Source organism: Schistocerca americana, chromosome X (assembly GCF_021461395.2).
Source record: "Schistocerca americana isolate TAMUIC-IGC-003095 chromosome X, iqSchAmer2.1, whole genome shotgun sequence".
Classification (NCBI taxonomy): Eukaryota; Metazoa; Arthropoda; class Insecta; order Orthoptera; family Acrididae; genus Schistocerca; species Schistocerca americana.
Window position 1 is genome coordinate 512815696 of NC_060130.1, and position 288358 is coordinate 513104053.

At 41.5% G+C, this 288358-nt stretch overlaps 1 protein-coding gene and 1 non-coding gene across 2 annotated transcripts; both read right to left on the reverse strand.

Annotated features, from left to right (window-relative positions):
• Positions 1-58558: 58558 nt before the first annotated feature.
• On the reverse strand, positions 58559-216706 carry LOC124556105 (feline leukemia virus subgroup C receptor-related protein 2-like). Its single transcript, XM_047130129.1, has 7 exons — positions 216678-216706; positions 208911-209154; positions 178189-178330; positions 131746-131969; positions 95007-95110; positions 94523-94633; positions 58559-59209 (listed from the first exon to the last, which is right to left on the reverse strand). The coding sequence occupies exons 1-7, from the start codon at positions 216704-216706 to the stop codon at positions 58876-58878; spliced, it is 1188 nt and encodes a 395-aa protein (XP_046986085.1). The 3' UTR covers positions 58559-58875.
• Trnai-uau lies at positions 130770-130843 on the reverse strand. The gene has a single exon. It is a non-coding gene; the product is annotated as a tRNA-Ile (tRNA).
• Positions 216707-288358: the final 71652 nt, after the last annotated feature.

Genomic DNA, 288358 nt, shown 5'->3' on the forward strand with positions numbered 1-288358 from the left:
TTTTGTTTTTTAAAAAATATAAGACTAGTTATACCCATGACAAAAGCAATGTATGTAAAATGTGCTGCACAAAAAAAAAAATTATATTAAATTGACATTATTACAAAAACTATTAGATCGATGATTTTAAAAAATAAAAATTTTTTAGTTTCATCAGTTATTCAGATATACATAATGTGGAACGTACTCTTGGCTGCTACCCTACTGCTATAAAGAATATTGCTATAAAAACTACAGTTAAAATAAGACGATTCTGCAGCATCCAACAAAGATGCAATTGTGATGTAGGCGACTCGGTATAATCGATATATACCACAACGCCAAAAACTTTCACATCTTTGATGTAACTGGCACTGTTATAGTATTAAGGTTGCCCATAGAGGGCACAACTGTTACAAATCGTAGTTCACTGTTTTTATCCAAAATATAAATAAGCTGTAGACATACTAACTACCTGTTAATCAGACATTTAAATGAATCAATTTGATGTTATTAGTGTATTTCCTACTTTTATACTTTGACGATGGCGTCATATTATGAACGCTGATTGACAGTTGTGAAGTAGTGTGACAGGAAGTAGGCGGAGCCTCTGCATATTTAAGCTCACTCTCAGCACTCTTAACCATCAGTTGACTGCATAGCAGCGAGGAGAGCTCCGCCTACCATCCTAAGGAGCCATGGGTATAATTAATTTTATTTTATCTTGTTAAATTTTGACATTATTAGACACTTTCATCTTATTTAAAGATTGGTATCTAGTATTTCTTAAAATTTATCCACAGGTCTGATGATGGTTTTGTAAAAAGAACCGAAACCAGTTACCTGTATCATTAAAACATACATGACGTGATCAAGACTGAACTTTAATCAAAATAGGACAGATCGTAACTTTGCGAAAATAAAGAAAGTAAAATCTTCACTCGAGGGAAGACTTGAACCAAGAACCTCTCGTTCCCTAGCTGCTCACTCTAACCACGGGACCACGGCGCTCCTCCGATCACATCGTCCTTGATGTTGCATATCTTGCACATGGACTACTCAGTTTGTATATTTTGCTTATTTTTTCATAGTTCCACACAACTTCTTCCTGTTTTCTCGATTTATCTGTGTTCAATTTTTCAAGGCCTATCCACACTGTCAATTTATAACTAAATCTGAGGGGGGTGCGATGGGGAGGTTCCCTTGTTAGGGACTGATGACGTTAGCAGTTAAGTCCCATAAGATTTCAGACTCACACACCGTGTGATCCATCAATATCCTCTTCGTCGAGTACCTCTAAGTTCGCTACAAGTAAGCCTTTCGAGAGATCCACTTCATCTACCTCGAGATTATCCACGCTAACCGGAATCATCAGTTCCCCATTAACATCTGATATGCACGCAAGACTCCTCCTTATATAACAATTCATTTCATCCAATATCTCATTGTTGTACAGTGGCTCAACCACACACAATCTTTCCTGTGGAACATCGGCGTCTACCGATGCCCAAACTAACTTCCCTGTACCAGCATGTACTATTTCATGCGTAACTATCCTTAATGCATTTGTACGCAGTTCATTTGGCAATACCTTACGTAACGGTGCACTCTGCGACATTGTAACGCTTACAGCTGTCGTATCCAATGGAAACAAGTTTTCGCCAATTTCGACTGTGTGCTGCGAAAGATTAATTTTAGTATTATGCCTATCCAGGAAATCAAGCCCAAGAATAACCGAATAACCTTGTCCCACGGACGGCAGTACTAAATTTGCTCACTGAATTCCGTATTTCCAATATGAAAAACGAGTCGTGTTGCCCCTAATGGCGCCACATCATTGTCTCCTACTCCACGTAGATTATACCTTGGAGTCGCCAATCTTCTCCTACCCACGAGGTCTAGATTAACCACAGAAATATTTGCGCCTGTATGTAAGATGTCAGGCAAATCCAACACCTTCCATGAAAACCCTGACATGATAAGCAAATCCAGTAGTATGTCACATAGCTCTGAATAAATCGTGACATTAAATTAACCAAAGTAATACGAGTAACGAGTGAGTAAATGGAATACCACAGACTAACACAAGAATGCCTAAATGTCATACCTTCCCACCGTGAGACAGACGCAGTTCCGAGGGGAGAAACGAGAACAGAAGCCTAGAGCAGAACCGTGTTAAGCTAGAAGGCCCTACGATAAGGGACGGACACCCACGTCGCCAGCTAACCGCCAGGACCACGCCGCAGCCCATGTTAAAAGCTAGAGCCCTCCAGAAGAACATATAGATCTTACGATAACACTAAAAGGGCCACACCAACCGCAAGTTTTAGCGTGAGACTTTTTCGCGTCTCTGTTACGTTGCAAACTTTAAAAACATTGCCCCACCACGAAAAGTATAACGTTTCTCATTGGATAGACAGAATTTTTGTAGGCGGAGCTTAAGGTTAACATTAAGACCCTGAGTGGTCAGATGAAAAAACAGCCAGATAGTTTTTTTTTTAAACCAACTTCGGTAATTTGTAGTAAGGAGAAGTTAGAAAAGAGTTGCTTCCGAGATGGCGAGATGCATGGAGCTGCGCCGGCCGCCGCCCCCTGACGAACACTGACAAGGTAATGAATGCACGCGATGCCACATTTTTGAGCGCATAAGGCTTCACTCAGAACTGCAGAAGTCTCATCTGTTACATCCCCTTTTTACGTAATACTAGTGTCGATCGTCAATTGAAGCTCATGGTATTCACATGTGCTACGTAAGTTAAAATCTGAAACGCGATGATTTTTCTGTTATATATTTATTGGGAAGCCACATCAGCCGCTGTAATTTACGACAAGTTAGATAAGCAATTAAAGATAATTGAGGGACACTGTAGGCCATTTTGATAGTTTTCTCTTTTGTGAAACTTAATTTAAACCTAGATTATAGATGTGATACGACATAGGTCATCCTTCGATCCATTGTAGAACTTGGAAACCCATTCAGGGAATATTCGTTGACATTTTTGTTGAACGCAGTTGGTTTTTATCATCCTGTATTAAAACATTTCCTTTTATCAATAGTGCAATTTATAAACAATATTTTGTGATTAGAATAAAATTTCCTATGGTAAACTTAACTGCTTATTTTACCAGCTAACTAAAAATAGGAAAGCCTTGAACCCCTTCCACTAAATTTAGTTAGTATTAAGATTCTTTTACAGGGAGTGCAGTGGAGCTGACGCTTCCCCCTACTTATACCTCCCGAGGAGATCACGAATGTAAAATTAGAGAGATTCGAGAGCGCACGGCAGCTTTCAGACAATCATTCTTCCCGCTAACCATACGCGACTGTAACAGAAAAGGGAGATAATGACAGTGGCACGTAAAGTGCCCTCCTCCACACACCGTTGGGTGGCTTGCGGAATATAAATGTAGATGTAGATGTAGAAATCATTAAGTATTTGGTTATATCATCGCTAGTCTCACTGAACTCTTCTGAACTCTACATGTCATGTGTGGTCTGGCGTCTCCTTACCAGCAACAGGCCCCAGGTTCAAACTAGTCAATTCCCTAAAAAAACACGCTCAGAGCGTCGTTGCGCGAAAGTGGTAGGGAGACACGACTTAGAACAAACAGAAACCTCGCAGAATGTTAGATGTATCGCCCAAAAATTTATACTTCTTACTATTTATAATGCCCTTGAAACAACAATCCATCTCTGCCATAAGTCCTGCAGTATTTTTATTTAGTGGGAATACTTTCCGACGGACGAAACATTCCCGGTGCGGTTTAACGCGTTCTGCCGTTTGTTCCTGCCATTCCACTTTCTACTCCTACATTCATTCACTTTATGCCCAAAATGCCAACACCCGTAGCAATGTACCTGGTTGCATTGTGCTCTGACATGTTCCTTGTTTCCACAACGATAGCAGTTTTCTCTGTAACAAACAACCTTTTATCTGTGCGTCCTCGCGTCACACTATCTTCTTCCTGCAAATTGGTGGCAATACGCAATGATGCAGTTAAATCATCCGGATCTCCCATCCTAACGCGTCGTGAAAATTCCGCAGGAATACCCCTAAAAAACCACATCTAAAACCTTATTCTCAGATTCCCACAGGATATCGCAATCAGCGTCTGGATTTCCCATTAACTCTTATGTATGAGCGTTCACCCTACGTATTCGGTCTGAAAAATTTTCAACTGTTTCATTTACATTCTATGTTAACCCACTCAACTGCTCTCTAAAAAACCTAGGACTATTCTGTTTACGGTACCTCTGCCGCAAACCTTCAATTTATTGCTTAAATGAAGTTGCTTTACCAAGTGTTTCATGATACATGACGTACGTCTTCGCTGCACCAACAAGGCATATATTAGCCATCCGTAACAGAACCTCATCTGACCAATTACACATTCTGGCTGTAGCCAAGACATAACTAATAAATACCGTGACATCCTCAGTTGTCCTCCCAGAGAAAGGTGTAATCAAGAGAGCTAAAGAAGAATCTATTGCAAAGTGACACTGCCCTACTGAAGATTTTGTTTCACCCGAACCTGGCTGTGAATTTTGTGCAAAGCCTCTAATTGTGCCATTAGTTCCTCATGACGCACTCTCTACTGTACATTCTCTTCTAGCAAATGTGATACTTGATCTGCTAATTCGGCTGCTGCCTCACTGGTAGAAACCGACCTTGTGTCTGGCATTCTTGTGCAATGTACTACTATCTTCTAAACCACAATACGTAACAGATACGTGTGACAGTACACACAGAACAGACAACAAACTTAATACTATAATCCGTAAATAACAATGAATTACGGTCCACTCGACCCTTTAGCCACCCTAGATCAAACTTCTTACACACCTTAACGCTGACACCTACACGTGACCCAGTCACTGACACAACTCATATGGCTTAAACCAGCTTGACACATGCTAATGAACACAGTTTACAAATACTATTACGTAGAATTATTATTTCAAATAGTTCAAATGGCTCTGAGCACTACGAGACTTAACATCTGAGGTCATCAGTCCCCTAAAACTTAGAATTACTTAAACCTAACTAACCTAAGGACATCACACACATCCATGCCCGAGGCAGGATTCGAACCTGCGACCGTAGCAGTCGCGCGGTTCCGGACTGAAGCGCCTAGAACCACTCGGTCACACCGGCCGGCGTAATTATTATTTCCACCATCTCATATCCACATATTACTGAAATGATGACAACATATTCCTTCTACAAACTCAACACGTGACATAGCCACCATAAAAGGAAAACTGTTTTATGATGCTCACCACGTTACAGTTGCTCTTGCGAAGTCTGCATTCTCGCTACAGTGATCTATGGCAATCGTTGATGCGGAGCACCTCCGATGCCCAACCTCCAGGTGAAAATAACGGAGTCGACACTTCTGACGCAAATTTACAGAGGGGCCGAGCGGATGACGCTTGTGCGCGATGTCAGGAATCGCCTGGAAACGCTCGTGGCGCGAAGAAAACATGATTATTCAGTGACCTGCTTATTGCGACAATTTTACAAAGGGTGCTGCACTGTTGGCCGTAGTTGCCTCCTGCCCTGGTCACGGACAGACTCTCGGTGCCGGACGCTGCGCCAGTCCTTGCGCATGCGTCCTAGCAATACGTCGTTCCTCTTGCGTTGATACAGATGTTTAGCCCAGCCTGGTACAGCATGGATGGCTGCTACCGGCTGAGGGAATGCATTCGATCCCACCCAGTGCCTCTTCTTCCCTGGACCACCCCATCCTCGGTGTGGTGTAGGCGACAGGCGTTGAACCCAGTACTGCCAGCCTGGTAGGCCCCGCACCCGCATACGCTTAGGCGTACCGGATAGTGGTCCACCAGAATCCCTGGTCGTCGTCTTCCGTCCCACACTCGGAGAGTACAGATTCTGGTACTGCACTGCTACTGGTAGTTCATCAGCTCTCGCATCAGTAGTGGTTGGTGTGACACAGCATGAAGTTCATCAGTGGAGTTCACTCCACGGCTGGCTGATACTGCGTTGGTTGAACTGAGACAAGACTCGCTAAAACAGTACGGTCATGGAACTGAATGTCTTCACATGGATTCCACAGTTCCCATTGACCTGAACCGTTCTCGTCTGCTTGGATCTGGGGCTCCGATATTTAAAGAGCTCTCCGTAGTTCTGTGACGTGCGGTTTACTAGCGACGACTGCATGTGACCTCGTTATTCTGCTACCCTTTCTTTAATTCTCTCTTAGCAGCTAGTTAAATTGGTCTCAGTGTTTTCCCTAGCCGTGTCTGTTGCTTTTTGCGGCATCCAGCCACACGAACGAGCGTTCATGTTATTTTGCTTAGTCACTGTCCTTATCTGTTTTCCCGCTGCGTGTGCTCTCTCTCACTCAGCTACTGCAGAGTTACAGACTGTGCTGCCCGTCTGTCTTGCATTACCGTGCTTCTTGGTCCACCGCTAATCGTGGTGTAACCAGCCTACCTTACGTCAGGGTGGCTGAACTCCATTACAAATTTTATAACTTGATTCCCGTATTACTCTGTGCAGTAATAGTACTAATACCAAGGTGGTTAATTTGCTATGTATCACCTTGTCTTGTTTTAGATGTACTTGCAATCCGTCATTACCGTGTGCCACCGTAGCTCAAAAATATTCAAACGTGTGTGAAATCTTATGGGACTTAACTGCTAAGGTCATCAGTCCCTAACCTTACACACTACTTAACCTAAATTATCCTAAGGACAAGCACACACAACCATGCCCGAGGGAGGACTCGAACCTCCGCCGGGACTAGCCGCACAGTCCATGTCTGCGGCGCCTGAGACCGCTCGGCTAATCCCGCGTGGCCGCCGTAGTTACTTCATCAGAATGATATTTTTCGATTGTTAGTAGGTGCAAATGGCGGTTCTTTTGCACGCATGCGAATTGTGTGCTGGGATGCGTGGTTAGCGGAAGTATACGTGGACGGTTGAGGCTTCTGTGCAGCACAGTGTGCAAGTGGATCGGGGTAGAACGGCTGGTCACTGACGGCTGTTTTTCATTATTGAACTATCGAGTGGTTTTCTGTGCTATGGGTCGTCTATCCCGTTTTAGAATCTCCGATAGCCGACGATGACCCCTTTATCAACACCTTCTTAACCACAGCAGTTGAACTATTGTGCTGCTGTTTTTACATTTTATCCAGTTTCATGGAAGACCATGGATATGGTGTCGAATGGGTGGGACGCACAGGATCTGGCGGCTATCAGATTCCCGTCTTTCCCATCCCGTGCTCGACTGTCTCGCCGAGTACCGGACGGAAGACATCGGAATCATGAGACACGTCGAACTATTCCATTCCTCGCGACGCCAGGAGAGCTCTATCTCCAACAATGCACCTCCTGTAACTCAGTTGCTTGCCTCAGGTTTTTCAGGCACGAGCGTATTTAATATGCCAGTCTAGTCACAGTGAATAATATTCCTGTGATTGGAGTGAATAACCTTAGGTGAATAACGGGATGTTTCTTAAAACTGGCCTCAAGGCATTCCTTCACGTATTTTTATCGAGCTTAACTAAAATGCGTTTCAAGTCGTAAGGCTCCTCCTCACAGGAAACCAGGACAGAGGCGTGGAGCGTATGAGGTTTGCTTTCATGTCGCGGCAAGTTGTCAAACATCTCGAATTGCTGTAGTGGACAATAATGAGTAACACTGCCCCTCCTCTGAAGTATAGCGACGTCGCAGTCTGGAAGAGACCAGCTATCGCCATTCACTGCTATTCGACAGGAAGGCGTCCAGAGGAATATTAAACTCATAGGCTGCAGTAAACTGGGGTAGGGAGACGCGCAGAACTCTTCAAAACTGGGACACATTCTGACGTGTCACGCAATATTGTACCTCGTCTCTGTTTATCTCGATACTGATGGGACTTCGAAATCTAATTTTTCTCCTCCCTATCATTCGCCCCTACCTTTAGAAATATAATCCGCCCTGCTGTTAACATTAGGGTCTGTTGCAGCCACTTTGCAGGATATATTTTCACTCGTAGGTGTAAACTATTCACCAGTGCTGTGTGATGTTTTATGGAGATTCCTAGTTTAGAGGTGACGTTTTAGTCCATCGTACAGGATACTAATATAGTTCTCCAGGGATAGCACTGTCCGTAATGAATAGTGATTTAGTTTTGAATCCTGACCTGACATAGAGTTTTAACTGATCGTTGAGCTCCCAGCAAATAGTTTCCCCTTCAGAGACCAACTGTGAAAGAAATTCGAGGCGCTGACAATGAAAGTTGAGAGTTTAATATGGCATTCTCTTCCATTATCATGTTAATTCTGTGTTGCAGAACATATCATTCGTGTGGCAACACTGTAAGGGAAATCATTACGGTATTTATGAGTAACTTATCAGCATAAGCAAAAGCTTTTTAATCAAAAAAGTTAATAGAAATTACTTATGGTATGAATTAAAGACCGTGTGTAACACTTGTATCGATTAGAAGTAGGTTTATATTATGTATCTGTGTATCTACAATTATGAAGTGTTTATTCTTTGTTAGTTAAGGTCATTGATTTCTGACAGGAAATTTAAAGTTTGTAATGCATATATGGAAAAAGATAAATGATTGTTTAAAATAATGAAATTTTATAATTTGTGTAAGTTTATGAGATAAACAATGTGTATTGGAAGCTGGTTCATGCTAGGGCACTTGTATTGTAAAATGTAAAAGATGAAGTGAAGTCCTTCCACAACGGAAGTGGTACGGCGCGATGTAAAAGGTGGTTTTGGCGGTCGAACTGGGCAGCTCCTTGGTATGAACAGTACAGAGTCAGTGCGTACACATCGACGGTGCCAAGGGAGGAAATTGGAGGCAGATTTGCATGGAATTTTGCCTCGGATGTGGATTTGTCTGTTGCTTGGTACGCTCGGCAATAAAGAATGGCTCTAGTAAGTTGAATAACCGTCTCCAAGAAGAAATTTTATAGAGCATTCAAACATCATGAGCAGTGAGTACAGTTAGCTGCCACGTCACTTGCCATGACAACTTCGCCACTGCTCCACCAACTTCATGCATAAAGACATGTATCAGAGCATGGACCAGTTAATTCGTGTGAGTGTTTTAATAATATACCAAATGCTATAAATCTGTGTTTGGGAGCGTATCTTCTATCCTGCTCATGAACCTATGCAGGGTCCCCTCCTAAGTGTTTGTAAAACCGAGTATCCTATTTCAAATAAACTAATGATTTATTTATCATTGTCAAATGTGCACGGATCAACAAAAGTGAAGTTAGTTAGAATTTTGCTAAAGTACTCTCAGCTTATTGCAAAAGTACTGTGCCAGATTATGTAAATGTTACTGTCTAAATACCAGCTTCAAAGGTGAGGAAAAAAAGGCCATTAAGCTATACTCATTTGAAACGTAATTTAGATTTGATTACTATCATGAACGAATTTATGAAGTTAATTGAGCTCAGTGTTGAATAATTTGCCTTGAAAAGTAAAAATATAAACTATTCCAAGAGAAGTTGAGGGTTAATTTTGTTTGAATTAGTCTTTGCTACTGAAGTAATCTTAGAGCTTGACAAGTGACACCATACTAGTTTATGAGTCCCCATCATATTCTAAGCATATTCAAAAGATAAATGGACTATTATTACTACTAAGGAAATCTGATAGATTTCTATAAATTGGAGTACAAACAGCATGAGTGTGGTATTACTTATTTTAATGGTGGTGTTTATATGTCAGTTAAGTCAGAAGCCCATCCTGGCCAATTTTAGTTCTGCACTTCTTGCAGGAACATTTCAGTACTGATCTAAGTAACAATATTAAGTGTAGCTCTTATTAGTGTGAGTTTGGTACGATTTTTCTTTCTATGATTACTAGTATGTACGTTATTGGTGACTGCTGCTACAGATAGCTCAGAGTGCCCTGTGTCAGTTTGTATCCTAAGTGCTATTCATTTTTCTTAAACATATATTTTCAAATTAATGTGCCTAATTGGCCTGGCGACCGTTCGATCTTTCATTCGTATATGAATTTTACCACTTTCATTAACCCCAAAGTTAAAGCCTGTTTAGTTTTTCTATAGTACACCTATTCCTCAATGAGATATAATATCAGTCAACAATATATTTCACAAAATCAGTGCTGGGAATAAGAACATTCTACGTGAACACTAAAAGGTAGTTAGTCCATAAAGGTTTCCATGATTCAAAAACACAAATTTTAAATGAGTTGCCAAAAATTATAAGAGCTTTAGTTACTTTTAAAATATGATTTAAGGAGAGCTTTAAGAAGGAATTGGTGGCCAGTTCCTTAGTTTTAAACAACGAATTTTTTTGCGGAATGAATTGGCGCACATGTTATAATATCGTACGTAGTCAGTTTGGTGTAATGCACAAGCTGAGTGTAGAAGAGATTGTAAAGTGTTTTTACGTGATATTTTTCGACAACACTGACCTAGAAATTAATTTATTTACTTTTATATGTGTATAATTACATGTTTATGACAATCATTATATTGATTAATTAATGAAGTTTGATTTTATTTGTTTTTAGAAATTTTGCACAACACTGAGATACTCCTCTTTATGGGTCTGCAGACAAAACTTTGTAACTAACATCATATTTTACCACTTCTTATAAAAGAAATCATGATAGATTTCACTGAGGGAGGACCATTGTTTCATAGATTTGATTGTTGCCTCACAGCCATCTTAGATCTGACGCACTAAAAGATGTTCATATAATTCTACTATAATCTTATTTCTACTATTCGTTACTTATTTACCTTTTTACCACATCCCGCGTACTTATTGCAGCTAAAGTACTTTATTTCCTAATTCTACCGACGTGCAATGACACATGAAATCGTGAAAAGAATATGACCCAGTAAATTACATTACAAACGCAACGGAATTTGGATTATGATTTAACACGAGACGAATGGGAATGGATTGTATCAGACGTATCTATTCAGTTCTCAAGCAGGCATTGTCGTAACTAGAGTGGCCGAGTGGGCTTCACGAAATTTGACACCTCAAGAACACACGCGCTCCCTGCAGTCTGCCGGCGGTAAGCGCCGTGATTCGTCCGCCGCATTGCTTGTTTGCCACAACAGGCAGGAGGTCAGTGCTAGCCAAATGTTCTGCGTTTCCGTGCGATATTGTGCTTTCACGTGTGGTTTGTCTTCCGCGGAACGGTGCATAGACATGTTTGGTAGTGAGGGAAACGCAGAAGCAAGGGCCTACGTGTAGCTCTACTTCGGTCGGTGTGCGTACAAGGGGAAAAGACATTCTAAAACAATCTAAAATTGCCGTATGAAACGTATTGAAGATTTTTTACTAATCTGGCCAGCAGTGACATAGCCAGGAATAATATAAATTTCACAAAACCGTTCACAAAAAACCTTGTCGTATCCCCGAATCCACTGTATTCCGTGCTAACAGTGCAGTTACATTGAAAGCATCTCTAAATGTGAGTACATGTTTTGATTCTCCAAGAAAGGAATATAAATGAAAAAGAAATTACGGAATTTGAAGATTTTGACAAAAAGTTAGTGCATAGAAATTGTCGGTACTACGCCATAGTGTCCGGCTGCTAGAAAAGTACAGTGTGATCTACGTGAAAAATAAACTATTCTGGCTCAGAGACGTCCGTTTTTTGTCTTCTCCCCCCACTTTATACCGATTCCGAAAGTATAATGACGGGCAAAAATTTTAATGGAATCCAGAATATTGCAACGCTTAGAAAAAAGTTTTGTATAAAATGCATTTAATGAGTGCTGTGGACAATTGTGTTATTGTACACTTCGATAAAAATTCGATTTCATAAAACCACACACAAAAGTATATTTTGCTCAACGTCAACGGGAATATTGGGCTGAAAGTACCTGCAGTTTCTTTTGTATATCGTACATCGGTGATTTGTGTGATGGGTGCATTGACCAAAGGTCAGTAAGAGCAGCAACTAAAATATTTTCCAGAGGTAGGGAATACTGTCGGTGGTATTAAAGCGAGCCGTCGGAACTAAAATCCAGGCGATGGCATACAAGTACTCGCGCGATGTCTCTCTCATAAATAAAATGCGTTAATAAGTAACATGATACAATAACGATGTCTCAGATGTTAACAAAATTAATTTCATAGTTTTCTTAACAACCTTCTCGCTGGAATTTTCTACAGAGTTCAACAGAACGCAAATTCACCAGCGACGACATTTTAGGTAACACTGGCGGAACAGTTTGAAACCTTTCAAGGCATTTTATTTTTTTCTCGGAATACTTTCATGTTTTCGCAATAGAATATACATCACATGAATCTATAAACTTTGTCAATGCTCATAGTATTTTTAGTCCAAATATCTCAGCAGTTCTGTTTTTCCACAAATTCAAGTAAAAAAAAAATTTTTCAATATTTCTTACAATGTTAGTTTTTCTGGTAGCAGCTGGCAAGAAATTTGTTTTTGGAAAGTACCCCATCATATTCTAGGCTAAAAATAGAGATGTCTAATATTTTTCAAAACTTTTATTAACATTTGAAATTACCACTAACTGGCAATGCTGCAGGACGGTGAGGTTACCTGCAGGTTCGTGACGTCCGCACGTGGGGGGCGGGGGGGGGGGGGGTCAGAGGGTGAGGGGGGAAGGATGATAAATTGATAAATGAATTACTTTCCATGAGATTTAACATTTACTGCCTTTTAAGTTTCCTCTTAAAAACTCACTCACCATGTACCAAAAATAGAACAAACTTATCGCTACGGTTCCGTAAAAGTAGTGGCCTTCCAATAAATATTAACATTGGCAAAGGATCATTACAAGGATACACTAGGTAATATTATCAGCTCTAAACACATGAAGAATCCCAGCATTTACATAGATTATATAGCTAAATTACAGGAGGAAAATACACAATCAATAGGGAAAGCCATCATGAGTGAACGAAAATTTCCTGGACATGAAATTCACCATACTGGTGAAGGTTCTAATAGCACTGACAGGTTCTCAAACTACTAATGTCTCCCTGGACTTGCATGCATTTCTAGTGCTTAAAAACTGGCTTACAAAACCAGTGTGGCAGATGCTAAGAGTTGACCTACAGCTTAGTCACTCCAGAACAAACAGAAAAAAATCGTTAAGTCGTCATCCGTAAATTTAAATATCGATCTTGGTATTCATTCTACTCAGTTTCAAACGCTGGAACCGTCAGGTCCATGAGACTGCATTCATACCTTGAAAACAAACGGAAAAGCAACTCAGCTTAGAAAATTCATCTCTGCTCATGTTCCCAAAGAATATTAACACTGTTGGAGGTTGAATTTATGTAACTGAATGAACACCTACATCGAATTATGGAGTAGTTGAACTGGACCTAACCAAAATGAACGTATCCTAGGATCACACATGAGAGCACCTCTTACTCTCCTCGCCGTCACAGCCTAAGTGTTCTCTTCAAACTTATTAGAAACCAACGTTAATCGCAACTTGACCAGCGCTACTTTACAGGGGGGGGGGGGGGGGTAACGTTAGCTGGCCAATCTTCAAAACGCCCTGGTGCTACCAGGTGTTCACCGAATCTGGTGGACACCAACAAACTGCCAAAGACAATCCCTTGCTCCCGCCGAAAATTCGAACAGAAAAGTCGGTGGCACTTTTCACGGTTTCCTGCATAGGACTTTACTTAACCAATCACAGAGCGTACTTTTTAAGGAGTGACAAGTTCGTTCCTTACAGCCAGCGCAGGGCCCAGGCCAGGTGCAAAAAATAAAACTCATCTCAGACTTACTGAGCTTCTACATAGAAAGAATAAGAACAGTTATCCTGAGTCTCTAGTTACAAACAGACGTCCTATTACTCATTCATCCATACCTTATGGAAGTTATTCTTGAGGGGAAATATGGTGAAAGAATAGCACAGGATGCTGATGTGAAATTTAGGAAAATGAAATCAATACGCGGTGATTCCGTAGGCAATCATCTTCCGCCTATTATTCATGTAAAGCAAACAGCAACAGTGTAACCTGCTGGATTAAATGAACGTAAATTAAAAATTCCTGACAAGTAGTACATGAAAGGGTCCTGATATGGCATCGTTTCAGACATGAATAGGGACGGTTTCAAATGACTAGAGAGACAATATTTTCAGAAAAACTGCCTTTCAATAATTGTTTACATTTGAATTCTTTGGGTGTATTGACTACAATTTCACTTCTTTTTATCCATTAATCATTTACCAAATTAAATTTTTCATATGATAGACTCGAGAAAGACTCTTTCTCATCGGCCATTTATAATCATCTTCTACTGTCTAGGCCATATCGTATTTGTAAATTCGAAGGCACCTTAATCAGACCAATCTATTGCTTTAAAGCAGCGTATTAATAGTACAGGGAAGAATGGGTTATAACCTTAAAATTCAGATTACGTAACTTGTGTTTTCCACGCAGCTGGATGAACTCTTCCTGTGCAATCCGATGTTTATAAATCCAGGTCTTTTGTACATTCATATGATGCCCACAGATTTCGTGTTAACTTTACCATTTTGGCTTCGTTCAGTTTTCGACTGTCAATATTTTTGCTACGTTTAATCCTATGATGAGGCTTTCTTTTCTTCCGGTGCAATCTTCTAACTAGGGTGTTGGACCACAGCTAGTCTTTATCATCGTTCTCAACTTTTCGCGACAGATACATGTCCAAAGCGCACAGTACTTTTGAATTTTTGTTCGTGTTACCCGTTAAGATGGTACGAAATCACTTTCTTGAGGCCTCTTAAAAAGCAAAAAGTCTCCTTTCATTAACACTTCTATCAACGCCCGTAGTCGATGACGCCATAACAGCCTTACGACAACGGATTCCCTGGCCTACGTTCACTGAACACAAATTATCGTGTCTGTTTATAGGCAGGTTTACGACGTTACCCTAACAATTTGGTTGTTTCATTAATTTCTCAAGGCAGTTTTCAGATAAGGCATTTTGAACAATGTGACACGAGTCCCAGTCCCTACTACCGCCCTATCATTTGAGACTCGCGATCTATAGCTGGTAAGTTGAAATCTCCTTGTAATACTTTAACACTACTATTACACGTGACATCCCACTAGTTTTCTTTGAATTGTTCTGTAGCTACTGTTTCTGACTCAAGTTCCTCCAAAAGCATGCACTTACCATATTTCCTCCACTCTTCACATTTACCTTCACCCAAATTCTTTCAAATTCAGAATCTCTTCTAGCCTCACTACACAGTATCGCATTATTTACGTCTTCAGACATGTCTTCACAATCGGTGTCCAGCCTATCTTTGAGAGAGGCATTCCAGCCCGAATTTAGAATTTTGTTGCTATTCACTTCTGGTTTCAGTTTTCTGTACATGGTAGTATGTGGACATTATTTCATTTTATGAGCGAGTCTACTTTTTGGATCTTTCCTTTGACGCTCTGCAGTTGAGTAATTCTACACTCCTGGAAATGGAAAAAAGAACACATTGACACCGGTGTGTCAGACGCACCATACTTGCTCCGGACACTGCGAGAGGGCTGTACAAGCAATGATCACACGCACGGCACAGCGGACACACCAGGAACCGCGGTGTTGGCCGTCGAATGGCGCTAGCTGCGCAGCATTTGTGCACCGCCGCCGTCAGTGTCAGCCAATTTGCCGTGGCATACGGAGCTCCATCGCAGTCTTTAACACTGGTAGCATGCCGCGACAGCGTGGACGTGAACCGTATGTGCAGTTGACGGACTTTGAGCGAGGGCGTATAGTGGGCATGCGGGAGGCCGGGTGGACGTACCGCCGAATTGCTCAACACGTGGGGCGTGAGGTCTCCACAGTACATCGATGTTGTCGCCAGTGGTCGGCGGAAGGTGCACGTGCCCGTCGACCTGGGACCGGACCGCAGCGACGCACGGATGCACGCCAAGACCGTAGGATCCTACGCAGTGCCGTAGGGGACCGCACCGCCACTTCCCAGCAAATTAGGGACACTGTTGCTCCTGGGGTATCGGCGAGGACCATTCGCAACCGTCTCCATGAAGCTGGGCTACGGTCCCGCACACCGTTAGGCCGTCTTCCGCTCACGCCCCAACATCGTGCAGCCCGCCTCCAGTGGTGTCGCGACAGGCGTGAATGGAGGGACGAATGGAGACGTGTCGTCTTCAGCGATGAGAGTCGCTTCTACCTTGGTGCCAATGATGGTCGTATGCGTGTTTGGCGCCGTGCAGGTGAGCGCCACAATCAGGACTGCATACGACCGAGGCACACAGGGCCAACACCCGGCATCATGGTGTGGGGAGCGATCTCCTACACTGGCCGTACACCACTGGTGATCGTCGAGGGGACACTGAATAGTCCACGGTACATCCAAACCGTCATCGAACCCATCGTTCTACCATTCCTAGACCGGCAAGGGAACTTGCTGTTCCAACAGGACAATGCACGTCCGCATGTATCCCGTGCCACCCAACGTGCTCTAGAAGGTGTAAGTCAACTACCCTGGCTAGCAAGATCTCCAGATCTGTCCCCCATTGAGCATGTTTGGGACTGGATGAAGCGTCGTCTCACGCGGTCTGCACGTCCAGCACGAACGCTGGTCCAACTGAGGCGCCAGGTGGAAATGGCATGGCAAGCCGTTCCACAGGACTACATCCAGCATCTCTACGATCGTCTCCATGGGAGAATAGCAGCCTGCATTGCTGCGAAAGGTGGATATACACTGTACTAGTGCCGACATTGTCATGCTCTGTTGCCTGTGTCTATGTGCCTGTGGTTCTGTCAGTGTGATCATGTGATGTATCTGACCCCAGGAATGTGTCAATAAAGTTTCCCCTTCCTGGGACAATGAATTCACGGTGTTCTTATTTCAATTTCCAGGAGTGTATATTGATATTACTTCCCTTCGTTCTGCAATGATGATTGCTACTCTAGACTTAATGTGACTCGTACTCTCCCTTCTCCGAAACCAGTGCGTAATTTTTATGGTGTTATAACTTTGGACAGCAGACCACCATTGTAGGTATATGTGGTTCTATAGCTATATCTACATTTGAATTTAGGGCTACATTATGGGACTTGCATAGAATTGGGTACCGTATATCGCGCTATACCTACCGGACGAAGTGTCGCAGATGGTGGTCTTTAATTTACTCTGTGTGTCTTATTTAATCTAACTTATCCTTTATACTCCCACATATTCCTTTGACCCACAGTCGCATCAAACTATTTTTATGTTGTGTTACAGTAAAAGTGTGCTTTAGTGTTACTTCGTTCTACCAGAGCTTCTGGGAAGTATTGTGAGTAAATGCATCGTTTTCTTTGTCACTAGTAATCAGGTCCTTGCAGCCTATGTCATATGATTATGTCAGACGTGAACTTTAGTCATCACCGAACGAGGCCGCTGAGAGTAAGAAGCGAATTTCGTACGAGGAAATCCTCTTTATCTGCCACCATTGTTTGCAGACCGCTATTAGTCGCCTGCGTAATGCCTGGGATCACATGAGCCATAAAACCACCTCCCTGTTTCACTCTTCGCAAGATGGGCAGCGATATTTTGATGTTTTGTCCTTATGACAGCAACATACACAACGCTTCCATTTTCATTGAGAGTTAATTTGGACCATTTATCAATTTTAAATGACCGAAGTTATCAAAAAGTGTTCACTATGAGGAAATGTTAAAATGAGGTACAGACCTAAAATAAAATTTATACAGTATGAAGCAATGATATACACCTAAATTCCATTGACATCTAGGTCATTAGATGCGATAGGCTTCTAGGGATAGATAACGGTGGGACACGAACTGGACGATCCATTTAGTGAGAAACTCTAATGGTGCTACCATTATGTTCCTAACAGTATAGCCATGATTATTGCTCACAGCATTTATAAGCGACATGTTACACGACTTTTACGCTCTATGTCTTTTCACGGATGATGCAAGCACATACAAGCAGGTAACATGGAGAGTTGTTAAGAAACTTGGAAATCGAAGAGAGTAATGTATCTATCGATCCTCCAGCACACTGTGCAAGTTTCCGCCACTATTCGGCGTTGCAACCGCCGAAAATTACAAGATGACACTTGCAGAAAATTCAAAAAGTCAAGATGTCGGTGACAGGAAATTTAAAAAAAAATGGAAGTTAGAGATGAGGTGAATTAAAAATGTGCAAGACGGAGGTCATGGGAAATTTAAAAATGCAACATTGTAGTGGTGTGGGGAAATTTAAAAAAATGCAAGATGACAGAACTAGGCCAGCTGTGATTTGTACCCCATCCTCCACCTCACCTCTTCCTGGCCCCCTCCCTTTCCCATTTCCAACCATTTAAGAGGTAGCACTTTAGTGGCCATTAAAATGAGCTGTAATTCTAATTTTAGCGCACAACTACATTATAATATATTACAGAGGAAATAAAAGGGATTAAATCACAGATAATTCTGACTTGCAGCACAAATCGTTTGCCATCTTATGCTGTCACACAGTGGAAACACATGAATTTAGTCACCGTCATCAACGCTGTTTAGAATATCTTCTACTGCAAACAGTAGGTTGTTTCATGTTGAGATATTTCCATCAGACAATCACGCTTTGACTGCTGCACTGCCTTAAAAAAATCGAAACGACAGTGGACTTCATTTTGTGGGAAAACTGTATACAGTATGAATTATATATTCTTGATATAACAATCAACCCATCTGTCACACAAAAATCAGTTGGCTCTTGCAATGAGCAAATACTGGTGAACATCATAAGGGTAACAACCAGAAATTGTTTTCGTATTAATGACACAGGGACCATTGTTTTTACTTGCTGACCGAATTAGGTCTACACTATCTTTTAAATAGGTGTCACAGATTGTTTTTTTCTCTTTGAAATTGGTAGACTCTAAAGACGTGTTGAAATTATTGTGTTTTAGCAAGTAGCTGGTGACCTTTTGCCTTTTCTTTACATTTTTTGTTTAAGTTGGGTGTGAGAAGCCTGCTTGGGAATGTCCTAGCATGGCCAGAAAATTCCCTGCACAGTCTTTTCCCGGGGCGTTGGGGTTATGAAAGGTCTCTGTTGGATTCCTTTCATGTTAATTTCTTAAATCTGTTGTCATCTACAGCATAAATTCCTCTTCTACATTTACTGTGGTTTTTCTGACTATCTGGGAGGAGACTGAGCAGTGAAACGTGTTACTTTTACACATAAACAAGAACGATCTGTCACATTACTACACTTTAAAACACAGTTTATATGTAATTCATGTCACACAGTCTCATACGGAACCTACATCCGCTTTCTTTTATATACTGTATATGATAAGATACTGTCATCCCCCTTCCCTTCTGTGTGAGAGGATGAATGAGCAAATGTATTTCTAGTTGCATGCTTGATGGTAGCAGACAAGCCTGTCTGCTAGAGAACAGTAGGACCAACGTCGGAACAGGTAGCTATGCTTTCTAAAAGCAGAGAGGTTTCTACTCTTAGTATGGTCCTGTTCGTCCCTGGTCATGTTGGTATAGGAAGCTGCCTCTCTGGTCACTTCTGTGATGCACCCTCAAGAGGGGGCCCACGGCAGTCTGTCTGCGGCGAGCGTCTGAAGTGGTAAGATCTCCGGCTAAGCGCGTCTCTGCTAAGTCCGTAGGACAATGGATTTCTTAAGTTCAGCCTAACTGAAAAGTTAATTACTTTTATTTCAGGTTTAGATCTAAAATATCTAATGTTATCTTAAATTGCAACGCAGTGTAATTCTAGTGTGAAGTTCAAAATATCTTCCAGTAGTTGCTTTGTCACTACTTCGTGAGTAAAGTGGAACCACGTGTGGATGATCCGTAACTCTAACTAAGGTCATCAATCTTAAATGCGAATGTGGTGAGATTATAACGTCTCGTCTTGACAATATTTGTCAATATAGCAACTTTTCTTTATGTTCAACCCACGTGGGGTGTACTTTGTGAGACAAGTACCACGTGCTTATACAATTGTTTGACCCATCAGGTTAATAGTAAGACGATAGTAACCAGTTCGAGGTTTTTCTTTTGTAAATTGCGTTTCAATGTAATTTATTTTAATTATCAAAATTATTGTGGAGTTACACTCTTTGTGTAAACCAAGTTGACCACGTGAAGCATGTGGTGTAAGCATCAAAGTAGCCCTCAGCTATTCTTTTCGGGAAGATTTCACAGAGAGTTAGTATGAATTTAGTATACCAGTGTGTGGTAATTTCATGACGGACAGGATTGCGCTACGAACGTAACTTCTTTGGGTGAAAATTGAATCGGTTGGTTGTGGTTGATTTCCTCTTGGATATGTTTCAACGTTCTTCGTGTGTTATTTTATGAATGAAGTGTGGTATGTAGTCTCCCAATTTTGGCTCCCCATTTCATGTGTTCCGTAAGATTACAAACTCACATTTTCACAATCCTAAATAAGGCTCCAGTTTAGTTATGAATCAAGTTTGATATGCTGAAATTTTAACGGAACAATGATCAATGTTAAAATAAATGTCCAAATATAAACTGATTTATTTCTTTTATTTAAATTGTCTTATATATATATATATAAGACATCACCGGTTATCGTAAGATGAGTACTAAAAGATTATAATTAATGTTAGTCTGGTTGGAAATTTGGTAAGCTAGACTGTATACCTGGTGAAACAGTTGCACAGTAATGCAAGGTTAACTTCCTCACATAGCTCACAGCTTTTAACCCGCATTTATGGTCTTGAATATCAGCACCGCTATCAGAACAAATTAAAGCAACAACATTACAACAGGTAGGTCTTTCAAATTAAAATACAGAACGTAGGTACGCTTGAACATTTTATTTCAGTTGTTCGAATGTGATACATGTACCTTTGTGAACTTATCATTTTTGAGAACGCTTGCTGTTACAGCGTGATTACCTGTAAATACCACATTAATGCAATAAATGCTCAAAATGATGTCCGTCAACCTCAATGCATTTGGCAACACGTGTAACGACATTCCTCTCAACAGCGATTAGTTCGCCTTCCGTAATGTTCGCACATGCATTGACAATGCGCTGACGCATGTTGTCAGGCGTTGTAGGCGGATCACGATGGCAAATATCCTTCAACTTTCCCCACAGAAAGAAATTCGGGGACGTCAGATCCGGTGAACGTGCGGGCCATAGTATGGTGCTTCGACGACCAATCCACCTGTCATGAAATATGCTATTCAATACCGCTTTAACCGCACGCGAGCTATGTGCGGGACATCTATCATGTTGGAAGTACATTGCCATTCTGTCATGCAGTGAAACATCTTGTAGTAACATCGATAGAACATTACGTAGGAAATCAGCATACATTGCACCATTTAGATTGCCATCGATAAAATGGGGGCCAATTATCTTTCCTCCCATAATGCCGCACCATACATTAACTCGCCAAGGTCGCTGATGTTCCATTTGTCGCAGCCATCGTGGATTTTCCGTTGCCTAATAGTGCATATTATGCCGGTTTACGTTACCGATGTTGGTGAATGACGCTTCGTTGCTAGATAGAACGCGTGCAAAAAATCTGTCACCGCCACGTAATTTCTCTCGTTCCCAGTGATAGAACTGTACACGACGTTCAAAGTCGTCGCCATGCAATTCCTGGTGCATAGAAATATGGTACGGGTGCAATTGATGTTGATGTAGCATTCTCAACACCGACGTTTTTGAGATTTCAGATTCTCGCGCAATTTGTCTGCTACTGATGTGCGGATTAGTCGCGACAGCAGCTAAAACACCTACTTTGGCATCATCATTTGGTGCAGGTCGTGGTTGACGTTTCACATGTGGGTGAACACTTCCTGTTTCCTTAAATAACGTAACTATCCGGCGAACGGTCCGGACACTTGGATTTTGTCGTCCAGGATACCGAGCAGCATACATAGCACACGCCCGTTGGGCATTTTGATCACAATAGCCATACATCAACGCGATATCGACCTTTTACGCAATTGGTAAACGGTCCATTTTAACACGGGTAATGTCTCAAGAAGCAAATACTGTCCGCACTGGCGGAATGTTACGTGATACCACGTACTTATACGTTTGTGACTATTACAGCGCCATCTATCACAAAACGAAAAAAGTGGTCCAACTAAAGCATTCATATTTCTTTACGTACTACACGGAAAGTAATAAAAATAGGGATTCATATTAAAAAAAACGCAGTTGATATCCGTTTGACCTATGGCTGCGGCATCTAGTGGGCCAACCATAGCGCCATCTGGTTTACCCCTACAAGCTAGACGAGTTTCGTTCTTTGTAGTTTTTTCGTTTGACGCTTGTTTCGTGAGATATTTGGCCCGGTCACTATCAGTGGACCACCCTGTATACAGTTTTCTATTAGACACAACTGAAAAAATACGTTAGTCTGTGTCACTATCTTCGAAATCAACTGTGTCCATGTAGTTCACTCTTCCGCGAGATATCAGGCACACAGTGCTGCTATTGAGAAAGTCAAGTTCCTCATCACTGCTAGTTGAGAATCTCGATAGCAGATACATTTAGCAGTCCTTCAGATAAACTAGCACTGTCGCTGCTAATTTGGTGCTGTTGTGCTCAGTACTGCATGGTGCTGTCCCTTCTCCAGTGATTATAGTCTTTCTATACATATTCTACTTCTGCTCTTGGCTACATGCTTTAAGTTCTGTTATATGCAAGCAAAACAAACCCTGCTTTTCTGTATTACAGCAAGTAATTGATATGCAAAGTATACAAATTTGTATTGGTAGAAGTAGTATGTAGTGCATATCATATTTATATTTTTGTTCAAAAATGAAGAAAGCAATTAACAGTGGTGACATCTGATGAACACAATGCTTATGGTATTTCTGTACATATTGTGCTTCTACCCTTGGCTACATACTCTGTTACATGCAAGCAAAAGCAGTTCTGATTTTCTGTATTACAGCAAGTCCCTATGATGGGACGGTAACGATGACGAGCTAATTGCTTTGAGCTTGTAAAGTTTGAGTTTATAAAGTTCAAACAGGATATAATTTCTCAGTTCACACAGTGTCCCTTTTTGTCTTTTTCACTGTTCATGCACTATTGATTCTGGTGTTTTATGATAATCTTTACAGTCCAGTGTTGTCACTATGGTTTTAACGTCTCACCCAGTTCACAGTTCTCGTTAATGGATAGTAGCCTCTTCTTCAAATACAGGTTCCCCACCAGGGGTGCCAAGTATAAATTATGTGTCCACAATAATTGGAAGCGGCAGGAGTCGAACAAGCCAGCACGTGCATCGACATTGGTCATGTTTCTGCCCAACGTGAGAAGGCCGATGAGCAGCGGAGTTTGCGCAGCAGCAGTCAGCACTTCGACAGATCAACGACCAAGCAGACAGGCAATGCTTCCAAGGAGAACAGCGACCAGTGTTATTCGTACATTAGCGGTCAATGTTCCAGAAACTGTCATCATACAAAACTCCCGTGCGTGACATATCTGGTGACGCAGAGGAGGACGACAGGGCAATGCCCGACCACGCCAGCATAGAAGCAAAACAATGGAAAACCGGCACGTGTGTTGACCTTGGTCACGTTTCTGCTCAACGTGAGAAGCTTAGATCAACGATCGAAGAGTCAGTCGTCGCCCTAGATACTTCACGACGTTGGCGAAAACACCGAATAAATATCTCCGACAAACGGGCATGAGGTGGTCCTTCAAGGCAGAAAGAAGACACAAAGAAACGTTGCCTGGAGGGACGGACCGATAATTAGTCAGCGGACATCATACTTCGCTACAACGACTTAGCCGCTACGCTGCTCGACATATGACGTCGACACTGCGCCAAAAGTTCGACGCAGAAGATGCCATCCCAGATGTTACCATAAGGAAGTTCGTGTGATAGTTACTCAGGTGGCTCGTGAGGTTGAAGGAACTGCGGCCTCACCAAATGGGTCACCTGTGAACCTAGGGGTTGATGAACTCCACCAGAAGACACCAAACCTTAGGGTCACTCGTTCGATTCGGGGACGGACCACTTTACTGCATACCATGGTAAAATACAAGATGGCGAATATGACGTGAGATAATTAGTGGCGTTGCAGTCTCTCAACCATGTCACTCATTTTCTGGTCACTGTTCCCTTTTAGCAGTGTCTAACACACTGAACTATGCATCTCAAAATTTTAAAATGCGGTTTGAACGAGAACAACTTTTTAACCACCAGCTGTGATGAGGAACTTCACACAAATACACGCATAAAGACTTTCCCTGAGTTAACAGAATTCAGACAGGCAATAGAATAAACCACAGCATGCAGACCATAAAAATCACTTCAGAATCGGGACGTCCATTTCCACAGTACACTAACATGACAACGGAACATTACAAAAATATTAACATTATGAGCCGTGGGAGCATCTGTCAAATTATGTGAGCACGTTATTATTGATGGGAATTGTTATTGTAAACACTGTCGGGACATACATAATATGTGTGTAGAAAACTAGGCAGTGGTACTGGCAAGAGCTGACAATACTAATCATAAGATTGCCATGAAGTATACACTATATGATTAAAAGTATCCGGACACCTGGCTGAAAATGACTTACAAGTTCGTGGCGCCCGCCATCGGTAATGCTAAAATTCAACTTGGTGTTGGCCCACCCTTAGCCTTGATTACAGCTTCCACTCTAGCAGGCATACGTTCAATCAGGTGCTGGAAGGTTTCTTGGGGAATGGCAGCCGATTCTTCACGGAGTGCTGACTGAGGAGAGGTATCAATGTCGGTCGGTGAGGCCTGGCACGAAGTCGGAGTTCCAAAACATCCCAAATGTGTTCTATAGGATTCAGGTCAGGACACTGTGCAAGCCAGTCCATTACAGGGATGTTATTGTCGTGTAACCACTCCGCCGCATGCCGTTCATTATGAGCAGGTGCCCGATCGTGTTGAAAGATGTAATCGCCATGCCTGAATTGCTCTTCAGCAGTAGGAATCAAGAAGGTGCTTAAAAAATCAATGTAGGCCTGCGCTGTGACAGTGCCACGCAAAAAGGGGGGGGGGGGGGGGAGGCGCAAGCCCCATCCATGAAAAACACGATCACAACATAACAATGACGTTTACCGGGCATTCACCATACCCAAACCCTGCCATGGGATCGCCACATTGTGTACCGTAAATCGTCACTCCACACGACGTTTCTCCATTGTTCATTCGTCCAATGTTTACACTTCTTACACCTAACGAGCGTCGTTTGGCATGTACCGGCGCGATGTTTGGCTTATGAGCAGCCGCTCGACCATGAAATCCAAGTTTTCTCACCTCCCACCTAACTGTCATAATGCTTGCAGTGGATCCAGATGCAGTTTGGAATTCCTGCGTGATGGTCTGGATAGATTTCTACATATTACACATTACGACCCTCTTCAACTGTCGGCGGTCTCTGTCAGTCAACAGACGAGGTCGGCCTGTACGCTTTTGTGCTGTACATGTCCCTTCACGTTTCCACTTCACTATGATATCGGAAACAGTGGACCTAGGGATTTTCGGGAGTGTGGAAATCTCGCGTACAGACGTATGACACAGGTGACATCCAATCACCTGACCATATTCGAAGTCCGTGAGTTGTGCAGAGCGCCCCATTGTGCTCTCTCACGATGTCTAATGACTACTGAGGTTGCTGATATGGAGTACCTGACAGTAGGTGGCATCACAATGCACCTAATATGAAAAACGTATGTTTTCGGGGGTGTCCGGATGCTTTTGATCACATAGTGTATAAGCTCATGTACAGTGACGGTTTCCAGGACTCTCTTGAGTAACCTTACAAAACTCACGCTGTTGCCAAATTGCCAAATGGGAAAAGTTAGGCCAGTCTACGATTTGATGGCTGACTGTGACAGTACAAGGTGGCTACCACGATAGTGGATTATGACGTCACCACCCTTAGGTGCTGCAGTGACTTGCCAACTGAGTCACTTGTGTTCTGTTCACCATAATAGGAAGACCATGAACCATCATCAGCGGAGATGCTGAATGTAAGTTCTCCTAACCATCTCCTCTCATTGCCTCTCATTGTACACTGTGTGTGTGTGTGTGGGGGGGGGGGTGTATTTGAGAGGAGTGTGTGTGTGTGTGTGTGTGTGTGTGTGTGTGTGTGTGTGTGTGTGTGTGTGTGTGTGAGGGTGTGTGTTATGGGTGGGTGTGGGTGGGTGTTGGTGGGTGGGTGTTTGTGGGTGTGGTTTCAGTTAGTTATTATTATGTTTTTTCTTCCCACAACACTCCACTGAGGTATTGGAGCTGCTCAGGCTTCCAAAATATTCACTGTCACTTGTAGAGACACTGCAGTTATCTGATCAACTTCTACTTGGCTCTGAGTTTCTGGCATCTAACACCCCTAGACAGGATAAGACCTCATAATAATTGTTACTGCCATATATTTATATGTCCTTAGGTTTTCTCTGTCACATTTAATGTGTTTGTAGGTTGTCTTCATTTCAACAGTGGTTCATCCCACCGAGGTAATGCAAATGATCAGTCTCCCATCGTATGCCCTGTCATTTGTAGAGCCAGAGCAGTGCACAGACAGGCCACCAGATATTTCTGAGCAACCATTCATCGACTCACAGTTAGGTGTCCTATTTGCCACACCCTCACTTTTCGAAGCACAGGATTGCACATACAGTATACCAGATATAACCAGCAACAGTGCATAAAGCCGCAGTTAAGTGTGCTACTACTTAGCGCAATTTGACTGCCAATGGATCAAATAGTGTGAATGTAGGCATAAAAGAGGACAGCGAATGCGAACCAATAATAGAAACAGGTAATGCTAAACATGGTGTTAAATTACTGAGTGGGATGAGCGACGTTGTGCAGTACCATACATCTATGATCAGATGACAACAGTGTGTGATGCATCCCATCGCTCATCATGCTACATGGCATTAAGGCAGCCATCATAGAGAATTTTGGTAAAGCAGCATTCGAGGTAGGATATAGAGTCTTGCCCTTTCCTCTTGACCACTAAAGTGCTATAAAGTTACATGCAAAAGGGGGTGCAGAACTAGGTGTGTTAGACAGATTGAATGGGTGGTGGCCACATGGCACAGCTGCATTCAATGACGACGTGTGCTACATGCGTAAACACAGTGTACATGTAAATGACTTTGAGCAGTGTATAAGATCATGTATCACTGCAGTACCTAAGTCTGCACCAACATGTATTTATACATGCTGAATTTACGGCTATAAGATCCAGTTATTTGGGGAATACTGCATGCCTGATGTGAAATAAAATAATATTTAACCACAAATGGGTTCTTTGATCTAGAGCTACACCGTTAGTCGTTAATGTATGTGACATTTCATGATGACTACCATATGTTTCAGGCTTATGTGCTTATTTCTGAATATGCACCTTGTTAGAATGTAAATTTGATGGACCTCCTATTAAGATGCACTGTAAAGAGGGACAAAATAATTTTATCGTATATATGGTTGCTTCTTTAGACAAATTGTGCTGACAGGCATCATGTTTAATTTTACATGCCAGTGACATGCAAAGAGGAACCAGAAATAGATTGACAGATATAAACTTCCCATACCAAAACATTAATTCTGTACGAAAATCATATTCATCTGAGTCATTTCAGATTAATGGTATGATGAATACAGGTGGGCTTAGGCGTTTTTGCTGAGCAAGCTTCAAATATATTAGTTTTCAGGACATTATTTAAGAGAATCATTTTTTGACAGAATAATATAGAATTTTATTCCATTTCTCCTCCCCACCAACCATGGACCTTGCCGTTGGTGGGGAGGCTTGCGTTCCTCAGCGATACAGATGGCCGTACCGTAGGTGCAACCACAACGGAGGGGTATCTGTTCAGAGGCCAGACAAACGTGTGGTTCGAAAGAGGGGCAGCAGCCTTTTCAGTAGTTGCAGGGGCAACAGTCTGGAGGATTGACTGATCTGGCCTTGTAACACTAACCAAAATAGCCTTGCTGTGCTGGTACTGCGAACGGCTGAAAGCAAGGGGAAACTACAGCCGTAATTTTTCCCGAGGGCATGCAGCTTTACAGAATGGTTAAATGATGATGGCGTCCTCTTGGGTAAAATATTCCGGAGGTAAAATAGTCCCCCATTCGGAACTCCGGGCGGGGACTACTCAAGAGGATGTCGTTATCCCGAGAAAGAAAACTGGCGTTCTACGGATCGGAGGGTGGAATGTCGGATCCCTTAATCGGGCAGGTAGGTTAGAAAATTTAAAAATGGAAATGGATAGGTTAAAATTAGATATAGTGGGAATTAGTGAAGTTCGGTGGCAGGAGGAACAAGACTTCTGGTCAGGTGACTACAGGGTTATAAACACAATATCAAATAGGGGTAATGCAGTAGTAGGTTTAATAATGAATAGGAAAATGGGAATGCGGGTAAGCTACTACAAACAGCATAGTGAACGCATTATTGTGGCCAAGATAGATACGAAGCCCACGCCTACGACAGTAGTACAAGTTTATATGTCAACTAGCTCTGCAGATGACAAAGAAATTGCAGAAGTGTATGATGAAATAAAAGAAATTATTCAGATAGTGAAAGGAGACGAAAATGTAATAGTCATGTGTGACTGGAATTCGAGAGTAGGAAAAGGGAGAGAAGGAAACGTAATAGGAGGATATGGATTGGGGGTAAGAAATGAAAGTGGAAGCCGCCTGGTAGAACTTTGCACAGAGCACAATTTAATCATAGCTAACACTTGGTTCAAGAATCATAAAAGAAGGTTGTATACATGGAAGAAGGCTGCAGATACTGACAGGTTTCAGATAGATTATATAAAGGTAAGACAGAGGTTTAGGAACCAGGTTTTAAATTGTAAGACATTTCCAGGGGCAGATGTGGACTCTGACCACAATCTATTGGTTATGAACTGTAGATTAAAACTGAAGAAACTGCAAAAAAGGTTGAATTTAAGGAGATGGGACCTGGATAAACTGACTAAACCAGAGGTTGTACAGAATTTCTGGGAGAGCATAAGGGAACAATTGACAAGAATGGGGGAAAGAAATACAGTAGAACAAGAATGGGTAGCTTTGAGGGATGAAGTACTGAAGGCAGCAGAGGATCAAGTAGGTAAAAAGACGAGGGCTAATAGAAATCCTTGGGTGACAGATAAAATATTGAATTTAATTGACGAAAGGAGAAAATATAAAAATGCAGGAAATGAAGCAGGAATACAAACGTCTCAAAAATGAGATTGACAGGAAGTGCAAAATGGCTTGGCAGGGACGGCTAGAGGACAAATGTAAGTATCTAGAGGCTTATCTCACTAGGGGTAAGATAGATGCTGCCTACAGGAAAATTAAAGAGACCTTTGGAGAAAAGAAAACCACTTGTATGAATATCAAGAACTTAGATGGAAACCCAGTTCTAAGCAAAGAAGGGAAAGCAGAAAGGTGGAAGGAGTATATAGAGGGTCTATACAAGGGCTATATACTTGAGGACAATATTATGGAAATGGAAGAGGATGTAGATGAAGATGAAATGGGAGATATGATACTGCGTGAAGAGTTCAACAGAGCACTGAAAGACCTGAGTTGCTTTGAGGGATGAAGACCTAAGTCGAAACAAGGCCCCGGGAATAGACAACATTCGATTAGAACTACTGACAGCCTTGGGGGAGCCAGTCCTGACAAAACTCTACCACCTGGTGAGCAAGATGTATGAGACAGGGGAAATACCCTCAGACTTCAAGAAGAATGTAATAATTCCAATCCCAAAGAAAGCAGGTGTTGACAGATGTGAAAATTACCGAACTATCAGTTTAATAAGTCACAGCTGCAAAATACTAACGCGAGTTCTTTACAGACGAATGGAAAAACTGGTAGCAGCCGACCTGGGGGTAGATCAGTTTGGATTCCATAGAAATATTGGAACACGTGAGGCAATACTGACCCTACGACTTATCTTAGAAGAAAGGTTAAGGAAAGGCAAACCTACGTTCCTAGCATTTGTAGACTTAGAGAAAGCTTTTGACAATGTTGACTGGAATACTCTCTTTCAAATTCTAAAGTTGGCGGGGTAAAATACAGGGAGCAAAAGGCTATTTACAATTTGTACAGAAACCAGATGGCAGTTATAAGAGTCGAGGGTCACGAAAGGGAAGCAACGGTTGGGAAGGAAGTGAGACAAGGTTATAGCCTCTCCCCGATGTTATTCAATCTGTATATTGAGCAAGCAGTAAAGGAAACAAAAGAAAAATTCGGAGTAGGTATTAAAATCCATGGAGAAGAAATAAAAACTTTGAGGTTCGCCGACGACACTGTAATTATGTCAGAGACAGAAAAGGACTTGGAAGAGCAGTTGAACGGAATGGATAGTGTCTTGAAAGGAGGGCATAAGATGAACATCAACAAAAGCAAAACGAGGATAATGGAATGTAGTCGAATTAAGTCGGGTGATGCTGAGGGAATTAGATTAGGAAATGAGACACTTAAAGTAGTAAATGAGTTTTGTTATTTGGGGAGCAAAATAACTGATGATGGTCGAAGTAGCGAGGATATAAAATGTAGACTGGCAATGGCAAGGAAAACGTTTCTGAAGAAGAGAAATTTTGTTTATTGAAATCGTATTAACCTTTTCTGTCTCTGGTCTGCCACGACGAACATTCTCTGAGGACATTGTGCCTATTTTATCAGGCAAATTGTCTTTGATCCCAAGGGAGGGTTTCTCTAACCTAAAAAAAGCCCCATGTGCACGCCGCACGAGTTCCTTTGCCCTAGTAGCCGTTTCTTGCGTGTAGTGCACGCCTGACCCATTAAGGGGAACCCTACAATTCTTCACCCTATAGCAGAGGTCGAGAAATTCGCATCCGTTACCGTCGCAGAGTCGTCTGATCCTCTGTTTTAGACCACCCACTCTGCTGCTAACCAGAGCACCGCGATCAACCCTGGGTACGATGCTACAAATAGACTGCTAAGCCTGCACCCCGCGTGCATCACCAAATCAGCCATACGCCGAAACGAGCCGAGGATGCCATCAGAACCCAAGCGGCAGACGTCATCCGTGGAGACATGTGCCACTACATGCAGCGATTGCACCCAGTGCACTCGATAGCCGCCGGCAGGGCGTCCTCCATATCACTGCCGAGACTCCCCGCCAAACATACTGAGTGCACAGCGGAATTCTTTCCCGCCTTGCCTGCTGTCTGTAACCCAATCTCGAGTGAGAATAGCCCGATCAGATGTTGCGTATCAGAAAGCTTGAAAGCTGCCCTGCGCAAGTATATGTACCAAGATTTACGTAAAACAAAAATTTAGAGTAATTTGCTAACCATTAGTCTACACAGTTAAATACGCAGGTATAGTTCACTTGTTTGCAGAAACACATGAAAAAAAAACCATGGAAATCAAACTAAATTACCGTGTATCAAACAACTACTGCTGCTACCGCCACTGCTGGACGTCCGGTCGGCACGGCAACTCACGGATAGTAAATAAATCGCTTTCTTCGAAGCAGTTCACAATGTTCTAATACAGTAACTGTTGCAAAATCCTACAGCAAATTGACGTTAGTGCATTGCGTAATTTCTGCCAGATTATTGAAACACTATGTGATCAAAAGTATCCGGACACCTGGCTGAAAATGACTTAACAAGTTCGTGGGGTCCTCCATCGGTAATGCTGGAAATCACATGGTGTTGGCCCACCCTTTGCCTTGATGACAGCTTCCACTCTAGCAGGCATACGTTCAATCAGGTGCTGGAAGGTTTCTTGGGGAATGGCAGCCCATTCTTCACGGAGTGCTGCACTGAGGAAAGGTATCGATGTCACTCGGCGAGGCTTGGCACGAAGTCGGAGTTCCAAAGCATCCCAAAGGTTTCCTGTAGGATTCAGGTCAGGACTCTGTGCAGGTCAGTCCATTACAGGGATGTTATTGTCGTGTAACCACTCCGCCACAGGCTGTGCATTATGAACAGGTGCTCGATCGTGCTGAAAGATGCAGTCGCCTTCCCCGAGTTGTTCTTCAACAGTGGGAAGCAAGAAGGTGCTTAAAAAAATCAATGTCGGACTGTGCTGTGATAGTGCCACGCAAAGAAACAAGGGGCCCCAGCCATGAAAAACACGACCACAACATAACGTCACCGCCTCCGAATTTTACTGTTGGCAATACATACGCTGGCAGATGACGTTTACCGGGCATTCGCCATACCCACACCCTGCCATCGGATCGCCACATTGTGTACCGTAATTCGCCACTCCACACGACGTTTTTCCGTTGTTCAATCGTCAATGTTTACGCTCCTTACACCAAACGAGCGTCATTTGGCATTTACCGGGGCGATGTGTGGCTCGACCATGAAATCCAAGTTTTCTCACCTCCCACCTAGCTGTCATAATACTTGCAGTGGATCCAGATGCAGTTTGTAATTCCTGTGTGATGGTCTGGATAGATTTCTGCCTATTACACATTACGACCCTCTTCAACTGTCGGCGGTCTCTGTCAGTCAACAGACGAGGTCGGCCTGTACGCCTTTGTACTGTACGTGCCCCTTCACGTTTCCACTTCGCGTATGACACAGGTGACACACAATCATCTGACCATATTCGAAGTCCGTGAGTTGTGCAGAGCGTCCTATTGTGCTCTCTGACGGTGTCTAATGACTACTGAGGTCGCCTACCTGGCTGTAGGTGACATCACAATGCACCTAATATGAGAAACGTATGTTTTTGGGGGTATCCGGATACTTTTGATCACATAGTGTATATCGTGCACTTAATTTTTTTACAACATATTATCTTCTCAAATTGAACTTAGCCAAATGATATGCCATAGATGCCGATATTGATGTGTTGGAGTCAACAGTCATGTGGATATGTTCCAAAGTGTTTAGAATTGTGATTCGCCTTTGTTCAGAGATAAATTGTAAGGCACAGTGTGTGCGCAACGTTATGATCGCTGCGTGTCGGTAAACTTATGATCTAAGTATAAAATAGTGTTTCCTATTCATATGATATGAGAAACTGTTTCAAATGGAGGAAAGAGCGACCAACAACTGATTTCAGAAGAGGACAACATAACATTATGTGTTGTGGGTTCGTGGTCCGCTAGTGCCTTCGGCAGGAACCCTGATGTTCAACATACATGGATCTACTTTTTACTCAAGATATTTTGCATCAATTTCTACAGTGGCCGAAAAATAATATCGGCAAAACAAAATTACTCTCAGGTACATGATATAGATTTCTTGAACTGAAAGTTTCCTTGCTTGTGTTCACAGCAATTCCCAAATCTGGCAGCGAATCATACATAATCTTCTCTCAGTATAGTACTAAGAAAGGTTTTTGTTCATATCGGCAACTCTTTAATTCGAGAACTTGAATGAGATGGGTGAGCGGAAGAGAGATTGAATACTGCGTGCAGTCTAACATTTTTAACTTTTTTGTGAATTGTCAGCGGTGTTACTCTCCTGGCTGTGCCTTATTATGGACGATGTACGTATCAACCAAACCGACGAGTATAGTTAAGGATTCTATGTGTATGACAAACGCCAGGACCCAGTACTTACACAGGGTGGACGGTTTCAGACAGCGAAACGAGGATTTTTTCCACAGTTGATAGTACGAAGAGGGGCATGAAATGTTTTGTATGGCCAATGCTCTGAATTCTGGTACCAACTGAGGTACAAAACAAGTATTGTTTTTTAATGGAACCGTGTACTTGCCATAACTGCATTCAGTAGCTCCTGAAAATACAATTACAGTGATGTAGCATTTGCTACCATCGACGCTGAAAGCTTTCGTAAAGACACTAACAAATATATTAAATTTTGAAAACGATGCGACCAGAGTTGGCTACTGCGATATAAACACCGCCAAGCAGAGCTCTCAGGCGAGGCTCCGTCGCTATACTCGTATGTAGCAAGACAGGCCTACGCTAATAAGAACAAACATTATCTTCCACGCAAAATACATGCAGGGCAAGTTATGATTTCAGTATATAGAACTACGACATATTTTAGCTTCAGGCACATCAGATGGGGCTTAGGTGTATTGTTTCAAAAGGGGACGCTGATATTTCTCTTTTCATATTGATAAATAGCCTTATTCACTTCCTCATCTGTTTTTGCTCTAGTGCTACTTAAAGGTAAAACACCAGCTTTCTGACAGATGTGTGTGTCTATAGATACCGTTCAAAATACTAACTAAACGGAATACACTTTAAATAAACTAAACTTTTATTCAGAATGGCGTATATGTCACCGACAAAATAAATACACTACTGGCCATTAAAATTGCTACACCACGAAGATGACGTGCGACAGGCGCGAAATTTGACCGACAGGAAGAAGATGCTGTGATATGCAAATGATTAGCTTCTCAGAGCATTCACACAAGGTTGGCGCCGGTGGCGACACCTACAACGTGCTGACATGAGGAAAGTTTCCAACCGATTTCTCATACACAAACAGCAGGTGACCGGTGTTGCCTGGTGAAACGTTGTTGTGATGCCTCGTGTAAGGAGGAGAAATTCATACCATCACGTTTCCGACTTTGATAAAATATCGTATCGCGACATTGCTGCTCGCGTTGGTCGAGATCCAATGACTGTTAGCAGAATATGGAATCGGTGGGTTCAGGAAGGTAATACGGAACGCCGTGCTGGATCCCAACGGCCTCGTATCACTAGCAGTCGAGATGACAGGCATCTTATCCGCATGGCTGTAACGGATCGTGCAGCCACGTCTCAATTCCTGAGTCAACAGATGGGGACGTTTGCAAGACAACAACTATCTGCACGAACAGTTCGACGACGTTTGCAGCAGCATGGACTATCAGCTCAGAGACCATGGCTGCGGTTACCCTTGACTCTGCATGACAGACAGGAGCGCCTGCGATGGTGTACTCAACGACGAACCTGGGTGTCATTTTTTCGGATGAATCCAGGTTCTGTTTACAGCATCATGATGGTCGCATCCGTGTTTGGCGACATCGCGATGAACGTACATTGGAAGCGTGTATTCGTTATCACCATACTGGCGTATCACCCGGCGTGATGGTATGGGGAGCCATTGGTTACACGTCTCGGTCACCTCTTGTTCGCATTGACGATACTTTGAACAGTGGACCTTACATTTCAGATGTGTTACGACCCGTGGCTCTACCCTTCATTCGATCCCTACGAAACCCCACATTTCAGCAGGATAATGCACGACCGCATGTTGCAGGTCCTGTATGGGCCTTTCTGGATACAGAAAATGTTCCACTGCTGCCCTGGCCAGCACATTCTCCAGTTCTCTCACCAAATGAAAACGTCTGGTCAATGGTGGACGAGCAACTGGCTCGTCACAATACGCCAGTCACTACTCGTGATGAACTGTGGTATCGTGTTGAAACTGCATGGGCAGCTGTACCTGTACACGCCATCCAAGCTCTGTTTGACTCAATGCCTAGGCTTTTCAAGGCCGTTATTACGGCCAGAGGTGGTTGTTCTGGGTACTGATTTCTCAGGATCTATGCACCCAAACTGCGTGAAAATGTAATCACATATCAGTTGTAGTATAATATATTTATCCAATGAATACCCGTTTATCATCTGCATTTCTTCTTGGTGTAGCAATTTTAAGGGCCAGTAGTGTACTTTTCTTAAGCGAACGTAATTTTATCGACTCCAGAGCTCATTTGAACAAAGGAAAATACATTGGACAATATGCCGCTGCATGCTATGACGATTCGATGGCGCTGTACACGTCAGAATGATAACAGGTGGGCATCTGGGGAGATTTTCCTAGACGTAAAATGAAAAATACCAGGATTCTGGGCAAAATGGGTTTTATTCCCAAGAACTACCACTAATGGGAATAATATTCACAAAAACTGGCTACAGCCAGGGAGTGAGCAGCACATGGTACGGAAAGAGCATTTAGCCCTAGGACCTGTGGACACGTCCAGAGGGTAAGAAAGCTGGCAGACAAGAGAGCGCCCCGCTGTTGCCGCCGCTACCTCGCCGACCCTCTCGTGTACCTTATGTGACCGCACCTCGTTCTCCCATTGACAGATTTGTGGCAGAAAGTTGGCGTCTCTCACTCAGGAATACCGTGGTGGAGTCCCTAGCTGTTCATTTTTGGAACACAACCTACGATCAGCTGTTCATTTTTGGAACACAACCTATGACCAGCTTAGAGACAGAGGTGATGACACTTTCTGCAGGACCTGACCATCATTTTGCAAGACAATGCTCAAGCACGTACAGTGCAAGCTGTTACTGATTTGTTTGACTGATGGGGCTGCTAAGTGCTATACCACCTACTGCACTCCCCTGACTTAGGCAGTCGCAAGGTCAACTCGATTTCTAAACTGAAGGGAACACTTCACGGCATTCGCTTCAGAACTGCTAAAAATTCTTCGGGCAATAGACCGCGCCGCTCGAACTGTCAACACAACTGTCACTGCTACGACTTCCACATCGCTGGCAACGGGTTATACACAATGCTGGTAACTACTTTGAAGGTCAGTAAAATTTTGAAACACGTATCTATTTTGTACGAGCTGTAAATAAATAGTTGCCGCTATTGAAGTTCCAACCCTCGTACGTCTACACACAGAAAAGAACTCTTTCTTTAAGTTTCTTTCGTGCAGTTTAAATAACATTCAGCTTAATTTTCATCTTATAACTTAAATCCACAGATGAGTTAGCTGTTTAATCCGCTAGCCAGTAATCTGCCAGGTTCAAAGAAGGTATGTTCTCGAATTCCAGCATATATCTAAATTTTTTCTTGTAAACTAACTCTTTTGTGGCTTTAACAGTTAGTCCTGTTCCTTCTGACAGTTCTTCTAGACGAGAACATTTGGGAATTTTAGTTTTTCCTTGTATAACACTGTTGTTATAACACTCCATATCTTCTTGGATGTAGGCTGCCAGTTCTTCTGCTGCACAGTCTTGTGGAATTTCGGTATAGAGCTTTAAGTTTACAACTTCTGGATACATGCATACGAATTGCCATTAAAGATTGTTATTCCGTTCGTTTTAAACACTGCAAGTGGTTGTTCTGCTGCTAAGTGTATGAAATCAAGCCCATCACATTTCGATGTAATGTAACCACCCTTTTTAAGCAGGTCCAAGGAGGAATGGAGTTTGATAATTAGATTTTTCGTGTGTCCTTTAACGTAGTGAACGTGCTCCAATCCGCCATTTTCGGCGAGGATTCCAACATACGGCCATGCTGTTCACATTACATGCCATTATATTATATCCCCCGTAGCCAGATTTATCAATCCACTGTTTTTCAATTTGCAGCTTATATTCTTCCTTTGTGGCAGTCGTCTTCTCCATATCCTCCAGTTTTCTTTTTCTTTTTACTTCGACGTCCTCCATTTCCAGTTTCTTTTTCAGTGTGCATAACATACTAACTTTACTGAAAGGTGTAATTTCTTAATTGGTAATGCTTTAAATCTGTGTGACACATTTACTATTTTTCTTAGGACTTGTGGAATAAGGTCACTCGTGTCAACCAATCTCAATTCTGCAGTATCTATATTGGACGATATTGTGGAGAACAATGTTTTAGACTAAGAAAATTAAGTTTCTCCTGCTTTAACACAACACTTCTGTATAATACTGATATCGTCTTATCGTACAAATAGTATTTACAATTTGCTCCACGTTACTCTGTGCCACTTGCTTCCATGTGGCGTCAGTTAGCAGATAACATACAGAACAACTGTTGTGTGTTATTTAATAACGTTATGCAGTTTGTGTACTGGGATAATAAGAATATCCGAAACATATCAGGTGTATAAGTAAGTCTTCCAGACACTCAAGACCGAGAAAAGTTTATCAGCTATGTTCTTTCTACATATTGTTTTAATTACGTACCTATAAATACGTGGTGATTCTTAACTCCGACTCCAACAAAGACGATATCAGTATTATACAGAAGTGTTATGTTAGCAGGAGAAACTTATTTTTCTCAGTTTAGAATATTGTTCTCCACATTACCGTCTGATAAAGATATTGCAGAATTGGGACTAAGAAAAAGAGTAAATGTATCACAAAGATTTAAACCATTCCCCAATTAAGAAATTACGCCTTTAAGTACAGTTACTTTGTCATGCACACGGAAAAGGAAACTGGAAATGGAGGACGTCGAAGTAAAAAGAAAAAGAAAAGTGGAAGATATGGAGAACGCAACTGCCACAAAGGAAGAATATAAGCTGTAAATTGAAAACGAAGTGGCTATTGCGAATGTGCAAGCCAGGTTTACATATGGCTTTAAACACAGTTCATAGAGAAATCTGGCTACGACTGGGGAATACAAGAGAATAGCATGTGCTGTAAACAGCAGTGGTAAGTGACCGTATGTTGGAGTCCTGGCCGTAAATGGCGGACTGGAGCACGTTTACTATGTTAAAGGACACACGAAAAACTTGTTTATCAAACTCCATTCCTCCTTGGACCTGCTTAAAAAGGACGGTTACATTCTATCGAAATTAGGTGGGCTTGATTTCATACGCTTAGCAACAGAACAACCGCTTGCAGGGCTTAAAACGAACGGTATAACAACCTTTAATGGCATTTCGTATCCAAAAGTTGTAAACTTAAAGTGCTATACCGAAAATCCACAAGAGTGTGCAGAAGAAGAAAGATATGGAGTGTTATAACAACAGTGTTATGCAGGAAATAAGAGGAAAAATTAAAATCCCCGACTGCTCTTGTCTAGAAGAACTACCGGAAGGAACAGAACTAATTGTTAAAGCCATAAAAGAGTTAGTTTACAAGAAAAAAAATTATATTTATACTGGAATTAGAGAACCTACCTTCTTTGTACCTGTCAGATTACTGGATGAAGGAGAAAATAACTGAATCAGACGTGGGTTTAAATTATAAGATAAAAATTAAGCTGTGTGTAATTAAAACTACACGGAACAAATGTAATGAAAGAGTTGTTTTCTGTGTGTAAATGTATATGCAAAATTTAATAAATATGTTGTATTAGAATATTCGTTTGTCTTATTCGCTAACCTACCGAAAATCCTAACACATTTCCTATTTACAACGCTACATATGCCTGTATTTCGGATGGGAAAAGTGGGGTAGTCGGGTGACCTTGAAAAGTAGCTGAAACCAGGTAGTCAGAAGTACAGTAACTCCCTTTTCATACATATATGAGTGTTGGCTCTGATGGTGTACGAGGGGACGGGTGTTAAGTGTGTGGACTTCTGGGGGGTGAGTGGGTTGTATGTACCAGTGTTTCGAGCAATCTCAGGCATCTAGCCGTGGCCACTACTAGTATTGTGGTTCAGTGCTTCTCAGTACGTCGCAGTGCATTCTCTCTTGTAGTGCATTTGTTTCTGTTACTGTCCTATTGCGCGCTAGATCCTTTCCTCCTCCTTCCTTGTCCTGGTGTAGCTGAGAGAACAAATTTAGGAATTCTATAGTGCTTTATAAAATAGACTTAGCAGACGTGTAGTGGCTGGGAATTGCACAATCGGGGCGGTATGAATTCACTCCAAAATTTGAAATTCCAACCATCGTTTTATACAGCACTTCTTCCAATAGAGATGTATAATTCGCAGTTGGACAGTTTATTGTTTCTAATAGTGGTACTGAGAGCACACACATCAATCCAACCTCTCTGCAGATCGTTTAACGATGTAACAAGCAACTGAGCTGAAATTTGAAATTCTCAGCTACCTCCAACGCAATGGACCTCCTGCCAAATGACCTAACTGTGCCATTATTAACCAACAGGAGACATGGGAGAAAAATCTGGAAACTGGGAAACTGCAGGATCGAATCCCACCACATATACCAGTCCTAGTATCGACCAATAGAATGCTAGGAAGAACTGCCCACTTAGAAAGGGTATCGATTTAATTAATTAATCAGTCAATCAATCTCATAGTGTGAGGAAATATTTTCAAGATGTCCACAGTGGGGATTTATCAGCTATCCGCTACTTTGTTTAGGAGAAAGGAATAGTTAGTATGGTACATGAAAGACGCTTTCTGGGCAGGAAGTAGCCACCTGAGAGAGAGAGAAAGAGAGCATATATTTCGAGAGGAATTTCCCAGTTATCAATATCAAAGAGTTGCCGCCACCTGATGTTTTGTCCGACTGAAGGTAACCGGAGGGGTGAGGGAAAGGAGTGGAGGGAAATGGAGGGAGGAGGGGTGAGTTGCCGGTTGCTTCTCCCAGCGCCCCGAGCGTCCTCTGCCGGTGTTATGGTGAACTGTCTCGGACAGTATCTGCACTGCAGGGTGAGCACATAGAGCAACTGCTTCCACCTACCTGGTATGGAAGGTGTGTGTTTATGAGCAGATTGTGTGGGTACTGCAAACAGAAGTAGCCACTTGAGGTGGCTGAGGACGCAGCTATGAACAAAGGGGACCACAGTTGTGGGAGTGACCTGGCTGCCAGACAATCACAAAAATGTGAGCTTAGTATTCTGAGACACTATGGTCTGCTGGTTTGGATGGGTTGGTAGGAATTCTCCCAAGCAGTGGGACACAACAGGAAGTAGTCATTTGGGGTGTTCTAATACTGTGTGATGGCTGGCAGTGGAGTGGCCGACAGCAGTTGCAGGGTCCTAGCAGGCATAGCGCAGTCTCTTGGACACTGGCACGTGGTGAAACCAGGCTAAGCAGTCGGCGCTTTGTGGGCAGTGTTACGGCCAGCGTGTCTGCCCTATGATAGGTGCAAAGATGCAATCGAAAGATTTTTAACGGTGTAGTTAGATGTGGTAAGTTACGCTGACATCGATTTCGTGATGGTATTCCTTGCATGATCGGAAAAAGGGCTCTATTTAATTACTTCTTTTCGATGCAATTTACAGTACCTGTAATTTCCCAAACAGCAGATAATGATGAGCTTTTCCCACCAAACAAAAGAGAGATCCAACCCCAGTGAATTGGATTTTATAAATAAGCAGTGTATCCTTTACTATATGATTGACATTGATTAGAATTTCCTGTAATCAGATCCTTCCTCTTCAGCGCAAACGGAGTGCTTTTCCCATCAATTGGCAGGTGAAAGTGGGGAGGGGGAGACGGAGGTGGGAGGGGAGGGGTGGGGCATTTCACAGAGGGGGAGGATTTAATTAATTTATCGATTTAATTAATTGGTCAATCAATTTTATATCAAAAGTGTTCTTTTACTGGAGAGGGGAATTTCCAGAGGGGTGTGGTAGGAGGAGGGGGAGGGGGAACAGATGGGGGTTCTCAGAAGGACAGATTATTGTCAGGGGGTCATAAATCAATTGATAGATTGATAGGTTAAGGAGAGGAGGAGGGGGTCATAAATCAATCATAGTTGCTCCTGAACATATGCAGTCCTCACTAACAAAAAGTGTACTGATACCAGCTATGTCCCACTAGCATCAGGTAGAATGTTCGTAAGAAATATGCGTACATCTTTCCATTTAACATTCCTGGGATGAAGTAATATAGATCCCACAACAGGGTTGCCTATGACGCCGCAATACAGTAGTTGTTGTTATACCTGACAAAGCCAGCATGAATGTCATGTCAATGAAGTCTTCTGAGTTAACAAGTATTATATCACAGTGATTGTACTTTCAAGAGCTTTCGGATGCTGTTAAAAAAAATATCATTCTATTTAAAGAAAGAGTCATACTTGTGTCAATATCCTGATCTACAAAAGGATTAAGACCTTTATCACATAACAAAAGTATATGTCCCTTTCCTTGGAAGAGCCAGCTATGATAAAACTATTCCATCTGGTGTGCAAGATGCATGGGATGGATTTTAGGAAGAATGTAATGATGCCAATACCAAAGAAATCAGTTGTGAATATGACCAAACGGTTGGTTTAATATTTTAATATGTCATGGTTGCGAAATCAGTTACATAGGAATGGAAAAAATGTTAGAGGCATAACTCAGGAACGATCAGTTTGGATTCAGGAGAAATGTAGGAACATGTGAGGCAGTACTGGCCCTATGACTTTTCTTTGAAGATAGGTTAAGGTTAGGCGGCCCTATGTTTATAGAATTGCTTACAGGCTCTGAAATCCTGAAGGTGATAGGGGTAAAGCACAAGGAGAGAAGAGTTATTTACAACTTTTTCAGAAACCAGACGATGGTTATAACAGATGAGTGGCATGAAAGGGTTGTCGCCTAAATTTAGGGAGAAAAAGAGATTTGTGGCTCTAAAAGATGGGATAGCTTAGTTAGACACTTTATAATGTATACATGCAGCTGCCTGACATGTTTCAACCATGCTATCAATGAGATGCATTAGTTACATGTCATTGCATGGTTACATCTGATTACAGACTGATGTTGGGGAAAATCGATACTTACATAGGAACTGAGATGCCTGCAGTTTTGTGGCAGGCTGACTTAGCTCGGTCGTATCCACATGATATTCAACAAAAATCACCAATATCATCTCCAGCGTATTATCATCATACATCAGGGTATCAACATCACCTACATCAACCATTGTGAATTCATTAGATTACATCAGTAGGCGTGAATAAGGACAAGTGTTCCCCATAATTCGTAGCTCTAACTCTGTCGACGAAAGAAGTCCGCTTAATGTCATCAGCTTTACCAAGCTGACCTGAGCTACTGCAAGCTGAAGACGATGACGATTTCTTCAGTCCTGAACTAGGATATTTCTTAGCTGGCAGTGTTTAGGTATTTATACACAGTTCTGTGAGGAAGGTGCCAACCAATTATGTGAAAGCAAAATTTTGACACGTTTGAATGCTTAAGTAATGCAGTCCTTCCAAAAACTCATGGGAAACATTCAAAAAGTTATAGGCACGTGCAGCCACACCTGGGGGCTGCTGTGAAAGAATACAGTCCTTACAAACCTGCTAATGAAATATCGTAGGGTCGCTGTCCTTACAAAATTAGTACCTTTAACAATGGATCTGACGTGTAGGTTACGTCAGATCCTATGCTGTGTGTCACGTCTGTCATTTCATTGTAGGATAGATCCCAGCAGCTGCGCAGGTGTTTATACCTATAAGGTGGAATGTAAACTAAGGCTTGCGCTAAAATATCGATATATCGAAAACTTTTCCGAAAAATATCGATACATACTGCCAATATTTTTTCCCGGTATATGAATAACGAATTGGCAATATCGAGTGCGGATATTTTTATTTCATATTATATTTTTTTTCGAGATTATCGGTAAATATTTGAAATTGTTATTTTGAAATTGTAGTATAACATAATCTTACTATCACTGTGTGAAGGAGTCTTACTACTTGTTGAGCTTTCATCACGTCCAGTCTTTCTCTTTGGCACAAAGATGATGTATGATTGCACTGGAGAGTGGCAATGTGAATGGAATAACAAGATTTCCGATGTGAAGAATTAGCACACCATTTGGTCGGCGCTCTTCAAAACCAGTTGCTGAAAACGATGAACAAAAATTTAAATGACAAGATTGGTCTGACGTAATCGGAGCTCGGCGCTACAAACGGAAACTGCAACGATTACCTTCACCACACAGTTTTGACACTACAACTGCTAGGTCGCCGGCGTTCGCCGAAATGAAACAGGAAGTAGGCATGAAGTGTTCTGGAAAAATCCGACATGTGACGAAACTGAACTACGGGTCCATCGGACACCTTTTACTGTGCCACTTACATGCACTTACCATTGCTGGCAAAGTGGTTATTGCCAAACATGAATGTGCATCGTTTTCCTTTAAATTCTTGTACTATGAGGGATAAGCAGGCTGTTAGCTTGTTGACGTACGAAATATCTAATAATAAACCAATACTTAAATACACAGCTCTAAAACATCTACATCTACATACATACTCCGCAATCCACCATACGGTGCGTGGCGGAGGGTACCTCGTACCACAACTAGCATCTTCTCTCCCTGTTCCACTCCCCAACAGAACGAGGGAAAAATGACTGCCTATATGCCTCTGTACGAGCCCTAATCTCTCTTATTTATCTTTGTGGTCTTTCCGCGAAATATAAGTTGGCGGCAGTAAAATTGTACTGCAGTCAGCCTCAAATGATGGTTCTCTAAATTTCCTCAGTAGCGATTCACGAAAGGAACACCTCCTTTTCTCCAGAGACTCCCACCCGAGTTCCTTAAGCATTTCCGTAACACTCACGTGATGATCAAACCTACCAGTAACAAATCTAGCAGCCCGCCTCTGAATTGCTTCTATGTCCTCCCTCAATCCGACCTGATAGGGATCCCAAACGTTCGAACAGTACTCATGAATAGGTCGTATTAGTGTTTTATAAGCAGTCTCCTTTACAGATGAACCAAATATTCCCAAAATTCTACCAATGAACAGAAGACGACTATCCGCCTTCCCCACAACTGCCATTACATGCTTGTCCCACTTCATATCGCTCTGCAGTGTTACGCCCAAATATTTAATCGACGTGACTGTGTCAAGCGCTACACTACTAATGGAGTAGTCAAACATTACGGGATTCTTTTTCCAATTCATCTGCATTAATTTACATTTATCTATATTTAGAGTTAGTTGCCATTTACACCAATCACAAATCCTGTCCAAGTCATCTTGTATCCACCTACAGTCACTCAACGACGACACCTTCCCGTACACCACAGCATCATCAGCAAACAGCCGCACATTGCTATCCACCCTATCCAAAAGATCATACATGTAGATAGAAAACAGCAGCGGACCTAACACACTTCCCTGGGGCACTCCAGATGATACCCTCACCTCCGATGAACACTCACCATCGAGGACAACGTACTGGGTTCTGTTACTTAAGAAGTCTTCGAGCCACTCACATCTTTGGGAACCAATCCCATATGCTCGTACCTTAGTTAGGAGTCTGCAGTGGGGCACCGAGTCAAACGCTTTCAGGAAGTCAAGAAATATGGCATCCGTCTGATACTCTTCGTCCATGGTTCGCAAGATATCATGTGAAAAAAGGGCGAGTTGCGTTTCGCAGGAGCGATGCTTTCTAAAGTCGTGCTGATGCATGGACAGCAACTTCTCTGTCTCAAGGAAATTCATTATATTCGAACTGAGAATATGTTCGAGAATCCTGCAACAAACCGATGTTAAGGATATTGGTCTGTAATTTTGAGGATCCGTCCTTCTACCCTTCTTATATACAGGCGTCACCTGCGCTTTATTCCGGCCGGACTGGCCGAGCGGTTCTAGGCGCTACAGTGTGGAGCCGCTCGACCGCTACGGTCGCAGGTCCGAATCCTGCCTCGGGCATGGATTTGTGTGATGTCCTTAGGTTAGTTAGGTTTAAGTAGTTCTAAGTTCTAGGGGACTGATGACCTCAGAAGTTAAGTCCCATAGTCCTCAGAGCCATTTGAACCTGCGCTTTTTTCCTGTCGCTCGGGATTTTACGTTGGGCAAGAGATTCGCGATAAATGGAAGCTTAGTAAGGAACTAATGCAGTAGAGTACTCTCCGTAAACCGAATTGGAATCCCATCAGGACCTGGAGATTTATTTATTTTCAACCCATTCAGCTGCTTCACAATCCCAGGGATGTCTATAACTATGTCCTCCATACGGGAATCTGTGCGAGACTCAAACGGCGGTATGTTTGTACGATCCTCCTGCATGAAAGATTTCTCAAATGCTAAATTTAAAATTTCAGCTTTCGTTTTTCTTTCTCCCGTTGCCAGGCCAGACTGATCAGTGAGTGACTGGATGGAAGCCTTCGACCCGCTTACCGATTTTACGTAAGACCAGAATTTCCTTGGGTTTTCAGCCAGATCTTTTGCTAAGGTATGACGGTGGTAGTGGTTGTATGCTTCGCGCGTCGCTCTTTTTACAGCAGCACGAATCTCTAACTAACTTTTGCCTGTCCTCATTCTCCCGATCTGTCTTTGCTTCCTGAGCATTTTCCGAATTGCGCTGTTAAACCACGGTGGGTCTTTTCCGTCCGTAACCCACTTTTTCGGCACATACTTCTCCAATGCGTGATTTACAATATGTTTAAAATTTGCCCATAACTCTTCCACGTCCATCGTACCGGAAGTAAATGAAGTCGATTCATTTACTAAGTGGGATGCTAACAACTGCTTATCTGCTCTTTCTAATAACAATACTCTCCTAGCCTTCTTGACCGACTTTTAACTCTCGTAACCATAGTCGTAATGACAACATCATTATCACTAATCCCTGTGTCAACACTGACATCGTCGATGAGGTCCTGTCTGTTCGTGGCTACCAGATCTAAAATATTTCCATTACGCTTTGGCTGTCGATTTAGCTGCTCAAGACAGTTTTCGAATAATGTGTTCAAAAGTAATTCACACGACGGCTTGTCTGTACCACCTGTAATGAATCCATAGACATCCCAGTCTATGCTAAGTAGGTTGAAGTCGTCTCTGACTAATATAGCATGATCCGGGTACTTCTGCGATACAGAGAATAGACTCCCTTTGAATGATTCTAGAACTGTCACGGTGGAACATGGTGACAGGTAATAACACCCAACAATTAACTTTATTTCTCCTAGCCCTGTTAAACGTGTCCAGATAACCTCACAATCACACTCTATTTCGACCTTAGTAGACACAATATTTTTGTCAATTGCAATGAAGACACCACCTCCTACGGTGTCTAATCTGTCTTTCCGATACACGTTCCAACCCTCACTAAATATTTCAGCCTGCCTTGCGAATACATTTCTTTGATATATTTTCAGGTGGGTTGCATTCTTTTCGAACCTTTCTACCATTTTATTTTGCATGACTTTGATTCGTAAAGGGAACCTGTAAAGTGCTCCAACATGAATGTGTGGGGTATTTGAGCACCACTACAAGCTCGTGGTTTGACAAAAGACGTTCCGCCTTGCGAAGCGTGGCAGTAGCAAGATCGCCTGAATACACCGCAGGTGGGGTGGCTGCAAACAGGGAGCATGTCAGTCAGGTACGCCAAGCGGGGAAGAACGAAGAGCAGGCGACAGCGCACTCTGCGGAGCGAAGTAAGGGAAATGAAGGGAGCAGCGATGGCCCGGCAGCTGCGTGCGCAGACTCACTTTGCCGGCTGGCGGCAATGGGTGAGGGTCGAGCTGCGCTCCGCTGTGCCAGGCGCCGCCACAGGCAGACAGGCGGAGCACCGCTACACGGCCATGAGATAAAGATGTATCCTCCTACCCTGCAACAACTCCTGGTATTGTTTTGTGCTTAACTTTCTCGCATCGTTTATCGTAATAACTTCTTTTTCCTTGGTGATATTCGTATAGTAAAAACTTCGTCAGGGGGAGACTTTCTTTAAATTTTCGCTACCATTTTTGCGCAAAAATTGTGTCGTATCGTTTTTCATAATAATTTTTTTTTCGTCAGTCGTGATCGTTTTTTCGTAAAAACTTTAACTTTCCAGTGTTTCCAGAATGAGATTTTCGCTCTGCAGCCGAGTTTCCATTGATACGAAACTTCCTGGAAGATTAAAACTGTGTGCCGAGACTCGAACTCGGGACTTTTGCCTTTCGCGGGCAAGTGCTCGACCATCTGAGCTACCCAAGCACGACTCACACCTCGTCCTCGCAGCTTTACTTCCGCCAGTACCGCGCCTCCTACCTTAGGAGACGAGATACTGGCGGAAGTAAAGCTGTGAGGACGGCGCGTCTGTCGTGCTTGGGTAGCTCAGATGATGTCAGCATGGTAGCTCAGCGTGTTCGGTCAGAGGGTTAGCTACCCTCTGGAACAAAAAAACTGATTGAATGTATCAACGAAGAACCTAAGCGGGTGTCATCAGACGTCCGCCCCGCACAAATTCAACGAACAATATAGAACAAAATGAGACAAGAAAAAAAAAAAAAACATGGTAGGGCACTTGCCTGCAAAAGGGAAAGGTCCCGAGTTTTAATCTGGCAGGAAGTTTCATTTCGAGTGTTTGTTTATATGTAGCAATTATAGCATAATCATTCTCATAGCTAGACTTTTCCTGAAATTTTTTTGTGTATTGTACGAGATCAGACGACCAAGTGATCAGTTTTTAAAGCGTTTCGTATATAGTTCCTATGATGGTAATTCAAATGTATCTCATCAGTTTCCGATTTTTACGTGATCAGTTGCTAAGCTATATGAAACTCTTTTGTTTATGATTCTTTTTGTTTCTTTTTTGTTTAAATTTGGTATATAGACTCCTACGACGGTAATTCGAACATATCTGATCAGTTTTCGATGATCACGTGACTGATTATTGAGGTGCATATCACTCTACAACATGTATTTATTGCTCTTTTTTCTTAAAATTTCGTATGTCACATTCTATGATGGTCATTCGATCGTGTCTGATCAGTTTTCGATGAGCAAGTGACTGGTTGTTGAGCTCCAATTCCAGCAGGATAATCCACGACATTTTTTTCTAAAATGCGCAATTGTATGAACCTGTCTTCTACCACTATCATGTGTGTGACGCCATAATCCAATGCAATCTTTTTATGCTGTCATCTTTTTTTCTACTGCCATCTTTTTTCGCCGCCATATTGGGTGACGTCATCTTGTGACCTTTGAGGGGTGTGAGATCTGGAAGCAATGCAGAGTGTCCCAGGTCTTGGAAGCGGGTGACCTTCAGAGGGCGAGGGTGGTGGGGGAGATCTAGCAACTGTGCAGAGTGTCTCACGACTGGGTCTGCACCACTACCAACAACGTCCTCATTCTAGGCACTGAGGCAGATGTGTAGTGTCAACTTCCTCACACACTAAGGTCCGAGATCCTACAACTAATTATTTGTATGGAATGGAGAATGTTGCAGATGAATGCCCTAGAGAGACCGCCCAGCTACCAGCTATGCTTGAACAGGGATGTGGGGGCGATGGCATGTAGCTATTCAGCATGCACTTGGTAATGAACAGTGCCACACCATTCTTTTGCCTGACGACCTAACTCAGGCCAGTCTCAAGAAGGAATCCATCTGGACATCGCAGGCTCATTCCTATGTTTGATTTGGATACTAATAGCAGACGCCTACTCAAAATATCCACACGTGGTAATCATCGCATCCACTGCAACAGAAGCCATAATAACTACACTGTTCCACGTTCTAGCGATCAGAATGCTTCTCCATACTAAAGTGCTTGACAATGGACTCAAGGTCACCATAAACGCTTTCAAATAATTTTGCACACACCATAACGCACCTTTTTAATCCCCCATTTCACTCATCGTCCAACAGCAAAGAGGAGTGTATAGTGAAGACATTTAAACAGAAAATGTTGAAAACAGTGGAAACGACCACGACAGCAGCAGCGCTCCCACTTTTCCTTGACGTATACAGGAGCACAACTGTCAAGGACTACGGCCCAGCAGAGTTCCCCTATGGGAGGCAACGACGAACGCTCATCCATTTCCTAACCCCATTACCGTAGGAATTCCAGGTTGGGCATGCAGGTCGCTACACAACAGGAACAACAGCGCGGGCACTCTCCTGCGGAAAGAATGGCACGTGGACATCAGCAACACCTTAGTCGACACAGCGTAGAGGCTGGAACGCTGCCATACAAACCAACTCCGTCAACGCTTACCAACAGCACTGCCGCCACGACCAGAAGTGTACCAAGAACCAGAGCGCCCCTAATGGCTAGTCCGACTAAGAGGCGGCAGTCACGCCATCCTTCAGTTAATTTTCGTAACTTTGTCGTGTTCTGCATAGTGTCTTTCCTCTGTCTACGTTCTCTTACAATATTTACCATTCCAGGGGAAAATATCATGCTCGGAAATGAATTGAGAGAGAGCTTTACTTTCAGTCTTATTACGTTTGATGTGCAGCACACCATGTATAAGGCGCAGCCAACTGAAAACGATTGAGATGGAAAAAAAGTAAGTAAACTGTTTATTATTTTAAAAGTAATCGCCGTAAGTGTTAATATATTTTTACCACTGTGAGACCAGATAGTCAATGTCTTCATGAAAAATATTTTGTGCTGTCTGGGTAACCATAATTGTACCCAGGCATGCACCTCTTCTTCTGAAGCACGTACACGGCAACGATTGTCTTTCTACAGGGCTTCAAAAATCTGGAAATCGCATGTGGGAGATCAGGACAGTGCAGTGCAGTCGAAACACCCCTACCAACATGTGGGCTTATCACATTAGCTTATCTCACCCTACAGTTTCTCGCTCTTCCGCTGACAAGTCAATTTTTTTCTTCATTGCTTGCTTCCCTACTGCTTCCTTGCATTGCGGTTGGATGTCATTACTCTCATTCGGATAACATAAGGAGGAAACTGCTTAAGAGAATGTTAATAAGACTAACATGTCTTAAATTCCATACATTAGACACTGTTTATGTTGTTTATTCTTATGCTTGTTATTATTATTATTGTCATTATATATTACTTACTTTTAAATGAGTAATGTTGACTCACAAAGTTAATCTGATTAGCTGCAAGAGAGGGCCTGAAGACCCTAATTTTGCCGGATGAAATAATACATAAGTAAATAAATGTCCAGACATGAAACGACCATCTCTGTCAGTCCAACTTCGGATGAGCATCCCAAAAATTGTGTACTTGGAAACTGTTCCTATTTCTGGAACGCACCCAGTCAAGGGAGAAGAATGCACCCTATCAAGGGACAAAATTCATAGAAGTACATACGTACGGACTTCAAAAAAAAGTTACATATGTCGTTCCACGCTAAGACCATTGTGTAACAAGAGTCGTGCATTATCAGAAGGAAGTACACTTTCTGGGTTTCTTGAAATACACAGTTCTACTGCGGTACAGATAACAGATGCATCGCAGAGTGGGGCTGAAACCGCACGACAACTGGAAACATACTACAAAGTTGAAGTACGCGAGACAGCGTGATTCTTGTGGACATACGTCTAAATTTCACACAGAGTCGCAGTGAAATTCAGGCCGTATATTGCGTCCAGCACTAGTGAAATGGTGCCAACAATTTGACCAAGACAGCACAGACGCGTGGTATGCTGATTGGGAACTCCAGATCTTACATCATGCGATTTCCATTTATTCGGCAAGCTGAAATAACATCTGGAGGGAAAGACATTTTGCAACACGTAGCGGTTATCGAATGACTCCGTGAGAAGAGAGCTTTTTTATGTCGTCGACGACTTGAACGATCAGTAGAACGTCCCGATCGACGTTTACAGAGACTTGGTGGCTATGATGAAAAATAGTGTCATGTATCTGTGAAATTGCCAAGCACGTGGATGTGAATTGTAGAGTAACGATGTAGATTTGGTTCGGTATTCAATAAAAGTCACTTGGCCTGCGATAATAACGTGTAACTTACTGTCTGAAGTACCGTCGTACATATACTGGTACATAGGGCCTATTCTTAAAGAAAGTAATGGCAGTATAAGTACGGTTCGTGGATTAAAGTACCCTGTATTCGATATTGGGAGCGCATTATGGTGCTGTGCAACAAAATTATACCTCATTATTTGCCGGCTAAGAGATATAAGACGGTTGTTAGCTCAGTTAAATCGTGTGCCTCTCAATATAGAGTAATAAGGATACACAGGATTATACGCCTAATGAAATGCAAATGCTCCATTGCATGATGGACTTTTTCGACATCATAATGCTAGCAATGTCACTAGATGCAACGGTTTTGTGTATCTACCACTACAGAGAAAATGAAGGAGGCCAGCTGTCTGGTATGAAGGCGTCCGCGGAACAGCCACTCCGCTTGAGGCCTAAAATACCCACAACATGCAAACTGATGGCAGCAATCACGTGTACGACCTACGCGGAAAGGGCAGAACGTCACTAGCCAGGATATGAACCCGTTCGTCTCTGCCAGAAGATACTATAGAATGAGAAAAATAGTGCAACATTCATTCAAAGAATCGGGTTATGCTTAAATGGGAAAATGCTAAGAAGCCGACCCATGGGTGCACTATGCAAAATATTAGCAAAGGCCTATTGACTAGTGCATGGGAATTATAGGTCTTGATTAAATGGTGTTACACATCGCAGAAACCAGATTGTTGGCGACAGTGTAATAGTAATCTGGAAGTAAAACAACTTCTGTCTCACCATGTTGCCGTGTGTGGTACGAATGTTACTTTTCTCGCAAATACACTTCTTGATCAGTCTCGTCTTGCAGCAGTGACAGCAGCAACTACCACCACCTGAAGATGTCGCATTTACATTGATGAAATATTGTGGGATTTACACAATACGATCCGGCGGCAAACCCGAGAAGTGTATTTGCAACAGATCCGTCGGGAAAGCCGGTAAAGTCGCTACTTTCCTTCCTTAACGGATGAAATCTGAACGCTCTTGCATATTGACCAATGTTTAATCTTGCTTAGCACTTTCAGTAATTTATCGTATACCATTTTCTCTAGACTGCTGAGAATTTTATTTATTTATCCATTAATTGGAAAAAAGGAGAATGAATATGTGGTAATGGGGCATACATCAACTAGCTCCGTTTTTCTTACGACATTATAATGTTTGTAGCTCTTGCAAGAAAAACTGAACAACGAAAGTAAAAATTTAATAGAAAAAGTTTATAAGTAGGAAAGAAAATGATTTATAATAAGACTAGGCAATTTGTAATCCTTGCATCGAAAAGAAAATAGTAAAAATTAACCATGAAGTTCTAGAACCACTTGATTTGTATACATATTTAGGTCAGTTAAATACAACAACTATATGGACAGTAAATGAGGCGAGAGTTAAAACGGTCTGAAATGTTTTTGGTAAACTCAATAGGGTTTTCGAAACTAAGTTTCCGATTCATCTGAAAGTAAGTGTTAGCAATCACTGATATAGGGTGTTAGGGAATTCCAGTTACAAACTTATATAATTGTAGACGGGTGTGAGTACATAATATTTTGAATAGGAAGCCACGTCCAGGAACGTTTGGTTCCATCAGTACCGAGTATTAAGAGCAACATGGTCTAGAACATTTTTTCAGAATACACTGATAAAATTCGTCTGAATGGCGAAACTCACGGTGATGGACGGACTGCTCGTCGCCTTTATCAGGATCGTTCTCCACAACATCACACATCACATATCCCTTTCGCGACAGTTACAAAGAGTAGCTTCACCGTCAGCACGCGTGACTGTGGTGTTCCAAGGAGACGTCGAACACGACTTGGAAGAGGCCGTAATGCATCACGTTGGAGAGAACCCGTCAACGAGTACACGAGCAATTTTTGTGGCTAATAATGGGTGGAACTGTAAAACAAGTGATGTGTCGGGTCACGCCTGATGAATGACTTGTAAAAGATGTCGCATTGTAAGGTAGCATCGTTTTGAGCGACATTACAACTACCACTCCGGAAGTATAAACATCGAGACAGGAAACCATTAACGATACTGACATCGGCTAGGGATCTGAATTTGTAGCAGAATATCTGCACGTTGGGCGATAGCGAAGCGGACGGAGACAGGAGGCTGGCAGGAGAACGGGAAAGACACAAGCGTGGCAGGCAGGCCTGAGAGCTGAAGACAACAGCGCCCGTAAGCTACTCTGGAAACCCCAGGCGGGTGGACCGCGGCTTAGCGGGAGCCACGTGGCATAGGACAATGAGAAGACACAAGGGCTCGCTCAAATAACGCGTGGCGGCGTGTAGGTGGTTCTCACAACTTCTGGAACAGTCTGGAAGCTTCTAGAAGCTTCGGTCGGTTGCAAAAATGAGATTGGTTGGCGCTCGGAAACGAACGCCTTCCAGTAACATGATTGGCCACACACGTTAAAAGGGGGAAGAAAAAAGAACAGGAGCTACGAAAAAGCGTAGCGACTGAGAAACACTTGTTCCTGGAGCGTCGAGGAGAGAGGTTAGTCCTGGCGAGGTGTGCGACCTCGTTACTGGGACAGAGTACTTGTAGCGAGAGCCTGAGGATCGTCTGGTGTTCCACGGCAGCCGTGGAGGTGCCCACGGAAGCTTTTGGTGAAGCAAAATTTATTTTACCTCGCTGAGCCGAGAACATTTGCAGCGATAAGCGTCAGATCACTGTAGTGGTCGTGCGAGGGAAGTATAGTAAATTGCTGATCACGTGTCTTTTTCGTTCTATGCTGAGGCTTCACGCTGCTAGTCGCGAGTGTAGTTCTAAATATAATTGCAATTGCCATAGCTGATGTCAGTATTCCGCACTTGAATTAACGACCGCGATTATATATCACAGGACAGTGCCAGACAGAGCGATTACCAAATGTGAATAGGCAGAACTATAATGTTGCTCGTACTGTGTAATCTTGTATAGAGTGAATTGCAAAAGAGTAAAGAATTTAACACTACTGAGTGTATCATTTCATAGCTAGTACTTTCCTTTGTCATTTTATTATGTCCTTATTTGTGTATTTCATGTTTGCAACCACCTGGTGGAGGCAGTGTTTGTAGGTCAGCACATCTGAACATTCTAGCGTATACTGAGGATATGGTTAGAAACTAATCAGATTTGCATACGACTAGTTAACGTCACATATAGAGCAAAGGATAAGCTTACCCTTCTGGAGAGCGTATAAGTGTCAGGGCGACAAATTAGCGTTATAAAATCCGTTGTGCAAAATTTTTCACTTATACGTTCGGCTCTCAGGCTTAAGCATCAGCAGAAAAGAGCAAAACAGAAGCGGTAGCTTACAGCATAACCAACATATTTTCAAATGGTCGCAGCACGGGAACGGTATTTTTCCGGATATGCATTCCGATTCAAAATATTATGTACTCACTCCTCTCTATAAGTCCTATTTCCGAACACCTTGTATAACCAATTTTACTTACGTCAGATACACACTTTTAGGTCCTCTGTCGTTTTACTTTGGTTTCAATCTCCTGTACAGCACTTTTTAGTATTTCTTTATTGTGTTAGCACGTATGTTAACATTTTCGCCATTTTATCCACATTTGCTTCTTTTAATATGTGTAATGGCGCTGATAACTTACCCATTCAGCTCCCGTAAGCTCCAAACACACACACAGTAATACATGAACACTGCAAATCGGGCGGCTGCTCATCGAGTCGATGAATATATGAATGTTGGGAGTTACTAGGACATACCAGAGAACAATCAAATACACTGTCTGATCAAAATCATCTGGACAACCTTATGTAACGCTGAAATGAGCACTATTTGTCACAAGAATCGGACCCACCATTATAAAAGGAGGCAGCTACTACTATGTGGTCAGTAGAGAAGCGATAACAGAAGAATAGGTCTGTCGGGAGAACTGGATGACTTCGAATGTAGATTAGTCGTTGCATGTCACTTGAGTAATAAATCAGTCTTGGACATTTCCAGCCATTCTAAAACTACAAAAATCGACTGTTGGTGATGTAACTGTGACGTGGATACACGAAGGAACAACCATAGATAGACCAAGACGAGGCAGACATCGCCTACTGACGGACACGGATCGCAGTGCATTCAGGAGGGTAGCTGTAAAAAATCGCATAAAACCAGCGGAAGGAATCACTCCTGAATTCCAAAGTCTACCAGCAGTCCAGCTAGCAAAAATGTTTCAAATGGCTCTGACCACTATGGGACTTAACTTCTGAGGTTATCAGTCCCATAGAACTTAGAGCTACTTAAACCTAACTAACGTAAGGACACCACACACATCCATGCCCAAGGCAGGATTCGAACCTACGACCGTAGCGGTCACGCGGTTCCAGACTGTAGCGCCTAGAACCGCTCGGCCACCCCGGCCGGCGGCACAATCACTGAGCATCGAAATTAAAAAGGAATGGTATAAAACGGTCGAGCAGCTCCTTTTTAGGCACACAAGCGACGCTTGAGATGGGGTAAAGAGCGACACCGTTGGACAATAGGTCACTGGAAACGAGAGGTACGGAGTGATGAATCACGCTGTACCTTGTGGCAATCCAGTGGAAGGGTTTGGATTTGGCGATTGTTTAGAGAGCGTTACCTCACATCACGTGTAGCGGCAACAGTGAAGTACAAAGGATGTGGTGTTACGGTATGGGCGTGTTTTTCGTTGTTTGAGTGTGGTGCCCTTATCGTCTCTAAGAAAACGCAACATTCGGAAGGACAAGAACACAGTTTACAGTACTGCGTACAGCACGTGATGGTGGTAAGTTCCTATGGGACCAAACTGGTGAGGTCCTCGGTCCCTAGTCTTACACATTACTTTATCTAACTGAAACTAACTTACGCTAAGGACAACACGCACATCTAAGCCCGAGGGAGGACTCGAACCTCTGACAGGGGGAGCCACGCAAATCGTGGCAAGGTGCCCTAGACCGCGCGGCTACCCCACGCGGCTACAGTGCATGTACAGTTGGTACACGATGATTATTTGAATGAACAGGACAGTGCTCCATAGCACAAATCAGTATCTGTGAATTAATGGTTTTTGGGTAGTAACATTCCCAATATGGACTAGCCTCTCCAGAATCTCGAACTGAACTGAATGGAACGCCTTTGGGATGAGTTAGAACGTCGACTTCGTTCCATATCTCAGCGTCCAACAGCACTAAATCACTGACTTCGGCTCTTGAGGAAGAATGGGCTACCAGTCCTGCAAAGACGTTCAGACACCTCGTTAAATGTGTTTCCAGCAGAGTTCAAGCCGTCATAAAGGCAAAGAGTGGACACACTCCATATCAGTGTCCACTAATAGGTGTCCGGATACTTTTGATCAGTTAGTCTCTGTCTGGAAACGAAATGGAGAGGGAAAGGTAATTGCGACCGAAGTGTGATTGAAATGAAGACGGGTATGTACCCAGGCAGAAGGACAGCAGGTCGATAAACAAAGTTCTTTGCTTAATGCGAAATTATAATAAGAGTAGGTTTAACGTCCTGCCTAAGAGATCATCTCGCTCAGAATGGGATAGGTTAGGCGAAGGAAGTCAGCTGAAAGGTAACATCTGAGCATTTTCGTTCAGCAGTTTACACTACTGGCCATTAAAATTACTACACCACGAAGAAGTTCCTAAACAGACACAAAGATGAAATCGCCGTTCCAGGTGAATGGGCTGGACGGACATATACATTAAAATTGCTACACCACGAAGATGACGTGCTACAGACGCGAAATTTAACCGACAGGAAGAAGATGCTGTGATATGCAAATGATTAGCTTTTCAAAGCATTCACACGAGGTTGGCGCCGGTGGCGACACCTACAGCGTGCTGACATGAGGAAAGTTTCCAACCGATTTCTCATACACAAACAGCAGTTGACCGGCGTTGCCTGGTGAAACGTTGTTGTGATGCCTCGTGTAAGGGCCGGCCGATGTGGCCGAGCGGCTCTAGGCGCGTCAGTCTGGAACCACGCGACCGCTACGGTCTCAGGTTCGAATACTGGCTCGGGCATGGATGTGTGTGATGTCCTTAGGTTAGTTAGGTTTAAGTAGTTCTAAGCTCTAGGGGACTGATGACCTCAGATGTTAAGTCCCATAGTGCTCAGAGCCAGCCTCGTGTAAGGAGGAGAAATGCGTACCATCACGTTTCCGACTTTGATAAGGGTTGGATTGTAGCCTATCGCGATTGCGGTTTATCGTATCGCGAGACATTGCTGCTCGCGTTGGTCGAGATCCAATGACAGTTAGGAGAATATGGAATCGGTGGGTTCAGGAGGATAATACGGACCGCCGTGCTGGATCCCAACGACCCCGTATCACTAGCAGTCGAGGTGACAGGCATCTTATCCGCATGGCTGTAACGGATCGTGCAGCCACGTCTCGATCCCTGAGTCAACAGATGGGGACGTTAGCAAGACAACAACCATCTGCACGAACAGTACGACGACGTTTGCAGCAGCATGGACTATCAGCTCGGAGGACATGGCTGCGGTTACCCTTGACGCGGCATCACAGACAGGAGCGCCTGCGATGGTGTACTCAACGACGAACCCGGGTGCACGAATGGCAAAACGTCATTTTCTCGGATGAATCCAGTTTCTGTTTGCAGCACCACGATGGTCGCATCCGTGTTTGGCGACATCTCGGTGAACCCACATTGGAAGCGTGTATTCCTCATCGCCATACTGGCGTATCATCCGGCGTGATGTTCTGGGGTGCCATTGGTTACACGTCTCGGTCACCTCTTGTTCGCATTGACGGCACTTTGAACAGTGGACGTTACATTTCAGATGTATTACGACCAGTGGCTCTACCCTTCATTCGATCCCTGCGAAACCCTACATCTCAGCAGGATAACATCTGGTCAATGGTGGCCGAGCAACTGGCTCGTCACAATACGGCAGTCACTACTCTTGAGGAACTGTGGTATCGTGTTGAAGCTGCATGGGCAGCCGTACCTGTACACGCCATCCAAGCTCTGTTTGATCTAATGCCCAGGCGTATCAAGACCGTTATTACGGCCAGAGGTGGTTGTTCTGGGTACTGATTTCTTAGGATCTATGCACCCAAATTGCGTGAAAATGTAATCACATGTAAGTTCTAGTATATTATATTTGTCCAATGAATACCCGTTTATCATTTGCATTTCTTCTTGGTGTAGCAATTTTAATGGCCAGTAGTGTAGAAAAATCACGGGAAACCTAAATCTGCGTGGTCGGATGGGGATTTGAACCACTGTCTTCCCTGCTGTGAGTCCAGTGGTGATGTAAGAATGGGTCCACACAACGACCTAATGGGGCATAGACACATGACGTTACTTAGTAGCAACACAGATGAAGGCCTCGATACATGGAGAAATCTGAAAGACGTCTTTATCGTACAGGGAACTTCAAATTGCTGATAATGATTATAGACGCAGAAATATCCACGAAACTGAAAAATAAAATTTATTGTGCGTTTTTACATATTTAGTTGTCATAAAATACAGTCTTGCTTTTAAGTATAAAAGCTTATGTACGCAAAAATAAATATCGATAACTGTGAAAACAGTGTGATGTGGCCGCAGAATAATTCACGAGCATTTCTCAGTCTACTGAGAAGGCCATAACATCTCGAAATATTGACATCAATTCACGTTTTAGACGATGGGGTTCTTTCGTGTGAATAAACTCTTCAAAACATTGCTCTTCTCCACTTGCATCTTCATGAGATAACACGTATTCAGTGAGCCGAAAGCTGGCTTTCCATGGGAACATTCTGTAAGGTGCGACGTGGCCTGTCAGTGATGGCCGTCGACTCTGAAACTGTTTTTGCGAGCATCTTCTGTGTCCTGGCGATCGGGGGCGTTGGCGGCGAGAGAGACGTGGTGTCGGCGCAGGTCTTCCCTGATGAAGACGGTGACGAGGAGCGCAACGAGCAGCAGCGCGCTGAGGAACACGTTGGCCCACAGGTCTCCCACGGCGCCCAGCATCCAGCCGTACAGCACTGTGGCTGCCGAGCTCGCCGCCTGCACTGCGATCATCATCAGGGCCATCGCGATGCTCTCGGGCTCTGGGTACGTCAGCTCCGACACGAACTCCATGCCCACCGGGAAGTAACCGCCCGACGAAAACCTGCAAACCAACCAACGGCCTGTCAAGGACTAGAAGCTGCGCTCTATTAGCAGCTGAACGTATACACCTTCCAACATCTTGTAAATACAAAGATAAAAGACTCATTGGTAACCTGAAACTCTCTAGTCAACTGGACGGTAGTTTATTCGCAGGGAAACTGTGATCCAAACGAATAGATTTTTACACTGCTCAGACAAATTACTTTTGAGTAAGTAGTCAGGAATTATCTTCAAGTCTAAGAACCAATATTTTCAAAGCGAAGTCCCCCTAGAAAAGTATAGACTAGGGGCGGTCAAGAATTTAGCTGGGGAGCCGTGCCTTGCACGAATGCCATAGTGCTCAGCCTCGCTGCACATTTCTCCCACCGCCATGGCACGCTAACTGAGCGTGAGGAGAGGTAAGGAGGAGGAGCTGCGAACGTGCCACATTTAAATGTCTGTGCAGCCGCACTGCATACGACTTGATTTTATACTTCACATTTCGCAACGAAATAGGTCACAAGCAAAATAAATTTCCAGGTTTTTTTTTTCATTATATTGCCGCACTGAAGACGTACCGAGCCGTCTAAGGCGCTGCAGTCATGGACTGTACGGCTGGTCCCGGAGGAGGTTCGACTCCTCCCTCGGGCATGGGTGTGTGTGTTTGTCCTTAGGATAATTTAGGTTAAGTAGTGTGTAAGCTTAGGGACTGATGACCTTAGCAGTTAAGTCCCATTGGATTTCACACACATTTGTACATTTTTGAAATGAAGACATAATATAATTCTTATCTGGCACAAACTGTCGCCATGCGGACAGACGCAGACAGTTTCCCAAATTTCGAACTCAGGTTCATCTACATCTGCATCTACATGGATACTCTGCAAATCACATTTAAGTGCCTGGCAGAGGGTTCGTCGAACCAAATTCATAATTCCCCAGTATTCCAATCTCGTATACCGCGCGGAAAGAAGTAACACCTATATCTTTCTGTACGAGCTCTGATTTCCCTTATTTTATCTTGGTGATCGTTCCTCCCTATGTAGGTCGGTATCAGCAATATATTTTCGCATTCGGAGGAGAAAGTTGGTGATTCGAATTTCGTGAGAAGATTCCGTCGCAACGAAAAACGCCTTTCTTTTAATGATGTCCAGCGCAAATCCTGTATCATTTCTGTGACACTCTCTCCAGTATTTCGCGATAGTTCAAAATGTGCGGCCTTTCTTTGAACTTTTTCGATGTACTCCGTCAGTCCTATCTGGTAAGGATCCCACACCGGGCAGCAGTATTCTAAAAGGGGACGGACAAGCGCAGTCTAGGCAGTCTCATTAGTAGACTTGTTACATTTTCTAGGTGTCCTGCCAATAAAACGCAGTCTTTGGTTAGCCTTCCCACAACATTTTCTATGTGTTCCTTCCAATTGAAGTTGTTCGTAAATGTAATACCTAGGTATTTAGTTCAATTTACGGCTTTTAAATTAGACCGATTTATCGTGTAACCGAAGTTTAACGAGTTCCTTTTAGCCCTCATGTGGATGTCGTCACATTTTTCATTATTTGGGGTCAACTGGCACTTTTCATACCATTCAGGTATCTTTTCTAAATCGTTTTGCAGTTTGTTTTGATCTTCTGATGACTTTATTAGTCGATAAACGGCAGCGTCCTCTGCAAACAACCGAAGACGGCTGCTCACATTGTCTTCAGAATCGTTTATATAGATAAGAAACAGCAAAGGGCCTATAACAGTACCTTGGGAAACGCCAGAAATCACTTCTGTTTTACACGATGACTTTCCTTCAATTACTACGAACTGTGACCTCCCTGATAGGAAATCGCAAATCCAGTCACATAACTGATACGATATTCCATAAGCACGCAATTTCACTACGAGCCACTTGTGTGGTACAGTGTCAATGGCGTTCCGGTATTCCAGAAATACGGAATCGATCTGAAATCCCTTGTCAATAGCACTCAACACTTCACGTGAATAAAGAGCTAGTTGTCTTTCACAGGAACGATGTTTTCTAAAACCATGATGACCGTGTGTCAATAGACCGTTTCCTTCGAGGTTGCCACATAATCGTGACTTATTTATTTTCGTAATTGAGAAATGGTTTTCCACACAAATATGTCGATCCAAATATCGTAGCAGTTTTGCAACTCATTATGGAGACATGGAAACACTACCTGAGGAAAGCAGTTCCTGGAGACTTTTAACGCAAGAGGATTTGTGATTAAAACGAGAATTACCTTGCAGGTCAATCGTGTACATCTGCACATACACAGGCGTGCTTTCAACTGACACGGCAAACGGTCTCGAAAATAGCTGGGAAACAGATGGAAGATTCACAGTGTCCTCAAAAGGTTTAGGAAACTAATCTTTTAATTCTTTCAAGGCCACAATGAAATCTTCAAACTTAGCGTTTCCGTTAATGCCAGCGATCTTAGAGAACTGGCCTGTGTTTGTCAGATATGTCCCTTCTATGACGCGATTTTCTTTCGAAATGCATCCCCGTAAAACCAGAAAAATTGTTTCTCCCCTTGCAGTGTCTTAATGTGGGCAGTGTGCAGTGAAGTCCACTTAAAATGCGATGTCTGCAGTTGTTTCTGGATGTTCTAATTTTCAATCCTGCACTCCTTTTTCCTTCATAAATTTAACATGTCTCTGCACTAGCCCTCACAACACGTGCTCGAAGTGAACATGGTGCTACACGTCTTTACAAATAGCGTACAGCGCCGTGAATTTTTCGCAATATACAGATTACATGTCTGTAGGCTGCTTACATCTGCTTGCCCGTAGCAGAATATCGTGTCTGCCATCTCCTGTGCTGAGTAGTAGGCGCTCATTGGGAGCTGAACATCCAGTGACGTAGACGGAAACAAATTACAGTAATGTGCTGCTGTGCCACAACAAATAATGTGCCATATGAACACTACGAGTACGCCAGATGAAAATAACATGGAAGATATAAGACTTACGACCATTGTTGATGGGAAGTTTTTGTTTGTCCTTGATGCATACTACATCCCCTGTAAATATTGGAAGATTTTTTCCGGACAGAGTGTATAAAGTCTCCAGACGATTCGTTCAGTTCCATAGAAAGCTGTTGCAACTTACAGCAGAATACTGCGTACGACTTCAGAAATGTTTGCTATTCACTTCGCCAATTTCTGCACGTGCTGCACGCCTGGAAATTTAGCACAAAGTGCTTCTTGATGAACTTGTCAACTTCATATTTAAATTCTTTTGCTTGGTATTATAATGTCGTTTCACAGCAAATTTGCAGCACCTGCCGCTTATACGACTGCATAATACATACCGAGAATTCTCATCCCTTTCTTCAATCATTCCCATTCATTTTTGAAGGACTATTACGATAGATCGTAAGACTGCCTCTTTTTATGCAAACAACCACTAGACTTGCGAACGTCCTCCTTGCCGCGAACAAATGGCAAAGGTTCAACAGCGCTAAGCCACAATTCTGTCGAACTGAAGAGAGTTGTGCCGAACGAAAAATGCCACATCACAATACTAATACTAAATGAATGTCGCGCTGTACCGACTACTTCTGGGAAGGAAGCTCAGACAGGCTGAGCCTTGGCCCTTTACGCATGACGCCTGGCACGCCGTGGGCAGCCCTGGTATAGACATTCAAGGTGCTACATAATTCATGGACAAAGGTCTATTGTGTACGAAGACAGAAAAGAAAAATCTAGGCGCAAGGATACGTATAGCGAGCGGGATGATTATAACAGTTTCCACAACGAAACTTTGTCTCGAAACCTGACAGAAAATCCAAAGTGATTGTGGGTGTATGTAAAGTATGATAGTGGCAAGACACAATCAGTGGTTTCTATGCACGATAGCAATGGAGATACTATCGAAAACAGTGTTGCTAAAGCAGAGTTACTAAACACAGCCTTCCGAAATGCCTTCACAAAAGAATACGAAGTAAATATTCCAGAATTCGAATCAAAAACAGCTGCCAACATGAGTAACGTAGAAGTAAATATGTTTGGAGCAGTGAACCAACTTAAATCACTTAATAAAAGCAAGTTTTCTGGTCCAGACTGTATACCAATTAGGTTCCTTTCAGAGTATGCTAATGCAATAGCTCCACACTTAGCAATCGTACACAACAGTTCGCTCGACTACAGATCTGTACCCAAAGACTCGAAAGTTGCACAGGTCACACCACCATTCAAGAAAGGTAGTAGGAGTAATCCATTAAATTACAGGCCCATATCATTAACATCAATATGCACAGGATTTTGGAACATATGTTACATTCGAACATTATGAATTACCCTGATGAAAACGGTCTATTGACACACAGTCAACGCGGATTTAGAAAACATCGTTCTTGTGAAACAGAACTAGCTCTTTACTCGCATGAAGTGTTGAATGCTATTGACAAGGGATTTCGGATTGTTTCAGTATTTCTGGATTACTAGAAGACTTTTGACAAAGTACCACACAAGCTGCTCGTAGTGAAATTGCTTGCTTATGGAATATCATCTCAGATATGTGACTGGATTCGTGACATCCTGTCAGAGAGGTCACAGTTCGTAGTAATAGATGGAAAGTCGTCAAGTGAAACAGAAGTGATTTGCCTTTGCTGTTCCTTATCTATATAAATGGTTTGGGAGACAATGTGAGCAGCCTTCTTAGGTTGCTTGCAGATAAAACTGAGGATACCTACTTCTGTGTTACTCATGCTGGTAGTTGTTTGCATTCAAAATCTGGAGTATCTGCTTCATCTTATTTGGTGAAGGAATTTCAGGAAATCAGGTTTAATAACTCCGCTTTAGTGGTGCTATCATTGGTAATTTTGCCATTGGCAATCCGCAGTGAAAGTATGGATTGCCTTGCCACTTGTGTACTTTACACAGAATTTGAATCTCTTTCGATTGTCTCTCACATTTTGAGACAGAATTTTGTTGTGGAATCTGTTAAATGCAGCTTGCATTGAAGTCGCTGCTAAGTTTTGAGCTTCAGTAAAAGATTGCTAATCCTGGAGATATTGCATTAGCTGAATATAATTCTGTGTTCTAGCTCACTTTTCCCAGATCGTCGAAAATCGCGAAATTCCCCAAGTTCCCTCAGAATTTCACGATTTTTTCAACTTTTGGCAAAAATTACCCAGAACATACATTTATATTTTACTATATGGATCATACATGTCAATGGAGGTAAATGGTTAATTTCTTCCTACTATTTTCGACACTTTTAAGGAATTTTCATCGTTTTGTAGAGTATTTTCACCAATAATTTCGAACATTCACATCATTTGTCCAAATATTTTTCAAATACATTCCAAAATTTCAAAGGAAAATCGTAAAATTTCAAGCATAAAAACTACATATAAAAGTTTTATATCATACACTCATTTCTTGTTTAAAAATTCTGTATTGTGGAATTCATTATGATATTGTTGATTTTTCTTCCTTTATATCTCAATTTAATATTTTCATCTTCTAAAAATGGAAAATCTCATACAGTTATTACATTCAGGTACTTGTTTGGCAAAGTAATTTTAAGATTATTATGGAGCTCCATGCAATGTTTTTATCGACATTTTTGTTTAGATAATTACACCCAGAAAATGTATATAAACGTCTGTTTCCAGCTTATTAATTTTCCTGAGCAATTTATTATTGCTTATATTGTTCACTTTTTAAGTAGTGGCTCCATTTATATGGAAAAGAATATTTAATATAAAAATTGAAATTTATTCTTTAAGAAAATTAGAAAAATAGTCAATAGAAAAATACAAATTTATTATTAATGGAAAAATAAAAAAAATTCTTATTAAAGTTGTTTTGTATATGGACTCAAGAAACAGGACACATTCTCAAGGCTGCTTTAGCTGTTTCAAAAATGAACAAAAAAAATCAAAAAATTATGCAGTTGAGGAGATCATAGATCTTTTTAAAATTTCTAGTTTATTTAATAATCTAGAAAATGATCCAAAACCGAATATAAAAAATCTATTTTTATTGATGAAGTTATATTATGTTTCTTTCTTTAAATACACATTTTTAAAGTTGTGGTATTCTTTTTGAATCACCCTGTATTTTATTCATTCGTTTCTAAAATAGCTGTTACAGTAGCAAAATATTATTTATTTTTCAGTTTTGAATTTTATCCTGTATTGAAACAACAATTTGGTTCAGAAATTATTGTTGCACCAAATTTGACATTAGGGTTAAAAGAAGCAATAATTTTCGTATCAGATGAAAAAAATCATTTTTTACAAATATTTCATAGTATTGTTTGCAACAGTTTCTCCATTAGCTTCAAAAATGTGATGAGTAAATCCTAACAAATTTCTGTTACTATCTTTTATGTTCACATACAATTTAACATCATTACAAATAATGAGTATTTGAAATTTCTTCCGCTTTAATGTATATATTATGTTTCCTTCTATGAATAAATTTTTTACTAAGCTTTTAAAACTGCATTAACAAACAGAATTTCTATTCTTTCTCTGTCAGAATGCAATTTATTATTTTGTAGTATAATATTTGAAGATAAAAATGTGATGTAAAATGTAACCAGTGCCACTTTTTAAGACTGTATGTTATGGATAAAGATAATTTTATTTTGAGAACCGATGATTCATTGCCTAATTCAAATCAAGCCTAATGTACTAATATATATTTTTACTAATTACATGAGGAAAACAGGTTGTGATATAAAAATAAGAATTTAAGATAACAATACCAAATACATTCATGGTAAGCTTTTACCAATACAGGTGTAGGACAATTGGTCATACCAGATGGGTAAAAGCAAAATTGATGATTGATAATTAGATTTTAACTGAAGGATGAAAATCATGCCTAGGATTAGAAATTGAAGATAATGATTGGGGATTACAAAATATTTTAATCAAAATTAAATAAGGTAATTTAGGATAACTAAAGCAGTATTAAGTGTGTACCAGAAACAAATTTTTAATGCATATAAAATATTGATTTCAACATAGATTAATATTTGCCATTGAGTGGCATAACTTAAGCTAAATCAAATAAAATTAAACTCAATAATGCAGCATTAAAGAGCATTACAAATTCTTTAACTGGCGCTCAAAAAAAAAAAGATTAATTGCTAATAACGCAAAGCAACCTCCAAGCAGGTAATGGAAAAGAAATTTTCACCAACGGTTTTCAAGAAGTTATGAAAAATATGACATTAATCATTACTCAACTTTTATAGAATTGAAAACATACATTGCTGAAAGACTAATCAGAACACTGAAGGAAAAATGTCGAAAATTTGCTTTTGAAGGTAAGTGCAAGCAAATTGATTCAGATAAAAGACTGAGTCACGAATATAATAACACTAAATTCTGTTGGTGAAAGTGAAGCTAAAGTTCATTTAAGCCTGACTAAAATTTTGTCTACTTATTATAAACCAATGTTTAAAATAGAAAACAAAGTCTGAGCAAATAAATTGAAAGGAATTTTTGAAAATGTTTTCCTGCTAATTGGTCAAACAAAAGTTATGACATAGAAGACGTTATATTTTCAGATGTAATTGCATAGAAATTAAAAGACACACTAGAAAATATCCAATACCAAGGACTTCAAAAGAACAAAATTCACTGAAAGCTTTGTGAAAAAAAGATGGTAAATTTTATATTAAATCGTTAGGATTTGATAACTCACATAATAATTGGACATAAAGATAAAATAGTTTTAAACAAAATGTTTTGTTAAAAAATGGTTAATTTCTCAATAAAGATGTCTGCACTCTCAATTTATCTATTTTTTATCCATTCACAATTAAAAAGAGAGATAATTGGATCAGTACTATATATGTTGAAATATGTATTGCTTATGATTATTTCAAGTGACACCTGAAGCACTCCTGACTAAGTAGCAGCAGACTGACATATGTACATAATTTTAGCCCACAGATTTCCCTAACTTATATATAGCCTCCTTTATGATTAAGTTATAACCATTATCATATAAAAGTTGTTCAAATCTCTTCTTATTCTTTTTATCTTTGCTAGGATTAGTTGAGTCACATTTTATTATTAAATGTTTTCTTTCACCTCAAATGGGATTATGTAACATCATTTTATCAGTAATCATGATGTTAATTTCAGTTCTAATTTCTAGAGATTTTTTAATGGCCATATTATTTTTAAATGATAGGAATAATTTGTTAAAAATTTCACCTCTAACTTCATCATCAATTCATTTTAATTAATATAACAAGTTATCCTTTTTTATATGAATAAAAGTATTGTAACAACATTTATATCATCATAATTTACATCATGAGACTCTTCATCTTTTTCTCACCTTTGTGATTCAAAAGCTGACTTAATTAAGTCTTACGTAGAATGACAATGAACACTGATTTTCATGCAGTAATATTCAGATTTATTATTGGGATGTTTATCACGATTACATATAAGTAATCCATATTTAATTTTATCTCTTATTCTTTCACCAACTTAATGAAAATGATCTTTTTGTAATAATTTTGTACTAACAACTAATGTGATATCATTTTGCTGTTTCTTCGACAGTTTTCGTTAATGTCACTTAATATTATATGTTTACCTTTAATTTTTTCTTTAGTAAAATGGTTTTTTCCTGTTCTTTTAATTTAAATTCATTCTCAGTGTCCATTCTTAGTAGTAGAGCTTTATATTCTGATATATATTTTATAAAATTTATGAATATAGTTTTTCTACAGCAATATAATATTTTCTAGCTCGTTTGAATTGCTTTGCGATACATATCATTATTGATTATTCAAATTATCAATTGACAAAAATACCAATTTCCATGGAGTAAGTCATTTGGAGACTTGATTTTAATTTCATCAAGAATAGGATCATATTGTAGAGCTAATGGATTATCACGTTTTATTTCAGTGAAATTAATCCATTGTAGTTAGAAAAACGATCATAGTTTCGTTTGAGGTTTTGGCCTAATAACAGATGCTGAAAATTTACTGTTTTGAATGTTATATTAAGAGCTAAACTATCAATCGTAATTAATATATTTTATTTTACTGAAACAATGGAAACAAAATATCTTTAAACCATGTTCCTAAATTTAGTTGATATTTATTATTATTAATGAATTCAAGTATGCTTAACATATTTGCTGATTCAGCTTGTCCACACTCAAGGTATTAGACAATTATTTTGCAGGCTAAGTATTTACTCTTCATTAATTTTAAGCTTTGTTTTAGATGATAAGTGAATTTAATCCTTATTCATTAATAGACTTACAAGATTTTTCGTAAACTTTTAATATGCCTAATTTGACTGAGTAAGTTTTTAAGACTTCTTTCACATATAACTCTTAATTTTATTATTTACCTTTCATAAATATTTAATACTATCTACACAAAATTTTAAGTATTTATCAATGAATCTATATCTACTGTTGCTTATGGTGAAAATAATATTAGCAGTTGATAAAGTTAAAACAATAGAATATTTAAATAATTTTGGTCAGATGAATCCATCAGATAATTTACACACACAAGTGAGTGACGATGTATTCAAAGAAGCATTAAACTTAGTTCAGCTGATACTTAATACTGGAATAAATGGAGACTTAAGCAGAGATACATTAAAGTTAATTAATTTCGCTCAATAAAGCATAAAAGCTTCGATTTTATAGTTATAGAACAACTATGTATAATTGGAATAAAATGACATAACAAAGATGCAAATGAAAAGGATTACAATTACCAGAAGCAATTTATGACAAAAATATTTTGATATTGTGTTCGATATTGAAATCAGTAACCCTCGTATTTTAATTACAGTCAGAAGATGGGTAGATAATTATGAAATTGATAATAATATTCAATGTCCAAAAAACTAGTGCACAAAGTCATCTATTAGCTGATGCATTCCTTCCAAGTATTAAAAGTAGGAGTACATTTAGATCAAGATGAAATATGGATTTTGAGAATGATAGTAACACCTAAAAAGCAAGTAAATCTGTTTGCGGTATAAGTATTAGCTGTACAACATACAGAAGTTACTGTATCAATTATGTATTCATATAATAATCGAACAGATTTACCTTTATCTCAAGATGACATCGACACTACTCAGAAATAGTATAGTAAAGTATCAGTTCAACTGGCACAATCACCTGTATCAAAAGCTACAGCAATTGTATCATTTCCAGAAGCTGAACCAAATGACTCATTATGTCAAATTATTAATAGTGATATTTTATTATTTGTGAATGGTATTTTATAATTTTATAAGAAATAGATGTGGCTAGTTGATTGTAGTTTTAAGCCTCCTGTTGATAAAAGTGCTTATAAACAGTACTAAATGGCGAAAGTGTTAACACTTTCACCACAAAATGCACAAGCATTAAATGGTGTGTATGAAAGACTGCGCACTGAAGTTGTTTTATTTGTTTATGACATGACATATATTATATATTTGAATATATTATAGTAAATTGCATGATATCCAAAATCGATAATGAGTACAGGGTTATGTCAAAATTTTAAATTAAATGGTTTAGTCAACATACATACAAGTAGAACAATACTTTAACGATGTTTTTATGAGGAGGTACATAAGTGTGGCCTTAAAAAAATTGTGTAGTGTTTGAGCAGAAATTTTTCTAGAATGCCTGCAGGAATGAAAGGGGTTTTAAGGATATATGTTTTAGAGTATAATAACTTTCCAAACAAAGTAATGTAAGGTGGCACAACTATAATATGGTATCAATTTCTTAAATCTTCTAAAATAATTCTTGAAGTAGTAATGGTATTAAAAATACATTACAGAATCTAAAACATTTTACTACTAAACTTTATATCAAATGGAGATGATTAAGCAACTGTCAAAACAAGCTTCCAACTGTGTCAAGTTTAAAAATGGTAAAAAGTGTGAAACTGTTAAATCAAGTGATCATTTTAACTTGCAGAAATATACAAAAGATGGCTATAGGACGATACATAGTGAATGTATTAACGAGTGTCATAAAAACTGTATAACAGCAAATGAATTTCGTGTACATATTGAAAATACACTTGTAAATGTTAATACAAAGAACATTTAAAATATGTATTCGATGATAAGCATTCGAAGATATTATTATTTATGGATAATTATGAAGCAAATGAGTTTGATAAAGAAAATTATACTGTATTAAATGTCAAGAAGTTAAAATTTTGATTGCTTTCACTTAACTCCATCATTTAAAGACAAATATTCAAGTAGGTGTAAAATCTGTTTTCTAGAATCTATCAAAACTAAGAAAACTGATAATAAATACAGCTTCAAATCAACAAAATTTAATTCAATATTTATTAGTAAGTTTACAATTCTCATTTATAATTTTTGTTATAAATTTCTTCTGTTATAAATAATAAAGTATCAAGGTAATAGGAAAATCAGCTTGGAGTAATTAAAAAAAGCTTCAAAATTTTAACTCCAAATCAATCCCTCTTTACCTTGAACTTGATTAAATTTACCTTCATTAAATTTTCAATTAATTTTCTATAATTTGTTGTAATTTTACTTTGTCATTTTTATTTTTCTACTAAATTTTTTCATTTTTAAATGATGAAAACACGAGGCAGGTCACAGTTCATTAGCTTCATCATTATTTTGAAGAAGTAATTAGGTGGATATATTAGACTGAGGAAAGATGATTAAATTTATAACTCAACATCATAATATTAAGATAAGTAATTGTAAATATTTAACTTATTTTGAAACTGAAAGTGATGATAAGGTATCAAACATGTTGAAATTACACAATCAAAAGAAATATTTCCATTTTCTAGTGACGTATTAGAGACACAAAGAAGACAAAAAGCAGTTAATCAATTTCTAGTTAGTTGAAAATATATTACAAACTGTTAACATAGAACCAATCTTAATCTCTTGCTCCAAATTTCTCTTTGAATGCAATTAAATCAAAAATAATTTAAAAACTGACAGAAAATATAAAATTACACGATGGGTTGAAACTAAATTTTAAGCATTTTTGTGAACATAAAATTAAATCATCGAATTCTGAAAAACTATGGAATTTAAATTTAAACACATAATTGTACAATCACAAATCATAAAGTTTTGATGAAATGTTATAAAAATAGGTGAATTAAATACCATCAGAGGGAGTTACAAAATGTAAGAACGTTGGGCAAGATGTTGTTCAGATATTTGACAAATTTAGAAAATTGAGCCTAAAATTAGCCTATTTATATATGTTTATTCATTTGATGAAAAATAACAAGTATGTCGAATGAAAATAACTATATGAAGTCAAAAGAAGCATATTAATATATTGTTTTGTAAACTGAAAATGGTTCACATTATTGTTGCATGAAAATTCTCTCAAGCTCAGTTTAAGCCCAATTAACATAACATACAGGAGTGCAAAATTTGTTTGATGCAGTTTAATAATGAATAAGGCATAGAGAGTCAAATTCCAAATTGTTTATAATCAAATGGTTTAAAGTTGATTTATCAGTTAAAAATTCATATAAAAGGTTTAAATATTTTCATCATACAATGGAAGTTCTGTTTGTAATTTATTCTGGTTTGGAAAGTAACTTTTAATAATGGATAGTTGTTAGTAGACCCAGAAGAATCATATACAAAAAAATCAAAAATATGAAGTGAGTGGTTTTTGTAATTATAGCCTATGTATGGATGAACAATACGAAAATACAATTGCATAACAAGAACTAAATTGTCATAAAGCGTTTATCGAATGTATGATGACAGAACTGGAAGAAACTGGTAATTTATATTCTGCAATTGAAGAAATTAAATTAATAACAAGCTGTAATAAACCAAAAAGTTAATTATGTAGACATCTTAATTCACAATCAAAACAAAAATGTTTGTAATAATGATCATTTAATTGGAATTTATAATTCTAATTTTTATAATATTTGTTTACATATTTTATCATGATACATTACCCATCAATTCATAAAAGAACTCAGTTATGATGAATAAGAAACAAATTTAATAGCAAATAATTAGTTTGGTTAAAACCAGAAAATTTGATAATGAGATTTATGATGCATTTAAATTTGTAGCTTCGCCAAAGTTTCATCAAATTTTAGAAAAGATCAAATGAAAAGCAGTGGAAAATCCTTTCCAGAAATTGGGTAAATCTAAAAACTATAGGAGTTTACCCTTATGAGTATATGGATGGAAAAAGAAAACAATAACACATCTTCCTTCTAAAGAAAAAATCTATAACACATTAAGTAAATGTGATGTGAGTGATGATGATTATAAACTTGCAAAATGAATTCGGGAAACATTTAATATAAAAGATCCTGGTAAAAATAACGATTTATATCTCATTCTGATGTTTTGTTTTTAACCTGGAGTTTTAGGTAATTTTAAAGGACTTGTACAAAATGTAATTATTTCTATCTATCATTGAATTTTATGGCTGCGATTCGATGTGAAAAGTGACAAAACTTAAAATATAATTATTAGATGATTATGATGCCTTTAATGGAATTAGAGATGTAATTTCTTAATTTTGTAAAAGATACATTATAGGAAATAATAAATACTTGAAAGATTGTGATTCAAATAAAAAGTCAATTAGATGCAAATAATTTATATGGCCAGACTAAGAGTTTTTACCATGTGACTAATTTTAAATCATGCAAATAATTTTGATACTAAAAAAATAAGGAAATTCCAAATAATAATGAATATAGATATATTTTTGAAGTAGAGCTATAATTTCCAAAAACGTACAAGATAAAAATAAAGATTTACCATTAGCTGCAGAAAATTTTGAAAACCTTTCTACAAATTACTGAATAATTCAGTATTTTGAAAAGCAATGGACAGTATAAGAAACAGAGTGGGTACAGAAACAGTTTCAAATATAAAAAACGTATAACAATATAAAATACAAAGGAAGAACAATAGTTAATGAAAATCTTGCTTTGATTCATATGAAGAAGACCAAAATTATGTCCATCAAACCCATTTATTGTGGAACAATCATACTCTGAACTGATGCATATCTATGGAACTCATGCATAATTTTCACTATAAAGTTAGGGAAAAAATGTGGAAAGACTTTTTATGAAGTTACTGATAGTTTCATTTTTAATAAAGAAACTGAAGATTTCAATGAAGACACGAAGAAAATTCTTGATAAAACAGATACAAGTGATCGACTTATCGATAATATATACAAATTCCACAAATAAATTAATTGTGTTATGCAAACTGAATGATGAATGTATCGGAAAAATAATGGAAGAATGTTGTGGCTTAAGATCAAAAACAAAAGCTTATAAAACTGGTGATGTTGAAAAGAAAGAAGTGAACAGAAATTAGCAAATATACTGCAAGAAATAAAATAAGCTTGCAAGATTATATAGACTCTTTGTTTACTAATATTGAACAATACAGAACCTCCTACTTAATTCAAAGCGAAAAACATGTAATTTATTCTGTTGAGGTTAATACAAAACATTTACTCCAGATAATAAAAAAATGCATTTTGGGCAATAAAGTAGATACATTACTATAAGGACATTTTAAATTATATGATTACATAAGATTTACATATTTTTGATTTTTATGAAATTCATATTTAATATATTTAGTTTTTCCACTGAAAAATAAAGAAATAAAATGCTCTTGGATATCTGAGCTGTACTCAATGCAATCTTAACCATTTTTTTTTTCAAATTAACAGCATCAATAAAATTTGAAAACCCGTTTTTCATCATAATTTTAACTATAGAATGTGTATATTATTTTTAACATTTTCGTATATTTACCAAATCACGCCTTTGATGTTTCTCTTAAAACATAGTTAATTTTCAAATTTTCTAGCTCTTCCAAAACATTTAAGATTCCCATTTGTAATGAAAAATATTTTTACTGTAAAATTTTTGCAAATTAAATGAGTGATAGAAGTGAAAAAAGTTATAACTTGTTTTTGCACTTTCTTATTCACAGTTTCAAAGAAAAAAGTGGTGGAAATGAGGATATGTTTTAAACTTTTGTATCTAGATTCTATGCTTGAAATTTCATGAGTTTTCTTTGAAATATTTGAAAAATATTTGAAAATCTTTGGACAATTGATGTGAAATAATTTAAAAATGATTAAAGATCCATAAAAATTGCTGAAAATACTTCAAAGAACCACTTATTTACTTTCATTTGCTTTTGGGATCCATGTAGTGGAATATACAAGTATATTCTCGACAAGTGTGTTGGAAAATATCGTGAAATTGAATGGGAATTCGTAAGAATTCAGAATTTTTGACATTTTGGAAAAAGTGAGCTGAAACATATATTTACATTCTACTTGTATTCTTTCATATTTGACATACTTTTTTCATCACTTCTACAACAGTGTTCTGGCCTATTTCGTGTAGCGTGATGGATCACTACCATATCTTATTAATTTATTTGATATAAATCTCTCAGCTGCCTTAGATGCTATTTCTTTGAATGCAAAGCACATCTGCTCTACACTTCCATAATTGTATGAATGCATGGTGTTTGTTCTTTCAGACATATTCAAAAGAAGATACAAGACATGGGATTCCTAGCTGTGCACATGTTATGTATTACACAATATATACTTACATAGCTAGTTCTGAGGGAGAGAAAACTGTCTCTTAGGAATGCATCAACTGAATTTTTTTCTCGTATTTTAAACAGATATATGTTGCGTTTACATTTGGTGGATTTGGATGTTGTAATGGCCTGCCTCGCTTCAGCGAGCTTGTGGTCAATAAATTCTGCGTTCATCACGATGCTCGCTATTTGCTCTGGATTATTTGTTGCTAATAGATCAAGTACATTAATCAACCAGAATATGACCACTTACATAATTGTTGGTATGTCCACTTTGGCATGGATAACAGTGGCGATGTACTATGGCGTGGAAGCAATGAGGTCTTGGCGCTGATGACCTCGATGTTGAGCGCCCATAAACCCCAACACACACACACACACACACACTTGGTAGGTCACTGGAGGAAGATGGAAACACACCTGCACACACGAGTCAACTAATTCCTGTAAATTTCTGGGAGGGGGATGATGAGCTCTGACACCACTTTCATCCACATCCCAAATGTGTTCGATTGGTTCAGATCAGGCGATTTGGAGGGCCTCCACACCAACTGCAACTAGCCACTGTTTTCCTTGAACCACTCTATCACACTCCTAGCCTTGTGACATGGTGCGTTACGTTGCTGATAAATGCCACTGCTGTCGAGAATCATGATCGTCATGAAGGGATGTATGTGGTCTGTAAGCAGTGTATGCTACTCCTTGGCCATCACGGTGCCTTGCACAAGCTCCACTAGACCCATGAATACTCATGTGAATGTTCCCCAGAGCGTAATGAAGCGGTCGCCTAATTGTCTCCGTCCCGCAGTACAGGCATCAAGAAACTGTTCCCCTGGAAGACGATGGATTCGCACCACCCCATTGGCATGATGAAGAAGGTATCGGAGTTCGTCAGACCATACAAATCCCTGACACTGTGCCAACGTTCAGTGGGGATGGTCGTAGTTGCCGATGTCGTGGTGTTAACACAGGCACATGCATTGGGCGTCGGCTGTGGAGAACCGAGTTTAGGAGTGTTCGGAGCACTGTGTCTTCAGACACACAGGTACTATGTCCAGAATTAAAATCTGGTATTTGTTTCCCCACAGTTCGCCACCTGTCCTGTTTTACCAATCTGCCCAGCCGCCGATGTCCGACATCTGGAATGAGGGGTGGTCGCTCTAGCCCGAGAAGTCTGGGCATGGTTACACCTTGGTTGCCCCAGGTGTTGAAGATACTCATCACAGCGCTCCTCAAACATCCGACAGGTCGTGTTGTTTTCGAAATGCCCGTGCAAAGCTTCTGGGTCATCATAAACTGCACTTGGTCAGATTCAGATAGATTGAGCGCCTTATTCTACACATGGACAGCACGCTCACCGATACTACACGCAACATGCGTCTGTCTGACTAGCACTCATTTCTCGCCAGGTGACACTGCCATCGTCTGGACGGGTTTATATTGATATTAGGTGGGTGGTCATAAAATGAAGAGCTGTAGAAGCGTGCATGTCTATGTGAAAGCTAGATAACGATTATAGGAAAACCAAAGAGACCTTCGGAGAAAAGAAAAACACCTGCGAGAATATTAAGAGCTCAGCTGGCAGGTATGAACTAAGGAAAGAGGAAAAAATAAAATTTGCAAGCTATACATAAAAAGGCTGCACAAAGGAAACGAAACGAACTTTAAGATAATTTATGGAATTTGTCGGCGAAGTAGATGAAGAGGAGATGAGCAATATGTTACTGAGATATGATTTCTGACAGAAAAATGATAACGCTAAGAAGAAACAATGCACCCACAGTTGACGACGGGCGAAGTACATATTTATGCATATTTTGAATGCTAATGCTTTCTCCTGTGTTTTCTTTCGTTACCTGTGTTCTGTAGAACGTGGAAGTGTGGCCACTACTGTCGGATTTTAAGTGATTAGCTTCTTTGACAGTGTTTCTGGTATATGGTATAGGGGCACACAGTAGATATCTCATGTAGAAAATTCTTGGAATTATTACTTTAAGGGAATTTTGACTCTTTATCGCATTGCAGAACACTGTACTGGTGTGCTAGGGTTTCTCTTTTTGGAATATGATGGGTGTCTGAATAGAAGTTGATTGAAGTAGCCTGCTTCTAATGCCATGTGCATGAGTGTTTAATGTTAATGTTAGTAATTTATGAAAAATCGTGTAAATATTTTGCTGGAGAGTTTAAATGATTTGTGGTAGGTTATGTTTTGTCTGTGTAAATGGCTTCCTCTCTTGGAATTTGTCTTTGTTTGGTTAATTATGTAATGCCTGGCTTGGTACATATGCTTCTATCGATATTTTGATAGCGTTAAGTGTTACTGAAGTGGATAAATTACCCTTAATGGTTTGTTTTGGATTTGTCTGTTGCTTCGTTGTTCATGTATTAAGGAACAACCAGATCAAGAAATGCGAGTAGAGATATAGGTGATATCGCATCTGACGTTTTCTTGGTACTAGAGGTGGTGCGAACATGTGGCACTTCCAATATCCATCGTTCAAGTGAGGTACTTGTCACAGTAGTAGGTGGACGTAGAGAGCAGAGTGATGACATTCCTACAAATATATCTGAAGGGTTAGCATTTGTTGGAATCAGGGGCAGTCAAATGAAAACGAGACAGATGGAAAAAAGTAAGTAAACTGTCTATGGTTACAAGAGTAATCGCCACTACCGTTATTGCATTTATCCCACTGCCTCGATGTCTTAATGGAAAAATATTTGTTGTTGTCTACGAAACCATGATTGTACCCAATCGTGCACCTCTCCATCCGAAGAAAATGGACGGCCCTCAATGTCTTTTTTAAGGGTTCCAAAAATATAGAATTCACATAGGGAGAGATTGGGACTGTATGAAAGATGTTAAGGGATCCCCAGCAAAACTTCTGTAGCGTAGTCGAAACAACCTTGGCAACATGTGAGACGTACTTACAGGACGTTTTACGTATGAACGGTTACAGCAACCGCCAGCTACAATGTGCCTTAAGTCAAGACCACAGCCTGCTGAAGATGAAGGTAAAGCGCTTGCGACAGCGATTATTCGCAAAACAGCTGCAAAAATCGGAAGGATACTCTGGAAACATAACGTCAAGTGGGAGTTCCGCCCACCAGCCAAGACGAAAATTTTGTTAGGATCAGTCAGGGACGAACTAGGACTCAGAAATCCGCGAGTCTAATTCATCCCTTACCAGTGTAGGAAAATATATTAAGGCAAGCTAATACGAACAGTACAGGAGAGATGCACTGAGCATAAACGTCACGCTGACAACGTTCAGCCGATAAAATCTAGTGTGCCAGAGCACTGCATCTCCCAAGGACATCCTATGAATTATTACGGCAGCAAATTGTTGCGACAATCCAACACCTTCTAGAATTGTATTCTAAAAGAAGCTGTAGAGATCCGAATGCGTGATGGATTAATAAATAGCAGCGGTTTTCAATTAAGCAAGACCTACGACCCAACCTTCAGCACGACCAAAGTGCAGTGGCAATCTATATGGAGATCCGCTCCCTCATGGCAACTGAAGAGGACGAAGAAGCTCTTTCAACACACCAGCAGAGATCCGCGTCTGGCACCGGCGGCGGCGCTGATTAAGACCCCACATCGATATCTGACGTTGCTCTTCCCCCCACCACCACACCAGGTTAGCGTGGGGTGAAGACGGTTGCAGTGGGAGAGAGGATATTAAGACGGGACACAGTAGATGTTAGTCAGTCGTCAGCAACATCTGAAGGGAGCAAGAAGCAGGCTTGCCGAAAAATTGCTTCTTTTGGACAGCGCCACATGACTGCATACCCAAGAAGTATTCAGGAGTCCCTACACCGGGAAAATCTAAAATCATGTAAGGAAAAGTCCATTAATCATAATTTTTTGGTGTATACAATGGTCCTTTTCGCATTCGTTAATTGCACAATCTATGGCTACCAAAGTGAAGACTTAATTCATGCGTAACTTTCAATGTATTCATCTTAATTCACGCGTAACTTTCAATGTATTCATCATGCCTCGAATGTAAAACCATTCATTGAGTAAGTGATATGGCTCGAGGTGATCGGCAAATCTATAGACAGATCCACGAAAAGATTTCCCTCTGTTCGGTTAGACGCACTTCCTGAGCAAGGAGTTGATATGAGATGGTACTTGAGAAATGAGTGAAAGTGACGAGACTTACTGCATCCAAATAGGTCTACAAATTAATCACGTCACAGAAAATTAAGACTAGTTAGATGTACAAAAATGTTCAAATGTGTGTGAATTCCTAAGGGACCAAACTGCTGAGGTCATCGATCCCTAGACTTACACATTACTTGAGCGAACTTAAACTAACTTATGCTAGGAACAACACACACACCCATGCCCGAGGGAGGACTCGAACCTCCGGAGGGAGGGGCCCCGCAGTACGTTAAATGGCGCCTCAAACCGTGCGGCCACTCCACGCGGCTAGTTAGACGTCTGGGAATCAAAAACGAGAAATTTATGTACAGATGTGTTCCCTTGAATCTCATTTACTGGAGTATAATTGTCTTCAGTGGCGAGTCCCTCTTCGAATTGAGCTCTGATGACTAGCGAACACGTGTCTGGAGACGCCCCAGACAGTGGTGGGATACTAACCTGTCACCCATCATACTGCCCGACAGTCAGGAGTGATGATCTAGGGTGCAATTTGTTTTCATAGCAGGACCCCTTTGGCTGTCATCCCCTGAACCCATACAGCACAGCGGTGCGTTGACGATGTTCTGCGCCCTTCGTGGCAAGTCATCCTCGATTTATATTTCAACAAGATAATGTCCACCCGCTCACGGCGAGAGTTTCTACTGCTTGTCTTCGTACTTACTAAACCCAGCCTTGGCCAGCAAGGTCGCTGGATAAGTCCCCATCTCAGGACGTTTGGAGCATTATGGTCATAGTCCACCAATCAGCTCGGGATCTTGACGATCTAAAGGTCGATTTGGACAGAATATGGCACGATATCCCTTAGGATGTCATCCAACAACTCTGTCAATCAACGTCAACCTGTTGGCATAAGGGCCATAGGTGGAAAAACGCGTTATTCACTTGTTCGGTTTGTGAAACTCTTTCTCTCGAACGAATCATCCAATTTTTATGAAATTTTAATCAGTTGTTTGTTTGTACAAGAATATTGCACCAACCAATGTCCGTCCCATTTGGATAATTCATTCCTGAAGGGTCTTCTATTTTTGTGTTAGAGTGTCGTTCTGTGTGCAGAAAAGGTGTAAGGTTGTATTGATTGACTTTATTCTGTGAATCTTATAATTTTTTGTGTTCTGTACCTCAGTCGATAAAAACGGAACCCTTATAGGATAACTTTGTTGCTCGTCTGCCTGTCCGACTATTAAGACCCTTTTATCTCGGGAACAGGTACAAATATCATGTTGACGTTTATGTCAAATACTAAGATCTGTGGTTCCTTGGTGGCGTAAAGAATGTAAGCATCTAAGCCAGTGCAACCAAAAGATGTGGCCATATACGTCAAATATTTTGTTACGTAAATAACAGATTTCAGATTTCAGCTATCAGTCGTCCTTTTGAATTTTTTATTGGCAGATCTACAATTCAGCTAGAAAGTAGCCATTCTCAATGCACTATCATTTTTGATCAATGCATGTAATGCCTGTTGCCGGCCGCGGTGACCGTGCGGCTCTGGCGCTGCAGTCCGGAACCGCGGGACTGCTACGGTCGCAGGTTCGAATCCTGCCTCGGGCATGGGTGTGTGTGATGTCCTTAGGTTAGTTAGGTTTAAGTAGTTCTAAGTTCTAGGGGACTTATGACCTAAGATGTTGAGTCCCATAGTGCTCAGAGCCATTTGAACCATTTTGTAATGCCTGTTGGTCGGGCTTCATCCACACTTCAGAAAAAAATTAGTTCAGCCTTTTAGAGGTTTCAGATTCACACAAGATTTACTACTGCTACTGTCCACATGGGGTTCAAGAAATGATTACATTTTCAGATCAATAGCAGAAATGGTTCTGACGTACCAGGTACCAGTCCATGCTCCTATATTAATATATGGTGTAGCCTCCACAAGTGGAAATGCAGGCTCTGACTTTAGCACCCAGTCAATGGTGAATGCTATCCTGGGATACATTATGCCACGCCTGCTCCACCTATTCACACAACTCTGTAAGTGTTGTTGGTTGACAAGTTGCACGAGTCTCATCTCTCCCATCATGTCACACACGTGCTCGATCGGGGAGAAGTCCTGAGATCATGATAGGCAGGAAGTCGCTACACGTGTTGCAGAGCGCCTTGGGTATCACGGACAGTGTGATGGTGAAAATTATCCTCTTGGAACAACACATCACCTTCCTGTTGCAACAACGGCAAAAGAAGAGTGTACCTACATTTTGCATGTATCGAGCGCTGGTTACTGTCCCCTCCAGAAACACCAAAGGTGAACGCGTGGTGTAGCTTATCCACCCCAGACCGTTATGTCTTGGATGAATGGACTATACGAAACAGCTCTCACCAGGTCTACGTCGTATGTGCAATCGACTATCACTTGCGTGCAGGCAGAATCTGCTTTCATCGCTGAAGACCACGGCGCACCATTTCATCTTCCAAGTGACCCTTTGACGGCATCAGTCGAGCTGTGCATGTCGACGCTGTGCCATGAGTGGAATACAGACTAGAGGTGTGCGTGCCTGTAGTCCATCTGCTAATAACCGGTTCGTAACATCTCGTATTGACTCGTCTGGGCTAACAAGCCCTCTTATCTGTGCTGTGCTAGCTATTCGATCTACCACTGCTGCTCTCACATTGCGACGACCCTGGCGGGCGTCTGTGATGCGTCTATAGGTGTGAGAATATTCACGTGACCACAGTTGTTGTTGACGCAGCACGTCCAACTTGTGAGGACCTTCACCCTACTCGGAAGGCCTTATTTTGACCCCTTTCAAACTCGCTCAGTTGGCTGTAGGAAGAACGATCGCGTGTCTGTTGCATGGTCGCCTGCTTGCTTCACACGTTTGTACCCATCTGAGCCTTCTGGCTGTTAGCATTCTCCGTGAAAAGGTAAATACAGATGGCGTCATGGTAGCTATCTTACTACTCAGTCTGTTTTTGGACGATGCTGAAACCATTATCAGTACATCCACTGTCTCCTAGGTGACATATGGTGTCATCGGATCAAAATCGACGTCGTCTTTCTAGGTGTAGTATTTTTTTCATGTAGTCGGGTCTGTTGGTCCAGCAATAAAATGCTTATGTAGAAAGCGAGAGATTGCGGGATCGAACTCGGTTGGACCACGGATTTATCCGTCTTCGTTTTAACCTAGCCTTGACCTCTCAACGGTGTGAGGAGTTATCAGAAAAAACACCTGGTTCGGAATCCACGTTAAACTGTAAACCTCCTTTCCCCAGTTGGGTAACTGAGTTAGAATAGGGACACACACATCACCGCAACTGCGTTTTTGCAAAACCCTCAGAGTGCAAGTTGCACTCGCACTTATCCTTTTTTATTGTTAAGAATTAGTAGTTACATGATTTTGCTAAGTCTCATTTTCCTACTTATCCTGTTGATTTTTCTTTCTCGTTAACATTAGTATCAGTTGTGATGTTTCCATGTAATGTCATAGTGTAGGTGACAAGGGCCGATGAGGAAGGCAAATACTATGTAATCTACTACATGTCCTAGAGGGTAGTGTTTTGGCTATAAACATATCTGTATAACTGTTGCAGCAGAAGAATATGATTGTGAGTAGATACAGTGCAAGAAATTAAATACAAATTGTGAATGAAAGTAAATGTGGAGAATTCATTGTATTCTTAGTTCATAATGTAGTCTTATTGGTTGATAACAGATAAGGAAGTTATTGTCTATAGGGTCTCCACTAGTGAAACATTTTGGGTTCCTCTGTTAAATATTACCATTGTTCTGCATTATCTGTAACTTTTTTCCCTTAGAAAAAGACCTATAACGAAAGTAAATTGACGTGTTTGTCTCAATTATGTCTCCCAAGAGTCCTAGTTGTTAATCAGAACCAGGATCAGTTATGGAACGCTGAATCTTTTGGTGTGAAAGGGTGTCCCTTAAAAACTGTCGTGATGTTTTTGGGCCTGGCATGTGGTAGGAAGGTGTACTGTAGATGCAGTCAGGTAGTGGTATTATTAATTGATCTGATAATACTGATGTTTATTATTTTGAGATCTTTTAGAGCTATTTAGTGAGAGCTATTTATGTGATGAAGTTTATTTTAGTTATGACCGAGCTGTTTTACTGATATCAGTTAGTGTTGTCTGACGACTCCAGTTCCCTCCAACAGTGACACAATAAACAGCTGAGAGAGGGAAACTGAAGAGTTTGGATAAAATTTGAAGGTCTGAATGTTCCTGCATAGCCACCTATTTACCTATCTTTCATTAAACGGTACTTGCTTGTTTCTTTCATATGTCAAGTAACTGCAGTAGATACCACTGGATTTCGTTTTTGTGTGCGACTGACCTTTAATTGTTCTCATGTTAAGATATTACTGCTGTGTATGTGTTTCATAAAGTGTGCAATTATTTATATTTGATATGACTTAGTCTGCTGTTTCGTTAAATTTGGCTTGTAACTGCCTAAAATGTTTGTGACTTTACAGATAAGTGGGAGGAAGAGCTGTGTACATGTCTTCAGGTTATAATCCTATTATATGTGATACTTAACTAATCAATAACTTTCTGTTTTTCAGACATGTTTTCAGGGATGCCACGTGGTGAATTTTGATTGTGTTTGGTTGTTCGTGTATTAGTTCCTGGTTTTCCAAATTGGGTGTTATACTTAGAAAGAATCTGTGATCTTTGAGGAAACAGAGTGGTGTGATGTACATATGCTTCACTTATTAATCTAATGTAATTATTATTAACATCCAATACTGGAAACTATATGTAGTGTGTGCTGAGGTAGCTTCCCAACCCAAGAACGCTGTTCTATTTATGGCTCTGATCCACTTTTAATGCTAGTATAGAATTTGTTATCTTTATACCTCACACCTAGACATTGCATTTGGACCACACGATTATAATCCTGATAGTGCATGCTGATGGTTGTTCTATTATTTTAACGCTTCTCTTTTTGAATATGACAAAAATGTCCTGTTGGTGACTTTTTATGGATTACAAACCCAAAGTGGCTTAAAGGCATAGATGCCAGGTAGTTGATACACTCACCTATGTACATTTATTTTTTGAGCACCAGCTCTAGATTTGATGTAGAATAGTCATCGAGTGAAGACAACAGCAGTGAGTAGTGGAGTAGCATCAATGGTAAATGTAGTGACATAGTAATTATTCGCATATTGGAAGAAACTATGCCTCCAGATCTCTATTTAGTTCATATGTCTGTTAAAATACAAGTGGAATGAGCACTATAACTGGCATTGCAATTTTGTTGAATGTTAACTCCTGTTAAGCTTAATATTAAGAACTTTTCTATATTCTTATTTGATTTTGTAACAACCTTGATTCCACTGTATGATGTTCGTTTGTTTAATTTTTTGTACACTTGAATTCATTTGTGTAAGAGTTTATTTTTGTGTACAAAGATTTAATTTTTTCATATATCAAGTAATAGCAATAGACACCACTGGTTATTGTTTTTGTGAGAGACTAACCTTTAATTGCCCTAATGTTAGGGTGTTACTACTGTTTATGTGTTTAATAAAGTGAGAAATGATTTACATTGAATATGGCTCATTCTGCTGTTTCATTAAATTTAGGTCAGATGTGCCTAAACTGTTTGAGTCTTTGAAAATGTAATGTATTCAAGAGTATTCTCACATTTAAGTAGAAACAATTTACTTAGCACACAATAATTTGGATTCCAGAAGAGTTGTTCGACTGAGAGTGCCATTTATATATTAATAAAATATCTCCATCTGTTATTTTTGTAATCTTTCCAAGGCTACTGACTGTGCAACTCTTAGAAAAACTTAAGTCTTATGGGACTGATAGGTTTAAACACAACAGATCTGAATCATACTTAACAAATATGATGCAAAAACGTTGTGCTGAATAATTCAAACTGTGCTTGGAGGAGAGAAAATTTTAGTGACTGGGGAGAAATCACAAAAGAGATCCCACAAGGTTCAGTTTTGGGTCCACTCCTATTCCTTATATAGGTACTTTATATAGATACTGGTACTTTTTGCGGAGCATACCAGTGTTATAACAAATTTCATAGGAAAGAAAGCAACAGAATACATTTTCAATTATGTTTTTCAAAGAATAATTTAGTGGTTATCTGAAAACGGACTCTTCCTAAATTCTGAGAAAACATACTATAATCACTCACGTACAACAAAGCGAATAGTATCGAGAATTGATGTGGCATGTGTACAGGAGCCAGTAAACACAGTAGAATGCTCCAAATTTTGGAGTGTATGTATTGCTGAAAACTTGAACTGGAAGAAGCATATAATGGAGCTCCTCAAATAATTTAGTTCAGCTATTTTTACCGTCCACGTAAATGCTATTCTTGGAAACAAGCGAGTCAACTTCCTGAGATACTTTACACATTTCCACTCAATAATGTCTTATGGAAGAAGGTAAAGTACTGATTGCACAAAAGCTATCAATAAGAACAATATGAGGTGTTCACCTGTGGTCGTCTTGTAGGTACCTCTTCAAGGAGTTGGGCATTTTAACTGCACTATCACAATACATAAATGCGCTAATGAAATCCGTCATAAATAATGCATCATAGTTTAAGCAGAATGGCAATGAACACTAGAGGAAAAAAATACTTTTATTATCTATTATTAAAGCTTTCAGTGGCTCAGAAAGGAGTTCAATATCGAGCAACAAAAAATTTATATCACTTTTTCAATCACAAAAACAAAATACAATCATTTCTCCTGGACAACTCGTTTTACTCTGTGGACGAATCTTTGTTTAAAAATTAGTAACCTGAAACATCGTGTTTACATATCCTGCAAACTCGCTCGCACCACGTCATTTCGATAAAGGAATGGTTCGTTAATGTAATGTATAACTAACTAGCACACCTCGTACATAAACATTCCTTCTTTCATCATAAGAGGTACACTGTCGCTGCATGAATCTGCGTAATGCTGAACAGTTGCACAAAGCGATTCTGTAGCATAAATTATTCCTTGATTCGTTTCAGAGCTATGATTTTAGAACTTTAAAATGAAATGTTAATGCGTATAAGTTACAGGTCTCATCCGGTAAAGTAATAAAGGTAGTGTCAATTCTCAGGAAGCAAGGAAACGAGTGAAACCACGAAAGTTTCAGGTATAGAAATTTTTGTGCGTTACACTTGACAAAGGTTTAAACATGTTTCGCACGAAAGAAAGCCAGCATTAAGGTGAGACAGTTCAGTTTTGTACCTCCTGCACAGTTCAGCAAATAGACATATCCATGAGAATATCTACCTGCGTTCGCAAAAGAATTTATGTCAGTTACAAAACTTTTAGATTTTGCAGGATAAAATTCATTATTTTGGATTAAAATCTGATATTTTTGCTTATGTTTAGTATTTTTAGATGCTACCTTTATTCCCTCTTTTTTATTTTACCAATTGGTCTCCATTCTTCCCTAACACACCATCTTCATGTTCCCCATCGATCGCCTTCTCCAGCGTGAGCTCTTTGGCCACACATTTCAGTTTTCGTTAGTGTCATCTATGCTGCCATCCATCTGATCTGTCCCTGTAGATGTTGGAAATAGGAATATAGTCAAAGCGAATATTTCGTCTTGAGATCTTTTTATATCTGGCCCATAGACCGCCAGGACCAAAACGTTTCAATGTAAGAACAATTAACAGCACGACATTTTCGCGTGCATTGCCTCACTGATGAATTCACTACTGTTAACATATCTGGAGTAATCGCTGTACATGCAGCAATAATCGCTCTCTCATGCCCATCACAGTCGTTGCAACTTTCTTGTAGACAACGTGCTTTGCATAACGCCGGAAGAAGGAATCTAATGGATCAGGTCTGGCGATCGTGCTGGTTACTTCTGAATAGGGTTGCATTTTCCTACCCACCGATTTAGAAACAAGCGGTTTAATACAACTCTTGCTAGAGAACTATGAAGAAGGAATCCATCATGTGGGACCACATAATGTAATGAGTTCTCAAGGACATATTTTCTAATAACACGGATAAAGCATATGACAAAAACTGTGTCCACTTTTCCCTGTTCAGCGTACCATCAACGAAACTTGAGCCGATCACTTGCAGTCAGATATGCCACACAACACGTTCCATCTTCACTTGAACACCTAACGAATCTACTGTGGGTTTTCCATTGACAAGTAATACACCATTCTCAAATTTTCATTCCTGTGATTTGTGAACGTAGGCCCTTCAGAAAACAATATTTTATCCAGAAAATTATTGTCTTGCTGAACAATAAACCGATAACATAGAAAAGATGTTGCAAATCAATGCCATACAGCTCTTAGTGTAGGGAAAAATGAAAAGGAACGGTATTATGTCTAGGAAAAATACACAGAATGCTTCTTTGGCCGATACCAACCTCCTTCTATATTTGAAGAGAACTGGCGTAAGGATTTATTACAGCAGCTGCAAGAACTGCTTCTTCTGCAGCATCGTTGGTACCAGTCCTACTCTGTATACGTTTTCTTGGGGCAAAACTTCCAGTTCCACGACATTTTACGATGGTATTAAAGATGGTGGGATGAGTTGGAAAACAGTCCATAATGAATCAACAAAGAGTTGGAAAACGTCTATCTGGAAACTGTTCTGCTGCTCTTGATGCATTTTGGTTACATGTGCCCTGAATTAAGAGCACTTCGACAGACTTTTCGTTAGTAGGTAGCATTGTACTCCTGAAAATGGTTTATGGGTTACTAACAATCTGACTATGTCGATATTTTACAAGTAACATACTGTAAATGAACAGCAGCTTTCCCTATAACAAACCTGATCTACGTAGACAGTGGTTCCACTGAACTCCAATTAATTCCTCCGAAAGTAAACATACAACCGACGACGTATCTCTTATTTCAACGACACTTGTTTTCGTAGAGAGTACCGTAAATATCACGTACGTATTGCCTCTGCTGCGCAAGTTTCTTTGGAGAGTGGAGTAAACTTCAGCTGGTGGAACATTCAGCGGCTATACCAACAGCACAAAAATCCTTTTATTGAGTGCATTTTTACTTAGTGATTTCTAGCTAGGTCTGCAAAAGAATGGTATCACTCAGATTGGTTCGTCGAGGTCTGATGTTCTGGTGGCAAGAAATAGCATAGTACCATAAAAGTATCTGGGTTATTAACAAAGTTGCGAAACGCATTGTTGTTTTTTGCATGAGCTCCTGGTTAATGTTTGCCTAGATGAAAGCATATTGCAATTTGTCTTTAACGGATCAAAGTACTTTGAGGTGGAAATATTAGGCGCCTCGCACCAAGCGTATATGCACTTTTTCTCGTAAACGGCAGTCTGATCTTTTTCGAGTAAAATGTGTTTTCGGCAAACCGATAAGGACGAATAGAATGGTGAATTTTACAAAGCCTGGAAGCCATTGAAAAATGAAGAAAACGAACTCAGCTCCAGAGTTTTAAATGAGGAGTAGGAAAAATTAGTACTGATGGAAAGAGCTCTCAAAATTCACCAAATTTTCTCTCTCTCTCTCTTTTTTTTTATTCTGCACCATTACTATGATATCAGCAATAAACTCTACCTGGCGATCCGTTACGTCACGTCACTCAACCGCAGCATGTAAAAACTGTTGACACTTGACAGCGCAACTCGTAGCTCCTCGATGCTCGTATCATTACTCGCGTAAAACATTCCTAGGTCTGTTAGAGAGACCTATGACTATGCACCGCCTCAGGCCTCTTGTTATGTTATTCATTGAGTTATCACATGCTACCCAAGAGGCATTTCGTATGGTCTAACGTAGAATCATTTCATATACTCCAAGGAAGAGGCATTTAATATGCTTATGGTATTCGCAGAATAATGCCAAAATTATCATCAAGTAGAGGCGGTTAATCCAGAGAGATACTGAAATTGTTCACATCAGCCAGGATATGTTTTTCGTCGATTGGACGCATGCATTCGCAACAGTGCAACCGTCCCACACTTCTGCCAGACAAGTTAGTAGACGTTTTAGTCTTGCCAGATGTTCTTATTGCAATAATCGTGTGCCACATTTTTCTACGGGAACTATAGTACGCGATTTCGATTTGAGCATAATTTCCATCTGGAGACTTCTAGATGTTAATTGTTTATGACCGTATCACGTCCATATTCATCAAACATTAAGCGAAGATAATCTCGAGACAAGAATTACCTTTTTCATCTGGCTTCTAAATCAAAATCTGGACGTCACCATTGTCATTGTGGACTGATGAAGCCGTTTTCAAATCTAATGGAGAGGTAAATATCCAGAACTGATCATTTTTAGTGAGAAGTAAACCCTCACCGATTACGCCAGCAAGACAATGAGTTAATATTTCGTCCATAAAGAAGGGCATCATGAGTGCTGTAATTGCTGCGAAGTACAAATAAAACAGTTTTCTGCGTGAGTCACTTATAATTGACTGACGCAGAGAACTGTCGTATTTCAAAACAACCAGTACATCTGGTGCATAAATACCTAGTCGAACATATACGATAAAGTTAACGGATCTTATTTTTTACGATCAAGTTGTGCGTGGTATTCCGAATTTCTCCAGCATACACTGACAAATGATGTACTAGCAACACGGCTGTTAACACGGTTAAAGCAAGATGAGTATCTAGCACATTTTTGCTTTGTGACCAGGTGTATCTCAAATTAAATTCTTCCTGGTTGTTGGATTAGTAGAGGAAGGCCAGTGACTTAGCCACCACAACCGCCACATTTAATTTCCCTTGGTTATTTCTTTTGGTATTGTGTGTTCTACAACGCGAGATAGCATGAAAAACAGAATTCGCGAAATATGATAGTCGAGGTACTTGACGTGCACAAATGCAAGCACGTCTGTGGTTAGAACCAGGCGGAAAGCATTCTCAACATGTCTTACAGCAAACAGAGACAGAATAATTTGATATGTTCGGTTAATCTGTTATACAAGGTGGTCATAAAAAGCCTTAAAAGCTTGTAAGGGTGCTCCAGAGTAGATGTGCAGAATAATAAATGTTAAGGGAAAAAAGTAGATACGTTGTGCCATTTCCGAGTTAATTAGCATTTACGTTAGCCAGTGAGGCTATTACACTCTCAAATTCAAGTGGTCCACCAGAGAGAGTGTCGCAAAACGTGTTCTTCCTTTGGTTTCCTAAAATAGAAAGAGAGTGATATAAAAGTTGGACTTGGTATATAGTAGTAAAGGTCAAACCTGAGCCAAAGGCTGAGCAATCTCGTGTACTATCTTCTACGCTATGAGAACAGCAGGCACTAATTGTACATGGTGGGCCACTTAAATTTGCGCGTGCAACGGCTTGATTGGCTAACTTCAGTTCTAATTAACTCTGAAGCGGAGAAACGCCGTAGTTTACCGGCGGTGAGACGCACTTTTTACTTCGAAAAATAGCCTCCAAAATTCAGGTGCGTCTTGTTCTTGAAATTAATATAAAAATGTCTAGTGTTTAACTTAAAAGTCCTTCCAGTCTTAGAAATGACCATATACTCAATGCCGGGTGAAACCTATCTTTATCTGGCAACATTGGCTTCAACTGGCAGCAGCAGTGCACCTATGCGAAGAATATGGGTTGCGGGGATTCACAAGCTTCCTAACAGTGCCTCCCTCCCACCCTGTCATCATACATCCAGAAAACTCCAGTGAACTTGAATTGAAAGTGATTTGTATTTTCGGTAACAGTACAATATTTTTTTAGTGGCTACTTTCGTAACTGAAAATAATAAGAGGTATTCACATGATGCGGGCTGTAAATTAAAAGTGAGAGCATATGCAGAAGAACATGGATACAGAGCAGCTGAGGGGCATTTCGGCCCTCCACCAACACAAAAAACCATTCTCTATTGGCAGGCTAGTAGAGAAGAACTGAGAAAAAGGAGGAACAGTAAATGTGCAAGTAGAAGACTGGATGCAAAACGGCCTAAAGTAGAAGCTGACGTATTGAAATGGATTCAAGGACACCGTCAAAATGGCACTGGGATTAATGTAAAAATTATTCAAATACACGCTCGTAAGTTAACGCTACAGTAGAACATAACAGACTTTAAGGGTGGAGTTGGTTGGTGCTACAGGTTTATAACGCGTCATGGATTTAGCATGCAAATAAAAACCAAAATACCTAAAAAATGCCACCAGAGTATGAAGAGAAAATATTATCTTCCCATCGCTTTATTATAGAACATCGAAAGAAAACCTGTGCGAAACTAAGCCAAATAGCGAATGTGGACGAAAGCATTTGATGTGGCGAATAACAGAACAGTTGTTTGAAAGGTGCTTAAACTGTAACTATAAAAACAAGTGGACGTGAAAAAATGCACTACACTGTTGTCCTTTCGTGCTGTGCTGACGGTACTAAACTTAATCCAACTATCATTTTCAAGCACAAAGCAATGCCAAAATCTTCTGAAAATACCACTAGGTCTTGTTGTTCATTTACATGGCAACGGCTGGATGGACGAGGCTGGTATGGAGTAACAGAGTGTGGGAGAGAAGGATAGGATTTTTTATTTAAGAAGACCTCTCTTCTTGTGCTAAATCAGTTTAGTAATTATTTGAAAAATTCTGTGAAAGAGAAATTGAAACAGGGAAAAACAGAGTTTGCTGTTATTCCAGGCAGACTTTCTTCACAATTGCAACTTCTTGAAGTAGCGACAAATAAACCACTTAAAGTGTATATGAGAGAAGAATGGAAAGAATGCATGATGGATGCAACCCAACACGACTTCAGGTCAAAGGGAGCTTTAAATCGACCTACAATCAAACAAGTTGTCAATGGATAAAACCTTTCAAGAGGTACAGCATTAGTATGGCAGTAAAGACCATCTTATATATGAAGAGGAGAACGATGACGACGAAGATGAAGTAGAAGATGAAGAAGAAGAAGAAGAAGAAGACGAAGAAAAAGAAGAAAAAAATTCAGATGACGATTTTAAGCGATTTTAAACGCCAGTTCGGTTTTATGAAGTAAGAATTTTTTTAGTCTGGTTTTGCAAGCTAATACCAAAGATGACAAAAATGTTACTTTTTAAAAAAGTTGCTTAAAAATTAAAGTGTGCCTTATAGTGTATTATAGCCTGTAAAAGGCAGTATCGAATTTTTTCTCAGCATTTCTTTCTCAGTGCAGCCTACCCTGGAACATCCTTACAAGCTTTTCAAACTATTTCTGTCCACTCTGTATATACCGGGTGATCAAAAAGTCAGTATAAATTTGAAAACTGAATAAATCACGGACTAATGTAGATAGAGAGGTACAAATTGACACATGCTTGGAATGACATGTGGTTTTAATAGAACAAAAAAAATACGAAAGTTCAAAAAATGTCCGACAGATGGCGCTTCATCTGATCAGAATAGCAATAATTAGCATAACAATGTAAGACAAAGCAAAGATGATGTTCTTTACAGGAAATGCTTAATATGTCCACCATCATTCCTCAACAATAGCTGTAGTCGAGGAATAATGTTGTGAACAACACTGTAAAGCACGTCCGGAGTTATGGTGAGGCACTGGCGTCGGATGTTGTCTTTCAGCATCCCTAGAGATGTCAGTCGATCACGGTACACTTGCGACTTCAGATAGACCCAAATTCAATTATCGCACAGACTGAGGTCTGGGGACCTGGGAGACCAAGCATGACGGAAAGTGGTGGCTGAGCACACGGTCATCACCAAACGGCGCGTGCAAGAGATCTTTCACGCGTCTAGCAATATGAGGTGGAGCGCCATCCTAATAAAACCCCATGTCATTCCAAGCATTTTTACCTCTCTATCTACATTATTCTGTGGTTTATTAAGTTTTCAAATTTATACAGACTTTTTGATCACCCGGTATAAAGCAGAGTGTATGTGTGAATTTGCATCTGTCCAGGATCTCCTCCCAGATTCCTAGATTGATTTCAGCCAAATTTGGTATAGAAACATCAGGCCTCACGAGTATCAGCTCTGTCGAGTTTATAACCGCCTCGCTCCAATAGGAGCGGACATATGGGCGGAAATGTGGTTTTTCCCAGTGCCCAGTGTATAGGCTGCCCTGCACATCAGGCTTTTTCTGGCCAGCCGATCTCTCAGGGTCAAGTGACGTTTTTCCAATACCCAACATGTAAGCTGCCCTACACAACAGGTGTGTTGCTTTCGAGTATTATCAGCCTGCTTAATTGACCTGTTTTGGATGGTGGCCTGGATGTTAGAGGCAACGATTTTCAAGCCTCTGATGTGTAGCTTGCCGTGCATGACGCTCACATTGTCGAAGTAGTTTCAGCCTGTTTTATTTAAGTCTATTGCAGGGGCTACATGCACTAATCAGTATGGCTGGGAACAGGTTGAGATGGATAGAAGAGAGGATAGAAAATGCGATAGAATGAGGAAATGGATAGAAAGGGGGGAGGGGATGGATGCATGAGGCAGGTGGAAGGTGTAGAGGAGTACTGTGAAGATGGAAAAGGAATAGGATGAGGCAGAGATAGAAAGAGAGGAGGATATGGTCAGAGGGAGAGGGGAGGAAGATATGGTCAGAGGGAGGGGGTGACAGAAATGGATGAACAGAGGTGTAAGAGGAAATGAAGAGACAGAGAGAGTGGGAGAGGAGCAGATAGTGAGGTGGTTGGATGAGAGGGACAAAGGGAGGAAGAGGTGGACACAGTGAGGAGGAGGAAAAGGTGTGTTCAGTATATGTGTGTAACGCATATCTGGGCAAAGCAGCATTGAAGAGGTCAGTATGTTATAAACATTAGAAATTGCAAATAGAGTTTATTCAAAGGAACGTATAAGGTAACTTCTTCCCCTCACTGTAACAATTGGAAAGCACTTATCATATAACCATATAATCTGTCGTTTTATTTTCTTAAACGTTGGTCAAATCATCAGTTTCAGGAAGATTTTTTGATGAAATCACCGAAAAATCGTAAGAAACCTTTTAGACAGAAATGTTCGGTTTTGATAGCTCTTTTTAATGGTACTTTTTTTCTCCGTAGGTCTGCGGGCTGAAATTCTGCAGTTTACTTTGTTTTCTATGTTTTCTAGGGGCTTCCAGGCGATGTAAGATTTACCACTATGTTTGTCTTTATGAGCCTGCCTAAAACGCGTTTTAGCGGAAAAACAGAGAAAAAATTTCGTGTGCGGAAGAATAAATATACGATACAAGATTTGTGGGTATTGGTGCTAAGACGTGAAAAAGTAGCCACATCAGCCCCTAAGAGGTGATATTCATGGCGGTGAAAAAGACTTATACTAACAAGAAGTGTGTGACACCTAATGGAGGCCCTGTTGTAATGTTAGTACTATCCTGGTCCACTGTCACAAGAACAGCTCTCCAGAAAGATTTTCATCCAAGTTACAATAAACATCGACATACATTTTCTCCAACCAACCATGCATAACGGAGAACAGGTCTGTAGTTCGCTGTGAGGCCCTTCGTTTCGTGTTGTTTCATTCATGTGCGTGATTCCTAGGGAGGATACCTATTTGAAAAGGGGCAATCATCAACAGCCACCATCAGGACCTTTCCAAGATTGTGGTTCTTTGGTCTACACACCATACCGAGCTATAGAACATCGGACTGTGACTGATGATTATGTTAACCAACAAAGTATGTATATAATTGATTTAGTTTTCACTTACCCCAAACACAATGAGACGACGTACACGACTGCATGATTTCCAAGAGACAAAGTGAACGTGAAAGCGACCATACTCACAAGGAGAATCACGACCAGGACAACGGATGTGTGCCTATTAAACAGAAAACAAAAGAATATTTAATTTCTGAACCTTCATTCCTCATTATTAATATTTATTTATTTTCCAGTATATGTAAGGCCTATGTCTATTTACTGTGGCAAACCGTGCTGATCACTGTACAGAAATAATAGTGTACTATTATTTCAATATACGATGCGACTTGTTATTTCAATTCTACTCTAGTTCCTTATCTCTGTCCTTCGGTAGAGTGTTCTCCACTCATCTCTACTTTAACAGAAGCAGTGAAGTACGTACGTGCCTTTTTCATATGTGCGAATAGTCAGTTGAAAACAAATATCAATGTATAAGACGAGGAGTTTAAAGGACCACTACTTGACCTTTCTGATAGACACGGATTACGTACTTGAATTTGTGGGTTTTGTCCAGAATGAAACCACACACGAGACCCCCAGCGGTGCCCGAGACCACAAAAAGAAGGCCAACGCGGCCAGCAAACGCCTCGCCGTTCTGAAACAAAATGAAATGAGGACACAGTTGCTGGGTAGCATACATTAAACTAAGAATTTAAACGAACGAGTATCGCAGAAACGTATAACACAGAGGTCTAATTAACGAAGCACATATTCAGCATGCAACTAAACAGGTCACGGAATAGACAGACATCCAAATGGCAATGTGTACTCAGAATCTGCACATACATGTGCACTCTAGGAGACATCGAGCAGAGTCGCTTAGCGTCGAAACACTTACCCAGATACGGTTCTAGGCGCTACAGTCTGGAACCGCGCGACCGCTACGGTCGCAGATTCGAATCCTGCCTTGGGCATGGATGTGTGTGATGTCCTTAGGTTAGTTAGCTTTAAGTAGTTCTAAGTTCTAGAGGACTGATGACCTCAGAAGATAAGCCCCATAGTGCTCAGGGCCATTTGAACCATTTGAACTTACCCAGATACATCGGTCGCAGCCAATATCACGAAGTCGGTCAAAGATACGTACCATAGTACAATGATCTCGTCACAATTTGAGAAAATCGGTAACGGATCCGCATCCTATGTTACTGCAAATCTAGGGAATAGAAGATGGGTAAAAAGAAAGATATGAACGATGAGTTCAAAAAAGGCTGGTACAAAGTTCACGATTGTCTTTGAAATATCTATCGCTGGATTGGGGATTAGTAAGGACAATGTTAATGTCATCGTTCACTAATATTTACGTAAACGGAATATCTGTACCGAATGCTGCCACAAAATTTGACTGGTGTGTGGAGGGCGTCAGGAATGAAAAGTGTGGAGATTTCATTGACACCTTGTGACGCACCTTCTCCAAGCTTATAGGGAGATCTGGGCAGAGGAGTAATCGTTTGGTCCGCTTTTTATTCCACATAGATTCAGGGAAAACTTTAATTTCGAATGGGTAATGTCTCATCCAGTTATAGTTGGTGGCGACGTCAGTCTACCCTCGATATTTTGGCTAAAATACATGTTTAAAGTCAGTGGTAAGCATAAAAAACCGACGGAAATAATTGTACTAAATGCTTTCTCTGAAAATTATTGTCGGCCCCTGTGGCCGAGCGGTTGTAGGCGCTTCAGTCCGGAACCGCGCTGTTGCTACGGTCGCAGGATCGAATCCTGCCTAGGGCATGGATGTGTGTGATGTCCTTAGGTTAGTTAGGTTTAAGCGGTTCTAAGTCTAGGGGACTGATGACCTCAGATGTTAAGCCCACAGTGTTTAGAGCCATTTGAACAATTTTTGAAAATTATTTTGACCATTAAGCTCAGAAGCCTACATGCAGTGTAATTGTTTGCGATAACATACTAGCTATCTTAACAACAAACAAACCAGAGCAAATGGAGAGTGTCATTATGGCTACAGCTGTTAGTAACCACAAGGCCGTTGTAGCGAGACTGAATACCGTAACACTGAGATACATCAAAATTAAACACAAAACATATTTATTTAAAACATCTCCCATGGCATGCAGAACAGGTCAGAATATTGTTGCACGAGCGACGAAAAAAGTATGTTCGATTTAAAAGGACGCAAACTCTCCAAGATGAGCGCTCTTCTATATCACTCGAAATTTAGCGCAGACTTGAATGCAAGATACTTTTAATAGTTACCACAAAGACACAGTCTCAGAATCTGGCAGAAAATCGAAAGAGATTCTGGTCGTATGCAAAGGGTACTACTGGCGAGACACATTCAATAACTTCATTGGGCGATAGTAATGATACTCTTATCGGTGACGACGCCGCTAGAGAGGAGCCACTGAACACGGTTTTCGTAAATTCCTTCACCAAAAACAACTGCTCTAAGTATTAGATAATTCCTGTCAAGAAAAACAGCTATCATGAGTAACTTACAAGTAGACACTCTCGGTGTGGAGAAGCAACTTAAGCCACTTAATAAAGGCAAGTCTTCCCATCCAGTTGATATACCAACCAGGTTCCTTTCGAAGAATGCTGATGATATGGTTCCATATAGGACCATTCACTTGTGGCAAGATCCGTACCTGAAGACTGGAAAGTTATACAGGACTCACGCATACACAAGAAAGAAAACAGAAATAATCCGCTGAATTATAGATCCTTACCACTGACATCGGTTTACAGTAGAATATTTAAACATGTAAGGTGTTGTAACAGCATGAAATATCTCGAAGAAAACGATCTATTGACGCATAGGCTACGGTCGCAGGTTCGAATCCTGCCTCGGGCATGGATGTGTGTGATGTCCTTAGGTTAGTTAGGTTTAAGTAGTTCAAATTCTAGCGGACTGATTACCTCAGATGTTGAGTCCCATAGTGCTCAGAGCCATTTGAACCAATTTTTGATGCATAGTCAACATGGATTCAGAAAATATTGTTTTTGTGAAACACAACGGGCTCTTTATTCACATGAAGTAATGAGTGTCTTGACAGAGAAACTCAAGTTCATTCCATTTTTCTGGATCTTCAAAAGGGGCAAACTGATTCGTGACTTCCTATCAAAAACGCAACAGTTCGTAGTAATCACCGGGAAGTCATCAAGTGAAACAGAAGTGAGATCTGGCGTTCCCCAAGGAACTGTAATAGATGATGCTGTAGTCTACGTTCTAGTAAAGTGATTAGAAGACCAAAGTGAATTTCAGAATGAAAGTGACAAGCTTCTTGCATTACGATAAAAGTGTCAGTTGATTCTGAGTAATGAAACACTGCCCGATAAATTTTGCTTACGTGATAAATCAGACAAATTTAAAGCTTGTCAATTCCACTAAATATCTGTAGATTACACTTGTAGACATCTTAAATTAAAAACATCATGTAGAAAATATTATCGAGATGGGGAAACAAAGATTGCGTTTTACTGGCAATACACTTAGAAGATGCGACACATCTACGAAAGACACTGCGTACACTACTCTTGTTCGTCCTCTTTTGGAATGTTCCCGCGTGATATGGTATCCTTACCAGATAGCATTGATGGAGAGAATCGATAAAGTTCAGAGAAGGGCAGTTGGTTTTGGATTATCGCCAAGTGGGAGAGATAGTGTAACGAATATGGTACACGAGTTGGGGTGGTTGGTTAGTTGGTTTATTTCGGGTGAGGACCAAACAGCGAGGTCATCTGTCCCAGCGAGTTAGGGAAGCATGGGGAAGGAAGTCGACCGCGCCGTCTTAAAAGTTGGGGTGGCAAGGGCCGTTTCTACCATTAGGCAAGACAAGGTGGCCGTCTACATCAGCAAAATTTAATGGGAGGCAAAGAGTGGAAAAAGTTAATTTCAAATCAAACAGTGAAAACATTTACCAAATGAGGAGAAAAAATTAACAAGAGGAAAAATTAAAACATCAAATTGTTTCCAAAAGCATATGGAACAGTTACTTAATAAGTTTTTTACTTTGACGAAAGTAAACACATTGCCTCTAACTACCTCAAAACTATAGCAGCCGCTACTTAGTACGAAACGGTAACAGACATGACCTTGATCCAACATGACCTCGATTCTGCACAAGAGAAAAAAATGTGAAACCAGAAATTTACTGTACAAAAGAAGTAATATTCCAAATCCGGTAACTTCGCTTCTAGAAACAGCTTAATGGAAAAAATGTACTTAACAGAACTTTTTTTTCAGTTAGGGTGTAACGACCACCGTGAGCAATTCAATGGGCTATAAGCAGTCGCCGTCCCTAATTTAGGGCCACTGACTCCAGGGAAGGGAAAGAACCAGTGCCTTTAGACAAACACAAGATCCATGTCTCACTGGGATGATCAGAAGCCAATCTCTTAGACCTTTGCTGCACCGTGGTGGCTAACAAAAGTCAGAATTACCAATAGAAAATGTACATAAGGCGTCATTTATTTATTTACTCACAAGAAAGTGGATGCTGAAAAAGATGAGATAAATAGAAACGAAATAACACCACGATTATACAGCTGTCCTAGTCTGATGCTTCGGCATGTCCCCCATCAGTGTGGTATAATTTCTGAATTCAAGTAAAAATTCATTCGCACCAGAAAATAGTCCTCATCTTCATTAGTCCATTTTCTTGCAGTTAAACAAAATAATTTAAGAATGACCAGTCGAGATCGCATTAATATTTTTTTATTAATCGGTTTCGGCTTATGTACAAGCCATCTCGATTTCTTTTTGGTCCCGTATGGCTGGTGTTGGCGGCTTCTCAGATTTTTCAAAAAAAATTCTGAAGATGGCTTGTACGTAAGCCGAAACCGGTTAATAAAGAAATATTATTGTGATCTCGACTGTTCATTTTTAAATATAGAATCGGGTCGCTGCTCTCCGTGGACTGCGATGTCAAAATGTATATATGGAATAAGCAATTGATGCCAAATTAGGTTGTACTGGTATAGTCATCCACGTTCTAGTTTATAATGATCAGCACATTCTTCCTATTTAGATTGTTTTAGGAAATTTCAAAAACTGAGGACAAAAAATAAGAAAAGGGGGACGTTTATTGTTCTTAATCAGTTTTAAAGGAATTGAGAACGAAGCATGAAAACTGTGGACTGTCCCCAGAAAATGTTTCATGGCTGAAAAGATAATGGGACATACAGTATGAGTTGCTGTACCGTTGGATGATGCAGTGGGGAAGGGGCGGGGTTGGAATCGGGGATACCAATGGTAGGAAAAAAAATACGTTTTTCTTTCGTCCAAGATATTTTCACGTAATTTCTATGACAAACTATGTGAAAATATTTTGGTGACTCCCACCTGCATAGGTGGAAGTGATCATTGTAATAAAATATGAGAAGTCCGAGCTTGCGCGGAACGACGTAGGTGTTCATTTTTCCCACGTGCTATGCAAGAGTGAAACGGTCTAAAAATAGCCTGAAAGTTGTTCTGTGAATCTCTACGAAGCAATTAAGTATTAACTGCACAGTAATCATAAAATGTAGATGTAGATGTAGTAATTTTATGGGTCTTAAATGCTTTGCGAAAAATCACATTAGTGACTGCGACAAGATCAAACATCCGCTGCAAATTCTTGAAGTCTTCAAAGAAGTATTGATATTGCAGATTAATGAGGTCTAGATCTTGCCAAAATTTCCGCTGACAACAGTTCAAAAACTTTCATGTGAATTTTACAGAGGAAATTGTAGGTACACGTCGCTAAGTTGATATCGAAAGTAGCACGGAGGCGCATGCCATAAGTTGCGCATGCCATTAATTGCCGCTGCATGATTGCCTTCCGTCAAGTTTCGCACCCTCTGTCGAATATTGCTCCATCTGACAAAGGAATGGTCGAATCCGACATGTCGAAAGGTGACATGAAATTTTTCATGCAGGAAGAATTCCCCAAAAGAAATGAGCTGTCAAAATTTTAGTCGCTAAGACGCATTGCAAATTTTTTTCCTTTTTCTTAAGTTGCTCATTTTGGACCCACGAAGAACAGCTTAAAACAGCGGTTTGTACAGCCCTTCCCGCCTAGCGCGAAAATAGGCGAATAAGTAGACGCAACCGTGACAAGAGATCGTAGCGCCACAAACGCGAACTTTAAGTACTTAAACCATACCAAAAATGTCTCAAATCATTAATTTTTTTGGAATAACTTGAAGTTCATTGGCAGAACACTTAGAGGGTGAAACAGGTATACTAAAGAGACTGCTTACACCACGATTGTCCGCCCTATTCTGGGGTATTGCTGTGCGGTGTGGGATCCGCATCAGGTAAGACTGACGGATGACATCGAAAAATTACAAATAAGGGCAGCTCGTTTTATATTATCGCGGAGTCACAGACATGATACGTGAATTGGAGTGGAAATCATTAAAACAAAGGCATTTTTCGTTGTGACGGGATCTTCTCATGAAATTTCAATCACCAGCTTTCTCTTCCGATTGCGAAAACATCTTTTGGCACCCACCTACATAGGGAGCAATGATCATCACGATAAAATAAGAGAAATCAGGGCTCGCACAGAAAAATTTAAGTGCTCGTTTTTCCCGCATGCCGTTCGAGAGTGGAACGGTAGAGAGACAGCTTGAAGGTGGTTCATTGAACCCTCTGCCAGGCACTTTCTTGTGAATAGCAGAGTAATCACGTAGATGTAGATGTAGATGTCATAGCGTCACCTAACCTGTTGCAGATGTAATTGTTACCCAAGTGACTAGCAGAGGAAAGAAAATCAAGGCAGCATATGATGTTACCTTACAGACGACTTCTATGAATTGAGACTTTACTATGTTGACATGAAATACTTTATAACAATTTCTGTAGCATAGTTCTTATGACGATTTTTGAATAATGTATATTTTACTCGCTATGAAATAGTCCTTTTGATTATTTCCAGTAGTCATCTAAAAAATATGAAGTGGCTGTTGGATGAGGAAAACAAACATTTCCTTTAAACCAGGCACACCTGATAAAGGACAAATTAATGCATTTAAGCACGTCACAGTAATTACTAGTTTTATTTAGACAGAATTAGAATGGAGTAAGAAATGGTTGTGGCCGTTGTTCTGCTTATTGTGCTGTGTACCAGGCATCCTTGACTAACTTTGTAAAACTTGGTGAATCGGACAGACATTGCAAAAACGACTGAAGTTGGACAATACTATTCCGCTGATAAACCTGAAATGACAAAGAGGTATCAGAATTTATATTGTCCGACAATTAGCTGAAAAATGCTTTACAGTGTCGAAACAACTCTTTGCCGAGAGGCCGAATCTTTTCGTCGTTCTCCCAGAGACAGATGTGATGTTATGTCTAGATGAAAAGTAAAACAAAAGCAATGATTTATTTGTTACAAATGCTAGGAAGACGTTTCGGATTTAATACTGAAAATTATTCCCCTCTGTTTTTCCAGATTTTGCTAGGTAGACTACAAGATTGTCATTGCAGTCATCAGCTGCACAAACTACTTTGTCTTTCTTTCTCTCAAACTTATTAAAAACTGTCTGTACGCAGTACTTGCACGCAAACTGACTGGCTGGCTTTATACAAAGCATTTTAGGGGGTAAACAAGAAGCTTCGTCTTTATGTCAGCTACAGATTACTCTGTAGTATTTCCTGTTAAATACATTTCCTCTCCACATTTACCTGAAGTAAAATTTGTATTTTACCGACTTCTTTTTTCGTATAATTTCCTGAATCTGTTTAATTAGGTCGAAGAAGCCTGAAAACAGTAATGTTAAACTTATTCGCAATTCAGAGGACCCAGACGAGTAGATCTCCCTGGGTAACGGTGCATTGACTCTCACGAACAGTTCTAAATTTTTCAAACAGTTTTTCTTTTACAGTTTTGTGAATTTCATTTTGGCATGCATTTCGTATTTTGTGTAAATCTTTGTTCCATTTGTACAACTCACGTTCAGATTTTACTAAACGTAGCCGGCTTTGCACACTGCTTAACTTCAAACAATTTCTCCCTTCTTCGTTTAACCAAAAAATTTGTAGCCTTTCTTTTGACAGTGAAAGCTATAATCGTACATGTTTTCTTCGGGCTAAGAAAATACTGTGTTTTTGTTCTGGACTTTAATTAGCACAACAGTCACTGTTCGAATTAGAATTCATAGAATTGTCAGTTATTTCCTGTTTCTTCTTATGTTTCCATAATTTCTATCGATACGTCGACAACATTCAGTGAATTTCCAGGAAATTAAGGAATGAATAACACGTAAGAAATTCTTTAGGAGAAGTAGATGATTTCGATTGCATACCACGTTCTTGACATTTCATCTATGCAAGGTTCAAAACATTAGCTGGATTCCACATTACTGTGAGACTCTGCAACCTACGCAAAGGCAAATGCTATTAGCTAGCATACACGAAGAAAACACAAAGAAAATTAATTCAGTTTTATCTCCATTGTTAATACCTGGCGATACTGCAAAGGAAACTGCCAGTTATTACGGATGTTAAATGAGTTGCAAATTTTGAGCGAATAGAAATTGCGAACAATTGTATCAGAGAAACTATCAACGGAAACAGAAATTCACGTTACGAATTGCTTTCGCATTGTTCAGTGTTATCTGTTTGACAACTTGCCGTCAACCAAGGCTATGCGTCCGTCGTGTTAAACATGCTCCGTCTGCCGCAAATACGGCAGGGGTACACATTCCTCCAGCAACCAGGTAAGCTGTGATACGGCAATTTTCAACATTTTAAAAAAATACTTCCAGTGAGTTTTGACAGCTAAAATTTTGACAATGTGTTTCTTTCGTTCTGTTCTTCCCCTATACAAAAATTCAGGACATACTTCAACGTCTCAGGTTGGACAGTACCCTTGCGAGACGAGCAGGAGCATACTTGGCGGCGATAGGGCTTTGCATGCACGCCCCGTGTCGCATTGAGGGCCTAAAGGGTTAAAATTCATAGGCCAAAATAATGAAATTAATTCCAGCTAGATCTGTCGCATCGTAAGAAACATTATATTAAAGTAATATTCTGACCACTGACAAAGACCTGAACTCTACAAAATACCATGCCAATGTGGTAAAGCCTGCAGTTGTCGGACGACACACAGAATTTAGGAAAGGTACGTGGAACAAGATCACCATACTCACATTTCACAGCATAATAGATCAGCCATAGCTGAGAATAGTATCCGACGGTACACTCTACCAATTATTCTACCAAGAAAATCTTGGCCACGACGACATCCTTTTGGGATTCTATTACCAAAGAATCTGTGGAAATATGTTTCACTGGAAGGCGGCTTTCGACTTGATAAGGCATGGAACTCGGTGGTTCCTTTAATATCTTCAGTAATATAAAACTCTACGCATAACGATACGTCTAGCGGCACTTAATTTTACTGTTTTGGTCTGTGAATTTTAACTCCGCGGGCCTCCAATTCGACAGAGGGCGTGTATCCAATATCATGGTTATCGCATTCCCCTGAGCGTCGCAGATGGAGCATTATCCGACAGAGGCGCTAAAATCGAAGGAGGGCGGTCATGCAGTAGTAACCGATAACGCACGCTCCTCCACGCCAAGTTTTGGTGTAAGTTTAGCGACGTGCACGAAAGACCTCACTGTAAAGCTCACCTGAAGGTGGCTGAATGGTTGTCAGCCGAAATTTCGTGACAAGATGTCGACGTTATCCGCATACAATCGCGATACGTCATGGAATACTCAATTCGTCGGACAAATTTCAAGAATCATAATTTTGAAGTTGTTTGGAACTGCAGAGCAGCTTTAGAAAAGTAGGGGTATTTTTCTCGGATTTATAAGTCTGAGCGAAGTATGGCGACCGGAAAATATCCCGTTGCATGGAGCATTATCACTTGCTTGCGGTGGTTGATGATTTATACGCTTATGACTTTAATATTTGAGGGTTCATTGATTTAGCCCAAATGGTCGTTATCCGTGGCAGTAGTTTTGTGTCATATCAGGAAGATAGTAGCTGGAGGAGGTGCTGGTGGAATTGGGGTATTTAAAGGTGGATACAAAGAGCGAAGTATTTTATTCTGACTGGACATTCTAACTTTCTTTGAAATAATGTGGCAAGATTTTTTTTTTTACTGAAAATGGCAAGGTTGTTGCTAAGACCAGTAATTAGATTACATGGAGGTTGTTGGCGTTGTATATTTTCTGCCCAGTGGAATTTTTCTGAGGGAAATCAGACCACTGCAGGGAGGTGCTTTGTACACTACACTCTTTCGCTAACACAGTAATACAGAGTGATTTGGATCAACCAATTAGTAGTTCTGTTACCTACAGTTACGGATCTGCAAAGTGTATCAGGATAGTCTACCTCTCAAAGGCCTGGATAGCATCAACCACAGGTCGACAGCCCTGATCCCACTCCGTAATACCGTGTAACACCACTATAGGCTTGATAGTGGCCACATCCAACTGAAACTGGTCTGCTTCCAAATTGCCGATATGTTGACTGCTACGTTTCACACGCTTTTCAAAATACTTCCGAACATTTTCAATGGAATTAAGATCAGATGATTTAGCGGACCAGTCGAGGTGTGATAGGGTGCCGGAGTTAACATCAAACCAGCTAGGAATAAAAACACAGGAAAGTCACATTAATGTGACCACCGCCTATGTTCGACGTCAACGTGCAATAACTACTCACAAAGGGCAGATGGCAGCACTATCAGTTGAGGGTATATAAAGCGTGTCCGGAAGACGTGGAAACGGTACAAAGTTGTCGTAATGCGGCATCGGAGCGATTTATCTGACGTCCAGACCCGCATGATCATTGGCTTTCGGGCCAAGTGTGTAAGCATTACCCAAACGGCTAAGTTTGTAAAGTGTTCGCTTGCCGCTGTGGTTAAAGTATATCGTGCACGGCAGAATGGAGTTATCCAAAACGGGCGCCGAGGTAAATGTAGTGCACCACGAGCCATAGGCGAAATGAAATGAAATGATAGTGTGGCATTTTTGGCAGGGAAACCCGGTATGGGATTGTTCGGTCGGCTAGACCAAGTCGTTTTATTTGACACCGCTTCAGCGCTTTGCGTGTCGATGATGAAATGGTGATGAGGACAACACAACACCCACTCCCAAAGCGGATAAAGTCTCCGACCCGGCCGGGAAACGAACATAGGTCCCCCACATGGCAGTCAGCCGCGCTACCCACCTTTTTATTGGGGCATTAAGGGTATCTAATAAAAGAAAATAAAAAAAGAGTAGTACTAACCCTAAGGGACACCACCACTTGTGACCCTACCAAACAAGAATAAACTGATCTCTCTTCAGACATTGCCTACACCTAAATCTCGTCCCCTCCACCCCCTCTCCACCTAAGGAAACTAAATCAAAATAACTAAAACGGGCAATCGATCGAGCTCCGATCCTTAACGGTGTTGAGAATGAGCGATAAGAGATCACAATTAACATGAAACAAGGTTTATTTCGTTTGTTCATATTATATCCATTCCTTAGGTCGTACGTGTCAGTGCACGGTATTGCGGACGGCGATCACGGATGCCTCATGAAATGAGGAGAAGGGGCATGCCGGAACTTTTGGGGGGGGGGGGGGGGGGAGGGGATTCAAGAAAGACGTTTTGGAGATATCCTTCGAAGGTTGTCGGTGATGGCACGACCGAGAGCGTACTGTGCGCGATCACAGCCCGATTCCAGAAGTCGAGAACTGTATGTGGACTACTGGGGAAGAAGTTCAGAAAAATGGTTCAAATGGCTCTGAGCACCATGGGACTCAGCTGCTGAGGTCATCAGTCCCCTAGAACTTAGAACTACTTAAACCTAACTAACCTAAGGACATCACACACATCCATGCCCGAGGCAGGATTCGAACCTGCGACCGCAGCGGTCGCGCGGTTCCAGACTGTAGCATCTACAACCGCTCGGCCACTCCGGCCGGCGGGGGAAGAAGTATTCTAAAGCCTGTCTTCTAAAGCAGGTGAGTGTTTAGTGTTTCGCAACAGGACAGTGTGAGATCTGGAGCAACAGCATGATTCCGGAGTAATTGTCGTTTGCGGGGGGCGGAGGTAACAGCCCACAACGCGCTGGATGTAGAGCCAAACATCCCGTTTCATGAGGTATGTAAGATGATGCTTCTCGGTGTGGTCGAGCTGGCAGTCAGAGCAAAGTGGCGAAGTGCCTGTCCTATATGCAGAAGTCCACGATTGGTCGGGAATTTACCGTTGGAAACTATATACCAGAGCGCAGACACATTCGACGGTAGAAAGGGTGCGTGAATGCAACCCCAAACAGTCCGCCAGTGAACGTCTGAGTGCTGTAACTCTATGGCGTTTGGAAGGGTGGACAATGTAAACAAAAGATGGAAGCCTTTCACACGGGGAGGGAGGATGACTGAAAGACCGTTCCGAACGTAGATGGGATGCGTACTGGTAGCTCTTGAACAATTGATGGCACAGATGAACCACAGGGTCCGCGAACAGCGTCTCGTCAATGATCTTTCAACGAGCTTTGCTGCGTATGGGCCTCCGCAGCAGCCACCTGATTCATGCACCCATGCTGATAGCTGTTCATTGATGACGAAGGCTGGTATCTGCACGCCAGTACCGCATAGGGACGTCCACTGAGTGGCGACAGGTGGCCTTTTCAGATTAATCACGTTTGACGCTCCATCGGCTTGCAATGTCTGCAAGGAAACACTCTGCAGCAAGCGTCGGAACGGCCCAGGCTCGAAGAGGGAGCTTTATGTTCTGGTGAAACTTTTCACGGCATTCCCTGTGTGATCTCGTCAGTCTGGAAGGCACAATGGATCAAAAAAAGTATGCACCTATCCTTGGGAACCATGTCCATCCCTACATACAGTTAGTGTTTCCACTGCACCATGGCAGCTATCAGTAGGAAAATGCAACGTGTCACACAGCTCTCAGTGTACGTGCATGGTTTGAAGAGCACCAGGATGATAGTAGAGTACTTACCTGGCCACCAAACTCCCCAGATGTAAACCCAATCGAGAATCTGTGGGACCACCTCGATCGGGGTGTTCGCACCATGAATTCTAAATCTAGAAGCGTAGCGCAGCTGGACACGGCACTGGAGTCTTAATGGCTTCACATCCCTATCGGTACCTTCCGGGCCCTCATTAATTCTGTTTCTGCTCATCTCGCGACAGTCCGCGCTGCAAAAGGTGGTTATTCAAGCATCTGAAGGACGGTCATATTATGTAGAGTGTACGTACAACTCTGAGTACGTGACTTTATCACCTTGACGTGAATGTCCACAGAATACTCATTATGAATGTGTAGAAGAAGTTGTTCAGTTGATGACAGAGAATTAAAATTAATATCCTGGTTCACGGCAACCTGAGTGAGTAGGCAAATGTCATGGTACGACATCACAGAACCACTTTCGACCTAAACTATACCCTCCACATACTGTGGGTTGAAACCAAATTGGGCTGTCGGTGCACTCAACGTCTTGCGTCGTTAGAAAAGAAGCAAAATCACCACACGATGGGCCACATTCTACGCCTCCAGGCAGCTACTGGCATTTTTTTGTATTTTTTGGCCTACTGAAGACGTGAAATTTCATGTACCGTTATGTCGTGCGGTTCTAGGCGCTTCAGTCCGGAGCCGCGGGACTGCTACGGTCGCAGGTTCGAATCCTGCCTCGGGCATGGATGTGTGTGATGTCCTTAGGTTAGTTAGGTTTAAGTAGTTCTAAGTTCTAGGGGACTGATGGCCTAAGATGTTAAGTCCCATAGTGCTCAGAGCCATTTGAACCATTTTTTTTGTACCGCTATGAACGATGACCTTTACTATGTAACCGACTCCAAACGTCCTTTCAAGCAGTTCTCTTTCCTACGGTTGTAATAACCCGGCATTCACTGAAAGCAGCAAGTAGTGTCTCCGACTGTCACTAAATAGGCGTGTACTCGTCTCCGGTCCCTCCTGATTAGAATCTTTTCATGACCACTGTTCTTATGCCAAGTTACATGACTCTGTAATGACATTAACTGATTTTTCAAAAATGGGCTAGCTTCAAACTCCGTGATACCATAGCTCACACAGTTTTGTTATGTTTAATATAACCTATCACTTATTAACTTAGTGTAGCAACAACGAATAATAAATAGGGGTAAGTGTGCTAAATTACTGGATTTGCACATTGACAACTTAAACCACGTAGTACAGTGCCTGACAACATGGCAGTATGAGCCCACTTATCAGTATGAAGTTGCACCCCGTGTGGCCTGGGTGCATTCACTGATTCCTATCTGAAGGGTGTCATGAAGCCGTTCTATACTCTTCTGAGGCAAGCTAGCCCCCAATTGTCGTAACTGGTCCTTGATATCCTAAGTACTGTCACTGGGATGCTGTCAGGATTTCTACATCTATCTACATTGATACTCCGCAAGCCACCCAACGGTGTGTGGCGGAGGGCACTTTACGTGCCACTGTCATTACCTCCCTTTCCTGTTCCAGTCGCGTATGGTTCGCGGGAAGAACGACTGTCTGAAAGCCTCCGTGCGCGCTCTAATCTCTCTAATTTTACATTCGTGATCTCCTCGGGAAGTATAAGTAGGGGGAAGCAATATATTCGATACCTCATCCAGAAACGCACCCTCTCGAAACCTGGCGAGCAAGCTACACCGCGATGCAGAGCGCCTCTCTTGCAGAGTCTGCCACTTGAGTTTATTAAACATCTCCGTAACGCTATCACGGTTACCAAATAACCCAGTGACGAAACGCGCCGCTCTTCTTTGGATCTTCTCTATCTCCTCCGTCAACCCGACCTGGTACGGATCCCACACTGATGAGCAATACTCAAGTATAGGTCGAACGAGTGTTTTGTAAGCCACCTCCTTTGTTGATGGACTACATTTTCTAAGCACTCTCCCAATGAATCTCAACCTGGTACCCGCCTTACCAACAATTAGTTTTATATGATCATTCCACTTCAAATCGTTCCGTACGCATACTCCCAGATATTTTACAGAAGTAACTGCTACCAGTGTTTGTTCCGCTATCATATAATCATACAATAAAGGATCCTTCTTTCTATGTATTCGCAATACATTACATTTGTCTATGTTAAGGGTCAGTTGTCACTCCCTGCACCAAGTGCCTATCCGCTGCAGATCTTCCTGTATTTCGCTACAATTTTCTAATGCAGCAACTTCTCTGTATACTACAGCATCATCCGCGAAAAGCCGCATGGAACTTCCGACACTATGGAGTTGACGTCCAAGCTGGTCCCACGCACGTTCTCTCGCGGACAGATCTGGGGATCTTGGTAGCCTCAGGAGTAACTCAGCAACACGTAGACAGTTCATAGACACATGTGCCGTGTGTGGAGGAGCACTGTCCTGTTGAAAAATAGCATCACGAACTTTCGCATGAGAGGTAACACATGAGGACGCAGGATGTCCATGACGTACAGTTATGCCGTCAGAGCTCCCTCACCCACTATCAACCATGACTTGAGGTCACACCCGATGGCTCAGCACACCGTGACGCCAAGTGTAACGTCGCTGCGCCTCTCCAAAACTTTAGAAATTTGGGACCTCTCCCCAAGTCGCCGTCAATTTCGTCGGCGATCATCGTCCGAGGCTGTGTAGATTCGCGATTCACCGCTGAACGCAGTGTGACGCCATTGTTCAGCAATTCATGCTTTCCTGTCACTGCACCGCTCCAAACGCAGCCGTTTGTGTTGTGGTGTTAATGGCCACCTCCCCATGGTACGGTAACTCCCAGGTCTCACTGCTGCTAGTGCCTGACCAATGGTACGGGATTACACAGAATGTTGCATGGGGCCCATTATTTGTTCTCCTAAACAGGTACAATTGGGAAGGGTCTACGATGTTCTAGGTGCACAATTTTGCTATCCTCCCTCTTGGGGCTCAGATGTGGTCGACCAGAAGCTCGACGGTCGAGTATACCTGCCCTCACGTTTCAAAGCAATCCAAACACTGGGCTACTGTCACATATCATCTTAATGCCCCAAAATCTAGATATTGCACGGTTCGACCAGCTGGCCAAATAGAGACCCACGACGGGGCCTCTTTCAAATTCCGCCAGCTGTCTCACACGAGTACGCAGCATCAACATCCGACGCTGTTTACGCGTCTTATGTTCCTACCAGTCTTGGTAACAACACGAAGCCGGCCGGTGTGGCCGAGCGGTTCTAGGCGCTACAGTCTGGAACCGCGCGACCACTACGGTCGCAGGTTCGAATCCTGCCTTGGGCATGGATGTGTGTGATATCCTTAAGTTAGTTAGGTTTAAGTAGTTCTAAGATCTAGGGGACTGATGACCTCAGTTGTTAAGTCCCATAGTGCTCAGAGCCATTTGAACCATTTGAACAACACGAAACACGAAGAACACTAATGCACTCAGGCGGTCGTTGTACCTGTCACAGAGATATGCAACTCTAATCATTTACAGAAGAGCCAGTGACCCGTACGTTTACGAAGTTACGTTGACATCCGACCATGTCTCCTGGGTGCTTCACTTCTTTGTCAGGTAGTTTAGATCAGCTAAAAGGCTTAGTTTCAGTTATTGCTACCAACTTTGGTCTGTCAGAGAAATACTTTGCATATTTTCATTCACTGGAGTCCAACGATATAATATTCTGGGGTAAACCCCCATCAGGCAAAAAAAAAAAAAAAAAAAAAATTATAATAATCATTGCACCAGAGAAAGTAATTGGAATTATGTATGATGTTAACACAAGAAGTATGTCTCCCAGGTATCTGGTTAAGAAACTGGGAATATTACCCGCACGTTCACTGTACAATTATTCACCTGTCAACAGTCCACAGCAGTTTGAGTGTAATAGATTTTCACAAATAAAATACTAGAATGAAAAATTACCTGCACTTCCCTCTGGCGAATATAAGTTTGGCACAGAGGGAAGAGAAAAATATACAGCTGAAAACTCTTTGACAATCTGCACATCGAAATGAAATGTTTGACAAACAGTCTCAACTAGGAAAAGATTTTCCTCTCGCTCATTTCTATGTGAATGATGGCTTTAACACTGCCATTTAAATCCCGGTTACTCCTATAGCAAACTCAGAGGCAGTTGTCGTTTTTGTGCTAGTTGAAATGAAATGTATATGAAATCTTATGGGACTTAACTGCTAAGGTCATCAGTCCCTAAGCTTACACACTACTTAACGTAAATTATCCTAAGGACAAACACACACACCCATGCCTGAGGGAGGACTCGAACCTCCGCCGGGACTGCAGCGCCTAGACCGCTCGGCTAATCCCGCGCGGCTTTGTGCTAGTTCCTGTCACACATTCTCGATGTTGTCTGCCGTTCTCAGTTCCAAGATGGGCTATCAAAAACAGTTTTCTTTCTGTCCCGAAAAAATTTGATCCATCCACATATACAACTTATTCACACTACCCCAGTTCGTTACCTTGGAACCAAGATCAAATGGGCCTCTGTCAACGTAATTTCCAAATTTATAGAAAAAATCGATATTCATGTGTTGGCAGATTGCTCTGTAATTCAAGTATTCACTCTCCATGTTCAATTGGCTCATGCCGGGAGGTCTGTTTCAGTATGGTGTGCTCGAAGTTTCACGACACGTCTCTAGGAGCGCTTCCGTATACCCACATTGTTAACACACTTTTGCATTTATATATTGGTCAATATATCGAACGTCATAGATGTACCTTTCATACAGGGTGGAGAAAAACTGTGTCACGAAATTTTAACCCTGAATACCTGATGCCAGTAGGAACCAAAATTACTAATGTTGTGTAGGTCCACATTTTTAATTACGGAAACTCGGTGCGACGCGCTCAGATTGGCCGCGGGATTGCCCTGTTGCCGGCTGCTCTGAGCAACCCATGACCGCGAATGTTTTGCCTGCCAGAGATCGCGATTTATCCAAGGCGGCCCGCACGTCCATTGTAGTTTCGTGATAAGACGTACCGGGAACAAACCCGTTAACAGCTGTTAGTCCGAGTGCAGGAAGTATTTCACAAATTGTTTTGGACCTGAAAAGGGCCACTTTTGTAGCTAGGACATTGTTTACTTAAAGCAGGTGCTCGAACTGGTGAGCCTCTAACGCGACACAAGCTTTGTAACGTCGAGCTGTGTTTTGCCAAAGTCTTTCAAAGATTCCTGGCATTGCCCTGATGTGATTGGCGGGATCTTGAATGCGATCTGTTAATTTCTCTTCGTTTCTAGGTGGTTTGCGTCTGGGTCGATTCGGATACAACTTTTTTACACAAACAGTGCGTATTTCAACATTGGTACCAACATCAGAGCTGTCAACAGTACCAGGGAGCAATAAGTAAAGCATTCTTCGCGATATATTTCTCTCTTCCCTGTATCGATATTGAAGCATTCTACCACAGCTTCAGGAAATTTTTGACTTAGCTAAAAATATATGATACACTGCAGACACAACGGCAACACGATTCCTTATTGTACCTCGAATATTTCTCATCGCAGGTGTACCACAACAATTTTCATTGTTAGTGTTATTGTTAATTTCAAAACAAACATGAGTCGTTGTAGCAGTTCAAGACAAGGTTGGAAGATTAAAGTAACGAAGAGTCTCTAACGCAGTACGGGCAAACATCTCTTGTCTGCTGCCTCAGCCACTTGCGCTGACGTTGCTACTCGTCGATTGGCGCTCTCTAATGGTAAGCAGGCTAGTAAAACTTCGAACCTCGATTTCTCGGAAACGCTTCAGAAGCGCACTGTAGTACAAAAGCAATTGCTACATATGATTAAATATTAGAATTGTGCGAAAAATGGTCAAAATCAGTGCTCTCCTTGTCAGGCTACTAGTGCCGCGGTAACCTTGTATCAGCCGGCCAGTGTTCTAGACCTCGTTGAGGGAGAGGAAGCAATTCCTTTCACTGGTTGACCCAGAAAAAGGAGCACCAACCTAACTGCAGCCTGCACCAAATTTATCACCGAGCGAGGTGGCGCAGCGGTTAGTCCACTGAATTCGCATTCGGGAGGACGACGGTTCAAACCCACGTCCGGGCATCCTGATTTAGGTTTCCTGTGATTTCCCTATATCACTCCAGGCAAACGCCGGGATGGCTCCTTTGAAAGAGCACGGACGGTTTCCTTCCCCATCCTTCCGTAATCCGATAACCTCGGTGTTTGGTCCCCTTCCCCCAAACCAACCACAACCAAATTTATCTGTCCTCTTCCCTTCAGTGCGTTGGATCGCCACAATTGTTCTATGTAGAATTCGACAGAAGTCCTTTTAATTCTTTCTTTCGCTTTAGTTGATATTTTGGAACATATAGAGGTTACAAAATGAGCAGTTACCGCTTAAATTGGAAGACTTTCACCTTTATGGACACATATATTCCTTTAACTCCCTATGGAATATCATCTTTCTGGCTACTTTCACGTGGAGATTTTCTCGTCTGAGCGTTAGCTAACGTTCTATGCCGTGTGAAGCACTGTAGGTATATATTTTAAAGAATTTTCAGCATCTCGTGAGCCAATCGCACACATGAGTGTATTTGTTGCAAATTACGTTCATAATTTCAGTATGTCGTGTTTCACTCTGTAATGTAATAACACAGTATTTATCTTATACTTCATATTTTGTAATTGTAGTTTCATGTCAATTATGACCTGTATAAGCACTTTCTCTAAAATAGCTACGTAGCTTGTATTGTATATGTCAGGTGTGTGTAATATCTGTTAATTGTCAATCCAATGCTCCTGTCATTATAAAAGGGATTTTGTTAACTTTGTGAGAAACATAAATATGTAAAAGTAAATAGCTGATCTTTACCCGAGGGATTAGAATACTATCTCTGAAGTTCTAGCACTCAAGTAGGGGAAGTACACCGACTTTCAGTTTAGCGCCTTTTCATATTTAGCGTGCAACGTGTGGGGAGAACTAGTAGTCAGTCGTAGGCAGACGACAGGGAAAGAGAGTCGCAGGCAGACGCTGGTCACGAACGGTAGTGGTGTGCAGGAGTACTGTTGTGCTGTATTGGATGGAGGATCCGTACGATTTCAGTTGCAGTAATAAGTCATTCGTCATATATTGTCACCTCAAATGCAAGATTTTTCATAACAAAAAGTTAACATCACTCGCTCCACAATTTTCAAAGTGTTCGGCAAGCACGATGGTAAGGAAAAGAAAAATGGCGAGTCGAAGCTTAGCGTGTTGCAAGAGACATGAACATATTGCCATGTGTTGTCCGATTACTTCTCATGCGTCTGAGCATCATTGGAAGGGCGGTAAAGTTTTCATGTCTTTAGCATTGTAACAGGTGGTTCAGTTCAGGTTGGTATCGTAACTGTTTGGAACTATATAGTAGTCAGGCAAACACCATTCTAGCCGGCCATGGTGGCCGAGAGGTTCTAGGCACTACAGTCTGGAACCGCGCGACCGCTACGGTTGCAGGTTCGAATCCTGCCTCGGGCATGGATGTGTGTGATGTCCTTAGGTTAGTTATGTTTAAGTAGTTCTAAGTTCTAGGGGACTGATGACCTTAGAAGTTAAGTCCCATAGTACTAAGAGCAATTTGAGCCAAACACCATCCTAGTGTCAGAGTATATTATTGTGGACTGGACATTTCCTTTAACTTTTCATCTTTTTCTGTGGTTATGAGTCGCTTGGAAGGTATTTCATAAATGTTGCAAAGCTGTTGAACAGTACGGTAGTTTTTGTGCTCATTACATGACGTAAATGTGGCCAGATGGATTTCCAACCCATGTTACTATTCCATTATTCTAGTAAAGTAACTGTAAAATCGACAAATTATAGTACAGTCAATAGATTTGCTTTATTATGAAGAATGGTTACAATGATGTTAGTTTCGTGGTCAATTAACTACTAACAACTTGGAAAAACAACTTAAATAAGTTAAAGCTTCATGCTTGCTCACATTATTTTATGAAAAGATTTAGTAATTCCAACTGTAAATGGGTTGAAAGTTGTGCTTGCTTTAATCACCTTCGTTCTCACTAAAACAAACTGATGAAGTCTCGTGCCATGCTCAGCCAATGACCTTTTCGCCAAGACACAAAGAGTTTTATTCCCCTCTTCAGAACTGGTAGCCATTTTCTTCATAATTTAATGTTTTCATACAAAGATGCTTATAAGGTAAGACTGTACTGGTTTACGCACCAGTTATGAAGACTAGCACCGTTTTTTTGTGGATAAAGTATGAAACTTCATTACAGACAACTCAGGTAAACAGTGAACTGATAGCAAAAGCTGATTCGACGACGGCCACATTACTAGACATTATTAGTTGCTAGACCAGTGATCGTCAAACTGCGGCCCGCGGGCGGAATGCTTCTCGAATCAACTATTCGTGCGGCTCTCAGATCTCAGCCGTGTTTTATAAATAATATGCATATAGCAACTAAGAGCCGAATCCAATAACGTCAACTAACGCAAAGTGCTTCTTGAGAATGTATTTTTCCTGCTCAGTAACACTTTAAGACGTGCTTAATTATAACTGGCGTTGGATAATTCGGCCGTTAGCTAATCAAGGTTGGCCGCTTACCTCAGGACCAGAGAGGTAAGTAGCATGGCCATTGTGGCGTGAGAGGATGTGAGAGGGAGAATGCTTTATTATCTGTCTTTCAGTACTGACAACTCACGAACGTGCGCGACTCGTACCGGTCAGCTGCTGTGGTATGTTTTGACACGGAAGTAACAGAGATTCTTGGATGAGCATCACAGAAACAGTCATCCTCAAGTGCCTTACATATCCGTACTAACGAATATGAAATTAAGTTGAGGCTTTTGTAATAAAACGCAATGAATACAACAAAATGACATTCAAAACATTTAGTAAACATTCGTGATCATGTCTCATACTGCATAGTTCATTTAAATAAAAGTGCAGTTACTATAATTAATCAATTAATCATTCGCTTACACAGGCAACACAACTACACTTCGTCAGACGATTACAGTATCACAACTATGGATTCGTTGAGGGTGGCAGCAATGTGAAATACAGAACAGTCGACACGAAGTGTTCTAATGGTGCTGACTTTTAACGGTCAGTACTTTGGAGTTATCATCCAATTTACCGCACCCTTCCTCTAGCTAAACTATTGAGGCTTCGTAAGATACTAATTTATGTAGCTTACCAGTTAATAATAAGATCGGTACATATGCTGCTCGAGGTGCTGCCTCACAAAGTCAGTATCGGCCCTTGAGCAAAAAAATTTGACGATCACTGTACTAGACACTTCGGAAAATATTACAGCCTTCTTAGTACTTCGATCAAGTTTTCGAACAGCGTTACCCTTTTGCTAGAATTGAAGTCTTCGGAGTGTTTCTTGTATCAGTAACACTTTTATCAAAGGTGATCGTCTACAAAATTCAAGAGTCGTGTTGTTAAGGCTGTTTAGGTTTTTTTATTGGTAACGCCATGTAGCGTTCTGTATGAAAATCACTGGCTGTGCTGTGTGCAGTCTGTGGCTGGTTTGCATTGTTGTTGACTATTGTAGTGTTGGGCAGCTGGATGTTAACAGCGCGTAGCGTTGCGCAGTTGGAGGTGAGCCGCCAGCAGTGGTGAATGTGGGGAGAGAGACGCCGGAATTTTGAGAGCGGACGATCTGGACGTGTGTCCATCAGAGACAGTAAATTTTTAATATTGGATATCATGGACTGATATATATATATATATATATTATGACTTTTGAACACTATTAAGGTAAATACATTGGTTGTTCTCTATCAAAATCTTTCTTTTGCTAACTATGCCTATCAGCAGTTAGTGCCTTCAGTAGTTTGAATCTTTTATTTAGCTGGCACTAGTGGCGCTCGCTGTATTGCAGTAGTTCGATTAACGAAGATTTTTGTGAGGTAAGTGATTTGTGAAACGTATAGGTTAATTTAGTCAGGGCCATTCTCTTGTAGGGATTATTGAAAGTCAGAATGCGTTGCGCTAAAAATATTGTGTGTCAGTTTAGTGCTGATCAGAATAGGTAAAGAGAGAAATGTCTGAGTACGTTCAGTTTTGCTCAGCTGTTTGAAAATCAAATAATGTAAGAGATTTATCAGCACAGTAATTCACTAATTTTTCTAAGGGGACGTATCATATGGCGACCCTGCCAGGATTCCTCACTGGAATCTTCTGATTTTTTCTTATAGTTTGTGTAATTAGTGTAGCCGGCCAAAGTGGCCGTGCGGTTAAAGGCGCTGCGGTCTGGAACCGCAAGACCGCTATGGTCGCAGGTTCGAATCCTGCCTCGGGCATGGATGTTTGTGATGTCCTTAGGTTAGTTAGGTTTAACTAGTTCTAAGTTCTAGGGGACTAATGACCTCAGCAGTTGAGTCCCATAGCGCTCAGAGCCATTTTTTGTAATTAGTGTAGCTATTGTTTATTGCTAGCGTGTAATCATAGAGAGAATTTCATTTGTAGTTGTAGTTTTTCATTGTTGTACAGTAAAACAGTTGTGGCATGAATGTAGATTTGCACCAAGTATTTCGCAGCTGAGCTTGCAATTAACTAGATATTATTTTCAGTGCTATGTTAATGTGTTCCCTTATTTTTGCTCTTCAAATTGTGCTTTTCTGTGTTATCATGTGAAACATTGTGACAATAATGGTGTGTGAAAAAGTAACACTAGGCTCCAAAGTAAACTGAGAAATAATAGTGACGATGAGCATAGCTTATCAGCACCACTGTGTAATGAATTAACAGACATTCGAAGTCGTAATTTGGTAATAGTGCATAGGGAAATGGAGTGGGCAGCAAATAATGGTGTAGACAATTAAACAAGTAGTGAACAGGGAAGCATTATCAATCGATCGGTCGGCAACAGCTCGCCTCAGGAATCCGAAATGACAGAACACAATATTGCAAATACTTTAGACTCAGGTTTTGGGTCCTCACTGTTTCCTCAAATGAGTCAAGACACATTTTCTGCTTGTCAAAATGTGAATGTTGCCGGCGAAAATGCACTGCCAAAAAGCATAGAGAAACATATTCCAGACACTAATACATTATTATTGCAATTAATGCAACAAATGGAACAAAATCAGAGACAAACACAGCAAAAGCTTCAAACGTTAGACACAATGGAACGAAATCAGAGACAAACACAGCAAAAGCTTCAAAGGTTAGACACAATGGAACAAAATCTTCGGAAGTTAGACACCACGCTTGAACAAACACGTGAAGATTTAACTACTGAGTTACATAACATTGAATCGAAATGTCAAAAAGTCTGTAATGATGTAAAAACAGAAATTTGTGAGCATTTTCAACCTATTTTTTCGCGCCATGAAAATGCATTACAGAATCACGAAGCAGCCATAAAAGAACTGCAAACTATTGTTGATGAAAATCATGAGAACCTGCAAGCTAAAATTGGCTCAGTTGCATCTACCGATTCGGTTACGCAACTTGCAAAAAACTCAGAAAAACTTAAAGGACACAGTAGATACTCTGAAAATTGGTTCAGAAAGACACACGGAGGAAATTAGTTCATTATCAGAGAAAGTAGATGAACTTTCGGATCAGCTAAATAATTTATCTACGAAGGTAGATGATAATCTGAATGACACAAAACCGGTAGTCTTTAATGACACAGAAGAGTGCGAACAAATTAGGAAATTCAAACAAAATCAGAATTAAATTAATACGCAACACCAAAGAGAAATCCGGGAAGAACAAGATCAGCTGACACAGGTAATACAAGAATTACGTATTTCAGACGACACTCTGACTTCAATACGGGAAGAGGGACATAGAAATACGGAACAGCCACAAAATAATAACACGGGGTACTTCGGAAATTATGAAAGAAATTGGCAAGGTACACCGAATTTTGAGATGTAACCGCCGAAACGAAGTAACAATGACCGATATGCGACTCGCCGACATGATGATTTTGACTATAAGCTGTTTATTACTACACGTAAATTCAAAACATTTAAGAATTCCGGCAACGACATTCATCCACAAGCGTGGCTTCATCAATTCTCTCATTCTTTTCCTCCCAACTGGTCATTAGGGCACAGATTAGAATTTATGTGTGGCTATTTAGAGAATGAACCAGCTGTAAGAATGCGATCGGTTATTCACGATTGCCACAGTGAAGGAGAATTTTATCATGCCTTCCTCTCAGCATATTGGTCCCAAGCTACACAAGACCGAGTAAAACATAGCATCATAATGAGGAAACATTTCGAACAATCTGAATTTTCCAGTCTTGCGAAATATTTTGAAGACATGTTGCACAAGAATCAGTACCTGTCAAACCCATACAGCCCCACAGAACTCATCCGCATTTGCTTAATTACCTGAACGTTTACGACATATTATTTTGGCAGGACGTTGCAAAGACGACATTGAAGATTTTCAGGGACTCTTACAAGAATTAGAAATCGACACTGACAATCGCAGGACGCAAAAACAGGAACACAACAATTACGGATCCCATCCGTCACAATTCCGCGATGAAAGAAGACTGGACACGACAAGGCTGTTCTTACAACGCAAATCGTGACCAAAACTGACACCACCCATATGACAACTGTTGGCAGAGTAGTATTAATTACAGGGAAAGATCACCTCTCCCCAGCAATGAATATCACAGAGATAACCATAGGAACAGACAATATGGGAACCAAAACAATTATTATCAAGGGAGACAGAATAATTTCAGACGCAACAGTTCAGCGCACAGTTACGATTCCGGGAGAAATTCTTCACCACGTGACCGACAAGAAAGAAATTATGGAATCTACCGACATGACGACAGACGATATAATCGTAACGACAGACCTGAATTTCATGAGAACTGGCGGGATTCAAACAGGGCAGGCCCCTCTCGACAAGGTGAATTTGTAGAAGTTAGGTCTCCAAATCCCAATAACGACACGCGCCATCAAAGAGACAATAGGCAATGACTCGTACCGCTGGCAGCCACAAAACATACTTATGAAACTGACGACACAGCTGCCGTAGCTAGTAATTACGTAAAAATGGAAGACATTAGGGACATCTTACTCCAGGAATACGACGTAAAACATAGCAACATTGCATATCCTGTGATTCACATTACAGCAAATGACGTAAAATTTACGGCAGTACTTGACTCTGGCAGTCCTGTTTCAGTAATTAGTGAAACAGCCTTTAGCAAATGCAACAAATCGAATGATTGCCCCACACTTCCATTACGTAAGATTAAATTACAAGGTGCAATCTTTGGAAAATGTGTAGATGTACGCCAACAAACCAACTTAGAATTCTTTTGTCAAAGCCACAGCTTCTCTATGAACTTTCTTATTGTTCCATTATTGTCGACGGAAATTATAATGGGAGCAGACTTTTTTAATGAATACAAAGCAATCTTAAACTTTCACGATGCTGAAATAAGTTTAGAGAAAGAAGGTAAGTCAATAGCTTTGAAATTTGAAGATTGGCCCTCAAACCATGACGAAGAAATTAACCGGCTTTACCTCCTGTTAGACAACAGTTCGGAATTTTCGACGGAACTTGACACTAACAATCACTCTACAAGTACTGACAGGGATGATATCGACGGCGCATTTGATACTAATGAGTTAATTCAGAATAAAATTCAAACAATTGAGAATTGTAATGACACTGATAGGCAAGACCTTTTTGAGATTTTACAAGCACATTCCACAGGTTTTACTCACAAAACAGGAACAATCAAGGGATTTCAATACCAATTTCGTGTTCGTGAGCATACTAAATTTTGTGTTAGACCATACGTAATTCCGGCACATTATAGGGACCGTATTAGAACAGAAATACGATCTATGCTTGACGAGGGCATTATTGAGCCTGCAGTAAGCCCATACAACAATCCATTACAAGTTGTTGAGAAGAAAAATGGATCGATCAGGCTTGTCTTAGATTCGAGACAAATCAATACTATCATCATTCCTGAAACAGACAGGCCGCAAAAGTTAGAAGAACTTCTTCAAAATTTTAATGGTGTAAAAGTGTTGTCTTCTATTGATCTCAGATCCAGCGTTTATCAGATCGAACTTCATCCAGAATGTAGAAAATACACAGCTTTCCTTCGTTTCGGCGTTTGTTATCAATTTCGGAAACTTCCTTTTGGTTTGAACATTTCTTCGGCAGCATTCATTCGCGGGCTACATTCCATATTACCTGACTTCTTAAAACGTCACATCACCTTATATGTGGACGATATTCGGATAGCAGAAGCCTCATGGGAACAACACAGTCGCACCCTCAACAGCGTGTTACATATTTTTGCAGAATCTGGAATTACAGTTAACTTGGAAAAGTCTGAATTCGGTAGGACAAAGGTGAAGTTTTTGGGACATATTATTTCTTCTGAAGGCATTCAGCCGGATCCTGAAAAGTTAGAAGCAATCAAAGCCATTCCAGTTCCATCCACAAAAAAACAAGTCCGCAGTTTTCTAGGTCTCGTAAATTTTTACCGTCGTTTTCTGAATATGCAAATTCTAGTTGCACCAAAACTTTGTTCTCCCACTGGAAAAAATACTATTTGGAACTGGGACGAACAAGCACAGTTGGAATTCAATTCTTTGAAAGAATCGCTACTTAACGCGCCAATACTACCTCATCCAGATCTGTCACAAGATTTCTACCTTAGCACCGATTCTTCTAAAGTCGGTCTTGGTGCCCATTTATTTCAAGAAGCCACAGAAAATGACACTACTGTTCAGAAAACCATTGCTTTTGCTAGCCGAGTGCTAACAAAATCTGAAAAAAAATACTCCTTTACTAAATTAGAAGCTTTAGCTATCGTTTGGGCATTTGACAAATTCCGTTTCTTTCTGTCTGGTAAGCACGTAAAAGCATACAGTGATCATCGTGCATTACAATTTCTTATGTCTTCAAAATTAAATCATGACAGGTTAAAACGTTGGGCATTGTTTCTGCAAGAATTCCACTTCACAATAGTCTACATTCCCGGCAAGGAGAGGGTGCGGAGGACGATAACTACGACACTTCCACAGAGATTATCTTACAACAAGACGCACAGTTTAGCGCTACGGTACACGTATTTGAGTGATTAATTTTGTACTTAAATGTAATGTAATGTATTGCGAATACGTAGAAAGAAGGATCCTTTATTGTATGATTATATGATAGCGGAACAAACACTGGTAGCAGTTACTTCTGTAAAATATCTGGGAGTATGCGTGCGGAACGATTTGAAGTGGAATGATCATATAAAATTAATTTTTGGTAAGGCGGGTACCAGGTTGAGATTCATTGGGAGAGTCCTTAGAAAATGTAGTCCATCAACAAAGGAGGTGGCTTACAAAACACTCGTTCGGCCTATACTTGAGTATTGCCCATCAGTGTGGGATCCGTACCAGATCGGTTGACGGAGGAGATAGAGAAGATCCAAAGAAGAGCGGCGCGTTTCGTCACAGGGTTATTTGGTAAGGGTGATAGCGTTGCGGAGATGTTTAACAAACTCAAGTGGCATACTCTGCAAGAGAGGCGCTCTGCATCGCGGTGTAGCTTGCTCGCCAGGTTTCGAGAGGGTGCGTTTCTCGATGAGGTATCGAATATATTGCTTCCTCCTACTTACACCTCCCGAGGAGATCACGAATGTAAAATTAGAGAGATTAGAGCGCGCACGGAGGCTTTCAGACAGTCGTTCTTCCCGCGAACCATACGCGACTGGAACAGGAAAGGTAGGCAATGACAGTGGCACGTAAAGTGCCCTCCGCCACACACCTTTGGGTGGCTTGCGGAGTATAAATGTAGATGTAGATGTAGATTGTTGCGGACGCACTGTCACGCGCACCGGCTGGGCTTGAGAAAAGTAACACAGAAGGCAACCTCGAGAAAAATTTCAGTATTCTTTACATTCAGAAAGTCGCCTTTGAAAACTTTATCACCACAACTTTAAAGGACATTGCTCATGAACAAGATAGAGATCCGATTTGGAAAGACATCAAAAGTAAAAGGCATGAAAAGACACGCACTCAGATTCGCCATTATTATATGGTTAGAAACAACATACTCTTCAAACGCTGCACTGTTGATGACAAGCTATGGGTACTTTGCATTTCAGATGATTTTGTTAATAAGCTCATTTGGTACATTCATTTCAGCTACGCACATTTTGGTCCACGAAAGTGTTATCATATTCTTCGAACGACTTGTTATTTTAACATTATGGAAAAGAGAATTCGAAGAGTCTTGTCTGTTTGTAAACTTTGTCAAAAGGCAAAACGATCTACTATCCCACATCGTGCTCCGTTGTTTCCTATCATTCCTTCTTAATTAAAAGAATTTGCTGCTGTTGATCTCTTGGGACCCCTTGTCAGAACATCGAATGGATTGTCGTACGTTATAGTCGCTGTTAAACTTACTTCAAAATTTGTTTCTTTCACTCCGTTACGTAAAGCCACTGGACAGTCTGTATCCAACGCCTTTGTTAAAAATTTCTTGCGTGAAGTTGGACACATCAGTAAAGTCATTTCAGATAACGGACCGCAATTCAGATCTGCTGTTTGGTCACGCATGCTTCGGAATCATAAAATCAAACCTGTTTTTATTTCATTGTATTCACCACATTGTAACCCGTCTGAACGGATTATGAAAGAAATCAATGAGCTTTGCAGACTTTATTGTCACAGAAAGCATCAGCATTGGGACAGATAATTACACTTATTTCAAAATGTGCTGAATGAAATGCCTCATGACTCCACTGCTTTACCACCTACTCTTGTACTGAAGAATGAAGAACTACCGAACAGAATCAGAGAGCTTGTACCTTTCCCGAACACACGTAAACTTCGACACAAAGACATAATTGATTTGGCTATTAAAAATATAAAATCTGCAGCAGACAAAAGAAGAAAACTACACGGTAAAGCAAATGCAAAGAAATTATATATTGGTCAGAAAGTTCTCATTAAAGCTCATCCATTGTCACATAAGAAGAAACACTTGAGTCACAAATTCTTTCTAGTTTACAATGGACCTTACAGAATCCGACGTATACCACATGATAATTTTGTTGAAGTTGAAACTCTGCGTACTAGGAAGAGTAAAGGTTTACACCACATTTCACAAGTAAAACCGTTTATTGCAAGATAATCTGACTTTTAACTTTGTCTTTGCCATAAAACTTTTCACTTCACATTTCTAGTATGCTTTGTCAGATTTAAGAAACTGTTACCATGCAACAATGTTTGAAGTTAAATATCCAGTCAAGAACCAAGAGAACTTATTTAAACAGAAATTACGAACGCATTGTTATAGTGAACAGACGACACAGTGTTGTTATTTGTACATTCTTGCTTGTTAGTTGCACGATTACGAAACGACTATCAGGCTTACATACTTGGAACAGATACTGCTAATGAGATTTTAATGCAACATTTTGGTTTACTTGAAAAGATGCTCTTTATTTGAAGTAGATTCGGTGAGATTAAAGATGACTTAGCATTTGGTTTCTCTGATAGCTACACGATTATATCACGACGCAACTAATATGTGACACAATTTACATTGTTGCTTTTGCGGTGATTCTGTTTTATATCTGCACAGTTTTTCTGTATTATTCTGGAAAGTAATACATGTTTTAGTAGTAACTTTTGTGGTATAGCTACAATGAGACAGCCTTTTCCGTAGCACAACATTAAGTTACAGCACAGTACTTTCTTCATCACGGCAATAAGCGTAATAACTAAGATACCTATACGCAAAGCATTTCACTTTTGTTCATCATGAGGTAAGTACATTGACTTCTGCGGACCTTAGCTGTCGGAGGATGATAACTACGACACCTCCACAGAGATTATCTTACACCAAGACGCACAGTTTAGTGCTACAGTACACGTATTTGAGTGATTAATTTTGTACTTAAAACATTTATTTTTAAAGATTTGTTAATTACAATGATACAAAGGTTTTCTGTGATACATTTCATTCCATTGCTGTAATCTGTAACACCTGAGGGTATAATTACATAAATTCTCAGGGGGTACATGCTTACTTTGTGTACCATGTGTTTGGCAAGCACAAGGATCCCTAGCTAATATGGTATTTGCTTATACAACTTTACACATCGGTACCATATTTCTCTAACACATAAATTACACAGCTATCTGATCATTTAACTGAGAGAGACAAACATTTTTTTTACTACATCAGTGACAGATGTTTACGCAATTACACAATTGGATAACTTCACACTTACGAAATTGTATTTTGTCTGTACTTTGTGAACTGTTCATATTTTTTCAGAACCATTGTGATAATATGAGAGCTTTGAATGATGTATTTGGTAAGGGATCATGATTTTTGAAGCACGTATGAAGTAGATGACTTTATTGAAGGTCTTGAAATTACTGAAAGAAGCTGCAACAATTCTGAGATATGATTGATCTGTTATGATGTTATTATTACGATGACGACGTCTATTATGCTGTTGAGGTATGTTTATGATCAATAAGCTGAGAATCGTACTTTAAGAGTTATGAAACGTGTGTAAATGCGTGAATGTATCACAATGCAGGCGAAAATTTATTGCACACTGTCATATTCATAGGATTTTGTTTCTACACATTTGCAACACAAATTCTCGACCTGTGAAATTTTTTATATGAGACTGTCACTGTAGTGCAAACTGGTGTCGTAAATATTTCGGTAAGAAAGCTAAGTGACCTTCATGTAATGCGTTGTGGGCACCCAGCTGCGCGACAGTCGCCTGGAAAAAAGCCATTAGTGTGTGCCTCTCAGAGGCACAGGTGGAGAAAAAAGGAGGCCATTATCCTCGCTATTGACATTTCTTTGTAGAAAGCATCGCAAATACGACACGCTCAAACTTGAAAACGTATGATTATACTATGGAGCTCTTAATTTATGATATTTACTAAAATGCCTAATGAAATGATGAGAAACATTTTACATCTGTTGTCTTGCCAGTTGAGAGATTTTTTTACTGACTTATGAAATGCCACATGGCTATTGAATAATGTTTTTATGCTTTGTACATAGTTGCTTATTGCATTTGATATCTGGTTTCCAGCTGTGTTGAAGCATTGGTTCTATAAAATAAATTTAAATGCATTTGCTAATGTGAACACTTTCTGTCAACAGATCTATTAAATAATAATTTTATGATCCACATTCTTCGAAAAAGGAGCACTTGGAAAGGAAAGAACAATAAGAAGGGACTAATAATAGTAACTTAATACATAATTTTCTTTTCAAGTACTTGGTAATTTTTTGTAGAATAAGTTTTTGTGGTGCACCACTTTAATTACATAGACATTAAGATGTGAATATACATTTCCCTTATCTGCATTGTTGTCTTTAGTGTTCTATTTTTTCTGCTTGTGGGTTCGTCATGTTTAGACATAAGTTATTACATTTACTGCTGCTTGCTTTGCAAATTTGCATTTTTTGTCATTGCTGTTTGTGTTAATTGTTTTGTGCTGCTGCATTGCCTCATCCCTTAGTTTAGCATCTGAGCTCAGTAGATTTAAGTTAGCTTAAGGTGGGGTAGGCTATATAAGAGAACTAGTTGGAGAAGCTATAAGAAAATGGTTTGGCCAAAAAAAGTATTTTGAAAGAGGATATGAACAAAAAAGTAGGGTTTAGGGACAACAGGTTTAGGTAGGATTTTCTTGGAAATAAATGATGAGGTAAGATAATGGAAAATAAATAATGAGGTAAGAAATATGTGAACATATAAATACAGAAAGCATGCTTGGATAGGATTTTTTTGGTGGAAACAAATGTTGAAATAAGACGAAAGATCTATGGAATGAAGTTTTGGGTTGGACTGCAGTACCAAATGTTACACTGAAAACGAACCCTGTCTTTCCTTTTGTATTATTCCGCTATATGTTTATGTACCCTTGTGTATTTGTCTTTCTCCTGTCTTTATGTGTTTAGCTGATGAGAGTTATGTTGTAGAATTTTTCTAATACTATGCTATTTACTTTGTAAAGATGTTTAGAGATTATTTATCTGTTCTGTTTTGTTGCTCATGTGTGAAGTTGATGTTTCAAAAGTTATTCTGATCTTTTATGTATGTACTTATGTCATAATTCCTGTAACACTGATGTATACGTTATTTCGATTCTTTTGTAAAGCTTGTATTACTACAAATGTTATCTGTACTATTATGCTCTTTAATGATGTATTTTGTACCTTTGTAATTGTATTCTTATGTTATAAAATTTTAACTGTCGCCAGTTCATCAAATTAAGTAACTTGTAAGTTACATTTCACTGCACACGTTTCTGTTGGTCATAGTATATGGACAATATGTGAGAAGTAAGGACTGATAGTGTTTGCACATGTGTTAATAATCCAGCAAGGGACTGGTTAACAGCATTGCTGGTTCTAAGAACAATTTAAAAAAAAAAGAACTTTGTGAGTGCACAGGTGGTGGTTTATGGACTTGCTATATTCTCCGCAAGACTCTTCAATGGTGATTGCGCACCTGCACAGTCGCAACGGATGGCTGCTAGCCATCTCTACAAGGACTACAGTGGGTCTACACCTTTGATGACGCACCACTACCATTATTTCTACAAGGACTGCAGTGGGTCTGCACCTCTGGTGGCCCACCAATACCAGACTCTCTACCGGGACTACAGTGGGTCTGCTCTGTGATGACCTACCTACCAATATTCTTCAAAACTTCGACTGACTCTGCTGTGGGTTTGCTCTGTTGAGGTCCATTACCTGTCTGCATGTCAAGAGTCAGCACTGTATTTCCGTTGGAAGGACAACACTACTTCTTCAAGACTGCATGGAAATCCACTACTTCTGTGTGCATTCTCTTTTACTGCTCAGACTTTGAGAAAAAAAAACACTGCAATTTTACTGTGATGAATGATCAGGACTGTCTTTATGGACTGTGAGAAAATTTTAGCTTTTGGCCAACATTGTATCAATAAGTGTGTACATTTGATATCTTTGTTATTGTAATTATGAAAAATTTTATTATATCATTATTGGCCACTGCCCAAAACAATTTGTAAAATTTTTTGTGGCGAGCATGGGGGCTATGTAAGTGGGCTGTTTAGGTTTTTCTATTGGTAACGCCATGTAGCGCTCTGTATGAAAATCACTGGCTGTGCTGTGTGCAGTCTGTGGCTGGTTTGCATTGTTGTTGGCTATTATAGTGTTGGGCACCTGGATGTTAACAGCGCGTAGCGTTGCGCAGTTGGAGGTGAGCCGCCAGCAGTGGTGGATGTGGGGAGAGAGACGGCGGAATTTTGAGAGTGGACGATCTGGACGTGTGTCCATCAGAGACAGTAAATTTTTAATATTGGATATCATGGACTGATATATATATATTATGACTTTTGAACACTATTAAGGTAAATACATTGGTTGTTCTCTATCAAAATCTTTCTTTTGCTAACTATGCCTGTCAGTAGTTAGTTTCTTCAGTAGTTTGAATCTTTTATTTAGCTGGCAGTAGTGGCACTCGCTGTATTGCAGTAGTTCGAGTAACGAAGATTTTTGTGAGGTAAGTGATTTGTGAAACGTATAGGTTAATTTAGTCAGGGTCATTCTCTTGTAGGGATTATTGAAATTCAGATTGCGTTGCGCTAAAAATATTGTGTGTCAGTTTAGTGTTGATCAGAATAGGTAAAGAGAGAAATGCCTGAGTACGTTCAGTTTTGCTCAGCTGTTTGAAAATCAAATAATGTAAGAGATTTATCAGCACAGTAATTCACTAATTTTTCTAAGGGGAAGTTTCAAGCTATTCATGTGCATATCCTACGTGTCTCTAGTGCTTCAGAGTTGTAGCTAGGTCGCAAACGTTACCAGACGCGGCCCGATAATTTTAGCAGGTAAATAATAATTGTTAAAAAGTACTGAGACAATAAAACTAGAAGGGCCGTTATAGCTCATTCATTTACATTTTTCGTACGTAAGCATCAGTTTCTATATTTTTCGTCATGAAATTTATACACTGTCTAACTGTTCCATATCAGAAATCGTCACTGTATTTTTTAGTGCAAACTGCCACCTATTGATACACAAATAGACTCAAGTTGTAACGAAGGAAATCCATGGAGGCGACTGCTTCGATACACTGAGGTGACAATAGTCATGGGAGAGCTCCTAATATGGTGTCGGAGGTCCTTTTGCCTGGCGTAGTGCAGTAGCTCTATGTGGCATGGACTCAACAATTGGTCGGAAGTCCCCTGCAGAAATACTGAGCTATGCTGCCTCTATAGCCGTTGATATTTGCGGAAGTGTTGCCGTGCAGGATTTTGTGCACCAACTGATCTCTCGATTATGTCCCATAAATAATCCATGGGATTCATGTCGGCTGATCTCGGTGACCAAATCATTCACTCGAATTGTCTAGAACGTTCTTCAAACCGATCGTGAACAATGTGGCCCAGTGACATGGCCCATTATCATCCATAAAAATTCCATCGTTGCTTGGGAACATGACTTCCACGTGTGGCTGCAAATGGTCTACAGGTAGCCGAACATCCAGAGGACCCAATGCATTCCACGTAAACACAGCCCACACCATTATGAAGCCACCACCAGTTTTCACAGTGCCTTGTTGACAACTTGGATCTATGCTTCCGCGGTGTCTGCGCCACACTCGAACCCTACCGTCAGCTCTTAGCAACTGAAATCGAGACTCATCTGACGAGGCCACGGTTTTCCAGTTGACTAGAGTCCAACCGCTATGGTCACGAGCCCAGGAGAGGCGCTGCAGGAGATATCGTGCTGTTACCAAAGCCACTGGCGTCGGTCGTCTGCTGCCACAGCCCATTAACGCCAGATTTCGCCTCACTGTCCTATCGGATACGTTCATCGTACGCCTCACATTGATTCCTACGGATATTTCATCCAGTTTCCCTTATCTGTTAGCACTGACAACTCTACGCAAACGCTTCCGCTTTCTGTTGATAAGTGAAGACCGTCGGACACTGCGTAGTCCGTGGTGAGAGGTAAGGCCTGAAATTCGGTATTCTTGGCACATCTTAACACTGTTAATGTCGGAATATTGAATTCCCTACCGATTTCCGAAATAGAATGTCCCACACGTCTAGCTCCAACTACCTCTGCGCGTCCTAAGTCTGTTAGTTCCCGTCGTGCGGCCATAATCACGTCGGAAACCTTTCCATATGAGTCACCTGAGAACAAATGACAGCTCCACTAATGCACTGCTCTTTTATACGTTGTGTACACGATACTACCGCCATCTGTATCAGTTCTTATTGCTAATCCCATGAATTTGTCACCTCAGTGTATATGGATATTCGCAAAATCATCTCTTTTTAAATGATAATTAAATCGAAACCCTTACTGCCGACAGGTGTTGTTGATATACATCAATGGAGACAGCTGAAAATGTGTGCCCCGACCGGGACTCAAACCCGGGATCTCCTGCTTATATGGCAGACGCTCTATCCATCTGAGCCACCGAGGACACAGAGGACAGTGCGGCTACAGGGACTTATCCCTTGAACACCTCCCGTGAGACCCACATTCCCAGCCGTCCACAACCCACATTCGTGGTGTTCCTAATAGATATTTGCCCATTCACTCTTTACTCTCGCCAGACTAAGCTGACGAGTGCCGTAAGAGTTCGGGCAAAGTGTGAGCATACGCACAGAAGGTCAATGGCCGGGTAGCCTTTAACGATATGAAGATGGTATATGTTCCCGAAAGAACAGATACCATTGATGACCGTGCAGCTTCTCTAGAATGAAATGATAATTAAATCGAAACCCTTAGCTGCCGACAGGACTCGTCAGCTTAGTCTGACGCGAGTAATGAGTGAATGGGAAAACATCTATTAGGAACAGGTTATGGACAGTTGGGAATGTGGGTCTCACGGGAGGCATGCAAAGGATGAGTCCCTGTAGCCGCACTGCCCTCTGTCCTCTCGGTGGCTCAGATGAATGCCGGCACAGTAACGCAGCGTGTTTGGTAAGAGGGCTAGCTGTCCTCTGTAATAAAAAAAAACTGAGTTAATGGATCAACAACGAACTGACATAGGTGTCTTTCGACGTCCGCCCCGAGCAGATACAACTAACGAAAACGAACAAAATGAGATTTTAAAAAAATGGATAGAGCGTCTGCCATGTAAGCAGGAGATCCTGGGTTCGAGTCCCAGTCGGGGCACACATTTTCAGCTGTCCCCATTTTGTATATCAACAACACTTGTCGGCAGCTAAGGGTTTAGATTTAATTATCATTTCATTCTAGAGAAGCTGTACGGTCATCAATGGTATCTGTTCTTTAGAGAACTTTGTACCTCGGGCACTAGCCAGCTAGGCACTATGCATGCACAGTGGAAGTGCATATTGTAAGTGTCGAGGAGCGTACCGGGAAGTAGAGTAGGATGAGGGGGTTGAGCATGGTGCCCACGGCGTTGAAGACGATGAAGCAGAGGCTGAGCGAAGCGACGAGCAGCAGGAAGGGCGGGCAGCGCAGCAGGCGGCGCAGGACGCCCAGCGACGAGCCGCCGCCAGCCTCGCCCTGCTTCGACGCCGACATCTCGCGTACCGCCACGGCCACGCTCGGCGGCGTCGCCGGCTTGTCCTGGAAGACTGAACACTCTTCCCTCAGCAGAGCACCGCGTTGCAAATCGCGGATATTAATCACTGCTACTATTATTTCGGTTGGATTGCTTGAGCAATTTAATAACATGCTTTATAAATAAACTTTACGCAGTAGTTATGAATTACTTGTGGTCAGTTTAATTTCAGTATCCTTAAGTTTGTGTGTGATGCGATCCCAGTTCCTAAACAGACACAAAGATGAAATCGCCGTTCCAGGAGAATGGACTGGACGGACATATACATTACTGGCCATTAAAATTGCTACACCACGAAGATGACGCGCTACAAATGATTAGCTTTTCAGGGCATTCACACAAGGTTGGCGCCGGTGGCGACACCTACAACGTGCTGACATGAGGAAAGTTTCCAACCGATTTCTCATACACAAACACCAGTTGACCGTTGTTGCCTGGTGAAACGTTGTTGTCATGCCTCGTGTAAGGAGGAGAAATGCGTACCATCACGTTTCCGACTTTAAAAAAGGTCTATCGCGATTGCGGTTTATCGTATCGCGACATTGCTGCTCACGTTGCTCGAGATCCAATGACTGTTAGCAGAATATGGAATTGGTGGGTTCAGAAGGGTAATACGGAAGGCCTTGCTGGATCCCAACGGCCTCGTATCACTAGCTGTCGAGATGACAGGCATCTTATCCGCATGGCTGTAACGGATCGTGCAGCCACGTCTCGATCCCTGGGTCAACAGATGGGGACGTTTGCAAGACAAATGGTTCAAATGGCTCTGAGCACTATGGGACTTAACTTCCAAGGTCATCAGTCCCCTAGAACTTAGAACTACTTAAACCTAACTAACCTAAGGACATCACACACATCCATGCCCGAGGCAGGATTCGAACCTGCGACCGTAGCGGTCGCGTGGTTCCAGACTGTAGCGCCTAGAACCGCTCGGCTACTCCAGCCGGCGTTTGCAAGACAACAACCATCTGCACGAACAGTTCGACGACGTTTGGAGCAGCATGGACTATCAGCTCGGAGACCATAACTGCGGTTACCCTTGACGCTGCATCACAGACAGGAGCGCCGACGACGAATCTGGGTGCACGAATGGCAAAACGTCATTTTTCGGATGAATCCAGGTTCTGTTTGACTCAATGCCCAGGCATATCGAGGCCGCTATTATGGCCAGAGTTGGTTGTTCTGGGCACTGATTTCTCAGGATCTATGCACCGAAATTGCGTGAAAATGTTATCACATGTCAGTTCTAGTATAAAATATTTGTGCAATGAATACCCGTTTATCATCTGCATTTCTTCTTGGCGTAGCAATTTTAATGGCCAGTAGTGTAACACACAGAGTTGCAAACATCCTAAAGAGACAGGGCTTCCAAATAGCATATAAGACTGGGCAAACCCTCCAATCACACCTGAGCCAACCAGCTACCGAGAGGTACAAATTCCAACAATCAGGAATATATAAACTTCAATGTCAAAGTTGTAATGCAGTATACATAGGCATAACATGCAGGAATTTTAAAACACGATTTAATGAACGTATCAGATGTTGGAAGTACGAAACAAACCATTCCGTATTTGCAGAACATTTAAAATATCATAACCACCATCCTACAAACATGGAACAAGAAATGAAAATCATGGCCGGCCGTTGCGGCTGAGCGGTTCTAGGCGCGTCAGTCCGGAACCGCGCTGCTGCTACGGTCGCAGATTCGAATCCTGCCTTGGGCATGGCTGTGTGTGATGTCCTTAGGTTAGTCAGGTTTAAGTGGTTCTAAGTTCTAGGGGACTGATGACCTCAGATGTTAAGTCCCATAGTGTTCAGAGTCATTTGAACCAATTATGAAAATAATGAGAATAAGCAGCCATGCAAACATACAAATGCAAGAAAACTTCCACATTCAGAAAGTCATCGCTGAAAATAAACATGTGATAAATGAACAAACACACATCAGCATAGGCTCCCTACTACACTGAATAAAAGAAATGATAAGATAAAAATCGTCCCTCTCACACAGTGAGGGGGGGAAAAAATCTCTCCCCTCCCTTCGCCTTCTGGACACACACACACACACACACACACACACACACACACACACACATACACACAAATGCATACACAAACAGATCACAGATACTTCAATAATTTACACTCGAGAGTTGGCAATAACATCTGACAGTCGGCAACACACACCAAAGCATTGCATCAAAACGAGTGTTCAGTTCCTAGTGCTATGAAATGTGGGAAAAACCGCAAATCGGCATATATAAGAAGAGGAACAACGCCATAAATGGAACAGGAAAAATGGAAATGAGCGTTTGGGGTCATTGGCCGGAAGCCCCCTTATGGGGCAGGTCCGGCCGCCTTGGGGCAGGTCTTATTACATTCGACGCCACATTGTGCGACCTGCGCGCCGGATGGGGAATTTCGATGATGAAGACAACACAACACCCAGTCCTTGAGCGAAGAAAATCCCCGGGAATCGAACCCGGGCCCCTTAGGAGGGCAGTCCGTCATGCTGACCATTCAGCTATCGGGGCGGACAGGAGCGTAATATGTAGTAAATCGTCCACGCAACCTATCAGTACAGTTCAAAAATATTACCACATAATAGCAAACACCAATCACCAGAACTGTTTATAACCTATAGGTACATTGACCAAAACGTAAACTAAATAGCAAAAATATGTTCATATTCCACGCCACGGAAGATGCCTTGCAGAAAATAAAGGCGAAACGCGTATGGCACGAAAATTGTGTTTCATTCAGTTGTAGTCAGACGGTCCATAAAATTAAAATGATCAATATACCGTAACATTACACGCATCTGAGGAAGAGAGGACTACAAAAGTTGAAGCTTCTTGTGACACACTGATCTAGCGTCAAAGTAGTAGTAGCATAGACAAGTTAAGGAACCAATTTTTTTTGTGATGGTAATCATGATGTTGTGGTGAACCCTGTACCTGAAGGAATATTTTTTTTTTCTTTATTGTTATTTCATTGCCCTTGTCCCATATGGGCAGGGGCGGGGCGTTGGGCTGTGGCCGGGCTATCAGTCAGCACTATAGTTCTCCGCTCTTCAGCCAAACACATTAGAAAATTTTACAACGAGAATATTTAAAAAAAAAATTGGGTTTTCTCTATTTCAAATTAAAACTCAAAGACAGACAGTTAAAAAAATACAAATACGAGTATATACATTTTGAAAACACATCGCAGGAAGGTGAAATTCTGATAAAAACACCGAACCACTGCACTTTCACATAAAAACTGTAGGACCTGCAGTAGGGTTACAGATATTGCCAGAGGAAATAGTATGTTCCCTGGGGTTGAGGGTTCTGTCGAATATGAAAAACTATGGAGATGAGAGGTAGGAGCTGAGGTGGATAGTGGGAAATACAGTCTGTGGGGACGACAGATGGTGAGGAGGAGAGTGTCGTATGGGTAGGGCAATGATTGCGGGAGGAAATGGATCGGGATGAATGGAGAGGGAAAGGAGAGAGGAGCCCTGGAGTAGAGTGGGATAGGTGGGGAAGAGTTGAAATTGGTAGGAGGGATAAATATCAGGGCGGATCTCATTGTCTGGGAGAGGGAGTTGGTTGAATTTGCTTTCGGATAGGATATGGAGTGTATGGAGGTGTATTGATGGAAGGATGTACACTCCTGGAAATTGAAATAAGAACACCGTGAATTCATTGTCCCAGGAAGGGGAAACTTTATTGACACATTCCTGGGGTCAGATACATCACATGATCACACTGACAGAACCACAGGCACATAGACACAGGCAACAGAGCATGCACAATGTCGGCACTAGTACAGCGTATATCCACCTTTCGCAGCAATGCAGGCTGCTATTCTCCCATGGAGACGATCGTAGAGATGCTGGATGTAGTCCTGTGGAACGGCTTGCCATGCCATTTCCACCTGGCGCCTCAGTTGGACCAGCGTTCGTGCTGGACGTGCAGACCGCGTGAGACGACGCTTCATCCAGTCCCAAACATGCTCAATGGGGGACAGATCCGGAGATCTTGCTGGCCAGGGTAGTTGACTTACACCTTCTAGAGCACGTTGGGTGGCACGGGATACATGCGGACGTGCATTGTCCTGTTGGAACAGCAAGTTCCCTTGCCGGTCTAGGAATGGTAGAACGATGGGTTCGATGACGGTTTGGATGTACCGTGCACTATTCAGTGTCCCCTCGACGATCACCAGTGGTGTACGGCCAGTGTAGGAGATCGCTCCCCACACCATGATGCCGGGTGTTGGCCCTGTGTGCCTCGGTCGTATGCAGTCCTGATTGTGGCGCTCACCTGCACGGCGCCAAACACGCATACGACCATCATTGGCACCAAGGCAGAAGCGACTCTCATCGCTGAAGACGACACGTCTCCATTCGTCCCTCCATTCACGCCTGTCGCGACACCACTGGAGGCGGGCTGCACGATGTTGGGGCGTGAGCGGAAGACGGCCTAACGGTGTGCGGGACCGTAGCCCAGCTTCATGGAGACGGTTGCGAATGGTCCTCGCCGATACCCCAGGAGCAACAGTGTCCCTAATTTGCTGGGAAGTGGCGGTGCGGTCCCCTACGGCACTGCGTAGGATCCTACGGTCTTGGCGTGCATCCGTGCGTCGCTGCGGTCCGGTCCCAGGTCGACGGGCACGTGCACCTTCCGCCGACCACTGGCGACAACATCGATGAACTGTGGAGACCTCACGCCCCACGTGTTGAGCAATTCGGCGGTACGTCCACCCGGCCTCCCGCATGCCCACTATACGCCCTCGCTCAAAGTCCGTCAACTGCACATACGGTTCACGTCCACGCTGTCGCGGCATGCTACCAGTGTTAAAGACTGCGATGGAGCTCCGTATGCCACGGCAAACTGGCTGACACTGACGGCGGCGGTGCACAAATGTTGCGTGCGTGTGATCATTGCTTGTACAGCCCTCTCGCAGTGTCCGGAGCAAGTATGGTGGGTCTGACACAGCGGTGTCAATGTGTTCTTTTTTCCATTTCCAGGAGTGTATTTTTGAAGGCGCAGCAGCATACAAGGGTTGGTGATCAGAGAGGAGCCAATGGTGTGATTGGAATCTTATTTGCAGACAGCATAGGAGATGCAGAAGTGTTCAACGTGAGTGAGGAAGGGTGGAAATTTGATGAGATGGTAAAGGATCCAGATGGGGGAAGGTGTGTAAAGGAAGACAGAATGCGTGGCGTTTGAGGATTCAGAGGGACTTACCGAACTTTGGTGGGACAGAGATCCATGTAACATTTGCATAGCAGGGGTGGGCCAGTTCAGGGCTGTGTAGGTGTGGAGAATAGTGGAGCAGTGTAGTTCTCAAGTTCAGCCTGTTAGTAGTTTTAGTCTATTGTGGTCTTTTTGTTGGATGGTTGGCAGGTGAGGTTTCCACATTAGTTGCTGATCAAAGGTTAGTACAAGATATTTTAATGTGTTAGTTAACTGGATAAGGCAGTTATAAATGATGAGGTAGAAGTAATGGATGTACTGCAACCTATAATAGTTGCCTGGGTTTTGGAGGGGTAGTTCTTGAGGAGTCATTAGTTAAACCAGGAGGTAAACTGACAGATGGGTTTGGAGCAATCGTTGGGATTTCTGGAGTGTAGGGTAGAGGGCGAGAAAATGGTGTCATCAGAATACTGAAGGAGGTGGACCGGCGGACGTGGTTTGGGCGTATCAGCAGTGTAGAGGAGATGAAGGAGAGGAGGGAGGTCAGAGCCTTGGGGCACACCTGCAGTGGAATGGAAGGTATGGGAATTGGTAATTTTAATAGTGACAAAAGAAGGAGCGACTAGAAAGGAAGGATGCAGAGGTTTGGGAGGGGGGGGGGGTTGAGGAGAAGCAGGATTTTGGAGTTTTCCATTGTTGAGGATAATAAGCTGTGGAAAGGATAGTGGTATAAAGAGTTGCAAGGGTGATGACAAAGAAGAGGGAGCATTCTTTGAGGTGTCGATAAGTAATGCAGTCGTGACTGGGGAAGCATTGCATTTTTTGTGGAGTATTTGTGTTATATCCCTTGCTGCAGCTGGTGTATTTAATTCTGTTAGTGATACGTTGTCCATGTACTGGAATCTGGGAGCCAGGGATGGGACAGCGGTTTTGTACGTTCATGGGTGGTAGGGGAAAATGAGTAATCAAAATGTTGGTGATCAGGGATGGAGAAAATACCATACAAATAGGATGCAAAATGGTTCACTTTGGTTGTCAGGTAAAGGATGGTTATCAAGGAGAAGTACGTAGTAAGGTAAGGGGTTATTGCTAGTGACATGATGGAAAGCTTTCCAGTGCTCAGAAGAGTTAATGGGGAGTGTAGAATTGACTGTAGTACACGTCTGGCGCCAGTCCAGGTGTGTGTGTGTGCGTGTGTGTGTGTGTGTGTGTGTGTGTGTGTGTGTATATGTGTGTGTGTGTGTGTGTGTGTGTGTGAGAGTCAGTAAATTCCTGATTTGTCTCTGTTTTTTGCCAGTGGCGTGTGAGTGTAGCCTGATCACGAGTATGCAAGAAGGGGCAGTACATGCGACGGGATTGTTGGAAGAGTTGTAGTGTTTGTGGCGAGGAGGTTAGGGTGGAGAGGAATATGGTCTTGGTAGGAATGTAGGTGGATATGGCATCTGACAAGGTCTGCTGCAGGAAGAATCTGGACTGACAGATATCATCAGGTTGTTGGAAGGACAGAGGATGGCTACCAGTCTGGGCCTCTATGGATTCCCAGTAGGCATTCCAGTTGGACCAGGAGTAGTTTTGGATGGAGTTGGGACGGGTTGCACAGGGCTGAAGTAGGGAGTAGGAGATGGTGAGGAATACAGGTTGGTGGTCACTTCCTATAGAATCGAGGACTACTGCACTGATGTGTCCCAGGAGGTTGAGATACACTAGGATGGCATCAGTGGTGGTGTTGCTTCCAGGACAGGTGTGATATGGGAGGACAATAATTTTACCTTGCAGGGAGGTGGTAAACTGTCGCCACTGCTGAAATTCTGCAGAGGACCGACTATGGATGTTGAGGTCTGTGGCAATAACATAGGTGGAAAAACTACAGTCTGTGTGGGTGAAGAAGTCATTGGGGATGGGGTGATTAGGTCAGATGTAGATGGTGGCACAGTTGATGGTTAGGGATTGGAAAAGGAGGATAAGGACAAAGTGGTAGGTTGTAGCATTGTATAACGGTTGTGGCAGAACAGGGATGTTCTTTTTGTATTCAACAGCAACTGTGCGTCTGGCCAGGAGAAGGGGGTTATCTGTGCACTGGAGGACATAGGGAGAGGTTTGGATGGTGTGATAGGGTTGGAGGAATGTTTCATTAAGGATAAATGTATGGACTTTGTGTTGGGATAGGGTAAGTAATGGCGGATTGATGTAGGGGGGTGAGGTAGAGGACGTGCTCCATGTGGTGACAGTGGGAACAGGAGATGGAGAAGTCTACTTGGGTGGTCCATGATGGCGGAGAATGATGAATAGCGTTGATTGTAATGACCGGACTCCGAAGCGGCGCTGGGAAGACGACGACGAGTTGTGGTGAAGTTGTGCACGATGAGAATGTCTCCGATGTGACAAGGAAGGAAGCAGCTATGTCAGGGGTAATGCGATGGCGGCGATCAACAGTTGGAGGTGGCGACGATGACAAACACGCGATGAAACTGCGGTTACGCTGACGGAGGCGATGACTGGCAGTGAAGATGCGCGCTGGCGACGATCAGTGACGTGGGCGAGATGACGATGCGAAGATGATCAAAGGCAGCGAAAGTGAATGGGTAACAAGCGCTGACGGTGAAGGTGATGACACGTAGCGAGGCCTGGCAGCGAAGATTTGAAACTGTTCCCTATCGGAAATTAAATCCTGGGAGCAGCCCTGGCACTTCTTATTCCCGAGAGAAAGAGGGGCTCCAGCCCTCGAATGTCCGCGAAGGAATACTGCTAACGTTGACAGTTCAGAGAGAAGATGAAATTTCGACTTTTCTCAGGTTAAACACAAACAGCTTTTTTTTCTGAATGGTCAGCTAAGCAAGATGACGCAGTGGTTAAGATTTAGGACACTAGACTCTATTTCAGAATTAAGACGAATGCCAATTCTTGAGTCCTCAGTCGCTTTTGGATCCCTTTAACACCTATTCCCCATCATACAAACATTACGAACAGCATAACTGAATGAAATACGCAATGAGACGGTGCTACATGAGTTACGGAAGGTATTAGAAGAAAGAGAGATTACGTTATCTGCACAAAGTACAAAGCATAATTCCTAAAATGCCGAAGCAGCTTATGTAATAACGGAAAGCAGATGCCAAATGGCGGCAGAAGTAGTTCCCAACAGTAGGTATAAAGTAAGGAAACTCACTCAGTTACATGATGAATATGCAATAGTTATAAACGCTGTCCCTGTTGATACTAGTTGGTTTATGGACAGTATGCACTTTCAGCACCGTGGGGTAGTATCAGTAACTATCAAAAATTAAAACACATCCGTCAGGCGCTTTATGGTAAGTTTGTTACGTATAGTGTTGATGCAGATGCTCAGTGTATCCCGTGGCACAGTGGAACATCACGTGATGGAAGTCATGAATATGAAGAGGCGAGTCTGAAGCTGCCATTGTACACTCCTGGAAATGGAAAAAAGAACACATTGACACCGGTGTGTCAGACCCACCATACTTGCTCCGGACACTGCGAGACGGCTGTACAAGCAATGATCACACGCACGGCACAGCGGACACACCAGGAACCGCGGTGTTGGCCGTCGAATGGCGCTAGCTGCGCAGCATTTGTGCACCGCCGCCGTCAGTGTCAGCCAGTTTGCCGTGGCATACGGAGCTCCATCGCAGTCTTTAACACTGGTAGCATGCCGCGACAGCGTGGACGTGAACCGTATGTGCAGTTGCCGGACTTTGAGCGAGGGCGTATAGTGGGCATCCGGGAGGCCGGGTGGACGTACCGCCGAATTGCTCAACACGTGGGGCGTGAGGTCTCCACAGTACATCGATGTTGTCGCCAGTGGTCGGCGGAAGGTGCACGTGCCCGTCGACCTGGGACCGGACCGCAGCGACGCACGGATGCACGCCAAGACCGTAGGATCCTACGCAGTGCCGTAGGGGAGCGCACCGCCACTTCCCAGCAAATTAGGGACACTGTTGCTCCTGGGGTATCGGCGAGGACCATTCGCAACCGTCTCCATGAAGCTGGGCTACGGTCCCGCACACCGTTAGGCCGTCTTCCGCTCACGCCCCAACATCGTGCAGCCCGCCTCCAGTGGTGTCGCGACAGGCGTGAATGGAGGGACGAATGGAGACGTGTCGTCTTCAGCGATGAGAGTCGCTTCTGCCTTGGTGCCAATGATGGTCGTATGCGTGTTTGGCGCTGTGCAGGTGAGCGCCACAATCAGGACTGCATGCGACCGAGGCACACAGGGCCAACACCCGGCATCATGGTGTGGGGAGCGATCTCCTACACTGGCCGTACACCACTGGTGATCGTCGAGGGGACACTGAATAGTGCACGGTACATCCAAACCGTCATCGAACCCATCGTTCTACCATTCCTAGACCGGCAAGGCAACTTGCTGTTCCAACAGGACAATGCACGTCCGCATGTATCCCGTGCCACCCATCGTGCTCTAGAAGGTGTAAGTCAACTACCCTGGCCAGCAAGATCTCCGGATCTGTCCCCCATTGAGCGTGTTTGGGACTGGATGAAGCGTCGTCTCACGCGGTCTGCACGTCCAGCACGAACGCTGGTCCAACTGAGGCGCCAGGTGGAAATGGCATGGTAAGCCGTTCCACAGGACTACATCCAGCATCTCTACGATCGTCTCCATGGGAGAATAGCAGCCTGCATTGCTGCGAAAGGTGGATATACACTGTACTAGTACCGACATTGTGCATGCTCTGTTGCCTGTGTCTATGTGCCTGTGGTTCTGTCAGTGTGATCATGTGATGTATCTGACCCCAGCAATGTGTCAATAAAGTTTCCCCTTCCTGGGACAATGAATTCACGGTGTTCTTATTTCAATTTCCAGGAGTGTATATGCTTAGTTCGTCAGGATATCCATCTACTTACCAAACAGTGCTAGAGCAAGCTCTAACATAGACGTTACCTCTACAAGCATCTCAACACTCGGAAGTTACCTCAGGAGAGACAATTAGCTACCATAATTTGATAAAGTACAGTCTAAGTAGGGAAACCGAGAGGTAATCCTTAATTCATTCGTTAAGATAGTAAGAAATTTTAAAAACGGTGGACTGGGAGTTTCTGTCAGATTCTGTATCGAACTTTCAATTGAATTACCCTCTCTGTTACCCATAAGCCCCTCGAAAAAAGAAAACAACAGTTGGAAAAAATCACAGCTCACACACGTCTGCAAAAGGTAACAGTAGTGAACCACAGAACTACATCCAGTATCCTTGACATCCATTTGTTCTAGCGTCTTAGAATATATTCTCAGATCATATGTAATGAGGTATCTTGAACAGATGCCAACAGACATGGATTCTATAAACATCGATGCTATGAAACCCAATTCACACTTTTCTCATATGACATCCTGAAAGCCACGGATTCAGACAATCAGGTAGGTGTAGTATTACTCGTTTTCCGAAAAGCATTTGACTCATTATATTCAGGATTTCTTGGTAGGGAGAACGCAGCATGTTATCTTGGATGTAGAATCATCTACATATGCAGAAGTAGTAGTGGCCCAGGAGAGTGTGTTGATACCGTTTCTGTTCATTTGTATATTAATGACCTAGCAAACAATGTTAATAGTAACCTCATACTTTAAAAAAATTTTCAGTTATCTATAATGAAACACTGCATAAAGCTAGGCAAATGTTCTATCGGACCTTGATAAGACATCAAAGCGGTAAAAAAATTGGCAACTTCCTTTAAATCTACAGAAATGTAAAACTGTGCACTTCAGAAAACGAAAAACATAGTAGCCTATCACTACCGTATTAGAAAAGCACAGCTGGAATCTGTCAATTCTTACGAATACCCAGATGTAACACTTTGTAGAGATATGAAACGCAATCATCACATAAACTTAGTCGTAAGTAAAGTGGGTGGCAGACTTCGGTTCTTTGATAGAAATCTTCGGAAATGCAATCTTTCTGCAAAGGAAATTGATCACAAAACACTTGCGCGACTCATCATAGAATATTGCTCAAGTGTATGGGACCCGTACCAAATAAAAGTAACAGAGGTACTGAGTGTATACAGAGAAGGGCAACACGAATGTTCACAGGTTTGTTTGACGCGTGGAAGAGAATCATACAGAAGCTGCAGAAACTGAACTGTCAGACACATGAAGGTAGATACAAAATATTCCGAGAAAGCCCACTTAGTGGGTGCAGCGCTTAAATCCGGACAAATTTCAATTTGAATTTCCCGCCATATCGTAGCGATTGGCGTTCTTGAAAGCCATAGGCACCTAGTAAACTGTCATAAACTCAGAATGGCAGAGATGTTACGGACAAGTGTGGAGTCCAACCAAAATCCGCGATTATCGAAAGTCTTCGTGCTGGGCGTCCGCCAATTGAAGTAAAAAGTGGTTCAAATGGCTCTGAGCACTATGGGACTTAACATCTCAGGTCATCAGTCACCTAGAACTTAGAACAACTTAAACCTAACTAACCTAAGGACATCACATACATCCATGCCCGAGGCAAGATTCGAACCTGCGACAGTAGCAGCTCCGCGGTTCCGGACTGAAGCGCCTAGAACCGCACGGCCACCTCGGCCGGCCCATTGAAGTATTACGATTCTTCGGGTACCCGAGATCAACTGTTTACGATATTGTGCTCAAGTATAATGCTTCGGAGACGTCTGGGGTTCACGTTATAGGTGTTGTGTCCAGTGAGGGTGATATCATGCCGTCACATTTCTTTGAAAAGGGAAAGACTGTCACGAAAGAAGTTTATCTGCAATGTCATGAAATCGCGGATGATAGCTGTGGCCTCGGGAGACTATATGTCTTTCAACAGAACGGTGCACCGACTTACAAGAACCATTTACTCCAAAACTGGCTCTCAGATAACGTTGACATGTTCTGGTCAAAGGCGTTCTGGCCCCCAAATAGCCAGAATGTGATTCCCCTCAATTACACTCCTGGAAATGGAAAAAAGAACACATTGATACCGGTGTGTCAGACCCACCATACTTGCTCCGGACACTGCGAGAGGGCTGTACAAGCAATGATCACACGCACGGCACAGCGGACACACCAGGAACCGCGGTGTTGGCCGTCGAATGGCGCTAGCTGCGCAGCATTTGTGCACCGCCGCTGTCAGTGTCAGCCAGTTTGCCGTGGCATACGGAGCTCCATCGCAGTCTTTAACACTGGTAGCATGCCGCGACAGCGTGGACGTGAACCGTATGTGCAGGTGACGGACTTTGAGCGAGGGCGTATAATGGGCATGCGGGAGGCCGGGTGGACGTACCGCCGAATTGCTCAACACGTGGGGCGTGAGGTCTCCACAGTACATCGATGTTGTCGCCAGTGGTCGGCGGAAGGTGCACGTGCCCGTCGACCTGGGATCGGACCGCAGCGACGCACGGATGCACGCCAAGACTGTAAGATCCTACGCAGTGCCGTAGGGGACCGCACCGCCACTTCCCAGCAAATTAGGGACACTGTTGCTCCTGGGGTATCGGCGAGGACCATTCGCAACCGTCTCCATGAAGCTGCTACGGTCCCGCACACCGTTAGGCCGTCTTCCGCTCACGCCCCAACATCGTGCAGCCCGCCTCCAGTGGTGTCGCGACAGGCGTGAATGGAGGGACGAATGGAGACGTGTCGTCTTCAGCGATGAGAGTCGCTTCTGCCTTGGTGCCAATGATGGTCGTATGCGTGTTTGGCGCCGTGCAGGTGAGCGCCACAATCAGGACTGCATACGACCGAGGCACACAGGGCCAACACCCGGCATCATGGTGTGGGGAGCGATCTCCTACACTGGCCGTACACCACTGGTGATCGTCGAGGGGACACTGAATAGTGCACGGTACATCCAAACCGTCATCGAACCCATCGTTCTACCATTCCTAGACCGGCAAGGGAACTTGCTGTTCCAACAGGACAATGCACGTCCACATGTATCCCGTGCCACCCAACGTGCTCTAGAAGGTGTAAGTCAACTACCCTGGCCAGCAAGATCTCCGGATCTGTCCCCCATTGAGCATGTTTGGGACTGGATGAAGCGTCGTCTCACGCGGTCTGCACGTCCAGCACGAACGCTGGTCCAACTGAGGCGCCAGGTGGAAATGGCATGGCAAGCCGTTCCACAGGACTACATCCAGCATCTCTACGTTCGTCTCCATGGGAGAATAGCAGCCTGCATTGCTGCGAAAGGTGGATATACACTGTACTAGTGCCGACATTGTGCATGCTCTGTTGCCTGTGTCTATGTGCCTGTGGTTCTGTCAGTGTGATCATGTGAGGTATCTGACCCCAGGAATGTGTCAATAAAGTTTCCCCTTCCTGGGACAATGAATTCACGGTGTTCTTATTTCAATTTCCAGGAGTGTATTATGTTTGGAGCCTACTTGGGAGAGTTGCCAATAAGACGGGTGACCCTAATGTCGCATCTCTACGCACCGCTATCGAAGCAGCATTCCCGAATATGGACAGTGCTGTTTCAAAGAGTGCGTGCGATCGCTTCAGGACAAGACTGGAGGCAGTCATTGCGTCTGAGGGGGGGGGGGGGGGGGGTTATGTCGAGTAATGTTTTAAAAGATACCAGTACTTACAGGTAAGAGGATTTTCCTTTTCATTTGTATTTTGTTTTACTCCATTTACTTTAAAAAAACGTTTCATTTGTCGGGATTTAAGCTCCTCACCCTGTAAACAGTTTCAAGAAACAACTTTAAATAAGGACTCTAGAAATACTCTACCTCCGTACCGTTCCCGTGGGGATCATGAGGACAAGATTTGATTAATTACAGGACACCCAGAGGAATTTAAACAGTCATTCTTCCCGCACTCCGTACGTGAATGGGATGGGAAGAAGCCCATAAAACGGGTAAAATGGGAAGTAACGTCTGCTACGCACTGCACAGTGGTTTGGAGACTATGGATGTGGATGTAGGTGTAGATGTCGCTCTTTCGTAATTGTGAATTTTTGTGAATCCAGGGGCATCTCATCTACAAATCTGTGTACTATGTCTTTTGACAAGAGCATGCAGTTTGGAATGCGTAAAGGGGCTTTCTCATTAAAGTAAACCAAAGACAAATTGCGTCTGGTCGCAGAAGGATCTGTTGCGCGAGCTCCACTTGCTGTTAGTTTTCTCGGTGCATGATTCAAATTTAGTACTCTAAATAATCCCTAACCCTTTTTATCAGCTGTTCTCTTGCCAGTGATGAGACGTGCTGACGATTATATGGCAAGTATTTTCGTCTCTGTGATCAGGTGTCCTTCTTGTTGCCATGTCAGTTAGCTTAAGGGAGGAAATCTTGAGGGCCGGTCCACGATTTGCCTATGAGTCGTCTAAACTTTGTTCTGTGTTAAAATCTTTAATGTTGTTGGCCTGTCTATCCCAATTGCTAATAATGATACAGTAATTAATTTTTGATCCATTTGTTTTGACATACTCGTTTCGCCTCATTATATTGAAGCATATTAAGCAACCTGAAATATAAACACCCTTTTTTTCTTACATGCCGCAATTCTAATTCACATATTTTGCATTGTACTCATCAGTAACAAGGAGATATGGCACGGCATTTTCTTGTGATTTATAATTTACGGTTTGCGATAATGTCTCACTACACGTCTCCTCACTTCTCTGCTAGTGAGGCTGTTTTTTGGCCTGCAACGCCACCAACACCTCACAGGACAGCGCGCAAACTGCACACACACACACTTTTGCAGTACGTTATTGCGTTCAGTTTTCTGTAGTGTTGTTAACACGAGTATGTATTTAGAGGAAGAGAGAGAGAGAGAGAGAAAGCCGGTGCTTCAGTTTGGAACCGCGTGACCGCTACGGTCGCAGGTTCGAATCCTGCCTCGGGCATGGATGTGTGTGATGTCCTTAGGTTAGTTAAGTTTAAGTAGTTCTAAGTTCTAGGGGACTGATGACCTCAGATGTTAAGTCCCATAGTGCTCAGAGCCATTTGAACCATTTTTAGAGAGAGAGAGAGGAGTCAGCGTTATACCTATTTCATATTTTCAGAGAGGTTTAGTACTCAGTGGTTGTTTACGTGTTTTTGGCCATTTATTGGCTACTAGCATGGCTTTTAGGGTATAACAATTCTCTCAAAATGAGGTGTTTGATATGATTATACTGTATGTTCTCATAATATCATTGTCTTACTCTATATGGAGAGAACGTCGTTATCAGGAGAAACAAAACTGGCGTTCTACGGATCGGAGCGTGGAATGTCAGATCTCTTAATAGGGCAGGTAGGTTACAAAATTTAAAAAGTTCGGTGGCAGAGGGAACAGGACTTCTGGTCAGGTAAATATAGGATTATAAATACAAAATCAAATACGGGTAATGCAGGAGTAGATTTAACAATGAATAAAAAATAGGAACACCGGGAAGCTACAACAAACAGCACAGTGAACGCATCATTGTAGCCAAGACAGACACGAAGCCCACCCCCACCAGAGTAGTACAAGTTTATCTGCCAACTAGTTCCGTAGATGAGGAAGAGATTGGAGAAATGTATGATGAGATAAAAGAAATTATTCGGGTAGTTAAGGGAGGCGAAAATTTAATAGCCATGGGGGATGGAATTCGATAGTATGAAAAGGAAGAGAAGGAAAAATAGTAAGTGAATATCGACTGAGGGAAAAGAATGGAAAAGGAAGTCGCCTGGTAGAATTTTGCACAGAGCATATTTTAATCATAGCTAACACCTGGCTTCAGAATCATGAAAGAAGGTTGTATACGTGGAAGAGACCTGAAGACCCCAGAAGGTTTCAAACTGATTATATAATAGTAAGAAAAAGATTTAGGAACCAGGTTTCAAACTGTAAGACATTTCCAGGGGCAGATGTGGACTCTGGCCACAATTTATTGGTTATGACTTGTAGATTAAAACTGAAGAAACTATAAAAAGGTAGGAATTTATGGAGAAGGGACCTGGATAAACTGAACATACCAGAGGTTGTAGAGAGTTTCAGACGGAGTATTAGGGAACGACTGACAAGAACAGGGAAAAGGAATACAGTAGAAGAAGAATGGGTAGCTTTCAGATATGAAATAGTGAAGACAGCAGAGGATCAAGTAGGTAAAGAGACGAGGGTTATTAGAAACACTTGAGGATAGAAACGACTAAAAAATGAGATTCACAGGAAGTGCAAAATTGCTAAGCAGGAATGGCTAGAGGACAAATGTGAGGATGTAGAAGCATATATCACTATGGGTAAGATAGATGCTGCCTACAGGAAAATTAAAGAGACCTTTGGAGAAAAGAGAACCAACTGTATGAATATCAAGAGTTCTGATGGGAAACCAGTCCTAAGCAAAGAAGGGAAAGCGGAAAGGTGGAAGAAATATGTAGTGAATCTATACAAGGGCGATGTAGTTGAAGGCAATATTATGGAAATGGAAGAGGACGTAGATGAAGATAAATTGGGAGATATGATACTGCGTGAAGAGTCTGACAGAGCACTGAAAGACCTAACCACTTTTTCACGCTTCGAGGACCGAACCAGTCTTCAATATGTCACGGAGTCCACAAACCTTAATCTCGTGCATTTCGTGACTCCCGCACAGGGCGAAAAAGATATTTTACCGTCATTTTTGCGCCTCTAGGCATGAATATATCATTGATGGTTACAATGTCCGTGTTTGTACAGTGTCTGTAGTTTCCCATTTTAGTGTCCCTCACGTCTTAAGTATAGCAGGTGCCAGACTTCGATTCGTTGGTAGAATACTACGGGGATGTAATCAGCCTGCAAAACTAAACTGCTCACAAAACACTCATGTGATCCATTATAGAATGTTGCTCAAATGTGAGGGAGCATAGCAAATAGAACTAACAGGGGATATTGACTGTATACAGAGAAGATCAGCACTAATGTTCACAGGTTTGTTTGATCCATGGAAGAGGGTTGCACAGCTCGGACCTCAGCTTCAGACATAAATGCATGCATGCACGCATCAAGGACCCTGCACTGTGAGGGCACAGACACTGTATAAACAAAGACATTGTACCATCAGTGATAATTGCTGTAATACTTCCAACGTTTAATTTGTTCCTTACAACTTGTGCTAAAAATTCCGCTAGGTATTCTTACATACACAGCATTGCAGCTTTGGCATTCAAGCTGATACATGTCTCTCTGTTTCGCTTTGTCTCTGTTGCGTGTTGAGCTGTACAAATTTGCTTGGACGATGTTTATTGTTTTGTATGCTACACAGAGACGTATTTCTTTATAATTTGTGCAATAAGGCCTTATGTCTTTAGAATTTAAAAAATCTATATATCAAATTATGTATGCATGTCATTGCTTACAATATCCATTTATTTTTTGTTGCGTAATCGTCATGTGGATGTGTTGTCATTGTGTGTGATCTGTTGATTTATATCTGTGTCGTTTTTATTTTGCATATTAGTTTGTGCTGTCATACCTATTGCCCATTGCTATCTATTTTATTGTTGGTATATTTTTTCTCTTGGTTTCTCATGCTAAGTGGAATACTGTGTATAAGATGTGTCTCAGTGCAGCATGCGTTTGCTTCTGGGAATGATTGGATGTGGAGTATGATATTTTATCCGTGGCTGTTGGTTTTCAGGTCACTGATGATGCTACACTACTGTAATTTGAGGCAAAACCCATATGGAAAATCATTAATAAACAAGAATTACATTTATTCAGTTGCATCCAGACATAGTCTCATTGTCATTAATTAAAATTTTCTCTGTGTTTAGTCACTGTAAATATGTGCTTTCCTGCTATTTCTTCGACAAGACGAGATGCACACTTGTTAAGAAACTGTGATTTGATGGAGAGCACAGATCTTCAAATCCACTTCTAGTCATCCTTATTTGGGTTTTCTATGGTTCCTCTAAATCACACTGGGCAAATGTTGTAACACTTTCTTATATAAGTCAATAATAAGTTCATTTCCTAAGCCACCATCGCTGAATGTTGAAATTCCTGCTTGCCCTTAGCTAACAGATATCAAAGTAAGGATTCGAGTTCAGTCCCTCACATTCACTTAATCACTGCCGGAAAATGTTCTCAGAAGTGTCCTCTGAAACTACTAACGGATTAGAAGCTCGAAATTAATAAAAGAGAGAAAATGAAAAGCGATTAGCATGCTGAACGTGAAAGCACCAACATGCCAGGAAAGTTTTCATTTTTAATGACACACTCCAAATCATGACGTTTATTGTGAGTGGAATGTATGGAATACATGAAAATTAACTCATCAAAAGGGGAAACCAAGCAAATTAACACTTCAATGTGTAACTTCACAACTCCAGCATGTTACTTAAAACCTCGAAAGATACTGAATAATTGCGTTATAATTTAAGTAAGGAAATGCTGTTCAGAGCAAAATTCAACAAATAAAGACTATTATTGAGTATCAGACATGGGAGGTAAACATGAACTCTGTAGGAACCTTCTGCACTGCAGTACATACAGCGATATATCCAGACATTCTATCTTAAATGTACCAAATGATGTCCTGAGGTAGTTTCAATATGACTAAAGTCACTTTCTTGCCCCTGTTGTCACTGTTATCTTTTGTTACAGCTTAAAACTTTAATGGCTCTGCTTAGAATGGCGTATGGTGGATAAGTGTCTCATATATGACTATATGACTATATATGGAGTATTGTATTATGTAACTCCCATCACCAGACTTACGCACATCCTACCAGTATGTAACAATTAGTATGTGTAAGTTACATGTTAGTTGTTTAAACCACAGCAGAGAAGTCACCTATAATCAAAGAGAAGATAACCCACTTGATTGATCCTTACATTTACATTTGAAGAACAATAATTGCATGTGAAAATAAGTGAAAATAAATGGAAGCAGCAGCAGCATAGCAAACCTTATAAAGCCTAAACCTAAAAAACTATGGCTGAAAACCTAAATAAAGCAATTACACAAGGAGAAAGAATTACTAAACAGACACTCAGCGTGTAGACAGACGCAGCAAACACCATAGAACCCACCAATTGCTGCAGAATATGTAGGCTCTTGTAAGCCATAGTTGGCAATGTACCTGACCATTTCCAATACACATGACAAGAAACTGTAGTCCTTGACATCAAAACAAAATAACAAATCTAACCTTACAGTTACGGAGGAAAACATATACACATTCTATAGCAGAGTTGTGAACAACACAGACCTTAAATTTCACCAAAAAGAAAATATTGCACTTCAAGAAGGTCTAAAATACAACATAAAATCGAACCTCAACAAGCATGCTCTGAAACAGATCATAGTTGCAACTAAAAAACAGCAGGTGGTATAAAGTTCAATTCAAATACAAAAGCATCAGTAGGCTAAAAAGTAATAAAGCTTCTTGACAAAGAAATGAAGGAAGATAACTTAAGATCTAAATAATCATTAAATGATACAAAAACCTTAAAATCCACAAAAAAATATACTGAAAAGCAACCAATCCATAGTTATGAAGTCAGACAAAGGCAATACATTAGTTGAGATGAAAGAAAAGGATTATATAAACAAAACCATCAATTCTTTGACGCTAATAAAATTCACCACATTAAAAAGACCCAAGGAAACAATTTCAGAGTAAAACAAAGGAACAACCAAAGAATGCATGTGTCGAGTTGACAGAAACAAATAAGAAATATCTCACATGCATGAACCCAAAAGCACCACATTTAAGAACACAGCCAAAAATACACAAAGAACGTAGACTGAAAAGCCTAGAGGTTAACTCTATAAATAGCCCAGTATACAAACTGTAGCTGAAATTGAGTAAAATAATGATGAAAAAATTATAAATATGAAACAACATATTCAATAAAAAAAGTGTGATACTAGCTGAAGAACTCAAAGTCAGAAAACCTTCACCATGATGCTCAGTTTTTATCACTTGCCATTCAAAGCCTTTACTCAAACATACCTGCACAAGAATCTGTATCAGTAATCTAGAAGAACCTTATGAGACACAAGAAATTTGCATACAAAGAGATTGTTCAATCTGTGGAACTCCTCCTGATAATCGTAAGTTACAACTGTTTACATTTAATGCTAATTTTTATAAGCAGCAAGATGGCCTAGCATGGGATCATGTATATCTGGTAACATAGTTCACATATACATAAGTCATTTCGAAAAAAAATTATTTAACTGTCAAGAACCCAGCTTAAAGGAAATCGAATTTTACAGAAGATATGTAGATGACACACTACTGCTAGTGAAAGGGGATGCCAAAGGTATAACAGACATTCTAAATTCCTTCAACAGTCTATGTGATACAATTGCATTTACAACAAAACACGAACAAGACAAAAGCATCAGCCACTTGGAACTAAATATTATAAGACACAACAACACACACAAATTCAAAATTTATAGGAAAAATACAAGCGACCACCTTCACAATCCCTGCAACCTCATGTCACCCAAATATCCATTAACAGCCAGCAAACAGGTCAGTGCCATATGGTGCAGCTAAAATAACTTTGAACCATGAAAAAAATGCAACAGGAAATAAATATATTGAAAGAGACTGCAGTTGGAAATTTGACACACTAGTAGACAAACTGATGAAAGATCCAGGCACAAAACATACCCAAGAAGAAAAATACAAAAACTAATGTACATCTAGCATCTCATACATTGGAAGTATATCACAGAAGATTGTAAAGATTTTCAAAAACCACAAAGTAAAAATTGGATTTTCTCCATCCAATAAATTACAACAAAACTAATACATAACATAAACTGTAATTATGATCCAAACACAGGGTCTGGAATATACAAAGTAACATTCCAGAGATGCTACACGTCCTCGCTGGACAAACAGGCGGAGATTACAATACTAGGTACGCCAAGCGCAGTAAAACCTACACACACAATAGACACACAACACCAGCAATTTGTTTTGAGGCTGCATACAGAATCTGATTGCTCTTAGTCCATCCAAACAGTAGTACAGTCAATTTAGCCACACTCCCTATCAATCAAACCTTGTAAATGCTAGTGAATTGCATAGAATTTGATCTGATTTTCTTACGTATTGAAACTTTGGGTGGCATGTGTTTTTGGGGCACTAGTATTACAAATGTCACTATGATTTATTTACTATTCTGAAATCAGTTATATTTCACATTCAAATACTCTTTAAATTTAATCTTCCTTGACAATGATTTCCCTATTTAAATGAAATAGGCTCACTTGGACTCTGGAGTCAGTGTACTCTCGCATGATGTGAAATGTACCATTATCATTTGGTAATTGGTAATATGTTTTAGGTTTCTGACTGCAGTTCATACCAAGACTAGTAGCAGTTGCTATGAATATTGCACATCGTGTTCCTTGCAAACTTTTCAGATGAAAAGGTACGTTTTGGATCTTATGCAAGTGACAAAGACCCAGTGCTTTGTTCTACAGACTGTGTATTCATAATTGCATGTTATTCTAACACTTTCAGGTCCACATACCCATTTGCATTGTCACCAGCTACAAACCATATTGCTTAAACAAATTTATACTTGGTGAAGCATATCGTTGGATTGTTTACGTTCATGAACTCAATTTTCATTTTCTTATGGCAATATCTTTATGCCGTCTTGTTGTCACTGTAGAGCTGTACTGTGGGAAGCAAGGAGAGGATGTTGTTTGGTGGCTGTTAGCCACTTTCTATAACACAACTGCACACATATATTAACTGGGTTCTTTATCCACTAGAATAAAAATTAGCTAAGATAGTTCAGGTGTTAAGTACAAGCTCTCCGTAATACGTCACGTCAGCCTCACTGCTGGTGAAATACAGATCAGTTCTGTACACTACTGTGGTTGCTATATGCTGCCTGTCTGTGTGCTAGAGGCGGAGCTAACTGTGACTGTCTGCGACTGCAAGTGACTGGGCTGCAATTGACGTCCTGATGATTTACTGGAAGGCAGACTCGAACTGACTGGGGTGCGGTCTGCGGCGGCGATCTAAATACTGGCTGTCGAGAGTGCTGGCAGCGTATTTCTTGTGAGTTTGTCTCTGGCCTCTCTCGATCTTCTTGCAACATCTTTGCTGCATGGTGTGCTGGCGCCAGCTTATGCCAGCACAGATGTAAATAAATGTTGTGCAACAAAAATTAAGTGCTCTTTGTCGATTTCATTTTCTACTAATTCTTCAGTCAAATTGCCTTACTAAATTTCCTTCATTTATCGTCATTTTGTATATAAGAGGGCATTTTTCTTAAACCAGGGCACATTTGGATTTACATACATACAGAACCCATCGTTCAAACCTGACAGGAGGCTTACCACTGTCAGTGTTTATGGCCGGATGATGATCTTGCTAATTTTATGTGTACAGGAAGGGGAGCAGGAAGAGTGGGTATCGGAACACATCAGAGAAATAAAGAAGACTTGTGCTATATTCTTAAATTCACAGTATATGTAAGGGCTCACCTTGGTGCATGTGTTAATGACAATTGCCAGTCTACATGGTTCCTCTTTTTTGTTTTGCAAATTGAACAAAGGTTTTTTAAATCTTTGTTTTTCATTTGCAGTTGTTAGTCTATGACAATTATTTTTCCTGTAAACTTTTTATATTTCCAACAGTTGATGCAATTATTCAATTGTGTCAAAATACTTATTCATTCAGGTTTTCAAACTAATTTTTTTTAAATTCTTTTTCTTAATACTGTTTATTAAAGACATTTGTTTTATCAATTGTAACTTTTACATTTACTTTACTTCTACCACTACAACTAATGTAACCTTTACTTGAATTAAAAATCCTGCTTAATTCTTTTTGATACTGTTTAATCAAATTTTCATTTTTTGGGTCTACTTATGATTGGAAATTTTGGATATCTTTAAATTTCGTTTCTAATGACTGCAATGATTTTTTATTTTTTTCAATTCTGAATCTCTTCTTCCTTTATTTTCGGTTCTAGTGACCGAATATCTCTGACTTATGTTTCTAAGGACTCTGTGGTCTGTTTCAGTTTTTCTTAATTTTTGGATTTATTGGTGGCTGAATTTCACAATCATATTTTTAATTTCTGATTGAAAATCTTCAAATTTTGAAGTTTATTCTTTTGTAATTTCTTGTTTTTTTTACTTTTTGTTCCAATATTTTTATCCTTTTATTAAGATCAGGTAATACCTCATTAATTTTCAGTTCAAATGATTGAAAATCTATGAGTTTTTATAAATCTCCATTGTCCTTAAGAGTTACCTAATTTCCAAAAATGTCTGTTTATTGTATTTAAAATATCTTGAAATTTATGATCATCTGATAATAGATTTAACACGAATAAACACAAGTGACCATAAATAAATTTGTTAAAATTTTGTTTCTTTTGATGTTATAGCATACGTTATTTTTTCCCAGATACTTAACCAATTGTTAATGAATATTAATTATTCATTAAACATTCAACAATTATTTACAACAGCAATACCTAATGTAATAAATAAATTTTTGTCAGTTTTTTAATTCTGTTTCTTTTTGGAGTATCAGTTAAGAAATTATGTATACTTTTCAATTGTTCATTATTTAATTTAGCTGTAGTCGATTCTGTTTTTGGTTTACCATTTGGAAGTAAAGTATAATCACTACTAAATTTATAGAGGTATGTACATTAAAAACTAATAACGAATTTTTATAAACCCCATCGTTTTCATCTGTTTGAATACCCATACCTCATTTTCTTTTTTCATACATTATTGATCAAATAGCAGTTGCAGCAAACTTTTCAACAAATGAAGAATAGTTAGAATGAATTCTTTCTTTTCCAATTAATTGAAGTTATTTATCAGCTCTGTGTCTTTTTCCTAAATCTATATTATCTCTATAAAAATATCATGTTTTTTAGAAACTTCATCTAATGGATTGACTTCTCGATAATAATTCTTATAATTTTCTTCCCGGCCAACAGTAACTATAACCAGGTATATGTAATTCGAAAGGTAATTTATTAATTAATGTATTAACAAATACTTTTCCAGATTTTTCCGATTTCCAATAGTGTGAGGAAATTTCTTCAAAAATCTAAGCAAATACCAAATTCCTTTTGGATTATTAATAACAAAATCACCAATTTTACTTGTTAACATTTGAGTTATTGCCACTTTTTCATTATGATAATTTTTATTTCCTGATAATTCTTGACCTCCATCAACCAATGAAACATATTCAATTGGTTCTTCTGAAAATTTTTTGATCAAAGCTTCACCTTTTTTTAATCTTCACTTGAATCGAAACTTGAATATAAATTTACTGGTAATTTTTAAGATAATTAACATCGACAATATCTTTTCTGAAATAGTTATATATTACCTTTACTTGAATTTATTTTTCTTTGGATTATTATCAGAATATAATTCTTCCAAATTAGGTAATTTATGTACCCCCCATGAACCATGGACCTTGCCGTTGGTGGGGAGGCTTGCGTGCCTCGGCGATACAGATAGCCGTACCGTAGGTGCAACCACAACGGAGGGGTATCTGTTGAGAGGCCAGACAAACGTGTGGTTCCTGAAGAGGGGCAGCAGCCTTTTCAGTAGTTGCAAGGGCAACAGTCTGGATGATTGACTGATCTGGCCTTGTAACAATAACCAAAACGGCCTTGCTGTGCTGGTACTGCGAACGGCTGAAAGCAAGGGGAAACTACAGCCGTAATTTTTCCCGAGGGCATGCAGCTTTACTGTATGATTACATGATGATGGCGTCCTCTTGGGTAAAATATTCCGGAGGTAAAATAGTCCCCCATTCGGATCTCCGGGCGGGGACTACTCAAGAGGATGTCGTTATCAGGAGAAAGAAAACTGGCGTTCTACGGATCGGAGCGTGGAATGTCAGATCCCTTAATCGGGCAGGTAGGTTAGAAAATTTAAAAAGGGAAATGGATAGGTTGAAGTTAGATATAGTGGGAATTAGTGAAGTTCGGTGGCAGGAGGAACAAGACTTCTGGTCAGGTGACTACAGGGTTATAAACACAAAATCAAATAGGGGTAATGCAGGAGTAGGTTTAATAATGAATAGGAAAATAGGAATGCGGGTAAGCTACTACAAACAGCATAGTGAACGCATTATTGTGGCAAAGATAGATACGAAGCCCACGCCCACTACAGTAGTACAAGTTTATATGCCAACTAGCTCTGCAGATGACGAAGAAATTGAAGAAATGTATGATGAAATAAAAGAAATTATTCAGATTGTGAAGGGAGACGAAAATTTAATAGTCATGAGTGACTGGAATTCGAGTGTAGGAAAAGGGAGAGAAGGAAACATAGTAGGTGAATATGGATTGGGGGACAGAAATGAAAGAGGAAGCCGCCTGGTCGAATTTTGCACAGAGCACAACATAATCATAACTAACACTTGGTTTAAGAATCATGAAAGAAGGTTGTATACATGGAAGAACCCTGGAGATACTAAAAGGTATCAGATAGATTATATAATGGTAAGACAGAGATTTAGGAACCAGGTTTTAAATTGTAAGACATTTCCAGGGGCAGATGTGGACTCTGACCACAATCTATTGGTTATGACCTGTAGATTAAAACTGAAGAAACTGCAAAAAGGTGGGAATTTAAGGAGATGGGACCTGGATAAACTAAAAGAACCAGAGGTTGTACAGAGATTCAGGGAGAGCATAAGGGAGCAATTGACAGGAATGGGGGAAATAAATACAGTAGAAGAAGAATGGGTAGCTTTGAGGGATGAAGTAGTGAAGGCAGCAGAGGATCAAGTAGGTAAAGAGACGAGGGCTAGTAGAAATCCTTGGGTAACAGAAGAAATATTGAATTTAATTGATGAAAGGAGAAAATATAAAAATGCAGTAAGTGAAACAGGCAAAAAGGAATACAAACGTCTCAAAAATGAGATCGACAGGAAGTGCAAAATGGCTAAGCAGGGATGGCTAGAGGACAAATGTAAGGATGTAGAGGCCTATCTCACTAGGGGTAAGATAGATACCGCCTACAGGAAAATTAAAGAGATCTTTGGAGATAAGAGAACGACTTGTATAAATATCAAGAGCTCAGATGGAAACCCAGTTCTAAGCAAAGAAGGGAAAGCAGAAAGGTGGAAGGAGTATATAGAGGGTCTATACAAGGGCGATGTACTTGAGGACAATATTATGGAAATGGAAGAGGATGTAGATGAAGATGAAATGGGAGATATGATACTGCGTGAAGAGTTTGACAGAGCACTGAAAGACCTGAGTCGAAACAAGGCCCCCGGAGTAGACAATATTCCATTGGAACTACTGACGGCCGTGGGAGAGCCAGTCCTGACAAAACTCTACCATCTGGTGAGCAAGATGTATGAAACAGGCGAAATACCCTCAGACTTCAAGAAGAATATAATAATTCCAATCCCAAAGAAAGCAGGTGTTGACAGATGTGAAAATTACCGAACTATCATCTTAATAAGTCACAGCTGCAAAATACTAACACGAATTCTTTACAGACGAATGGAAAAACTAGTAGAAGCCAACCTCGGGGAAGATCAGTTTGGATTCCGTAGAAACACTGGAACACGTGAGGCAATACTGACTTTACGACTTATCTTAGAAGAAAGATTAAGGAAAGGCAAACCTACGTTTCTAGCATTTGTAGACTTAGAGAAAGCTTTTGACAATGTTGACTGGAATACTCTCTTTCAAATTCTAAAGGTGGCAGGGGTAAAATACAGGGAGCGAAAAGCTATTTACAATTTGTACAGAAACCAGATGGCAGTTATAAGAGTCGAGGGACATGAAAGGGAAGCAGTGGTTGGGAAGGGAGTAAGACAGGGTTGTAGCCTCTCCCCGATGTTGTTCAATCTGTATATTGAGCAAGCAGTAAAGGAAACAAAAGAAATATTCGGAGTAGGTATTAAAATTCATGGAGAAGAAATAAAAACTTTGAGGTTCGCCGATGACATTGTAATTCTGTCAGAGACAGCAAAGGACTTGGAAGAGCAGTTGAATGGAATGGACAGTGTCTTGAAAGGAGGATATAAGATGAACATCAACAAAAGCAAAACAAGGATAATGGAATGTAGTCTAATTAAGTCGGGTGATGCTGAGGGAATTAGATTAGGAAATGAGGCACTTAAAGTAGTAAAGGAGTTTTGCTATTTGGGGAGCAAAATAACTGATGATGGTCGAAGTAGAGAGGATATAAAATGTAGGCTGGCAATGGCAAGGAAAGCGTTTCTGAAGAAGAGAAATTTGTTAACATCCAGTATTGATTTAAGTGTCAGGAAGTCATTTCTGAAAGTATTCGTATGGAGTGTAGCCATGTATGGAAGTGAAACATGGACGATAAATAGTTTGGACAAGAAGAGAATAGAAGCTTTCGAAATGTGGTGCTACAGAAGAATGCTGAAGATTAGATGGGTAGATCACATAACTAATGAGGAAGTATTGAACAGGATTGGGGAGAAGAGAAGTTTGTGGCACAACTTGACCAGAAGAAGGGATCGGTTGGTAGGACATGTTCTGAGGCATCAAGGGATCACCAGTTTAGTATTGGAGGGCAGCGTGGAGGGTAAAAATCGTAGAGGGAGACCAAGAGATGAATACACTAAGCAGATTCAGAAGGATGTAGGTTGCAGTAGGTACTGGGAGATGAAAAAGCTTGCACAGGATAGAGTAGCATGGAGAGCTGCATCAAACCAGTCTCAGGACTGAAGACCACAACAACAACATGTACATTATTTGATAAATCGGTAGAAAATGATTTTTCACCATTTCCTCCACAGTTATTGGTTTCTTTGTTGAAACATTCATAAAGCCATTAGTCCCTCATTATTTTTTTCAATTATTCAGTTATCACCTTTAAATCTTACTGGTAATTTTCCAATAAATTTAAATTTACTGATAGGTTTTAATGCAAAAACTTTATCAACACTATTGTTGATAAATTGTACCATTCCGTCACTTATATTTATTTTTTAACATTCAATGATTCTTTTTCTTTTTTAAATTTTCCTTTATTCAATTTATTCTTCAAATTTATTTAAAAAATGTTTATTTCTAATTCAATTGGTGTATAATTACATTGTGAACTTTGTATCATTTCATTGAAAGAATATCGCTTAGTTCTACTAAATGACATTGATTGAAAGGAATCAGCTGTTTTTCAACTTCCCCATTTTCTTCAGTGTTTCAATTCCTTGTTTTACTTGTTCAGCTGTGTTGATAAGTGGTTGGTCTTCTTTTCCGAATTTTTCATATTCCATCCTGGTTGTTTTTCCAATTTTAAATAGTTCTTTTAATTACTCTTTTATTTTTCTATTTTGTCTAGCTTTATAAACAATTTTTGGGTCACATTTAATAAACATTTATTATGGATGAAAAACAGTAATGACTTACATTTTAATGTTCACCTTTAATGTTCAATATTTACATTCCATATTTATGGTAAAATTTTTTACATTCAATGTTTAAAAAATGTTTAATCTTTTCTCTGCAGTTACCATTGTGTGTCTTTCTTGTGATTCATACCTTAAAAAAACTAAACACATCAACATTTCATTTTCTGCATTTGTATTTTTAAATTTTCAAATTTAAAATCATCTCCAATGAATTAATGATAAATACGACTTATTTTTGTATCATCTTGTTTGACTGTTCTGTAACTATATCCTGATTTTCACAAATGAAATCGTCAAATATATCTTCTGACGTATCTTCACAGTCATCTGATGGAATTATCTCTTCACTATTTTCAATAAATTACTGTTTTTAATCAGTATTATCTTCAATTTTTCACAAATTGTTGATATTTCGGTTGATCTAAGCTTATAGAATAAATATACAAATCGTAACACTGAATAGATTTTGGTAATAGTTTACTGTTTAATTTATTTTCTGGAATTCTTATTTTCGGGTTCCAGTTTGTCATCTATTTACTTAATTTATATTAATAATAAATGGATTCTGTTTATCAGATGGTAAATAAGCCATCTGGTTTTACAAAAAGATTAACTGTTCCAATAAGAGAAACTCATAAAAATGTTCCATAAACTGCATTGTGATGAAGAAATAAAAGAAATTTATGTTGGTCAATTTAGTTTGAATAACTTGTAAACATTTATTCATTCGAAAAAACCTAATACACATGTTAAAGAAGATAAAAGTTTAAACACAGTTACTATTGAAACAGATGTTAAATTATTTATGAACATAGAAGATACTATCATAAACTGCTGGCAGTAATTTACCGAAAATAATATTGTTTGAATTAATAAATACAAATTTTAATCTAGCATACTGAATAGTTGTTAAACTTAATGACTATTTTCATAGAGAAACTACTATTATTTCTTCATTTACACCAAATGTTGAATTGCGAGGGCCAAAAATTTACGAATTAAATTTTCCTGCAAATATTCCAATTTAATATACTGTTCAGAACTTATAGTATTCAGAATTTATTAATTACTGTAACTGAAGAAAATGATAAGTTGGTTGACTTCAATGGAGCTACTGCAACAGTTACTTTAAAAATGTATTAATCAAATCTTTTCCTTAATAAGTGATGAACAGAATTGGGAGTTACCAGTTTCACTCCTTTCCTGTTAATGTAAAAACGAAGAATAGTTTTAATATTCTAAACAAAGAAGCACAAATTAATATTAATAATGGTGATAGGTGGATTCATCGAAATCACCCACAATTATATATGACGTTTTTGAAATTTTCAATTTCAGAAATGTTAATCTTAATTTTTGCATATAGATACAATAAAAGAAGACGAACATGAATGACAGTAATGAACATTTTGTAAGAGAACTTAATAGTTATAGCAATGGTTTTGCTGAAAGCTTCACTAAATTAACACAACTGAGAAAAGTAAAATTTACAACACTTAAAAATCTGTAATTTTGGTAACTGAATATGGGCAGAATGTTTTATTATCTTTTTAGATGATAAGTTTAAAATTACTTTTCTGCATTGTTATACTAAACCTTTTCAGAAGATGAAGATATAGATAATTATTGGATTAAATTTTATATATTGAGGTAAAAAATAGCAGAGATAAATCAGTTCACGTTATTGAATTTGAATGAATTTTTGAATTTTTTCAATTTTTAAATTTTAATGGAATAGATTTATTTTCTAAAATATTAAATTTTAACTGAATAATATTTATTCGTTTGATTAAAAGAAAATTTCTGTCATTGGTATAGACAAATTTTTTAAGTGGACATACAGTGAAATTAAAATGATGGTTACATTTTGGGAAATTTTAAAAAATGTGCTCTTTGTCTCAAAACTCTCATATACATACTAATGTAGAGCATTCAGTAAAGGGCTGAAAAGTGTACTGTGTCTGCAAATGGTCATGTGCTACTTCTTCTATGTTTCCCTGGCACATTAGCCACTGTGAGAATTCCCATTGTGAGCAGACACCCATAGCTTGATAGGAGCTTTAGACATGAAGGTCAATTTTAGATTCTCAGTAATGTATTAATGAATTACTCCCATTAACCCAGAATGGCTAGTCAGTCTGTACAGTGATTAGTGCCAGTTGCTGATAGATATTTGTTTCATTTCATATCTTTTCCTGTTAGTTCAATTAAAAATTATTCTACTTATGCTCATTCAACTGCTACTACCAGCGTGTAATATTTTTCTAATTTAAGAGGTCTTACTTTTAAATTTTTTCTCATGCATCCTCTGTGGCAAGTAGAATTCAGTGTGATCTACAACTTACATCCTTATGTATTTTCAGGACAATATAAGAAGTTTTTGATATATGAGTACACACTTTCTTTGCACATAGATATAAATAGTTATTATATATTCAGTTTTTGATTTCTTTTTACTGATTCTGCTTGTTGTTTACTGAAACTTAGTTTTATTCACCACACTACATAACTGTTTGCAAGGTTTTTTTACTATAAATTACTGATAAGTAATTTACAATATTGTTGTCTTCATTTCTGGAAAAGTTGGAACTATTCAGTACATTGTTGTAGACAGTAAGCGACTATTTATTTTTATTTGAAGCGAAGAGTTCTACTTGTAGTGAAGAGTGAGGAACCTTAGTTATGTATGTGAACTGTCAACAATCCTTGTCGCTTAAACTGAAGCTGCATGGGTGTGTTGTTATGTTGATGTTGAAATTACACTTTGTGATTAGCTTTGGACCAGTTGATAATTCTTGTGCTTTAAGAACATACTTAAGTGAACAGGGCTCACATTTACATACGTTTATTTGTTTCCTTACAAACACTGAGCATGGGATTACTTTCTTATACTGTGCTATACACTTGTTACAGAATATATTTTTTGACATTTGCATTTTGACTTTGCTACTGGCAGGAAATTATAGTTATATGTTGAAGCGCTTAATCGAGTCAGACTGGTGAGTAACGTCACTGCAGTGGTAAAAATTCTTTTCTTGTGCTTAAATTAAAGTTAGGTATCTTACTGCTGATGCTGCAAAGGAAATTCAATATTATAATTTGTGCTTATATGTGTGTCGGAGTTTTTATAGTCTTGATGTTGTCTGGTACTGCTTGATGAAATTGCACAGTATTGACATATGATAACTATGAGTGAAACATTTTGGATCAAGGATTTGATGACAACTTATTTAGCACTTACTGCGATACCGATTAGGGGTCAGGCACATAATTTTATTTCTGTGTGGCACTGCATGTGTTTGAGGAATGTTTCTGACCATATGTAATTAATTTAGCTCACTGTCTAGTGAAAATAGCATTGTTTTTGTTGGTTTCCGTTCTGTGTCAATACAAGGCGAAATTACTGCTATAAATTGCACTAATTTGTTCTATACTACGATTCTATGTAACTGCCTGTGGTGTGAGAGATTGTCAGTAAAATGTATTAGATGGGATATAAGATATAGGAGTTTATTGCAGATTCATTTGAAATATTTGTGCAGTAGAGTACACTTGTGGATTTACCATTTACCTGTTGCCTATCAGCAGCTCCAATATTTTTATGAGACTTATTATTGGCTATCTTTTGGCCTGCACAACAAATAATTTCATCACAGTGAAAGTTTGGAGTGATTTTGGTTACTTCTTCTGTGTCTGGACAGTCTTGTGGTTAGAAATTACACTTGGAATGAAGAGCAAAGATTTCTGCTCTGCCCTTGCCCCCCATCCCTCTGTCATGAAGTTGAGTGAGAGTACAATCATTTTCATTTGTCTTATTCAGAGAAGGTGAACTTCAACGTTGAAAACATTTTGTGGTCTGTACATCTGTACAGAGTTGTGAAGCTACTGAACCTTGTGTGTCGAGATTTGAAATATTTCGTGCATATAGTAAGGTATTTGTTTTACCTTTGATTAGTATATAAATTTTGTTGATTGATTACTGACTTTTTATTTGCATGTGAGCTGAACATTGAATACTTTTGTTACATGCTGGTCTAGAATCATTTTTCATTTTTGAATATACTGTTGGTTATTGAAGAGGAATATTCCACATTAGTCTTCTGTGACGTTTATTTGAGGGTGCTACGCTGAGATTTTGGAGGCTTGCTGGGAGATTATTTTTTATGATCAGTGTTATTCGCAGGACGTTGATTATTATTTTAGTTCTATTATTCTGGTTCTGGAGAAGACTATTACAGTCAGAGAGAGATAAGAAGTAGTAGATGGAGTAGAAGTTTAGGTAGAGGTATAAGTCTTGGTTGCTGGTGTACTTTCGTAGTAGTGATGTTGTGTTTACTGTTGCTATTCAGGGTGGTGAATACTCTGGTAATTGAGGTAGGATTTTGGTCAGTCATGTAGAGTGTGTTGAGGTTAGTGGTATTAATCATGTGAATGAAGATGTAAGTGGTGTTGCTGTGATCGAAGACGTAGAGGGTTCTAAGATGGTGTTGCCACTTGAATCTACCAGTACTTGTGATCTTTTGTCAGATAATTCTGCAACTATTTCTGCCTGCCATGTTCACACTGAACAGCACAATATCAGTTCATTTCCAAAACATACTTTTGATCGAGACTTTATCAATATGTAGGTCGTTTCCTTGGGTGACAGCACTGAGGCTAGTAACAGAGAGCAACTGAGTCACTAGACGCTAATTCAGAAGAGCAAAATGAGAGGTTAGAATAAATAAAGTTTAGTATAAGGGAACAAAGCCAAGTGCCAAGGAAGAAAAAGCTCTTAGTTAGGAAAAAATAATCAGTGAGATAGATGAATTTGAAGCTGTTATAGTTCACTTGTTTGAAAATAATACGCGTCTTTCTGATTGTACAGTTAAGACAAAGACTGGAATTTCAAAAGAAACTAAAACTTTACTGAGCATACACAAGGTTCACATATCGCCAAGTGATTGTGCTCCAGGGAATCAATAAATTTTACCTCAGAGTTTTATCTTTTAATACAAAAAGTCACATTGTTGGGTGTGAATCGCTTCAGCTCTTAGGCGGAAATTGTAATTTATTTATTTCAATTTATTTACACGTCGAGTTCCGTAGGACCCAGTTGAGGCGCAAATCTCTAATGTCATGTAACGTGGAAGTACATGAAATTACGACGTAAAAGTAATACCACATAAAAATAAAATGTGTATGAACCCCAAAAAAGTCATGCCATAAGTTTAAGTAAACGCAATCAACAATACAACGAGAATCAGCTTAATTTTTCAACGAACTCCTCGACAGAATAGAAGGAGTTACCCATGAGGAAACTGTTCAGTTTCGATTTGAAAGCGCGTGGATTACTGCTAAGATTTTTGAATTCTTGTGGTAGCTTGTTGAAAATACTTGTAGCATTAAAGATCCATAAATTTAAAAATATCGGTAAGCTTAGTTTAAGGTTATTTGTTTACTGTTCTGTAGAAAACTGGCCCAGCCACCATGAAACCCCTCTGTGTACACTATTTTTGGACATGGGATGAGTTTGTTGCTGTTCGTAAGCAGCTCGAGTTTGTCGTGACTGCTGTCAAGCTGTCAAGCGACAGGAAACTGCTGCGAATGGGTATTCTGGGACGGTTACCGAGAGACATGTACCGGAATACCAGAGGCACGTCGAAAGCTATCCTTTCCTGTACAAAAGTGAAATATCTGTCACCGTCGTCCACTTGGCTATGAGAGGCGCGCGAGTCGTCGGTCTAGAAGCCCTGTACAGGATTGACGTGGACCAGGATGAAATCAAAGTACCGCACCCATCTAAACTGTAGCAGAGTCAGTAAGACTGTTGGGCAGCCTGCTCTGTCTCATGTCAGGGGCAGGCAGGCGCATGATGTTATGGATCTGTTAATCGTCGTCAGTTTGTACATACGGCGAATAATGGTACCCCTTAGAGACATGACAGCAAGTAACAAATCCAAGTCCTTTTCGATTTTGTAGTCCTGTACAATGTGAAGCTCTCAATTCCTGAAAGCAAACACAAAGACCGTGTTTAACTTAGCAGTTATAGCCATTTGAGTATTGTCATACTCTAAATCTCTGGTACAAAGTCACTTCAGTCAGATGTATTACTCTTGGTGTTATAGTTTAAGAATCAAGATATAAAATGCAAATAACCAGCTAAAATGTATTGAAATATGTAATAAAGGCCTGCCACATTTCTACTGTGACATTTTGCATTTCCAGTCAGCTGAACTGTGTAAATCGTTGACGACCAATCCATCATGTATGAAATGCTTCTGTAGGAGTTCATACCAACAAAAATAACATTTATGTTCACTAACATTATGAATGTAAAATGAAAGTCTTTATTTTTGTAGTATTAATGGTGATGCGATATATGTAAGTTTCCATCGACAAACAAATTAATTATGCTACAGAAAATTAAAAAGGAACTAAGATTACGGCTTACTGTCTCATCGACTTCGAAATAGTTAGCCGAAGCACAAGCTCGGTTTGGGGGGAGGTTGGGGAAGGAAATCGATAGCGTCCTTTTCAAGGGAACTTCCCAGATTTTAATAAAACCATGAAAATACATCGCAAGATGTGGATTTGAACCACCTTCTTCCTCAATGTATGACTTACAAGTGCACTGGGGGAAACTGAGGTCAGAGGACAGCACCGAGGACCTATATAGTGCGTCTCCCTCATCATCACGATACAAATTATCAGTAATGATAGAGGAGTGCAAATGTATTAAAATAATAGGGGGCAACCTTAACGACTGATTTGGAAACTAAATACGAAATTGGAAACTTTCAAATCTGCACTTGGTCTGCTTGGAGCGTCCGTTTTAATTCAAGACTGTTACCTGAATAACAGCTTTTTTTTAGCACTCATGACATGCTCGGTGAACTATAGGCACAAAGGAAGTTGTTAAAAACGAACCGTCTGGCGTCTTCTTACTCAGTCGACATACGTACCACAAGCAAGTTTTCACCACTTAAAATGCCCGCCTGCTTAGCTGAGTGGTAACGTGCTTCCCTCCCGTGCACTGGGCCTGAGTTTCATTCCCGCCACCGTGGGAGATTTTCTCCGCTCGGGAAAAGGGAGCTGTGTTGTCCTCATCATCATCTCATCCTCATCATCGTCCGCAAGTGGCCCAATGTGCCGCCGACTTGCTCTTGGCGGCCGACCCCTAGTGGGACATCCCGGCCACCAATGCCATACCATTATTTCATTTCATTTCATTTACCACTTACCATTCCCCGGTGTCCTCTCCATTGCTTGCTACTGCCAGACTACGTATTAAAAGCAAACCGACAGCTGTTGCTAGGAATGCGGATAAGCTAACACACAAATAAAGAAACCTGGTTTCAGAACGTCACATTTGTGTATGTGTACTGGCAACAAGATTCCGTATAGACGGACATAACTTTGCCAGTAATAGCAAATAAAAAAAATACTGTGAAAACTCACAATTAATAAAATGTGCCAGGGTATTATGCTGTGGGTCGGCCGCTGTGGCCGAGTGGTTCTAGGCGCTTCAGTCCGGAACCGTGCTGCTGCTACGGTCGCAGGTTCGAATCCTACCTCGGGCATGGATGTGTGTGATGTCCTTAGGTTAGTTAGGTTTAAGTAGTTGTAAGTCTAGGGGACTGATGACCTCAGATGTTAAGTCCCAAAGTGCTTAGAGACATCTGAACCATTTTTAAAGTGCTCCGTAGGGCAGAAAAACAGGAAGACGGGCAGGCAAGCAGGAGTCCTTTAGCCTGCTTGGGTTAGACACAGCTTAGCTTGGATAGGAGTAAAGCAGCTTGTCCGTTCTGTTTTTAATGTACGACAGCTTGTCTGCCTGGCTGACAGGCAATCATGTGCAGGCTAGAAGCAGAATGTGTACGCTATGGCACGGCTCCGAGCCGCATGTGCCTGTCACGAAGCGTTCCGGCACTACTAGCAACCGTCCGCTCCGCTCCGGCCACCCGGCGCTCCGACTTCCGGTACTCGCCTTCTTCGCATGACCGACACCCGCTAAGTCGACGCCTCCGCCCACAGCCTCACTGCTGGAGGGCGCCGCTTTGCCGGTAACAGCTTTCATCGTCGCCACCTCGCTCATCGCCCGAGCTCCGCTCTCGATCGGGTGGCCGGGGAGGGAACTATGTGGCGGCCAGGCAGCTAAGGCAGCCAGTTTCCTTGAGTTGGTGACACATACATGGAGTGACACTTGTACAGAGAGGGAATTTGTTGATTTGCACGGAGCCGACACCGTGGGTAGTGGACAGGGTGATCCAGTAGTAGGATACTCCGACCTGCCCTCCGCTGCCTGCGGCGTGTTCTGGGGAAGGCCAAAGTCCAATTCCTGTACTATCTTTTAAAGAACACCTAACAAAGACTGCCGAAAAATTAAAGACAAGAAACAACATTATTCAAAAGCTCTGTGGTACTACCTGGGGAGCAACGGCCTCCACTCTCCGCACCTCTGCTTTAGCAGTTGTATTCTCGGCTGCCGAATACTGTGCTCCGATTTGGCTAAACAGCCCACATGTAAAAAATTTGGATGTCCAGTTGCATAACAGTCTAAGGATGATTTCTGGAGTAATTAAACCCACTCCAACGCAATGGCTCCCAATATTAAGCCACGTCCCGCTGCCACACCTGCGACGTACTGACGCCCTTGTACGTCAATACAGGAACATCATGGGAAATCGAAGCCTGCCAGCCCACCAAGACAATGAGGCTGCGACCACTAATAGGCTTCGATCTAGGAACCCGCCAACAATAACAGCAAGGAACTGTGTACAAGAAGGTTTCAGTATCACAAACGCATGGTCTGAAAAATGGAACGCATGGCAAAATCATAACATGCTTTGCATCACACAAAAGCCACCTGGATTTGACCTACCGCGCAAAACGTGGTCCACTCTAAATAGGCTTAGAACTCGTCATGGCAGATGTGCTTACTCCCTGTATAAATGGGGTAAAATACCATCCCCTCAGTGTGACTGCGGAGAAAGTCAGACCATCAGCCACACTGTTGAAGAGTGTTCAAGAAGAGCCTATAATGGGAGCCCCGACGACTTCCTGCTCGCAACTCCAGAGTCGATGGATTATATTAATAGACTTGATGTTTGTTTGTAATCCGTAAACTTTGTTATATTAGTAATGTTGGTTTGCAATTATTAACGTTTGTTATATTAGTGATTTGTCTGTTTGTTTCTTATGTGTCTGTATTGCCATACGATAAACAAATAAATAATGTACAAAGTTCTCTATGCCCGCACCAGTTCGTAGTGTGCGTGGCGTTCTCCCAGAGTTCAGTACTGTAGGTGACGTTTGATTGGCGACTAGAGTTCCGTGTTTTAGTGCTGAGATAATTGAGACCACCAAAAGGAAGCCTTTACTGATTTAGAACGATGGATTATACAAACAACCAAGAAGTGACTTATGGGCGCTGTGTGAACTTTGCCGGCCTAATTGGCCGAGCGGTTCTAGGCGCTACAGTCTGGAACCGCGCGACCGCTACGGTCGCAGGTTAGAATCCTGCCACGGGCATGGATGTGTGTGATGTCCTTAGGTTAGTTATGTTTAAGTAGTTCTAAGTTCTAGGGGACTGATGACCTCAGAAGTGAAGTCCCATAGTGCTCAGAGCCATTTGAACCATTTTTTTGTGAACTTTTAAACAATAAATGCAAAGGAAGATTATCCTCAAAAAATAGCACAGTTTCAAGGGAAGGTAGCCATGTTTTTACTCCAGATGAAGCACAAAATAAAGTGCGAAAACATTTTGTCAGCGCAAAGAAGCGGGCAAAAGAAACAGATGCTACAGTTTCATCAGTTTACGTTGAAGAAGCAGGGCAGCTCATCGATCGAGGCTACGACTTAGTAACGTCATTACCATCACGCAGATGTGCAAAACAATTGTCACTTCGCAGTAGGCGAAAATATATGGGAACTACACAAGATCCCATGTATTATGGAGGATTATTCTTCCAAGAAAATAATTTGCTGCTGACATGATACCATGGCTAGCTGAATCAAATGCCGTTTCAGAACTACACAAATTAATCATAGAGGCATGCGGTATTCGTTTGCTCTGCTTATCGCTTCCCAGGGAACAAAAATATGGCCTAGTGTGATGAAGCTGTTGTGGATTCCAGTCTTCTCTATGGGTTGATCTGCGTCAATGATAAGACTGATACGATTTTAAAATATTCTTGTAAGAGCTTCGTACAAAACACAGATTAGGCATGTGGGACGATAGTTTTTATGTCGTGAATTCTTCCTTTCTTGTGGAGTAGTATTATCATTGCTTTGTTTCATGAGGCTGTGATTGATGCATGGTCAATAGACAAAGTAAAGGTTTTTGACAAGTGTTCGTAAGTTTCCTTATCAGCAAAGTTCATAATATCTACATACTACTCATCATAAGTAGGATCAGTGCCCTTTTTCAAGGTATCAGTAGCATATTTGACTTCCGAAGGAGTTACATCCGGATCTTTGGGTGCATTGTACAGGTCAGCTAATGCTGTATTTAGCTTTAGTTTTGCGTATAGGTGACTGTGAAAATTCCTGATGAAATTTAATATTTCCACTTAATCAGTAAGTCTACCATTGTCTCCATCTAACGTAGTAATCTGCTTCTGGCCAATCATGAGCTTTCGTTTAACTTTATTTAAGCTTGTTTTGTTCCCTAAACTAGGTATTAGAATTACTTCATTTCAGATTGAATGTTAATTTCGCTTATGAGTTTAAGTAAATTCCTAGTTTTATCAGAAAAATTTTATATGTTGATTGATAGCATTTATCTTTAATATCGGAAGTTTCCTCCATTGCATTACATTGATTCTTGCTCCTAATAGTTGGTGGTCACACCCGCCAAGATAACCATCGGTGTTTAAACGCTGCTTCCGGGAGGGAGTGGGGGGGGGGGGGGGGATGGGAGGTGCGGGTGGTGCCCCGGCCCCGGATCGAATCCGCCAGGCGAATTAACGACTGTCGTTGAATAATGAATACCATTCTGGTGCCCAAGTTCCACCTCAGTTACATGATTCGTAAACATTTAGAAAACCTTCGTTCACTTTCACATGAATAATGCTACGTGCAGACAGTCCCAGGAGGTAAATGGGTGGCAACAGAAAACGCATCCGGCTACCCTCTAAATTAACCATGCCAAATCCGTTACTAACCATGTCGACCCTACGTCGATGCTGGACAAAGACACAAGAAAAAGAAGACAAGTTGGTTGGTCACTGTCAGTGTTGAATTTGTTTAAAACAGAGACATTTTAACAATATTAAAAGAATTCGACAGTATAAAAACTCTCATTTGTCTAATTGAAATTGATTTTTTCTCTATGTCCACTTCCTCTTAGGATGCTTTTTGAAGACCATGTCCATTATAGGTATTTTAGTAAATTCTGCAAATTGCACTACTAGGTCTCCTCTCCCATTTTTCTCCTCGTTCCCTAATTCCAAATTACTGTTTCACCCTGTTTATGTGACCCTATATTAGCGTCAAAATCATCAGTAACTAATCCAAAGTGGCAATTCCTTCCTTTTCTACACGTTTGGATAACGCTTTCGTTGAATGAGTCATTCTTTTCGTCTGTGTGATTTGAAGTAGGAACACAGACCTGTACAATTTCAATTTTGCATCTCGACGAAATGTTTAAAGCCAATCAAACTATTCTGCTGCCTGTCTCTTCTAATACCGATACCTTATCAGTGATATTTTTTTTACTAATAACCCGTCTACATTTTGTTTCCTATCGGGTTCACCGAAAAAGAAGAACGTATTTCCATATCTATGAAGGAAACAGCATTCTTGTTTGCATCGCGCAGGATACTCCAGTTCCTCCTTAATTTGTTCTAAACTGTCATTGCCCAACAGCGAACGGTGAGAATCTCTGGATTTTGTTATTCAAACACCTTTCCTTTGTTGATGCAGACATCAAAGTAGTTCCCCCCAGGAGATACGATTGTGGGTCTATTTTGGAACATTGAATCTTGATATAATTCATCATGAACGTTGATCTTGACGTAATAAAGCTTATCCACCACTCCTGCTTCTTTTACAAGTTGACGATAAATAGTTTTAAAAAGAAAGACACCCTTAGGCTTCTAAAATTAATGCCCCTGTGACCGAAAAAAGCAAGAGTTGGTCAAGGGAGGCCGATAGGAAAGCGCATAGAAGGAGATCAGCAGAAGTAAGTGGAAGTACTGCCAGCATCAGCTTGGGGCCTCGCAGTTCCCTTCCGCACAATCCCAAGATGTGTCTCTAGGACCTCTCAAATCAATTAATAATCAATCAATGTGCCTCTGATTAAGATGCAAGGAAGCCTCAGTTAAAGACCAGTAGATGTCAAGAGCAAAGCCAAGTCCAAAAGTCAGGATCAAATCCCAAAGCTCAAGTTCAAGAATGGTTGAGTTTATATTTGATCCAGAAACACCATTGCTCTCCTACATACGTTGTATAGCGTTGCTACTCGCCCTCTTTTCCGTAATCAACACAAAAGTCTTGGATAAGTGGTGTTCTTCGTATTTTCCTCTTGGGTATTTATCCCAATATAAGCCGTCAGCTTTCATGTAGATTCCATTTGCTTGTCTCTGCTCGTCTCCACACGAAAATCAGATCTACTAACAATATATTAGGTACATCGTCATTTCATTGGCTCTGCTTGACAGTATACTTCAACTTGTGGGCATATATTTCAGCCCTACAGACTCTACATCAGGACTGGTCCCACCGCTCTTGATATGCATTTGCCATTCTTTATTATCCCTTATCATTTGCATCATCATCACTTGGTTTTCGCCAGAGGATACAGGACGGGTTCCACAACGATTTTATAGTGCGTTAAAAGGGCAAAAACAGTGACTAGTTACAGTATTTTCGTCTCCTTATTTATGAGTTAAAGTCAACAGTCGTGCATACGATCTACATACATAAACTGGGTACCTGTAAGGGAATGACGCAGTTTATGAGCAGAAGGTATCCTTGCAGAATCTTCGCGACATTACCCAAGTAGAGAGATAGGTTTACAATGTATTAGCCTCTGTACGACTGACTTATTGCATAATGCTATACGGCTAAAGAATCGTCGTAACGTACTCTGTTGTTCTTGATAAGTGAAATTTTTTCGAAGCAAGAAAAGTATTATTGGCTCTGGCTATTATATTATACTGCACAAGTGCTGTTGAAGGTTCAGACTCCTGCACGAGTTCCCAACACGTGCACAGAATTCCTTCCTACGTGTACAGGGACGGCACGCAATGCTTTAAGCCAAAACCAACAAATCCATGAAACTTCGAAGTCTCTAGAAAATTATGTCTCTGACAATTTTGGAAATTGGTCTAACAATACTTCACAAGCTTTTTTTAACCACTCAGGGGCTGCGTATAATAATGTTACTTATTGCTGTAAGAAAGTTCATACTTCTGAGAAATCACCTGGCGAAAGGGACCCAAAGTCACATGAAGCCCTAAGGAAGGAAGGGTTGCTAAAGTTTCCTCTGCTTTCCTCTGCCGACGTGGAGGCCCTTAGAGATGAGCAGGGAATAGGAAAGGAACTCCGGTCTTGTTAAACAAACCATCACAGCTATCGCTTGAGAATATGATGGCCAGCCAGAGATTTGAACACTACTGCCAAGCACGGGACCAGTAACTTTATCAGCGTGCCACGCAGCTCAGTCAACACGATCTGTCGAATATTTTATGGCTACGTAATTATTGAGAGCGTTTCGTAACATTTTAATGTTATCCATTTGTAGAATGTGTTGTAGCGGTTGTTACACTTTATAAGTAAAACTGACAGCACTGAACCACGTTAATTGCAATTCACATAATTAAACAAAGTGTTTCGAGAGAGATTGCTGTCATCTTCAGGTTGCCAACACTCAGCTCATATGGTTAAAACACTAAAATCTCAAACAACACACCGGTGGTGTTCATTAAAACAAAATAAAAACCATTTGGACCATTTCATAACATCCTGACGTGAAAAGACTGTTGTTTCTGTCACATGAGAAGAAAGTGAACGTAACGGAAAAAATACCAAGATTTTGCATATAACGTCAAGAAAAGCTAACATGTTTAAGCAAATTAAAATACAAAGAAATTGTAAATGAGGAGCATAAAATCAGTGCACACAAATTGAACTTGATTACTGGTCTCAAGTGAAATACGTTTTCCAGGATTCGGAACCTGATACTTCCCACATAAGTGTAGAAAAGCAAATAGCCCACTGGCTCCTTGCAAACTAAACAGGCGCTGGATGATGCTTGTTTGGGTACCTTAGTTTATACCGACATGACCTCAGATTTAACTTGTCGCAAATTGTCTGAACAAATTATACTCGATCAAGAGTAAAGAAATTCCAAATTAGTATCTCGAAACTACAAAGTAATGTCGTCGAATTAGTATCGCCAATACACAATACAGTATAGGCAGTTAAAATCACAACACCATGCAGGCGGCATCTTTCAAACGTCAAATTGATGCGAACTGTTCTACATGATTGTATATGCAAATGGTTAGCGTTTCAGTGCAACTTTACATAGTAGGTAAGAGTAATGTCATCTGTATTCAGTATACATTGACGGTAAAAAGTGACAACAGCAAAAAATAATTAACATAGAGTAATGTAATTTCGGGAATACATTTTTCTAGGTAACATATTTGAGTGATTAACATTGCAACATCAAAAGTTAATGGAAGTGCGAGATAAGCAATTGCAAATGAGAAATGCTTATACATTAATAACCGCTGTAGCCGCCAGAATGTTGAATGCAAGCATGCACAAGCATGCAAACGTGCATGTATTGTGTTGTACAGGTGCAGGATGTCAGGTTTTGGGATGGAGTTCGATGCCAGTTGCACTTGGTCGGTTTATATAGGAACGGTCAACTCTGTAGATGACGCTGGAGTCGCCGTCCGATGATATCCCATATGTGCTCGATTGGAAACAGATCTGGTGATCGAGAAGGCCAAGACAACATGTCGATATTCTGTAGAGCATCTTGGGCTACAATAGTGTGGTATGTGGGCTAGCGTTATCCTGTTGGAAAGCACCCCCCCCCCCCTCCCCAGGAATGTTGTTCATGAATGACAGCACAACAGGTGGAATCGCCAGATTGACGGACAAATTTGAAGGTCAGGGTGAGTGAGATAACCACGAGAGTGGTCCTGCTGTCATATGAAATCGCGCCACAGAGCGTAACCCCAAGTATACGTCCAGTGTGTCTAGCACGCAGGAAAGTTGTTTGCAGGCCCCCAAATAGACTCCTCCTCGTTAACACATAGCCATCACTGGCACCGAGGTATAGCCAGCTTTTATCAGAAAACACAAGAGACCTCTACCCAGACCTCGAATGAGTTCCCACTTGCCGGCCGGAATGGCCGTGCGGTTCTAGGCGCTACAGTCTGGAGCCGAGCGATCGCTACGGTCGCAGGTTCGAATCCTGCCTCGGGCATGGATGTGTGTGATGTCCTTCGGTTAGTTAGGTTTAGTTAGTTCTAAGTTCTAGGCGACTGATGACCTCAGAAGTTAAGTCGCATAGTGCGCAGAGCCGTTTGAACCATTTTAGTTCCCGCTTGACATCACTTAAGTCGCAAATGGTGCTAGTTTGGGTGTAGTGGAATCCACGCTGCAGGGCGTCTGGCTCGGAGCTGTCCTTCAACTAACCGATTTGTAACAGTTTCTTATGTCAGTGTGGTGTCAACTGATGCTCAAATTCCGGCTGCAAATGCATTACCATGCGCCATGAAGCAGAATGGGATAATGTACCCACATTTGTCATTCAAGCTCAGTTCGACTGCTTGCCTCACCAAGTTAGAGCTATTGTTGCTGGAAAAGGTAACAGCTCTTCAAAATTGGCTCTGAGCACTATGGGACTTAACAGCTGTGGTCATCAGTCCCCTAGAACTTAGAACTACTTAAACCTAACTAACCTAAGGACATCACACACATCCATGCCCGAGGCAGGATTCGAACCTGCGACCGTAGCAGTCGCGCGGTTCCGGACTGCGCGCCTAGAACCGCGAGACCACCGCGGCCGGCGTAACAGCTCTGTATAGTAAACTTCGCAATCACTACATCCCGAAATCATCTAAAAATTTTATCGTGTATTCTTTCGGTAGTGCTATGTACGCGGCATAAGTAAATTTAGTAATTTTTTACCTTTCTGGTACCACAGTTTTAATATACAGTAGTGTAGAACAAATCGAAAATAGAGGAGTTTTTGTGCCTCTGGCCAAAAAAGGATTTATTGGACTCTGTTCTCAAAACATTCCAGTAATAAGTACATAAAGTGCCAGAGGAAGTGTAACCGAGCTGAAATCAAAGTGCAGGGCTTGGAAGAATGTTTTCCGAATAAGTAAGTTTTCACACTGTGGAAGAGCAAAGCAAGATTTGTACTGGGGTGCTTGTCTGTGTAGTAACATTCGTGCTGGAGTAATATGGCGTCTAGTAGCAAAAGCTATACAGGTGTAACTGCTGACTGCCATTCGCAGACTTTTTTGCCTAGCTTTTCTGATACACCATTGGGTAGAGAATGACTTAAGGAAGTAATGAAGCCAAAGCAAAAATAGCACTCAATGAGAAAACCAAGGTATGCGCTCATCAGTCGGTGGAAATGAATTGCAATAGTTCTTGTAACAGGTCTGGGGGTCTGGGCAAGGATTCTGCAGGTGCCAGACGTGCGGCAGAGCAAAATATCTTACGCCTATACTCCACGAACTAAACTCAGTCATGGAAGAAATATATTCGGAACTGTGATTACGATTAGACTTATGCTGCATAATTTGTTAGTGACAAGTGAAAATCTATGCCGTACCAGGACTCGAACTCGAATTTCCTACTTTACGAGAGAGGTCACCTTAACTACTTCGGCCATCCGACCACGCTTCCAGGACCGACCCAAATCTTCATATGTCACCGGATGTTTATGTATCGCACTCGCACAGTTCCTGTGATTCCCGCACTGGGAGAGACTTCATTGTTATTGTTGCAGCCCGTCAAGCCATGTAATACTACACTGACAGAAAAAATTGCAACACCAAAAAACATTTAATGTAGATCAATGAAATTTCGGGAATACATTTGTCTAGGAAACATATTTAAGTGATGCCATTTGTTTTGTTATTCATATAATTTTCCTTACAGAATAATTTTCCCATTCTTTTTGGATATTACCGTCTTCTGCTTGATCTCTTTTGAAGTAACCTTCAGCTTCACGTATGGAAGGCATCGATTTGCAAAATTTAAGTTAAGGTTCCTTTCTACAATGTCTTCAAAGTGTCATACGTTTTGCACTCTACATTCTACAGGAACTCGTCATCTTTGTTTTCAATGTCCTAGTCGTAGTTGTACGCGATGTATGGTATTTAATTTCTATTATTGATTCTACTAACACTGTCTACACATATGTTTGAAAAGAGACTCATGTTTTGCTGTTAAAATTTTGCAGTGTTTTCGCTGTCGCTTGATAACAGCGAATTTCGTTTGGTGACCTAGTGTATTCTTACAGGTGCTGCTGGTTTTTGCGGCCGGGTCATACCATCACTGTATAAACTGAACAACACTGATGACGGCCTCTTCTTCTGTCAAAACACAAAATACCGTAGATAACATAGCTAGTTCTAGAGTCCAGTGTGTTAATACTGAGCCAGCTTCTTTAATTGCTAGTACAACTGTCAACACGACCTCTCTGTCCTGACCCTCTTAGCGCCTAACAATATTCTTGAGAGAGTTGTTCATGTAAAAATTCATGTATTTTAATTACTCACATGCGATGACCAGTAACAAGACGAGCGTGGATCCTCCAGCGATGGAGTAAGAGTAGACTTTCATGTCCCAACCGATGTCTTCTACGTTCTCGTGGTCCGTTATTAAGAGTGGTGTTAGGAAGAAGCTCAGAGATACCCCCAGCTGAAACAAAATAAATTTTCTTTTAGAAAAGAGAATCTTGATTAATCTCAGATCGTAGTCGAAAATATGCAGAGTAAAAATCTTATGTTTTGAAACTAGATACAGTTTTTTCGGTTCTCAGCTGTCCACAGAGTATTTTAATTTAAGTAAATTAACATTCAAAGCAATTTTCAGGGAATATTTGTGATTGTCAACAGTATGGTAAACAGTACAACTCGGGACAACTGTATGCGTTGCTTTCACGACTACATTCTTTGGCAAAACGTCTTCTGTTTTTAAGATATTTTCTGGGTTGTACCAGTATAAGAGATGACGATTACTGCATTAAGTAAACCCTACAGTACACCCTTGGCAAAGTTTCGATTTTGGTATCCGTCGAACAATGGTATCAGTAATTTCATTCGGTGTCACTGTGTTTCAGAATAAAGGTATTCGAGAACTGACACGAGCCATTATCAATTATCCAGGATAATGCAATACTTCAAGAAGAATATAATAATTCCAATCTCAAAGAAAGCGGGTGTTGACAGATGTGAAAATTACCGAACTATCAGTTTAATAAGTCACGGCTGCAAAATACTAACGCGAATTCTTTACAGACGAATGGAAAACACTAGTAGAAACCAACCTCGGGGAAAATCAGTTTGGATTCCGTAGAAATATTGGAACACGTGAGGCAATACTGACTCTACAACTTATCTTAGAAGAAAGATTAAGGAAACGCAAACCTACGTTTCTAGCATTTGTAGACTTAGAGAAAGCTTTTGCCAATGTTGACTGGAATACTCTCTTTCAAATTCTGCAGGTAGCAGGGGTAAAAAATACAGGGAGCGAAAGGCTATTTACAATTTGTACAGAAACCAGATGGCAGTTATAAGAGCCGAGGGCCATGAAAGGGAAGCAGTGGTTGGGAAGGAAGTGAGACAGGGTTGTAGCCTCTCCCCAATGTTATTCAATCTATATATTGAGCAAGCATTGAAGGAAACAAAAGAAAAATTTGTTATAGGTATTAAAATCCATGGAGAAGAAATAAAAACTTTGAGGTTTGCCGATGACATTGTAATTCTGTCAGAGACAGCAAAGGACTTGGAAGAGCAGTTGAACGGAATGGATAGTCTCTTGAAAGGAGAATATGAGATGAACGTCAACAAAAGCAAAACGAGGATAATGGAATGTAGTCGAATTAAATCGGGTGATGCTGAGGGAATTAGATTAGGAAATGAGGAACTTAAAGTAGTAAAGGAGTTTTGCTCTTTGGGGAGCAAAATAACTGATGATGGTCGAAGTAGAGAGGATATAAAATGTAGACTGGCAATGGCAGGGAAAGTGTTTCTGAAGAAGAGAAATTTGCTAACATCGAGTATGGATTTAAGTGTCAGGAAGTCGTTTCTGAAAGTATTTGTATAGAGTGTAGCCATATATGGAAGTGAAACATGGACGATAAATAGTTTGGACAGGAAGAGAATAGAAGCTTTTGAAATTTGGTGCTACAGAAGAATGCTGAAGATTAGATGGGAAGATCACATAACTAATGAGGAGCTATTGAATAGGATTGGGGAGAAGAGAAGTTTGTGGCACAACTTGACTAGAAGAAGGGATCGGTTGATAGGACATGATCTGAGGCATCAAGGGATCATCAATTTAGTATTGGAGGGCAGCGTGAAGGGTAAAAATCGTAGAGGGAGACCAAGAGATGAATACACTAAGCAGATTCAGAAGGATGTAGGTTGCAGTAGTTACTGGGAGATGAAGAAGCTTGCACAGGATAGAGCAGCATGCAGAGCTGAATCAAACCAGTCTCAGGACTGAAGACCACAACAACAATGCAATACTTGTTTTTATTCCGTTAACCTATTCGTCTGTCCTAGCTGTTCCATCCTAATTATGGAGTCCTGAAATCCAGAATCTCAGTGTTTTCTTATATGTGCTCTTTTACGAGAGGGAGCGGGGAGTTGGAACAAAAAGTTCTTTATCACGAGACTGAGAACCAGACTTATGAATTAAATGCCATCACTTCTGCAGTGTCTCATCAACCGAAAGTTGTCTCTGCGCCAGTGCAGGGTATAAGATGGAGTGCGGGCCCATGCAATCTCCCTCTTGTTTTCCTTTCTTCTAGTTGCATTGCTCTCTGTAAGTACTTATTACACTGACTGATAATTTTGTATTCAGAACTGCTTGGACTCCGCTTACAATCCGAAATTCGTCATTATACATACTATTTGCTATAAACTAGACTTACTTCTGTGTTTCGACAGTGTTCTTACAGCAACTTACGGATGTGTGTGTGTGTGTGTGTGTGTGTGTGTGTGTGTGTGTGTGTGTGTGTGTGTGTTTTACTGAGATAACATGTCTGTTTTGTGTACAAGCCCTTTAGATTGTCCTGTGTGGTATTCGTGTTGATTAAATAGTCCGTCTATGATATATGTATTCTTGCTACGTGCAGTTTCTGTATGGGGGCGATCAAAAAGTTTCAGTTCGGAGGCCGTACAGTCCAGAATAGGTACGCCAATCAGGCAGAATCGCCGTCAGCACTGAAGCAATCGTCCCACCGATGCATCAAGTTATAGATACCCGTTTGCTAAAACATCATGTCTTGCTGTGGGAAGAAGTTCGTAACTGCCTGCTGCACATCCTCGTCCGACAGTACACGTCCACCCTTCAGGGACTGTTGTAAGGGGCCGAAAACGTGATAATCGCGAGGGGAGAGATCAGGGTGCCAGGGCTGGTGTTTGAGTGTCTCCCACTCCAGGTGGCGTAACTTCTGCGTTGCGACATTTGCGATATGGGGACGTGCATTATCATGAAGCAACAGCACCCCTTGACGCACCATTCCACAAGAGTGGTTTTCGACAGACATGCTGCCCCATACACATTCTTTATTTTCTGATACATGTCTAATAGTATTTATTCTTCGGCAGCCAAGAAGAGAATAAAAGCACGTTGGTCTTGTTGTTTGGACGCAAGTGGTAATAACGTCGCCCTACTTCACGTTTCTGCATTTGCTGCACGCACTTCGGAATAGAGAGCCACACGGTTCTAAGACGAAACGTTCACAATAGCAGCAATGGAGGTGATCAGGAACGTCACCTAAAGTTGTTTGTAGAATCATCAAAAACCAGTTTGGGTTTGGAGATATTGTCGAGAGCTGTGGTGCATGCACTGTGGCGCAATGGTTATCGCTGAGGGATGGCATGCTGCGGGTCACCACTTAACACCGGACCACCAGTAACAATTTGTTATTTAATATTTATTGTTTCTGGAAGGTTCTTGAAATTTTTTATGTTCATAATGTCTGTATATTCTGGTATATTCAATGTCTGTATAAATACCACTACTCTGTAATATTCGATGTTTGTATAAATAGCTGCAGTCTCTATCCAGGGGATCAGTTCCGTTCTGGCTGTAGGTTCATGTTCGTAATAAACGTGCTTTTGATGTTAAGTGTTGTGCTTCATTGACGACTCTGCTTTCTGGTTTAGACTAGGGTGTTTACAATATGACATTGTTTCGTGGAGGCGCGGGTACTTCGAAACATCTACATCTCACTGCTCCAATTATGAAGCGTAAAAGCCGTCGCCTATTCGGACAGGAACCTAAATACAAACAGTACATCGTTCGCAAGGTCCGAATATTCAGGAGATCAACGGATCCCAAGCCAACAATATGTCAGCTGCACATCAGAAATTCTTCAGTATTCGAGAGATACTGGTCAGAACCCGACAAATGGCTGAAACAATTCGACCGAGATGCCAAATACAACAGGTGGAATGACATGATGTGTTTGGAAGAAACGTACTTTCACTTGGATGGAGCAGCCCAGCAGTGGTTCGAGGACAAAGAGGAGACGATCAATAGCTGGGATAAATTCCGAACTGAAGAAAACACGTGGCGACTACTAACGTCAGATCCACTTAGCAGAAGAACAACTGAAGAACACGGCCCAACATCGTGGGAAAACGACAGACTCTTATCTGTAGAATGTTTTGGCCCTATGCCACATCGTGAATTCGAATATGAGAGAAGCCGAGAAAATCACACATTGATGAAAGGATCTGCAAAGACATGTATCAAGCTCTTCTGGTAAAGGATGTCACCAAAAGCCGAGGAATTCATCAAGTGGTGTCAGCGCATCGAGGAAATGCAACAAACAGAATCGGACGCAAGACGTATGACAGAGTCCCGAACGTTGTCCCTACTGCAGTTGTGGAAGACCACCACAACCTCATCTCTCTCATGTGTCACACAGAGAAGAGATACAACATTTTATGGCGGCCAGAACTGTGGGACCGAGTAAGAAAGAAACAGCTGCAGTAATGTCGACCCAATGCGACAGGAAGTAATTGAGAATGTTGAACATGAGGTGAATCGATCTTTGGCACTAGCGTCTGCCACCAGCCAAACGTGTAAGGAAGAAAGGGTTCCCCAAACTTATGCCGAGCCATCGAACGACAACTCAGCACCCTACCAATGCAGGTACAATTAACTGCTATGCAAAGTTTAACACTCAACAGAAGAACAGACATTTGGAAGATGGAGGACAACACTCCGGTGTGTTTCCACTGTGGACTCCCAGGACACGTTGACGTTACAGCAGAGAAAGAAGGCGAATTTTCGGCGACTACTACGCTGCAAGGCGTCGGTCATCACAAAAGTTCTATCATGCCGGTCAACTGGCCGAGATCGCTCCGTCGCGCAGTAGCTATTCCCCGTCACCGTACAGAAGTATAAGCCACTCACCTAGCCGCCGACTCCAGGAAAACTAAGCGACGCGACCATCTACGGAAGTGAGATCGCTGGAGATGCAAATCACCCACGGACGACAATCACAAATACATCAGGAATTTCATTCACGTCATCATCGACGGCCAACTGTGAGGTGTGGATGGTAGGAGATGGGGTACTGGCGGAAGTAAAGCTGTGATGATAGGTAGTGAGTCGTGCTTGGGTAGCTCGGTTAATGGTCTGGCTTTAGCGTGTGAGCTAGTGTTGGTTTACATTGCGGCTTAGGAAGTCCTACGTAGGCGACGTCCATGGCGCTGCCTATCCTCTGCTACAACTAGCGTCGTTTGAATTCAAACGTGTTTGAATCTCGTCGCTGCAGTACGAGCGACAGTGAGAGCGACAGCTACGACTCTCCTCGGCAAAGCAGAGGCGGCTATGAAATACTTATCATCCGATTTTAAGTAAACTATTTGGTGAAAAAACTTGATTCTTCTGCAGCCTACATCTTGATATCTTTGCTCAATAAAGGTCTGAATTTATTTTCGTTATTCGCCATAGTTACTGTGCCGCACGAAATTTTTAAGAGATTGCAGAGGTAAAATGACATTTTGCAGACTTTATGTATAGTTCGTTTTTAGGCCACACATTTTTGCCTATGAAATGTAGCCAGTATTTCTAAAGTGTATTTAAAGTTGCGAGCGGACTGATATCTCTTTTCACTCTTGAGATATTGGTTGTTATATTCGCGGACGGGTATCAAGTGCTCGTAAAAATCGTCGTGTCTCATAAACGGTTCAAGATATCGAAACGACGTTTTTTGGAAATTACAGCACGCAGAAAGGACTGTTTTATCGTATGATTAACACTCGATACGTTTTTGTCAAACGTGTGAACAGAGCGAAAACAAGACTCCCTATAAATTAACAGAATGAGGTTTTGTCCGAATTTTCATAGCCAAACAAAGAGAGAATAACAGGCAAAAAGGCTATAAAAGCGACCAGCATGAGGTCTAGTTTTTCATGAAAATATTTAATTGCTTGAAAGTAATCAGGTAATTAAGAAAAACTTAATTACTTAGCTGAAGAAAATTTGAAATATTGCTGTAAGCTATGTAAATGAAGCGTCAAAAAGTTCATCTCTTCAAGGCCTAGCTATTTTGTACATAAAAAGATACACTGGTGTGATATTTAAATGTCAAAAATGCTTCCTTCGAATCAAGTACTAAAGTTAGAATTTTCCAGAACAGAAGACGTTAGGAAGGCAAATGAGGTCTCAATAAGAATACAACTGAGAAACATTCGACGTGTCTTTGAAAGATGCTCGAAATCTTGAACAGAAAATGTGGTGGATCAAATGTTTCTCTAATATTTTTTATTTCAAACTTTAAGACAAATCATTTCACAAAACGTCTGACTATCTTTTCAAAAATTTTGTATGCTTTACTTATGGACTATTTAGATTAACTGAAACGATTGGCTTTCATATTGACTGTTGATTAATTATGCTCGCAGCAATTAAATATCATTAAATTTCGTGGTTGTTCATTGTATTGTATTAGTAATTTAATGTGTGATGTACTGGGATAGGTGTATATATACTTTAAGTTCAAGTACTTTGGCAAGAACTTAAAAATATACTTAGTGGTGCACTGTTAGCAGTATACATAAAACTTCGTATACAGAATTGTAGCTGACTCAGTTAAAATGTAAAAGATAGCAGGGATCAAACCCACGTCATTCAATCAAACGTGCTGGACACCCAAGTACGCTACCGCTTTTCTTTAACTTGGTTTATTCACACCAACACTATTACAGAGTTTGTCCACTTTAAAAATGTTACAACTCATACCATTAAAGTAAAAGTCCTTCGAGACTGGCCAACAGCAGACTGAACTACAATTTTAAAGACCTACATGAAATTCATGATTCATTCCAGTGTTTCATTGTAAGATCGTAATCGCTGCAGGAGATGTACAGCTTCAAGCTTCTTCTTACGAAGGACAGTATTCGATCAGGTGGGTATCGTATCCTCGTGAAGTGTAGCCGCAGCCGTCTACGCTCGCCTTCGCTGCATGAGAAATCCCAGCTCAGTGACTGCTTCAAGTTGATCTCTAGGAGGGAAGTTTCTTGGTTTTCCGTTTCGTGTCACGTATGTATCCACACTCTGGTTTCCCGAGTTTGGGTTTCTCTGTTTATCTTCTCTGAACTCTCAGCGTCACGCTCTGAAAGATCCTTTCTCCCAGCTTCGATGCATCAAAATATGAGGAGGGCATCAGAGTCATGTAGTGGGTTTCCTCTTTTAATATCCAAATGAATGTTGCGCATCAATGCTATTCACAACAAATAAACGAAAAGGAAAGTAAGGAAGTTGCTTCTCTGTGGTGGTAGCTTCTCACCATTTGAAAATGAAATTTACTTCGCAGCAGTATGTAATCGTCAGTTTCAAATAAAGAAAATAAAAGCAATGAAAACAAATTCTCCAACAAATTACATAACATTTCTTTTTTGACTATTTACAGTTTTCTTGACTGGTGTGTGCACATGTGGCTTTGTCGCGCTTGCGCTTCTCAACTATGAGTAAGTTGCTTTTCCGAACATGAAGTAATAATATGTGGAATGACTCTCAGTTTTGAGGTAAAGTGCAAATAAGAAAGTTTTGGAACAACTGTTTATACGTAAGTTTTTTTAAAATTATGATGTTGTTCCTGAATATACAACATGAATGCTTTGAGGTCTGCATGTTGTTGCGTGACAGTGTAATACACTCACTGCCCGAGGAACCAAGTGTAACCATCGTTCTTCGCGGCATGAAACATGTGCCAGTCCGGGTGTAACACATCGTCCACAGTGATCGCATTCTCTGTCGTCCTGTTAATAATCGATAGCTTTTTCCTCGTCCAGTTCCATATCACGATGTTCTCTGTACAAACGAAGGTGTGTGCCAGTATGTCTATAAGGTGACAATGGTCACAGTATGGCGTAGGGCGTAGTTTAATTTTATGCATCTTTTCACCTGTGGTGATCTTTTTATTTACAATGTCATAACATACAGCAGCTACGATCGACGTAAGAATGGGGTTGGTGATGTTCGCCCATACACGTTTCCATGTTTTATCCGGGTGTTTGTCTTCGATCGGATTTCGTTGCTGTCTCTCAGTCAGTTCAAAGTAAATTGTAGAGGTACTAAAATGTTAAGGCGACTGGTGCAGGTAGCTGATTTCCTTGAAGTACACGCGGACGTATCCCAGCTGTTGGTTGATGTGCCCAACGTTGATTGATGGCCTCACATCCTGAGGTATTAAAGAGGTGAAGAGACTCTTGGGTATCCCAGTCTGGTTGCTGCTGATTATTTTGGATGTTCTACTTATGAAGACTGCAAGATACTGAGTACGTGCATCCTTTATGGCTAACCCGCACGCATAGCGAGTCAGTGTTATCGTGTGAACTAGAGTTTTGAAGACACTTCCTCTCCAAACGAACGAGTATATGGCAACAAGAAGCTTGTGAGCAATGTCGGTGGGTATCGGTAACACGGCGGCGATGTGACAGATTCTACTAAGAACATACACATTCATAAAGTGCACTCTTTGGAAGCGGTTGAGGGATCTAGTCTTGTGTTCTTGGCGTGCTGCTCTGACTGCGTTCAGTATAAGTTGCCAAATCGTCTTAGCCATCTCGCGCGGGTCCACTAGCAGATTCATTTCTAGTTGCTTAGTCTTGTCAATACGTTGCAACCAAGTCGACACCATGCGTTCATCGAGTAGTTCGAGAGGAAGAGTTTTAGGTTTATGTTCATTTATCATCACACCCGAGAACTGTGCATAGACTCTGGTCATGCGGCGTACCTATCCAATATCATCCTTCGTATTTACAATGGCGCTAATGTCATCGGCGTATGCATGGCAAACTGTTTTGACAGCAAACACCTTTAGGCCTGGTAGTTGCACACGCAGATTAAACAGTAGCGGTTCAGTTGCGATGCAAACAACGACATCGATAGATGACAGCCTTGGCGAACAGTTTGTCTGAATGGCACACGACGGGTGAGCTGACCGCTAACCTTTACTCTAGACGTTGTTCCAATAGTGCTTTTTTGTAAAAGCTAAAGGAACTGATTATTAAATCCCATTCTGTGCATAATGTTTGTGGCTAATTCTATCAAAGGCCTTGTCGAAATCTAAAACCATCATCCGAAGTTTACAACTACAGATCCAAGTTAAATGTAAGACGTCTCTGTATGCACATAAAACATTCGTCTTGGATCGACCTGTACCGACGCTCGTCTGGTATGGGCCAATATCTTTCGTGAGACTGGGTTTCAGCCTATGATTTAGTAAACAAGTAAATATTTTAAAATCGGCTTTGAACAACGTAATTTGCCGAAAATCGCGCAAAGAGCTGCTGCGCGCTTTTTTGGGAATCAACACTACCAAGACTTCGGTAAATTCTGTTGGAAAGGTGTCACCTTGAAGCAATTCATTATAAATAGTTTAATTCGTCGCCAATAAGGTTCCAGAAGCGCGTATAAAATTCCACGTGGAGACCGTGTAATCCTGCGGCTTTGTTACGAGGTGAACCTCTTATTAAAACTTTTAGTTCTTCATTCGTGATTTTGACATAAGGTCAGTATTGTCTTCAGCGTTAACTGTCATTACAGTGGGAGAGAGAAGATCTTCTTCCATTGATGAGTCTATTTCCGGTTTTGCATAAAGGTTCGTGCAGTATGTTGCAACAAATTTTTGATGTATGTCTGTGTACTATACTCATGACCTCGTTCGTTTTGAACATTCTGGTGTAGCTTCTGATTTCCACGTTTAGCTTCTCTGATAATATGGAATAGAGAGAGATTTTCCTGCCTAATATCAGTCTCAGTCCGCGCCCTCACTTTAGGACCGTCCAACGACCGCCGCACCAAATTTGTAATTTTTGCTTTAATACGAGTACGTTTGATCCTGAGATGTTGGCTGATGATCTGTGCGGGGTCACTATATAACTCGCGCAAGCATGAGAAGTAAAATTCTAATGTGCACTTCCTCCAATATACCTTTTCCCGGACATATTGGAACATACATTTCTTCATTTGTGGCTTTTCGAACTCAGTCCACCAAACTACACGCCGTGAATATCTCGCTTGAGCGCGTATACACTTTTCGCAAGTGTATCTGATGGATTGTTGCAAATCGACATAGTTGTTTGTTTATTATAGGTGACTGTTATATGGTAAGCACAGTGATCATAAACATGTACAGGTCACATCTGAAAATGAATAACATCGTGCAGGAAACCTTTTGGAGCGTTTATTCTGTTTAGTCGATCAGCTAAGGTATTACACACATACGTGTATGCCTGAGCCCGTGGGCAAAGATGGGTGTGAATTTTTGTATTTAGTCAGTCATTCTTCCGCATTTATCGGCTGTTAAAAGTTCTTGATCCTGCAAAAAACATTCATCTTTCATTTATTGATGAGATAGTCGAGTGCTCCTCTGCTCATTCACATGCATTCGATGAATTTATCTGGTGATCTTCGTAGTTGATGATATAAATTATGAAATTCTCCTTGAAGATAGCTCCCTTTGTAAATTTCATATAGAGCATTCCTTTTCGATTTATTTACCTAAATAAAACTAATTTTCCAGCCTTACTCTCGAGCTACAGTATTCCACAGCATAGGGGCGCCGTTTTATAGAAAGAGGTGGTCGGTTCTAAGTATCCATCTTGTAGCAGGAGGTGGTCGCTCGCATGCAGGACACCCAGGTTTTTCGCCCAATGCTGCTGCTTCCTGCTGGCGTGTCACGTATCCACACCTCGGTCGCTGTCGGCCGCTTCTGGCGCTTGCGTAGGACACGGCCTTAGTCTGCCCGCGGGCTTCGTGCCCTGAGATCATGGTAAATAAGTTCAGAAAATCGACATCACATTTCAACTTTTTTCCGAAATATGCACGACCGAAAGCCTTACTTGTGCAATATTTCCTCCTTGAGGAGGTGAGGATCCAGGCATCGGAAATTCTGGTTATCCGTCTCTCGATTCTCGTAAACCGTTTACCTTAAAATGATCAATGATGCTGAGTGCCAGCGCGTTTTAAACGTGATCAAACAGAGACTCCGTTTCCGTCTTGCTCGCAGTAATGTGGGCGTTCTCAAAGTCGAACATGCGGGATTATGCATTAGAACTATTCGCGTGTTCGAACTGCCATTCGAGGCACCTGCAGAGGACGTCAAGCGGCTTGCCGGCCATACGGCGCTATACATGATCACAAGGCAGAACGCTGGGCCCACTTCCGCACATATCCTGTTCTTAACGCAGTGCGTCAGAGCGCCGTTGATCTGCGCAGGCATTTTCTGTCTTATCTTAGCAACAGTGGATATCTGGTCGTAATCGCGGACGACGGACACTGGTGATGCTTCCGATCACATAAGCGACGACGCTTAAGTCGCCGCAGGCCGCCCGGCGGTCCTTGGAATCACATGAATGGGTAGTGTTCCGATCGTTCATGAGCCAGTTGCGGACAAAGTGACGGACGATATGAGTTCAGCCAGGTTCTCAGTTCCGATGGTTGTTCCGGCTGCGCGCGTGGCCGACGCTGATGTCGAACGTGACTCCTTGGTGAACTCTATGGTTGTCGCGATAGCGGCATTTCTACCTGACCGACGCGACTCCCTCCCGTCTTCGGACACGGAAGGGCGATTGGGTAAACAACGCTACCCTAAAAGATGCAAAAGGAGGCGCCGCACGATGTCGGAACGGGATTCTTCTCCCTTTCCAGATGATCATACTACCAGTTGATCACACCAATGTTTCAGCGTGTGAGTCCGTGGACGACGGCGTCTTCAGTGCATCTGTGGAATGGCTTTTGTATCGACTGAACCTGGAGGGACCTGCCTCTTAAGTCCTTACCGGAGAAGGAACGATACCAGGTTGGTTGGTTGGTTGGTTGGTTTGGGGAAGGAGACCAGACAGCGAGGTCATCGGTCTCATCGGATTAGGGAAGGACGGGGAAGGAAGTCGGCCGTGCCCTTTGAAAGGAACCATCCCGGCATTTGCCTGGAGCGATTTAGGGAAATCACGGAAAACCTAAATCAGGATGGCCGGACGCGGGATTGAACCGTCGTCCTCCCGAATGCGAGTCCAGTGTCTAATCACTGCGCCACCTCGCTCGGTAACGATACCAGGTGCTCTGGGGGTGTCGGCAGACGTTGAACTTACGGACACCACGCCGACGAAGTCACTGCTGGCGTGGAGCAAAGATTTTGAAGAAACAGCAGATCCCGTCCAGGAGTCTCCGCCGTTAGCTTCACAGCACCGATCTGTGTAGCCCCCACCCCGATAGGGTGCAGCTTCACGCATACCATACCGCGACACTGAACGTCAACAGCGTCCACGCGCCGTACTCTTAAAAGAAATGGTGTGGGCTTCCGAACTAGACATTGCAGTGTCACAGGAGTTTACAGTAGGACAGTAGGTGCATTTAGCAGCGCTATCACGGATAGCAGGATGCGACTACTATGCTTCTCATGGCGAACACCTTGGCCATGGAGTGTGGCTGTGTATGTACCCGAAGGCGTCTTGATTGACATCATGTATCTCTCTTCTGCCAGGATATGGCGTTTACGCTTCACTCAACGCGTGTTATTAATGTCTACGTGCCTTCTTATGCGGGGCGTCGGCGTGGAAGGACGGGATTTTGTGCCGAGATGATTGCCCCACTGCGCCCGGCTATCCTGGTAATTCGCTGTGCTCCGTTTCTAATAACTTCGTTGTCGACGGAACGTTAAACACTAATCTCTTCCTCCTCCTCGACATGAACATCTTCTCTTGGAAGAGATCTTTAATTGCGTATTCGGCCGGAAAGATCAATACCCGAATTTTACAACACGCCGGGAACTGGGTCTCAGTGTTCGCGATCTAGCGCTGGAGGATACCTGGGAGGTATGGCGCACAGAAGACGTGGGATTCACCTTTCACACGAGCCATTGCGCAAGTTGGTTGGATTGCATTTATGTCTCCTATGCACTGGTGGATGCGGTGCTCGATGTAGAGCGCTGGCCTCTGGTGTTCTCTGACCACTGCATGTGTATGTGTACACTGCTCCCTCCTTTCCTGGAGGTTTGGAGGAGTCGGGCTCCATGCAAACTCAACACTCAGCATCTGCAGAATCCTGATTGTTGCCAACGTGTCGCCGAGAAGTGGACAAGGTGTGAAAGGCTTCTTTGATCATACGCATCAGTAGTGGGCTGGTGTCTGGTATGTGCTAAACTGACACTCCATCGCACATTCCTTACTTACAGCACGGAGGTGGCCGCTTGGCACAGGCACACTGCGAACTTCTACTTCAGTGCCTCCGCGACCTTGATGGCCAGCCACCATCCCCGGAAGTGCAAACTGAACCCACTATGATTAAGGTGAAGCTACTAGCGATTACGCCAACGGCCTTGTCGCAATGGTAACACCGGTTCCCATCATATCACCGAAATTAAACGCTGTCGGGTTGGGCTAGCACTTGGATGGGTGACCGTCCGGCCTGCCGAGCGCTGTTGGCAAGCGGGGTGCACTGAGCCCTTGTGAGGCAAACTGAGGAGCTACTTAACTGCGAAGTAGCGGCTCCGGTCTCGTAAACTGACATACGGCCTGGAGAGCGGTGTGCTGACCATATGCCCCTCCATATCCGCATCCGGTGACGCCTGTGGGCTGAGGATGACACGGCGGCCGGTCGGTCCCGTTGGGCCTTCCAAGGCCTGTTCGGACGGAGTTTAGTTTAGTTTAGTTTTTCTAGTGATTAACCCGGAAACTGCAGGGAGCTATACTGCGTGCACCCAGACGTGATGCGATGTCGCGGGAGAATCCCTCCATGTATCATATTGTGCACGACCGTAGATACTGCAGACAAGACTTAGTCACTGAACTCGTCGATCACCGTGCGCAGCGGGTCACCTGGCAAGCTAACATAGACAGATTTGTCAAACATTATCGCCGAGTCAAACGTGCCGTTGGTTGGGCAGTCCTGGACTATGATCCAATCGCCGTGGACGTTCCATGCGCCATCACGGTTGAGGAGGCGGTGATGTTAGTGGAACCTTTCATCTCCAAGGAGGTCACTACCGCTATCTGCAAGGGTGCATTGCACATCGACTTACTACGTTTGTAACGTAGCAAGTTATTGCAGGCAGCCGTTTGGTACGGTGGCTGCAGGATGGCTAGGTTTTTTTGTCGCTTTGCTCACAGCGCAGCTGACGCTGCCTGCCGTGAGAACTGCATAGCGGAACAGTCAATACGAAGACTCATACCCTCTACGAATCTAAATATTCCATATTAGTTATTATCAGATTTTGTTCAAATTTGGTACACAGCCTTTTGTTATTAATGGAATGATGCTGTCAAAATTTCAGATTTTTTTATTATAGTTCCGGAGATAGAGAAAATTACCTAAAAGTCCTAAGACCGACGCTTGTTTTTTGAAACTATGTTAGGAACAAATACAGATTGACTTGCATTATCAACTGAAGCTACTATAAAGTTACCAGTGCATAAAAATCAATTAATTAGAATTTTCTTTTTTAACCCTTTAGTCACTGTGCATTACATAATGCAAAAAATCGGTCAAAATTGTTATTTGATTATATTTTGTTGTGTGAGTGGGTAAGAATGATTGAGAGAGTGTATGGGACATACGTTAAAACTTAAAATGTCATTTTTCATAAACCCTTGTACAAATAGACCATGAGAAAGTTATGGTGCAACCATGATTCAGATGACGTATGGCGGTGTCAGCTTGCTTTTGCATAAAAGTAGCCAGAATGAAAGTTAGAGGCGAAATAAGTTTATTTATCAATTTGTAGAATAATTCGTACTTCGCTTATTTTGATTAAACACTATACTAGAAACTGAAGTTTTAATGACGTTAATTACTATCAGAGTATTGATTGGATAAGGCAAGTTTTGGCGCGAGAATGATCTGAAAGGAAAATTCTGATTGGCCATTTAGATCAACAGCCAATCAGAACTAAGCTGTTCCCGCGCGAATACAGTGGAGTGGGCAGTGAGTAGAGTAGTTCGAGAGAGTCGTTTGCTAGCCGGATAACACCATGTTACATAGCTCCGCAAAAATACTCTGGAAAATGAAGAAATAGTGAGTTAATTGCGGTTCGAATACCTCGTGCCTGAAGCGACTGGAGTTACGAACATTTTAATGAAAGTTTGGTGTTTCTAAATGAAATGGTTTGAGAGATATAAGCGTGTGAACTTTCTGGTCGTCGTAAAAATTCCGCGTGGCATATTTTGTGCTCTGTACGGAATACTTTGGCGAGCACTTCTTTCGGAGGAGACCACTGAAACGACCGAATGTTTAACTCGCGAATAGTTGTGGGTCGGTATCTGGTAGAACGTGAAAATTAGTCAGGTCGGACTTGCAAAAATTCTGGCTGCTTTTCGAGTGAAATTATGTTGTACAGACAGTGAACTTTGAATGAGTATCACCGTAGTAAATACGGACGTGATAGTCATTTCATGTGTTTCCATATGAATAAAAAGTAGATCCAATCTAATTTTAAACGCTTTCTGCAAGTAGACTGCATCCTCCGAACGCCCGATTTTTTAAAAATGAACTTTCAGGAACTGACTTTCAACTCAAGTTACGCGGCCTCTGTGTGGTTGGCATTAGGTAGTGGTTTCATCAACGTTGCTCTACACTGCGTAGCACGTATCTGCTCTTACAGAGTGAAGGCACGTCGGAAAGAAGTATATCGAGGTAGGATGACTTACGATAAGTGAAAGAGAGAAGGCAGACGACCGACCCCGCCCCGCCGCTCGTTCTGAATTTTATCGTACGTTATGTGGTCTCATGTCTACACGATGGACGGACATGTATAAAGAACTGATCCCGTCTGCAACTGCGATTCCGCATGCTTTTGTCGACGGCATTATTCTTCTCGTTCATAAAGCGATACCTGGAATCACGACGGCTCATTACCGACCAATCACCTTATTAAATACTGGTTACAAGATTTCTTTTGGCGGCTCGTTGCAGATCGCTCTTACCGCCGCGTGTTGTCTCCGCTGAGCAAACGACGTCGGGTGGCACAGTGAACGTCTAGACAACCACTGGACACTATCGCGACGTGATTGCGCTGGTAGAGGAGCGCAGACTTCGTGCGGCGATCGTAGCCGTAGATTCTGACAGTGCGTTTGACAGGGTGCGCCATGTATTTCTATATTCTGTTCTAGAGCGGATGGGCTACTCTGCCAGCACCCCCACTCTGCCCGACTCATCAGCGTCCTTCGGCGGCTGTTTAGCAGCGCGCATTCGTTGGTCCAGGTCAACAGGCGTGTGGCGGGTCCGACACCGATTCAGCGATCATCCCGCCAAGACTGCCACCCTTTCCATGTAATTTTATGCGGTGGCACTGGAGCCGCTCATAGGCCTGATGACGACGCAGTTGTCTGGACTCTCCTTACACAGTTACACCTTCCGAGGTCGAGCATAAGCAGATGACCTCATGCTGTTGATTCGTTCTCGGGACGATGTCGCACGGATCCTCGACACCATTTCGGCTTATGGGAGGGCGGCTGGAAGTTGATGAATGTTCGCCAATCCACGATGCTGTCTATTAGTCGCGTGCTAACACCGGAAGACCACGTGTGCCTGCCTCTGTCCAACATCTCCGCTATCTTGGGATCATATTTACGTCGTCAGTGCGCCGTATAGCGGCTGTCAACTTTCATCAAGCTTTGAGAATTATCCGTGTGAGGATCAGTCACTACTCCTTACGCTACCTCGATCCTTTGCAGTGAGTTGCCCATCTGAATGCCTATGTGGCATCCAGAATGATTCATATTGCGCAGGTTTTACCGATGCCGATTACGACAGGTCGCAGTATTCAAACGGCATTCGGATATTTTCTGACAACTGAGTCCATCTTCAAAGTCCGCTGTGATACGATCACTCGCTCCCCGCGTGCAGGACGGTTTGGTTTTACTTGCGTACGCTATTATTTGGTGGCACTTTACGTGGTCAAGATGTACAAACAATGGCACAATGTCGAGACCTCCATTACGTACCGTTTACTTGCGGTCCTTGTGCCAGTGTCCTCCCCGTTGGTTCCGGTCTGTAGCATCATGCTCGCGTTTACACACATCGCAGGGTTCGTTTTGGAACTCAGTTATGTTCACGACGAACTTCACACGAACGCACTGGCGGCGGGCAAAGGATTTCTGCATCATTTTCCTGCTAGCGTCATCTGTAACGTCGTAGATCGCAAGTCCCCACTGTTGCGGTGGATTGTGATTTGGTGGCACTTTCATCACAGTTTTTTTCCGACGCATATCAGATCTACTTGGTATTATGCGACCAGTGGGAAGCATCCAATTAATCAGCGGCTCCATGCCATTGGACTGGTGGAATCTCCCCTCTACTTCGTCTGTCGCAGTGTCACCGATGATCACCACCGCTTCAACTGTTGCGGATGCTGGTTGCTGGGGCGACAACTGGTCGTGTGCTTTCTGCGAGTGCCGCCACATGTTACTGATCCAGAGTCCTTTCCTTACCCAGCGGTGGAATGTTTTCCTGCCACAAAGTGCTGTACCTTGTAATCTCCGCCCTCCTTCCTAATTCCAGTTTTTGTCATCAATAAGCAAAGTCTTTTATGAAAAATTCGACAGGACCGATGAATACAATAAACTTTCTACTTTACTTAGCTTTTCGTGTAGAGTTAGCTCCAGTTCTTCTTGTCTAGGTGTCTGATTCTTGAAGCTGAAATTCTCGCATTTCAGGTCCTCATGGTTGAACTGAGCTAAATAAATTTGAAGATTGTTGTTGCAGAATTTTCTGTTGTTACGTTAATATATTTTGTCACATTTTAATATATCATACAGTCTTTCGAATTTTCACATTAACAAGGCCGAAATTACATTGTTCACCCAAAATACGAAAATGCGTCCGATCTCTCAAGAAGTATTCTTCCTACCACTTCACTCTGCAGTTAAAACCATATTCCAAACGGTTTACAATTTTTCTTGACAAATGCATTTCTGTTAATTTCGATTATTATTTCATTAATGAATCCAGAAATAAACACAGTAAACAGTACTAGATCGCGTAGTTAATAATAGAAACTGTAAGTGTGCCAAATAATTCGTAATATCAAATGTTTATAGAAATGTAATTTTAACTGTACATTCAGAGCTAGTACTTATCGATTGTAACATCGAAAATAAAGTAATTCGTTATCATATTTTAGCTTGAAATATAACATATTGTGTATAAAATTATATCAAAGTTTTCAGAAAAACAGCTGTACAAAATTCGAAAAATAATACTGGTATCGATACCTACTGTTGAGGAAAAGTAATGCCATAGGAGGATGTCCCGTTACAACCTTGGCATATCCATATGGAGGTGTCCATCACTCGCGCCTCGCTTGTTGACAGTACTTGCAGACTGCACATTCGGAGATTGTGCGCTGTTCCCGTTATCACGTATTTTTTGCCAGTTATCTCAACAGCGTTTTTACCACACCCCCACTACGTTGGCATGTTCCCTGCGGGCACGCGCCTGCCCGATTCGGAACGAAACATGACACGTCTACCCCTGGATTCGGTCCACCTGCCATACTTTATCGCCTTGCCGGGTTTTCGGGTTCCAAATTTGTGACCCAGTTTTAATTTGTGTTCCAATGTATACAATTGCAAAAAAAAGAAAAAGAGAAAAGAACCGTGTGAGAGTGCAGCTCAGCGATGGAAAGGGGGGAGGTGGGGGGGTGTATCGTGGCCAGGCCTCTGCTCAACTGGTCTCCTCCAGCCTTTAGCTAACTGTGACTCTAAAAGGAAATCAAAAAAGAAAGACAGATGTTTCATTTGTTTCACAGCACCGAGAAACTGAAGAAGCCTCTCAGATAATTTAAGAAAAAAAAGTCGCTCCTGCCCGTGAAAGGAAAATGATATGAGTTCGAGTATCGGTCCGGTACACAGTTTTAATCTTCTAGAAAATTTCATATCAAGATACTCTCCTCTGAAGAGTGTAAATTTCCCTACGACCGTCTTTGTGGAAGCTCAACAGGAAATTTAACATCAAAAATAGGTTCAAAATTAGTTGTCAACTACCAGTTTGCATCTACGTACACACACTGCTTATCACTGCAAAGAGCACAACACAATGTGTTTTTCATTATTTCACATACTTAGTTTTCTTCTCATTCCATTCACGTGTGGAGCGCTGGGGGACTGACAGCCTGAAGTCTCTGAGCACACTGCAATTAGTCTAAGCTCCACAATAGAGAGTACATTATATTTTTATAGTAAATTGCTCAATGTCAGAACTATTAAAGGATTATCACAGTCATTTAATTGGATAATTACATCAACTTTTTCAACAAATATCTTTGACATGTTTTAAAATTCAGTGTATTTTTGGGGCACGTATGTGAAAAGATTTCAATCACACTAGCTCATACAAAACTCTACACACTAGAGGTAAAGATACCACAAAAAGTACTTCGTGTATTCTAATGCAGATGTACATAATCTTTAGATGTTGTTGTGGTCTTCAGTCCTGAGACTGGTTTGATGCAGCTCTGCATGCTACTCTATCCTGTGCAACCTACATCCTTCTGAATATGCTTAGTGTATTCATCTCTTGGTCTCCCTCTACGATTTTTACCCTCCACGCTGCCCTCCAGTACTAAATAGGTGATCCCTTGATGCCTCAGAACATGTCCTACCAACCAATCCCTCCCTCTAGTCAAGTTGTGCCACAAATTCCTCTTCTCTCCAGTTCTGTTCAGTACCTCCTCATTAGGTACGTGATCTACCCATTCAATCTTCAGCATTCTTTTGTAGCACCACGTTTCGAAAGCTTCTATTCTCTTCTTGTCTAAACTATTTATCGTCCATGTTTCACTTCCATACATGGCTACACTCCATACAAATACTTTCAGAAACGACTTCCTGACTCTTAAATCTATAGTCGATGTTAACAAACTTCTCTTCATCAGAAACGCTTTCCTTGCCATTGCCAGTCTACATTTTATATCCTCTCTACTTCGACCATCATCAGTCATTTTGTTCCCCACATCGTAAAACTCATCTGCTTTAAGTGTCTCATTTCGTAGCCTAATTCCGTGCACCTTCTGATTTAATTCGACACTGTCCATTCCGTTCAACGGCTCTTCCGGGTCCTTTGCTGTCTCTGACAGAATTACAATGTCATCGGCAAACCTCAAAGTTTTTATTTCTTCTCGATGGATTTGAATTCCTACTCCAAATTTTTCTTCTGTTTCCTTTACTGCTTGCTCAATATATAGATTGAATAACATCAGGGATATGATACAACCCTGTCTCACTCCCTTTCCAGCCACTGCTTCCCTTTCATGCACCTCGACTCTTACAACTGCCATCTGGTTTCTGCACAAATTGTAAATATCATTTCGTTCCATGTATTTGACCCCTGCCACAGTTAGAATTTGAAAGAGAGTATTCCAGTCAACATTGTCAAAGTTTTTCTCTAAGTCTACAACTGCTAGAAACGTAGGTTTGCCTTTCTTTCTTCCTATCTTCTACGATAAGTCGTAGGGTCAGTATTGCCTCACGTGTTCTAACATTTCTACGGAATCCAAACTGATCTTCCCCGAGGTCGGCTTCTACCAGTTTTTCCATTCGTCTGTAAAAAAATCGTGTTAGTATTATGCAGCCATGACTTATTAAACTGATTCGGTAATTTTCACACCTAGCAGCACCTGCTTTCATTGGGATTGGAATTACTATATTCTTCTTGAAGTCTGAGGGTATTTCGCGTGTCTCATACATCTTGCTCACCAGATGTTAGAGTTTTGTCATGGCTGGCTCTCCCAAGGCTATCAGTAGTTCTAATGGAATGTTGTCTACACCTGGGGCCTTGTTTCTACTTAGATCTCTCAGTGCTCTGTAAAGCTCCTCACGCAGTATCATATCTCCCATTTCATCTTCATCTACATCCTCTTCCATCTCTATGACATTGCCCTCAAGTACATCGCCCTTGTATAGACATCTATATACTCCTTCCATCTTTCTGCTTTCCCTTCTTTGCTTAGAACTGGTGTTCCATGTGAGCTCTTGATATTCATACAAGTGTTTCTCTTTTCTCCAAACGTCTCTTTAATTTTCCTGTAGGCAGTATCTATCTTACACCTAGTGAGATAAGCCTCTACATCCTTACGTTTATTCTCCAACAATCCCTGCTTAGCCGTTTTGCAGTTCCTGTCGACCTCAGTTTTGAGATAATTCTATTCCTTTTTGCCTGATTCATTTACTACATTTTTATATTTTCTCCTTTCATCAATTAAATTCACTATCTTTTCTGTTACCCAAGGATTTCAACTAGCCCTCTTCTTTTTTCCTACTTTATCCTCCGCTGCCTTCACTATTTCTTCTCTCAAAGCTACCCATTCTAATTCTACTGTATTTCTTTCCCTCGTTCTTGTCAATCGTTCCCTAATGCTCTCTCTGAAACTCTCCACGGCCTCTGGTTCTTTCAGTTTATCCAGGTCCCATATCCTTAAATTCCTACCTTTTTGTAGTTTTTTTCACTTTAGTCTACAGTGCATAACCAATAAATTGTGGTCAGGCTCGACATCGGCCCCTGGAAATGTCTTACAATTTAAAACCTGTATCCTAAATCTCTGTCTTATCAGTATGTAATCTATCTGAAGCCTTCCAGTGTCTCCAGGCCTCTTCCACGTATAAAATCCTTCTTTCATGATTCTTAAACCTAGTGTTAGCTGTGATTAAGTTACGCTCTGCGCAAAATTCTACCAGGCGGCTTCCTCTTTCATTTCTTACCCCCATTCCATATTCACCTACTACTTTTTCCTCCCATTTCTTTTACTATTATCAAATTCTAGTCCCCAATGACTATTACATTTTCGTCTCCCTTCACTATGTGAATAATTTGTTTTATCTCATCATACATTTCTTCGATCTCTTCGTCATGGGGGAGCTAGTTGGCATATATACTTGTACTATTGTGGTAGGCATGGGCTTCGTGTCTATCTTGGCTACAGTAATGCGTTCGCTAAGCTGTTCGTAGCAGCTTACCCGCGCTCCTATTTTTTTTATTCATTATTAAACCTACTCCTGCATTATCCCTATTTGATTTTGTATTTATAGCCCTGTATTCACCTGACCCGAAGTCTTGTTCCTCCTGCCATGGAACTTCACTAATTCCCACTATATCTAATTTAATCTATCCATTTCCTTACCAGCACAGCAAGGCCGTTTTGGTTGACGTTGCAAAGCCAGATCAGTCAATCATCCAGACTGTTGCCCCTGCAACTATTGAAAAGGTTGCTGCCCCTCTTCAGGAACCACACGTTTGTCTGGTCCCCCAACAGATACCCCTCCGTTGTCGTTGCACCTACGGTACGGCTGTCTGTATCGCTGAGGCACGCAAGCCTCCCCACCAACGGGAAGGTCTACGGTTCATGAGGAGGGGGGGGGGGAATTTATAAATATTTCGTGCAAATTGGTTAAACTACCATGTATTAGTCTCCCACCATTGTGAAAGTGATGCCATTGACATCTAGCGGTGAATGGCACAACTCCTTGGCATTGCAGTTGCTCGTGCAGTGCTTGGTACCAATGTTACGTGGATGAGGGTACTCCATACCAGTGTTATGTGGCCGAGAGCGCTTTGTACCACTGTTGCATGGCAGACGGTACTTTGTACCATGTTGCGTGGTAGTGGGTGCTCCGTCACGATGTTGCATGTCATACTACACTCAAGGAAAGGAAAATCGGAATACCAAGAGGCAGTTGTGCGACTCAAACGATAGTTAATAGGTGTGTTCCTACATCTGAAATTTCGCGCCAGTCTTATAAGAGTGGCGCCAGTAGTGCCACAATGAGGATGCAAATCAGGTTTGCTTTAAATACATGCTGTAACGGTCGTGAGCGTTAGTTAGCTTTGAGATTGGAAAGGGGAGTTGGCGTTAGTCAAGAATGCCGTTATTAGCACCTCATTGAGTCTGCATGGGATCATGTAATAGGGCTATGAGAAGCTGGAAGTTCCTTCTACGATACTGCGGAAAGACTCGGCAGGAATGTAGCCACTGTGCATTATTGCTGGCAGCGACGGTCACTGGAAGGTGGCAAGAAGAGTAGCCTCCGGACGGCCACGTGATACTACCGAGAGGGAGGGCCATTGTGTTCGGCGTATGGCTCTGTCACATTGTACTGCATCTGCAGCAGCCATTTGAGCAGCAGTTGCACCACAATGACGCAAGGAACTGTTACAAATCGGTTACTTCAAGAACAGCTCCGAGACAGACGCCCTGTAGCGTTCATTCCAATGACCCCAAACCACCGCCATTTGCGACTTCAGTGTGGTTTCTAGCAAGAGCTCGTTGGAGCACATGGTGGAGGTCTGTTGTGTTTTTTGTTGAAAGCTGAAAGCTATTTAGAAGAAGGCCAGTTGAGGGCCTGCACCAATGTGTCTGCGTGCTAGACGCACTGCACCTATTCTTGGAGTTACGGTCTGGGCTGAGATTTCATATAACAGCAGGACAACTCTCGTAGTTATCTCACGCACCCTGATTACAAATTTGTCCGTCAGTCTGGTCATTCGACCTGTTGTGCTGTGATTCATGAACAGCATTCCAGAGGGCCTTTCTCAACAGGATAATGCTCTCCCACATACCACTGCTGTAATCCAGCATGTTGTACAGAGTGTCTACATGTTCCCTTGACCTTTCGATCATTAGATCTGCCTCCCACGCTGTACTGCTGCGTAATCGCATTGTCGATGGCCAGAGCAAGGGCGCCCGCTCATACCCGGGGACAAGGGGAGGGCTAGGGTGCCAAATCCGCCTCTCCCCCCCCCCCCCCCCCAAGCTCACAGGGAAAGGAAAAAACAAAAAACATAGGCAGCTAGGTGTTTTTTCTTTCAAGAAAATGATTTTGAAAACGGTGTTACGCAGGTTTTTAACTGCGTCAGAACTGGAACTTTTTTGTGGCTCTTACAACTCGCCATTCGTCTTCCAGAATATTAAAAATACTCCATACCCCAGCTCTTGCCCACCTCCTGTTGTGGTGCTAAAAGTTTGTCGAACCTTCATCAAAGTGGTGTGGCCATTCTCCAACGACAGAGAGACTTCGTCCCCGCCGTAGACCTCAATGGTTCACAACCCCACAACAGGCAACAGCAGTCCACTCACCCACCCGCCGCCCAAACGAATCGTTGCGTACATCCAGGCCATAGAGGGTGCAACGTCATACTGACAAGTTATTTGTAATTTTTACTCGATTTTGTAATCACAGCAGTAGTATCACATAACCTCTCAATCCGTGAAGCTTCATTTCACTTCCTCCTCCATTTATGGGTGATTCACTCATTTTTGCTTAAAAATATTTAACTATTTCGTCTAGTTAAAAAGGACTCCAAATTTTACTGTTGCGTAACGTTGTAATAAAATTAGAATTTCTTGAGAACCTAAAAGTTACTTTATTCTGACGGTATTTTCCAATAAACAGTCAATATAAATGATTAATTTATGTTTAGCGATTCATTGTTTGCAAAGCGTGTCAAGTGTACGTACATTTACGTGTACATGTGTTTATGGGACATCTATGCGAAAAAAGTAGGGCTGAAGATTAATTTCCTTGATGTTTCTTTGCTCAGAACGATACAGAATATTTTCGTAACTGTTAATGTGAAGAGTGATTTACTGGTTAATTCGCGTTTCGCAGTGAAGTACATAATCAATATTCCACATAACAGTTGGTTCAATAGCTTTCTCATCAAATAGTTAATGTAGACAGTTCATTAGTCACTGAAATTTGGGGTTCAGTTATTGCAGTTGCCTTACTCACTAAAAAGTATGTTCGAATTGCACAATCAACCGTAATTTTACCTTGCTACAACTTGTATTTACAGCTTTGTGTGACCTAATGGAATTTATTTATCATCCTCTTTGTTTTGGCGCTAACTATAGCGTGTTTCGGGGGAGAAAATATACCTTTGCGTTCAGTTACCTAATCTAAGTACTAGTAACATGATCACTATCAAAATTTAGTAAAATAACAGCTCAGACAACTTGTATAGTGTAATGTGTGACGTATGTTGAAAGATACTGCAGTCAGACCTACCACTTTTCAGAGATGCCGTTAGTCCAGAATTTTTATTCACGGCGATATTGCCCATGAGCACAAAGTTGCTCTGATAAATGAATTCCTTGCAGGCACCTGCAGTATGGACTCATCGGCAAGATCTTCAGACCCGAATTGTGCACAGTAAGCCTAAGACACTACGTACAGTTATTTAGCCACCATCCTGCTAGATCTTGTACAGCTTAAGAATGAGTCTTTCACTCTACAGCGAAGTGTGCGCTCTTTGGAAACTTCTTGAGATATTGTGGCAGACTGGGAATCCAGTCCAGATCCTTGGTTTTCGCGGGCAATTTTCTTGAAGACTGACCTATTCAGACACGATATACGACCAGACTCACACCTTCCGTTCTGTCCGTACCTCTCTCCTATAATCCAATGTTCAAGGGAACTTTCCGCCAGTCGCCTCTGGAGTAGCACTCCTGGATGAAAGGATGGCGGCTATTTCCATTACGAAGCTTTCATTTTTCAGCGGAATGTGTGAAGTTGTGGATCTACTTGGCATCAGATTTTGGTGCCTGACCGGGAATCAAACACAGAACTTTGCCTTTCGCGAGCAATACTCTTACTTCGTGAGCTATCCAGACACAACCCACCACCTGCCGTCATAGCCGACTCTGTCACTACTTCCCTCTTAGTTTTTACACGTCAGGGAAGAGGAAAGGTCGAATGTCGTACCTGGGTTTCTCCGTCGGTAAGAACACAGCAGAAGTAAAGTCAGGTTCCAGGTTGGAACCTACAATATACTGAGAAATTGACTTATAAATGAGCTGGCCGCTGTGGCCGAGCGGTTCTAGGCGCTTCAGTCTGGAACCGCGCTACCGCTACTATCGCAGGTTCGAATCCTGCTTCAGGCATGGATGTGTGTGATGTCCTTAGGTTAGTTAGGATTAAGTAGCTCTAACTTCTAGGGGACTGGTGACCTCAGAGGTTAAGTCCCATAGTGCTCAGAGCCATTTGAACCATTTTCAACTTATAAATAAAGGAACAAGTAATAGCATATGCAGAGCCATCTGTGGTTTATCTAAAATAACTATGTAGCTAAGTGACGCTAGGACCCGCCAATGGGAACCATCAGTCGTCGCTACCAACATACAGGGTGATTCACGGAGATACGCAAATATTTTAATATGTTATTCTGCAAGTAAAACTACAGAAAAAAGCTCATATAAATATAGGTCCACAAATGGCAAGTTACGGAGTTACGGGTAATAAAAGATTTTGCCTGAAATTTAGCAACTTCGCTAATATGAAACCATGGCAAAACCGTACGAGGTTAAAATAAAGGACGATTTTCACTTATTTTGTTGTTGTTAGTCTCGTGAATCTAATAAAACATGTCCCAGACGTGTATATGCTGTAGTTTCCAGAACATCCAGAGGAGCAAAGATTGTTATTCAAGTACATTTGTTTACTTTCCATTAAGAATGTAGAAACGTTTATTGGCAACCATTAGTATGTTATTTCAGTCGTTTCCTAACCTTGAAACGAGTTAGTTTTCTGTATTGTTCAGTGAAAGGACATAATAACAAAAGTGTATTTAAGCAAAACGAAATTAAGAACAACCCTGTGAAACTGAAACGAGCAACAAAATCTGTTCATACACGTGCAGCTAAATGCAATGAACTCGGTGAAGACCTTTTGGAACATTTATTGTGAATGTATTGTGAAACTGTATGTACATTGTACAACTTCTCTAACAATGAGCTTTGTTTTTTCCGGTTTAACATGAATTCACATGTACTATGGTATTAATAAAAGCAGACTGGCATATTCATACAGCTACAGTTAGCGTTATTACCATCATTTTTCCAAATTTAAATTATCTACAACTTTTGCTAAAAACTTTGTGCAATTGCCTGGAACTTAAAAAATAAATTGGGCCAAGTAGCTAATAAATAAAAAAATTATGAAATTACGTCTTTACTTCTGTGGATGTTCTGGAAAACTACTGTAGATACAGGTCAGGGACACGTTTTATTATATTCACCAGATCAATAACAAAAAAAAAACAAAAAAAAAATGGAAGTCGTGCTTTACTTTAACCTCGTACAGTTTTTCGATGGCTTCGTATTAGCGGAGTTGCTAAATTTGAGGCAGACTCTTTTATTAGCCGTATCTCCGCAACTAAACATTTGCGGACCGGTGTTTATAAGAGCTTTTTTCTTTAGTTTTACTTGTAGAATAACATATTAAAATATTTGCGTATCTCCGTGAATCACCCTGTATTAACCCTTTCAGAACCATTGGTTATAATTGTATACATTAAATTTTACTGTCTCTTAGTTGGAACAAAAATATTTTTCCCCAGTGGGAACGTCATGTACACATTTGTGAATGTTCAGTCTTTTTGTGGCGTACAAGTGCTGCTGACTGTTGGGCTTCACTATAAAACATCAACGAGTCAGTGTAGCAGTGCGCATGACCGCCAGAATACACGGAAGTGGTTGGTTAGTTACATTCCACTGTATAAATAAATACTATTATTATTGTTATATTGTATGGTAATTATTGAAGCATCAGTTTGTTTATTACAACAGTGAATATTTCAAAATAGTTATTTTAACCCATGAAACAACCAAGTGTACAAAGCATTTTTTGAAAATGGGTTCATACTTTTATATAAATCAAGCACCAAAAATCATTAAAAAATCACCTAAGAGCATTATAGCATAAATAAAATTTTCCTTCCTCCAAACACAATTCATATCTGAAAGGGCTAATTTATCAGCTTCCAGAGATGACTTTCATATAATACGAGATTCAAAAGTAATTACAAAGTTCTACATATGTTAACATTGTAATTTTGTTTTATAAACTGTTTTTGCAATGAGAAAGATAAAGTTATTTAATGCGTGTTTGGTTTATAAAAGTGGGTTGGGAAAGCGTCCAGTGCACAATTTTACTAATGAATGTAGGTATCATCAGTAACTTCGAAAAAACATAGGAGTTCTGTGGTGTGTGACTGACCTAAAAAACAGAGGTTATACAATAAATAGATTTCCAACTTATCGTGAGTGTCCAACAAGTAACTAAATGCGAATCTGAAGTTATTGTTTGGTCAAAAAAAATGGTCATAATTTGATAAAAAAGACTCCGACAAAACAAAGTTGTCACTATAACCATTTTCCAAGGATTAACTGACTAAAGACCGTTTCCATTTTTGGAGATTCAGCGGTATGTGTGGTACATTAATTCATAAAAGAAAGAATCAAAAAATGTGAATTAAGTTGCAAAAGGTACTGGTTTTTTGTTACTTCTGTTTGTATATATAACTGTTTGTAATCTCCCTCTCTAGTGTTGGTCAAATGCAAAAGTAATAAATACTTATACTGAGGCTCAAAAGTCAATAGTTTACCAGTCATACATAAACTCAAGTTATTTTCAGCTTACCAGAATACTTTAAATCGTTCTAATTTAAACAGAGTGAAAGGAAGAAAAGCTGTGGTAAGGTAACTAAAGAAATGAAGGAGGAAGAGAGTTGGATGTACTTTGCTGCATCTACGGATGCTTTTAACACCCACTTCCAGTTACTGTGTGAAGAGTGTGCGAGTAAATGAGTATGCAGAGCCTATCAGTATATAAAGAACATGTGTAATGTCTGTGGTCAACTTCGAGTTTACGGATAATGCTGCTGATTAGCAATTATACTACAAAGGTTCCCATTAGATATTTTTACACAATTGTTATTACATACTAACTGTAAATCATGAGTAATTTAGTATCTAAATGAGCAGATTCTGAAGAGGGAAGTGTTTCCTTGTGTCAAACTCATATTTATGGTATGTGCTAAGACATTTCCTCGTATATGTGTAGATCATGGGTATACTCGCGGACTATGTTGTCATGTTTAGCGAGTGTGTTAGAATTTCGCTAACCAGCGGACACGTGAATGACATATGATAAAAGCCACTATGAAGCAGGGGTAGTTACACATTTGCTCATCATGTTATAGTACTTGAAAGGTGCATTGTGTTTTTAAAATTTCTATTTGAGCCGTAACTGGTCAGTGTTCACTCTATTAGTGCTACAAAACCCCGCAGTCTCAACATCAGATAGAATGTATAGGTCAATTACAGCCATTAGGACTTGTATTCCTAAAGTGGTCTTAAATTAAGCTAATAATAAATTTTGCTTACATTCTGAGTGTTTTCCATGCAGACAACCAAAATTCCAAACAAAATTACATTTAGGCAGATACTTAGCAACAGCTACTACTTCTTTATTTAGCTACTGCTATAGTCAGCCAAGCACAATTTTGTAAAGAAAAAGGAGGGGAGTTAGATATTGTGGTGTCACCGCCAGACACCACACTTGCTAGGTGGTAGCATTTAAATCGGCCGCGGTCCCTTAGTATACGTCGGACCCGCGTGTCGCCACTATCAGTGATTGCAGACCGAGCGCCGCCACACGGCAGGTCTAGAGAGTCTTCCTAGCACTCGCCCCAGTTGTACAGCCGACTTTGCTAGCGATGGTTCACTGACAAATTACGTTCTCATTTGCCGAGACGATAGTTAGCGTAGCCTTCAGCTACGTCATTTGCTACGACCTAGCAAGGCGCCATTATCATTTGCTATTTATCTTGTGATGCATGTACCGTCAGACCGATGTTCACCAATTATGGATTAAAGTTAAGTATTCCAGAAGCTACGTACTTTTTTTACTAGACTCAACTCCTTTAACTGTTCCAGACCTCACGCCAGCCTGCGTGAGCTTAAACGCGTGCCTTTCGGCTATCTCATAGTGGCTTGGCTGTCTTGCCAAGTCAAAACAGATATTAAAAGTCCTGTTGGTCACATAGTTTTAACCTGGCAGGAAGTTTCTCATATTCCAAGTTTCAAAAACATCTGCATAATTATATAAATACATCAAAGTGGATTTACATATGTGTGTGTGATGTGTGTGTGTGTGTGTGTGTGTGTGTGTGTGTGTTTGTGTGTGTGTTTTCCATGTCTCCTCCCAGACTGACGGAGCAGTTTCAACCAAATTTGGTAAACATACAACTTACATTCTGGGAAGAAGTGCAGTGGTTGGAAGAACAACCTACCTCCCATACGGGTTGGTGTGGGGAAAAATAGATTTACTAATAACTGACATCTAGGCTGCCCTATAAGACAGGCATGTTGTGCACATAGCATCGGAAAGTGTTCCAGGGACGCTATGTACCGATGGGCACAGCTGAGCAGAAAGAAGGGGAGAAGGAGATGGATAGTGAGAAGAGGGAGAACAAAGTGGATAGGGAAAGAGGGAGTAGGTGATAGACCAAGAGACGGGAGTAGGAGGGGATGGACAGAGAGAGAGGAAGAAGGAAGTGTGCAGAGAAAGGGGGAGGTGTAGGAACGAATTGGTAGACAGAGAGAGGTAGTGAGCAGATGGAAAAGGAAGAGGGAATAAATGGACAGAGAGAGCTTGGAGGAGGAGATGGACCGTGGGGGATTGGAAGAGGAGATGGGCAGAGAGCGAGAGGAGGAGGAGATGGAAAAGGAAGAGGGGGTATGAGGGGATGGGCAGAGAGATGAGGAGGCAGAGATGTACAGAGAGAAGGGGGGAGGAGATGTACAGAGAGAAGGGGAGGAGGAGATGTACAGAGAGAGGGGGAGGAGGATATGGATAGAGTGAGGAGGAGGAGAGGATGTGTGCACTATATGTGCCACATGGGTACGTGGGCGAAGCAATGCGTAAAAGACTAGTAAGCTCATAAAGACAACAAATTGTATGAGATGTCCTGGACGCACCTGATTGCCGAAGACGCCGAGCGCACAGGCAGTGGACACCTCGTTGGCGCCGAACCAAAGGAAGGCGACGGTGGGTGGCACGGTGAGCACGAAGACCTGCGCGACAGCGGCGATCGACTGCGCCACCAGCAGCAGCCAGAAGCGGCCGGGAGCCACGGCCAACACCTTCAGCCACGTCGCCGCAGCGTTCAGAGCAGCACCCAGCAGAATGGACAGCCGCAGACCCTGCAAGCAGCTCTTATCGCTATTGCAACATAATCAGTACACCAGACAAAAAATAGGACATATCACGCTAATGCCCTCTTCCCGAATTCACAGCCCTCCAGATCTCGGCTCAAAATATTCTTGATACCGAGAGCTGACTGTAACTCGAATTAGAAAGTTCTGAGATATCTAGCGAGTCATGAAACGTATATCGGAAAGGCAGATTAGCCACCATAGGAGTGGCAGTGTTCAATACAGTTAACAAAAATATTGTCCCTATTGACGTAGAAGTTGAGTGTTACAGTGAAGTTACAAGGTCACGTATAACAGGCCTAGATAAAACTAACTTAATTGTTGGATGTTTTTAGCAGCCACCCTATTCCACCGCGACAGTTATAGAGTCATTCAAAATGAAGCATACTGTCGGAAGCTTGTAGATACCCAGATCACGCAGTAATAGTTGGAGGCGACTTTAATTTAGACAGGGACGTCTATGGACTCCTTGCGTGGGGTACAGACAGCCAGTCTTGCGAAATACTTTTGAACACGTCTTCAGAAAACTGCTATGAGCAGCTAGTTCGGCAGCTCATGCCCAATGAAAATATCTTAAATCTTGTAGCTACACAGGCTGGACGTTATCGACGGCGTCAGTGCTGTGATGGGGATTAGTGATCATGATATCATACCGACTACGGTTACGAATGTTAATAAGTCAGTCAAGGAGGCTAGGAGAGTATTTCTGCTAGCAAGAGTAGATAACCAGTTGTTAGCATCTCACTTAAACAATGAACTGACATCACTTAACTCCAGTAACAGGGACGCAGGGAAATTATGGACAAAGTTTAAACAGACTGTAAATCGTGCTCTGGCGAACTACGTGCCTGGTAAGTGGATTAAGGGCGGAAAAGACCAACCATGGGTTAACAACGAAATTCGGAAAATGCTGAGGAGGCAGAGGCTGTTGTACTCTCAGTTCAAAAGAGAAAGCGCAGAGATTCGTGCGCCTGTGAAAAGATCTATGCGAGAAACATACAACTGCCACCACCACATCTTAGCAAAAAGTCTGGCTGATAACACGAGAAAATAATTCTGGTCCTATGTAAAATCGCTAAGCGGGTCTAAGGCTTCGACCCAGTCACTCGTTGACCCGTCTCGGGTGGCAGTTGAAGGTAGCAAAAGGAAAGCCGAAGTTTAACACCACACCGGTGTTACTTATGATTTAATGTTTGACCTTTTGAAGACTACTATGTGTTATATTTTAGTGTATGACTTGAGCAACTCAGCTCTTAAATCACTACATCTTTGACGATATGTTCTTCATGTAATTACCTCACCTTCTGACGAAGTCACCCTTAGAGGAGGGCCGAAGTGGCCGTGCGGTTATAGGCGCTGCAGTCTGGAACCGCGAGACCGCTACGGTCGCAGGTTCGAATCCTGCCTCGGGCATGGATGTGTGTGATGTCCTTAGGTTAGTTAGGTTTAACTAGTTCTAAGTTCTAGGGGACTAATGACCTCAGAAGTTGAGTCCCATAGTGCTCAGAGCCATTTGAACCATTTCACCCTTAGAGGTGACGAAACCTGGTCAAGGTATATAGAAAACCTATGCAACCGGTTGGCTGATTTTTACATATTTTAAAAAAAAGTTTAAAATTTCACTTTTGATAAATCGTTTACGCATGATAATCGTACAAACATACCGTCATTTGACCATCGGACAAACTCCCGTATAGTATTAAGCATCTCTGGCATGAAGAAACAATTGAAACAGTTGAAAACAAATTAGTCGCCAGATCCGGATGAAATACCAGCTCGGTTTTACAAAGATTACTCTATGGCATCGTCCCCTTAATTAGCTTGCCTTTTTCGCGAATATCTCGCCCAACGCTAAGTCCCAAGCAGCTAGAAAAAAGAGCAGGTGACTGCTGTACATAAGAAAGGTAAAAGAATGGACCCGCGTATTTACAAACAATACCTTAACATCGATTTGCTGCAAAATTCTTGAACATGTTGTTAGTTCAAATGTGATAAATTTTATCGAGATCGAGAAACTTATGTCCCCAAATCAGCACAGTTTTACAAAGCATCCCTTGTGTGAAACTCAGCTTGACCCTTTCTCACAAGATATACTGCCAAGGCCAAGGCCAACAGACAGGTTCTTTATTCCTAGGTTTCCGGAAAGTGTTTGATACGCTGCCCCGTTGCAGGCTGTTAAAGAAGGTACGAGCATGTGGACTAGGTCCACAGATATGTCAGTGGCTCGAAGACTTCTTAAGTTACAGCACCCAGTATGTTGCACTCGACGACGAGTGCTCATCAGAGACGAGGGCATCATCAGGAGTGCCCCCCCGGTAAGTGTGACTGGACAGCTATTATTTTCTGTATACATAAATGATCTGCTGGTCTGAGTGGACAGCAAACTGCAGTTGTGTGCTGATGATGGTGTGGTGTGCGGGAATGTGTCGAAACTGAGTGAATGTACTGACGTTGAACTACATTCGTGTTTCACTTAGTGGAAATTATCGGCGGATGTTCTTAGGATTCAGTTGAAGGTGGTGTATTAAGTGTTAGCGGGATAGATATACCAGTCCAATGACCGACTTTCGGATTATTTCTGAAAGCAGGTAGATATAAGGCTTTAATTATTGACATTGGAGTTGTGAGAAGTCTAATTCTGTCCTACGGGCCATTGCGAGGCTGGTGGCCTTTATTGAGGCTTATTTTACGTGTATGGCAGTGCAGAGAATTCATACGCGTCCGCTAATCCTATCAAATCTATGAATCAGTACGTCGCGTAACTCGTCCCTCGCTCCGCCTTTCACCGAGAGTGCGTGGATTCTGTCCGCGACCTTGATGTGACTTAGTGCAGCGCCACGGATGCTCCGTGGCACAGACAAAAGGAGCGTTTCAAATGCAACTGAGTAAGTACGGCTGGCATCCATTTCTGACATCTAGCACTGCACAGAAATGGAGAATAATTCAAATGGTTCAAATGGCTCTGAGCACTATAGTACTTAAAAGCTGAGGTCATCAGTCCCCTAGAACTTAGAACCACTTAAACCTAACTAACCTAAGGACATCACATACATCCATGCCCGAGGCAGGACTCGAACCTGCGACCGTAGCGGTCGCGCGGTTCCAGACTGAAGCGCCTAGAACCACTCGGTCACTCCGGTCGGACGGAGAATAATTGGTACAATAAATTTCGCAGTACCACACAGTACTCCTGTATCTGCAACAAAAAAAAATTCTAATATCCCTTTTCTCAGCAGTATGCATACAGGTTCGGAGAGAGGTGGTGACATTATTTCTGTAGCAGATAGTTCCGCTTACAGATGCTGCGACTTCAAGGGTCGCAAAAAACTCGACACATGGGGATGGCCCTTGGCCTGCTGCAGGAGAAAAATACCAGGCCAGTTGGATGAATCAACAGTCTGTATCTCGTCTTTGAAGCTTTTGTTGCACCAATTCACCAATACACCTGTTACCTCAATTTTCCGTCCTTGGAATTTGATTTGTAGCTTTTTTATCGTATGTTTTCGTTTAAGACGATTCTGGTTTTGTTCACCGATATTGTTTCGAGCTTTCATTACTCGCTGTCGCAACGTTCAATCCTTACTGTGTTTTCGGCTATCGAGTTAGCGTCGATCTTGGTATCCGCACGCTAAGTGCCGTATTTCGCAGCATGATCTGCGTACATTGTGTGAAGCCACGACGCAAAAGCAACAACCACTGAAAATACTTTAGCTGCATATCCACGCTAGAGTTCTGGAAAAACGTACCTACTTACGCCACTATCCGCTCTCTAATACTCTTTGCTGTGGACGTCGAATGATGCGGAGTAGTTTATATCCGTTGGGATATCTTTCCGTATACTATCATGCAACATCATTACCGCGTGAAAGCGGTGTATCGATAATTTTATTGTTTATGTTCTGTACAGCTTACAATTATAACGAGATCAAATGACGATGGGAAGCTGCAACGCATATCAGGAATGCTATTACTAGGCGCAGTCCGTGTATCCATCGTACACTGATGGACAGCAGGATACATAACTAAGCTACCAAGCACAATACGAAAACAGACTGACGCATGGTTTTCAAACTTCGAAGCTCCACAGCACCCAAATTATGATTTCTGGACAAATATTTTCTCTTGAAAAATGTCCTGTCGGTCGTCCAGCACACCATTCTAAATGTTGCCTATGTTTTTCTGACATCCCATTGTATTACCAGAAGTTAAGCAACCTTATATACTATATTTACGAGAGTGGTTAGAAAAGTCCACTGCAGGAAAAGGGTAATCTAGGAAATTCAAAAACATACAAAATTATTAATTCTCTAGTAGGAGCAGATATTACTTTTCCACGTGGTCACCATGGTTGTCAAGCATTTGTTCCATCGGTAAGCCAATCTATCGGAACAGTTATAAAAGAAACCATGGTTCAGGTTTAGGGGCGCTTAACAGCGGCCTCCTGTACACTGGCGTCGATTTTAGATTGGTGAACGACCAGATGCTTCTTTAACGATCCGAAGTGATGAAAATTGATTGGTGTGAGATCCGTTCTGTATGGATAGAGTTCTAATAGCGTCCATTGGTAACGCTGAACAATCTCACGCGTAACCGAGTCCGTATGAGGTTGTGTGTTGTGCATCAAAACGACAACTTTCGAAAGCAATGCTGGTTGTTTGCACCGAATCGCGTTCTACAACCATGCAACATGGTACACTGACTAGCAGCATTCTCGGTTTCTCCATGGATGAAGAAATCACCCAGCATTACATCCAACGTGTCCCAAATGACCGGATCCTTAACTTTCTTCGGGGCTAATGTTGTTTTAATCTCCTAATTTGGGGTTGGGAGGGGGAGCGGGAGGAGATGCATGCCATTAGCGATTTCTGCGTCTCAGGTGTACACATGGTACACCCACGTTTTGTTTATTGTGACGATACTTTGCAGTAATCGATCACCCACCCGGGTGTTACCGCATTAAGTCCTGGTACAAGAACCCTATCCGCTTGGTTTTATTCCCTTACAAGGGACCCAACCCGGCTTCGCACTCATAGCAGAATGTATCTACTTCCAGACGACATCACTGGCCTTATGTATTTTGTTTGTGTCCACGAATAAAATTCAGAGGAGTGAATGTCATCACTTTCATTTATCTTACTCGATGTAAGCAGCGCACGTCAGGAGGGATTAATCTTATGTGTTCCATACTGAATTGGTGTTTGGTGTGACATCTCGTGGCAATGATGCGAGCACATTGTGATGTCAGTAATAAATGATACAACCAATGTAAAGACGGTATGTGAATCATGGGCATATATGTGTGTGAGTGATTCAATATGTGTCGAAGGCTGGCTGCCGTGGCACAAATAAAAGGAAATATAAGGAAATACACACATGATCTACATGTTTAGATCGTGTTACAGCACTCCTCTTGTGAAGATTGGTGCGCACCGTGCTGTATTGTTGAGACTCATTGCCGACAGTTCTTTGTCGTGGACTCTTTATAGCAGACTTCTTCACCGTGCCACGCAATGAATAGTGTTCACATGTAGGTTCGATTCAAGGAAAGCAGAAAGCTGAAATGTGACTCATCTATTGTGCTGCTAAAAGAAAGTAATGTACGTAACAGAAACAAAGTTGCTGAAGTATTTTTTGGGAGAACGTTTTACTTCAAGCATAAAAAATTAAAACATCACATATTTTGGATTCGCACGTTTTTCCACTAAGCAACTGTTCTCAAACGATGGCAGGGAAATTATTCATTAAAAATACTTGATCACTTCAAACTGTAAGTCTCACATCAAAGCTTGATGATGAGGTGTTTATCATTTCGCCATCGGTTATATTTATTACTATACTTGAAAGCATAGTATCCACGTGGCATGTTTCAGTATTCAACCACTGAGCATTTGTTGGCGAGAAATTTCTTTCTTTTAGAAATCCATAAGAAGGACCGAATGTAATAACTCGAATTAGAGGTGAAATTAATGACTGTGAAAAGGTTGTTTAATTCGGGTAATTATTGGCTACACCCTCGTGGAACCAACTATCCTTCCACAAAGCCTCACGGGTGAGATATACACTGGAGCGCCAAAGAAAATAGTATAGGCATGAGCATTCAAATACAGAGATAAGTAAACAGGCAGAATACGGCGATGCGGTCAGCAACGCCTATATAAAGCAACAAGTGTCTGGAGCAGTTGCTAGATCGCTTACTGCTGCTACAGTGGTAGGCTAACAAGATTTAAGTGAGTTTGAACGTGGTGTTATAGTCGGCGCACGAGCGATGGGACACAGCATCTCCGAGGTAGCGATGAAGTGGGGATTTTCACTTAGGACCACTTCACAAGTGTACCGTGAATATCAGGAATCTGGTAAAACATCAAGTCTCCGACATCGCCGGGGCCGGAAAAAGATCCTGCAAGAACGAGACTAACGACGACTGAAGAGAATCGTTCAGCGTGACAGAATTGCTGTAGATTTCAATTCTGAGCCATCAACAAGTGTCAGCATGCGAACCATTCAACGAAACATCATCGATACGCTCGTGTACCCTTGGTGATTGCGTGACACAAAGCTTTACGCTTCGCCTGGGCCCGTCAACACCGACATTGGATGTCGATGACTGGAAACATGTTGCCTGGTCGGACGAGTCTCGTTTCAAATTGTATCGTGCGGATGGACGTGTACGGGTATGGAGACAACCTCATGAATCCCTTGGACCCTGCATGTCAGCAGGGGACTGTTCAAACTGGTGGAGGCTCTATAATGATGTGGAGTGTGTGCAGTTTGAGTGATATGGGACCCCTAATACGCCTAGATACAACTCTGACAGGTAACACGTACGTAAGCATTCTGTCTGATCACCTGCATCCATTCATGTCCACTGTGCATTCCGACGGTCTTGGTCAATTCCAGCAGGACAACGTGATATCCAACACGTCCAAAATTGCTACAGACTGGCTCCAGGAACGCTCTTCTGAGTTTAAACACATCCGCTGTCCACCAAACTCCCCAGATATGAATATTATGGAGCATGTCTGGGATGCCTTGCCACGTGCTGTTCAGAAGAGATCTCCATCGCCTCGTACACTTAGGGATTTATGGACCGACCTGCAGGATTCATGGTGTCAGTTCCCTCCAGCACTACTTCAGACATTAGTCGAGTCCATGCCACGTTGTGTTGCGGCACTCAGCGTGCTCGCTGGGGCCCTACACGATAACAGGGTGATGTTCAAATGGTTCAAATGGCTCTGAGCACTATGGGACTTAACTTCTGAGGTCATCAGTCCCCTAGAACTTAGAACTACTTAAACTTAACTAACCTAATGACATCACACACATCCATGCCCGAGGCAGGATTCGAACCTGCGACCGTAGCGGTCACGCGGTTCCAAACTGAAGCGCCTAGAACCGCACGGCCACACCGGCCGGCAACAGGGTAATGTACCAGTTTCTGTGGCTCTTCGGTGTATGTGTACTTCCTGCCGGTGGACCTGCGTCCCCTTCTGGAAGACGTATCTTTGGTGGTACTAAAGGTAATGTAATTACCACATGATTATGCCCCAGCCCACAACCATCTTGAGTGAGGAGGCTAAAACACTAGTGCAGACAGAACATTCGCCGGCCGGGGTGGCCGAGCGGTTCTAGGCGCTACAGTCTGGAACCGCAAGACCGCTGCGGTCGCTGGTTCGAATCCTGCCTCGGGCATGGATGTGTGTGATGTCCTTAGGTTAGTTAGGTTTAAGTAGTTCTAAGTTCTAGGGGACTGATGACCTCAGAAGTTAAGTCCCATAGTGCTCAGAGCCATTTGAACCATTTGAACAGAACATTCCCACTTTAGTGGTGTGTTCTCATGTGTTCTTTCAGTCACTGAAACCTGCACTGTAAAAGACCTTTAATCTCCACCTACAAGTTGGGGTATCTCCCTTGGAACACATTTTCGGTCACTTGTCCATATGAGTTATCATGGCTTAAATTCAAATCCATTGTACTGAGGCAACTGAGTCGTTTATATCAAATAAATTAATAAAGGTGGTGGTGATCCCCCACAGAACACAAAATAGGTCTCAACATTTTCAGAAGCAACGAAAAAAGCATGCCAAATTTAAAAGAACACAAAATATCCAAGACTGGCGATGTTTTATTGAAGCTCGAAACTTAGAGCAGACTTCAATGCGAGATGCTTCCACTCTGAAACGCTGTTTCAAAATCTGAAAGAAAATCAAAAGAGCTTCTTGTCGTATGTAAAAATAGTCCACCGGCAAGACGCAATCAGTGCGCGATACCAATTGTAATATTACCAGTGACAGCGTCACTAAAGCGGAGTTATTAAACAGTTTTCCGAAATTCCTTCAGCAAATAAGTTGAAGTAAATATTCCATAATTTTTTGATTCTTATTCTCTCTGGGATATTTTCGTGCCGTTTGTCCCTATTAGTAAAGTCACCTTGCATATTTCCTACAGCCGCAGGGTGTCTCTCCGAAGAGTTGTCAGGCGCATTTTTTCTGGTAGTCCGTAGATATCTGCAATTTCATTTTTGCAATGTATAACAGAAGTCAGACCAAACAATTACTGCTCATCATGTTTTAATGAGACGCCCTGTGTAGACGGTTTGTTGGTTAGTTTCCCATTACAAACAAAATGATTATTAAAGCGGAGTTTTACGTTCACATTTGATAGAGCGGTCCAAAATCAGTCTATTGCGATATTCGTTTTATCGATATGTATCAACAGAGACACTAAAACTCGAAGAATAACCAGGACTCCAGCAGTGGCTACTCAGCGCTGTTGCATGGCGGTAGCAGTTAGGGCTGACAATGGCGGTGCTGTCGCTAGAAGATTGTGTGCGCTCATTAAAATCCAGAAGTAACATTTGATTTAAAAAAATGATAAGAGCGCTAAATCCCATAAGAATAACACAGACCGGAAGTGAATTCTTCTGCAACACGGGTTAAGTAAACATAAGGCACGCTGAAAATTTCTAAGTCCGAATCAAGGTCACGCGTAGTGAGCAGCGTACAGCGCGAGACACCAAGGTCACGCGCTTTAACACGCGTACACAATGTAAATGCAGTAGCGTCATAACACGGCGTACACAATATAAATGCAGCCGCGCCGAGTTCTTCTCATTAGCAGCATCCGGTACTGAGGCAGCTGCAGGCTCATTCGACTCGAGGCAGCCGCACGTTACGCATCGCCATGCCGTACAGGAGGAGAATGTATAGAAGAAGGAGCAGACTTCCAGTGTACAAGACAGTGGACACCTTTTCAATTACACCAAATGAGACTGGTCAACAGGAGTTATTACAAGGACCTATTACTTTTGTTGGTTGCAAGATTCAATTTTCTTGTACTACAACAGGACTGTTGGCCCAGATTGTCCCACTCCTCAACGGTGATTCGGCGTCGATCCCTCATAGTGGTTGGTCGCTCACGTCGTCCACAAACAGTTCTTTTCAATCTATCCCAGGCATGTTCGATAGGGTTCATGTCTGTGTCGATATCCTGAAGGATGTCATTCACAATATGTGCACAATGGGGGCGGGGGGGAATTGTCGTCCATGAAGAAGAATGCCTTGCCAATATGCTGCCGTTATGGTTACACTATCGGTCGGAGGATGGCATTCACGTATCGTACAGCCGTTACGGCGCCTTCCACGACCACCAACGGCGTACGTCGGCTCCACATATGCCACCCCAAAACAACAGGGAACCTCCACCTTGCTGCACTTGCTGGACAGGGTGTCTAAGGCGTTCAGCCTAGCCAGGTTACCTCCAAGCACGTCTCTGACGATTGTCTGGTTGAAGGCATATGCGACACTCATTGGTGAAGAGAACGTGATTCCAATCCTGAGCGGTCCATTCGGCATGTTGTTGGGCCCATCTGTACCGCGCTGCATGGTATAGTGGTTGCAAAGATGGACCTCGATATGGACGTCGGGAATGAAGTTGCGCATCATGCAACCTATTGCACACGCTTTGAGTCGTAACACGACGTCCTGTGGCTGCACGAAAAGCATTATTCAACATGGTGGCGTTGCTGTCAGGGTTCCTCCGAGCCATTTGCCGTAGGTAGCGGTCATCCACGGCAGTAGTAGCCCTTGGGCGGCCTGAGCGAGGCATTTCATAGACAGGTGTTTCTGTATCTCCTCCATGTCCGAACAGCATCGCTTTGGTTCACTCCGAGACGCCTGGACATTTTCCTTGTTGAGAGCCCTTCCTGGCACAAAGTAACAATGCGGACGCGATCGAACCGCGGTATTGACCGTCTAGGCATGGCTGAAGTACAGACACCACGATCCGTGTACCTCCTTCCTGGCGGAATGACTGGAACTGATCGGCTGTCAGACCCCCTCCGTCTAATAGGCGCTGCTCATGCATTGTTGTTTACATCTTTGGGCGGGTTTAGTGACATCTCTGAACAGTCAAAGGGACTGTGTCTGTGATACAATATCCACAGTCAACGTCTATCTTCAGGTCTTTTGGGAACTGGGGTGATGCAAAACTTTTTTTGATGTGTGTATAAAGGAGAAGGGTCATGCCTGATAGATATCGTACCTGAAATGGTTTACCCATGATTCATGGCTCTTGCCAGACGGCTGCTGTTCAGATATTGCCGGAGGGTGTGCTTTGCAACGGTTGTGGTATCTTCAGGCATACACAACCCAGATAACAAAGCATACAAGAACCAGAGTCAAAGGTACAGATGTGGCACTAAGGATAACCATTTGCTGTAAATAATCCTTAGAGCTCCATTCAGTAACGTGCGCAGTCGAACGGTCAAGGGTGATCTGTCCTTCTTCCCGAACGAATAGATCATTGAAAGATTTCAAAAGAATTACTTTGGTATTATTTGGTAGTGCTGGCAGGTTGTCGGGATGGATCAATACCAGGGGGGCTCAGATAAGTAATGTGGGATCTGTTTCATACAACAGATATGTGCATTACTTAGCTTGGTAGTGGGTGTGACTACATCACAGGAGGAGCTGTTGAAGTGTAATCCACTATCAAAGTGACTCGGTAGGTAGGCGAGATAAAAGGATGATCGTAGCAAAGTAGGACAACAATACTGAGTTGTGGCACAGTGTATAGTAATCTGTTGCCAACAGGGACGAACCAATGTTCGTCTATTGCAACGATAGTGCAAGGGCAAGGAGATGTTTTAGCAGGCTCCAAAAATAGTGTGATCTCCCTGTCGTTCACCTCAGTTCTAAGGGATAAGGTAGAACATAAATAGTTGCTGGTGTGAATGGAAGATTGAACGGCATCAAGCGGCATAACTGAGTGCGTCTGACGGTCTTTGCTCACCACTAAAATATCTCTGGTTTACCATATGACGGCCGGCCGGAGTGGCCGAGGGGTTCTAGGCGCTTCAGTCTGGAGCCGCGCGACCGCTACGGTCGCAGGTTCGAATCCTGCCTCGGGCATGGATGTGTGTGATGTCCTTAGGTTAGCTAGGTTTAAGTAGTTCTAATTTATAGGGGACTGATGGCCTCAGCTGTTAAGTCCCATAGTGCTCAGAGCCAATTTGAATAGTGATAGATATTACGTGCATGATGCCAGAATCAAACGACAGTCAAATAACATGGAAGTAGCAAGGAGGTATTCCGGTAAAAATGGAAATGAGCGTTTGGCGTCATTGGCCGGGAGGCCCCTTGCAGGGCAGGCCCGGCCGCCTTGGTGCAGGTCTTATTACATTCGACGCCACATTGGGCGGCCTGTGCGCCGGGTGGGGATGAAATGATGATGAAGACACCACAACACACAGTCCCTGAGCGGGGGAAATCTCCAACCCAGCCGGTAACCGAACCCGGGACCGTAGGACGGCAATCCGTCACGCTTACCACTTTTTTTTTTTTAATCTCATTTTGTTTGCATTCGTTAGTTGCATCTGCTCGGGGCGGACGTCGTAAGACACCCGTCTTAGTTCGTTGTTGATCGGTGAACTCAGTTTTTTTTTTTATTACAGAGGGCAGCTAACCCTCTGACCGAACACGCTGAGCTACCGTGCCGTCATCGAACAATGTAAGGTAGGCACGAGGTTAACTATAATGGTTTTTGATGACATCTGCTCGATTCATGAGACTGCTCGCCCAGATATCGACAACGTTAACTACTGCCAGTCCTTGTGGGAACAACCTGTTTCTAACACATTTCATATTCGGACGACTACCCTACCGTCGCAACTATTGTTAAAAGAACAGTGTGGCATTTACTTGGTGCACGTACGAGGGGCGTTCAATAAGTTATGCAACGCTTCTTTTTCTACAATAGGCTGGTCCTATTCAGGATTCCAATACACGATATTATTCCCCACTATTTTGGCCACAAAACTCTATGTTTCAACATCTCCGTTCACTGTGACGGCCTTAAACCACCTTACTGGGGAGGCATGTTTGTCGTTATGGTACCCGTTCTAGTGATCGACATAGAAGCCAACGTCTTGCAGCATCAGTAACCTCCCCATCATCCACACACTGTTTCCCATGGACTGCAATGAGCCAAACAGATGGAAGTCGGAAGGCGATACATCCGGGCTGTAGCGTGGATGAGGAAGAACTTTCAAATGAAGTTTTTTGAGCTCCTCTCGGATGCGCAGACTTGTGCAAGACCTTGCATTGTCATGGAGAAGGAGAATTCCGTTTTGATTTTTGTGGTGACGAACACGCTGAAGTCCTTTCTTCTATTTCCTGGGGGTAGCACAATACACTTTAGAGTTGATTGTAGCACCACGAGGTAGGACATCAAACAGAATAACCCCTTCAGAGCCCCAGAAGACCGTCGCCATGACTTCAAAGGCTGAGGGTGCGGTTTTGAACTTTTCTTAGCAGGAGACATGGTGTGGATCACTCCATAGATTGCCGTTTTGTTTCCCGTTCGAAGTGATGAACCCATGTGTCATCGCCTGTGACGCTGGTTGACAAGAATTTGTCACACCCAGCCTCGTATTGCGCAAGCCACTTCGCACAGACGATCCTTCGTTGTTCTGTATGGTCTACTATATTGGAACAACCAACGTTCTATTCCAAAGTACCGTTATCCTATATGGCTGCCGTGACGTCACAGGCACACCCCCAGTGACGTCACAGACACACCCTCAGTGACGTCATCAAAGATGACGGATTTTGGTGGGAAGTTTGAATTTTGGCGGGAAGAAGATCAGTTGGGCTACCTCCACTTACATAACCCCCCTCCCCCCCCCCCCCCAGGAAATGGCGGGAAGTTCAAATTCCAACATCATAATGCGTCACACCTAGGAAAATGTCGGGAAAAGTGGACTTGTCTTTATTATGTAACCAATTTCAAGCATGTGTGTTCGCCACTGGGTCTAGACTCGAACTGGCTTAGTTCATACTGTCGCCACCAGAGAGCGCCACTGTGATGTCAGATCATGACGCAAGTACCGTTATTCAAGATGGCTGCACCCAGTGTATCCAACACGTGGCTTGGTACACAGAGGACGATGTCTTGACGTCAGCTGATGACGCGAGTACCATTATTCAAGAGTGCTCTGACATCCCGAACACGCCACGCCGTCTGACAGTTTGTGAACACGTCGGGGCTGTTGACAGCTGCCGCGTCGTCTGACAGTTAGCGAGCACATGGGACTGACGGAAGAGACGTCCAGTTGATGTCAGTTCGCTTCGGTCTAAGCATATTCGTATGCTCGACATATACCATTGAAGATCAGCTGCTCACCCCCTATCCTCGTGACCGTGCCGAATATGTTCTATCGATGAGTTATTGGTGTCTGAGAGGGATGAGTTTAACAGCTATGTTGTTTGTAAGCATACAGTCGAGGACTGCCCCATAGCCTCCTACATGCGGTATGGAAGTGCGCATTAATGGTCGAACATATGAAGAGGAAGAATACGCTCTTGCAAATAAATGCCTTGCAGCGAGATGCTTTAAAGATGCATTACCCATCTTATGGAAACATGTGCTATTGTTGGAACTGTCTGCCTTTTCTAAAAGCACCATATAAGCTCCCAGCCCAGAAGAGACGACTGCCTCCGATCCAGCAGACCAAAGAACTGATGTATTTCACGAGCTCACCACTAGAGGGCACATCGATACGTCATGTGATCACACGATTCAGCCAATATGAACACAGCATCATGATGACGCAGGTGGATGGTACATAAGGGGGACTCAGCAGCTACTCGACCTCTGTTCAGGTCAGTCAGTCAGTCAAGAAGAAGCTTCAGTCACCACAGCAGCAGCAGCAAAATAGGAGGAGGAAGCAGCAGAAAAGTAAGTATCTATTTCGCAAAACTACTATTATTATTATTATTTCTGTAGCAGCAGCATATTATGCTTATGAATATTCTTCTTTGTCCGCTAGCTGCCCCCGTGACATTAGCATCAACAGGTTCCACCCTGTTGGGGTCCGCACACGTAGTGACCTCGGACTCTTCCACTCAGGATCCCGTAGTACAGCTTCTCAGCATGCTGGAACAGGATAGCGAGGTGCTAATGTCAGTGCCAGAGACTGCGTTTGAGGTGGCTTCACAGTACTGGACTCCTTTTCACGCGCCGTCCATTGGTCATTGCACAAGAGACGTAAAACCATCAATGCCAGAACAGCAGGCTAACTGCGCTGGTGTGGATGTTGTGGATGAGAAGATACCGACCTCCAGTGCACCACACCCTTTACTGTTCGCCTCAAGCTATGTGTTAACAGTTAGTGGTTCAAAACGTCTTCATATAGGACTTGAAGTTTCACAAGACCGTAGCCTGTCAACTGTGTTAGTGCTCGAAAATGTGCCCAAAAATGTTAAAGTTAGGTTTTCTGACTACGAGTGGGATGAACTCTGTCGTGTAAAAAAATACATCAAGAAGCATATGACTACTGAATACGCTCCATCCCACTCCTACTGCGACATGTACTGTGGCAGTCTAACTGTGAGTATTCTATCAATGTATGACGATGCTACACTAAGAATTAAAAGCGCTGAGGGTCATAGTATTTTCATACAGCATTCGAATGTTGATAACTTATTCAATCTAGACATGGCAGTAACTAATACAATAGAGAGACTAAATAGATGGTGCCCATATGTTCAAGCTGTATACAGTGACAACATTAACTGGCTTCAAACATGTAGCATTCACATAGAAGATATAGATCATTGTTTTAGTACCTGTATAACTGCAGTGCCAAAGTCTTGTGCTATTCCTCGAATAGGTGTTGAAAATGTTGAACCCAAACTTACTGATGGGATACCAGACTATTGCAATGCGCCTATAACATAACGTGATGTACTTGCTGAATTTGAGGGATACAAGAAGCAGCTTTTTTCTAAATACTGTACTTCTGCTGCACCGTTTAAAAAAGAATGTGGCTATACCATATGAAGTGGAATTAGCGGACGTTAAATTGGATGTTCTAATGGAGGAGCTGCCCAGAATATTGCAGCAGCTACTTGTTGACGATTATTACCTTTTGGATTTAGACATAACGCAAGACTTTGCCGGAATTTTTAATAAAATGGAGATGTGCGACTACCTAATATCAACACACGACTTCTGCATGGAAGGAGACCATCAGGGAAGCAGCAATGTGATTGTGGACAACGAAAAAACAGCTGGAATAGACTGTTTAACGTGGATGAGCTCCAATTGTAGGGTAAAGGAATATAACAAATTTATGTGTCAAATCACAAGTCCAGGAGTAAACAAAGTTATAGGTAACCATCTTATAGATTTTATAAAGTGTCCAGACACGCGACTACGGGAAACTTTTACGTCTTCTTTGGCTAAGAAGCATGAAATTACCAGGCTGGAGGCCACAATATACAACTACAGAACGGGTCGTGTGTTCGACCCAGTGCAAAGCTGTTTAAGTGTATTGGAGACCAACAAGCAGTATTTACAATGTGCCCCACTTTACTCTTTGCCAATTGCATCCATGTGGTGTCAGCTAACTAATAATTTACAGAACAGTTGCTGTGTGATGTTTAATTTGTCTACTGAGGTAATAAGAACACCCGAAAATTGACAGATTTGCAAGTAAGTCTGCCGGACTCTGAAGACCGAGAAAAGCTTATATATTATGCTCTGTCTGCCTAAAGTTTTAATTATCTACCTGTAAACTACGTGGAGATTCTTAACTCTGACTCCAACAAAGACAATGTAAGTGTTACGCAGAAGTGTTATGTTAAAGCAGGAGAAACTTATTTTTCTCAGTCTAGAACCCTGTTCTCCACAATACCGTCGGATATAGATATCGCCGAATTGGGACTGTTTCCTACAAATAATGTTATACCCCAAGTCTTAAGAAAAAGGACCAATGTATCAAACAGACTTAAACCATTCCCAATTAAAGAAATTCCTCCTTTAAGTGCAGTTAATGTACTAAGTGTACGGAAACGGAAACTGGAAATGGGGGAACTCGAAGTAAAGAAAAGGAGACTGGAGTACATGGAGAAGACAACTGCTATAAAAACAAGAATATAAGCTGCAATTGGAAAAGGAAGAAGCTATTGACGATGTGCAGGCCAGGTTTACGTATGGATTTAAACATTCTGTATGGAAAAATCTGACTACGACGAAGGGAATACATAATATTGGCATTTACAGTAAACAGCCATGCAAATTGGTCCCGTGTTGGTGTACTGGCCGAAATCGGTGGAATCGAGAAAGTTTACTATATTAAGGGATATACGAAAAATGTGTTTATTAAGCTCTATTTCCATTTGGATCGGATTAAAAAGGATGGTTATATTCTATCTAAGTGTGGCGAGCTGGATGTTGTCCACCTAGCAACAGAACAGCCATTTGCCGAGTTTAAACTGATGGAATAACTACATTTAATGGCCACTCGTTTGCAAAAATTGTAAGCTTAAAGTTCTATACAGAAATCGCGCAAGAATGTGGAGCAGAAGAGTTGCCGACATAACACAGGAGGACGTGGAACGCTTTAACAGCAGCGTCATGGGGGAGATACGAGGAAAAATTAAAATCCACGAATGCTCTTGCCCAGATGAACTGCAGGAAGGAACAGAACCAATAGTTAAAGCCATAAAACAAGTATTTTACAGGAAGAAAATTAGATATGTATTAGAATTCTGGAATATATATTCTCTGTATTTGTCAAATTACTGGTTGGAGAAAGAAATAGATGATTCAGATGTGGATTTAAATTATAAGTTAAAAATTAAACTGGACATTATTAAAGCTACACCTAACAAAAATAGAGTTGTTTTCTGTGTGTAAATGTATATGCAAATGTTAATAAATATTTTGTAAGAGGATATTTACCTGTCTTAATCGCTAACCTACCAAAAATCCTAAGACATTTCCTACATACATCGATCCATGTGCCTGTATATCGGATGCGGAAATGAGCGGTTGGGTGACCTTGAAAAGTAGTGGAAACTAGGTAGTTGAAAGCGTAGCGAACCCCATTTCTTACCTGTATTAATGGGGGTGCCGCCACCTCATGCTTGCGGAAGCCGAGCAGGGGCTGTGCGCAGTTTGCCATCTGACTGATGCGTCACTTATAGCTACCTCCTGTGTACTCTACTGAACAGGGGGCGGTGGACTGTGCTTGTACACGTTGATTGCATCATTTCGCGAGCAGCTCTGTAGGCCCTGCTATGCGCTATTTGGACAGATTACGAATACTGAGCGTGACTACACATCAGTGTGAAGAATTATTTAGGAGCAGTTTGCTATTGTGTACTGAAATTACGAGTTGGTTGTGTGTCTGGGGGCTGCGCAACATGGCCCCAGGCACATCAGGGTGGATCTTTTGTATCAGTGTGATGGATATACTCTATCGTTAAATAAGTTGTTTGAAAATAAATAGAGTGCACTCCATCCTTACTCTCCCCAGCAGCCAAGAGCAGGCTGAGTCGTTTTCCCACATTTTCCCTCATCATATTGGTTTACGTCACGAAAAGGACGACCGCGTCCTCCGCTGATGGTACTGAGTATTAGACCTTACGGAGAACACTCGGTTTGCCGCCATCATGGATAACTGTACTTGCGTCATCAGCTGGTGTCACAGAGGCGTCCTCTGGCGGCGACGAAATGTACTAAGACAGTTGGGGTCTGGAGCTCGTGGTGAACCCACTAGGTGATGCTATCTTAGATTACGCTACTTCCGTCATCACCTGGCGTCACTACGGCGTCCTCTAGTGGTATGGATATGAACTAAGTCAGTTGGGCTATGGATTCAGTGGCCGTGCGGTTCTAGGCACTTCCGTCCGGAACCGCGTGACTGCTACGGTCGCAGATTCGAATCCTGCCTCGGGCATGGATGTGTGTGATGTCCTTAGGTTAGTTAGGTTTAAGTAGTTCTAAGTTCTAGGGGACTGATGACCTCAAATGTTGAGTCCCATAGTGCTCAGAGCCATTTGAACCATATGGATTCAGTGGCGAATACACTTGGTGGTGTTGCTGCCTCTAATTCTTTAAATAAAGGCTGGTGTATTATTTCGACAGTTGACGATCAGCAAGCAGAGTCCTTTAGATGGATTATTATTTTGACAGTTTATGAGTTGTTTGGCTATCTGGACGTAAATACTTTGGATTATTTACGAGTGGTTCGCATGTCTGTAGGTTGTGCAGTGTGCTATTTTTGACGGTTTACAATTAGCAGAGGTGTGTGTTGAGCGTTATGGATGAGTTATGCAGGAGTAGTTTGCAGGTCTGTATGATGTGGGGCATGTCTGAGCGTGTGTTCTGTGATGCATATACTCCATCCCTAAACAAATTGCTCCCAAATAAATAAAGTAAATTCCTTCCTCTCTCCATCAGCCTAGTGTGGGCTGAGTCCTTTTACCAGCAACCGCTACGGAGAGGTTGCGCCCTGGAGGCTTAGGTTAGTGGTGGTCAGTTTCGTTTGCAACAATTTTCTTAGGTTGGTGGCGAAAGCGCAAGTGACCTTCCTTTACTACCAGAATTCAAGCTCGGCGGCGGTTCCTAGGAAGAGGTAGCGGCCTGGACCTTGAAAAGTAGTTGAAACTAGGTAGTTGAAAGTATAGTGAACACCTTTTCATACCTATATGAAATCGAATCACGTGGTCAATAGGAGTGCAGCATTCTAAGGGTGGTGGTGGTGGGTGAGAAACTGTGGAACTTCTTATTTGATAATTGAATATTGAAATTGTAAATTGAATTATTGAATATGGTTAAAATTGAAATGGAAGTGAGCACTTAGGTAATTGATAGGTTAGATGCGCGATGTGGGTGTTGGTTTAGTTAGCATATTTACAGAAGACTATGTACGGCGCGAGTATAAAGATGCGGGTTTGAGGCTGTGGGGTCAAACGGTAATGTACAGTTACTCTGCCGCAGCAGGCAGGACCACGGCGCGCTACTAGCGCGGGCCCATGCGCCAGCTGCGGCGACCGGGCAGTCCTCTGTGTACCAAGCCACGTGTTGGATACACTGGGTGCAGCCATTTTGAATAACGGTACTTGCGTCATGATCTGACATCACAGTGGCGCTCTCTGGTTGCGATGATATGAACTAAGCCAGTTGGAGTCTAGACCCGGTGGCGAACACACATGCTTGAAATTGGTTACATAATAAAGAAAAGTCCATTTTTCCCGACATTTTCCCAGGTGGAACGCATAATGATGTTGGACTTTGAAATTCCGGCCATTTCCTGGAGGGTGGGGGGTGGGGGGAGGGTTATGTTAGTGGAGGTAGCCCAATTGACCTTCTTCCCGCCAAAATTCAAACTTCCCGCCACAATCCGTCATCTTGGATGACGGGGGTGTGTCTTTGACATCACAGCCGCCATCTTGGGTGATGTCACTGGAGATGTGTCTGTGGCTTCACGGCCGCCATCTTGGATGACGTTACTGGGGATGTGTCTGTGACGTCACGGTCGCTATTATGGATAACGGTACTTTGACTGGTATGCTGATTGTACCAATACTTACTATTAGGCGGCGAGCAACCCAGAAGGCACACAGCTTTAACTGTCCCATCTGGTGGTCGAGTATGTCAGCACTTCCAACAGAGACATGTAATTGTACAGCGAGGTGTTTGATTATGATCCGTAGATCACCTCGAATGAGAGAGTCCGCACGTTCCAACTTCTCAGATTCACAACTGCATGAGGCCAGCCGTCATGTGGGATATCGGGCAGGTTTGCACGACCTTGTTGTGATGATGACAGACGCCTCGCCCAACGACTCACCGTGATTTTGCTATCCACCAGGTCTCCATAGACATTCTGCAGGCATCTATGAACATCTGCGATGCTCTGGTTTTCCGTCAGAAGAAACTCAATGACAGCTCCCAGTTTGGAACGCACCTCCGTTACAGACGCCATTTTGAAGGCTATGTATAGTAACGCCACCTATCGGAACTTCCTGAAGCTCTAGGCGCTGAAGCGAGAATATTCGACTACGTCCCGCAACGAGTCCGCTTTTTTCCAACCGAAATTGGCCGAAAAAAAAAAGTGTACTGCATTACTTATGGACGCCCCTCGTAAGGATGGATTAGTAATGACTAAATTATTCACAACAGGTGGCGTAAAACCTCTATTGGGAGAAATGTAATTCCCTTAGATGTATTTTAAACACAAGCTCCCACTTACTTCGAGTGAACAGCTATTCATTTTGTTTAACATAAGCAAGTACGCTTTCATTCGCCTATCAATACCTAACTGCAATCAGGTGTTTCATTCCTACTGTTATTTATTGCGTCTACAACTTTGCTTCCGCCGTTTTGCAATAGACGGCATTAGCGGCAAGTGGGGTTCGGATTGTTGGTCATTGGTGTAATACAATAAGCTTAGGCATCTGTAAACATAATGCTATAAAAATATTAGTTGATTTGTGATTGCATCATAAGGTTATTCTCGATTAAGTACGTCAACTTACGCACCCATTTCTCGCCATTTGCGAGAAGTATTAATTATCTGCTTTAACATGAAGAAATCTGCGGCTGTGGCTCTTAAAATGCTGGTTAAGACCAAAGGTGAGGGAACTATTAGTGGAAAAAGTGCAGAGAATGTTTTCAACACCTTAAGAACGGTGATTTTGATGTCGAAGACTGGTATGGCGGTGGTAGACAGAACGTTTTCGTAGCTACTGAAACAGACGAAGACAATCACATGAGATCATTATCGAAAGCAATTGATGCGTTCGAGCCCAGCACTGAAACACAAACGGCCACAATACAGCAATAGACACGTAAAGGTAATTTTGCAGCAGGTCAGTGCTCGACCCCATGCCGAAAAACTCGTCAAAATATACATGGAAACGTTAAAATGAGAAGTCCTATCCCTCCCGCCGTATTCTCTATACGTTGGTCTCTCTGACTAAAACATGGCATACAGTCTGGCTGACCAGAAATCCCGATCATATGAACAAGTGCAAAATTCAATCGATTCATGGATACCTCAAAAAAGACGCCCAGTTCTTCCGCCACGAGATTCGTGTACTATCCGAAAGATGGGAGAATGTAGTGGCCAGCGATGGGCTTACTATGAATCATAATTTTTTTTTCTAAGTTTTTCACAATAAAGTCCCGAACTTTGAGAAAAAAAGGCGGAAGCAAAGTTTTAGACCTAGTAATTAATTATACATTACACAAGTTCAGAGATGATTAGGAGTGATGAAAACAGAATACATAAAATACAGTGCACGAAGATACACAGGTGCAAAAACATAAAAACCTTAAGCTAAACACATTAAACATAGTCGGTAGCTAGAGCAACAGTGGGAGCAATTTGCTTTCAGTTATTAAGTTCATAACAATCTCTTTTTCACCTCGTCTTTAAAACTGAGTGAAGGTAATACAAGCATCTGGCTCACGTGTATGGGAAAATTCATATTTCAACAGCATGTCAACTGGTGTAACAGTCAACATGACCTTCTGCATCCTGCTGTTAACAAACTCTGTTTTAATTGGCGCTCTCAAAAACTTCTTCAGTGGCGAGTAATGTTGTTGATGTTATCGTATCAAGGCGTAACTAGTCTTCCTACACAAGTTGATAATTTCTGTATCTCGATCCCCATTGTGTCATTGCTTTGTTCGTCTTGCTCTGACTTTCCAGCAAATTTCCCAACTTCCTTTAATCTGGATCGATGATCTTCTTCGGTAGTGATGGAACTCCATGAGCGGCGGACTTACTGTTGCTGCTTGCGGTTTCAGTTATAATGCAACAATCGTTAACCACGCAACCATAACATTTGAGACATGTTGTACTTAACTTCAAGCAGTGTTTAGCAAAGTTTGTCATAACACGTGTGGCTTCCGTTTGTATCTATCCTGACGTGCTGTCGCCTTCTGAGCGTGTCTCCATTCGCGTTCGGCATGTTAACAAGAAATTCGGGCCACTCAGGTATTTACATCTTGGGGGTGCGTGGCAGGGAACTAGTCACGGACATTAAGTGACAAAATCCTGTTAGGGGTCCCTCTCACACGAATGGAATTCTGATCATCTTCACCCCTGCAGCTGCGTGGTTCGGGGCTTGCCTATATTAACAACAGGTGGCCCTACGTATGGGAAGAATGTCGGATGGCGCAACGGCTAAACCGTAACGGAGTTCATGCTGACTGAGACATTCATTTGGTAAAGCTACTCTGAAACCACGAATATTTTCTTCAGATCGGGATAGGATGTAAATTACTACCTAGGATTGGCGTATAAGAGAGGAATGCAGCAACGGTCATCTATTAAACTGTGCACGGAAACGTTAATGGCTAAAGTCTTAAGTGCGTTACGTGATGGCACTACAGCATCGCTTAGTTCAGAGCTTGTAGCGCAGTGCACGAGCGTATCAGACATCGGTACGTGCGACTTCAGCAGGGCTACGTAACGCGTTCGTGCTGGGCGCCTCCATCGACAGCTCGCTGGTACTTCTTCGCTCGATCATAAGAAAAACATTCAATCTTTGAAAATACTATATTTGGTATGGGGCACTACGACTTATACCGTATCACGGTAGTGAGCGACAATTGTGCTACTGACATGCAACAATAAATGAGAATTTTCTTTATCATCTAAACAGTTACTGAATCTCTAAAGACGAGTATGTCGACTACATTAAAAAAAAAAAAAAAAGAATTGACGTTGATTGTCACATTACCGATGTGATATATAAAGTTTTCGTCCGGTTGCTCAGTGCTCATTAAGTCGGCATCCAGTTTTAATTATTTATTTTTATTGTTTGCGCATCAGAAATACTCCAATTAGGAACTCAGATGTGTAAATGACAAACGTTCTCCAGTTAAATTGGAATTACATCGTAGCATCCAATTGCGGAAATAGTAAACACGGACGAAATTTGGATGCTACCATAACTTTTGCTTACGGAATTTATGGAACGTCAACAGTTTCACGCAAGATTCGGAAATTCGCTTTTCTTCCCACATAGCGGGTCAAGCCATGGAAGTGCATGCAGCAGCGGCGCCTTGCTAACGTATGGGCCTCCATTATTTATTTCTGCTATGGGTGACTGACAAGAAATTCCGAGCCTGCAAAATTGACGACAACGAAGTGTCCTAAAATGTTAACGAATTCGTCAATGTTGCTACAAGATTATAGAGGATCATACTTCACTTAGTCACAGATCAACTGAAAATAAAATTATCTTTTACAGGTCAAAATAATAAATTAGAATTTTAGCTTTGTACTTTGAGTACTTCATAACGTTTATAATCAAAATTGTCGCCTTCAACCAAGTTGCAAATATTACGACTGAGGAATAAAGTAAAATTCAGTCATGATATCACAAAAATTTCGGTGATGAATTACTCACTGTAGTACAATTAGTCAGAACCTACCCTTAATGTCGATATTATTTCCTGAAGAATACCACAATTCTTTAAAAGTTGCCCAAAAAGTGTAACTACCTCCATAGTACTATCTTGCAAGACACTACACCTATTACTATGAACTATGTATATAGACTTACCTTGGTTATAAATTTCCTTCGTGAACACACAATGAACTGTGTCCTCTAGAGAGCAAAATTATATGTAACTAGTGAATGAGGAGGCCGGCCGAAGTGGCCGTGCGGTTCTAGGCGCTACGATCTGGGACCGAGCGACCGCTACGGTCGCAGGTACGAATCCTGCCTCGGGCATGGATGTGTGTGATGTCCTTAGGTTAGTTAGGTTTAATTAGTTCTAAGTTGTAGGCGACTGATGACCTCAGAAGTTAAGTCGCATAGTGCTCAGAGCCATTTGAACCAACCATTTTGAAGTGAATGAGGCTGTACCTTCTACCTGGCTAAAATTAGGCTACTAACAAAGTATTACATCTACATCTACATCTACATGACTACTCTGCAATTCACATTTAAGTGCTTGGCAGAGGGTTCAACGAACCACAATCATACTATCTCTCTACCATTCCACTCCCGAACAGCGCGCGGGAAAAACCACCTAAACCTTTCTGTTCGAGCTCAGATTTATCTTATTTTATTTTGATGATGATTCCTACCTATGTAGGTTGGGCTCAACAAAATATTTTAGCATTCGGAAGAGAAAGTTGGTGGCTGAAATTTCGTAAATAGATCTCGCCGCTACGAAAAACGTCTTTGCTTTAATGACTTCCATCCCAACTCGTGTATCATATCTGCCAAGCTCTCTCCCCTATTACGTGATAATACAAAACGAGCTGCCCTTTTTTGCACCTTTTCGATGTCCTCCGTCAATCCCACCTGGTATGGATCCCACACCGCACAGCAATATTCTAACAGAGGACGAACGAGTGTAGTGTAAGCTGTCTCTTTAGTGGACTTGTGGCATCTTCTAAGTGTCCTGCCAATGAAATGCAACCTTTGGCTCGGCTTCCCCGCAATATTTTCTATGTGTTCTTTCCAACTGAAGGTGTTCGTAATTTTAACACCCAGGTACTTAGTTGAATTGACAGCCTTGAGAATTGTACTATTTATCGAGTAATCGAATTCCAACGGATTTCTTTTGGAACTCATGTGTATCACCTCACACTTTTCGTTATTTAGCGTCAACTGCCACCTGCCACACCATACAGCAATCTTTTCTAAATCGCTTTGCAACTGATACTGGTCTTCGGATGACCTTACTAGACGGTAAATTACAGCATCATCAGCGAACAACCTAAGAGAACTGCTCAGATTGTCACCCAGGTCATTTATATAGATCAGGAACAGCAGAGGTCCCAGGACGCTTCCCTGGGGAACACCTGATATCACTTTAGTTTTACTCGATGATTTGCCGTCTATTACTAGAACTGCGACCTACCTGGCAGGAAATCACGAATCCAGTCGCACAACTGAGACGATACCCCATAGGCCCGCAGCTTGATTAAAAGTCGCTTGTGAGGAACGGTGTCAAAAGCTTTCCGGAAATCTACAAATACGAAATCAACTGAGATCCCCTGTCGATAGCGGCCATTACTTCGTGCGAATAAAGAGCTAGCTGCGTTGCACAAGAACGATGTTTTCTGAAACCATGCTGATTACGTATCAATATATCGTTCCCTTCGAGGTGATTCATAATGTTTGAATACAGTATATGTCCCAAAATCCTACTGCAAACCGACGTCAATGATATAGGTCTGTAGTTCGATGGATTACTCCTATTACCCTTCTTGAACACCGGTGCGACCTGCGCAATTTTCCAATCTGTAGGTACAGATCTATCGGTGAGCGAGCGGTTGTATATGATTGCTAAGTAGGGAGCTATTGTATCAGCGTAATCTGAAAGGAACCTAATCGGTATACAATCTGGACCTGAAGACTTGCCCGTATCAAGCAATTTGAGTTGCTTCGCAACCACTAAGGTATCTACTTCTAAGAAACTCATGCTAGCAGCTGTTCGTGTTTCAAATTCTGGAACATTACATTCGTCTTCCCTGGTGAAGGAATTTCGGAAAACTGCGTTCAATAACTCCGCTTTAGCGCCACAGTCGTCGGTAACAGTACCATCGGCACTGCGCAGCGAGGGTATTGACTGCGTCTTGCCGCTTGTGTACTATACATACGACCAGAATTTCTTCGGATTTTCTACCAAATTTCATTACGCGTAAAACAGTGGCGTGGTTGCGCTGATTCTTTGCTAATGATGTTTCATACTTTGTCCTCTAATTAATTCAAATAAATACTGTCGTTCTGTGCATGACTTTATCTCCATAACTGATCTCCAAGTAACTGCCCTACTTTTCACTGACTGTCTTCGGTAAGTGTGTATATCGATCAATGAAACAAACAGGTTGCTTATTTTTGTTTGACCATCTCAATATCCCAGTACTCTCAGGTAATATTTACAGCTAACCACAGCTTCCCATAAGCAGATAACAAGCTGTGTTGTGACATGGATTTCATTACATCGTATAAACAAGTGAACGTTAAGAAAATTTACTCTTATGTTATTTTAAAATAATTTTGTTTTCAATCAGTAATTCATAGTAGTTTTCCTACTTGGCTCTGAAAATTGTAAAAGAAAATGAACTTCAGTCGTCATTGACAAGAGTTAACGCAGTATTTTCGTGCATGGACAGACAGTTAAGCAAAAAGAATTCTCTCTCTCTTTCCCAAAATATGTGTGTGCTTGTGGAGCCGATTTTGACTTAGTACATCATGAAGTGTTCAGGTAACCATCTTCCACAATGTCATTCAATGCACTGGTACTGCAAAGTGTCTGTCAGAATCAAAATTACTTTCTGTACTGCACAATGATTAATCAATAATTAAATTCACTTGGTATTAAAGGAAATGGGTCTCTGCAAACCTGTCTTCCATGATATACAAACATGTCTAAGCACAATTTGGCTTATTCAACATCTAACATACTACTTCAATGTGCTCTTTATTCCAATTCTAGCATATTATTACTGTTCACTCGTCAGCTCATGTAGATGTGATCTGCAAGTACTTTCACATATTTTCTTAATCGAATAACCGAATATAATGCAACTGAAACAACTTCTAATCCTTAACTATTTTCTCACTTAAATAGTTTCCATTACTCCACATTCAAAACAGTACATTGTTAATTACCACTGCTCTAGTTACTGGTTCTTAACATTATAACTTACAAACAGCATTGTGCCATTACATGCTATGGGACAGTGCAAGCAGCTTTCCTAATCTCATAGTAAACAATAATGAACAGTCATAAAACTTACCATGTCCTTCTAGCACAACTTCTTTTCATACATAAAATGCAGAATAGAGTGACTGGGCCAATAAAAACAGAATAACTTACACATATCTACCTACTCATCATGGCTGCAACTGAATCATTTCCCACATCTTTCCACTTTTGACAATGTAAATGTCTTATGTTTTCGTAAGAAAACGAATACCTGGACCTAAGGGCATAGGGGTGCCTATGAAACACATACTGTGGGCATGATGGCAATGGCTTGTCTTTCTTCTTTCCTTCTTTCTTTACAGTAATACACTTGCTTTATGATGGACTATTGGAGGTGAATTTGGTTGTACTGCAGGAGGTGGCACATCTGGACCATAATACAGTTTTAGGCAATCAAAACGTACTGTTACAGTACGATCAGATTGTTGAATCACCGCATTTACAGGAAAAGTTACCAGCAATATAGGGTATGGGCCCTCATATTGATGTGTGAAATTCTTAGTTTTTTGTATTTTGATTATGGGGTTTCTAAGCAAAACAAGACCTCTTTGTTTGTACTGTGGAAGTGTAATCCCATTGCTGCTATGTTGCAGCTGTTTCTGATTAGCTTTAGAATTAGTCTGTTTTACATGCTTCCAGGTCACTTTAAGGTAATGGGCTAACTGCTTTACTTCGCCTATTTCAGCAGTGGGAGTATTTGTCGAGTTCAAACGAAGAATTCATGGGTCTTCCATAAACTGCCTCAAAGGGTCTACATCAGTTAGTTCATCTATACAACTATTGTGCACGAAAGTAACGTAAGCAACGCATCTATCCCATTCTACACATTTCTGATATAATACGAGACTATCTGAATGTTTGTTTCATGGATGCATTCAAGGTGACTGTTTGCTGTGGGATGAAAAGGTGTTATATGCCATTTTTTGACTTGCAGTAACTTGCACACCTGTGTGAACAAGGCTGACATAAAAGTATTCCTTGGTCAGTCAGGATATGGTTAGGTGGTCTGTAAGGTAGAACTAACTGATTTACAAAGGAGCAAGCAATAGAGTCTGCTATCATGTCCACAAATGGTACCTAGAAAAGTGATCAATAATGGATAAGATGTACTTATTATACTGGCTGAAGTGGTATACACAGGGTAAATTAATTCAAGTTTTGTAAGAAAATATTATATTGAACCAGAGATGGTCAAATGTACTATCGATTGTGTGGTAGCGTCACTGCTCAATGGCGATTGCTGGTTCAAGGTGTTATAGATAATGTGTTAGAGTAACTTTAGATCAAGAGATGTATGAAGGAATCTCAAGTGTAAAGATGTATTTTATCTTATATGTGCTGGATATATACTTGTTCGTTATGGGCAGTAATGATTTTTTATCTGCAACATACTATGATGATTGCTAAATCTAAAAGGAATCTCCAACAGAAGCTGGAAATAATTAAGGTAAAGAAAGTTGTTTTGTTGCTAATGCAATTTGCATATTCATAAATAATGATTGAGACAATGTGTAGCATTCACATCCAATGATTTTGTAAAGCTAATTGTTAATATATGATCAGTTTATTAAATATAAATAATTGCGATTATTTTTAATTTTCAGAGAGTCAAAATACAAGTCTTAAAGCTAGTGCCATATTGTTACTTACGCCAAGTCAATTGCAGCTCCCAGATCGATGTATTTTTTGATCAACTATTTTTCTCAACAAGTTATTGTCTCAATCATATTCGATTTCATTAAAATGTATGCTAAGCAACGTCCTTGCACAATTGGTGTTTGAAAAATATACAGTTTAAAGTACTAACAGAGGGTAGTGCAAAGAGCATTACCACTGCCCAGATAAAGCTAAGAAATTTTATTATTTCAGCGATAATATTCATTAAGCACAGGGATCATTATTTTCAAATTGATTAAGTTTTACTTTATTACCAGGGTCAATTACAAATCAATATTCGATGTAATTAAAATTATGCTAAGCCACAGCATAGCAGAATTCCTGTTTGCTAACTATACAATTTAAAGTACTATCAGAGAACAGTGTGAAGAGCATTACGACTGCCCAGATAAAAGAAAGAAATTTTATTATTTCTGGGATAGCATTCATTAAGCACAGGGACTGTTATTTTCAAACTGATAAACTTTTGTTTCTTACAATAGTGTTGCGTCAGATTCAGCTATTGTGTTATGTAAATTCATGCAGTTTTGGTTTGGTTTAAAGTTATTGACAATTTACTTTCTTGCAGCTCAATGAAATTTACATTCTCACAGACAGAAAAGTTCAGTACAGAGCAAAGCACAGAAGTGATTAGATAAAATATATTTTCACATGCCATTTCCGTTCAAACAGTTGTGTTTCAGACTACTGTCAGCTACGTAATTTCAGTCATATTTCAAACATACACATTTCATGGGTACTTAGTGGAAAGGGGCCAACAATACCCAAGGTGGCTTTTTGAAATATCCTTGTACCTTCTGGGAGAGACTGTAAATGGATTTTGGGTCTCAGTTGAGGCATCCTCTGCAATCAAGGGAGACAAATCTACACATATTCACGAGCATGGACTTACCTCTCTCTCTCTCTCTACCAAACGTAGGAGGATGTCCAAGCATTTGTGGTTCTCTGCCAATTATGGAAGGCCTGCAAGCAGTAGATAATATTTGGGGCTACCAACCCAAATACTACCAAAATCAGTGAAAGTCTGTGGTCTTAACTGACTATGGTAAGTAGGACTTCCTCAGACATCCTCTACTATTACAAATATAAATTTAACTGAATCCCAACAACTAATTTAACTGAATACAAAATAATTAGAAAATCAGAAAAATTATAAATTTGACTGAATATGAAAATGATTGAATATCAGTCGATTATAAATTTTTAACCAAATAAAATATCTTGCACATGAAACAAATTTAAAAAATATAAACTATGAAAATAAAAACCTAATAAAAAATAAATTTGTTTCTTCAGTTTTGAAAAATCTAATACATTTTTTTAAATTTTTATTTTCAATTACTGATTTTTTATTTTTCATTTTTTTAAACTATTAATTGTTTCCTTATAAGTGAGTGCACAATTAAGTACCTTCACTGTGGCTGTACTTCCTGACTATTGTAAAAAAAGTCCACTGTAGCCCAACTTTGTCACTATTGTAAAGTAAATAACTTGAGAGTACATTATAAATTAATGAAAGATAATGTACATAATTTTATAGCAAACATATCAGCATCAGTAAGAAAAGAATCAAGAGTAAAAATGTGAAACAATTACCTTATACTAATATTGAATAGAGTGGTGAAGTTTTTAAAAACGATGAAACTAAACAATTAAAAGAAATAGTTTCATTTTCTAATTATATAGATTTGGAAAAACAACAAAATATAAAAACAGTTAATTATTATGTAGTTGATAATAATTTAAAAATAGGTTACAATCTATAAATTTCGAAAATAATATAAAATCAATTGAGCCAAACCATTTCTTAGATGCATGGAAGCCGAACATGAAAGTAGTGGCAGAAAATTAAAAATTATATTATGGCTTGAAAATAAACTGTTTATTTTATTCTGAGTACAGAATGAGGACTAATAAAAGAGTTGTTGAGTTTGGGCATCAAACAAAGAATTCTAGGACCACTAGAGAAAAAGAAATACCTAGAAAATGAAGAAAGGGAAACAAAATATTTTAACACATATGTTTAATTTTCGAACACATGTGTTAGGATAGACATTAAACAGAACTGTTAGAATACAGTTAGCAGTTAATAGATATGTTCCATTAAGAGGTTCATATTATACTGAACTATCATAAAAAAGAAGAAAAGTTTCTATTAATTGCAAGGTAACAATCAAAAATCATTCTGTGGTCTACAACTTTGGCATTAAAACTTGTAGACAGAGAGAAATGTAAAATCCAGATATAACAAGTAGTTACAAGAAAACCCTTGTAGAGCTTGAAGGTTGAAATACCTAATATTTCGTTTACTGTTTCAGTTGATGATATTTCAGACCTGAGTCTGTAATTAATTTGTCTATTAATATTTATCCTTTCATTGAAAAACATTAAATGTATCCATTGAAAGTAACAAAATCTAAAAAGAAATACATATTAATTTATTATATTTTAAAGAAGAAAGTTATTAACACTACTTTTGGATAAAAGATTTAACTAGACTTGTTTCAAATTTTGGATCAAATCATAACGGATGAAAATCTATTGGTGATTCATATTTATTACATTTTAATAACAAAGCTAAATTAAAAAATCAGTCAAAAAATCTTTAGTTACTTAACCATTAAAAGTTGAAATACCACAGAAAGACTCACAAACATAATTTTTAAAAATTATATGATACATTCCAAAAGTTCTTTCTGTTATAAAACCACATTTCGAAAGTTCGTTATTGAAATTAAACAAAAATATCCTGAATTAACAGCAGATGATACTATTGATGATTTTTGCAGGAGAAAATTAAAAGCCATATATAAACTTTACAATGAGCAATTAAATCAAAATGAATTAAATTTAAAATTAAATAACCAACGTTATACTATAAAATATAAAAAACATGAACCACCCAGTTTTTTTCATTATATTGCATATATAAATGAACAGCAAAAAAATCTTGTAGTGTATAGAGGATCAAATTGCCATAAAAATTTTGTAGAATCTATGAAAAATGAAGCTGAAGAGAAAGGAAGAATTTATTTTGTGGCGGAAGAAAAAAAACCGCATTTTTTGACGAATAATCAAGACATAAAAGCTCTAAAATTTGTTCTTTGTGTACAAACATTATACAAAAAGATATGAAAAAATTTATCTCATGTTCATTTAAGAGGAAAATATATTAATTCTTTGTGCAATAATTTTAATTTGGAATCAAAACAGCCAACTTTTGTATCAGTTTATTTACAGAATTTATCAAGATAAGATTCTCATTTATTTGTAAGGAACTTGGATACAATGAAAAAGAAATAGATTTAACACCAAACAATGAAAATAGGTATCATAGTTTTAGTAAAAAATAGAAAACTGAAGGTAAGATTTGATGATAGATTTAAAGATATGGCTTCAAGCCTTGATAAACTTTCTTCAAATTTAAGACATGTAACAATGAGAAACATTTTTAAAAATTTCCCAGAAGATCTAATAAATTTACCATCTAAAAGAGCAGTTAATGCTTATGATTACATAGATAATTGGGAAAAATTTGAAGAAAAAGGACTTTCAACATAAGAAGAATTTTATGATAAATTAAATTAATGTGATATTAGTGAAGAAGATAATAAACATGCTAATCTACTTTGGGAAAAATGAACTGTAAAAAATTTAGGAGAATATCATGATATATATTTAAAAACTCTTTTTCAGTCATAGTCTGGCATTTTCGAAAATTTAAGAAATCTTGTATAAAAGCTTATAATTTAGACAAATCTTGTTATTTTTCAACAACAGGTTTCTCTTTTGAGTTGATGTTTAAAATTATGGGACAACATGTTGAAGTATTAGATGATTATGATATGATTTATGTGGTTGAAAAAAATATAAGAGGTGATATATCACATCATTGTGAAAGATTTCTTAAAGCAAATACTAAATATCTGAAACATAACCATAAAACTATCATATCGATATTTTAATACATTTAGATGCAAAAAATTTATATGGATATGCCATGAGTCAATATTTATATTATGGATGTTTCCAATAGGTTGAACCAAATTCGTTTGATTCTTAAATAACGTAAGTAGAATTTCAGAGACTTCTAAAATAGGTTGTATTATTGATGTAGATTTAGAATACCCAAAAATTAAAACATAATCTGCATACAGATCTACCGTTTGCTACCAGAAATGTAATTGTGCCAGTAACTAAATAAGCAAAATTATTAAAAACTGCAGATAATAAATATAATTATGTTATTCACTGTAGAAATCTTCAACAATATTTGTCTTTAGGGACGACATTAACAGAAATTGAAAACTTTTATATTTTAACCAATCGAATTGGTTGAAAATCTATATAGGTTTAAATACAGAAATTGGCACTAAAGGAAAAAAATCATTTTGAAAAAGATTTCTACAACTTGTCAAACAATACACTATTTCAGAGAACAATGAAAAATATAAGAGTGAGAAACAAATATTTTGCAACCTTCGAGAAATGTCATAATTTAGTAGTAAAACGAAACTTTAAAGGAAGGACAAATTCTCAATATTGAATTCAGCAATTGCCAAAAGGAATTTGCCGGCCAGTGTGGCTGAGCGGTTCTAGGCGCTACAGTCTGGAACAGCGTGACCGCTACCGTCGCAGGTTCGAATCCTGCCTTGGCCATGGATGTGTGTGATGTCCTTAGGTTAGTTAGGTTTAAGTAGTTCTAAGTTCTAGGGGACTGATGACCTCAGAAGTTAAGTCCCATAGTGCTAAGAGCCATTTTGAACCAAAATAAATTTGCGGAAAGGCATTTTTGCAACTGATGCCTCAACTCTTTTACTAAATTCGAGTACCTAAGAAGACGTGTGACGACTTGCTCAAGTGTCTAAATGCTCACTGGAGATGAAAAGTTCTTAAAGTTTATGAACACCCATCAAGGAATGCTGTCCCTTTGTATGCTGAGTTTGAGTGCGTGTTGTTTCCTGTGATTCGTTATGAAGGTGATCCCACAGCCTCTCGCACCACTTTCACAGAACAGCATGTACTGTATGCAGTAGCCTTTCAGACTGTATGCTCATATGATTCCAGTATTGACAAATTCTAATCATATTTCAGAGATATGTGGTGCAACTTACAATCCATGCAACTTGAAATATAAACTGTCATGATACATATCTCTCCTCCTCCATAATTTGAGCGGGTACAGTGTTCACTTTCTTGTTGATAAGTTTGGTGATCTCAGGATGGTGAATGATAAGATCATTGCCATACCTGACAATGTATAAATATACATTTCATTCTCCAAGAGAATCATATTAAGAACATTGCTCCACTTCCTGAATTAATTATGATTCATGTGTACTCCTCTTCAGAAACATGCTGTGACAGGTTTCGGGAGGACATTCATACCACCCGAGTTACATATCCTGCTGATGTGGAGTTTCAGCTTGTGAGGGGAAAAGGGGTCTTTCTCTATGAATACCTCTATTCAATGGAGAGTGACTTTTCTATCATGCATGGCGTCGGTAGACTGTTTATCGTCACTTGCTCTAGTTGGTGCACCATACCAGAGGCAAATGAACACACGTTCCTACAAGTCCAAAGCAGGCTGAGTTCACAAAGTGAATGAAGTAGTAAAAAGTTTGGGATGTACGAAGTTGGTGTATAAATACAATATGAACAGCTGCTAAGTGCAGCAAGCAATGAGCGATGCTGCAGGCCCAGGCCACAGGCTCAGCAGCAGAAAGTCACCAGTGGGTAGAACCATGTGACATCCATTTCTCAGCAGTGGCTCCCCTGCGATGGTGGCCCATAGTCGCCACTCGCAGCCTCAGTACCTCTGACATGTCCACGTCTGTGGTTGATGAGGAATCTGAATCACTGTCAGATGCGAAACTCTCTCCCCCCCCCCCCTTTAATCGAGATATAGGGCAGGAAATGGCTTGACCTATGCTTACGGCATCGAGGATTGGGAGAGGACGAAACTTTAATCGCCTCTAATGGTTCTAGCGACACGTTCCCCACAGCCAGATCGGGATGTGACACCACATGCATGGATTAGGCCCCAGTAACGACCTCTTGAGCGTAACTTGAGTTGTCCTATAAGGAAGTAGCCATCATTTGTGATGGGTGTAACGCGAATGGGTCGTCCACCATCTGCGCCTCATCTCAAGAACACATACATCCGAAATGGGCAGCACCAGCTGCAGAGACAGGAAACATGAACGGTGCTTTGGGAGGCATGGAATTCACCTCAATAGGATCCCATCACTTGTCAGTATCCGCTTTCCATTGACACATTGCACTGGGCTGGATGGAGGAGGGCGAAAGGGCAAGTCCAGAGGCTGGTATGGGTTTGGAATCGATCCAGCAATGCTGCCCCATTGGTTCCTGAGGAGGATTCAGGGTTGTGACTTCATGCTATGGACAAAATTTATTGTGGTGACGGACCAACTGCTCCTGGCGACTACCACATCAAACATCTGTCACCCTGTAGTACCAGCCACGATACTGGTAGTCCCAAAGGATGTTGTAGACATACACATTGCATACACGAAATATGAAAGGGCATCAACGACCAAGAAGCACAGTGCTTCCAGGAAAGGGCTAGCGAAATATGTGTGTGCTCTTTGCCATGGGTGGTCAGGGAGGGACAATGTCTTAAAATGCTGTGCCTGGACCGACTAGTTATGCGCGCAGGCGTAGCAGTTGCGGAGTGTATGTTCAATGGTGGCTTCTACATCTGGTCAGTACACATGACACTGTGCCATTGCTTTCATTCAGCACTTTCCCCAGTGGCCAGTGTGGAGTATTTGTGATATACGGAGGTGTAGCACAGAAGGGACAACCACCAACAACTCTGCACCATCTGTGGCTGACGAAATGACTCCCTCCTTAACATTAAGTATATGTCCGAGGGAAATATGAGTGCAAACGAACACAGGTTCCTGTAAGTTCGCAATAGACTGAGTTCACGAAGTGAACGAAGCACTAACAATCTGGGACATAGCGAAGTCGGCGTAGAAATACAAACGTTCGAAATTAGTAACCACTGATGATGATTATGAGGTCTCATACTCCGAGGAGCGTAGGGGATTATGTGGGAGACCCACACTGCCGTACTAGGCAAGGTCCTGGCGGAGGCGGTTTTCCATTCCCTTCCTCCTACCGTAATGAGGATGAATGATGGTGATGAAGACGACACAACAACACCCAGTCATCTCGAGGTAGGGAGAAATCCCTGACCCCGCCGGGAATTGAACCCGGGACCCCGTGCGCGGGAAGCGAGAACGCTACCGCAAGACCACGAGCTGAGGCCATTAGTAACCACTCTAGACCGCAAAACAGACTGAGTCAACTTGCTGTGCAATGGCACTGCAAAGTACAGCAAGCAATGAGCCACACCGCGAGCCCAGGCCACAGTCTCAGCGGCTAACAGTCGCCACTGGGAGGCACCACGTGATGTGCTTGTTCCGGAAGAGGCTCCCTTTACGTCGGAAGCCCACAGTCGCTGCTCACAGCCCTAGTACCTCCGACACATCCACATCTCTGCTAAGCGGGGAATCCAAATCACTGCAAGACACAAAAGAGACAACATGACATTCACCAGCAAATTCACAGGCAGAGCCATACCGGATGCAGACTATGGGTATGCTGTGAATGTTTGGCAGAAGTTTAATATCTCCATTTTAGAAGAATATGCTACATCGTACATGGAGACAGATGTACCCTTGCTCACAGACGTTTTTGAGAAATTCTAAAGTGTATGCCTGGGCACATACACTCTGAACCCTGCCTTCTGTTCCAACGTGCCAAGTTTTTCACGGATCATTTCGTAGAAAAAGGAAATGTCTCAGTACTGAACTGTCGACCTATGTTGACATGTTGCTGCTTTCAAAATTCAGGATTGACAGAGGACTTTGTCAGTGGCTACACAGGTACGCCAAGGGGAATAACTCGCAAATTGAGTGAGGCAGAGAACAGGCCATCTGACGATTTGAGTTACATCCTTTACTTGGATCTAAACAATCTCTACGTGCATGCCATGCGACAAACTCTACCGCTTGGAGTATTGTGATGGCTATCCAAAGATGAAATCGTCAGACCGAAAGATGAGATCTGTCAGGTGGTTGCTGACGCTGGTGTAGGATATGTCCTGGGGGTGAACCTAGAATATTTCACCAATTTGCAAGATGTGCACAGCAACTTGCCATTTTGTCTGGAGCACCTAGTCCCGCGACATCGTTCCGTCCCAAGCTGATAACAACCCTGAGGAATAAGCAGAGAAACATTTCACGCTATAGAAACCTCAGCCAGTGTCTCAGGTTGGGGTGAAACTTGGTAGAATCACGCGCTGCACTTCTTCGAGTAGCGTTCCTGGTTGAAGGAATACGTTGACGTTAGTACGCCACAAAAAAGAAAGTTATTGGCCTGACGAAAGATTAGACGAATGGATCGCAGATTGTGGAGTTTGTGGTTCTCAGATCAAACATATATATACGTACCATATGGATGGAGGTACCATCCAGTGATGGACTAAAGATGTGCAGCATGCAGCCTATGGGCTCTTATGACCGAAGACTACAAGGAGTGCCTGTGTGGTGAGAATTCGTCTCCACATCTTGTGCGCAAAGTAGTCTTTCTGTTGCGAGGTCATGAGGTGCATAGATGCACTTCACACTGCAACTAAAAGTGTGTCAGTTGCGCTGTGAAGACAAATGGTTCATCTGTGTACATGAGATTGGGACTGCGTTTGTCGTAGTTGTGTGTATGAATGTATATATGAAAATAAAAATTGTATGTATCATGATTATTTTTACCATTTACACATTTTTTGTACTGTGTGTGATTTTATATATGTGTGTGAATATGTGTTTCTTTGTTCTTCATCTGCAGCTGCTAGTCCCTACACAGTGTAAATATTGTATATAAATATCCATAGTGGTATTAGTGTGATGTATCAAAGAAAACAATTACTGTTATTTAAATATTGTATATAACATCTTTCTCCTCTCTCTGTTAGTATGATCTCTGCAGTCACAGATGCTAGTCACGCATAAAAAAATCAACTGTGTTCGTATAATCTAACCTTGTGTATCAGCCATCAGATCCTAGTAGTCATGTACAAAAAACAATGAATGGCATGTAAAAAAATCATTCTCCTCCCCTCTCTTAGTAGTATTTGTCAGATGTATTTGTGCGATGTATTCAGCTCCTAGTCGTCAATAAAAGAACGAATTTAGCTAGTATGATCCATCTCTGCATATCAGAAATCAGATGCTCCTAATCCTGTCTAATCCAACGAGCTGTATGTATAAAAAGTCGTTTACCTCTTTTCTCTTAGTATTAATATGTTGTATGTCTGCCTATAAGCAGACACACGACACTAGTCAGGTATACGATAATACATTATATTAGTGTGATTTCATTCTCTCTGCAGATAAGCTATCTCTTTACTTGTTTAAAAAATAAATTGAAAAGTGTATTGTTTATGATGATGAACCATGAGTTAATTTGTTATATCAGAATTATAATTTATAAATGACCCAAATCCTTTCGCCATGAAAGTTATTGTAGGGTGGAAGCAGATAAGAGCAATTTCTTTTGTATATCATTATTTTCTTTACATATACACTGACGCAAAAAAATCGCAATATCAAGGAGGAGTGGTGCGACATGAAAGTTGGTATGCATGTTTCTACATCTGACAGATGATATCTATTCAAATTTCGCGCCAGTCGCATAAGAGTGGCGCTACTAGCGCCGTCCGAGTGGAGAGGTCTTTGGGGGTGTAGGAATGTAGCTGACCTCACCGTGTCGTCCTCTAGACGGCCGAATAGCTAACTAATACTTAGTGTGTGTTGGACAGCTTTCGTGCTCACGTGGAAATTTGAGAAGAATTAATATGGACGTGTGTTTGGGCTGGACCATTATTCCCTCTCATGTAAATTGTTTGGTTGACTACTTCTGCACATTTCGCACCTTTATGTAGTTGAGGCAACATCGATTGTGTAGTGTGCATCTAGCAGGTGAAAGACAGGTGGAGGACACATTTACTGGTTCTCTAGACATGAGAAACACCTTAGTTGACTTTGTAAATCATAAGGATGATTTGGAATCTGTTACATCAAAGACATCGGTATTCGCGAGAGGAAATATCAGTTTCCTATATTTCTTTCGAGTTTTCACGTAAAGGTCTTTGCAGACGGGATAAGTTTCTAGTTACTCAGTGGTTTACAGCACGCTACACCTCACTGAAGTTTCGGGTTTCTAGAGAAATAATTTCCAGTCTATATATTCGGAATTATGTTGCACGAGTGGTACTGCTATGCAAGCGTTATTGCTATGTGCCTGATATCAAGAAGTATCGCATAAATGGCCTTTTTTACAACAGTTCTGAGAGTGACTTCGGTCCGCTAAGTGCGCTCTGGTCACCCATTGGGGAGGGGCGGGGGGGGGGGGGGGGAATAACAGCCCGACCTCGTGGGAAATATCTAGTGCAGCGAGGAGTGTACCTACGGTGCATGTGCTTAAGCTGTCTGTCTCTGCGGTATATGTACGAGTGTCTGGCGGTCGATAGCTATATGCATGATGCAAAAGGGTCTATTTTGTATGACGCAGGATACGAATTGTATGTTTACTACATCGACGCTGTATGCGGTGATATATTGTCAGGTTGGAGATCACTTTAACGCTCTAATATTCAAGCTTCCATCCTCAGTGGCAGAGCAGTGTAATTGAGTAAGAGTCTTTCTGTATTTGACGATCTGCAGGCCGCTTTGCAGGGTTTAATTGTCTGTACAATATGGTGATCTGTACAAACAGTTTTGCCGCTGAAAGCCTCATCTGCAGAAAGAAAAAAAAGTGGACAGTGCTCCCACACTGGCAGCTTTAGTAATTTCGAGGGTAAATTCAGTAAGATCCAATGAGTATACTCCATTCATTCACAAGACGTCTTTTGTGCTGGGGCATAGGAGCATCTACAAACTGATGTGAACAAGATGGAGACAAGGTATCTACGGAAAGTTCTGAGAAAGCTAGTGTTCAAAGACAAGCTGAAGCAGACCAACCATCTCTGACAGGGATGCCGTCACTCATCCGCCACTGTGACATTAGGACATGTCCAGACCTGTAGCTGTAGGGTACTGAAAATTCCCGCGATTTTTCTCTTCTGTAGGACAGTGCTTCGAATTCTGGTTGCATAATTGTTCTGATTTCCCCATGTCTGTGCTTAGACAGTGCTCTCTTTCCAAACAACAAGGTTGCTTTTATGATTAACTGTGTTTTTGCGAGCATACACAGACATGATTAAGGCTTTTAGCGGTGAGAAAGTTTAACATTTCTGAGATATTTGTTGACAGCAGGACGTCACGATTTCCAGGAAGAGGACACGTGATGTCTCGTTAGGACCATTGGGAAAAATGCAGTCGGTGTTATTCTGGGCTATTTTCGAAACAGGTCCTGATCACAGCACGAACATTTTGCAGTGATGCATCAGCCACGCTTGGCAGGTAAGCACGGGTGCACACTAGACCCAGGTTAGCATTGCTAGGAAAAATGAACCCTGTGCTATTCTGGGAAGTATTGGAACAGATTTCTGTAGTGCTGGACCCACAGCTCTGCATCAACGTGCCAACAATGGTGCCTAGGTGAACACGTATTTCGACAGGAATTTCTCAGGTGTCAAGTATGAAAGGGATGCTGCTGCCTCATCCTTGCAGGACTTGAACTGCCACCCGTGTGTGGTTTGGCAGCTGACTGCTGCGTCGTCACTTCATGGGGGCCGCCGGTGCATCCCAACTCCTGGGAGCGTGTGCGGTAGCGTCCTGTGTGGCCCAGTGGACAGGGAATGGCGAGATGTGTTTTTTACTAGCGATCATTTGTTTAAACTATATTCTATCGATTTCACCGACCAATAGGATGCTGTGAATTAAGAAAAACTCCCCCATAAATGTGAAGATTTGCATAAATTTTTATATCAACATGGTGTTAGCGGTACAATAGTTAAGGGGAGGGTGTGCATGAGTGGGTGACATAGAGTAGAACAGCAGGTTGATTGCAGAACACTAGGTTAATTTCCATAATTTGTATGCAAAATGCAGTACAATAGTTTAAGGGGGTGGGTGACAAAGAAGAATGTGGCAGAAATGGCGTTCAAAAGCATGTGAAATTCGAGAAGTGTACCAGAAAATGGTGGGATGACAAAACTAATTACTTAATTTGGTATCAAAGGTAGTACAATAGTTTAAGGGAATTGTGGTGACATGGAAAACGCCTTAACAGAACAATAGGTTAAGTGCTGACAAAGGGCCGAACATTAGGCTAAGACAGCCAGAGTACAGTGTTGAACATTAGGTTATGCAACATGTTTGCTACATGTAATTACTTCTTACAAGACCTACAAGTTTCCAAACAGCAGAGAATGATGAGCAAGAGAAATCCAACCCCACAAACTGAATTTTTTATAAATAAATAATATACCCCTCAATTTCCTGTTATGAGATCCTTCCTCGCCACCAAATGGCCACCAACTTCCAGATATTCCATACACTACCTTGAATCCCCTAAATTGATTAGATAAACAGTATTCCACATATTGTCTAAATTGTTTAAACAATATTCCATACACAGCAATCGATTTCTGGACAAATTCCTTAACAAAATAAATAAACTATATTCCATACACCGCCATAAGTAATTAAATAATGTTCTACACATTGTCTGAAGTGTTTAAACAATATTCCACACACTGCAAGTGAATTCCCTCGAAATGACCGATCAACTGAGTCTTTTTCCTGCCAATTTCCAAGGGCTAGGGTGGAAGGGGAGGGATTTTGCAAGAGGGGGAAGAGGTTAGTTAATAGCTCAATTTAATTAAGTAGTCAATCAAATTGATAGGAGTGGGAGGAGCTATTCCAATAACTAAGACATGAAAGTGTACCTGTCGCAGTGAGGGAGGGAGGTTTCCTGAGGGGTGGCGGGGAAGGGGTGGAGGCGGGGAGGGGGGACAATAGGTTAAGTGCCTGTCAATGGAAAAGAAGGATCCTTTTACCAGAACAATAGGTTAAGTACCTTTCAAGCAAAGGAGAACAATAGGTTAAGTACCTGTCATCAAAGGAGAACAATAGCTTTGACGCTGAGTGCATACCTGCCCCTGATGCAGCCAACCCACGCTATCAAAATGGACTGATGCCCCTGTTGTTCCTTTACTGCTGATAACGACTTATACACCATCACATCTATTCTGGGGCAGTCCCAGAGCGCTCCCTGTAGTAACATATCTCGTCAACATATTTAGTGTCAGTACTTGTCTGAAAGGCTATGACTATGGAACTGTGTAGTAGGTTCAGGATACTAAATTCAGTTGGTGCAGATTACTAGTAATTTCCTTGTAAGATTTATTATCTTAAAAGATTTGTTATTTGGCACTCACAATACGATGTAATTATAAAACAAATGGGTTACAACTTGCAATAGTATTAACAACGTGGCATGTTAACTAGCAGAGCCATCAGGATTTTGGAAATATCACTCTGAACTTAGTGATAAATACACTATTGGCCATTAAAATTGCTACACCACGAAGATAACGTGTTACGGACGCGAAATTTAACCGACATGAAGAAGATGCTGTGTTATGCAAATGATTAGCTTTTCAGAGCATTCACACAAGGTTGGCGCCGGTTGCGACACCTACAACGTGCTGATATGAGGAAAGTTTCCAACCGATTTCTCATACACAAAACAATAGTTGACCGGCGTTGCCAGGTGAAAGGTTGTTGTGATGCCTCGTGTAAGGAGGTGAAATGCGTACCATCACGTTTCCAACATTGATAAAGGTCGGATTGTAGCCTATCGCGATTGCGTTTTATCGTATCGTGACATTGCTGTTCGCGCTGGTCGAGATCCAATGACTGTTAGCAGATTATGGAATTGGTGGGTTCATGAGGGTAATACGGAACGCCGTGCTGGATCCCATGGGCTCGAATCATAAGCAGTCGAGATGACAGGCATCTTATCCGCATGGCTGTAACGGATCGTGCAGCCACGTCTCTATCCCTTAGTCAACAGATGAGAACGTTTGCAAGACAACAACCATCTGCACGAACAGTTCGACGACGTTTGCAACAGCACAGACTATCACCTCGGCGACCATGGCTGTGGTTACTCTTGACGCTGCGTCACAGACAGGAGCGCCTGCGATGGTGTACTCAACGACGAACCTGGGTGCACGAATGGCAAAATGTCATTTTTCGGATGAATCCAGGTTCTATTTACAGCATCATGATGGTCGCATCCGTCTTTGGCGACATCGCGGTGAACGCACATTGGAAGCGTGTATTCGTCATCGCTATACTGGCGTATCACCCGGCGTGATGGTATAGGGTGCCATTGGTTACACTGTAACCTCCCCCTCACTTATCGACCTTAATGACAGTGAAAAATTAAACCCTGTGTACCTAATGGAAATTTGGGAAAGGCAATCGTCACCGAAGTTAATCTGACGGTAAAGAGGGAGGAAAGGGTTACATCTAAATTAAAGGAAAAATGCAAATGAAACTGGTGGAAGTTAATTTTGAAAAGGGGTAAAGTTAATAAAGAAAGTGAACGTGCGGTCGTTACGTTAACAATTAATTGGCGTTAATTGGATATTCGAGATTTGGGGAAAATTACGGTCGCCAGTCCTATGGACAACTACTATAATAACTGAAAATGAGAGATTAATGCACATATATTTAGCAGTAAAAGCGTGGAAACTGAAGGTTGACACGTGTTGTGTGAAAACTGAATGTCTGTCAGAAGTAATAAATTTCGCTACACTCTGACTTAATTTAGCAGAAGAATTAATAAAACCGGAAAATTGAAAGTTAATTTAGTGACTGAAATTAATAGTCAACTTTGTTTCGGAGGCACTACGAAATTCAGTAAAATAAGGTTAGTCTTGGGCTACCTGAACAATCATTTCAAAAGCTACTTGAATCTACACGATTTAGAAGTAAGAGATTTAACTTTGAACCTGAATTAAATGATTCTGAACAATTAACAATAGGAAAATTTAGTACATACCAAGCTGAGCTGCAGTCACGGGTAAGCTAAAATATGGTAACAAAACTCGCACTCTTAATTTATGCTTGTGTAATCTAAATATTGTAGCCAGCTATGAATACCTTATCTTAACTTTGAAATTAAAGCAGTGAAATCGAATGATATTACTTTAATGCTGGCGTTTGAATTTCAACGACACTCAGGTTCATTCCGGAAAAGGAATGGACCCTGCTTGGTAATGCAATTGGGAGAATGAGCAACAAAGTTTCATCCTACGTTGCTGTAATTTAAAGAGGCAAATGGAACAATTTTAAAAGCTGAGGTCTGCCATACAGTCCTAAAACTTTACGTGCTTCCAGTCTTCCTTGTTGGTTTATTGAAGGTTTGAAGCCGTCGATCGAGGAGGTGGCGACAGTCACTCATTGTCGGCCGTCGCTGTTGCAGAAGTTGGATGTTGGCGCGCCTTCTTCTCGACACGGTCACCAGGCGAAACGGGCTCTTGATGTGCGCCAGCTAATGCTTCCCGTCCGTGACACCGTGTCAGAAACTATCATAGCAAGTCAAGCGCAATTACATGCTGCCAAACCCCGAAAAGCGCGGCAACTCGCGGGAGCGTCACACAACACACCTGCTCCACCACCCTACTCCAGCCAGACTCTCTCTGCCCGCGCTCCATGCGGCAGAGTTAACACTACCAAAGATCCTATACGCTTTGGTTCTCCACACGACCTATCGATGTAATAGTTCTATAGCACAGTTTTCCTTAGGCCAGACCCAACGTAAAAATACAAATTATATTTACATACAAACCAATTATACTTCGACATAAATGCATAAATATATATGTATATACAAATAGTGAAACAATTAAACTATATAAAGACACAGCAATGTCATATCTTCAGGTAACAAAATAAGGAAAAAATTTATAGTACAATAGATGGGAATAGGAGGATATGCATTTCCGGCGTTACACGTGCCCCACATTGTCTGAGGATGTTTGTGTAACCTTAACAGACTCAGAAAATGTCCGAAAAAGGAAAAAAAAACAACGGAAATGCATATGCTCAAAACATCAAGAAAATTTAGCATTAGTCTAGTTAACCATAAACCAATTTTTAGACCATAATAATTGAGTGGAGACACTCCCAACTTCATTCCACTCTGTCATGTTACACAAAAGAAAACAGGTTGACAATATATTAAAATTCATAGAAAAAACAGAAAATGGTTTAGCTATTCTAAAATCCTAACAGTATCAAGAAATGGAATACTATTTACAAAATTAATCAGATTACATTGTCATAAAAACAGGTAGATCAAAATACGCAAATTAATAATTAATTACATAGAATACACATTTTTATACAACCTTTTCATAATTAATATTCTCGTCATGAGAGTCCACTTAACGCTAAACAAGAAAATAATACGCAGCAGATCGAAAAAAACATACATACTGACAGCAGAATTCTTTCACATCAGCTGTCCGGGAAGAAAAACAACTCGGCCTTCCGTACCCGCAAATACAAAGAATGCCGACCGGCACGAGAGCCGACAGCGGCTCCACCTCGCCCGTACTGTTGCGCCCGCCTGTGCGGCACGCTTGATCTCACTCGCCTGTGTAACTGCATTTCCAGAACGTCCGTTTCACTGAATTCTTTCGGAAAAACTCACTACCGAGTAATCTCAAGGAGTCCATTAACACTATCACAGTGGATAACTCAACACTGTCCATCATCACACGCATGTACTAGCCTGAAACTTAAAACAGCGTCTAAGTACATCGGCAATGACTAGTAAATCACATATTCATTAAATCTTACAGCTAGTTACAAAATCATATTTACATTCCTTAATCTACTGTGACTCAGCTGAAAACTTAAACTAGCAGCTTGGATTTTTCAATTGATTAGCAATCAGTTACTCTTAAATCATGTAATCAAAATAATTACTTATTAATTACAATTTCTTTAATGACCTCTTGGTCAGGAAAAAGCATGGCAATCTAGCAAATCGTTAAATCCTACACTTTATATTTACATACTGTACAAATTACCCATTCTGTGGTATTAATCAATCCTAGGTTGGTACAATTTCAAGTCTACAATGTTCGTATACCTAATTGTTTTCCAGAGCTTGGATACTCTAAGCAATAAGCATTTGTGTGAGGTATACCAATGATTTTATATGGTCCATTAAAAACAAACTTAAATTTAGAGATTTCATTGTCTATCTCGCTCGATTTCTCAGGTGTTTTTACAAGTACTAGGTCTCCGATTACAAACTTAGCATAACGCGCTTTAGCGTCATGACGACGTATGCGAGCATCGGCTTTTAGGTTCATTATTTCTCGTAAACGATCTTTTTTCACACCAATACTAATATCAATCCGTGGAGGGAATTTGATTATCTCTTCCACTAAACTTTTACTTCTGTCATCTAACAGGATATCCTCACATTACAGTAGTTCAAATTCATGCCTACGTCAATGGCATCCGACCAGTTAACAATGTGTATAGGCTGGTATTGCCTATGCACACTATCTTCCGCCTCGTCAAAACTAACTACTATTGTTTTATCTTGTGACGTACGTGTCAAAGTTTTGCTTTCGCAATTAATCACTGCACGGTACTTTAATAGCCAATCTAACCCGATAATTACTTCCGTAGTTAAGTCTGGCACGACGACAAACTCTTGTTCAAATCGTGCCCCACATATCTCGATGTTGATAAAAATCTGTTTTGTGACCGGTTTGCTGGCCTTCGCAGTAGGACCGATAATTTTCACTCCTGTTACTGGCATAGCTACGATACCAGGTCTGTCCTTCAGTAACTCACATATTTTCCCAGACACAGCACTCAATTCTGCACCGGTTTCAATCAACACGTTAATTTGTAGGCCGTGCATATTAACAGACACTACTATCTGTCTGCACTTATCCTCGACTGTTTCTTTATTTTCCCACAATAAATCCTCGTCTATACCCAGGTCATTCCAGAAAAAACCATCCGGCTTTGATCCTAAATCCGGCTTATCTGGCGGTTTTTTCAGCCTCTGCTCACATACAGTTTTAATTTCAACACGTTTGTCCTGAGGCTTAGTCTGTAGCTTCGCCTCCAATACTGAAACCTTTTCCTGTAACTCGTCAACTAGTGAGTGTTGCTTTGCTATCACTTCATTAATTGTCACCATCGTTGATTCCTCTTTGGTCAGATTGATCATGGAGGAATGTGTCCAGTAGTATCTGCAATTACTTCCTCTGGATCTGCTACCGTCCGACCGTATAACGTCAGCTCTAACCTCATACACGCTGTAATCTACGTGCTTTTCTACCAATCGTGTCCGGCTATTACTATAATTTTTGTAATCTTTCTCCTTAATACTCTCGCAATGTTTAAACTGGAGTTTTGCGTCGGATGGATCGGCTGCTTCTACCACTATAACTTTCGGTAAGGTCTGCCGGTTAGGGCCAGAACTTTCCGTTACTACTTCAACATCCAACACCTGCGGGACAAACACGACGAGTCGTGCTCGTGCTCCCCATTAACATCAACTATTTCTGGTAAAGTCTGCTGGTTAGGGCCAGAACTTTCTATCACTTCACAAACACTATCTTTCTGCGGGACGAGACGCGGCAAATCCTGCCCGCGCTCCCTATAAACACTTCTCCTGTGCAGGCCCCTATAATCTCTTAGTTCGTCGTATAAGCGACCGAACTGCCTCAACCAGACGTCATTCCTCTCTGCATCCCCTCGCTCGATGACGGACGTGTTATCCGACATCTGATCTTCTCTCAACAATTGCGAATGATCCTTAAACTCAATCTCTAGTTCCGCTGTGGGTGTTACAGCTGCCACTTTATAATCGATTTCCGGAACACTACTTATTTTGTTCTCACTGACAGTGAATGTATTTTCTACTGCCGTGTCTACAGCTGATCTACTACTTGTGGGCGCACTCCTTTCTCTTAACATTGGCACACTCTCCCGCCGTTGATTATTCCATACGGAATTTTCATAACGACGACACCTCGGTTTTCTCCTGTTATTGGGCCGCCAAAATTTCTCCACGCCCGGTCGGCCCCTCACCGGCGCGGCTAACGGTTTCCCTGTCTCGTCCCAGCAGATCTGCTCCCCGGATGCTGCTCAGGCGGCTTATCACACCCTCTGGCGTTATTACTATTCTGTGAAGCCCGTATCACGTCAGTATGATACTGGTTTCCGTCATTCCTGTTATTATTTGCATTGTACCGATTGTTATCACGGTCCGAACCATTATTGTTATTGCTGCCATGGTTGCAGTATGCATTATTCCCATGGTTATCTTTGTGGTTGTTGTGGTACCCGTTGTTGTTACCACGGCCTCTACCACTGTCGCGATTATTGCGCCAGTTGTCCTCGTCCTCAACTCATTCCAGGAAATCATTGATTGTCCTGTAATTGCTTCCTACGTAGCGTTTTGTATCATCTGGAAGCTTCTTGTAGAGTTCCCAGACTATTTCGGATTCCGCATGGCGATCACGCAAATATTCCAACTTGCGGATCCAGCCCTCACAAAACTCGTTCATCGAGCCACGCGAATTCGCATCGAAAGGCCTCGATACGACAAATTCGCGCCAGACACTTTGTTGTTTTTGCTCTGACCAGTACTCCGCCAGAAACAAATTTTTAAACTCGTCAAAAGTCAGATTCGTAATGTTGAGGTTTAAGCCCCAACGCTTGGCAACACCAGTCAACATGTCAATAACCGCATTAATTTTTTTCTCTAGTCCATGATCTGGGTAAAAGTCTTTCACAATTTTTAATGAAATCCGTCGCGTGTATACGTCGAACCGCTCCTCTTTAGTCAACAATTCCGAACTATTTGCACAGACTGGCACATAGCTCTGTTTTTCGTCAAGTTTCTTTTCTAATTCCGACACTTTCGTAATTACTTGGCAAGTGGTTGTCGCAAGCGTTTCCACTTCCCTCTTTTTCTCTTCGCAGGTATTAGCCCGCTTCCTCGCTTTAGTATCTACTTCGGATACTAAAGCCTTTAAAGTTTCCACCTTCTGTTGTTCCTCTTTTTTTAGTAACTGAATTTTTTCCGTCACCTTATTCTCGATGATCGGAGCAACTGCTTCTCCTACACTTTTCTGCTAATTTCGGAATCAAAACGAGTATTTATGCTCGCAATTTCCGCCTGAACGCCTATCATTTCCTGTTTAAGATTACCGATTTCACAACAATATCTTCTTTGATTTTATCAACTTTTGTGTTAACAACTCCAACATTGTTGTTAACAACATTAATAGCTTTCTTCTGATTGTCTAGCTTCCTGCCAATTTTTTCAGACAGAGCTTCTTGCTTGGCAGACAGAGCTTTACTTTCTGCCGATTGACTCTTGATTTCGTTAATCAAAACATTCAATAAATCAGTTAAATTCCCGGAAACTACCGGTTTTACTTCCGTAGCGGCTCCCTCCCCCCGTATTCGTCATCAAGGGGTTCAGATTTGATTTTCACTTCCGATTCCGAAACATTTTCTAACGTTTGGAATTCCATTTCTGCTCTTTGTTGCGTTTCGGCGGTCGCGTCTTTAATGCTAGCCGCCTGCTCCTGAACAATGGGTTCTGCGGTGCGCGTTTCCCAGTGTTCGACTGATTGTTCCGTATCCAAGTCTACCAAATTCTAGTAATTGTTGCCTTCACTCATTTTACAAATTTTCAATATAAATGACAAATCTCAAATCTAATTACGATTCCTCCCACTACTTATTCTCGCTGGCGTAACGACCTGTTCGTAACCAGTACTTTGTAACGAGATTTGCACAATGCAAAATTCGTGTCCAGAACAACCTCAAAGCCGAAGATTTTCCTGTCACCAGGTCGCCACGTGTAACCTCCCCCTCGCTTATCGACCTTAATGACAGTGAAAAATTAAACCCCGTGTACCTAATGGAAATTTGGGAAAAGCAGTCGTCACCGAAGTTAATCTGTCGGTAATGAGGGAGGGAAGGGTTACATCTAAATTAAAGGAAAAATGCAAATGAAATTGGTGGAAATTAGTTTTGAAAAGGGGTAAAGTTAATAAAGAAAGTAAATGTGCGGTCGTTACGTTAACAATTAATTGGCGTTAATTAGATATTTGAGATTTGGGGAAAATTACGGTCGCCAGTCCCATGGACAACTACTATAATAACTGAAAATGAGAGATTAATGCACATATAATTAGCACTAAAAGCGTGGCAACTGAAGGTTGATACGTGTTGTGTGAAAACTGAATGTTTGCCAGAAGTAATAAATTTCTCTACACTCAGACTTAATTAAGTAAAAGAATTAATAAAACTGCGAAATTGAAAGTTAATTTAGTGACTGAAATTAATAGTGAACTTTGTTTCTGCAGCACTACGAAATTCAATAAAATAAGGTTAGTCTTGGGCTACCTCAACAATCATTTCAAACGCTACTTGAATCTACGCCATTTAGAAAGAAGAGATTTAACTTTGAACTTGAATTAAATGATTCTGAACAATTAACAATAGTAAAATTTAGTACGTACCAAGCTGAGCTGCAGTTACAGGTAAGCTAAAATATGGTAACAAAACTCGCACTCTTAATTTGTAGGGACCGATGACCGTTATAGTCTGGTCCCTTTAATCCCACAAACCAACCAACCATCTTAATTTGTGCTTGTGTAATCTAAATATTGTAGCCAGCTATGAATGCCTTAACTGAACTTTGAAATTAAAGCAGTGAAATGGAATGATATTACTTTAATGCTGGCGTTTGAATTTCAACGACCTCGGGTTCCTTCCAGAAAAGGAAGGGACCCTGCTTGGTAATGCAATTGGGACAATGAGCAACACAGGTTCATCCTAAGTTGCTGTATTTTTGTGATGCAGCAGTTTTAAAAGCTGAGGTCTGCCATATAGTTCTAAAACTTTACGTGCTTTTAAGTCTTTCTTGTTGGTTGATTGAAGGTTTGCAGTCGTTGATCGGAGAGGTGGCGACGGTCACTCATTGTCGGGCGTCGCTGTTGCAGACACTGGATGTTGGCGCGCCTTCTTCTTGACACGGGCACCAGGCGAAACAGGCTATTGATGTGTGCCAGCTAATGCTTCCCGTCCGCGACACCGTGTCAGAAAGTATCATAGCAAGTCAAACGCAATTACATGCTGCCAAACCCCGAAATACGCGGCAACTCGCGGGAGCGTCACTCAACCCACCTGCTCCACCGCCCTACTCCAGCCAGACTCTCTCTGCCCGCGCTCCATGCGGCAGAGTTAACACTACCAAAGATCCTAAACACTTTGGTTCTCCACACAACCTATAGATGTAATAGTTCGATGGCATAGTTTTCCCTAGGCCAGACCCAGTGTAAAAATACAAATAATATTTACAAAACAAACCAATTATACATCGACATAAATGCATATATATATATGTATATATATATATATATATATATATATATATATATATATATATATATATATATAGTAAAACGATTACAATATATAAACACACAGAAATTTCATATCTTCAGGTAACAAAATAAGGAAACAAAATTATAGTACAATAGATGGAAATAGGAGGATATGCATTTCTGGCGTTACGACACGTCTCGGTCACCTCTTGTTCATATTGACGGCACTTTGAACAGTGGACGTTACATTTCAGATGTGTTACGACCCGTGGCTCTACCCTTCATTCGATCCCTGCGAAACGCTACATTTCAGCAGGATAATGCACGACCACATGTTGCAGGTCCTGTACGGGACTTTCTGGATACAGAAAATGTTCGACTGCTGCCCTGGCCAGCACATTCTCCAGATCTCTCACCAATGGAAAACGTCTGGTCAATGGTGGCCGAGCAACTGCCTCGTCACAATACGCCAGTCACTACTTTTGGTGAACTGTGGTATCGTGTTGAAACTGCATGGGCATCTGTACCTGTACACGCCATCCAAGCTCTGTTTGACTCAATGCCCAGATGTATCAAGGTCGTTATTACGGCAAGTGGTGGTTGTTCTGGGTACTGATTTCTCAGGATCTATGCACCCAAATTGAGTGAAAATTTAATCACATGTCAGTTCTAGTATAATATATTTGTCCAATGGAATACCCGTTTATTATCTGCATTTCTTCTTGGTGTAGCAATTTTAATGGCCAGTAGTGTATGTATACACATGTGATCTCCCTATGTATTTTGTACATCAAATACTGTGCTCCTCACAGACATGTGATCCCTCTCACACAAAATAATCATGTATCACCTCCATAAATACTGTACCGTCTCCTCATTTATGAGGTGTGTTCAGTAAGTGATGCAACACGTATTTTTTCTCGGCCAGTTTCGGTTGAAAAAATGTGGAATTTGTTGTTTGACACCGCGGAATATTCCCCTTTCAGTCTCTATCGTTTCATGAAGTTCCAGTTGGTTCTGGTACCATACATAGCCTTCAAAATGTTGTCTATAATGTAGGCCTGATCCAAGTAGGGAGCTGTCATTGAGTTTCTTTTGGCTGAAAGCCAGAGTATCGTAGATATTCATATTCGTTTTCATAATGCCTACGGAAACCTAGCAGTGAAGAAAAGCACAGTGAGTCGTTGGACGAAGCTTCTGTCGCCATCGCAATGAGATCATCCAAATCTGTCCGGTCTCCAGCTTGCCAGCCATCCGCACCCAGCTGTGACTCCAGCACTGTTGGAATGTGTGGGCACTCTCATTCGAGGTGATCGACAGATCGCAAACAAACACGTCACTGTACAATTGGATGTATCTGTTGGTAGTGCTGACGCACTCGTCCACCAATTGGGGTACTCAAAGATGTTTGCCTTCCAGATTGCTCGCAGCCTAACATAAGACCATAAAAGCCAGATAAGGACAATCTATGTGGAATTGCTTGCGTGTTACGAAGCTGATCCTGACAGTTTTTTGTCGGACTCCGTCACAGGCGGTGATATATGGGTTCATCACTTTGAAACGGAAACATAATGGCAATCCATGGAGTGGCGCCACACTACCTCTCCTTAAAAAAATAAATAAATTCATATGCGCACCGTCAACTGGTAAAGTCATGACTCGGTCGTTTTGGACTCTGAAGGGGTTATTTTGCTTGGTGTGCTCCGTCACGATGCAACGCTCAACTCTGAAGTGTAATGTGCTGCCCTCAGGAAATTGAAGAATCGGCTTCATCATGCTCGTCGCCATAAAAATGTGAAGGAAATTCTCCTTCTTCATGACAACGCAAGGCCTCACACAAGTCTGCACATCCGACAGGAGCCCACAAAACTTCATTGGACTATTCTTCCTCACCCACCCTAAAGCCCGGATCTCACACCTTCCGACTTCCATCTGTTTGGCCCTACTAAGTATGCACTCCGCGGGAAGCAGTACATGGATGGTGGGTAGGTTACTGACGCAGCAAAACATTGGCTCCGAACGACCAGTAGAGTGGCACCATGCGGGCATACAGGCCCTCCCAGTAGGATGGCGTAAGGCCGTCGTGTTGAAAGGAGATTATGTTGAAGAATAGAGTTTTGTAGCCAAAAGAGTGTTGAATAACATAATGTATCGGAATCCTAAATAATACTAACTAGCTTTCAGAAAAAAAGTGTTGCATTACTTGTTGAACACCCCTTGTAAATTAAAATATTTCCTATCACTCTCTTTCCACCTCCACCACATCATTAAATTTCATGTTACATCTTCCTTATCATGTGAGACAGCTAAGAGAGGCCACCCCAGGTATATCCAGAATGAATAAATATATTGAGGTGCGGTTTTCGCCAACCTATAGCAGACAATATGGTAAATTGCTTAACGTTTGTAAGGAATTTTTTTCTTTTATGGCAGCCGAATTACGACACCGAGTTTATTTCCCTAATGGAACTATTTACTTTTCGTGTGATATCTGAAATAAGCTTCAAAGATAACTTCAATGACATATCTTTGTTGTAACCTGGCGTGAGTTGCAACATAGTTACTTAGAAGCTCACGTTCAGATCAGTGGTAACACGGGGTTTAAGGTCAACCATTTCTTGGTACACAATCGCCTGCGTATAGGAGTGAGATGGCGGTGGAGTGAAGCTGAGATTTAACTGGTCGCTGTGGATGTAGACAGTACAGAATGACTTGAACTTCTGTATGTGCAAAACATAGATGAGACTTACTAGAACTTCCAATTACCAGAACAAATGGTCTACATCTACATCTACATTTATACTCCGCAAGCCACCCAACGGTGTGTGGCGGAGGGTACCTTACGTGCCACTGTCATTACCTCCCTTTCCTGTTCCAGTCGCGTATGGTTCGCGCGAAGAACGATTGCCGGAAAGCCTTTGTGCGCGCTCGGATCTCTCTAATTTTACATTCGTGATCTCCTCAGGTATAAGTAGGGGGAAGCAATATATTCGATACCTCATCCAGAAACACACCCTCTCGAAACCTGGACAGCAAGCTACACCGCGATGCAGAACGCCTCTCTTCCAGAGTCTGCCACTTGAGTTTGCTAACATCTCCGTAACGCTATCATGCTTGCCAAATAACCATGTGACGAAACGCACAGCTCTTCTTTGGATATTCTCTACCTCCACTATCAACCCGACGTGGCACGGATCCCACACTGATGAGCAATACTCAAGTATAGGTCGAACGAGTGTTTTGTAAGCCACCTCCTTTGTTGATGGACTACATTTTCTAAGGACTCTCCCAATGAATCTCAACCTGGCACCCGCCTTACCAACAATTAATTTTATATGATTATTCCACTTCAAATCGTTCCGTACGCATACACCCAGATTTTTACAGAAGTAGCTGCTACCAGTGTTTGGTCTGCTATCAGATAATCATACAGTAAAGGATCCTTCATTCTATGTATTCGCAATACATTACATTTGTCTATGTTAAGGGTCAGTAGCTACTCCCTGCACCAAGTGTCTATCCGCTGCAAATCTTCCTGCATTTTGCTGTAATTTTCTAATGCTGCAACTTCTCTGTATACTACAGCATCATCCGCGAAAAGCCGCATGGGACTTCCGACACTATCTACTAAGTCATTTATATATTTTGTGAAAAGCAATGGTCTCATAACACTCCTCTGCGGCACGCCAGAGGTTACTTTAACGTCTGTAGACATCTCTCCATTGAGAACAACACGCTGCGTTCTGTTTCCTAAAATCTCTTCAATCCAGCCACATAGCTGGTCTGATATTCCGTAGACTTGTAACGCTGGAAACGCATATCCTCCTATTTCCATCTATCCCACTATAATTTTTTTCCTTATTTTGTTACCTAAAGATATGACATTTCTGTGTCTTTATATATTGTAATTGTTTTACAATTTTTTTATATATATATATATATATATATATATATATATATATATATATATATACACTCCTGGAAATGGAAAAAAGAACACATTGACACCGGTGTGTCAGACCCACCATACTTGCTCCGGACACTGCGAGAGGGCTGTACAAACAATGATCACACACACGGCACAGCGGACACACCAGGAACCGCGGTGTTGGCCGTCGAATGGCGCTAGCTGCGCAGCATTTGCGCACCGCCGCCGTCAGTGTCAGCCAGTTTGCCGTGGCATACGGAGCTCCATCGCAGTCTTTAACACTGGTAGCATGCCGCGACAGCGTGGACGTGAACCGCATGTGCAGTTGACGGACTTTGAGCGAGGGCGTATAGTGGGCATGCGGGAGGCCGGGTGGACCGCCGAATTGCTCAACACGTGGGGCGTGAGGTCTCCACAGTACATCGATGTTGTCGCCAGTGGTCGGCGGAAGGTGCACGTGCCCGTCGACCTGGGACCGGACCGCAGCGACGCACGGATGCACGCCAAGACCGTAGGATCCTACGCAGTGCCGTAGGGGACCGCACCGCCACTTCCCAGCAAATTAGGGACACTGTTGCTCCTGGGGTATCGGCGAGGACCATTCGCAACCGTCTCCATGAAGCTGGGCTACGGTCCCGCACACCGTTAGGCCGTCTTCCGCTCACACCCCAACATCGTGCAGCCCGCCTCCAGTGCTGTCGCGACAGGCGTGAATGGAGGGACGAATGGAGACGTGTCGTCTTCAGCGATGAGAGTCGCTTGTGCCTTGGTGCCAATGATGGTCGTATGCGTGTTTGGCGCCGTGCAGGTGAGCGCCACAATCAGGACTGCATACGACCGAGGCACACAGGGCCAACACCCGGCATCATGGTGTGGGGAGCGATCTCCTACACTGGCCGTACACCACTGGTGATCGTCGAGGGGACACTGAATAGTGCACGGTACATCCAAACCGTCATCGAACCCATCGTTCTACCATTCCTAGACCGGCAAGGGAACTTGCTGTTCCAACAGGACAATGCACGTCCGCATGTATCCCGTGCCACCCAACGTGCTCTAGAAGGTGTAAGTCAACTACCCTGGCCAGCAAGATCTCCGGATCTGTCCCCCATTGAGCATGTTTGGGACTGGATGAAGCGTCGTCTCACGCTGTCTGCACGTCCAGCACGAACGCTGGTCCAACTGAGGCGCCAGGTGGAAATGGCATGGCAAGCCGTTCCACAGGACTACATCCAGCATCTCTACGATCGTCTCCATGGTAGAATAGCAGCCTGCATTGCTGCGAAAGGTGGATATACACTGTACTAGTGCCGACATTGTGCATGCTCTGTTGCCTGTGTCTATGTGCCTGTGGTTCTGTCAGTGTGATCATGTGATGTATCTGACCCCAGGAATGTGTCAATAAAGTTTCCCCTTCCTGGGACAATGAATTCACGGTGTTCTTATTTCAATTTCCAGGAGTATATATATATATATATATATATATATATATATATATATATATGTTTTGTAAATACTATTTGTATTTCTACGCTGAGTCTGGCCTAGGAAAAACTATGCTATAGAACGATTACATCGATAGGTCGTGTGGAGAACCAAGGTGTTTAGGATCTTTGGTAGTGTTAACTCCGCCGCGTGGAGCGCGGGCAGAGCAGAGTCTGGCGGGAGTGGGGCAGTGGAGCAGGTGTGTTGTGTAACGCTCCCGCGAGTTGCCGCGCTTTCGGGGTTTGGCAACATGTAATTGCGCTTGACTTGCTATGATGGTTTCTGACACAGCGTCGCGGACGGGAAGCATTAGCTGGTGCACATCTAGAGCCCGTTTCACCCGCTGACCGTGTCGAGAAGAAGGCGCGCCAACATCCAGCTTCTGCAACAGCGACGACCAACAATGAGTGACTGTCCCCACCTCCCCGATCGACGACTGCAAACCTTCAATCAACCAACAAGAAAAACTAAAAGCACGTAAAGTTTTAGAACTATATGGCAGACCTCAGCTTTTAAAACTGCTGCATCACAAAAATACAGCAACTTAGCATGAACCTTTGTTGCTCATTGTACCAATTGCATTACCAAGCAGGGTCCCTTCCTTTTCTGGAAGGAACCCGAGTGTCGTAGAAATTCAAACGCCAGCATTAAAGTAATATAATTCGATTTCACTGCTTTAATTTCAAAGTTCAGTTAAAGTATTCATAGCTGGCTACAATATTTAGGTTACACAATCACAAATTAAGAGTGCGAGTTTTGTTACCATATTTTAGCTTACCTGTGACTGCAGCTCAGCTTGATACGTACTAAATTTTACTATTGTTAATTGTTCAGAATCATTTAATTCAAGTTCAAAGTTAAATCTCTTATATCTAAATTGCGTAGATTCAAGTAGCTTTTGAAATGATTGTTGAGGTAGCCCAAGACTAACCTTATTTTATTGAATTTCGTAGTGCTGCAGAAACAAAGTTCACTATTAATTTCAGTCACTAAATTAACTTTCAATTTCCCGGTTTTATTAATTCTTTTGCTTAATTAAGTCTGAGCGTAGAGAAAGTTATTATTTCTGACAAACATTCAGTTTTCACACAACATGTGTCAACCTCCAGTTGCCACGTTTTTAGTGCTAATTGTATGTGCAATAACCTTTCTTTTTCAGTTATTATAGTAGTTGTCCATGGGACTGGCGACCGTAATTTTCCCCAAATCTCAAATATCTAATTAACGCCAATTAATTGTTAACGTAACGACCGCACATTTACTTCTTTATTAACTTTACCCCTTTTGAAAATTAATTGACACCAATTTCATTCGAATTTTTCCTTTAATTTAGATGTAACCCTTTCCTCCCTCTTTACCGATAAATTAACTTCGGTGACGATTGCTTTTCCCAAATTTCCAGTATGTGCACGCGGTTTAATTTTTCACTGTCATTAAGGTCGATAAGTGAGGGGAAGATTACAGGCTCTTACTTTGTTTATCAGGTGACAGTGCAGAATTGTATCGAACGCATTCCGGAAGTCAAGGGAAATGGCATCTACCTGGGAGGCTGTATCTAATATTTTCTGGGTCTCATGAGCAAATAAAGAGAGTTGGGTCTCACAAGATTGCTGTTTCCGGAATCCATGTTGATTCCTACAGAGAAGATTCCGGGTTTCCAGAAATGACATGATACGCAAGCAAAAAACATGTTCTAAAATTCTACAACAGATCGATATCAGAGATATAGGCCTATAGTTTTGCGCATCTGCTCGACGACCCTTCTTGAAAATTGGAACTACCTGTGCTCTTTTCCAATCATTTGGAACCTTCCGTTCCTCTAGAGACTTGCGGTACACGGCTGTTAGAAGGGGAGCAAGTTCTTTTGCGTACTCTGTGTAGAATCGAATTGGTATGCCGTCAGGACCAGTAGACTTTCCTCTGTTGAATGATTTCCGTTGCTTTTCTATTCCTTGGACACTTATTTCGATGTCAGCCATTTCTTCGTTCGTGCGAGGATTTAGAGATGGAACTGCAGTGCGGTCTTCCTCTGTGAAACAGCTTTGGAAAAAGGTGTTTAGTATTTCAGCTTTACGCGTGTCATCCTCTGTTTCAATGCCATTATCATCCCAGAGTGTCTGTATATGCTGTTTCGATCCACTTACTGATTTAACGCAAGACCAGAACTTCCTAGGATTTTCTGTCAAGTCGGTACATAGAGTTTTACTTTCGAATTCACTGAACGCTTCACGCATAGCCCTCCTCACGCTAACTTTGACATCGTTTAGCTTCTGTTTGTCTGAGAAGTTTTGTCTGCATTTAAACTTGGAGTGAAGCTCTCTTTGCTTTCGCAGTAGTTTCCTAACTTTGTTGTTGAACCACGGTGGGTTTTTCCCGCCCTCACAGTTTTACTCGGCACGTACCTGTCTAAAACGCATTTTACGATTACCTTGAACTTTTTCTATAAACATTCAACATTGTCAGTGTCGGAACAGAAATTTTCGTTTTGATCCGTTAGGTACTCTGAAATCTGCCTCCTATTACTCTTGCTAAACAGATAAACCTTCCTCCCTTTTTTTATATTCCTGTTTACTTCCATATTCAGGGATGCTGCAACGGCCTTATGATCACTGATTCCCTGTTCTGCACTTACAAAGTCGAAAAGTTCGGGTCTGTTTGTTATCAGTAGGTCCAAGATGTTATCTCCACGAGTCGGTTCTCTGTTTAATTGCTCGAGGTAATTTTCGGATAGTGCACTCAGTATAATGTCATTCGATGCTCTGTCCCTACCACCCGTCCTAAACTTCTGAGTGTCCCAGTCTATATTTGGTAAATTGAAATCTCCACCTAAGACTATAACATGCTGAGGAAATTTATGTGAAATGTATTCCAGATTTTCTCTCAGTTGTTCTGCCACTAATGCAGCTGAGTCGGGAGGTCGGTAAAAGGAGCCAATTATTAACCTAGCTCGGTTGTTGAGTATAACCTCCACCCATAATAATTCACAGGAACTATCCACCTCTACTTCACTACAGGATAAACAACTACTAACGGCGACAAACACGCCACCACCAGTTGCATGCAGTCTATCCTTTCTAAACACCGTCTATGCCATTGTAAAAATTTCGGAAGAATTTATCTGGCTTCAGCCAGCTTTCCGTGCGTATAACGATTTAAGCTTCGGTGCTTTCTATCAGCGCTTGAAGTTCCGGTGCTTTACCAACGCAGCTTCGACTGTTTACAATTACAATACCGATTGCTGCTTGGTCCCTGCATGTCCTGACTTTGCCCCGCACCCGTTGAGGCTGTTGCCCTTTCTGTACTTTCCTGAGGCCTTCTAACCTTAAAGAAAACCCCAGTTCACCGCACACAACCCCTGCTAAGCGTGTAGCCGCCTGCTGTGTGTAGTGGACTCCTGACCTATCCAGTGGAACCCAAACCCCCACCACCCTATGGCGTAAGTCGAGGAATCTACAGCCCACACGGTCGCAGAACCGTCTCGGCCTCTGATTCAGACCTTCCGCTCGGCTCTGTACCAAAGGTCTGCAGTCAGTTCTGTCGACGATGCTGCAGATGGTGAGCTCTGCTTCCATCCTGCTGGCGAGACTGGCAGTTTTCACCAAATCAGATATCCGCCGGAAGCCAGAGAGGATTTCCTCCCATCCATAGCGACACACATCATTGGTGCCGACATGAGCGACCACCTGCAGATGGGTGCACCCTGTACCCTTCATGGCATCCAGAAGGACCCTTTCCACGTCTGGAATGACTCGCCCCGGTATGCACACGGAGTGCACATTGGTTTTCTTCCCCTCCCTTGCAGCCATATCCCTAAGGGGCCCAATTACGCGCCTGACGTTGGAGCTCCCAACTACCAGTAAGCCCACCCTCTGTGACCGCCCGGATCTTGCAGACTGAGGGGGAACCTCTGGAACCGGACAAGCAGCCATGTCCAGCTGAAGATATCAGCTGGAGACAGAGCCTGAAACCGGTTCGTCAGACAAACTGGAGAGGACTTCCATTCAGCCCTTCGGAATGTCTTTCGCCCCCTGCCACACCACGAGATGACCTCCCACTCTACCACAGGTGAGGGGTCAGCTTCAATGTGGGCAGTATCCCAGGCAGCCACAGCCGTTGTCCCATCGGGGGATGCGTGGGACGAGCTGGCCGTCCCTGACAAACCCCCGTCTGGACCCCCACAATGATGCCCATTGGCAACAGCCTCAAGCTGTGTGACCGAAGCCAACACTGCCTGAAGCTGGGAGCGAAGGGATGCCAACTCAGCCCGCATCCGAACACAGCAGTCGCAGTCCCTATCCATACTAAATACTGTTGTGCAAAGAACGTCTGAACTAATCTACAGAGAGCACAAAGAATTCAACACAAAATTTAAATGGTTATTAAAATACAAGACTGACTAGTAAATGCAGTAATGCTGCTACTTGCGCACTGCTGACACACTGCTTGGCAGCAGAATGCTAACTGTACTGTCAGTAACGTACAAAGACTATTTGAAATAAATAAACAAATGACAGACGACTACACGACTTTACACGTCGCAGATATTAAAATGCAAATCTGCCCCTGCTAATTACGAAACTACGCTATGATTTGACGGATTTAACTAAACAAGTATCCTAAGATCACTGAAACATATCTTCAACTTGACTACTACACTTATATGAACGCTAAATAAGGCACTTGCTGCTACTTGCGCACTGCTGACACACTGCTCGGCGGCAGAAGGCCGCTCACATCAGTCTACAACTTTATTAAGATTCGGGTACTCACATTAACGCATGGCACGACGGACCAAGAACCATGGATTCTATTGCTCTAATGGAACACGTAGGTTCAACTATTAGTCACATTGAAAGTGACATACAGACATAGGTACATGTAGACAAGTGTACGATGGAAACCAATAACCATAGTCCAGAAGTAGATACAGGCAAGCTTTGCAAGTCATTTTTAGGGTACAAACTTAGCTGAGCAAAATTCTCTCTCATGCAGTGCCTGCTGTAGGCTGCTGGTTATCCAATAATTCTGGCTGGAATTCTCTTTGATCCATAGCTCGACCGTCCTTGACGGTAGAGGAGCTCCGTGTATGGCATTTGGGGCTGTTTTCTTACAGAAGGTAAGTGACTGCGTCGCTATTTTACTTTCAATTCGCAATCAGCGAACGTAAGATCAACGGTTTCTCAATGAATATGACCTGTTAATGGACTGACAGAAGCGGCTTCCATTGTATGTCTCTACCTAAGTTACAAGTGTTACTGCTAATATTCAAACTTAGATAATTTTTCTTCTTTTTCTGGCAGCCTTTCGTTATGCAGTCATCACAATATGCATGGGACTTGATGAAACAGAATCAAGATAACAGTGTCTCAAACCACTGTCCCGCCATCAGGAGAAGAAGTTCCACAAATGCCTGCCATATTACACCAAATGTAAGCAAACAAATAACTCAAGTACAGTTCACGTGTTTATTGTCACGGAGTGCACTGCTGTACGCTATAAAGTGATTCTGGAGAAACAATATTGCTCGTTGAAAAGAGACGATCAAGGAGAGAATGAGCAAGAACTTCACTGACTTCAGCATCAGTATTCCTGGAATATGCTATTTTCCTTTGTCAAAGATTTAGTTCTGACTTTGGTCAATATTCTCATAAAATATCTGTTACTTTTATATAACTAACTCTTAAAAATAATTAAATATCAAGATCTGATCACGTGATCAAAACTGCTCTGTTATTGGCTGGTGCTCTGGTGACGCACAGGCTAAAAGTAAGACGAAATTACACTTGTGTTATAAGAGCGTTAGCCGAAGTTATGAGGTTTTACTGTACTTTTGCTGGAAACAGTTTAGCTATTTACATCATTATTTAAATTATATTTTTTATATTATTTATTATTCATATTATATTATTCTTCTATAGCACCACATTTCAAAACCTTCTGTCTCCTTCTTGTCTGAACTGCCTATTGTCCACGTTACACTTCCATAAAGGGCTACACTCACGACAAACACCGCCAGTAAAAATTTTCTGATACATAGGTTTACATTGGATGTTGACGAATACCTCTTTTTCACAAATACTTTTCCTGCTATTACAAGTCTACTTTTTATTTCTTTCGTATTGTAGTCATCATTTGGTACCTTGCTGCTGATATAACAAAATTTGCACTACTGGCCATTAAAATTGCTACACCACGAAGATGACGTGTTACAGACGCGAAATTTAACCGACAGAAAGAAGATGCTGTGATATGCAAATGATTAGCTTTTCAGAGCAGTCAAACAAGGTTGATGCCGGTGGCGACACCTACAACGTGCTGACATGAGGAAAGTTTCCAACCGATTTCTCATACACAAACAATAGCTGACCGGCGTTGCCTGGTGAAACGTTAATGTGATGCCTCGTGTAAGGAGGAGGAGTGCGTACCATCACGTTTCCGGCTTTGATAAAGGTCGGATTGTAGCCTATCGCAATTGCGGTTTATCGTATCGCGACATTGCTGCTCGCGTCGGTCGAGATCCAATGACTGTTAGCAGTTTATGGAATCGATGGGTTCAGGAGGGTAATACGGAACGCCGTGCTGGATCCCAACAGCCTCGTATCACTAGCAGTCGAGATGACAGACATCTTATCCGAATGGCTGTAACGGATCGTGCAGGCACGTCTCGATCCCTTAGTCACTGAGACAACAGATGGGGACGTTTGCAAGACAACAACCATTTGCACGAACTGTTCGATGACGTTTGCAGCAGCATCGACTATCAGCTCGGAGACCATGGCTGCGGTTACCCTTGACGCTGCATCACAGGTAGGAACGCCTGCGATGGTGAACTCAGCATTCGTTTGCTAGGTAGAGGTTTGGCCATCCTCGGGTTCCTGAGCTATGGACTGACAAGCTCTGGGCATACTTCAGCGGCGCGGTGGAGAACGTTGTGTGCCACAGCGAACGAAGTTCTTGTCGTGACCACCCGGATGGTGAGGATGGTGAAAACCTCTACACCAAAAAAAAAAAAAAAAAAAAAAAAAGAAAAAAAAAAAAAATTAATTAATTAAAAAAAATAAAAAATCAGTCTCAAAGTGTACTGCCTGCCGGTGAGATGCATGGCTGTTTAGGTGGAACAGTTGTTACCAAGCAACCTCTGAGGGAACAGCCGCACCGGAACTCTCAAAATTCTCTCCTTCTCCTCCCAGCAGATTGGGTGGGCGGCTGGTAGGTACCAACACCCAATCAAACAAGAGGACTTGTACAGCCAGTTGTCCTCACTCACAGATTTTTCGGAGCACTTGTGTAAATAGTAACAAAAAGCATGCTGCCGGTCATGATATGTTCAAAATAGTTAAGAGGAAAGAGGGCAATGTCGACAAAGTTTCCCCTTTTCACATTCTAAAGGGTTAAGATGGGATTGCTGGAAATTTAAAACCTGTCAAGCGGCCGGCCGGAGTGGCCGAGCGGTTCTAGGCGCTTCAGTCTGGAACCGCGCGACCGCTACGGTCGCAGGTTCGAATCCTGCCTCGGGCATGGATGTGTGTCATGTCCTTAGGTTAGTTAGGTTTAAGTAGTTCTAAGTTCTAGGGGACTGATGACCTCAGATGTTTAGTCCCAAAGTGCTCAGAGCCATTTGAACCTGTCAAGCGAGTGTGCCATAGGACACTGCTGGTGGAAACATCTAGTTCCCAAGAAGCAAAGAACCTCCAGAAAACTCAATACTTTGGGGAGTATGCAATAGACACTGAATTGCGCGACACCTTGAACTGCAGCAAAGGTGTTGTGACTTGCAGGGATCTGGTTGCCATTTCCAGAGAATAACTGAAAGCTGAGTGGACCCAAGAACGCTTCGTTGATGAGAAAAACACAATATTGTGAAATTAGATTCTTTTATACTGACTTCTAACAACAAGAAAATTCCAGAGCACCTCAAGGCAGGGTTTCTTCGCCTAAGCTTGCGGCGTTATGTCCCCAACCCAATGACCTGTTTTAAATTCCCTTGGTGCTAAGGGAGAAGGCACTTGTGGCAAATGTGGTAGACCGTCCAAGATGGAGTCAGTTGCTCATCTTCTCTGTAGTGTGTAAAGTGGTCTCTGGATCACCCTGCCTGGAGCAGGGACTGTAGTGTCTTCCTTGAAGAAAGTGAGATAAAGGAAACTAAAACAACGGAGCACATACCATACGATGGGGCCAAAATGATCTTTAAGGCCATTCAGCCCCCAACATTCGGAACCTCCTTTGCTTCTATTCTTAAAAGGCCAGTTCAGAAGACCGATGCTGCTACACAAACGAAGGTTGTCAGTAACAGTACTAGTACCTGCGTTTGACAATTTTCTTGTGTTGCTACAGCTACTTTGAAGCCCGTACCTCCTTCTAGAACATCAGAAAAGACCGTGGTTGCTGGCGTTGCGAAGCTCCCTTCTTCTCCAAAGGTTCAGTCTGGTCCACCGTCCTCCGAAGTTATGGCTATGAAGCCTCCCCAGGTAAAAAGATCAGTGTCAAAGGCAAGTAATCAGCCTCTGGTGGACACAGGAAGTTACCAGTCTGACGACGTCCACGTTGCTGTCTCTGACATTTCTCATGATTTGTCTTCAGAGCCAATGGTGCTTGATGGTCTGGGGCACTCATCTCGCCCCACGACTGAGCCTCCACCCTATATAAACTCACCACCCCGGTGGAAAGACAGTGTGAAAGTGCAACCCCTTTGATAAATGACCCCATATTAGAGTAGAACACTAATGGGTTCAGAACCAGAGATGTCCAAAACAGTTCATTAATAAAAGTATTTTAATTCAAAATGCAACTACTTCGTTATTTTTTCTATTTCAAATGTAAACACAAAATGGATTTAAATAAGGTATTTAAATACAAAATTCAAAGCACATACTTTTCAAATCCCTCTATTCAAGTAAAATACCTCTACTTTGTGAATGTTTTGTATGCCATGTATTTCACCGATCTCAACACCAATAATTGTACCGATCTTTCATCTCCCTGTTTTAGCTATGTCCACCAAAGGAAAATAAATCGTTTTACACTAGCAGAACTTTGTAAACAAGTGTTCTATTTAAGGAAAAGTTTGTTTTATAGTTGGTAATTGTCAAGATATGCAGGCTACTGTCATTATCTTTCAAATACTGTAGTGTTTCCAGATCTATTGTAGTGTGAGCACTAACACTGGCTACAGAAGAATCAGAGCCCTCAACAAACATATAATAAGATTCAATCTTCTCTTTTCTTATCAGAATGTCGCAAATTCTTCCAATCTTCTTCCTCATGAATCACCCTCAGCAATTCTGAAATAAACAGTTCTTAACGATATTATTATCTGCGAGCGTTCAGTACCCATTTCATTTTGAAAAATGGTAAGATAAGGATGCTAATATGCCATCCTTCCCTTCTGGTTCCTGAAATTTATAGAATCTCTCGAAACTCCCATTAAGAATTTCTTCCGTAACTTTTATCAGCACTCACGGTTATCTACTTGCAAGTTGCTTAGAATTCTTTGCATTCTCGTTAGTTCTGGCAGAAGATACCCACAGTAGTTACCTTTGCCCCTTCTAAACTTCCAATGCCGTCAGAAACATGTTTTGAACAGCTTATGTATTCATTAAGACACTGTATTTCAGTTTCTTTAAAAGTTTCATTTAGGGTTCCTTGATTGTTAATAGATCTCAAAGAGAATTATAGAATGAATTCCATCGAGTTGGACATGGATAAGCAGGGAATTTTCTGTTTGATTTTAAATGGGTTTTAGAAGTTTCAGGAAACCTTAAATACAGATTCCAAAATGCTTGGCATTTTCACAAGGCTGTATCATAAAGTGTTTTGTATGAACTACTTTGAGATTTGGCCTTATTCATCTCTCTTCGTGTTATTAAATGTAAAGTGTGTATGTGTATGTGTGTGTGTGTGTGTGTGTGTGTGTGTGGTGCACCTCTCATGATTAGGTAATTGAGACTCTTCAGAATCATCAGGGAGCTCCGGAAATTGTCTTAGTCTTAACATATAACCATCATTGTCATTATCAGCAACAACAACAACAGTATAATCATGCACAACTTCAGTATTCTGAATACGTGTTGAATCTGTTTCACTTGTAACTGTAGCTGAATCTTTTTCATATATTTTAAAAACTTTGACAATGTTTGATCCATTGTCGGCAATAGTTTTCACAACTTTTAACAGCTTTAAATCAATTTCATAACAAATGTCCACAATCTGTTCTGCTACCCCCATGCCAGCCAGAGCTAACATTTTCGTTCAAATGTTTCACAGTCAATCCAATGAGCCGTTACTCCCAGATAGCTTCTCTTGTATGATGGTCAAATATCAGCAGAGGTGCATATAAAAACAACGGTTTCCAAAGCTCGTTTTGTATTCTCGACGTATTCTGTCTATTGTTCTGTATTTTTTTACTACATCAGCGTCAAATCGTCTCCACTTAAAATGCAGTGTTGGGTAAACATCGAAATGATCGATGACCGATAAAAACTATCGATACTAATCTTACCAACAAAAGGAAAAAGCCACTTTTCAAGTACTCCATAGATGCAGACATTATTTACAAAAGTATAGATGTCACTGTCACACTGAATGAAATGTTGCCTGTGAGTAAACTCGTAATCATATAAAAATGTGATATTGACCTCGATCCCTCCTTCCTTCACTACATTCTGAGATCACGATGCATTATCAGTTGATTTAGTTATGTTATACACTCAACAAACAATAATAGTAAACATATAATGTGTATGCCTGTTCCAATAATTAGGGTCATGGTTAGGTTCATTTGACACGTATACTGTTAGCACTTATTGCGCCATCTGTGTCCACCGTGGAACTATTTTCGTTTAAACAAATGCCTCATTAAATGATTAAAAATTAGAATATATGAAATAAAAAAATTCAAGAGTGACATATTGCGTTTTACAAATACAAAATATTTATATTTTAAGTACTTAAATAAAATAGAAAATGCATTTTGAAAAAAATTATTTCAAATGCAAAGTAAAAGTACTTTTTCTTAATTTTGAATTCACATAGTTCACATCTGTTCAGGACACATATGGAGGACCTGGAAATTCCTAGCACAGGAATGCCCCCAGTGCTTGTGTTTGCAGGAAACACATTTTAAAGTGTCTGATGACCCTGTACTACAGGGCTATACCATTCACCAAGATGATGACCTGACTGGGGAAGTGCCAAGGGAGGGGTTGTTGTGTTTGTCAGTAATACACACCACTCCTCTGCTCTCTCGTTGCTCACTGATCTACAAGCCGTAGCTGTTGCAGTTCATGTGGGTCAGAAGATTACTGTCTGTTCACTGTATTCACCTCTGCAGGAAGCAGTAGATACTGAGGCTCTCATGAACCTTATAGAGTAACTGCCCCCCTCCCCATTTCGCCTACTGGATGTTCATAATATCCTACAGGGCTCGAACTATACTTGCCCTAGGGATCGAGTCTTGGATAACATCATGATGTCTCAGGAGCTGCACATCCTCAATACAGATGGTCCCACTCATTTATCGGCTGCTACTGTGTCATCCTCAGTCATCAACCTCTCTTTCTGCTCTCCATCCCATGCAGACTCTTCTCAGTAGGAAGCAACCAATGGCCTTCATTCCAGTAAACAATTCCCGCTATGGATTGATGGATTGAGCTACTGGATGGGGCATTACTTGAACAGAAGATACTGAAATGCATGGGCCACAGAACTAACTGCATGCTGTTCAGCCAGCTGGCTGCATTTGCCACTACAACACCATGAAGGAATGGGTAGACTATGTCACATGAGTCTGCATCATAAAGCTAGTATTGGGACAAAGCTGTTTCTGCCCCACTCTCCATTGTTGCCAGATGTATCCAAAATGGCGGCGATGGCGTCATCAAAGATGACGGGGTGTAGACTTGGTAACAGTGCATGATGTCATCCAAGATGTCGATCATGATTTCATTCAGTATGCGGGATTTTGGCACGAAGTTTGAATTTTGGAGGGAAGGTAGTCAAATGGGCTACCTCCACTATCTTAATGCCCTCCCCCAGAAAATGGCAGGAAGTTCAAATTCCATGAGGATAATGCAGCCTATACTAATCTAAGAAAAATGGTGGGAAAGAAAACGCAATTGGGGTACCTCCACTAATCCAAGTCATCTGACCACCACCTCTTGCTGGAGATTGGCATGATGTTTGAATTTTGGCGATAAAGAAACGTCAATTGGGCTATCTTTACTAACCTAAGAAAATGGCGGGAAAGAAAGGGCACTTGGGCTACCTCCACTAACCTAAGTCACCCAACCACAACCTCATCCTAGGGAATGGTGGGAAGAGGAATCGACAATTTGAGGCACTACCACCATTCAGTGTGGTCGCTATGGGGTCCAGAGTCCAACTGACCTAGTACACAGTACCACCACCAGAGGGCCCTGTAGCCTGTTCTGTGATGTTCTCCATGATGGCGTCCATGATGTCAACTGATGATGCATGTACCATTAACCAAGATGGCGGATTTTGGTGGGAAACATTGTGTTCACCATGAGGTCTCGACCTAGTACACAGTACTGCCACCAGAGAGCACTGTCAGTTGTTCCATAATGTAGCCAAAGATGACTGTCTGGAGGGGAAAATGACCCAGCCTGAGTGGGGCTGCTGGAGACAGGAAGAAGTGTACTTTATTTATTTTGGAACAATTTATTTATGGATAGATTTGAAAGATAATATATTTATCACACTGGTACAAAACTCACGCTGTGACATGCTTGGGGTCATGCCACACAGCCACAGACCTGTAAACTACTCCTAAATAACGCTCTGCAGACACGCAAACAACTCCTAAATTACCGAAATAATTTCAGTACAGACATGCAAACTCCTCCTAAATAATGCAGTACAATGATGAGCAGACACAAAATCAAATAATAAACTACCCAAATAACTCATAGCACAGCCTACAGACCTGTTCGAAAAATAATGCAACAGACACACAAACAAAGTGTGTGTGCTGCGCCCACTAGCCCCTTACCCACTGGACCACGCAGGAGACTACTGCACACGCTCACAGAAGTCAGGATGCACTGACACTCCCATGAAGTGATGCAGCCATCAGCTGCCAAGCCACGCACAGATGCCTGTTCAGGTGCTTCAAGCATTAGGCGGCGACATCCGTTTCATACTTGGCACCTGAGAGATTCCTTTAGAAATACGTGTTCACCTAGGCACTGTTGCTGATGTGACTGGATGGGAGCGAAGACCTATTTGCAGAGCGCCATCATTGTCACACTGCTGCCAACGGCATGTGAAAATTCTTTGAGTGTTATACTGACGTCACATGTCTATCCAAACAAGCACCAAGACATCCTCTGGACCGGGCACACATGTGTTTACCGTTGCTGGCCTGATGATGCATAGCTGTGGTGTAGGTCCAGTGGGAGCACCATTCACCATTGTTATCTGCAGATGCGACTGTCAGCAGTAAAATTATTTTGCACAGATCGCTAAATTACACTGACAGTTAAACCCACAAAAGTTGTCTACAGATCATCAAATACATACAAGACTCATGAGAATATTGGAAGCCAGGAACATATTTACCAGTGTATCTACAATTAAATATTACGATTGCTGCTACAGTCTGACACTGATCGATGTACAGGTAGTGTCTCCTTGTGATGGCTGTGGTTATGGAACGAATCTCAATATCTACAGCGCACATACTTTTCCACATAAAAAATCTCTCTCATACCCTTGCTGTTATCCATGTGCTGAATATATATGTCCCTCACGATAGGACACACAGTCATCTTCTCTGGTCATGCCACAACATGAGCCACAGTAACTTTACAATGCAATGCATACACACATTTTACACAAACAGTGCATTGCCTTTTATATCTGTACAGCACCCGAAAGAATTATGATATGTCTACACTCACGCCGGCTATATGTCTCGATTCTCCTCAGTCCTTGTAAATTATCTGTCAAAGTCTTACAATCAGCGCTTCTGGAAGGTGCTGCATCCTGCCAAGATTCTCTCAAACAAGTGTTATGAAGGACAGGCGTCCGGCACTATGTGTGATAATGAATACAGCACCCGGGGACGTAATGCTTGGAAAGATATCACCGATGCAGGTTGGTGTACTGTAATCATCATCACTATCAACAGAAGAACAAGGAAAATGAGAATTCGTTCTTCCTCAAGGTCCTAACGTGGCACCCCGTCCATCATGTGTTACCCTTCCGGCTTTCAACATACACAAACATTCTCACCGCTATGCAGAGACTCCTATATCCCTGCACAAGGGATGTCTTGCGAATGAATGGACGATTATGATTGGCTCTTTTCCAATTTACATGTCAAATTACTGATGCCGCCAGTGTGGAAGCACCCACCGCCATTTCTTCTTTCTGCAGAAGGGACTTTCAGAGGCAAAAAACTATTTTACGCTGATCGCCATATTGCACCGCCAACTAAACCTTGCAAAGTGCCCTAAATATCGTCAAATACGCAAAGACTCTTACTCAATTACTCTGCTCTCCCACTGCAGACAAGATCTTGAATATTAGAGCGTGAAACCGATGTCCAACCAAGCAATATATCATCTCGTACCGTGTCGATGTAGTAAACATACAATTCGTATCCTGTGCCATACAAAATCACCCATATTACATCATCTGTACATATACCTCAAAGACAGACAGCATTGTATGTACCCCTCACAGCACTAGATATTTTCCTGCGAGTTCGGCAGTCATCCACTCCTGACGGGTGGGCAAAGTGCCCTCAGTGGACCAAAGTCACTCTCAGAACCGTTCTACAAATTCGGGCTCAATCTCCCTTGACACAAACGTGTTACTCTTTCTGGTCCAAAACTGTTTCCTTGCTTGATTTTCTACACCCATCTCCAGTCTCTGGGAATTCAAGAACACATGTATTTTCACATGGTTTGCCATAATATTATACCATTTTCGTGGTACTTCCCAATATCAAGCACACGGCAGTATCCTACCGATCGCTCGCACAACATAATTCCGAATATATAGACTGGAAATTATTTCTCTACAAACCCCAAACTTTAGCGAGATGTAGCGTGCTCTAGACCACTGAGTGACTAGAAACTTTTCCTGTCTTCAAAGACCTTTACATGAGAACTCTAAACAAATAAAGGAAAATGACATTTCCACTCGCAAATACTGATGTCAATGTGTAACAGAGTCCAAAATTATTCCTATAATTTACAAAGTCACCTAAGGTGTTTCTCATGTCTAGAGAACTGGCATACATGTCTTTCATCTGCTAGATGCACACACCATAATCGATATTCTCTCAACCAAATAAAGAAGCCAAATGCGAAGAAGCAGTCAACCAAACAATTTATGTGGGAGGGCATAATGGCCAAACACTAACATGTGTCGTATTGAATCTTGTCAAATTTCCACTTGATCACAAAAGCTGCCCAACACATACTAAGTATTAGTTCGCTATTTGGTCGTCTATGTTCGGTCCAGTCAGTAGGGAGCCGGCGGGTGGTGCATGCACACATTGTTTGTGTGTCTCTTGCATTATTTTTTGAGCAGGTCTGTAGGCTGTGCTAGGTGTTATTTGGACAGTTTATAATTTGATTTTGTGTCTTTACATCAGTGTACTGCATTATTTAGGAGGAGTTTGCATGTCTGTACTGAAATTATTTCGGTAATTTAGGAGTTGTTTGCATGTCTGCAGAGCATTATTTAGGAGTAGTTTACAGGTCTGTGGGTTGTGTGACGTGACCCCAAACATGTCAGAGCGTGAGTTTTGTATCAGTGTGATAAATATACTATCTTTCAAATCCATCTCTAAATAAATTGTTCCAAAATAAATAACGTACACTTCTTCCTGTCTCCAGTAGCCCGACTCAGGCTGAGTAATTTCCCCCCCAGACAATCGTCTTGGGTTATGTCATGGAACAGACGACAGCACCCTTTGGTGGCAGTACTGTGTACTAGGTCCAGACCTCGTGGTGACCACACTGTTTCCTGCCATTTTGCCCCACCGTCTTGGGCTATGTCACGGAATGAACGACAGCGCTCTCTGGTGGCAATACTGTGTACTAGCTCCAGACCTTGTGGTGAACACACTGTTTCCTACCAAAATCCGCCATCTTGGATAACAGTACATGCGTCATCAGCTGATGTCATGGCCGCCATCTTGGATTACGTCACGGAACAGACGACAGTGCCTTCTGGTGATGGTACTGTGTTCTAGGTCAGCTGGACTCTGGACCCCGTTGCGACCACACTGCATGGTGATAGTGGCTAAAATTGTTTAAATAAATAGCGCGTGCAAAATAATGACTTATGTCCAGCACAGGTCAAGTCCTCTTCCCACCATTTCCTAGGACAAGGTGGTGGTTGGGTGACTTAGGTTAGTGGAGGTAGCCCAAGTGCCCTTTCGTTCCCGCCATTTTCTTAGGTGAGTGCATATAGCCCAACTGACCTGTCTTTACTGCCAAAACTCAAACTTCACATCAATTCCCAGCAAGAGGTGGCTGTCGGATGACTTTGGTCATTGGAGGTACCCCACCTGCACTTTCTTTCCCACCATTTTACTTACATTAGTAGAGGTTGCATTATCCTCATGGAATTTGAACTTCCCGCCATCTTCTGGGGGAGGGGGTTAGGTTAGTGGAGATAGACCAATTGACCTATCTTCCCTTCAAAATTCAAACATCATGCGAAAACCTGAAATTTTGATTGATGTCATGACCGCCATCTTGGATGATGTCATCCGCTGTTGCCAAATCTACACATTGCCTTCTCGGATTGCGTCATCTCCGCCATTTTGGATACATCTGGCAACAATGGAGAGTGGGGCAGAATCGACTTTGTCCCAATACTGCCACTGACATCACAAGTTCTCAAGTCATCTTAGGAAGCAACCTGTACTTTGGGGGAATAACGAGTGCTGCTCGGCAATCCAGACCAATTATGTGGCTCTTCTATGGTTTAAATCCTGTCCAACAGCAGACAACGCCATAGGCTTTAGAGTCATGAGAGCCGAGGCTTGATGCATAATTAAGGAGAGTAAGGAAAGGTCATGGCAAACTTTCCTTGATTCCGTCAATTGTTCCACTTGTTCTACGAAAGTACAGTATGCCATCTGGAGGATTTCCAGTAAATGCAGTCTATTCCCAGTTGTAGCAGCGCTGAAACAGTGGTGTCTCCAAACCAGAGACATCGCTCAGACGATGACAGAGCATTTTGCAAAGACTACTGCCAATGCCAGGCATGATCTGGCGTTCCGCCGCTACTGTGCGACTGTAGAGAGTGGCAAGCCGGATTTCAGATCCAATTCTGAGGCTTATAACTGCCCTTTCCGCATGTTAGAGCTGGGTTCAGCACTGTCTTAGACATGCGATACTGCATCTGGTCACAACGAATTCCGGTGCAGCATGCTTCGATATTTGACAACAGCGTCACAGGAAATCCTCCTCGACTTTTTTAATTTGATATGGCAGCCAGACCAGTTTCCCAATTCACAGAGAGAATTCAAGGAAAGACCCCGGAGCGAATGGTTAACCGTCGTCTGATCTAGTTATTAGAGACCACACAACTCCTTAGCCGCTCTCAGTGTGGATTCCGGAGATTTCGGTCCACTGTCGATACCTGCCCATGGCAGAGGCAGCTATTCAGCAGGCTCACTTATGTAAACTGTCTGGCTATATTCTTTGACATCAGAAAGGGATACGGCTCTTCTTGGAGACACAGTATTCTTGCACGACTCCATCAATGGGGCTTTCGTGGCCACCTTCCCATATTCATACGGCCTCCCTTTCTAAGCGATTTTTTACGCCTCTAGTTGGTAATACACTGTAGGATCGTTTTGAGCAGCAGAATTGTGTCTCTCGAGGCAATGTTTTACGTATTATCCTTTTTGCCATAACCATGAACAGTATCACGTCTAGGGTAAGGAGTCCTGTACATTGCTCTTTATTTATGGACAACTTCGCAGTTTTCTGTTCCTCCTCTAAAGTTTGCAACATACTGTGCATATATAAGAGGTGTGGGCTGTGAAGATAGGTTTTCATTTTTCTGCAGATAAATGTATATGCGTGTTTCTTTTAATCAGTTTCGTCGTATTTTTAGTTTACCTGACTTGCATACGGGAGACACAATTCTACGCTTTAAAGACTCGGTGAGGTTTCTGGGCCTCATTTTTTACTCTAAATTGTCGTGGTTACCGCACCTGAGAATCCTGAAATACGGAACCCAGAAGGCACTGAATATCTTAAAGTGCCCTGCCCACAGGCTTGGAGAATGGACATGGTGCGTCTGCTCAAGTTTCATAGGGCTTTCGTACAATTGCTGCTACGCTACGAGTGCACAGTATAAGCATTAGCGACGTCCTCTAATCTGAAGACCGTTGACGCTACCCACTATGAGGGCACTAGACTGGCCACAGGTGCTTGTAGGACCAGCCCAATAACCTGTCTCTGTGCTGAAGCTGGGGAACCGCCACTCTCTATGCGGCGGTAGCTCCTCATGGTGCGTCAGGCACGTAAGTTCCTTGCTGTTCTGGATTTACCTGCACGCCGTACTGTTATTCTTCCGTCTCTGAAATGTCGTCTCTCCAATCACACACGAGCAGAAAGTCAATTTGGGCTCCACGTGCAGCATGTGCTGGAGTCACTTTGTGTGGAGCAAGTGCTACCTGATCTCCAGGGTTTGAACCGCCTGCCACCTTGGTTACTGCAGAGGCCCAGAATGATAATAGATTTAGTGCAGTACAGGACAGATTGCATACAAGTATACGTTTTTAACATATTTTTATGACATTTTGACTGTTGCTCTGTTGTCTTCCCTGATCATATCCTCAATATCCAATTGCCTCAACAGTTTACTGTCTTCGACGCGGAATTATACTTGATCTTGCAGGCGCTGGAGCAGACGAGACGCATTTTGATTCATACATTCCTTATCTGTTCCGATTCGCTGATGAAATAGTCTAGGATATCCAGGGCGCCCTCCTCCGACTATGAAGGCTGGGGAAGGAGGTGTTTCTGTGCTGGGTGACAGGGCACATGGGTATTGTGGGGAACGAAAAGGGCGGATGCAGCTGCCGAGAGGGCGTGTCACGATCCTCGAGCGGTTCAATATGCCACCCTCCTTCCTGTGGTCTAGCTGTTGATGTACAGTCATGCATCTGTGGGAAGAAGAATGGCTGGAAGTGACAAATATTAAGCTGAGTCTTGTTGAGTCCACAATGCGACCGTGGCTTATCTCCTTCCAGCCACACAGGTGGGAATAGGTTCTCCCCTACTCGTATTCGCATAGGCCACAGCCCTATGATGTATGGCTTCTTGCTTCGGCGAGAGGATCCTCCAATGTGTGGTGCTTGTAGCGTACAGATCACAGTGCGCCACGCTTTACTAGACTGTTTTCTTTGCGGATCAAAGGACGGCAGCTCATTTGCCGACAGATTTGCCGTCAATTTTAACTGACAGTTAAACAAATGTTGTACGATTTTTAAAATTTTTTAATGCGTTTTAATTGACAGTTTTCGTACATCTGCCCACTTGTGGCGTTGTTTTCCATGTGACTGAGCTGGTGATCGTGGTTGAGGCAGAAAGAGAGTGAGTGTGGTTTTATCTCAGTTTAGCTTTTTGTTCTTTTATCGCGTTTTCTATATTTTAACCGCAAACGCTTGAATTGATCTTCGTATGGGCGCTGATTACCTCGATGTTGAGCGCCTCGCACCCGCAAGCACATATATTCTCATTTTCATTTACTGCCTCTTCCCATTGTATAATATCGTCATCATTTCCCTTGTAGAGATCCTAGATATATTCCTCCCATCTTTCATCTTTCTCTTCTCTGCACAGCACTGGCTTGCTATCTCAGCTCTTGTATCCAAAGGTCTCTCTACCTTCCTTATACGCAGCACGTATCTTTCCACTGGTTATGTATTCAGCCTTGATTTTTTTCTCTATCCCATGCTTAATATTTATAAATTTTCCGCCAATCTCAGTTTTTAGACGTTCATATCCCCTTTCCCCCGATTCGTTTGCTACATTTTTACATTTTCTCCTTTCATCAATTAAATTCGATACCTCTTGTATTATCCAAGGATTTCAACTAGGTTCTGTCTTTTTGCCAATGCGATATCTGCTGCCTTCCCTATTTCATTTCTCAAAGCTATCCATTCGTTTTCTACTGTATTCCTTTCCCCTGTTCCAGTCAAATGTCGTCCAACGCTCCCTCTGATACTTTCAAAGACCTCTGGTTGCTTCATTTTACCCAGGTCCCATCTCCATAATTTCCTGCTATTTTCCAATTTCTTCAGTTTTAGTCTCCAGTTAAAATCAATAAATCATGGTCAGCATCCACATCTGTCTCTGGAAATGTGTTACTATTTAAAATCTAGTTTCTAAATCTCTGTCTTGCCATTATATAACTGATCTGAGAACTTCCAGTGGCCCCAGGACACTTCTGCGTATACAGCCTTCTTATATTATTCTTAGACCAAGTGTTCGCGATGATTAAATTATGCTCTTTGCAAAGTTCTACTAGGTGGCTACCTCTTTAATTGCCTTCTCCACAGTCCATGTTCTCCTATTGTTTTTATTTTCCTTCCTTTTCTTACTATAGAATTCCAGCCACGCCTCACAGTTATATTCGTATCTCCTTTAACTATCTGAATAATTTCGGATATCTTATCATACACGGCATTATCCTATCCCATATTCTGTTGATAACCTTGCACTGACCTGTTATTCCTGCTGCTGCACTTCACTAATGCCCACTGTATCTAACTTCAGACTGTCCATTTCCCTTTTTAAGTTCTCTTACCTAACTACCCCGTTAAATCTACGGTCCGATCCGTAGGATGCCAGTTTTGATTTTCCTGATCACGACTTCCTCCAGAAGATGGCAGGACACTTAGCAGATGCAGCAAGTCTGCTAAGGACGATGCCTAGACTACGAGACTGCTAAGGACAATGCCTAGACTACGCTTGTATGTCCTCTTTTGGAGTACATATTTCTCCACGGTATGGGCTCCGTATCAGGTAAGTTTACGGAGGATATCGAAAAATTCAAAGAAGAGATTCTCGTTTTATACTGTCTCTAAATAGGAGAGTGTCAGTAACAGGTTACGTGAAATGGAATGGCAATCATTAAAAGGTTCGCAGGAGAGCTTCTGTAAAATTTGGAAGGTAGGAGACGAGGTACTGGCAGAAGTAAAGCTGTGAGGACATGCCGGGAGTCGTGCTTGGGTAGTTCAGTTGGTAGAGCACTTGCATGCGAAAGGCAAAGGTACCGAGTTCGAGTCTCGGTCCGGCACACAGTTTTAATCTGCCAGGAAGTTACATATCAGCGCACCCTCGGCTGCAGAGTGAAAATCTCATTGCGGATAGTCGTTTTACTTTGTAGCAAGACCTTTTCATGAAATTTCAGTCAGCAACTTCCTTCTCTGAATCGTGAAAATATTTTGTTGGCACCCACCTACATAGATAAAAATGATCATCGCAATAAAATAAGAGAAATCGGAGCTTACACGAAAAGTTTTAAGCGTTCGATTCTCCGGCTCTATCTTTGAAAGTGAAACGGAAGCGAAACAGCCTTTAGATGGTTCGATGAATCCTCTGGCAGGCGCTTAAGTGTGAATTGCAGAGTAGTCATCTAGCTGTAGATGTAGATGTAGATGTAAAGTAGTCCCCGCCCAGAGATTTGAGTGGAGTACTAAGAGAGCGTGCTGAAAAGAAATGCCTCCAATTTTTTATGTGAAACTCCTAGTTTTTTAAAATAAGACGAACATTTTTACCATTCTGCATCTTTATTCTCCATGTCTACGTATTTGAAGCCCTCTGCCACTAGAGCAGTGACCGTTAAACTTTTTTGTTCAAGAGCCAATACTGACATTATGCGTTGTTACCTCGGGCCACATACGTACCAGTATTATTATTAATTGGTAACCCACATAAATTGATATTCTATGAAGCCCTAATAGACTAGCTATAGTAAGGGCTCAAGTACTAATTGTCGTAAGTCCGCATCATTCGGAACAATTCGTGTCGACAGGTCTTTGTTTCAGATTGTTGCCAACCTCAGCGATCGCAAAGTTGTGACACTGTAATTGCCTGATGGAGTGTTGTTGTCTTACCTGTGTGGGCGAATGATTAATCGACCATTAACAGTCATAGTACTTACATTTAAATGCATTATGCAACGTGAGACATGATCACAAAATAATATTTAGTAATGTTTTGGATGTTGTATTGCAGTAGTCTTAATTTAATTTCATATTCCTTGCTACAAATATTTACCACAGTTGAAGATGGCCGTCCCCATATTGCGCATTCACGAATCTGTGTTACTTCCCTTTGAAATTTACGCCATACCAGCTCATCGGTACTAGACATACACATCCACGAGTTCTCAGCATTGGAAGCCAAACAATAGAACATTCTCCCCTTTCACATCCTCGAACCTAGCAATGGCAGGGCTACTTATCCAACGTCAATTAAAGCTAAACGTATGACACGCCAGGGTAGCCAAGAGCGCTAATGCACTGCTTCCTGGACTCGGGTAGGCGCGCCGCCCCAGGATCGAATACGTCCGGTGAATTACCGACAAGGGCTGGTATGTTAGCCATCCTGGATGTGATTTTTAGGCTGTTTTCCACATCCTGCT

Bases quoted from the DNA above. Each gene is read 5' to 3' on its own strand.
- LOC124556105 (XM_047130129.1), bottom strand. From the start codon at position 216,706: ATGGTTGTGGGCTGGGGCATAATCATGTG. The intron at 209,155-216,677 runs GTAATTACATTA...ATGTTGCAATAG, and splicing joins GGCTGGGGCATAATCATGTG to CGATAAGAGCTGCTTGCAGG. The intron at 59,210-94,522 runs GTAAGTGAAAAC...GTTGGTTTGCAG, and splicing joins GTCGTCTCATTGTGTTTGGG to GTTTTCGTCGGGCGGTTACT.